The following is a 264,393-nucleotide window of genomic DNA, read 5'->3' on the forward strand; positions in this document are numbered from 1 at the left end:
TGAAAGCATCCTTATACTTTTGTTTTAATCTGTTACCCCCTTCCCTATCCAATAAAAACCTCACGTGTTATTTCATTTTTATTAAATAATAACTTTTATCTGAGCTAAATGCTGAGAATTCTAACAGTACAGAAAAGGATAAATAAAAAAAAACCCAAGCCACAAGCTAACCGTTGAACCTTCCCATGTGTAGTGTGTGTTTCCTTCTAACCTGGTGGGTAGTCACTCTACATTAGTCCTTTCCTTTTCTTTGACAAAAATTTTGCTGATCAGTCCGTTGGAGTGGAGCTGTAGCTCCTTTTTTGAAAGCACTCAGAGAAATTGGTTCCAAGTGTTTCTTGGATTTTATATACCCAAGAGAACATTGTCCACTCTTCAGTATCTTCTTTTGTTGAATGGCAGACTTTCCAAAGTGTACAACATCAAGCCTAGCTATCCAGATATTTTAATGAGATTGGAAATTAAGGAGAAAGAAAAAAGGTTTTCATTCTTCATGGCATTTATCCCCATTTGACATAGTATAGGTTTTATTTCTTTACCCCGTTTACCGACTCTCTCACCTCATAGGAATGTCAGGTCTCCGAGGGCAGACCTGTGTTCCCACTGCTAGAGCAGTTCTTGATAAATTGTAAGCACTCCAGTATTTGTGGAATGAATGAGGTGACAGAAGTCAGATGTGATTTTTTTTAACTAGAATTCATACTTTGAATTATGTAATATGGCAGTTCTTAGTTGAATGGTTTATAGCTCAGCACTTTAAATATTAGATCTCTTTATTGCTTGCCTCATCAGAAAAGGGGAGGCTCAACTAAGAAATTAGGAGACCAGTATCTGTTCTTTCTCCTTGAACTTTGAGATCTTTGCCCAGAAGTTATCAGGTTCCTGGATTTGTTAGAGAACCTACAAAATTAACAATCAAGTTGGAGCTTTAGCCTGTTGATGTTTAATATTTTCCTCAGAGAAAGTCAAAAGGCACAGTTTACTTGATGTATTTGACCAGAAAAATAACCAAAGAGTACTTATTTCATAGCTTGCAGGGGTGGTGGGGTTAAGAACCCTGCAGTCTGTTTGACTTTAGCACCCTGGTTTTCGATCTCCTAATAGCATCCCCAGTTGTGCATGAGGGACAAGCCTTTAATTGCATTCAGGTAGGGCACCGTAAGTAACACCTTTGAGAGACAGAGCATAGTGACCATGTTTGTACTTCCAAATACAAGATTAATTTTGCTGAAGAGTGTGTGTGGGATTGTTGTGGGTAAAAAAAGCCAGAAGAGTTTGAAGGGCTATCCCTTTGTTAAGATTAATAGTCGACATTCCCTGATTGCTTTCTCTTCACATAAAATTCTTTTAAGTTTTACAAAATTCGCTTCACTTACTTAGTGATAGCAGTGAGGGTGAAGGTGATGAATGCAAACACAAACTAGTTACGTAAAAATGGTAAGACTGGAAATGAAAAGCAAGGTGCTTTGCTTTTATTGTCTATGTAATAAACTGCTAGAATTTGACCAGTGCCCATCCTCCCCTTCCTTAATTATAGAACATCTATGTCCAGCTGCATACCACACTTCCCAGCCTCCCTTTCAGCTAGATAATGGTCATATGACTAAGGACAGGAGCAGAAACGTGCCATTTGGTCTAATGCTCTGAAGAGGAATGTTTTCCTTGCCCCTTCCCAAAGGCTAGAATGCAAATATGGCGGCAGGAACTAGAGTAGCCACTTTAAAATGGACGTGGAAGCCCAGGAATGAGGATGACAAGCTGTGCTGCTCTGGGAAGGTTATGTGAAGAAGAAACTCAGAAGCAGGGAGTATTCTTTGTTATGACAGTTCAGACTCATTCACTTACTCTCACCAGATCTTCCCTGAGTGCTTATCGCAGGTCGAGCTTTATGCTAGACAGCGCAGTAGGGCTAAAGCAGGGGTGTCAGCTGTCCTTGTGGAAGGCAAAGCTGTAACAGTTGAGTGTTTTTGACCCCTGTCTAGTTAGGGTTATCCGATCAGTTTGGAAGGTGGAGAAGCAGCAGAAATGGAGAATGAAGGAGACTTGAAGAAATAGACTCTGCTCCTATTTTCTTGAAAAAAAATTTTTTTTTTTCTGGTATGGAGCAGTATCCAGGTAGTTTGCTCATTCATTCACCTAATATTAGATGTCAGGCATAGGGTAAACTGAATAAAACAAAAGTTCTTTCCTTCAAGGATCTTCATTCTGGTTGATGGAGGCACAAAACAAGAACAATAAAATATATAGGGTAGTGGGAAGTTTTAAGGAGAAAATGTAGGAAAGGGAGTTTTAAAACATCGAGGGTTGGAGGCGGGGCGGGGAAGATAGTTGAAGTTTTAGATCAAGGATCCAGGGAAGGTTGCATTGAGAAGGAAATCTTTGATCCAAGTTCAGGAAGAGGTGAGGAAGTCAATGGGTGAAGCAGTGATTTAACTGATTCTTAGTCAAGACAATCCAGAAAGCATGAATGATGTTACAAAGATCTCTGCTTCCCTGCAGGAAAAAGGTGATTCAAGCAGAAATAGCTAAGTGTACAAACTTAAATTGCATGTTCTTTAGTCTCTGCAGGAGACGCGATAATAACTGAGGTGTTACATAGATGGAGACAGGAAATGTCACCTGCTAACAACTTTGTGGATTACCACCTCCAGGAAAGTGGCCACTTGAAGGGCCAATCAATAAGGAGAGTTCAACTCAGTGTTTTATCTGATACTAGTTTAGTTTAAGGTGGAAAATCAAAGACAAAGCGTTCAGATGAAGAACCCGCAGGCAATTCACCTTAAACCTCTAACTCTCTCTTTCCACTATATTTCATTCATCCAAGACTCAATGTCTCTTTTGTGTTTAACACTTAGCTAGGCATCGGGAAAGCAGCAGTGACCAGGGCAAATGTTGTCCCTGACCTCCTACGACTTACATGGTAGTAGGGAGAGGGGCATTAGGCTCCGAATTGCACAGTTCTTTAATAGCTATGATAAGGGAGCTGATGGGGGGCTATGAACGAAGAGAACCGGTCTCTGAGGACTCAGCCAAGTCCTTTTGAGGAGGAGATCTGTCAGTTATACCTAAAGGATGAGAAGGCACTAGCAAGACGAGGGACGGGAGACAAGTAGCTCAGGCAGGAGACCTTAGGGCTTGAAAGGCCCCTGTGACTAGAGCCTGGAGTACAAAGGAGTGTGAGGAGACGAGGCTGGAGCGGTTGGTGGGGCCACATGGTGCTAGGTCTTGAAGGCCAAGGTTAGGGCTTTGTTTTAGATCCTGAGGGCAAGGAGAAGCCGTTGGAGTATAAGCTGGAGTTGGAGGCAGGTACTGGGCTCAGATGTTGCTTTGGAGAGAGGCAAACGTGAATGTTGGGCTTTGAATTCAGGTGGCCGTGGTGGAGATGGAGAGGAGTAGATGGAGTGGATCGGTATCTGGAAGGTGATGGATTACATGGGGGAGGACGAAGGGTTGGGGGTAAAGGGCGACCACCGCGCCTTTCACTTTGGGCCGCCAGATGCTGGTGCAATTTACTGAGCTGGAGGAGACTGGAGGAAGATGTGCTGTTTATCGAAAGCTGATGATCCTCAGACAGAGTCTGAGGTTCCCCAGGAGCTGTCCAAACGGAGCTACGGAGCGGGCCCAGGGATAAGGTCTGGAGCGAGTCATTTGAAACGCCCCTGAAACCATGAGAGTGGATGAGCTAGTTCAGCGAGAATGTGCAGGGAGACGGAAGACCCAGGACAGCTGCCCTCCGACTCTGGGCAGGCTTCGGGACTGCAGGTCCTTGAGGGAGAGCAGTTAGGTTAGTGCTGCTGCAGACGCCTCTGGCACGGTCGTCCTGGTTAACAGCAAGGAGAGCTCACATCCAGAGCACTTCCTCTGTGGCACACAGGAGCCAAACATCACCTGCAGTGCCTCAGGCCATGTTGGAAACCCTGGAGCCAGGTGCTCTCCATTTTACAGGTGAGCAAAGTGAGGCTCCCAGAAATCCAGGAACACAATCAAGGCGTAGCGTGGGTGGCCCAGGTCAGGTTACCACCTAGTGGCAGGACTCAAGCTCTTGGTCCCTACACTCTGCTGCTTCTCCCTGGTTCCTGGCACCTGCAGCCACCTTCCCTAATTTCCACCCTACCGCCCCCTAAGTCCCCATCAGGGAGGTGTGCTCGGCCCTCTTGCTGCTCCCAGTGGCTGGTTATGGCAGAGCAGCCCCATCACCTATGTCATGGGTCCTGTTCTTAGTTTTAGCATGCCCTGGCCAGCTCCAGAGGCGGTTACAAGGTTTCGTGGGATTGTTGGAGGAGCAAAGGGCAGAAGGATGTGTGTGTATGGACCTACCTCCCTTACATCCATCTACATGTCCAATTGCCGCATTGTAGTCCACGCACCCTGCCCATCAGTAGAGGATAGACACGAACTCAGCCACATTCCTGCTTTCCAGGGAAGAATCTGGGGCTAGGTCCAATATGAGAAAGGCCCGTTACTGCTCAACTAGTCCAACACTAGCCTAGAAAAGGGAATGAAAGTATTCAGGGTCACAATGCTGGCAAAGCAGAGCCCCAGTCTAGTTCTTCTCATGGAACCTGCCTGGTTCCTAGATTCCATCTCTGCATAGGCCCTATTACCTAAGAGTTTATTTCAAAAGGATCTGTGTATTTGAAGGGGCCAAGCCATTGGCTTAGGTGGGTGACACGGCTGCAAGCCTGCAGACACAGAGAGACGCACTCCAGGCTGTCTCCATCTTAGCACTGTTCAGTTTCCACCTCTCGGTTTCCACTTCTTGAGGCCTTGGGCCAGTATTGTATCAGGGGATCCTAAGAGCCTCCTGGATCGCCCTGGCTCTAGCTGATTCTGGCCCAAGAACTGCAGGTGACCTCTAAGCCAGTCATATTTCCCCCTGCAGGGACCAGCCTTTGCACTGGTTTGTGGTCACAATAGACCATGATTCCTAGTGACAGCACATCCTGTTTGGGGGTCAGCTTCACCTTTCCGCACTGGTGCCTCCAGCCTAAGGCTCAGAGTAAGCGCTAACACACTGGGGCTAGCCAGCCAGCATGTTACATCTGTTACCACGTTTCAAACCTGTAGAGCTGGGCGACAGAATACCCATTTCACAGATGAGGAAGCAGCCTGAAATAGATTAAATAATGTGCCTAGAGTCGCACTGCCAGTGAGCAGTGGTGCTGGGATTTAAAACAGTCAGACTCCAGAGCTTGTGCTCTATTTCGCATACCGCCTTTAGATCTACCCACTGGGAGATGTGCACAAGGAGTACCCTGTCTCTTTATAGTCTCCTACTCCTCACAGCCCCCAGATCAAGGCCAAAAAGGGGTCCCCCTTATCAGCAGTGTGCTAATTCATTACACCGGCCAGGGGGCCTCATATCTCCTTATATTTGTTTCATTTAATCTTCTCTGCAACCAAGGGTCATGCACATTAGCGGGGTTACCATTACTATAAGCCAGAGAGGTTTGGCTATGGTTCCAAAGACCCGACTAAAATGTTCTGTGAGGTCTTCATAGAATTAGCACCGTTAGCACAGAATGAAGACCACTGGTGTTTTCTAAGACCTGGCTAATCCAGCCCAACGTGAGACCTTGTCTCCTGCTCATCTGTCCTGCTTCCTGGGATGGGAGCCAGGAGGCTATTTATCTTGGGCACTCCCTGGCTGAGGTGAAACAGCGGTGGGGAGCCCTGGGTGAAGATTCCATCCAGCCCTAGCAAATCTCGCCCCCCCTGCCCCCTCCTCCACCTGAGCTTGGGTCCTTAGGCATCCCTTACAAAAGATTTGCAGAATTGTGTGTCTGTCTGCATTTTGCCTGATGCAACATCCTAGCATTCTTCAGATTCTCAAAAGCTGAGTGACCCCACAGACGGTTTGGTACTACTGAATTAAATAATCTACCACATCTTTTTTTAGTCACACATTCTCTAAGCTCTAGTGCCCCACTGAGCCAGGTAACTCCTGAAACTATTTTAAACCCCCACAAAGTAGACTCCCTAGAATTAGGTTAACTTTGAAAATGGTCAAGGTTATCACAAATCTTTGTTTATTCCCTCTCAGTTTCTCTATAATCATCCCCTCATAGCTGGCTTTACTCATGCACTGCTTTCTCCCCGGTGCTCTCCAGAGCTGGCTTCTGCCTACTTTGGGAAGAAGTGCTGAGCCGCTGGTCCCATCGCTGGACCTTCAGGTCCTTCCATCACCAGATGGTTCTGGTCTGGAACTGGCTCTTGGGAGGGTTCAGGCCCAGGTGGAAGAAGTGCCTCGAGGAAGGTCTCTATGGAGCCTTCACGGGGAATTTTTTTAGCAGATGAGGCAGCAGTTCCTCTTTGAGACGGGCCCTGAAAACACCTCCCAGAACAAGGAACTGACAGAGGCTGGGGAAAAGCTGGAGAGGAGGAAGTATCATTAAGACTGACCTGGGTCAAGAGCTCAAGTGTCGCTCGCCCGGCCCTAATCCCCCTTTCCAAAGTGGCGCAACCAAAGAGCAGAGCGTTCTCAGCACTGGGTCTAATTCGGTGAGGTTTTATTGTAGAGTGAGGGACGCGGATCCCCGACCACGGCGTGCTGCCGGTGCGACCCTGGGCCTCTCCCCCCGTGCCCGCAGAGAAAACTGAGCCCTTGGACCCAGGCGGGACCTACTGAAACTCGGCATCCCCTCGCTTCCCCCGGGGGACGCAGCCCCCAAAGGCATCATTTCCAAGTCCGGCTGAGTTCACGCTCGGATTCTAGGGGGGGGGGCCTCGGTGCCAAAGCGAGGAAGCGGCGGTAGCAGCTGCGGGAAGACAGCCAGGGGGCCAGGGAGTCCGGACAGGCAGCTCCGTGCTAGTTGCGCGCCCGCCCAGCCGTGCCTGCTGCCCCTTCCTTGTGCAAAGCAAGGGAGTCGGCGGGCGGCGGGGAAGGCTCCTGCGTCCGGGCTGGCTCGCCGTCGCTCAGGAAGACTCCCCGGCCAGACCCGCTGTCCGGGGGGCAGAGAGACTCCGCCAGGGGATCGGAACCGTGGTAGCGCGCGCAGCTAGGATCGCGCGCGACCCCGCGCAGCCTGCGAACGCCGGCGACTCCCTTTCCGCCCCGGAGGCCGCTCGAGGTCGTAAAGGGCCTTTGGGTCAGCGCGCGGCGTTCCCAGGGGCGACCCCGGCGCCGGGCTCCTGCGGCCCGGCTGCTCCCGGCGGCCGGCGGTGAGACGGGGACACTGCGTCTGCCGGCCCCGACTCACCCCGCCGCTACACCGGCCGCGACTTCCAGGGCGCGCGGGCGTCGCGCAGCGAGCGGTCGTGGGGCAGCGCGGCGAAGGCCGAGTGGCGCAGCTGGCAGCCGATGAAGAGGACGACGAGCGCCACGGACAGCAGCAGCAGGAAGAAGAGCAGCAGGTAGGTGGGCAGGTCGGGCTTTGTGGCCGCGCCGTCCCGCATGCCGCGCGCCGTGGCCAGCTCCAGCGGCAAAGCGCCCTCTGCCTTCACCGTGGCCGCCAGGGCCAGCGCGCCGCCTCCAGCCGCCTCGGGGCCGGCCGTGGCGTTGAACACGTCTCCGTACATGGCCCGCCGACCCCGGCCGGACCGCCTCACGCGCTGTCGGGCCGCCCTGCGCCGCCCGGCGCCTCCATGGCGCGCCCCTCCCGCCCTGCCGCGCGCACCTCACCGGGGGCCGGTGCCTTCGGGTCAGCCCGGGCCGCGCCGCTCCCTCGCCTCCGCGCTCAGCTGCCGTCCCCGCGGGGCGCCGGGCCCCGGGGCTCGGAGCTGGACGGCCGCGCGCGCTTGACCCTCAGGCTTTCCCTGGGTCCTGCCGTCGCCCCCCGATCACCCGGCTCGCGGGTTTGGGGCCGCGCTCTGGGCTCCAGCCCCCAGCTCCGGGCAGCTCCGGGCTCGGGGCTCCCCTCGGCTTCAGCGGCGGCGAGAGGTGCCCGGCGAGCGCGGCCGCAGTTCGGTGCCTGCTCAGCGCCGGGCCGCCAGGTGCACCGAGGGCGGGTGGCGGGGAGTCCTCCGGCGCCGCCGCGGCCGCTGCGTCTCAGCGCAGGCAGTCCTGCAGCCGACAGTCCCTGTTCAGACGCCTGGTGTGCGGCGAGCCTGTCCCCACTCGCTTTGGCTGCTGCGCTCCTGTCTTGAGACGAGAGACTGCGCTCCGAGGCGGCTCCGAGCGCGCTCAGGTCCCCGGCGGGGGGGGGGGTGGGGGGGGGGGGGGCGGGACTGACAGCGGCTGCCCCCCCGGGGAGCGGCTGCCAACCAATGGGGCGACGGAGGACACGCGGCGACTGCCCTGGCCTGGCCTCACATCACTTAAGGCCAGAGGGACACCGAGAGAGAGGGAGGGAGGAAAAACAGGGTCACAGAAAGACTGACGGACAAAGAAATGGTTACAGACCTATGATCAGAGACACAGGCAAAACAGAGACAGTAGTGGACAGCAGACCGACTCCGAGGCAAGGCTCAGCTGGACGTGGACACCTGCTTCCATTCCCCTCCTTGATATTCCCCCTCCGGTGGAGCCGGGTTGGCCCGTTGCCCCACTGGCTGCTGGGTAGCGCAGGCAGGGCACACTGCCTCTGGGGTGGGGGTGGGGGGCAACGGGGGGGGGGCAGTGGCAGAGGCGCTCCCCGACGAGCCCAGGCCCTTCTCTAGCTGTGCCCTGAGGGTGCGTGTCCTTCCCACACTGTGAGCTCACTTGCTCAGCTCTGGGTGGGGGCAGGAGGGGCGTGTGAGGGTGGTGATGGCCCACCTGACCTCACCGTGCCTGGCAAAGGCTGGGTGGCCAGAACAGAGGTGAGCCGTCAGTGGGACTGAGGGTTTCTCCTGGTCCAAATTCCTCCGTTCGTTTGAGAAACTGTCTAAGCCCCCCAGACTAGACTAGGTACTGCTGCCTGGGATGCCAGAGCCCCTGCACCTCTCCGGGAGCACTGTCCTCCCAAGGCCGTCACTGTCTGACCTGGCCAGAGCTGGGGGGCAGCGGCTGAGAGGCCCAGGGCAGGAAACTATGGAGCCCCCCGCAGCCTTCCATGTCCTACATGTGCGTAGTCAGCGCTGAGCGTGCCTCCTTCTGCTTGGCACCCTAGATACCTCACCCCTCACTGTAGTCTCCATTCTGTTGCCCGTTCACTTGTCTGAGATCCCTACAGGGGCAGCCACGTTCAGAGCTGTGTCTCTCAGCCCGTCCTGGGGTGCAGCGCATGGAGAGAGTTTGGTGAGCCCTGGCTGAATGAGCAGGAGGAGAGCCAAGTTAGTTCTTCCCCCTTGCCCTCACCACACCTGGCCACAAGCCTAACGTGAACAACCGAGGTAGGCAGGCCAATCTTGGCCAAAGCTCATTCCCACAAATCCGTCTCAGCCCAGGAGAAACACCTCTGCAACCTCTTTGTCTAACATTGAAGTTGGGGTCCAAGGCCTGACTCTCCAGAATGTTCGCCTGCTTGCCGAGTGAGGCCTCCTGTTCCGCAGGCTCTTGGCGGTGCTTTCCTCTTGGAAAGGATGGGCTGAGGGGCCTCCCTGGTGCGGACAGCAGGACCTGGCAGGATGCAGCACGGCCTCATCTACCCACCTTGGTTTTGGGGAGCCACTGAGGTGCTTCTAGGGCATAGGACGCTGAGCCCTGAGGCCTGGCTGATGGTTCGGCCAGCCCCTCATTTTCCAAGGGGGGGAAGCTGGCTCTGAGAGGAGCAAGGCTTACCTGTATTAGCACAAGACAGCCACCACACAGAGTGATGCGGTAGCCATGGGAGGGGGCCGCTCGAATGCGGGGAGGTAGTCTCGTTCTCTGAAGGCCTGACCTATTTTGGATGGCATTCTTTTCAGCCAGCAGGATCCCGGGGGACATTATGTGAAATCAGAGCAGGCTTCCTCTTGGACACCTGGAGCCTGGGGGAGGCTCAGCATGCGGACTGGATGGAAGAGATTTTGTCCAGATGAAGCCACTGCTGTCGTGGTTCCCTGGGTCTGGGTGAGCCTTGAATGGTAGGGCTTGAGTAGCTGGGTTTGGGATTTTGCCTGGGGTTTCCTCTTTGCTCTGTCTGGGGAGTAACACAGCCCTACTCTCTCTACTTCATCTCTGCCTGACCCATGAGATCAGGTAAGAATACTAGGTGACGGCAGGAAGCAGGCGCAGCTCAGCTGGGAGGTCCTCAGTGGAGTCTGGGGCGGGCTCCAGCCCTTTGGGCTATAAAATGAGGGATTATGGTAAGTGATTTCTGGTCATGCTCTGGAAACATGCTGTAAGCATCCAGGAAGTGGGCACGGAGCCGGGGAGTCTGCAGAGGTTTGGGTAGGGATGCAGGGTCCCTGCAGTGCCATTGCTCATGAACGGGGGCGGGGAAATCCCTAAACCTGGGGTCCCTGGCACTCCTGTTCCTTCCCTGCAGCTCCCGCTCCCACAGCATCAAATTGCGTTTGGCAGAAGTGACCCATGCAAGGGCTTATAGCCTGTGAGTGGCGGAGCTGAGGCTGGAACCTAGGCAGCCAAGGATCCAGAGGCCATGCCCTTCAACACGACCATGACCGCCTCCAAGGGCAGAGCAGTGCGGGTGGCTGCCACTCACGGACCTCTTCCCACAGGCCAAGCTCCAGCTTGGGCCTCAGCATGGTCTTTCTTCTCGCAGGGACCTGGGAGATAGGCACTGCTGTGTCCTCTCTTTCCCCAAGGAGGAAGCTGCAGCCTCTCGGAGTGGTGTCACTTGCCAAGGCCCACACAGCTGGGTCAGGATGCAAGGGAGCCAAGATTCTGCAGCGTGTACTTGTCCGGCTCCGTCTCCAGCAGCTGCTTCTCATGAGCAACTCACCAAAGAGCATGTGGTCCAACTGCTTGGTGTTTTGGTCAAGTTGGAGAGGGATCTTGCCCTTTTTTGGGGGTCTTTTGGTCTCGAAGCAGGGAGGGCACTGTTTGTTTTCCAAAAGATGTTCAGAGCCCTAGGAGGGCAGTCACGTTCCCCGAACGTGCCCGGGCAGGAAAGTAAACAAGGCCAGTGCTGAGTGAATGCAGAGATGAAGTTTACACAGCTTGTTACACAAGCCAGAGCGACCTTCCATTAAGGGAGCTTTGTGTACTCGTACATTTAAGTCTTGGAAAAGATTATAAAGGGGCTCTGAGTTGGCTTTGACAGGCAGGGGTCACAGGGCAGGACCCCAGAGCACCCTCTTCCCCATTACGTGGTTGCTGAGCAGCGATGCGTGCTCCCTCCCTGCTGGCCTGTCTGTGGAGGGACACGCAGGCCAGGCAAGGGTGCCTCTCCTGCCACGCGGGCCATTTGGCAGCTGCTTAATGGAAACTGGGGAGCCTAGGAGCATTAGAGCCCCAGGATCACATAAATTGTGCTGCGCGGCCTGTGGAGCTGGGTGAAGCTATTTCTGTTTCTCCTGCAAGCAAGGGGAATTATTGTTAAACGGCTCCGTGTCACCAAGAGGCTGGGGTGCAGGTCAAGGGTGAAATGTTGCGGTCAGGGGTTCGCTACCGCTGGAGTGGTTTTCTGTGTGCGTCGTGCACTGTGATTGCTGGGGCGGACTTCTCTGTGAGTGTGGATGCTGCCCTTGCTTGCAGACCTCTTCATTTTAACCAGGGCCCCCACCAGTGGTTTAGTGGGTTTTTGTGTTTTTTTGTTTTTGTTTTTGTTTTTGTTTTTTACGGATGGCTTCAGCAACCACAGTGGCTGGTGACTTAAGGTTGCATTTTAGAATAAGCATTTTAAGAACCAAATAGCAAGTAGGCTAAGCCCAGCTCTGAAATGCAGTGTTTGTTCCCAAGGAGGAAACAGGCAGTAGTGGGCTTGGGGAATGATCAGGCTGGACCTTGTGAGGGACCGGTCTGTGGCGCGGGATACCTGGGTAAAGGATGGGGTGTGAGCGTGAGGCCAGCTGCAAGGGGGGTGCTCACGGACACCCTTCTCCCAGAAAGGGTGTGTCCACCGCAGTCCTCTGATGCCATGGGCTGCAGCTTCTCTTGCTGGATCAGAGGGTGGGATGGAGAGAGTCAGTGACAAGATTTATGGGGCTGGCTGGGGCTGGGTCTGGAGACAGGTATAAGTAAACTTGGTCTACAGGTGGTGGGTGGCTCTGACTCTGGTGATGTGATGACCCTGGGGGTACCAGTTTTTGGACAGAGTCTCACTGCGTAGTGCCTTGATATCCTTCTCTTTGGTTCTAACAACATGTGACCTCAAATGCCTCTCTGAGTCCCTTTAGCTGTGTGGCCTCTAGCTAAGCAGGCCACAGAGACACAAAGCCTCCAAAGCTGCTGAGACCAATGGTGACCAGTTGCTGCCCCCTGAGCTGGATCACTGAGACTTTTCTGGAAAGGACAACCAGTGTGGCTGGTGTGGAGTCATGAATGGGGTCGCTGCATGCTAAGGAGCAGGCCACCCTTCTGGCCAAGAATGGGAGGTAGGCCAAAGCTGGGATAGAGCCAGCATGTACCAAAAGGGGCAGCCAGAGCTTGGAACAGGGCTGGTGTTTGCAATCAGTAGCCAGGCTCAGGGGCCCCTGGGACTCTGGCTGGGTCCTCTGGTCCTGCCCTTGTATTTCCAGGTGAGGGGGTGCCCGGCTCGTGAGGTTACACTTGGGGAGAGATTGGGCACCAGAAATAGAGACAGGCAGCAAGGTGAGGCAGAAGGTCTGTTCAGCCAATTAGGAGGCCCCCGCAACCTGTCCCATCTGCGGCATTAAGGGAGAACTACTTCATGGAAAGATCTCGAACTTGGTGGTGACACCAGGGCACAAGAACTCATTCAGGAAGAGGTGGTTCTTTTCTAGGATTGTTTTTCCTAAGATTGAGTGTGCATCCATCAGGTGAGATGCAGTAGTATTTTAGGTAGCCCATTGGTAAAGCATTAAACATCACTGAATCACACTATGCAAGAGTTATTGGCTTCTAGTCTCCCTTTAATTATTCTGCTTATGGCAAGAAGAAAAATCCATTTGGGCCCTGTGTCAGTTTGGGTCCAGCAAGAAGCAGGAGCCAGAGATTTACTGGCAGAAATGCCTGTGGTGGATCAAAGGTGCAGAAGGCAAGGTAGGCAGGAGGGCTTTCTGATCGCAGTGCAGCCTGGGGCTCGTGAGAACAGAGGGGAAGGAAGGGCTTGGCAGGGAGAGCCTCTGACTTAAACTGTCTCGGCCAGGCCAGGGGTCGCCTATCAGGCAGGATGTGTGCAGCTGTGGGTAGGTTGGGCTCTGTGGGTGGCCAAGAGTAGAGTCCCTTTTCCCCTTCCCCAGGCTGGGCTGGTGGCCTTTTGCAGAGGGTTATGGAGGCTGGGAGGCAGGGGCAGATGCCAGGGGTTGAAGTCCCAGCAAGACTCACCTCTCCTCAGAAGCCCTCTCTGCTAGCCCCGGCCCAGGCTAACCCTTCCTCCTTCCTGGGTGGGTGTGACCCAGGCGGTCTCCAGCTGTTGACAGTTGGCTTAGATGGCAGGCCTCACATTCAGAGTCTTCCAGGGCTGATAGTCATGCCCTTGGGTTTTGGTCCACGAGTCTGGGCCAAGGTCAGAGCCCAGGATCTCCCCCACCCTCCCCCCATGGCCAGGGCCTTGTGTCTGTGGCCTGCACTGTAAGGTCCGTGAGGACCCCGGGCTGTGTGTCGTGGCTGGGTCTTCTCTCTCTCTCTCTCTCTCTCTCTCTCCCTCTCCTCACCGTTGGCATTTCCATCTGGACTGTTCCTGCCCCGGGGGACAGAGCCCCACTGCCAGACTGTGACGTTACAGCAGCCTCATGCCCTCCCTCGTCCCTCTGCAGTCCGTCCTCAGGGGCAGAGCAAGGTTTCGTGCGGCCCTTGTGCATCTGAGGGGCCCTCTTGGAGAATAACACCACAAAATTCGGTTTTCAAGTGAGTATTTATCTAGAAAGAGAAACAGAATCTAAATAAATTACAGATTGTAAAAAGCTGACAAAGATCCAAAACGTGGGAGAACAGTCCAGACTTCCTCAGTTCCCTTCTGTAGCCACGTTGGCTGCTACCAGGTGTTTAGGAACACTTCAGCAGGGCGTCCCCCACCCCTGACCCTGCACCAGGGAGCCCAGAGAGCGGGTGGTGGGCATGTTCTTGGGAATGACCAGGGGGTAGCGGGGCGGGGGGAAGTTGTAGGGGAAGACAGTAGTCTCACCTGATAAAATGCCTTACCTTTGCAAATATACAGAAACGCCGGACCAGGTGAACATGAGCTGGGGCCCACAAGCTCAGGCTTTGTTGACCTCATGGTAAACCCACCTCCATCCTTCCCGGCTATGCTCCCCTGCCAGCACGAGCCCAGATCACCTTCAGGTCACTGCCTGAGTCAGCAATTTACAGTGCCTCCCACCGACCTTTTTAAAGAGCAACCCTTTTCCTCTTATTTTTTATACTGGTTATAATAATAGTATTTGGTCCTTATCTGGAAAATATAGACAAGGGTAAAGAAGGAAATAAAAGTCATCCTGGAGGTGAGCAGGAGCAATTTAGAATTCTACTCTTCTCCCCTCCCCTGCTAGAAATTTGACATGACACCGATGGCAGAAAGGTTGGAACGTGCCACATCAGCACTTGGGCTCGCATTATGTTCCTCCCTTCAGTCTGGTGGGTTGTTCTAGAACATTCCTGTTTGTCAGCCTCCAGTATTGTTTCTACCCAGAGTCCTTTAGAGCTCAGATGAAGGCCTGGCCAGTAGATGTAGCGCCTTTGAGGCCTTGGTAAGTGAGACGCTGGCTCCACAATGTTTGAGGCCGTGGGAAGGGGTGTTTCCATGCTTGCTGACCGAGATCGGTGAGGTCGAGCATTCCCCAAGAACAGACAAACTGAGGGGGACTGGTTCTGCTTCCAGCGGTGTCAGGGCTGCCTGATGTCTGGGGTAGGGGAAATAGGAGAGGCAGAGGGCCTGCCCCAGAGGGAGGACTGGGAAAGGCCATTGGGCTCAACCTTCTGAGGGTTCAGGTATGGCTGGACCTCTACCTGGGAGGTACAGGGAATGGCCCAGGTGGCCTGCAGCCCGACCCATGGGGGGATTGGGGAAGCTCTGTGGCGGGGGACCTACCAGCAGGAAGGGGTGTCACCAGCTCCTGTCATCACTACATCCTTCTCTTAGCTGCCTCTAGAGTGAGCACTCTGAGTAGGCTTTGGGGAGCTGGGCCAGGTCGGGGAGCTGCAGCAGGCACAGGCTTGAGCTCTGCCTCCGGTCCTGCCGCTGAGCTGAGTCCTGGGTGGACAGTTAGAAGCCTGACTCCCATCTTAGGGGATTAGTCCTGACCCTGCAAGGACAGGTACCCCTTCCCTATTCACCTCCCTCCCCAAAGACCAGGCCAAGCCGGCAAACCCCGTCCTCTAGAGAAGGCTCTTGTTGGGGTCCCTGACAACTGGTCTGCGCCCCCAGCAGTAGGTCTGGGCCGTCCGCAGACCCTGTCTTCATGGGCACAAATCCTCAAGTCACTTTTTTTTTTTTTTTAAAGATTTTATTTATTTATTCATGAGAGACAGAGACAGAGAGAGAGAGGCAGAGGGAGAAGCAGGCTCCCAAGGAGCAGGAAGCCCGATGCGGGACTCGATCCCAGGACCCTGAGATCATGACCTGAGCCGAAGGCAGACGCTTAACCATCTGAGCCACCCAGGCGCCCACTCAAGTCACTTTTTTAAGTTAATGGGAAGGTGGGATAAGGAGAGACAGCCTCCGACAACATTCCATTTTCATGCCCTTCCCCCCACCTATACTTAAAATATAGGGAAGGGTTTCCATCCTTGACTAGAAAGAGGGAAAAAAATCCAAATTTACAAAATTTGGGATCATATTCCTTCAGGGTTTGAAATTACGTCTTCTTTTTTTCCCAAGGTTTGTTTGTTTTAAACAACTTGGTTTCTTTCCTATAAAAGTATTAGGGGTCCTGATCATTTTAATTTTGGGTAAGCTCCTTCCTCTAGCGGGTCACCCCTGCTCCCAACCTGCCCCTTGGCCAGTGTCTGGGGAACGGCTCTCTCTTCTGTCCTGGTCGTCACTGCACTTCTGCCCCTGGGGGTGCCGTCTGCCCCCACAGGGGAGCAGCTGGGTCCTGACCGATCCAGAGGCCCCCCGGGCAGAAGGGACCACGGATGTGGGGGAGGAGCAGGAAAGGCCTCCCAACCAAAGAAGCAGCAACTGGTTATGAAAAAAATCTGAGAAAATATCCTTTTTGTTCTGTCAGTTCCTGACAGGGACGGAAGGACAGATATGCCCACGGCCTGATTCATGAGGAAATGTGATTATTTAAAAAAAGTTTTAAGTGAGAGAACTGAAGCTGTCCTTTAAGTGGCATTTTAAAACCTAAATTGGAAACTGCATTAGCATTGCCATTTTGTGCTGAGGCCACAGAAATCCGACCTGTTCTTCTACTGCCCTGGGTTTTCAGGTCCGAATTTTGGGGGTCTCCATCCTGGAAGGTGTCCTGCAGGGAGGCACATGTGGACCCCGCAGCCTGTGTCTGCTGGGGAAGGGGCTGCTCCCATCCTCCCCCCATCCCAGAGGAGGCTGCCCATGGGCTCGCTCTGCTGGCTAAGAGAAGTGGGCTGAATGACTCGAATCGTTTGGTCCTTCTTTATGAAAGCCTTTAAGATGCCACTCCCCCAGAAATGGTGTTATGCGGATTTTCTCAGCATCTCAACTGGAACCAAATAGGGGAAAAAAGGAGATGCTTGGGGGTGTCAGGGGCATTCTGAGATAGGACCATCCACCATCCAGCCCAGCTGGGCCCTGAATTCGCCCATCTAGGCAAGAAAGGCAATGGCTTACACCCCACCCCAACCCTGCCCCAAGGGGAGCTGAGCGCTGTGGGGCAGGGTGCTCCAGGGACTGGGTCTCAGTTTCTCCTCATGGTATCTCTTCTCCCCCACCCCCTGCAGGCCCACCTCGGGGAGCTTTTTAAATTTAGGTTCTGGCCCCAAACCCAAAGATTCAAATCAGCCTCGGAGCCGGGAGCGTGCGTGTGGGTGTGCACGTGCGTGGGTGTGTGTGATCTCAGGCATCTCCCGGCACCCATGGTGCTCCCTTGCAGACGGAACACAGCCCCACAGTAACTGCCTCGGGGAAGGGACAACAGGGCAGGACTCATTCACACAAGTCGGATGACTGGCTTTTGAGTTTCAAAAGTCTGGGTGTAAGGTTCGGAACAAGGCATCCTGAGTAAGGGCAGGGCTGTGCCTGGCACATACAGCACCTTTGGGGGCATCAGCCAGAGGTGCCTTTCTCCTCGGTGGGGCAGGTGTTAGCCTGTGGTATCCTCACCACTCAGCAGGGCACTTCTGTACAGTGCGTACTCACCCTTATATGGTAGCTCTGTGTAAGGGCAAATTTTCCCATCCCTGACATCCCAGGAGACCTTCCTGCTCTCAGGGCAGGGTGACGTGGGAAGTTGCTTGGGACACAAGGAGACATCTCTGCCATGAGAGGGATGGCAGAAACATGGATAGCTCTGGGGATCAGGGGGTAGGAGATAATCAAAACCTATCTTGGGTAGAGCCCCAGGGAGGCAGAAGTCTTCGGAGGATGGGGGGCTCCCCCAGCTGCACTGGGTGTGAGAAGGTAGAGTGATTCCTGCAAGCCCACCCATGCAAGTGCCAAGGGCCACAGCTACCTTCCTCCAGCTCCAAAGTGGTTTGGAGACAGAAGAGCTTCTGAGCCTATGCTCCAAGAAGGGCATGCAAGTGGAGTGGAGGGGTCTGAGGATGTCTTTTGGATGGGAATTAGGATCCAGGTAACAGTGGCCTCCAGGACTGACCTTTAGGACGCAGATAGGACAGCAGGTGCTTGGTGGACACCAGCGCAGAGAGAGCTGTGGCTGGGGAGACCACCCACCCACTGGAAGCCCGCAGAATTTAGCACCGTGCCCGGAGAGTGGGCGTGGGCCTTCTCGGAGCTGAGATTTCTACCACCTCAGGGGAATAGTAGGGGCACTCCTCACGGAGATCAGCTAATGGAAAAATAATGTGATAGTCCTTGAGTTACTTGAGCTTGTGGATTAACACTGATATAAATATGCAAAGAAAACCACAAATACCCCCAGTAATGATCTCTGTGCAGTGGGGATTAAAGACAATTTTCGTTTGTTTCTGAGTGCTGAGGTTTTTGAAAATTTCTCCAGTGACTACAGTTTACTTTTGTAATGAGAATAATAATTTTTTAAAAAAAAGTGTATAAAATGAAACAGCAAAAGTAATTTGCTTTTTTATTTCTCTGCCCTTTCGGGGCTCCCCTCTCTGGGCTCCTTACCCGGCACACTTCCCTCAGCGCTTTGGGAGCCCCCCTTCTCCCCGGCCCTGCAGGCTGAGGCTGGAGGTGGGGCTGGGCCCTGGAGAGAGGAAGGGAGTGGGCCCAGCCGGGAGTCTTGGAGCCAAAAGCTCTGATTCACAATGGCACTGACAATGATATCACCAGGGCCACTTTTCCATCCTCTCTGTACCCACTGGAGGGGACAGCCAGGGTGGGAGAGACACTTGCCATTTTTGGCTTCAGGGAGAATGTCTCTCCTCCTCCACAGACGGGAGGGGTCCTGGCTGGGCTCTGGTGAGCCAGAGAGTGAGTAGGCTGGGCCTTTCCACTGTCCAAGCTCCCAAAATAGCATCCTTTCTGGGAATCTGCTTCTCTGGCCCCTCTGAGCCCTTGATCAGAGGCTCCGTCTGAATCATGAGAAGGACAGGGTCCACCCTTGGGGTCTGTTAAGGCCATCTGGAAAGAAAGGGAAAAGATGGCAGACCCGCGGGGCCCCTTTCAGGAGTCCCCACCTGGGAAGGCCAGGATGAAAACAGCAGAGACGGGAGGGGGCCTTGGGGAGCTGAGTGGGAACCACGCTGATTATTAAGGAGCAGCTTACTAGCTCCAATTATGAGCGCACTTAAACAGCACACTTCCTCCTGATCCAGATCCCAAGTGGCTGTGATTCCATCACAAAGAGAAGGAAAGGGTGACAGAAATGAGATGGGTCTCAAATAGGAGGGCCCCAGTTGTGATGACACGAGGAGAGGACACCCCCATGCCCACCTCATGCCCACTCGCTCAGCCTGCTGGGAGCTTTTCTTGGGCATCTCTGTCTCCATGGGCAGAACCTGCCCACATGGGGGATAAGCCCCCCCCCCCCCCCCAGGAAGTCTAATGCCAGGGTGCGCAGGAAGCGTACTGTCCCACTCCGGCAGGCTGTCTGCCTGAGAGCTCTGCTCTCTGACTTCCGGTGAGTCCTGAGACCCCAGGACAGAGTGGGAGGGGACCCTGCCCATGCCCCAGCACACGAATGACATCGCCTCACCTCCAGGAAACAGGAGACAAGATCCTAGAGAACGTTAGGAACCCAAACCCTTGTTCGTGTTTCCTGTCCCTTTACTGTGAGTTTTCGCTTCACAGTGATGGAGTTTAATAATGGATATGCGGCATAGGGTTGAGTGGGATTGAATCATTCCCCCGGACCTTTTCTTCCCTTGGTGCCTCCAGTGCTTTAATCCTCCATCTTTCCTGCATGCCCAGATCTTAGAGAGCCTTCCCAAACTGGAACAGTCCCACCTTCTTGGTGAAGACCAGAGAGTTCGCTCGAGCACTGGATCATGGGGCCCCAGTCCCATTTCCGCTCTTATCAGTTAAGTAACCTGATAACCATGCCACCTAGCAAAGGGACCTCTGGGGCAAGAGTGCTCCAATATGGTTGACCACTGGAGTCAGCTGGGAGCTACTTAAATACAGATTCCTAGGCCCCACTCCCGGTCTGTAGATCTGCATTATTACTGAGCATCCCAGGGCAGGAGGACCACTGTCCTCCCCAGGCAGGAGGTGCTAGGACCACAGTGAGAAATACTCTGCAAGGAGCACGCTTCCTCCTGCAGGCCGCCTCCCACGAGAGTGCTCCCACACGCGGTGTCCAGCCTGAGGGCAGTCTTCCCAGACAGCTGTGTTCACAGGCACCCACCCTGCCCTCGGGCCAGTTCACAGGACTCAGGGGCCCAGGGGTTGAAGTTCTAGTTCACGGGGGTTCTACTCAATGCCACCCCCCCGCAGCTGTGCCACTTAAATTCTTTATTTGCAAAAGCGGTAACGAATCCTGCTCTGCCCCCGCTTCGCTGGGTTGTTGTTTTAATTAAAAGAGGTCAGGGACCCGAAAGCGCTCTACCTATAAGGTTGGAGACCTAAGGGCATGTTCTCATTGTCCGCGGGGCAGTGATTCACTGACTGCTTTGTGACATCACCCCCTTGTTGTCCACCACTCTTATTAAAATCTCACCGATCCACTTAACTGTTGCCGGGCTCGCCTCCTTTCTCCCCAGTGAGCCTGCAACCTGCCCAGCGCCCCAGAGTCCATGGCACCCTTTCAGTGGCCATGTACCAGCTGAGGGGATGGCTGCACCCACTGGCAGCATCCTTCCGCCAAGAGGCCAGAGCTGTTTTGGGGGTTTCTTTTTTTTTTAAAGATTTTATTTATTTATTTGAGAGAGAGAGAGAGGGAGGGAGGGAGGGAGAGAGAGCACAAGCAGGGGGGAGAGGCAGAAGGAGAGAGAGAAGCAGACTCCCCACTTGAGCAGGGAGCCCGATGCGGGGCTCGATCCCAGGACCCTGAGATCATACCCTGAGCCGAAGGCAGACGCTTACCCGACTGAGCCACCCAGGCGCCCCTGTTTTGGGGTTTTCTGTTGGTGCACAGAGACAGGGTTTCTTTCTGGGTGAAGCCAAGCTGGCCTAGGTCCCTGGGAACCCTGCCTGTGGCTTGATTAACACTAGTGAAATCATACTGCTAAGGTGTGTTAATTGGGGCACTTGGTGTTAAGTCACCCTCTTGGGGTGAATGGATGAGAGTCCGCTCCTGAGGCTGGGCTGCGCGTGGTGTGCAACGTTCCTGGACCACCCGTCAGTCCCTCTGTTAACCTACAGCTTGGGTCGTGTGTCGCCTCCAAACATTCCGTCCCACGATTCCGTGGTTGACAGGGTTCCGCTGGGCCACTCTTCACTGAGTGTCTCCCGTGGCTGCGCTCAGCTGGGAGCTTGGCGAGGCTACAATGGTCTAGAGGGTCTTGTGTTCCAAGGCTCCTCCCCACATGGCCTCAAACATTCAGGAGTCCAGCTTCTTCGGGACACAGCCTCGGCTTCCTAGAGGACAAGCCCCAGGGGGCACGTGCCTATCAAGCCTCTGCTGGTGCCAGGCTTGCTAATGTCCCCTTGGCTCACGCTGGTCACCTGACCAAGCCAGCGTGGACGCGGCCCGGGAGTAAGCAAGGGCTGGAGAACCAGGAGGCATGTTTCGTGGGGGCCACTGGTGTGTTAATTCACGGAAGCCTCTTTTTCCTTTCTTTCTTAGGAGGTCACCCAAACACTTCATAGAACAGGGCAGTGGCCATGCCCGGCCTTGGTGCCCCCTTGCTCTCTGTGCGCTGCGGGCCCTGCCAGGTCCCAGGCTGGGAGGCCTGTGGTGTGACTCGGGGAACTTACCCAGACCCCCGCTTCTCTGCTCCATGCCGATGGAGCTTTCTGCCCCATGCCGATGGAGCTTTCTGCCCCTGCGTCCTGGAGGATGCTCCGAGGCTTGGCAGGTAAGCAGGTTCTCTATTCTTCTTTTCTCTGCAGCCGTGTGGATTTCTGGCCTCTTCTTTCTGGCCTCCAGAGAGACCCGGGGAGTCCCTGTACATGGCACCGCCGGGGTCGCCCTCCTCATCTGCTTGGATTGCCTCCAGGTCTCTGCGGCCAGGTGGACCCGTGTGGCAGCGTGTGTGGTTCTGCCTCCTCTTGCCTCTTGCGGGAGGGCTGGGGGCTTGGGCCTGGGTGCCATTCTCACCTTTAGGTCCCTCTCCTTCTCTCTGCCCATGTGGTAGGCACCAGGGGTGACCGGCAGAGCCCTTGGGTTTGGCACCTCTTGGGTCTTTTCACCGTTCCGCAGGCCCCTGCCCCGTGATGCGGTGGGTGACGCACGCCTGGGCTGTGTGTGGAGGGACAGTCCCCATGGTTTCCGCCCACACACCTGTGCGCTTGCCTTAGACCGTCAGCTCCGTCTTCCTGAAGAGGTCCCTTGTGTGTCACCTCAGGCTGAATCTTTCAGGTCCTGTGTCTGTGGGGGGGAGGACAGAGCAGGAGGTCTTTAAGAATCGGGAACGTGGTATTTGTCCCCTGCGGGAGAAGAACTGAAAATCTGTCTACAGTGACTAGAATACTGATCTCTACTGTCCTGTCTCTGCAGCCTCAGTAGGATGGAAATCAGTCACCCTGAGCTGGTGCTCGGGGACATAGAGGTTGAGGAGTCCCAGGACTCAGCAAGCACGGCTGTGTATCTTTGGAGGGGAAATGTCATGAGAAGCAGCCCGGCTCCAGCCCCCGTGGCCTTTGCTGAAGCGCAGAATACACATGCTGTTCACACTGTTGGTGACAGACAGTGATGATGCTTTGAGCGTCTTTATGTAGAGATGTGCCTAAAAAACAGCTCGGCTCTCAGAAATGTTCACCTTCAGCAGGGCTCAACAGACTGTGGTGGCTTCTAATTTCGTTCTGCCCATTGGGAAAACACCAGAGGCTCTGTTTTGCTGGGTTGTCTCTCCTGTGATTGATTGGAACTGAGCATAAAACCCCGGGCGCTCTGTTCTGTTCTGTCACTGAAATGATCCGAAGAGTTACTTCCTCTCTCTTTCTCTCTCTCTGAGACTGCCCCAGCTCAGGTCTGCTCCCCCTGGCCCCACCAGCCTGAAAACCCTCTGAGTCAGTGGTACAGATGCTGGGATTCATGCGACTCTCTATGTCTGTGCTCCTGGAAGGCAGAAGAAGCCCCTCACGTCCAATATTGAGTTGTATTTATGCAACTGGAAGTCTTCTTCACTGCCTGTCACAAAATAAGGCTCTTTATTTTCTATTTGTAGCAGGAGCCTCATCTGCAGAAATTGGTCATCCTCAATGTGTCTCCTGGTTATTTCTAGGGTCTCTGAGTAGTGACTCCCACCCCCAACAAGAATGATATGTCTAGTTATCAGCTGGCTGCCTTGTCCCACCTCTCTGACTCCCCACTACTTGCTGCCGGCACAGCTGTTGACAGGGGCCTCGCTGGGGCCACTGACCATCCCACAGGTGCCCAGGGTGCCAGTTCCGGATCCTTCAGAGCTGGAGCCTGGGCAAAGCAGGGAGCACCCTATTGTCCCCATCCTGAGGAACTCGTGTCATCTGGGCCCCTGGTAGCCCTCCTGTCCAGAGTCTTGTAGATTTGCTCTTGATCAGCTTCACCAGCTCGAGGCCATCACCTATTGTCAGAACCTCATTGAGTCTCAAGAAAAACAGAACCCTCAGTTTTTGGCCCTGCTCCTCTAACTACGGAAACAGCAAACCGCCCCAGGAGCAAGTGTGGGGCAAAGAAGTCCTGGTGTCATTTCTGTGTCCGTCAGGACTCCGGCAATGTAAAGGACGTCTAGAAACCCAGGGCAGACTAGCTTCATCGACAGCAGGGTTTATTTGCCTGCGAAGCTGAGAAGGTTTCTGGAACAGGTCCCCACTGTAAGGAACAGCTGTAGGAAGAAGGGCACAGGGGTGAGACTGTGCACTGCTCTCTCCTCTTCCCTTCCTCCACCTCTCCTCACTTCTTCTGCCTCTCTCCTCTCCCTTCCCTCCTACCTTGGCTTCTCCCCTCTCCTTTCTTCCTCACCTCTGTCTGGCTTCCTTCCCGGACAGTCCCTGTCTATGAGGCAAGGAGGGGTCTCTTGGTGTCTCAGATTCATATTCTCCTGTTCAGCGACCCCAGTAGGAAAAAGGACTTCTCTTTCCCAGTGTCCATAGGCATATACATTCAAAGTGGGAATGCGATTGTCCTGCTTGGGGCCGTGTTGGTTTCTGGGGTGCTGGGTACTCTGGCTGGTTAAGTTGGGGTCAGGGGCCAGCCTGTGCCTGGGAGATGGTGGTGGGATGTGTTTCCAGCCATGGGATGGCTCAAGACCTGTACAAAGCCTGTGTGTCCCGTGGCCTCCCCGTCTCCCTCCCCTTTGCTCCTGCCTCCCCTCTGCTTTATCTGTGCGGATGCACAGCTGGGGTTGGGTTGGACACGGCCAAGTTGGAAATGTCTACTCTGTGAGGGTCTGTATCTGCACTCAGATGCCCGAGAGTGTCGTGATAAACTTTTATTTGGCTATAAGTTTCCTTTTTCTGCCTTCTACTTCCAAGTACGCTGCTGGGGCAGGTGGGCCATTGGCCTGGGTGTGTGTGGGGTCAGCACCACAGGACCCATGGGCCTCTCTGGTCAGTCGGCACAGCTGACCCTGCGTCCCCGTCCAGACACAGCAGGCTCTGTTGGATCCAGTTATTTCTGACTCACTCCGAGGACGTGGAATCCATACTTTCTTTTTTCTTTTATCTTTGCTTGCTGAAATTTTATCAACTCGTTGTGGTAGAATCCATACTTTTTAACTGTATCCTCATGAGAGTGCACTTGGCCCTTGCCTGGGCTGGGAGAGCCCTTCCTTCTTCCTCCTCCTGCCTCCCTGGGTGTGGATGGGGTCCCACTGGGTTGGGTGAGGATGTGGCCTTCCAGTTGTGGTCCCCATGTCTCTGAGCATGGATTGCTTTTCCTTCACAGGCAGGGCCCGGCTGCCTTGACCTTCGTTTCTCAGGACCCGGCCTCGTTTCCTGTCCTGCCCCCGTCGCAGGGAAGCATTTCCGGGTAGGGGAGAACCCTGTGCTCCTCAAACACCATTTCTTTCCAACTCTGTGGTTCTTCCTCCATGCTTTCCTTTTCTTAAAGACTCAGGGCTCAGGAGACCCCAGCTCCGGACACTTTAATTCTTTTCCTGTGTCTGCGTCCTTCCTTCCCTGAAGCAAAGGGAGAAATCCCCAGCGAAGAGTGGGTAGGGCTCCTTCAGGAAGAGCCGGCTCAGGTGGCCTCCACTCCCGAGGGCTGGGATGAGGCTGGGTCAGCCTGGGCCCTTGCCTTGTCTGCAGGTCAGGGGCAGCAGGGGTTTTGCTGCCTGAGCTGACGTACATTCCCTGTGTCTCTCCTGGAGGCCCTTCCCTCCAGCATACTCACTCTCCAAGGGATGAGGCGAAGACATGGGATAAACATAGAATGGGGGCGTTGCCTCCCTGCCTCAGATGATCCAACTCCTAATTCCTGTCAGCCTCTGGGAGCCTCAGACTCACACTTTACATAAGCCTTAATGAACCCTTTGAAGAGTGACGGCCCCGACGCCGCTTATTTTTAACCAGACTCCGGGTGCTCTGAGCAGGGCAAGGTGTCTCGGCCTCCTGGGGGCAAGCAGACCCGAAGACGCCTCCCACAGCCTGCCCCTCTTGCAGGAGCTTCCGCACAGGGGCCCTCGCATGAGGGAATGTCCCTGAGCCCAGGGTTTGGGGTGTGTTGGTTGGCCCCTGTTTTGTCTTCTGGCGTCTGTGGGAGCAGGGGAGATACTCTGCGACTGCCGGGCACAGGAGCCCGGCCGTGCTTTCTCAAGTGTGTGAGCGCACGTCCTTTAGGAATAGCTCTGGGGCCTAATTGGGGGTTTTTGCCCAGGAAGTGTCACTAGGATTTGTCAAGTCCTCTTAGGAGCCATTAGGAGGTGACAAGTCGCTGGAGAACTGGCTGCTTAACCGCTGGCCCCCCTGAGCCGGGGCCCGGGCCACCATGGGGACAGAAGGTGCTGGAGCGGGGGCTCCTTCCATGCCGTGGCCGGGAGGGAAACGTGTGTTTCCTGCAAATTCACCAGATTTTCAGAGCCCAGGGGTGCCATCTGAAGGAATTCTAGAAAACTGTGGCCCCAGCCATGGTTCACTCAGTGGCTATTCTCTGGCCCGGTGCCAGGGCACAGTGGCCATAAAACAGACCCAGACCCCCTCGTGGAGCTTCCTGCCCGCAAGCAGTGAAGACAGATGTTACAAGCACACGGGAACGTTACAGACCTACAGACGGACAGCTGTGCGGCCTGCTCTAAGGGAACGGATAGGGTGCTTGGGAAAGCATAGAAGCCCGTGGGTCTGGGGGCTTTTCAGGAGGGCCGGGGCTCTTTCTCCTCCCCCTTTGTCTGTGAGCCCCTCTCAGGCTTCACTCTTCACTCTCCTGCTTTGTCTTCTCCCACCCGGTTAATTCAACAGGAGCCAAGGAGAAGGGGTGAGGGAGGGAGGCTGTCAGTGCCTGGAAAATCACTAAGCTCTTGCCTCAGCTCCAGCTGATAACTCTGCCAGCCCTCAGTTCCAAGGCCTCTGCAACGGCTTTCCACGAAAGAGGGGTCCCTTTCTGCCTTACTTCTCTCTGGCAGCCATGAGTCCATTCCTGGACTGCCTTTACCTCCCAGACACGGCATCCAAAACCTAATGGATGGTGCCAGGTTTCCTTTTCAGTTTTTAATTACTCAGTGGGACTTGTTTTCCTTTATCTCTATAGAGGGAAAATTTGAGGCTTAGGTTTGAAAAGAAAAGGGCACCCCAGGATTTGAAAATGGGGTTGCCACCTGCCTCTGGCTGAAGGCAGATAGGGAAATTGAATAATGCATCTTCCAAGTGTTTATTAGCATTCTGATGAAGATAAGTGAGGGATCCAAAAGGAAATCTTCCAGAAGTGCTGGTAATTTGTCCCCTGGATAAATCAGTTGCTTTTCCTACAAAGCACATCAGCTTTCTTATTCAGAGTCCAGGCTTAAAAAGGAGCCCCCCTGGATGCTGATGTGTGTCATCCTCAGCACTTGGCAAGGGATTTGGTAAATATCTGCGGAATGAATTCTGTCATCATCTGCAGGCTTCAGGGGTCCATGGGTGAGTATTTGGGATAAGCCAGAACAACATACCATCACAAAGACAAGCACACGATCTGATGGACACTTGAGGATTTGCAGGTGTTTTGAAATTCATCTACGACCCCTCACAAGGACCCCAGGTGAAAAACCCCCAGACTGTGAGCATACGGTATGCCCCAAGCACCCATCGGGCACCTCTGTTTCCCTCTTGTTGGAGCTCTGGACGGTGGTGCCAGGACAGCCCAGGTGCAAAGCCCCATTTCTTGGCTGCCAGGGACTCAACAAATATGGGCTACCCCCCACAAAATTGGGAAGATTTGGCAAAGCTGGGCCTGTATTCTTTATGGCAACAGTTGGCTGGGCTGTGTCTGTGGGCCACTTTGGTAGGGCTCAGCTGCTCTGTGTGTCATGGCTCTCCCCCCTTCCTCCATGCCAGTACCAACTTCACGATTTATTACCCCATCTCATCTGCTCTTTTCTTAGAGCAGTGTTAAGTGAAAAATGTTTGATCTCTGAAGATGCAGTGTGCCTCGTGAAACACAAGCCCCCTCATACACATACATGTACAAGACATACACACACACATGCACACACACATTTTGCCCTCCCAGTGTGTCTGCAGGGCATCTGAATTTGTGACCCTGAGCCTCTTTCTCTTCCCAGGGTTGCCTTGAGGATTCAGTGGACGGATCCGGGCAGAGATTTCAGCACCGTACCTCGCACCCAGCAAGTGCTCGCTCAGTATGTCTGGCTAGTGTTACTAGTAAGTGTCCCCTTGGGGCCCCGGGGCCTCTCCCTGAATCCAATGGCATCCTCTCCAACCTGCTCTGAATAGGTGTTGTTTGGGACTGGGGCTCCCTCTGGTGGCCATTCTCCCCACTCACACGCAGGTTGCTCCTTGAGAAAGATGTGTGTGGGGGGAGGGGTTCACGGGCACCCCTTCCCCTCCCACACAGGGAGAGCGGGCGAGAGGTGGGTGGGAAGAGATGTTTTGCTTCCCTCACCTTTTTCTGGACCTCCTTCCTGACCTTGGTGAGGTTGGGCTCCATAGGTCTGGAAGGTAGGGGTCCTGGCTACACGATCGCGGCTGGGGTTGGGGGGGGTGGGTGGGTGGCGTGGTTGGTACCTCCCCCCGCTCACACCTGCCCCAATCTCCTTCCAGAGAAGTGCCGGGCCCCTGGGCTTCTGAGGCCACCTCCAGACAGGCCACAGGACAGCAGGAGGGCAGCACATTGACGGAGGCTCCCCAGGCTATTATGAGGTAATTTTATTTCTTCCCATTTTAGGTAAAAATAGTAAATACAAGATAATCATAATAAAGGTAAAAATACATCATTTGGATTTTGTTGTTGTTCTCTAAACAGTGCTACCTACAGTACAATTTTTGATTTAGCATTTTTAATTTTTTTTTTATAAACAAATAGAACTATTTTGCTATTAGGCTATCTGTGTTCTCATCTGGCACTTAAGAATAGATCACAGGTCACCTCCCGGTTCTGTTTGGATATGGGTGGGTGGTGGGGAGGGAGTGAGGAGGGGTGCATGGGATGAGGTGGTTTGTCTTCCTGGGACACAGACAGAGATGGATGCGGTCCGTGTGCAGTGGGAGGGCACGTGTGTGCATCCAAGAAGGCCTCTTCCTCACGTGTGTCCCTGTGACTGGACCAAAGGTCTCACACGTGTCAGAGGGGCATCTCCTCCCCTCCTCCTGTGCTGGCCTTTCTTACCCAACAGCCTAGATTCACAACAGTTCTGGGTCAAGGCAGGCCACGACGGTGCACGCACGTCTGCTCAGGATGGAGCCAGTGGGTCCCCTTAGTGTCCTAGAGGAGTGGGCCCAGGACCCTTCCCTGCCAGGCCTGGTGGCTAGGAAATCCATCCTGGCCTGGGAATGCTGGTAGAAGTCACAGATGCCGAGGGGGGCTGCTAAATGTCTTTGCCCTTGTTTACCCTCAGGTGGTCTTTGTTTAAGTTCTTTCCAAATTTCTCGCTGAGCTGTTGGATCAGGTCTGCCAGCTCCCCGGTAGCTTGAGATTTCTCTTCCAGAAGCTCATAGCGCAGGCTGGAGATATCTTGCTTGATTTCCTTCAGTTCACCTGCAAGGACAGATGAGCTTTTGGTGAGCGTGAGCTGGCAGAAGGGGCTCATTCCACATATGTTTGGGGCGCGCATCTTTCCAGCACAGCGTCAGGGTGCTGGGCCGGCCCACGAAGGGTAGAGGTGAGGGCACACGAGTGGTGTTTTGACCTAAGTCCCACCCAGCTCCTGCCACTGAACAACACATCTGTCCATTTAAAACCCTCCTCTTCCCCTTCCTGGTCAAGCTCTTTGTGAAGGGTTTCAGATGGAAGGGGGAGTCAGGAGCAGGGCTGTGCCTTCCCAGCGCCTGTTTCAGACCATGTTAGAATATTGGCCTCGGAGCCATTAAAGGCAGATTTCAAGACTCCGAGCAACACCGTCATTACCTGGAACAATCATTCTCATGATGCTCCCTGTTGTGTTCTGTGGTTGTCATCTGCAGAGGAGAAGCTCCCAAGCGGGAAGGGACGGGCTCCGCACCATGCACGCGGTAGCCTGGCAGGAGCAGGGTCTGCCCCGACCACGCACACCGTGTTCTGTTGCCGAAGCTGCCGCCTCCTTCCATAGCAAGGGGCCACTGGGGGGCGCGGGGGGCGGGGGGGGCGGGACTTGCCCTGGCTTCCACAGTGAACCACGTCGGTCGAAATCCACCTGGGCCTGGGCTGGGCAAATCTTTTAATGAACTACAAAGAGGACTCAAAAACATTCTTTTCTGATATTATAGATATTGGACTTGCCTCAAATGGGAGTCCGGTGCCCGGGAGCACGTTATTCCTCTTTTCTCCATATGTGTTGGGGACAGAAAATACAGAGATCTTAAAGGTAGAGGTTGGCCAATTTTGACAAACGCATACATTCCCTGTTTCCTTTTCATGGGGTGCTTTCCTGAGCCCCAGTTGCATGGTATAATTCTAGTGGCATGAAACCTGGCAACCCCGCCGTCGGTAATCAGTTATGTTCCTGTCGATCGCAAGGACGCACTGCTCGGGGTGGCTGGCAGGCCACCTGGTGGTGCGTCCCAGACCCAGCCTCAGGGGTGTCTGAACAGCTGCTGCTCAGCCCCTGGGCAGCGTCAGCCCAGGAGTGAGTCTGGCCACTGGGGATCTTCAGGCTGCCTGCTGGAGGCTCCAGAAGGAAACAGAGGGTCACTAAGGGACGGGGCTCTTCCAGTAGGCCCGTGGCCCGAGCGAGGGGGACACTGAGTGCCTTCATTCATAGAGGAGGCTGTTTCGAGGTAGCAAATATTTGTCCTGTGTGTCTCATGAAGATTAATGACCTGGTGTAAGGTAATTTGCTTTTCACTTAAGAGTAACTGCTTATGGACTGGAAAATCACCCAAGCAGTGAAAATCATGTAGCCTGCAAACTTCAGTGTGCATCAGAATGACCTGGGGCTTTTACCAAAATGCACAGCCCGCCAGGCCACCCCGCAGATGCCGATTCCTTAGGCCTGGGTGCGGTCCGGGATGGGCGTTTTTAACACGTAATTCTGAGCTGGGGGAATACTCCGAGAAACACTGTGGGCTGTCAGGTTCTCAGGGCCTGGAAGTGAGACAGGGTGGTGGCAGGATCTGAAAGAGGTGTCCCGTCTGCTTACGGCTCTCTGTATGTGCACCCTTGGGATGAGGAATTCCAGGCTGTCCTGCACCCATGGGACGTGATGGGGAATCAAGGCAACCATCGCTGCACTAGGCAGGATTATTACCAGCCCCTGCCCCCAAAGAGATGACCAGGTCCTAATCCCTGGTGTCCCATCTGAGTATGGTCACTTTACATGGCAATAGGGAACGAGGGTCACAAATGGAATTAAGGTTGCTCATCAGCCAGCTTTGAATAGGGAGATGATTTTGGGTTATCCAGTCTAATCGTGAGTCTTTACAAGCAGAAGAGGAAGGCATGAGGGGGTCAGAGAGACATGAGGACAGAACAGGAAGGAATGTGGCCGCTGGAGGAAGGCTCGGGGCTGGGGGCCTGGTTCTGGGATGAGGCAGCTGTAGGCAGCCGGAGGGGGGTGGTGGTGGTAGCCCCAGCCTACAGCCAGCGAGGGGACAGAGGCCATCACCCCACAGCCACATGGCACCTCTTTCTGCCCACACCTGAGCCAGCAAGGAAAACGAGCGCCCCCGGGGCCTCCAGACAGGAACGCAGTCCTGTCCACATCACCTCGATTTTAGCTGGGTGAGACCTTGCCCTACTGCCGACCTGCAGGAAAAGAACCCATCACTTACCTTCGTTGACTTCGTCACTTTCTCTATCCACCTGGGCCTTCAGGACGTATCTTTTTATGAGCCGCTTCATGATTTTCTGAAATGGGAGCACAAGGAAGGGGTCAGACAAGCCTGGCCAAGGACAGAAGCAGCCCGCATGGTATATGTATGCCCCCTTCTCCCCCACAGAGAGCCCAGTCAGCGGCTGGGAGAGCCCCCATGCTCGGTGCCTCTCTTCTCAGGGTGCCTCGCCTGTTGGGGGAACGTGGGCCTGTGTCTGTTTAACCTCTTGCCTAGGATGACCCTGCCCCGGGGACGTGAAAGCAGGACACTCAAGGGTGGGAGGCCAAGCCAGGGAGAGTGACAGAGCATCACTTAGTGCTACTGGGAGGTCCTATGCCCGACTCTACCCTGACCTTCTTTGTGACCTTAGCCAGTCATGTCCTCTCCTCGGGGCTTAGCACCACGTCAGGACCAGGCTGGACAAGTCCACTGTACCTTGGAAAATTCCTGCCAGGGGTGGAAACAGATAGAGCCGGGCCTCGGGAGGTTTTGCCAGCACCCCACTCCCCTGAGAGCCCGCATGCCTGACGCCGGCCTGTGGGTTGTGCTGGAGGGGAAGGGGTTGGCCTGTAGCTTCCGTGTATTACGCAGATATGGGTTCTTTAAGCAAATGAGGAGGTAGGAGTAAACACTTCAGAGACACCAAGAATAGAGCCAAGTGTGAGAAAGACGGCAGGAGGTGAACTTTGGGTTTTGCCAGCTGGTCGTTGGTGGATTCCTGGGCAGTCACAGGATTTAGCAATACTCGGATAGCTGAGACTTCTGAATCTTGCAAGGGCTGAGCAACTGGCAGAGAGGGAGGGATTCCCTGCTCCTTGCTCATCCCTTCCTGTCACCTGCTCACAGCCGGGGACTCAGGGGACCGAGGCAGCATTTTCTAGACGGGAGGGACCTGAATTCTGTCCCTGGCCGTGCCGTGTGTGGTCAGGCAGGTTACTGAGTTCTCTTCAACTATGTGGGCTCAGGAAAAGCTTTTTGTAAGCCAAGGGGAGTGGATGGCTGGATTTAGCACATTCTTGTCATCAGCTGCAGGTTCTCTCAGTGCCTTTGATGGCGAAGACCTCAGCCTGGTGTCTCCAGGCTGTGTGACTCCAGGACTCTAATGGAACCTGGCAAAGGCTGTCTGGGGTGAGCCCTGCGTCACCTCTAGGCCACTGCTGCCCCCCTCAGCCCTCGGGCTGCTGGTCTCCTCGGCTCTGTGCTTTGAGTTGTGATCTTATTTCGGCCGAACCATGAGTGAGCAAGTTGTCTTCGTGCTGCCCTCTGTCAGAGAGGCCTGGGTCTTGCCATGTTAGTGGCTAAACTGACTGCTAGATTTCTTCTTGACATTCTCCCTAGTCCCTAAGGCAGGTTACCCAAGTTGTATGGATAGATGCCTTTCACGGGACTCAGTAATGCTCTTTTCACTTTGAACTGCAAAACCCACACAAAACCAACGTTGTTCCGAGCCAGTTCTCAGGGAAAAAAGCACAAAACCCCAAAACCCAGACACCCAGGTATGTGAAATTCTTCCTGAATATAGAATTCAGAAGTATTCTGCAAATTTTCAGGCTGAAGCCAGTCAAGGGGATCTAGTTAAAGCTTGCTGCCGTTTTAAGGAAAACCTCAAGAATTAAGGGTTCCTTAGTTTCTGGATTCATCAGTTGAAGAGCCTTTATATGTGTGGGGTAAAAGTATAAGCGCGAGGTGGAAAGTGGAGAGTTCAATTTTCCGCGATGGTGCTGAGTCGAGACCTTCTACAGGTGTGGCAGTGATCACGGTCTCTCCCTTTGTTGGTAGTGCAACACAATTCAACCCGTTATTTTAAAAGATTCCCCTGTGCCCCCCTCGCAGAGGGGATGCGTGCATTTATCAGATCAAAACCAACCCGGAAAAAAAATATATAAAAAGAAAAAAAAAAGATTCCCCTGTGTGTTTATTATTAATACACAGTGTCCCCCCAAACTCCATTTGTTTTGAATAGGTGAGACCCCACTCACAAGCCCCCTTCAGTGTGGATGGGCCTCTGCGAGGAGGGGAGAAAGGGTGAAAAAGAAACAAAGAAACACACATATTGAGTATTTCCAGCAGACCAGGAGTCCCTTTAGCCTCCTTGACAGAAGAACCTCACTGAATCCTCCCAGAAACCTGGTGAGCTTGGGAAAGTTGTCTCCATTCATAGATGAGGACACCAACGCTCATAGAGCGAGGTGACTTCAAGGTCACACAGCCTGGAAGTGGCAGATCTGAGATGTAATCAAAACGGAAACCAAAGCTGGGGCTTCTTCCAACCTTCAGGAAAAGGTTATGTGCAAGATGCTTTACGGGATGAGATGCAGGAAACCGCAGCTACCTACTTGTCCTTTAAAAAGGTTTTCTAGGGCGCCTGGGTGGCTCAGTTGGTTGGGCGACTGCCTTCGGCTCAGGTCATGATCCTGGAGTCCCGGGATCGAGTCCCGCATCGGGCTCTCTGCTCGACAGGGAGTCTGCTTCTCCCTCTGACCCTCCCCCCTCTCATGCTCTCTCTCTCTCATTCTCTCTCTCAAATAAATGAATAAAATCTTAAAAAAAAATAAATAAAAAGGTTTTCTCTGCAGGAGGAAGCCTCAGTTAGATTTCGGAGGATGGATGGCTTTGTTCAGTTGTTACCCCTTGGGATATTTCAGTAAAAAAAAAAAAAACTGTTACCCTTGGGGAAGAGGGTCACCGGCATGTCATCTTCATGAGCGCTCATGGACCCTTCTCGAGGGCTGGCATGCCTCATCTGAGCTAAGGCTTGCACATCTGTGGCTCCCAGGGGAGAGAAACAAACGTCTGAAATTAAGCCCCTCATCATGTGTCAGGATTACTGAGGCTTAATATGGAAGCAGAATCTCATGAGCACTGCAGACAAGCAGGGACCCTTTACTCTTCCTCCCACCGCCACTTCACTCCCAGGAGTGACAGATGCCTTAAAGGAGAGCAGTGTGACCGCCTAGCATCTGCTTAGAGACTTTGTGTCCCGATGGGCGCTGGGTTCCCCCTGTAGTGCATACGTGTTAGACAACCTGGGGTATGTCAGGGAAGATGCCAGTCTTGTCCCCAGAAATGTGGAAGTGGTTAGAACTACCCAAAGTTCTCTTTCACACAGATGCTAGAGGGGATATCTGTTTTCAGAAAAGATGGACACCAAAAGTCTCCCCTCCTTCACTGTGTTTGGGGTAAAAGAATGGTCCTTTGTGATGGGTTTGAGATGTCTCCTTGCTATCTTTCATAGAGTTCTTTCACTTCAAGAAGCTAATAAACTGTCCCCAAGTGAATGTGTCCCCATTGGTGTTGATTCCTCCGACCTTGTCCTCCTGCCCTTAGCAGGTGCTGGAGATGAGTGTAGCTGGTGACATAACTCAGGCCAAAGAACTAACACTGGAAGGGAATGAGGATGAGAGGCACAAGGGATCTGAATGGTCATGACACTGAGATCCAGGGAAGGAGCCTCACAATTCTCCCCGCTCACATTCCCAGGGCTGCTGCTGGTGCTGGGAGGACATAGAAAGACTTTCTATGGAAGAGAGGCATCTCTCTGTGCAGCCAGAGTAGCTCAAGATGTAAACAAAGAGGACACAGATGGGACGCTGAAGATGGTCAACAAAGAATCTAGAGGGAAACAGTGTTGCCACCCAGGAAAACAGAAATCGAGGGACACTTGGAAGAAAGGGGACAGAATGGATCCCAGACATGCCATTTGTTAAACTAGGGTTTATCAGACACCAGAAATAGAAGGAATCAGCATTGGCGAGTTGTCTATTCTGTTTGCTTTGGTCTCTACAGAAAAGGCCACCTAGAGCATGAAAAGGAGGACTCCCCACTGGGTTTGGGGAAAGGATTGCACCACAAACACTGGGGCTCATGTGAAGAACCGACCATGCCTGGACTCTGTGGTGCATTTGGGATGCGGCTGGTTTGCTTTGCTAGAGAAGGAAATGCAGCTCTCAGAGTGGGAGTAGATGAGTCTGCACGCGCCCCAGCAGATAGGCACCCTGGATTTTGGAAGAGGTCACAGAGTGGTTCTGACGGGAGGCGTACTCTGACCCCCTCACCAGTATCTTGGTTTTGTTTCATTGTTTGGTTTCATATGAGCCCAGATTGGAAAAACAAAATAAAACAAAAAAACAACATTACAAAAGTAAAGGACCGGTTTTGTGAAAAATAGCCTTCAGACCCCTGGAAGCCTAAGTTAAAGCAAAGCACAGAGAGCCTCTGGTCTGAGGGAATGGCCTTCCCTTACACCAGAGAACCCTCAGAAGTCGAAGGATTGACAAGCTTCAAATAAACATCTCAAGCACTAAGTCTGATCTACTGAAGAGACACAGAGGCAACGAGCTTAAAAACTCCATGAACGACGGGGCTTTTGTCTTACTGGGAATGCTACAGAATTTCTCAGAGCCCTGACAGTGTGAGGGCCTGTGGTTCTGCCACATGTCCTCGGGGAGGTGACGGCTCTGGGTGCAGCCAGGAGCCTAAGAAAGAGGAAGTGTGCCAGGCTCCTTCTGATTTCTGCACATTTGGAAGGTGCTTTGGGAAGAAAGTAGTGCAACTTGGAAGGCCACCAGTGGGCCCAAGAAAACAGAAGAGGATTTGCCAGACCCTTGCCCCAGTCCTTCATTCCAGAAGCTCCTCCTATACCTTGCCCCCTCCCCTCATGCTCCACAGGCTCAGACAGTTCTCAGGCAGGCAGGACAGGTTCTCAGCAAGGCTTGGGTGCCTAGGAAGTGTGATGTAGTAAAAGAGGGGTACCCTTGTGAGTCAGATAGATAGTTCAACCAGCTGTGGGCCTTCACCCCTGAGCCTCAGTTTTCTCTTCTGTTTAATGGGGTTAAAGCTACTGCCTCTCTCACTGGCCTTGGGTGAGATTACATCTGGGCTAGTGTCTAGCCTGCACCCCACTGTCCTTCCTGCCGTCTATTGCTTTACTGCTGTCTGAGCAGGTGATGGCTCAGGAAGGTGCGCAGACTTCACCTTGCAGGGCTAAGCACAGGGCACATGGGCAAATGCAAAGGGCTCTCCAGTTCTTTGCTCCCTCTCAACCCTTTCCCTCTGATGCTTACTGGCCCCGGGGTTTCCTTTCTTCTTTTCTGTGACAACTGTTTGAATAAATATTTGGAGGCTTTTCTTGGTGGATTCACAAAATACAGGGTGAGCAGGCTGCCCAAGGTCATTAGCAGCCTGAAGCCCAGTACCACCCAATCTCTGTCATCACAGCAGGAAGCTTTTGGGGATGTTGATGGCCACAGGGACTCAGCCAGTGATGAGGGAAGACAGAAACAGAATCACCTCCAGGCTGCTTTTGAAAACAGTCTTGCCCCTAAAGGATTCATTCTGGGTAGAGGACATTCACTACATCATCAGTCTTCCTTTATCTCGGCAGCTGATTCTTCTCGAAACCCATCAGAGATTTGACCCTAACCCCTGAGGGCTTTCTATCTCTTTTGTGACACAGATAATCTATATTTTTCTCTGACAAGCTGAGAAATAAAAATCCTTCCACTGACCGAAGGATTTGTGCTGTAACATAACTCAAAGCAGATCAAACTGGTCGGGCCCAGTTCTGCACACAATTAAATACAAGATTTGCCCGTTTCCAGTTTTTAGCCTGTGTCGTCTCATCAAACTCTAAGTGCTTTGAGGGATGAAATGTTTCTTAATTGCGCACTTAAATCCTCCTACCTGCATAGCTGGCTTCTGAAATATGGGTGGAGATACAGTTAGAGACCTGCGTCTGGGAGATGCTAAGTCTCATTGCTCCCTCTGGGATGGTGGCACCAGGGGCACCGTACCTCCACCCCCCGCATGCTCAGGGTGGCTTCAGGTTTACCTCTGATAAGAACTGATCAGCATAGGGGCGCCTGGGTGGCTCAGTCGTTAAGGGTCTGCCTTCGGCTCAGGTCACGATCCCAGGGTCCTGGGATCCAGCCCCGCATCGGGCTCCCTGCTCTTCGGGAAGCCTGCTTCTCCCTCTCCTCTCTGCTCGTGCTCTCACTCACTATCTGTCTGTCTCTCAAATAAATAAAATCTTTAAAAAAAAAAAAGAACTGATCAGCATGGATAGAACTGCTGATCATTGAGAAGGGGAAGGCAGGAAATGAATGGCCTGTGCTTTTATAATCAATAACCCATAGTTGCCATTTGTCACTGGCTCATGGGCTGATTCAGATAGATACAGAGCAGGAGCATTAATTTCCAAAAGCAGCACCAAGGGCTGTAAGCATAAAAAGTCTTCTAAGGTTTATGTACAAGAACAGACTTTGGCAAGCTGGCGGTCTTAGGTCAGGTGCTCCGCGGGGACACCCATGTCCACCGAGTCGTGCTGGGTACCCTGTCCCTGCAGAGAAGCATCGTGTCTCATTGCCTGTGTGTCCAGAATGTATACTGAATCTGGCTGCTTTTCTCCATCCCCCTACTCACACCCCAGTCCAAATCTCACTCCCTTGCACCTGGATGACTGTCCCGTGCCCGCTGAGCTCCAGCTGCTTTGGACCTGCCCAGGTTCTCCCCTCTGGCTTTTGTGGATGCCTTTCCCAAGCCTGGGAGGCCCCACAGGGCTGCCTCCTTCTTTGAGGTCTTAACTAACTGTCCTGTCCTTAAAGATGCCTCCCCTGATAACCACACCTAAGCAGGGGCTCTCTCTTACTCCCCATTTTTGCACCCTGTTGTTTTCTTCTTTCTCCTTTTATCAATTTGAGGTTATGTACTTACTTGTGTGTTACTTGTACTTTGTCTCTGTCCCTCACTGGCCTGGAGGTACCCCTATGACAGGGACCCGTCTCCATCCCCAGTGAGTAGTGCAGTGCCTGCTACATCGTCACTCAGTGCGTATTTGTTGGATGAAGGAAGAAATGAAGCTGGGTGCTGGGGGGCTGACGCAGCCCTGTTACTAAATCCATGTCTGGGTAGTGTCCACTTCTGCCCATACCTGGGAAAGGTGTGGTTACCTGGTATCGGGTGGGCTTGCTGAAACTGTTATTTGCTGTCAGGTTTTCAGAATTCCTCATGCCAGCCTGGTAGCGAGTCTTCTGGGGGGGAAACAAAACCATAATAAATACTACACACACACACACATTCATATAACATATGACAGCCATCTATGAACAGCACCCATATATGGGACTGTCCCTAAAAAGAGGACCCTCATGAAGCTGATATATACCCACTGCTGCTAGCCTTCTTAGAACACTGTTCTTGGGATCTTAGTTCTGTAGGATGACTACAGGTTATAGAATATAGTTTGGTCAACTTTGGGAAGCACTGAGTTAAAGTTAGTAGGGGGTGTCTTTCTTCCAGGACTCCTGAGAGATTTTCATATGCTACTAAACCTTGAGAATCTTCAGGAGGAGGAGGTAATGGGCAGGGAAACTTTCTTCCCGGAGATCATTCTCCAGAAAGCTTCTGGGAAGAACCATTCCTCTTTGGGGGCCACTAAGCGGTTGCCTCGGTGGGGGCATGGCTCAGCCCACAGCCTGCAGGCCACCTCTGCAAGGAACTGTGGGGAGAAGGGCACTTACCACAGGCAGCCTCTGCTGGGGCTGCAGCTTTGCCGATGTGCCCGCAGATTCTGAAAAGCGGGGGCCCCCTCACTGACTTCCCTCGTATCAGCGGCACCGTCTGAATCGAGCACGCCCGGTCCCCCTCCCCCTCCCCATCCCTCGCCTTCTCTTGCCGCATAAACCCCATGCCACCTACCCTGAATTTGGAATTCAGCATGCCCATTTCAAGGTCATTTTCACAGCTTTTGGCCTTGGATTTGCAGAGTTTTATGAGGCACATCTTGATTCTCATTATGAGATAATAAAATGACTTAGGACTTGGCACTAGATTGAAAGGAGCAGGAAGAGTTCTTCCTTCATCAAAGTAAGACAGCCAGAGCTTGGCTCGGGCAAATTTCCACTCCACATCTGCATCCTCCTGTGGGGCAAGGGAAACAGCGCACCATCAAAGGCCACAATTGAACAGCGCGGGATGCAGGCTACATCTTCTGACGGCAGACTTCTAAACAGGACTGACTGAGGGTCTCTGGATGTTCTCCCTCTTTACGAAGGCCCAGCATGGGGAGTTCGCTTGTGCTAAAACCGCATGAAATTAGTCATCCCTAAGATCTCTACCTAACTCCTCAGGATTCGTTGTTGAAAACCTCAGCCTGTTCCTCCTCCCTGACTCCCCGCTGGGTATTTTCACAAACATTTCTCCACTTGCCACAAACCAGAGAACTTTTCTCACTGCCACTTAATCCTGTCAGCCCCCGAGGGCTCTGGGGATTCACAAACCACCACGGCATCGGGGTATTCACGTTCCAGAGCATTGCTGCCCAGTAGAAATATCACGTGAGCCACAAACGTGAACCACAGAAGTAAATTTAAATTTCCTAGTAGCCACAGGATAAAAAGGAAAATGGAACAGGCTCATTTTTCTTTTCTTTTCAAATTTTTATTTAAATTCTAGTTAGCTAACATATAGGGTAAAATTGGTTTCAGGTCTAGAATGTAGTGATTCATCAAAGATTACATTATTTTAAAGTGTTGTTTATTTATTTATTTTAAGTAATGTCTCCACCCAACGTGAGGCTCAAACTCACAACCCTGAGATCAAGAGTCTCTCACCCTCCTGACTGAGCCAGCCAGGTGCCCCACAGAACAGGTGAAATTAATCCCAGTGATATCTTTTATTTAATCCAGGAGATCCAAAATGTTATCATTTCAGCGTGTCATTATAAAAATTCTTTTTTTTTTAAAGATTTTATTTATTTATTTGACAGAGAAAGACACAGCGAGAGAGGGAACACAAGCAGGGGGAGTGGGAGAGGGAGAAGCAGACTCCCTGCCGAGCAGGCAGCCCAATGCGGGACTCGATCCCGGGACTCCAGGATCATGACCTGAGCCGAAGGCAGTTGCTTAACCAACTGAGCCACCCAGGTGCCCCTATAAAAATTCTTAATGAGATAAGTCACGTTTTTTTTTCCTATTGAGTCTTTGAAATCGGTGTGTATTTTTTATACTTACAGCACATTTCGATTTGGACCCGTCACATTTCACGTACTTAACAGATGCATGTGGTGAGCAGCTCCCAGATTGTATTGTATCACTGCGTATTTCTAATTAGAAAGCATATTTCTGATGGGTCAGAGTGCTGCCACAGAGGATGTAAAGAGATTGTGCACGTGTCGTTTAAGAGAAACAGACCTGACTGTAGTTAGCATGAGCTAGTCCAGCCATGCTCTCTTCCCTCGTAGTGGTGCTAGATTTAAACCCCACATCTCTTACGTCTGCGTGGTGTCAGTGCCAGGCTGCTGAGTAGGCCCCCTAACAGGTAGCAGGTGTGTTTGTTTGTTTTTTTTTAATTGGCAGGCTCTTTAGGCTTCTGTCCTAGTGGGGCGGTTTGGGAGCAGCGAAGAGGCATGGGATTTGGAGTCAGACAGACCTGGGCTCGCAACCCCTTCCTAGCTGCATGACTTCAGCAAGGGCTTGGGGCCTGCCAATCGGGACATGGAGAAGATGCTGCCTCCTTCATGTAGCCCTGAGATTGGCACTGAGGTATGTGCTCCATCAGGGGGTGGGTTCCAGTCCTCACAGACACTAGCTACATTTCCAGGGGCCGAGTTGAGGCTGCTGGGAGGTACTGTGTGATACAAGGCTATTCCCCGCAGGCTTGGCCGTTTTGTTTGCTTTTGCTGAGGAGCACCTGGCCTGGTCTATGGGATATCGTATTGGAGTCATTTAGCCTGGAAGCTTTGTGAGGGCAGGACTTGCACCCATCCTCTGCTGCTCAACAGGGACGTGTGACAGGGACACTGTGACCTGAGAGGAAGGGTGGTGTAGTCGTGACAGCATGGGCTCTGGAGCCTGCCTCGGTTCCTGTCCTGCCTCTCTTCCTCCCTAGCCGTGTAGCCATGGCAGGTGGCTTAGCTGCTCTGGGCCTCAGTTTCTTCATCTGTAAAATGGCGACAAGAAGGCCTACCTCATAGGTCATATTATGAGAATGAAATGAGTTCATTTAATGTCAGACATTAGTAGGCCCTCAGTAAGTATTATTTTCATCTCCATAACTTAACACAGTGCCTAGAGTTCAACCTGTAGTCATTCAGCAAACATGTATCGAGTACCTACTATGTGGCTGGCCTGGGCTAGGTAGGCACTGGGGTTGACCGTCCGTGCCCTTGTGGAGCACACAGTCTGGCCCATGACATGAATATGGTGAACTGCTCATCACCCAGGCTTTCACCTGGAGTTGTGCTAAGGGCTACAGGCCCCCTGGGTGTAGAGCTCCTGACCTGGCCTGCGGGGCTGAGGAGGCTGCCTGATGGTTGGTGTGGGAGCTAAGCTCCACAGGGTAACTAGTTCTCTACCAGGTCAAGTGTGGGTGGGGTGAGAGTGGAGAGGAGTGGGAGTTAATGAGTAGAGGAGGCAGTGAGAAGTATAAACAGCTTTTCTGAGAAAGTTGGCAGGAAAGAGCAGGAAAGAAAGAGTTGGAAAGTGGGATCGAGGGAGGATTTTTTTAGTTACTTTTTTTTTTTTTTAAAGACCCAGAGTCTCATTTATATGCTGACAGGAAGGGTGAAGATAGGGGTGGAGCAGGGATGACGTGCGGTGGCAGCTCCTGAGGAGGCGAGAGGGCAGGGAGCCAGGGCACATGGGCAGAGCATCTCAGATGGAGAAGCTCCCCCCACCCCCGCCCCCACAGGAGGGCAGGCGGGGGCGTGGCAGGTGTAGAGGCAGGCGGGTCCGTGGATTTGGAGGGTAGGTGCTCAAGATCTGTTGGCTGAATAAACAAGTGTTCTCGTGGAAGATTTCACAGATGTGTACTTCATTGAAGTTCAACGTGACCGGGGGTACCAGGCACTGTCTAGCGGCCTCGTTCGGCTTCTAAGGGCCCTTGCTCATGCATCACTGGGGAGGTGGGAGGGGACACGTGCTCTCCCCTGAGGAGAAGCTCAGAGCCCTGAGGGGAGGTGTGGGCTGCAGTGGGCTCTCTCCACCTCGGGCACAATGCTGTGCTGGGGTAACTCAACATCACAGGCTCACGTGACGTCCTGGCTATGCCCAGTCCTGCCCCAAACTATTGGGCATCTCTCCACACTAATCCCATGGTTTCCGTGCCACATTCATTTGGACCAAAGCATGAAGCGCTTGCTAGGATGGGGCCCAGCACCCTCGGTGAGTGGTACAGAGACATGCTTGTTATCCAGGCACCATCTGGTTTCTCTTACATTTGGGGAAACTGAGGCCCAGAAGGGCAGGGAGGGCTGGTTAGCAAAAGCTCATCCACATAACTGAGCAAATATGTACACCATTAAAACATATGCTCATCCATGGACAGAGTGCTGCATTTTCCTGTGGGGGCAGGCGGAGAGCGGGGGCAGGCTAAGGTGCATGCTGGCTCACCCCTACTTCTTTCCCTGGTGCAGTCTACCCTCTTGCAGGCCAAGAATACCGCAGTATTTCACCCCTCCTGCCTTGGCATATGTTGTTCCTACTGTTTCGAATACTCTATTTTGGGGAAGGTGTGTGTTATACCAAATGTGTCCCCTAAAATTCATAAGTTGAAGCCCTAACCCCCAGTGCCTTAGAATGTGACTGTATTTGGAAATAGGGCCTTCAAAGAGGTAAGTACAGTTAAATGACGTTGCCAGGGTGGGCCCTGAGCTGACATCAAGGGTGAACTCATACAGAGCAGAAGAGACGCCAGGGACCGGCTTGCAGGGAGCAAAGGTTGTGCAAGGACACCACGAGAAGGCAGTGGTCCGCCAGCCGAGGAGAGATGCGTCAGGAGAAGCGAGCTCTGCCAGCACCCTGATCTGGGACGTCCAGCCTCCAGAACTGTGGGGAAATCCTTTCTGTGTTTCGGCCACCCAGTCGTGGTGTTTTGTTACCACAGCGCAGCAACTAATACCTGGAGGTCTTTAATTTCTTCCCCGTGAGAAATTACGAGTGCTCGTTTCTTATAAAAGATCCGAGTACAAAGGTGTGACAGTCCCCTTCCAAGGCTCTCTCCTTTGACTCCCTTCCCCAGAGGATGCCCCGGGTCAACCAGTCAATGGTCAACGGTGCGGTACCTTTTCTCTACCCTTCTCTGCTTTTTCTTTCTGTATATGCACATTCGTGTTGTTATGTAAAGATTTTCCTATCTGTGTTTTTCCACAACTTGCATTTTTTTCCCACTTAACGGTATCATAGAAATTTTGCGATATCAGCACAAGCATTTTTCTGTTTGTGTATGCAGTGTTCTAAAGTCTCCGTCAGAGTTTACTGAAACCCTCTGATGTTGATGGGCTATTTGCATGTTTTTTCTTTAGTGAACACCTATGTAAAATCATACTTCTGCCTGGGTCTATTCCTAGAATTGCGATTATTGAGTCAATTCAAAATACGTTAGTGCATTTTATTAATCCTTGACTTATTTATTTTACCTTGTAATAAGTAAAACAATAATAAGATTTATAAAGCATGAGAAGGCATAAAGAGAAAGGCATTCTGCCCCCACGCCCCCCACTGCCTCTCCACAAGTAGCCCTGCTGTGTGTTCCTTGTGGACCCTTTCAGAGATTTCTTCCTTTTCAAAGGCTTATCCAATTCAAAGTGAGTGTGTATGCCCTTTTCTTCCTTTGTTACACAAGGGAGAGCACACTATAAACACCGTTCTTCAACTCGATTTTCTTCACTTAGCACTATAACTTGCAGGTCTGTCACCCAGGGTATGGAGAACGTCTTTGTTCTCCCTTCTAAAGTCGAGCAATATTCTGCTGTTCAGATGCATCATAGTCTCTTTAACTAAATGCATCATAATCTATTTCACTAGATTCCTATCAATGCTCATTTAGTTTGTTCTTAATTTCTTGCTCTTCCAAGCAAGGCTGCGATCAATAGCTTATGGCTTGTGCTTTTCAGATTTTGATAAAACTGCCTCCTGGGACATTCTCTGGACTCCCTCAGCTATTTGGCAAAATTGTATTACTCTTCGAATGGCCTTCAGGCCTCACCTCTAGAAGCTTCTCTGCTTTGTACCTGGTAGGACTTCTCTGGGTGTGCGGGGCTCAGGGCAGTGGAGTGAGTTCATTGATGTATCTGTTTTACTCAAGGAACTGAGTGCTTACAGGGCAGGGACTGTCTCAGCCACCTCTGTGTCACCAGTGCCAGGCATGGGGATTACATACAGTAGGTATTTAATAACATGTGAGAAGCAAAGGGAATGTTGGCTGAAAGATGCAGTCATTCTGATTGGCCATGGGCCACCTGCATGCTGTCTCGAGGGGACACGTGAAAGAGGAAAGATTCACCATCCTGATTCTCTTGGCCCTGGTTGGGCCGCTTTGCATGTGGTGCCCACTCTGCCATGTGTCCGGTTGGCCGAAATGGCTCCTGGGGGCAGTGTGGTAAGCATGCTGGTTGTTTGCTGTTCTGACTTCACTTTTTTTTTTTTTGAAAGAGAGAGAGAGGAGGGGCAGAGGGAGAGGGAGAGAGAGAATCCCAAGCAGGCTCCATGCCCAGTGCAGAGCCCGACGAAGGGCTCCATCTCACCACCCTGAGATCATGACCTGAGCTAAGAGTCAGATGCTTAACCCACTGAGCCACCCAGGCACCCCCTGCTTCACAGGTAATAACACGTGAGCTGCTAATGTCATTACCCTCATTGCTTCGAGCAGCCATGTAAATTAAACCAAGGGAGAGAGAACAATTTCAATTAACTGGTCTTACCTCAATTTCCTGATAGGAGTTGTTGATCATGGCTATCAGCATATTGAGAAGCACTACCACCATGGTGACGTTATAAACGCCGTAGAGTACGTAGCCGATGTTCTCGATGAACTTGTGATCGTATTTCAGCACCACCGAGATCACTTCAGACAAGCCAAAGATGGACCAAAATAAGGTTTTAAAACTTTCTTCAACCCTATAAGGAAAGACAGTTCCTTCAGGCAGTTTGCTTCTGCTGACACTTTTCACATGAAAGTTCCCATTACCCAGACTTTGGTGGTGACGTGGGGCTGGGCTGGCGGCAATGCCTGTCTTCTGAAATAATGGCATGTTCCGATTTCTAAGAAGACTTCCAAAAATTATCCTCTTTCTTTTCCCTTCGGTCCATTTATCGGGACTCCTGGATGTGGTATCGCTTTTATCTTATAATTTATTAAACATTTAAAATTAAACAACAGGACAAATGTTTGTTCTTGTACATTATCAACCACACTCTTCCTAAAATAGTCTCTTGAGGGTCTCAGACCATCCTGCCCCACGTGCAGGGTTGGGGGAGGAGAGAATGGTGTCCACGGATGGAGACAGCCTCACTGGTCACGGGGCAGCTCCTTAAGCCTCATGACCATCTGTTGGGCTCACTTATTACCTCCATTTACAGATGGAGACATGGACACTCAGAGCTTTATCCTTTTTAGCGGCATCTGGCTGGAAAGTGGGGTGCAAACCCAGGCATGTCTGAGGTCTCCCAAAGCATGTACTTCTAACTACAATGCTTCCCCACCTCCTGGGTCTCGATAGTGAGGCCAGTCACACATCTCATGTCCTCTCAACTAGAGTTGAATTATGAGAAGTGTGAGTTTGGTGTGTCCATATTGTTCACATTCAGCAGGCAGCTGTCCACACCTCGCCCTGCAGTTTCCTAAAGGTAGATACTGTGCTGCTTGGAGGGCATTGTGGGGAAAACCTGGCTTTTAGGACACTGCTTTTTTGACTCTTTAGAGACTGTGAAGTTACCAGGATACCCTAGCTTTAACATGAAGATCCAAGCATGTTTCACCATCTGTACTTTGTGGGTAGGACCCCGCGTCAGGTTTACAGCAGAGAATCCAGTCAGAAAGCTGGGTTTTGGTTGGGTGGTTTAGAACACCCCTGTGCATCCGATGATATCTGAATAGTTATATGCAGTGCTTTTGGTATGCATCCAGATTTGGGGTACATTATGAGAAAACACTTTCTTTTTTCTCTTTAACATTTCAGATTTTCAGCACTCACCCACAAGTGGCCAGGATTAGCTAGATCTCAAAAAAATACCAGCGTTTCTTAAGGATTGGTATTTATTTGACATGATGTACAAAAATACTAGTACTTGTCACTTTGGCTAAAAAATCCAACTCTGACTTGCATGGATTTTCGACTCTCCTGTGTGTGAGTGTGTGTGGGTGTATGTGTATGTGTGTGTCTGGCCAGCAGTTTGACTCATTCCCTATGCATCCCAGAGTCTGAAAACTGAAAATTGAAGTGGGTTTTTGTTGTCATTATTTGTTTCCAGTTTCTCTGAAAACTGTGAGTTTGGAATATTTAATTCATTTTAGTTTTAATAAGAAGGAATTTATTTGGGGGTTTGAAAGTAACGACTGGGTACCCAGCATTAGTTTAGAGCCCCAGGTCCTGAGGCTATTCTGAGAAAGAGGGGGACACACTGCTTTCTTGAGTGGGATCCCTTTTGTGTGAAAAAGATGCCATTCAATCAGTGGCCATGATTCTCTGCAGGTATTGCCTTCCATTAAGAAGTAATCTTTTGGTTATCACCCTAGTGGAAGGGAACAGTGGCAGAGAGACTCCAGAACCACTGCATGAGGCCCCAATCCCAAACTAGAAGGAGACAGCAGGATGTGATCTGACAGTTGTTCCTAGCTGGGTCAGCGGAAGACCGGAGGACACATGATCCGAGCAAGGGACTGGGCAGGCAGGCACTGGTCCCGGATGATGCACTTACCATGAACACCCTACAAAATGGATAATATATGCAACTGAGCGATGCCTTACAGAAATTCATCTTCCCTTGCTTCCCTTAGAAAACCCCACAAAACTTTGGCTGACACAAATGAAGCAAGCAATTAGAGAACATTCAGAGAAAATCTCCTGAATTTTGATTAGGGAAAATGGCCTACATTCAGAGTGTATTTTTTTTTTCTCATTTGCTTCTTGCTCTGAATTTTGCCACTAAGCTCTGACTTATCCTTGGTGCCTTCACTTCGGCATTCTGTATAATAGAATAATCTAAAGGAGGCAGAGCTAACCCACTAAGCAGTGTGTGTTGTAGTAAAAGAATATTTACAGGGGCGCCTGGGTGGCTCAGTCATAAAGCGTCTGCCTTTGGCTCAGGTCATGATCCCAGGGTCCTGGGATCGAGCCCCGCACCGGGCTCCCTGCTCTGCGGGAAGCCTGCTTCTCCCTCTCCCACTCCCCCTGCTTGTGTTTCCTCTCTTGCTGTCTCTCTCTCTTTCACATAAATAAATAAAATCTTAAAAAAAAGTATTTACAGATCCCTAAATTCATGGCTTAGCTCCTCCTCCATCAGATCCCCTCCCCCTCAGCCCCTCGTGGAATGCTGATCCTTTAGGTTTGTTATCTGGCTTCTAGACTATCTTTACACCTGTTTCATTTCTATTCTATAGATCAAGGATTAGCCTCTGGACCCAAATTTGGCTCTGACCTATAGGAGTATCTAATTACCAAGAGGCCCAGACTCACTTGGATTTCCAGAGTGAAAGTGACCCCCTCCAGGGCAGTAACACATGAACCTGACTGGGCAGGAAGGGGTCTTAGTCAAAGTATGCATTTTAAATAATCTTTTGTAAGCTCTTTCTGGACTATCTACAGCCCTGTGTCCTCTTATTATGGGGCAAAATGGGTTGTCGCAGCAAAGACCAACTTTAAAGTAAAGCCGGGTCCATCGGCTTAAATAATCCACAATGGCTAGATCCACCATTGGTTGGGTCTTTCATTTATATTTACCCCTCTTGACACGATCTGGACTAACCGAATAGACTAATTTTGTTGTCATTGTTTCTCAGAAGGGACCTCATGGGCTGAGTTATGTACAGTTAGCTGGGCTAAATGGTAGGCAGTATCATATTTTATCCATAGCTCCACCTATATAACTCAATTCTGAGTGGAATTGAAGAGTTCAGTGTTTAAAAATGACACAATAAAAAGTTAGAATAAAATATTGCTATTTATATAATATTGGGCTGGGAGAGGTTTCAGAAGCTAGAAAGGGAAAGATGGAGGGATTTGAGCACATAAAACTTTACTCGTATACAACAAAGACATAATAACTAACAATGTAAGGCAAGAGATTAAGAAAAGAATTTGTATCTGCAGTACACATGACAAACACTGAGTGTCTTTCTTATATAAAGAGATCTTAGAAATCAATATGAAAGATGACAGACATCCTAGCAGGAAGAAAAAGCGGGGAAAGAAAGTTCTATGAAAACTTGATGCTTTTTATGGTGACTAGGGCTCCATAATTAACTTGAAGTGCCATGCTATGGCATCTTCTGGTTTAATATGTGGCAGGAAATAAAGGAAACTTGTCCTCACTGCCCTGAGTGGGAAAAGGCTGTGTTACTTTGACCTTCGAAACCTACCATATTCTTAGAGAGAAGACTGGCCTTGGAAAGGAGCCAAATGGTACATTACTGAAGCCGAGAGCTTGGGCACTGGAGCAGGCCTCAATGTTTTGTGAGGTCACGATGCTCCCTGAATCATGTATTAATCATCACCCACGCTTTTCAGGAGCTATGGGACCCGGGGCATGGGACAGAAGGCCAGTCACTGTGGAGGTTGGGGGCTGTCTTTCAGGAAGAAAGTATCTTGGAACTGGCTTAGCTGATAATCACCATGAAGCCACTTGTCTCACCAAAAGCCTCTACTGTCAACCAGTTGGTCTCAAGGCTAAATGTGAGGTTCTTTACTCAAAGGGATAGTGGTCACAGGCTCTGCATCCTCCTCCTAACCACTCTGGCTACCTACAGACTTAGTCCCCGGTTCCTTCAACTGTGTCCATCGTGAGAAGCTTCACAGACATAGCTGGAGGAGTGAGAAGAACAAAGGTGCATGCCTTGGTTCAAATCCCAGCTCCACCACGTACTGGCTATTTACATCTGGGCACGTTACCAAACCTCTTTGAGTCTCCGTTCACTCACCTATGAGAGGGGATAGAGGTGCCTCACTAGGGACATTGCTGTCAAGATTAAATGAGCAACCTAGGTACAGGATATAACGCAAACCCTATAAATGGTAGCTAGTATTTTCATTCATTTATTTGCCTAATATCCACTGAACTCTATGTGCCAAGCAGTGTACCAGGTGCCCATTCGCTGGTGCCCAGACCTTGCTTCTGCCCTTGTGGAGGTCCCAGGCTAAAGCAAACCCCGCAGGGCGACAGGACGCTACAAGGCTGGAGTAGGCAAGTGTGCTCTGCCGGCCTGGCCTCACCCAGGATCACACACAGCCCCATCGGCCCCTCCGGGGCCGCCACTCGGGGCTGAATGGAGCTAATCATTCATAGGCTGCTGCCCTCTCCAACAAGCCTATCTTCCTTCCTACCTGCAAAGATCATCACAAACCCTTGATTTCATGCAAATCCTCTTTCTGACTTCTCCAGCCTGGGCTGTCTCGTGACTTTTGACTCTTGGCCTGTCGTGGAAGGGACTGGAAAGTTGAGTCCATAGGCCACCCTAGCCAAAGCGGTGCTCCTAGTGAAGGAATGGAGGGAGAGCTCCTGTGAGTGAGGCTGAAGAGGGCGGTGATTCATGCTGCTCCCACTGTGCGGGTGTGTGTGTGGGGGGAAGGTTGGGATTGACTTGTCAGGCAGAAGGCAGGGGCCTCGTAATCAGCTCTCTCCCAGGCCTGTCTCGCCTGGATAATGGGGCTTTAATAACACGTTGCCTCAAGGGGCGGTTGTGTATGGGTCTCAGGGAACAAACTGATCAACACGGCGAGGGTTTGGGGGCAATTGTTCGGAAAATTGCTACTGCTTTCAGAATGCCATGATGCCCTTCCCCTGGTGTGGGAATTCTGCCTCCCCACTTCCCCCCAAAACAGTTCGGTTCAGTTACCTACCCCAGGCTGCACACAGCAGGCTAAAATTAAACGGGAGGCTAGCTCCCCGCAAGGCTGTTTCTCGGGTTCGGGAGACAAAAGCTGGTGCTGTGCTAGAGGCCTCTTGAGGTAGATGCAATGCCTACCTGCCGTCCGGGCTGGGATGATGGAAGACGGTGCATGGGATGTACAGAGACCCCCGCCAGAGCCCTGGGGTTCTCTAACGCCTGGACCCGCAGACCCAGAGCAGCTGGGCCAGGCTCGAAGGTCAGCGCAGAGAGGCAAGTGCCTAAGGAAGTCTGAGCCTGAGCCCTCGTGCTCCGCCAGCTTGTGTCCCCTGAGTGACCTCTTGGCTTATCCCCGGTCCTAAATGAGGAGTTGGATTCAGAGTGTCCAGAAGGAGAGGAGGCTCGCCCCAGAATCAGTGTCAAGGAACGAGGGTGCACAAAGCCTCTGCAGCCCAGATTTATTCCTACAGGGACGCCTGGGAGCCTGCTTGCTCCTCGAGGGCAGAGCTGTGTTTTCTTCACCCTTGAAACTCCAGACCCTGGTACGCAGCGTGGCATTGCTGAAAGCGCTCAGTGAACTCTGTCTGATGAGTTGGTGAGGCCCTCAGAGCACAGTTTCTCAGTCAGGCAAACCTGGCTTTGCGTGTGGGCTTCTGGCCACACCCCAGCCTCTCCGGGCCTCTGTTTTTCTAGCTGTAAAATGGGAAAACTGCAATCTCTCCTTCACAGGGTTGTTCTGAGGATTCAAGGAGTTAACTGAATGCTTGGGAAGTGTGTAAAATACTGCTTGGCACGTAACAAATATGTGATCAATGTTAGTGGTGTTAGTTTTTTCTTTCTTAACTCCAGAAGGCTCCAGCGTCAGGCTGAAAGTGTCTCCTGGCCTACAATCAGCTCTAAGTACAACCCTTTGAAAAGAGCAATCAGATCCTGCCCCCTCCTCTTGAGCGGCTTTCCCAGGGTTGACAATCTTTTCTGTCCCCTGGGAGGCCTCAAGGCCCCTTCTGGTCGGACTCCCGATCCCCCACCCCCACCCCATTCACGGATCCCCGCTGGCTCCCTGGCTGCCATGATCTCTGCTGTTCCCTCAGCCTGGAAGGCCCTTCCCCCTTGTCTCCACCTGGCCTCCCCTCCCCCTCCTCCTCACTCACTGGCTGTAAACTCGATTGTCACCAGCTCAGATAGGGGAGGCTGCCCTAGTTACTCTTCCGCTCAGCATTTTTCTTTCTTTCCTAGCCCTCAGCACTTAATCCTAAATGATCTTCTTTGTCTCTTTGTTTAATTCTTTAAACTGTCTTTTTGTGTGTGTGTGTGTCCCTCTTTCCCTGTTCATGGAGGAGTGTGACCTCCACAAGGGCAGGGCCTGCTGACGCGAGCACTGCTCTGTCATTGGTAACAGACAGTGCCTGGCTCATAGTAGGGACTCAGTCAACATTTTTGGTCAATGAAGGATTGAATGCTGGGAAACTGAGGCATGAGGTGACTTGGTCTTGGCCGGCTGGCTTCAGACCTGCCCAAGAACTATACTTCTGATAGCATCTCTAGAGCTAACCCTGGACAACCCGGTCTCCTGTCACTCTGTCACTTTGAGGAAGGAGAGTTTGACCCCATTTCTAGAATCGAATGTTAGTGATAAAAAGGGAGGGCTTTCTCCCCGTTGAGGTGGAGATGATTAGTCTGAGAACAAGATGGAGGACGTGGGGCAGGGTCTGAAAATGTGCTGGGAAGACATCATCGAAGAGAGCACATTTTCTGTGTACCATCAAGCCTTTCCCTCATGCATTTGTGGGCTCTCAGCCTGTTTCAGAAGCTTAAAGGTACCAGGCTTTTAAAATTTCATGTCATGAATAAACATGAGGCGAGGGCATAAATAAATATTATATGATAGTAGAATGCCTGCTATAACAGGCGTAATCATTCTTCTGAACTAGTCCAGGAAAAGATCTATATTTTTATCACTTCCTGGAGAATTATGCAAAGATGAGAACTTATAATAGACTCAAACTCCTTTTTTGACCCATAATGGTCTTTTCCAGATGCCTGGCCTCTCTCAGCCTGAGCTGGACCCCGTCAGTGACCACGGCTGCCTGGTCTGCCACGTCTGAGGACCTTCTTACTACTGTCTCCACGTGACAGTAGCCGTAATAAGCTCCCTCATTCCCCCAAATCCTTATACCCAGCTTGCATTTAAAAGATGAAAGGTGAGATTATAACTTTCAAAATACGGTAAAATATGACATAACACTTCTGTATCAGAGATGCCCAGATTTCAGCATTGACCCGGAATCCCGGGAGAATCTGTCCCTTCTGAAGCCCAGTAGGCCGGTTCCATTCCCGGTTCCCACCAAAAGACACATTTAGCATGCTCTGCCCAAAGAACATGGTAGTCAGCCGCAGTCCTGTGACGCCACACTGTGACGTTTCCTTGGTTCCTCTTACCTAGCCCTTGGTTATAGTGAGTTTTACTCAGGCAGGCAATAGGATCCAGCCTCTGCTGCCCTAGCAGGACCTCCTCTGCAGCCAGATCCTTCTTGGTGGTATGGCCCCTGGCTCTCTGGAGGCCCCTCTGGCTCGTCATTCCCTTAGAGATATCTTGGGGCTTATCTGGCTCATCTCTCTCACTCTTTTCTCTTCCGTGGGCCATGGAAATTTCAGAATCTTTTGTTTGCAAAGCATAATGTGGCATTTTTAGCTGAAGAGCCTATGTTGTTCCTTTAGCAAGTGTCGGCTTGGCCCCTGGTGCTGAGCATGGGGCCTTCCTTCTCAAGCCCTCCAGGTCCTCCATCCCTTAGGACAAGGACTTCACCCAAGACACTGAGTGTGCACCTGGATCTGCGTGTTTGCCTTTAGCTCTGCTGCGTATGGGTCCTGCAGAAGGTTAAAGCCCCCATTTCTCTCCTGAATCACCAGGGACCTTGGCTTTCTTCCCATAATATGCTCCTCCAGACTGTCTCCCCCAGATCCTTCTAGGGCCTTCCCAATGTCAAAACCCTGAAAACATCCTCCTTCCCTCTCAACCCCCACATTCAGTCAGACACCACGTCTCCACTCCAGACTCCCCAGCGTCCCTTCTCCAGCCCACTGCCACTCCTCAGGGTCCTGTCCTTTCTCACGTGGCTCCCTCTCCCAGCCACCCAACAGACCGTGTTCAGCTCTCTTGGAAGCTGCCTGTCTCTCAAGTTACCTTCTTTCAGAGCATCTCAATTTATAAACATGCCTTCGTTCCTATGATTTTTTTGATTAGCGTCTGTCTTCCCAACCAGTCGGCAAGTTCCGTGAGGGGAGGAGCTGTGAGGAGCTGTTTTTACTCATGATGAAACCCCCCACCCCTTCCAGTCCATCCTTCACACAGTTGCCCCAGCATACTCTCCAAAGGCAGATCTTCTTTCTTTTAAAAAGGTCTTAGCAGAGACTCTAACACCTGGATTGTCTTATGTAATCTTCCCTCGTTTCCCCAAAATCTTCCTTACTGGCAGTTCTTCAAAAATCCTCTGCCCCTTCATACCTTGCACAGGCTAGAATACCCTCCTAGTCATTCTCCAAGACCCTCCCTAGCCACCTCCTCCATGAAGCCTTCCCTGACTCTGCCAGGCAGAGTTCAGTGCTTCTTCCTCACTGTGATGCCCAAGTACCCTTTGATGATGATCATGTGGTGTAACAACTGATGCTACTTTTTTCTGAATCCCCCACTTGTCTATGAATTCCACAGGGAGAGGAGGATTGTCTTACTCATCTCTGTGACCCCAGGGCAAACACAGAACTCGGCTTGGCGTAGCTCCTCCATAATGGTTGTCAAACAAATGAGTGTACTTTGGAATAGAAGCCTACTTTACCCAGGGGGCAAACACAGTCTGCGTATTTAGAGATGAGGTACGTAGAGCCGTCAGGTTCTCAATGATAACCACATCTGAATTCAGTATGCTCTTCTTTAGAATTTGGTGTCACAGGAAAGTGACCCAATTTTTCAAGAGACCCCCCTCCACTTTAGAGCAGAGGCTCCACTGTGGGAGTGGGGATCCCACTCTTGGGAATTGCAGGTCAAAAGGTGGAGGATAGGAGTCGTGCAGATCTGGGTTCAAATCCCCTCCTTGGCTCTGGGATTTGGGCCAGTCTAGTGTCTCTCTGAGCCTTAGTTTTCTGGTGGTAGGTGTCTGTCATTCCACGGTTTGGAGGATTCCGTGAGAGGGCAGATCATGTGTTTGTTCAACAAGTTGTTCAACAACAGGGTGATGCAGCATTGCTGGGCGGGGTGGACCATGTGTGGGCAGGGCCTGCAGGAGCTTCTCCCCCAGCCCCAGCGGCCGCACCCCCCCAATTCACGGGAAGGAGGGGCTGGCTTTTCAGTGGCCCTGTGATGCTGGGTGAGCTGAATCAGCGCCTCCTGCCCCTGGTGGCCTTATGAGTCTCTCCCTTTATAGAATGTGCAAATTTTCCATAACTGTCAAGGAAAACGGAAGCTTCTAATTTTGCTTAGCACTGCTGAAGCTACTTCCATTAAAATGATTCCTGGGGAGACAGAATAACCTTAGGAGAGGTATTATTTTTGATTAGAAAAGTCTCAACCCAGCTGTGCTATGAAGCTGACTCCACAACGGCTTGGCCGAAAAGATTAGCTGGCTCATTTTTTTGGGAGGCAGGCCCCATATTTAATGTCCAGTCAGAATGAAGTAGGGGAGGCCAAGTTCACCCAAAGGGGAGACCAGGAGCCCATTGTGAGTCATGAGTGGTGTCAGAGAGCCCTTACTTCCTGGCTCTGGGTCACCCCCTTGCCCCCAGACCCTCCTGTTCTTCTCTGTGGACCTGCCCTGCCATGGTCACAATCAGAGTATAGGGAAGGCTACCGCTCTTGTGTGCATTCTTGCCTAGCTGTATTTCATTCATGAGCCAAGGATTTTTTGTCTCTCTCTCTCTTTTTTTTTTTTTTTTAAAGTAGCCTCCATGCCCAGCATGGAGCCCATCAGGGGGCCTGAATTCACAACCCTGAAATCAAGACTTGAGCTGAGATCAAGAGTCAGATGCCCAGCCGACTATGCCAGCCAGGCTCCCCGTCTCTCTTTTTCTAACACTATAACTAGAGGGCTGGGACCCCACAGTTTTCCTAGAGTTTGTAGGCTAAAAATCTCAAAACAACCCCCTCAAAAGGCAAATCCTCTCTGTCGACGGACTTCCATGATAAAATCAAAATACGTTCCTAATAAGAACAAAATTCCTAACAAAATCAAAAACTTTTCTTAAAGACTTTCTTCAAGAAAGAGCTGTCTCTGGTGGCTTGCTCAGCTTTCTCTCTACTTCCTGACCCCTGTCGTGGGATACTTTGATTTTGTACTCTGAGAGCATAAAACTTGTCTGAGTGCCGTCTCTCCCTCCCCTTTGGACATTCGCAGTTTCTCATAGAAGCGACTTGGAGATAATGAGCTGCCGGCAGGTGCACAATCTGTCATGTCCAGACAGGCCCAGCTCACCAGCCAATGACCCAGGCACTCATGTCCCTGCACCCCTTCAGCTAGGCCCCGACACAGCAGCAGCTGAGAAAAACAACCCAGATCTTTGAGCACACCCTTGGTTCTGACGGAGGCTGACAAGTTGGGAACTGTTCACAGACTCTGTCGGAGCTCACTCCTTGCTTGATCTGGCTACCTGTTCCGACTTGAACCTACAGAAACAAATCCCACCTGCAGAGCCGGAGAGTCTACCCAAAAGACACTCCCTTAGGTTAACAAGCCCTTTGTTTTTGAAATGCGCATAGTTGAGAGTGGCCTCTTTCTCTCCCTGGAAGCATGAGGTTGGATAGCATCAGCATATGTCTCCCTGTAGCCCCCTAGGACCAACTTCACAGAGCCCCCCAGTGACTTGTTAATGCAGACTTCCCAGCCCCACCCTTATTATTGCAATGAGACTCTCTAGGGGGTGAGGCCTGGGAAGTCCCCAGTTTAGCCAATTCCCCAGATGAGTCTGGTGCCGTTTGAGAACCACCAATCTCAGGTAAGACTGTTCATCCTGTGTGTTTATTTATATCCGGGCAGAGTTAGTTCAATCTGTCTATTTTCTTCTAACCCTCTCACTGAGGTCTGCTGGGTGGAGGGATTGGGAATTTGGGGTGGGGAGGGAAGAATTGGAACCTGTAGGGCGTTAGAAGAGGGCTGGGCTTAGGGCTAAGGGTCTGCAGTTGGTAGAGAGACTTCCTCTTTCCTTTGGTCCCAGAATGTCCCCACCTCTCTCATTTGGGACAGGGCTGTAACTTGGTGGGATTCAGGTGGGACTGGCTTTTGCAATCTGAACGGGGACTGCACTCCTAGGGTGAGCAGGGCTCTTATGGGGCAGCAGTCTCTTAGTTCCTAACAGCTGACTCTCAAAGGGGCCTCCTGAACAGTCTTTAGGAACCGCAGCTGTCCTTGAACATGGCAGGTGTGGGGTTGGGGGAAGGATACCTGACCTGCAGTATGCTCCAGCCCAGATTTCTCTTCTGGAGGATTGAGTCTTCTGACTCTGTAGAAACAGATAGGGGACCCATCTTACCCTCCAAGCTCAAAATTCCACAGGAGAGACGCCCCCCACCCCTGTGGGAGGGCCAGAGGGAAGATCCCGAGCTAGGCAGGGCAGCCTGAGGATGGGCTGCTCTGAAGCAAACATTCACCTTAGGGGGGTCATTCGACTTTATCACCAGCCTAGCTGGCACGCAGAATAGTTCTGAGTCCCCTAAAGCACACATCTCATTTATCCTAACATGGCTTTTTGCTCATCAAAGGTCTCTTAGGGGGACATGCTCCGGGGAGCAGTCAGAAGGTAAAAGATGACATTTACAAAAATCCATTCTTTCCTCTGCACTTCACTGCTCTATTGACTGTTTCCCTGTCCAGTCACACTGCCTTGCCACTGCACGTCCCATTTTAGGCACTGCTAAGGCCCTAAATATCCCATTCTTTCTCTACTGTGCTTCCTGCCGCCGCCACACTTTTTCTTCCCTTCCCCATCCTGGGGGGCCTGGTCCTCTTTGGTTGGGTCCCTCCTGTCTAAGAGGTGTCCATGTGGTTCCCAGGACTTGGGACAAACCAACTGTATTGCTCCTCTTCCGCTTTCATCTTTTCCCATGGCTTTTCCTGATCCCAAAGATTCCCTCTATAGATGAGCGGCATCCAGCTGAGAATTGTGGCCGGGCCAGCCCTGCCCTTGAGTCATGATCTTTTTCATTTTCTCCTGTGTCCTGGCACTGACCTTCTGAGTAGCTATGTGCCAGTAGGGCAGGCTCCCCGTGAGGAGCAGGAAGAGGGATTGCACAGAACACCCAGCCCAGGAGAAATGGAACCCAAGTTCACGTAGTCAGATTCTCAGTCCAACGTTTACCCTACCGCCTTGAGCCTGTTCCTTCTATCATTCACGTTCGTGAAGAGTTTAATGAGCCCTACTGTGTGCGCAAGGCATTGTGCTAGACTAGAAACACAGAAGGGACATCGAGGCCTTGGTTTGTTGACTGACAGCCTGACTGTCCTTCAGTCACAATGCCTCCCATGCTGAGTGGCTACGTCTAGCAGATCTAGAGCAAATTTGCTTTTGGGCAATTCAAACTTATCTCATTCCCCCCCCACAGCTAATCACTGAGTATGGGAGCCATATAAAGTAGTCCGGCTCAATCAATGATGTATTTGGCCTGATCTGGACCGCAGTTTGTTAGCGAAGCCACTGCTCAGAAAGGGTCCCGTAGAACCAGATCAGTACCCGGGTTTCTGTGCTTGCAGCTTCTCCTCCCTCCCCTGTCCTTAGTCACCATTTCCATGGTCATCACTGCCATTCACAGAAGCTTCACTGCATGCCACACATGGTATTTAATACTGCGTCTTACGGAGTCCTTACAACAATCCTGTTAGGTTGGCCATCTTAGTATTCTTACTTCAGAGCTGCAGGGGACATTGAGGCCCAGGGGATTTATGCACTTGCCCAAGGCCACACAGCCAGGGAGAGGAGAGCTCAGACTCACACCTAGTGTGTCTGGGCCGTGGGCTGCTGTGGGCTGAGGGCACAGCCAGACACTTCTCAGGTGCATCTCTCTGCTCTGGGCCAGGCACCTGCTCTGTGTAAACACACACTACTTCTCTGTCCCACAGAGTAACAGCTTCTGTGGTTCGGCAGCACCAGGGTCCCATGCTTCTAGGTGGTTCCCATGGGTGGGGCAGCGTAGTCCATGATTCTGAGCTGAGGGGGACAACGCTCAGTGCACTGGGTCTGGGTTCTCAGAGTTAAGCCTCTTCTCCTGATGGGCGATTTCTCAGAAGAAGGAGAAAGTGAGGCTGTGCTGTGAGCTGGGAATTGCTCAGGAAACCTGTGTGTCTGGGCTCAGTCATTTTCACCCACTGGGAAACAAATCTCAGGCCCCTCAGGTTTCCTGGGGCCCCATGTCAGCAATGCTAGCCCTGCAGGTCCCCCCTGTCATGCTTGTGCCTGGAGGCATGACTGTCCTTCCCTCAAGATTCTGGGCGGGAGCCTGAAGAAGGCAGGGAGGAGTTCTGAGCCTGGGTGGGCCGGGGGAAAGACCTAGACTGGAAAGACTTCAGTGCCGCAGGCCCTTTACGTAACCCCCTCATTTATTCCTAAGGTTATTTATGAACAAGGCAGAGAGTCATTTCCATTTTATAGATGAGGACAGAGAGGCACGGATAAATCAAGTGACTTGGCTTAAGGTCATCAGCCAGTAAACGCCTGTGTCCGGATGGAAACTCAGGTCTGCCTGACTCTTCTCCTAGACCACTGCTCAGTGCTACTGACGGCCCTCCAGGACACTGTCTGGCATCCCCCACGGCGGGGGGAGCCCTAAGTCTGCGTGGACACAGGCTCGGGAGCTCCCAAACCACCTCCACGCGGGAGGCTCTGGCACCCGTCTTGCTCTGCATGTGGCAGCTACTTCTGGACCCTGATGTTAGTTGGCCCAACGGTGGCTTTCTTCAGGCTGGCGCACGTGCCTCTTTCCGCCCTGCCTGCGCCTTCCCCACTGCTGCTGAGGCACGTGACACTGCTGGACTTGCTCAGTGTCCACGCCCCGGAGCTGGCTGGCCCAGCCAGGCGTACAGAGCTGCTGACCTGTGCGCACCCGCACACCTACCCCCTCATGCTATGTGGCCCTGGCTTCCCCACGGCTGTCCTGGAAGGGTAGGGGAGTTCATGTCCTCTGGAGTGAATCTGATTAATGGAAGACAGCAGATGGGAAGGCTCTGCCTGATAAATTGTCTATTCCTCATTCTGATGGGCTATTCGGAGATGCGATGTTTCCGTATAATCTCCCCAGAGAGTGTGTCATGACCGAGTTGTACGTTCTGATAGATGGTGGCCAGGTCAGCATCCTGTATCTGCTCTCCCTCATCCCCCGCCTCACTTTTCTTTTTCCTTCAGTCTTATTGCATTTGGGTTGCAACTGCCTTTCTCCAGTAAAGTGTTGGCATACAACATTTGCCCCGGGCTCTGTTTTCTAGGTAGCACAGGTGAACACGATGATAATAGTAATAATAATTCCTTTCACGTATTGAGAGTATACTGTTTGGCCGCCGTATCATCTCCCTGAATCTTCATACTATCCCTATTAAGCAGGTATTATTTTTATCCTCATCTTAAAGATAAGGAAACGGAAGCTCAGAGAAGTTAAGGAACATGCTCATGGCTGCACAGCATGTAAGTAGCAAAAACGAAGATTTAATATAGCTTAAAAAATGGATTCTTTCAACTCCAGAACCTGACCTCTAAGCCACCCTTAAAGAAAGTTGCCTGTAACTTGTAGAAATACCAAGGAAACATGAGTCTCTGCAAGGAGCTGCCTGCGAGAGACTCCTAAGGATTCCCGGGGAGCCCACAGAGACCCTCCGAAGAGAGCCCTGGTGTACTCACGTTGTAAACGCTGGGTTGTACTTTGCACCTCGGTAGTAGGAGTAGAGATTGAACATCCCGATCATGAAGGCCACAAATACCATGATGAAAATGACCATGAACTTGAAGATATCTTTCACGGTTCTCCCCAGTGAGATCTGCAGGGGCCCAAAACTCTCGTTGGCTGGCAGGATGTACGCGATTCGAGAGAAGCTCAGCACGACAGCGATCGCATACAGCCCTTCTGATATGATCTGAGGGTCTGAAGGCCACCACTTGTCCCTGGCTGAAAGAAAACAATCTGGGTTACTCATCGCGGGGGGGACAGGATCTGCTGTGCTGACTTTTCTCTGGCGGAGAAACCAGTTAGGCATCTTTCGAGGTGGCTGACCTCATCATTGCCATTCCTGCCCTTGTCTTGAAGTTGATCCCAATACACTGAAGGTGTCACCCTCCCTCTGGGAATGTGCTGGTCCATCTGCTGGGAACACCCTGCCCTCACTTCAAGGCCGCTTCATTCATACTCATCCTTTAAGACTCTGGTCAGGTGTCAGCTCTCTCAGGAAGCCTCTGTGACTCCCACAACCTGGGACAGGCTCCCCATTCCTCTCTTTGCTCCTGCAGTATCCTGTGCACCCTCTGTCATGGACCTTTCCATGCTGCTCACTCTTCTGTCCTCCTTGCCCGTGTTTGAGCTCCACCAGCCGAGGACGTCCCATCCACTGGGGAAGCAGCATGGGGAGGTAGTGGCGAGGAGCATGGGCTTGGAGTCAGATAGACCCAAGGTTGACAGTGTGGCTGTATGAATGCCAGCAAGTCAATTAACCTTTTGGAACTGGATTTTCTCCATTTGTAAATTGGGGATAATAACATCAACCTCACAGAGCTGTCATGAGGATGAAATGCAACCCTATATATGTAAAGTGCTTAGCATAGGGTCTCACACACAGCAGGTGTTGCTAAATGTTTGTTAAATGACTGACTGAAATACCACAAGTTTGGACTGGCCACAAATCAGAACACACGAGCCCACACAAGGGCCAGGAATCTGGATCTTGCCTGAGAAAATGCTCTTGGGTTTTGTTTCTCAGGCTGTGTATGTCTGGAAGAGTTGTTCTGGGTTTCAGTGAAGGTCTCCAATATGGCGACCAGTCATCCAGGTTTGCCATGACAGCCCTGTTCCAGGTGGCAAGAGTCCTGGGACCGATCCTGGGCTGTGGAGTTTCTGCTTGTGGCCTCTTGTGTGGGTCTGAGCTGTCCAGAGTGTATTCCTACAGCAGAACAAAGCTGTGAAGTGTTCCTATGGCACAAGGAGTGGCATCCATCACTAATAAGGCTCCCTGCTATGTGTCAGGACACACAGTGGTTCTCTGGTGAGGGCAGCATCTTCACCCTCGGGAACTGTATGTGGGTGCCTGCAGTTATCACAACACTGGGGCAGGAATATTACTGAGGTGCTAATACCCTGCAATGCTCTAGACAGACCTGTACCATGAAAATTGCTCTGCTGAAAAAGCCAAGGGTCTCCCTGTTGAGAAATGCTAAGTGCAACTTAAACTGAGAAACACTGAGAAACTGAAATTAGCTCTTACATGTACATTAGCTGTAATTTTAGTGACAGCCCTGTAGAGTAGATATTATTATTGCCATTTGCAAGATTGGATTAGGAGTATGGGGTCCTTGTCATAACCAGGTAAATGCAGATAGCAAGGAGATTACATAGCAATTCTTGGCAACTCCAAGGGAAATGAAGGAGGAATTTTATCCTTTATTTTCAAGGCTAGACTGTGTTAAACAATTATAATAATAAAGGGCAGCAAGAAACCTTTAGTAAGGGAAACCAGGCCTCTATTTGCTACGAATTTCACGTAGTGTATTCTAAATTACATTTGGAAATACAATAAAATTATAGACTCTATGTTCTCATCAAGGTCATAACTCAGAAGTCCAGGAAAGACAAGTAAGGAGAACAAATTATGTTTTTCTAATATACCTGTCACCCTCCAAGGATAAATAACACATTTGGGTAACATGAAATAAGACTTGGCTTCTACAAAGAGACACCAAAAAGGAATTTCTTTTTCTCCCCCGTCCTATAATTTACATATTAAACCTCAGCTGTAATAATAAAAGCCACTTCTATTATCTAGTAAGATAGATTTAGCTGTCCTCAGACCCCGGTGACTAGGTCAGGACTTCTAGTAAAAAGTGTTCTACTTGGACTGGCTGGTAAGAGTTACAATGGGTGTAAAAGCAAAGAGCAGTGTGATGATTCAGACAAAGGGATTTTCTTCTTTTTGGAGCTCTTTCCATGAGAAAAATTGCCCTATCACAACCTGGAAAACTGGAATCTGCCTCTTTGGAGCTGTAGAGGTTGGAAGGCACCACTGCCTTGCTGGCCACCAGGGGGCTCTCTCGCTCCACAACTGGAGCACAAGGGCCCACTATGAGCCAAAAGATTTCCAAGGGCACACAGGGTGAATCTCAAAGCAAGGGCAACAATGTGCAGTACTTTGCAGTTGGGTGAGACCTTAACACAATCCTTAATAGGAACAGAAGTCACAAGTGGACAATACTGCAGCCTGAATCAGGGCATTAAGAAAATTATCCAATTTAGTATCAAGATTCTCTCATTTTTCATTGATGAACCCTGAATGGCCCAGAGGGGAAAATATACAAGCCCATTTGGCCTTTAACAAATCTGAATTTGCTAAACCAATCAACAAAGAGTGAATGGTTTGTAATACGAGAAGACTCCCCGTTTCTCAGGAGGTGTGTCCTTACCACATTTACATGTGTGGCATAATCTGTGCAACATGATCTATATAGAATATGGGTAGCAACTACTGTGGTAAATGGCCGGCCCTTGGCAGCTCACTGCTTTACCTGACCACGAACATTTTTGCGGACACAGGAACCATGTGACTTCTTCTAACAGGGACTTTTGACCCTCAAACCCTTCAGATGTAGCAACGGCCATTAATGAATGCCAAGTGTCCAGCTAATTTACTGGGAACAATAAAAGAGATCTGTTTCTTCTCTCCACTCCTCTTTCTCTTTTAGAACAGAAAGTACCGTGTTAGAGCAGGAAAATGAACCAATAGGCAGTATTGATAATAACTGTTACCATTTAGTGAACATTTAATATTTTCAGAGCACGGTGCAAAATTCTTCATATGCACTATTTAATCTGTAAAACAAACTTTTTGACTTGGGTATTATCCTGGTTTTACTTATGAGAAAATAAAGGCTCAGAAACGTTAAGTAAACAAAAGTCTCAGAGTAAGCTATAGAAGTAGGGTTTGAATCCACGTGTAACTCCAAAGGCTGGCGACATAAGTACTTTGCCATTCTGCATGGTTTTCAATTCATGTTGGGCCAGGATCCCTTGCTATCCAAGGCATTCCTGTATTTCTGAGAACATTGTGAGTCCTGCCATGGAAACCCATTTCATCATCTGTAAAATAGGGACAGAAAAGACCTTTTGCAAGGATTGGAGTTTATGGTATAATACGTCTATACAGTTCCTGGCACCTAGTAAATCCTCAATAAATGGATGCTACAACTCTTACTCTTCCTAAATTTTCGATCTACTACCTCACACTGTATGGCCTTGTCGTTTGAAAGAATTAAGGCAACTCCAAAAAACTACTTTGGCCACGAGAAAGGAACTTTTGAATTGGGAATCAAGGGCCTATCTTTGCACGAAACACAGGGATCCAATATAGAAGGACATTTCTTCCATCTCTACATTTCCCCTTAGTGCTCCTGGATCCATACCAGAAATGAGATCTTTGGGGGTGCCTGGGTGGCTCAGGGCATTATCCCAGGGTCCTAGGATCGAGTCCCACATTGGGCTCCTTGTTCAGCAGGGAGCCTGCTTCTCCCTCTGCCTGCCGCTCGCCCTGCTTGTGTGCTCTCTCTCTCTCTCTCACAAATAAATAAATAAAATCTTTAAAAAAAAGAGATCTTTGTTTCAAAAAAGAGAAAAAAAAGAAACTCCCAGAAACGTTCCAGATCCTTTCCAAAACAAATCTATCCTTCTTAACACATAAAGAAATAGTCACTAATTCCACGTTCTAAGAAGCTCGCTGTGCTGCACGAAGTAGGACTGTTTGGGAGGGGGATCGGCACGTGGCGGGCGCTAAGAGCCCGTGGCCACGTCCCGGGAGCGTGGGGCGGGACGCGGCGGAGCACCGCCCTCCGGCTCACCGTAGGTGAAGTACGCCACTTCCGGCGGAAGTGAGACGTTGCGCAGCGTGTCGTCCCGCACGTGTTGGTCCACGTACAGCTGGGCCTCGCTGGCCTTCAGGAAGGCCATGAACCTGGCGGTGAAGGAGGCCACGAAGATGGACAGCATCCCGAAATCCAGCAGGTTCCACAGGTGCAGCACGTACTCCCGCGGCCCCTCCTCCCAGATTTCCTTGCATTCGGACCAAATCATTCCTGAGGGAGAGTGAGAAGGTCAGGCTCCTTTTCCAGTCTCCTTGGCATTTGTCGCTTAACCAACCGAGCCACCCAGGTGCCTCCCTTGGCATTTGTGACCACAGCGGGGCACGGAGAGAACCAGGGGACGAATGTAAGTGTGAGCTTTTAGGAGCTGAGAATGTTCATAGCCAGCAGCAAACGGAAACCTGGCTTCAAAGGAAAGGAAACAGGAAATTCTCAGACCGCGTGAAGACGTGTCGCCTGCCCCTCTGCTTACAGATAAACCATCTCAGAAGTGAGGAGACGGTTCTCATCCTCTTACAGATTCTTGGAGGTAATGTAGGGGAAATAGAGCGTCCACCATTTGTGCATTTTAAGAACTGAGAGGTCTTAAGGAATCGTCCAGTTCTAAGTGAAATGTAAGGAAACTGAGGTCCGAAAATGGGAAGGGGCTTTTTGAAGGTCCCATATGTGACCTAGAACCCCGTTCTCCTAACTTCCACATTCGAACACGTTCTGTATTTTGGTGATCGTTTCAGTGAACATTAGGTTTGGGTCGTTAGTTTTTTTTAACTTGCTGGATTTTAAAAACATACGTCTTAATTGTTACATATTAAATAACGTAGAGGTATGTAAACAACATGTTGCTAGTTCCGCTACCTCGTCTCTAAGCCAGCCCTGCGAGGTGACCTAGAGTAACAGTTTGGTGTGTATCCCTCTCTACCTGTGCTGCCAGTATGGTGGCCACTAATCACATGTGGATATTGAGCACTTGCAATGTGGCTGTTTGAGGGAGAGATTATGTATAAGTGTAATATACCATACCAGGTATCAAAGACTTCGTAAAAAGTAAAATATCTAAATTTTTTTATATCAATCACACATTGAAGTGACAATATTTTAGATAAATTGGGTTAAATATTAATTTTACTATTTTTATTATGAGTCTACTAGAAAGTTTAAAATTAAGTATGTGGCTTACGTATGACTTGCACTATATTTCTATTAAATACTGCTATTCTCTGTCTTCATCTTAATTGATTGTTTTTTTTTAATTTTTTTTTTTTAAGATTTTATTTATTTGAGAGCGAGAGAATGAGAGACAGAGAGCATGAGAGGGAGGAGGGTCAGAGGGAGAAGCAGACTCCCCGCCGAGCAGGGAGCCTGATGTGGGACTCGATCCCGGGACTCCAGGATCGTGACCTGAGCCGAAGGCAGTCGCTTAACCGACTGAGCCACCCAGGCGCCCCCTTAATTGATTGTTAAAAACGAAATGATTTAGATTATCAAAACTTAATGATTCAATAACATTTTGAGCACTTCCCATGTGCCAGGCACTGTTTTGTGTATGTATATATTAACTCAGTTAAATCTTTGCAACAATACCATGAAGTACATCCTGTTATCTCAGTTTTATAGCTAATGTTTCATTAGGTACAGAGAGTTGTTCTGTGCCCAGCTAGGAAGCAGGAGATCTGGAATTTGAATCTAGGAGGTCTGCCCCAGTCGTCTGTGCTCTTGACCACTATGTTATTCTGCCTCTTCAGGAGATAAAATTGGATTCAAAACTAGTAATGTGTAGAAAAGATTCTTGAATATTTTGTAAATGACATTAGGGAGTCTCTGTAGCTACTCAAACCTGGGAGAGAGTTGATGCAGAACCAGCCCATGCTATGCACTACACTTAGCCTGCATACTTAGGAAGTAATGTAGTAAGAGAATGGCTAAGTGGTCACTCCCAAAAGGTTAACACTGCCTGCCTCTTTTGGCACTTGCCTGGCTTCTATGCATCAGACATGAGGGCTTGCCTTCCCATAGCCTCTTCCCTCTCTCACTGGCCCTCCTCATCCTCCTTTGTTGCTTCTCATCCTCCAACCCCCCCATCCCTTAAAGGCTGTTGCTTTCCAAGGTTTTGGCCATTCTCGTTTTTCCCTCTGTCCTTGAGTAAGGATGTCCACCCTTGCAGCTTTGTCCTTCATTTCCTTGCAGATGTCCCACAAGTAAATAATTTCCAATTTTTCTTAGGGGCTTGAAAGCTGTATTTCCACTATACAGAGAGACTGCTCTAAGTGGATGTCCTGCCAGTGCCAGAAATACTCCATATCCTAAGTTGGCCTCCCCATCCCTCCCTACCTCAGTCCCACCATTGCCCACTACCCCCTCTCTTGCAGTCCTGACTCCTCAGGCTGTCCCCATGGATCACGGCAGTTCTGCAGATCCTCCTCTGGTGGACTCCCAGATCCATCCTGCTCTCTCACTTTTCACTTCTTTCTCCTTACCTCCTCAAGTACAGGTTGGATCATGGTCACTTACTCCGGCAGTATACTCCTCAACCCTAAGATAAAGTCCAGACTGCAGAGCTGGGCTGTCAGAGCTTCCTGTGATCTCTGTCTGTGTCCATACGCCCTGGATTTCAGCAAAGGAGGTCTCCCCAGCAGTCCCCCAACAGTTCCAACCCCAGCCAATTGCTGGTGTTCCTTTTTCTGTCTCCTCCAGACCTCAAGCCCAAGCATACTGGCAGATGACCACATTATAATACAGTGGCCTTTGAGGACTTAGCTGCCTACGAAGCCTGGAGTCAAGGATGATACTAGGAGCTGACAAACAGTCATGGGCACAGAAGCATGGCTATCTTGGTCACAGGGCAAGCATGGCTGACTTGGTCATCTGGCCACACTAGATCATCTCTCCTCTGCCCAGGGACAGTTTTAATCAGAGTTTTCCCTTTTCTGGTGAAAGTGGTCCATTATATAGGAGGAATTGAAACTAAATGTTTCTCTAAGGAGAATAGTAATTTGAGAGCATCTGCTTAGAGGAATTGTGGCTTTGTTTGATGAAATAGATTCTAAGATCAGCCTGTCTGTATCACATCAGAGTCTGCACAATAGGAAATACCCCAAAACATTGCAGGTTTGTTTACAAGACACCCCCACTTCCCACCTTGCCTTTTTTTTTTTTTTTCTTCGCAAACCACCCTTCTCAAGCTTACCCTTTCAAAATTTGTATGGTAATTCAGCAAAGTAATAATTTTCTTAACACTGAGATTACTTTCAATTGGGCCAGTTTGAATAGATATTTTAGAAATGTTTTTAGAAAAACCATTACAGGCTGGAAGAAGTAATGTTTATTGCTCTTGGCTACCCTCAAATTAAAATTCCTGATGTCTTCGTGGAAGTGCTTTTAGCTGGGCACTAGGACAGTTGCAGGCTATGACTTAGGGCTGTCACTGGCCTTAATTCAGGAAGCCCTGGGTTCAGGTTCTAGCTTTGGCCACCTACTGGGTATGTGACCTTAGAAAAGTCTCTTGGTATTCTTGGAATTTAGGGGTAATTTCAAGCACCAAAAGTTCTATGAATCTGAAATGCAAATTGCTTATAGAAAACTGACTTTTTGGACCAATATAAGTAGCTTCTCATTGGGTATTGCAAATCATTTCCTCCATAGTCAAATGCCCTTGTCAGTTTTACTAGATTTAAATATTAACTCACTCAGGCTAATTTAAATTATTCTAAGGCCATGAGTAAAAGCATGGGCCCAAGGGTTTGAGCAGCAGGAATGCTTAATGAAAAAAGAAACATGTGAAATTAAGTACTTCAGTGAGTGAAATTAGGCCCCTTACTTCCAAGGGGCTGAGGGTAGGTCAGCATTTTCTATCCAAAGCTGAGTGTGACAGTCTCTTGCCTCCAGCTTGTCAATCAGAGGAGTGTTTAGAGCCCAGGGGCTCAGGAGTAAGGATGCTGGGCACTGGAACCTCCTTCAGGCAAAATCCCCTTCACTCAGGGAAGCCCCGGAGCCCGGAGAACAAGGTCACTGATAATTAATGAGGGTGGCTGACAGTGGAACAGGCTGGGAAGCCTTGGGGGAAAGGAGTAGCTTCATTTGGGCAGGTTCTGAATAACGGCCTGCAGGCTGCTGAGATGGAGCTTGTCAGTTCAAAAGGGGGTTCACTCCCATCCCTGCTTCAGATGCTATTTTGAAGGGATCCCCCGTCAGAATCCTGTGAGACTTTAAATATGCACATTCCTTAAGTGGTCCTGACCCCAGGGCATCCTCTACTCTGTCCCAGGGTCCTCAGCAAAGCAGACTTCGGAGACCACCTCCTGGGAGGCCTGTTGGTCCTTTCAGGTCAGCTTCTCATTTTTGGGCGGATGTTCTGTGAATTCACAGGAGGGAGAATATGCCCTCAAGCTCTGACATCCAAATACTATCTCAGTGGGAGGTCCTTTGCAACAAATCTGGGCCTCATACATATTTGGGATTCAGTTGATGATATTAATAGATTTAAAAATTTCTCAACAAAGCTCTTCCTCTTTCTCTTCTCTCATTTTAGTAGTTAGTAAGTGCTGTGCACCTGCTAGGTGCCAGGCCTTGTGCTCAGCACTTGAGCAACAGTAAACCTTCCTAATAGCATGATAGCTGGTTAAACTGTAATTATCTCCACCTTACAGGTGAAAAAACTTATGTATGAAGATGGCAAGTACGTTGTCCAAAGGCACACAGGCACTGCAGGACCTTGCTCTCCACTGGGCTGTCACCTACCATGCCCTCTACTAGGCACAAGCTTACTCTTACTGGTTGGGAACTCATCCACCCACTTAATAGACATTGTTGAGTGCTGACTCAGTGCCAGCCACCATTCTAGGGACACCACAACCAAGATGAAAGCCCTTCCCTAGCAAGCTCAGCCTAGCACTGGAGACAAATGTATCACAAGCAATGATGAATGCTCCAGGGTGACAGATGCTGTAATGAAAATGCCCAGGGATTGTTTGTGGAGACACAGGGATAAGAGCAGACAGTGTTATAATCATGAGACCCAGCAGAGTTCCCAGAACAACTTGTATTTGTTCGCTGATGGAGTGAATTCAAGGAGGAGGTGACACTTGGTGTGAGGAACCAGGAGTTAGGTCAAGGAGTAGGGGCTGGCATAGAGTTCCAGATAGTGGCCATGGGAGTGTGGGAGGACAGGCTCTTCCAGGGGACTTGAAGAGGCTGACGATTGGTAGCAGGGAAGGTTAGTGAAGGCCCAAGTAGACCATCAATAGGCTTCCTTCAGGCCATGAGGGGGAGACAGGGCTTCACCCTGAGCAGCTAGATAATCCTGAAAGGTGATAAGCAGAGCAGATACCTGGTCTCACTTGATGGGAGAAACTTTGGAAAGATGACTGGAGTGGTCTGCTTGGAAATTGATCTGAATAAATGAAGAAGCCATCAAAAGAATGAATTAGGTGAGGAACCCAGCCCATAGGATTTTATAAGTTCATTCTTGGCCAAACTTCGCTGTGTGATCCTGGAGCTAAGACTTAGCACTGCCCTTGGAGAGTTTATAACTCTGGTGGGTGGGGTGAGGGAGAGCTTGATCCTAACATTTTACACACGTGAAAAGTGAAATTCAGACAGGCAGGGCCACCAAGGAGAAAGGGACACAGGACTGGGTTTTCTGACACCCAGTCCCAAGCTCTTTTCTGCAGCCCTTTAAGTGTATTTTCCTACTATGCTGGGCATTTACAACTCCACTCCACTTGCAATGCTGGGACGTCTGTTTTAAGAAAACACTGCCAGGGTCTAAGAGTGGTGCAGAACACATCTTCGGACATGAGTCTTTTCCTAGATGGAGAAATGGCATGCATTGTGGAGAGACTTCTGCCCTCCAAGCCTGATGGCTTTCTGGGAACTGCTCATGTTGTTCCACAGTCCTCTGATGAGTGTCTCTGGGGCCACAATGTCCCACTGAAAAGCCTTATTATAAGCTCTTACAACTACCCCAGGGTTGCTGTTGATACAGGCAAGAAAGAGGTTCCTGTGGTATGAACTGATCCTGGAGGTTCTCCAGGCTGCAAGGAGTGATGGTCCCTGGTTCACAGAGTCCTCCCGAAAGCAGCTCATTTGACTGCACTACAGAACACACATGTCTACTAGCAAATTTATCCCTCCTTCCTGTCATACTCTTCTCTTGCTTTCCTTAATACTGTGTCCTGGCTTTTCTTCTATCTCTGGGTATGTCTTCTTAGTCTCCTTGTGCCTCTCTGCTCCCATGCCTTAAATCTCTTGGATTGACAATCTAGGATTTCCCCCCCCGAATCCCATTGGTAATCAACTAAAGCATCTGGAGTGAAGGAAGAATATATTTCTAATTGGTTTTGACCTTTCCACAGAACTGTACAGCAGAATAAGAACAAACCTACATGCCTAGTAGGAGGAGAGGCTTGGGGAAGTAAGTTAGAATATTGTCACCCGATGTGGGCATTGAAAGTGGTCATTGGGAAAACCACATGGCCAGGTGAAGAGAGGGCTAACAAAAGATGAAAAGAGTCAACTACAGATTTATGTGATTACAGAAATGTTAATATTAATAGAGACAGGAGGAAACAAAGGAAAGCATGTAGTTTGGTCAGAGACGTTAACTGTTAGGAAGAAAAGGAGCATGGGGAATAGGACAGTCAGGGTGGAGGAACTTGCGGCTTTACAGAGGTTGGTTTATAAAGGCCTCACTTTGAAGGGGATTTTTGAGCAGAGCCCTGAGGAGGTGAGGGAGTGAGCCATGCGTTATCTTTGGGAAGAGCTCTCAGGCAGAGGGGACAGCCCCAGCAAAGGTTCTGAGGTAGAAACTGTGTGCAGCAAGGAAGCCAGTGGGGCTGAAACAGAGCGAGTGAAGTGGGAAGTGGTGGGAGATGAAAGCACAGAGATGGGGTGGAGAGATGGAGAGGTGGAGGGCATTGTAGGCCATTATAATGGCATTGGTGTCACTCTGAGGGAGATGGGATGCCACTGAAGAATTTTGAGGCAAAGAGGGACAAAACCTGATTGAATTTTAAATGGATTACTCTAGCTTCTGGGCTGAGAATGTACTGAGGCCTGGGGGTAGGAAGGACAGAAGCAGGCCACCTGGAGAAGGCTGTTCACCTCTTTGTGGCCGCCGTCTTCATCCATGAAAGGAGAAGGTTGGACTTGCTAGGGTCCTAAGGTTCTTTTTAGCCCTCAGGCAGCTTCTGGTAGAGAGGGAGTAATAGTGTTCTTACAATCAGTGTGTCCACAGTCCTGCTTTTATGAATATGATCCGTTATGGGAGAAAAGACGGTGCTGCTCTGTATCTAGCTGATCACGGGCTGCCTGGCAGTGTAGAATTTGGAGATTCTGCCGGGAGGGGCCTCATGCCACCTGAAGCCTCTCCATGTCTGAGCAGAGGGTAGATCAGACTGTAGCCTTCAGGGCGTGCTAGGAGTGCACACGGTGTTCAAGAGCTTTCTCTCAAAGATTAGTGCTAACTTGTAGTAAGTAAGGAGCTCCAGAATGTATTTAGGGATAAGATAATGTTAGTCAGGGGCGCCTGGGTGGCTCAGTCGTTTGGCGTCTGCCTTTGGCTCCGGTCATGGTCCCAGGGTCCTGGGGTGGAGCCCCGCATGGGGCTCCCTGCTCTGCGGGAAGCCTGCTTCTCCCTCCCCCACTCCCCCTGCTTGTGTTCCCTCTCTCGCTGTGTCTCTATCTGCCAAAAAAATAAAATCTTTTAGAAAATAAAATTAAATTAAATTAAAAAAAAGATATTGTTAGTCATATTTTATAGCGGCTTCCCCAGTATCTGGCACAGTGCCTGATATTTAGTATAATGCCTAATAACTAGAAAATATTTATTGAGAGAAGAATTGAGAAAGTAGAAGAAATATCCGAAAACTTCCACATTGCCCCCGCCACTGTTATCTAGCGAGCCTCCTGCTCTGTGGCCTCACCTTCAGCTTCCCTCCTGGTACAGTAGGAGTCCACAGTCCTGTTAAGGCCGGGTCCTCCACTTGCTTCCTGGATCCCATCCCCTCTGGCTACTTAGGGACTTAGCTTCCAGATTCAATGGTGAGGTCTCAGGCCTCATGTTACCTGATCTGCCGGCATTCGATGTAAGTCATCACTCCCTGCTTCTTGACCTAGTTACTTTGGTTGGCTTTAACACCACTCTCTTGGCTCTCCTCTTAGTAATCTTTGCTGGAGACTTCTCATCTTTCTGTCCTTAAGTATCCTCGTGCCCGAGGGCTTGGTCCTCAGTTTGTCTGACCACATTTGCAGTCGGGGTGATTGCACACTTAATTTACTTTAAGTACACTGACATGCTCATATTTATGTCTTTAGCCCCAGCCTCTCCTTATGTGCTTATGGACTTCAGCTATGTATATCCAAGTGCTCCTTGACATTTCCACTTGGATAGGTATCAAACCGAACTCTTGATTTCCTTCTCTCCTTCCTCTCCAAACACTCTTCCCCTGGTCTTTCCTGTTGCAGTGAATGACTCTCTAATACACCATTACTTGAGCTAAAACACATGGAATTTTCCTTGACAGCTCTCTTTCTCTCACACCCCACAAAAAGTCCAATAGTAAATATTATTGATTTTACAGAATGTAAGTCACCATCTGCCTCCTCCCAAAACAAACCATTTCCTGTCTGCATTACTGTAGTGGCCTCCTGACTGTTCTCCTTGCTTCTGTTCTTGTTCCAGAATTCTCTGTCCTGTACATAGCAGCCAGCAAATCATTTAAAACTTCAGTTTTAATGATGTCACTTCTGTGCTCAGAACTTTCCAGTGGTTTCTTGTCACAGTCAGAATAAAATCAGAAGTGTGTACCATGGCCTGCAAGGCCTTGCATTATTCAACTCTGCCTGTCCCTCTGAGTTCATCTCTGTTCTCTCCTCCTCATTCACTACACTTTGGCCACACCAGTTTCCTGAATCCAAGCCTTTAACACATACTGATCCTTCTGTCTGGAATGCTTTTCACCCAGATGTCTACAAAGCTTACATCCTCTCTTCCTTCAGGTCTCTGTTCAAATTTCACTTTGTCAGAGTAGGGAGATGGGAGTGCATGTTCCTATTGCTCAACTCCTCTGAGAAGGTAAACTTTGACCAGAGACCTGAAGGAAGAGAGAAAGCAAGCTACAACTGGTCTCCTCAATCAGAGAAATTTGAGTACTGACCAGAAATTTGAAGGTATGAAAAAATTAATAATTTTTTTTTATGTTTGTGGTTCTGTTTTAGAAAAGGAGGTCTGGCTTCAATTACCAGCCATGATGGATAATAAACCGAAAAAGAGAACAAGAAAAAAAGAAACCATCCTCAGACATTGAAAACAGATATTCCTTCAGGAAAGGGAAACCAGCACAGTAAGCCACTTGAACACTGTGTCTTCCTTTATGGAGGCACATTCCAGTCTGCAATGTATGGAGAAGAATTCCAGAAGCCTGAAAGGCAGCCCCACACAGTTGAAGAGACGGACACTAGAGTTCAGGAAGGCAGAGGTGATTAGATGTTGTGTGGCAGAGTTCCAGAGAGAAGGGTACTATGCAAACCAAAAAAAAAACAAAACCACAAATGCAGTCCAGGAAATTACATAGGTGTCCTTTTGAACATTTCCCAAACACTGTTATAAATGCCCAGAGTAAAACTCCACAAAGAGCAGCCAAAGCACTGCAACTGAATAGCTTCCAGAGCTCACGCACAGTGGAGAGAGATGTTTGAGCTCACACCATCCAGAGTTGAAGTTCTTTGTTGATTATCCAGGCATTTAGTAGAGACTGCTGATGTGTATCTCTGTAGTACAAGGATAAACAATCCTTATGGTTAAATTTCTCCAGATTCACTCTAAGAAAGCTTGAAAAGCCCTGAACTCATCTGCAGGTAATTTAACAGCTTGTCAGAATAAAGCCAAATACTCTTTCAAGGAAGACAACAAAATCTGGGTGCTCAACAACATAACCTATATAGTGCCCATCGTTCAGTCAGAAATCACTAACACACCAAGATGCAGGAAAATGTGATCCATGTCAGGAGAAAGATTACGTAGTAGAAGGTAACCCAGAAATGACAGAGATGATGGAATTCAGAGTTAAGGATTTTATAACAGTTACTATAAGAATGCACAGTATGTTCAAGGATTTAAGGGAAAATGCAAGCATCATGAAGAAGGAAGTGAAAGATAAGAAGAGAGCCAAATGGAATTTCAAGCATTGGAAAATACAATATCTGAAAGGAAAAATTTGCTGGTTGGGGATTAAAATCGCAGACAATGCAGAAAAAATTATCTGTGAACTTGAAACACAGAGGGGAAAAAAGATGGAAAAAAAGAAAAATAACTTAATTTTTAGTGATACACATAAAAATGTTTATGGATGAAATATGATATCTGAGATTTGCTTCAGAATAGTGTCAGGGGAAGGGAACTAGGGAAGGTAAAGATGAAACAAAGATTAGTCATGACTTGCTAATTGTTGAACATGAGAGATTGGTCCATGGGGTTTATTATACTCTTGTCTTGATTTTTGAATATTCTTGAAATTATTCATAATAGGGGCGCCTGGGTGGCTCAGTTGGTTAAGCGACTGCCTTCGGCTCAGGTCATGATCCTGGAGTCCCGGGATCGAGTCTCGCATCGGGCTCCCTGCTCGGCGGGGAGTCTGCTTCTCCCTCTGACCCTCCTCCCTCTCATGCTCTCTGTATCTCATTCTCTCTGTCTCAAATAAATAAATAAAATCTTTAAAAAAAATTATTCATAATAAAAAGTTTGGAAAAGTTAGCTAATAAGAAAAAGTTAGAATCTTTCTTCCACCTGAAATATAACAGGAAATAGGTCAATGAGAAATAAGCCCTCCCCTCCCCCGTACTTTTCATGTAATGGTCTTAAAAACTCAGCTCTGCTTTGATGGGCAGGACCTGGGACCAGGCTATGGAAGTTGGGTCCCCTGTAGCTGGAGAGAAATGCCTCCTCCTGGGACAGTGCTCTGCCATCCAGGAAGAGAAATATGGATCAGGAGGAAGTCCTGCTTTAGTAGGAGCCATGAACACAGGGTAGCTCTACCACTTAAGGGCAGGCATGGTTGCACTCACCACAGTCTTCTCCCTGGGGGCCAGGTGGGGGAATGAGGTGGGTGAGTGATTGGGGCCATAAATACTCTTACGTTTTTATCCATAAACCCAACATGTGAGTTATGTCTTTTTGTTTTTTTTAAATCTGTGTCTTAGTCAATTTGGGCTACTCTAACAAAATACCACAGGCTGAGTGGCTTGTAAACAAGAGAAATTTATTTCTCAACAGTTCTGGAGGTTGGAAGTCTGAAATCAGGATGCCAGCATATTTGGGTTCTGGTGAGAGCCCTCTCTGGGTTACAGACTGCTTGTTGTACCCTCACATGGCAGGGAGAGAGTGAGAGAGCTCCCTGAGACTCTTATATAAGGGCACGAATCCCATTCACGAGCATTCTGTCCTCATGATCTAATCCTTTCTCAGAGACCCCATCTCCTAACACCGTCACATCAGGGTTAGCGTTTTCCCATATGGATTTGGGGCCATACAAACATTCTGTCCAGTGCAGTGTTAAAGTGTTTAGTTTATCCATGGGGGTTGGGGAGATGCACTAGGGAGGATTGGGGTAGACCCTGAACTTGGAAAGTTAGGCCACAGAACTCACTCTGCCACAGGCTTTAATGTCTCTTTACAACTTTAGTGCCAGTGACCCCACTAAGTGAGCCTCTGGTCAGAGACTGGCTGGTTGATGAAAAGCCTGTGGGAAGCGTGGTGTGTTCTCCTGCTTCTTTCCTTTGGAACAAACCATTCTTCTCATCCCTCTCTTCCTATTTAGAGACCTAGTTCAGAGACCATAGCCCCCCTTGTTCTCAGCGTGGGCATCTAGGATGTTCTCGCGTGGTTCAACCGCTGTGGCTCTCTTAGGCTCTCTCATTTAACTGCAGCAGGCCATGCGTTGGCTGTTCTCAAGTACTTGTTCTTTTGTGATTTTGTGGATTGATGGCACAGATACTTCAACCCTGTGTACATTTTGACTCAATGTTTGTTCACATGAACATAGTGAAAATTATACCATTACTGAATTTTTGTGAAGAAAGCAAAATCTGGGGTGCATAGCATTAGGGCAGTTTAGTTAATGGAGTACATGTTGATACTCCAGAGCTAAATTTTTCAGTTCTCTTTTCAGTTTTGTTTTGTTCAAAACATTCTCATCAAATTCATATCTTTTTGATGTAAATATTATAATCTATTGAGCAGGTTTTAGCTTTGTGCAATGTCACCGATGATAACTTACAGTTTTTCATTTTTTCCCACCAAGCCTCATTTCTTTTCCTACCAAATAGTTTGCAGTTTGTAGTATTAGAAAAACCTATATCCCGTTTTGCCTGTACAGTTTTAGCTTTTACCATTTTAGTTTATTTTGTTTGTTCCTCTTAATAATAGTTCTTATGAAGTGGGTAAAAGAGAGATGGTCTTTCTTAGCTAGTCAGGGGGGAAATTGGGAAAATTTCCTTGGCACTTCTAGTGGCAGACCTTGGCAGTACAAAGCATCACCACAAAGAGGAATGTCACAGCTTCATGATGTTCATTAACGCAAATAATGAGAAAGTGTAACTCCCCTAATTTTTAGATTTTATCATCTAAATTCTACTATACGTTAGTATTCAGTGATAAAAAATACCATTTAAGCTATGCAATTTTATACTTTTTTCTAAAAGCAGACCTTGATTTCCTAAGGCTTCTGGTAGACTATAGTTAAATGATCAAAATACGTTTTCCCATGCAAGCCTACTTTACAAGCATTTTCAATACATGTGTAATGAAGAGCATGCAGCAAATTTCCTCCAAACATCTCCTTCCAAAATTGGGATTCCTATTAAAGGCCTGTGCATCGGACACACCAGCATATATAGAAGTTGATTCTGGCTTCTTTGTTGGTCATCTGCTCACCATTTTGACTGCCAGAGTGCACTCAAGAGGAAAGGAAGAGGTTCAGAAGTCAGAGTTTAATAATGTCCTATTATTAGTAGGGAGGAGAGAATAAAGGACAGAGCGACTGCTTACCTAAGACCCACTTCATGATGAGCATTTCTGTCCAGGAGAATTGTGTGGTTTTCACTCTGAAGATCTGTTTCGGGTAGTCTGTGAAGGTTTCGTTGGGCAGGTTTTTAACGCCTTCAAAGCGGTCTGATGCATTCACAACTAACAATCCCAAAAAGATTGTAAAAGAAACTGCATGGGCTACAAATTTCATGAAGGGGCTCCTCAGGGTTCTTCCTAGCTGGAAACAAAATATGTACAAGACATGTTAAACTGGCATCTGTAGGCGGGTGTAGGTCTCTCTTTAAAATGCTTTTGCCAAAGTTTAACTAGAGAATCCTCCATCATGGACAGAAGCTGCTAACTGAACCCAGACAACCTTTTCTCTAGCACTCCCTCATGAGTTACTGCTTAGCCAAATGTATTTCCTATTGAATTCAGTTTTTTCCTATTTAGGAGATTTAATGGGAGTGGTTTAAACAGGAGTAGAACACAGTGACGTATCATCATGCTATAATCTGCACGGCTTCTCCCAACCACATAAATATGGGTCTTATGCCATTCACATCTGGAAAAAAAAATAATTTATCTCAGTAGAGTTCAGAATTTAAAGAAACACATGTTGGATATGCTCTGTTGCTCTTTGGTCCATTTTCCTGAGTTTTGGTTTTTTATGATTTGTTTTCACTATTTCTTATATGTGGGTAAATTTACTTAACACTCTACACTTCCCACTGCTTTAGCCATATTACAAGAAATTTTGACAGGTAGGGTGTTCACTGATACTCAGTTATCAATATTTTGTAACTTCTCTTTGGATTTCATTTTTAAATCACAGGTTAATTTCCGGACGTAGAGGACTTTTTCCTTGTACTTTAAAAAAATTCTCTTTTTATTGCTGCATGTGTGTAGATCATAGCCTCTTTGATACTACTCTAAAACTTCCTGAGGTTTCCCTTGTGACTCTAGCGCATAATTGAATTGTGTGGTTGTTCCATGTGAGCTTGAAATGATCCAGAAGATGCCCCGTTAGGGAGCAAGTATTGGCCACATCTTCTCTGGCCCTGGTGTGCCATCCAGGGGCTACTTTGGTCTTTGAGGACCAAACTGTGGGCCACCCGGTGAGTCTGCTGACCCCTGTTAATGAACTCTTGTGGGTCCCTACTAGATCACTGCTATCACTTGCACCTAAGTACCAAATGTTCACATTTTGCCTCATTCAGGAGTCCTAGAGTGAAATGTCACCTGGGACATAGAGTATTGGTTCAGTAGACGATCAGTTACAGGGGTCTTTGCAGGTAAAATTTCCCTAATTATGACTATGTTCAATGTAACATTTATAAGTCAGAAGGCTTGATAATGTTCTTTTAATATGCTTTAGCATGGTAATCATCCACTTTAATTGTTCTGATTATTAGTGTAACATGATTTATTATGATTTTTTAAAAAGATTTTATTTATTTTTTTGACAGATAGAGAGAGACAGTGAGAGAGGGAACACAAGCAGGGGGAGTGGGAGAGGGAGAAGCAGGCTTCCCGCCGAGCAGGGAGCCCAATGCGGGGCTCGATCCCAGGACCCTGGGATCATGACCTGAGCCGAAGGCAGACGCCTAACGACTGAGCCACCCAGGCCCCTGATTTATTATGATTCTAATGCCATAGAACCTATCAATTGAAATAAAAAAAAATGATACAGTAATTTTTTAAAAAAAAACAGCATCTCAGGTCTAGACATTGGGAATCCCTACTATGCTGGAAAAAAACTTATTTCCATTCATTTGCATTGTCAGATGTCATATGGCACTAGATCTAGTACCTGAAAACCATGGAGCTTACAGACATTTTATAAATGGCCCTCCTTTGTAATGTTTAACTTCATTATTTACAAAATTGGACTGCAGATTAGTTTTGGCCATGGGTAGATACATTAAATTCAGAATGCACAGGTTAAATGTAAGGACAAATGAAACATCTCACATAAATTCAGTAAGAAAACTGAATTCAACCATGTCTCATTTTGATTTATATATCAAATAGCTAGTTTGAATTTTTCAGCATTTTAGTTGACTCTGTTCAGATCTTGAAGTCCCATTTCCCAGCCAGAATCCTGGTGTACCCGGGAGACATCCTTAAATAGTCCCAGCTTCCTTTCTCGTCACCGTGTCCTAGTTGGGGCAGTGGTGAGAGGCGAGGGAAGATGGAACCTGACCGTAGGGTGGGGAATGGGGAAAGCTGAGCAGAAGGAAAGGGATGCCAGATCTTGTGTGTCCCAGCAGGGTTCCAGAAGTGTCAGAAAAAGCTGGGGACCATGGAGATAGACCCAAATCTTAAGGGATTGATGGCCAGGTTTCCCATCCTTTATCAGTGGGCTCTACACAGTATCTTCCAGTGACGACCTGGATGAAGATATGGGACACTGCTCCTTCTTCTCACCCATGGGAGGCACCTGAGGTAGGAAGCTGCATGTAGCTGAACCTGAGCTGGCCTTGGGATTCCCCAGAAGACGTGGTTTGAGGCATTTAATGTTCCGTTTGTTACCTCCTTCAGGTTGTTATTGGCTGGCAGAAGAGGAGTCTGTAAAAATTACTGTATCTAGAGCAAACATAAGACAAAACCCTCATAAGGCCCTGTGGTCCCATGGAAGGTGACCCTGGGTTCAGTTCTCACTTGATCTGGCCCATAGGGAGGAAAGCGAGGTTAAGTATTAGTGTGCCTTTCCTCTTTTTCTTCTGGGCTTGAAGACTTTTTTTTAATTGGTCAAACTTTGATAAAGGTCAGTTGAGATCAAATCATTTCAATAGCTTTCTTTTTTTTTTCTTCCTTTTTTTGGTGACATTTCCCTTTGGCTCACAAAAATAAGTTTTGAAACAAATTACACCTGGGGAAAACTTCCTCCTTTTACAAGGCCACCAGGTGAACTAAGGAGAAAAGTCAGCCAATATATGCCAACAGCTCTTAGCTGGGGAATCATTAAAGCTGGGTCAAGGAACTGCGTTCGGTGTAAAAAAAAGACAGTAGAGCTTTGGGAGATGTAGACCTTGGCCTGCTCGGCTCTTTGCTCACCAGTGCGAAACTGGTGAGTCTGAATAATGGGCTAAAGCACTTGTGTCATTACTTGGACCTTGTGAGCAGAGAATTGATACCAGTTGTATATCAATGTCTGGCTTACCCCAAACCCCCTGGGTACTATGCTTCATCTCTGGGAAATATATGAGTATGAGAGCAACTGAGTAGTGCCTTTGAATTAGCTGCAAATAAATGACATTCATGAGCAATCAGAGGTGGTCTCTTACTGGTTAGCACACCTCTGTGTTCCGTGCTGCTCGGCTCTTAGCCCTGACCACCAGTGGAAGCGTCTAAATGGGGACCTGGTGGCCACATGCTTGTGAGGTAGGTCGTATCTGCAGGAGAGCCACAGAGAGTGTTTCCACCATCTCTCTGCAGTCTTCTATCACCAGATGCCACCCTCGCTCGCCACCAGGTGCCAGTGGCCTCAAGGAAGACCTCAGTGTAGATGTTGGAAAGCTGAGTGGAGACCAAGTTTGGATCAAGTGCTCCAAAAAGAAACAGGAACATCCTCAAGGCCAGAGTGGTCTCAAATGTTAGAGATCCTGGTTAAATTAGGGGCGGGTTTCTCCATATGCTCCCTGTAAAATTCTTATTCACAATGTCTAACGCAGGGCTCAGGAATCTTCCTCTTTTTGGGTGGGGCAGGAAGATGTTCACTGGGTATCTCTAATCCGGGTGTTCTCACATTGCCATGCGAATCCACCCTTTGTCCTGTGGACTGAAAAGGTGCTGAGTGATAGTAGATTCTCGAAGGTAGGGTTTCTCGGGAAAGAAGAGGAAAGAATATAGTTTGTCAATCGTGGTTTCGACTCCTCCCTTCTAGAAAAGTCCTGCCACCTCTAACTTTCTGAACCAAGTCCATTGCAAAGTGAAGTAGTCAGCAGTTAAGATGTTTACATTCAGCATTGAAGGTTGTAATGCTGCTGATGTATTAGAAAGGGTAGAGGGGCAAATGTGTGTGTGTGTGTGCGTGCACACACGCACGCGCGTGCGCACACACGCAGTGTTTAAGGTCAGGTCTCCTGAGCGAGAGATCTTAGGTGTAAATCACACCTCCATAGTTTGTGGCATTTACATAATCCCTTTGTGTCTTAGTTTCTCCATCTGTAAAATGGGGATAAAATACAACTTGTCATGTAGGGTTGATAGAAGAAATGAATAATAGGCACAAAACAGAGCAGCTCCTGGCACACAGGAAGCACTTACTCTGTGGCACCAGAGAGCCTCAGGCAATTCTCCTAAGGGGAAACTTAAAAGAAACCCAACTGGCTCTTTTAAAGCTTATAGGCAAGGCTTCAGAAAGTGGGAGCTACACAGAGTCCTGATGTCATGCATGAGCCCTTTGGGTACTGTCTATGTGCAACATGATCCTGGGCACTGGAGGGGATAGAATAAATAAGCTGTCAGGGTTGGTCCTTTCTTTCAAAGTTGCTGATTTTCTAGTGGAGAGAGAACAGAGAACCTGTGCTAGGAAATTGATAGAGAGTTGGGGAGAGAATGTTGCAGGGCTCAGACTGGGCTCAGTATGGAAGTGATCAGCCTTCTGGTCCTCTTAACTCCTGTCCCAGCAGGGGACAGGTGATGGACTCTCCTTTTGGATTTGAGGGCAGATGCTTTTGTAACATAAGAGCAAAATAGGCTCTATTTCCTGGCACGAATTTCCCCTCCATGACAATGCTTCCAAAATTACAGCATGATTTTCTTTAATCTAGTGCTCTCTGGTAGAGGCAGATGAGGGAGACACAGAAGGCTTTGGAGGCATTGTCCTCTCCTGGTTGGCTCTGGGCCTCATGGTGTGAGGACCTTTGTTTCATACCAGTTCAACTTTGACAAGGCAGAGCAGGGATCTTCCAAAGCTGCAGAGTTCCTCCACCTCCTCACTTGGTGTTTTGTTTGGCACGGGGCTAGGGGTTTGGGGCATGGTAGCTATCACTTTGGCATTCTTCATTTAGAGTTATGTGGCAGTATATGGACCGAGGGCTTGTCCCCTGTAAAGATACCAGGTAGGAGACTGAAGTTGTTTACAGCTCTCCCTTCCTGAGTCCTGGGACTGAGTTATAAGCATAATTGAACCATCAAGGATAACAGGCATGGAGGAAATCAGTCACCTCTCACATGTTTACAATTAGAACTTGTGTTGTTCCTCAACACTTTCCCCATGCTGACTTCCTCCTTGATCCACCCACTGTAGAGACCCTGTTTGAGCCCTTATGGATGACTGTTAACTCTTTCAGCTCTCAGATTTTAATAGGCAAACAACCTAAATTATGAATCAGAATGGAATAACAAAGGATGCAAAATAGGCCATTGAGCCATAAAGGGCCTTTGACATCAGAGCCCTCCTTGAGAGGATGAAGAGCTCTGTGGGCAAAGATCTGTCTGAGAGCAGCCATGAGGTGAGAACTCACTGGCCTCCCAGTGGGCTGCTTGACCTCAGCCATGCTGGTGATTAAGATGAGAGATGATAGAAAAATATCACTGTTCTCTTTATTGACCTTGAGAGGCCTGTCCCAAGATCCAGACCTGCCGTTATTATCTTATGTACACACTATGACTTGGTTACCCTCTTCAGACACTATATTAGTAAGCTGAACTTCTGTTGACATCCTTGACCTTATACTCTCCTTATTTAGCTGTCTTTCTTAGGGACCCTCAGAAATTTAAATAAAAGTAGAATTGACAGCCATGGGGATTCAATGGGAAATAAATGAGATCATTTTGGCAGGCCAATCAAGTAATTTTGGTATCCCTAGTGGTCTCTAAATTAGGACAGCAACTATTCAATAAATGGACCATTAAGTTGGAAATAGAAACTTCAGCATTTGTTAGACATTGATGGACATTAGCTGGTTGATGAGGTTTAGCTGGTTATGAATACATTTAGAAAAGAATATCAAGTTCTAAATTCTTTGAGGCAGGTGTCATAATGTGGTTAGAATATGAAGTTGCTGGGATGACACTGGCTTTTTCATAGATTTATTAGGTATAAAGTGATCCCTTGGGAGGAGGGATGCAGCACATTAACAGATTTCGCCACTGTGCCACTTTCCTTGGGAGGACCTTGTATTCTGGGCCTCAGGAGCCTTTGGCGAGGGCTGGTTTCTTCACATGGAAGATGTGACCCTCTATAATCCCCAGTAATACAATATCTTTGCCAAACTTGAATAGATTTCTTTTGTAGTGGTGAAAGGAAAGAAACTAAAAATATCTTGACTGTTTTAGCTGTCCTTTGGCTGCTTCAGAGCAACTTTGACAACGAAAGTTTCCCTCCTTAATGAGGGAATCTTTCCTCAGAATGAGCAGTATGCCACCAAGAATGATCTCATGCCACAAAGACTTGTCATTCCAGTGTGGACACACCCTCCAATGTATTGAACTCAGACTTGCAGCCCAGAAAGTGCCCAGAAGGCACAAGTGGCTTAATGGCCAGCTCATATTTATCTGTAGTGCTCTTTTTTTAGTGTTACTGGAAGCTCCATGAGCACCAAATGTCAATCAGACATGTATCTGAACAGAAGAGAGGAAGTCTCAGCCATTGGGCTAAATTTTCCTGCAATCATTTCTTCCGGAATGTTCTAGAAGACTACTATTGGTGTGACCCCTATGTTTCATGGTGGCATCAGTCTCTTGGACTTACTGGACCCCAAGAAAGTCCAGAACTCCCTCCCCTTCCCATGCGTACTTTTTTTTGGCGGGGGGACATCACATCTGCATGATATTGGCCAAGATGGTTCTTCTTAGACCTACTGAAAATCTAAAAAATTTAGTCAACAACTGGAATATCATTTCTTCCTGAGTATTTCCCCAGGCGACCAGATAGGCAGAGGCAAACCAATTTGCTGGTATTGGCTAGTCCCCATTTTCTGGTAACTGTTGCATTTGGTTTTAAAAGCAAAATTGAGGCTTGTCAGTGTTTTCTCTACCAAGGGGCTATTATTTTAATGACTGACTGTCCTGAAAGTAGTTTGGGGCTCCCAGAGTATGGAGGTGAGCATCCCTGTGCATTGAGGCTTTGAATGAAGGCAAGGCTCTAACCTGCAGGACAGACTAGATACTTCCAGTGTGAAAATCTGTGCCTAGAACCAGTGACCTACTCTAACCCAGCTTTAAATCTGGTTTTGTTTTACTCACTGCACTTTTATCAGCTCATAATGAAAGGCAGAAAAAAATGCCTTCATTTATATGTGTATCATTTGGGGAATTCTGATTTAGAAATCCATGGCATGGTAGATTGTCAAAGAAACAAAACCCTCAGTAGATGTAAGGTTGAACACCACAAATACTCAGTTTGAGGACTTTTTACTACCATTTTACAGAAGAAGGAGTCTGAATCTGTCCTAACCTGTGTCTATGGCATGCGTCTTACTCAAAGGCAGTGAGTTCATTGCCTCTGGTTAGGTGGCCTCATCAGCAGCCCTCAAGTCTTGGGCCCATCATCCTGGCATGAGGTCCCTCTTACTGGAGTTGACAAGAGGTTCCATTTTTTGTTAACCACATTAGCTGATCAGATTCCCTGTGGAATCATTTCTCCATGATTTGGTCCTGTAGTTGCTAACTCTTGCCTGAAGCTGGAGTGAGTGCCGAGGGTTTCTGTGGCTGGATCAGATGGCTGGGCTGTAGGGATGATGGACGGGAGGTGGGAAAGTTCCATTCCCTCCATTAGCAGCCGGCACCCGACACTCCCCTTCCCTGTGAGCAAAGAACCCAGCTCTGCACCTTTCCAGCTCTCCTTCTCTTTCCTTTGTCTTTTCCTTCTTGTGACCCAGTTAGCCACCCGTGTGGCCCAGAGCCTAATCAGGGAAGCCAGGGAAACTGGGACAATGTGGAGATGCGGCTGCAGAGCCCAACATGAGCTGCACTTGACTCTCAGCCTATTCGTCATTTCTCTTTTCTGAACCTACTTCATAAAGTATATGCGTCATAATGTAATTGAGGGGGTGAAATGAGATCTTCCATGAAAAGAGCTTAGCCAAAAGAAAACACTCAGTAAATGTTGCTTATTCCTGTGACCATTATTATAATGATTACTGTGAGTGTAGAGGATGTGTCTAGGACATGGCGTAATTAGAGGAGCAAAAGTGCCTGTCTTCCCTCTCTCTTCCATTATTGATCAGATTATGCCTCATGTATTTTAAATGTCCCAGATTATCACTCCTCCCTGTTTTAGAAAAATGTTGGAAAACAAGCAGGTCTGTGTGGTTTTCTACTTTTGCTAAGTATCTCAAAGCTCTTTTCTCTGAACACGGGAAACGCTCAGCTGTCGCTTCGAGCCAGTGGCCTCCAGGTCATGCTAAGGAGAGAGAAGAGATCACTGCAGACGACATGCACCTTAAGCAGTCTGTACCTTGCTGCACGGAGCAATCCAATAGGCTATGGCGAGAAAAGGGAGGCCTAGGGAGACTCCAAAGACAGCCAGGAATTTCACAGCGATAGACTGTTGACGTAAGCCTGAGAGATTTTCATACCACATGGTAAGCAATTGCTGCTGACAGTTAGGATGAGCAACGAACTGTAAAAACAAAACAAAAACAAAAACAAAACGCAAACAGGAAAATGGCATCGGTAGCACTTGAACAGTTTACGACCTACGAGTGGCTAGGGGCTGAGGTGTTTCACCTGGGGCGTGGCTGGGGCGTTAGGGGAGAGCTGCGGGCAGGTCCCTGCGGGGCCCTTCTGGCCTGAGGATGCTGGGTGTCATGGCGCTGAGGTCAGAGGCCTCACAGGACCGGCCGCATCAGGGCTTGGCACTTAGCTTAGGCAGAGTTCACTTGTGAGGCAGCCTGAGTCATGAATGGAGCATGAATGGGATTTTGGAGTCCCAGTGGTCTGAAATTTGCTCCTCTGTTTTCTAGCCAGGTGACGTTGGGCCGCTTACCCAACTACTGTGAGCTTCAGTATCCCGTTTGCAGAACAGCCTGTTATTGTCTTGTAGGATTAAATGAGTTTGTAGAAGTGTTCCCGTCTCTTTTCCTGTACTGGCTAAGGAAAGTGCTTGCAGTGTTTCTGGAGGAGACATTAAAACTGAGTGTTTCCCCACTGGGCTGTAGCAGCGTTGGCTTGGATGCATAGAACCTCTCATGGCCTACCAGAGTACTGACCCGTGGTGTCCCTCACACAGCAGCTTCTCACTGCTACCTCCCTCTCTTCAAACCGCCCCGTCCTAATGCCCGGGTTACAGGACAGACTTCTTGTGGCTGTTTGGTATTGTGTGACCTCATCCCTTCTGGATATCGCTTATTGGAGTAGGCGTGGAACCCTGACTTCAACTGGCCTATCATTTTCTCTCACCTGGGCCTTTGAGACTGACTAAGAGAGGCAGTTTCTTTATTTACAAGTTAACAAGTGATCTTGGGAGAGGTGGGCAACCATGTTCCTCTGTATGGACTAAGTGGCAAAATGAGCCAGTTAAAAAGAAGAATGAAAATGTGCAGAAAGAGGCTCAGATAGTGTGTGCCCTCTCTTGGGCCTGGCTCCACTCTGCCCATGTGGTACATGAGACATGCTTTTATTCATATAGGGAGTCTTCCTCGTTCTCCTCCATCCAGCAAGTTGGCTTGAGCTGCTGCAGCCAAACAGCCTTTTCCTGCAAATATTTGGTGCCATTTGGCCATTTGTTTAGTTGATTTTGAGTGGAAATGGATAATAGGCAATATTTAAGTAAGATTTATGGGAATGAAGTTGACATGTAAGAAAATTTTACTCATTAGCTTATGTTCCCCTGTGACAGGAGGAAGCTTTTCAGTGCTTTTGGTAGCCCTATTCTTAGCCCTACTCAGGAGAGCCTTGCATCCATGGACTGGAGCAGACACACTGGGCATTCTTCAAAGGGTCTGACTTTTCATCTGATGACTCTAGAGCATAATACACCAGTTTTCATCCCATTTGCCTCATTGGTATTAAGGGGACATGTGCAATGATTATGAGGAAATGTAAAAACATTTCCTTTTCATTATAAGAATAATGTAAATACAACAGTTTTAAAACATTCTCAGTGCAAATGGCAGCATGTTCTTGTTTCCAGTTTCTGGGAACTCAAGGCAGCAGCCAGGCAATGTGTGAAGACACTATCAAAGGTTTATGTGGCCATGCGGCAGCCCCCGATAATACTATTCCTCAAACATTAGTGAGAATGAAGCTTTTTTGGTAGCGTTATTGGACCCACAGCAACCATTGTGGTCTTGCCCTCTAAGGACAAGAGCAGTGGATTCTCCTCAATGTAGGGTAGGATTCCTCACACCAGCAGGTGATAGGCTTTTCTTTCTTTTTCTTTTTTTTTTTTTTAAAGATTTTATTTATTTATTTGAGAGAGAGAGAGAACAAGAGACAGAGAGCATGAGAGGGAGGAGGGTCAGAGGGAGAAGCAGACTCCCTGCCGAGCAGGGAGCCCGATGCGGGACTCGATCCCGGGACTCCAGGATCATGACCTGAGCCGAAGGCAGTCGCTTAACCAACTGAGCCACCCAGGCGCCCCGGTGATAGGCTTTTCTCTGCCCTTTCTGGTTCACAGCAAAGTGGAGCAAGCAACAGAAACTCATATGAGTGTTTTAGTAATGGTCAGCTTTCTGGGAGCTGAGGTCCCTCAGAGGGATGGTGGGTGGACATGGGGGGCAGTCAGTTTTGTTTTTCAACAGCAAGCCTTCTCTGGGTGCTGAAATGGATCTGCCCTGGGGAAATTCACAGTCTGATTAGAAGCTGAGATGTCTGCTCATGAAAGAGCAGGCCACTTGGCTCAGCCCCTGGCTCCCTGCAAATGTAGCTGCTCTGGAAGGACTCCAGGGCTGGTCCCCTCCATTTGTCTCTCTGTACCGGGGGAGAGAGTCCATCCAGGCTTTTACTACCGCCTTCTACAGATAAGTTAGCACAACAGATGGAGCAGCAGAGCTGGAGGGGAAGAAATGCTGAGACAGAACACAATGGGGACTGTTCCACTCTCCCTTGCCTGCCTCAGAGGAAGAGAGTGGTCACAACTAAAACAAGGGGGCTCTCTTGAGACTGTCTTCTTCTGATTAGACATGTGCTAATTTTTATAGCTGCATTTCTTCCCCCATAATAAAGCAATCTAGCTCCAAACATATTAATTTGCAGACAGAGTTTATAGTATATTGCTCCCAGAAAGCTGACAGCAAGTAATAGCTAAAGCCCAGATTATTTATCTTTCTATGGGCACTTTTCTGAACTTGGGGTAGGCCTTTGAAATTCAGTGTGTAGCAAAGGAATTTTCCCACTGTGCTTTTGAAACACAGAGAGACATCATCTGTGATCCCAGGAAGATGAGAATAACATGAACATGCCATCAGGACACAACAGTCTAAACAAAAGGACACTCAGCTAGGGAACAAAGGAAGAATTCCTGCAGGGTGAGGTGGGGGTGAGGTGTGGGCAGGGGAAGGATTTTCAGAAGTAGGGTCAGAAAGGAATGGATGGAAGAAAAACCCACAGCTAGAATAGAATGGGAACACAGGAAATCAGTGTTGTCTTGGGTTTGCTTTCTTTGGCATCTAGCTCACAAAAGGATGGATGACACCGAGGGCTTTGCCCAGGCCATTCTCGCCCCAAACCATTGTGGACTGAGTGTGGTACACTTTTTATGGAAGTCCTTCACAGGAAGAACTGGTGAGAACACCCCAGTTTTCCCAGCAGTGTGATTCTCACTCTTCATAGCAGGGAGTTCCTGATGACTTGGAGCTGAGAATCTGTTACCGGGGGCTTACGTGGAGCTGAGCAGCCTCTTCAGAAAAAATCAATCCAGCCACGTCCATGTTTGGACACGTGCAGAGAAAATCAATCCAGCCACCCAGTGGACTGTACAGAGAACTGGGGCAGGAAGGGGGAAGCTGAAGGAAGTAAAGTTGCAGAGATAAGCAGGAGCTCTGAGCCAGGGTCCCTACGATGGACTGATGGATTAGGAGATTGGCTGGAAAACAGGACCTGAGAGTCCTGAGGGGCCAGGAATCATACTGCCGGTTTTTGAGTCCATCTCACGCCAGTTATCCTAGTGGCTCGTTTGACCAACGTTCATGGTTAACATAACAAGTTACACCTAAAGCTACTTTTCTGTTACTATCTCGCCTAAGCGTCTTGTTCCTCCTAGCCCCTGGTGACATAGTGAGAATACAGTGGTGGTGTATGGAACTCTTGGGCATATTAGCTCAGTCTTGGCTGTTACTCTGCTTTTATTTGATCTGTGGGCTGCTCTTTTTCTTTTATAGCCCAAAGGAGAACCATCCCCTTCACTGTTTCCCTGCTTTATATTCATTCACAAGGAAATATCTGATGTGATAAGAATACATAATTGTTGAGAGATACAAACATTCCTTAACTATTTTTAGGGCTGTCTCACGGCATGCTTGCGCCCTTGGGCCAGATGCTCCCATCGGAACAGAGTCGAAGACTTTCCTCAGGCCGGATGGGTAAGGGCATGGACTGGTGCGTGGCTTCCTGGGTTCTGGTCATGGCCCTGTCACTTGCTGGCCATATGCTCTCAAGTCATTGACTCTCTCCATGCTTAGCTTCCCTCTTCTAGAAATGAAGCTAATCATGAGGATTAAGTAAGTTAGTATTTGTAAAGTGCTTAGAATAGTACCTGGCAAATAGTAAGCACTGTATTAGTATGCAATAAATAAAAGTAAGCCCATGACTCTGCTTTTCTTGCCCATTTTCTCTGTCCCTCTTCCTCTTTTTCTCTCTTCCTCCCTCCTACTCTGCAACTCTCCCTCACCCTCCTGTTTTTATTCTTGTCTCTACCTGCGTGAGCAGACGGATTCTTGAAGTGTTGGTGTCTCTGGAAATGACGTGGGTGAGGCCACTCCCTCTCTACCCAGTCCCTCCTGCCCCATCCTCCACTGAAAGTGCAGCTTGGTTTATCCATGCAGTTGGTTCAAAATGGGCTGGTCTCTGCTGGGTAGGCGGGGTCACTATCCAGTGTATTCTGCACCCTGATGCCCGTCTACGGGTTATGAGCACTCCAACCGTGAGGAGCAGTGCGGGCCCTTGAACCTGTGGAAAGCCCTTCTCCTCCCTCCTCAGAGCCCCTCCCCTCCACCGCCTTAAAAGCTTTTCAGTCTTGCATTTTGCACTTTTCGCAGGGAGGAAAAGAGGACTACGTTTGAGCTCAGGGGCTTTGAGACTCTGATTTCCATATCCTTTAAGTACAGGTTTTTCCCTCAGACACTAAGTCTCATTTACAGAATGATGAGATGTGGGAAAGCGTGATTTGATAAGCTGAAGAATAACTTAGCTGGAACAAAATTTATAAAATCCAATGCCTATAGATAAAATGACTTTCTTTTATACAGATAAACCATCAAAGGGCCCAGTGATGGCTGATGTGACTGTGGTCAAGATTTTCCACTTAGCTCAACACCAGCATTTGCTTATAGAAACCTGTTTTCTCTGGAAACTGTCTACATAGGCAAAGGGAGACAGACACTGTCTCAAGCTACAGTCACCAAAGGGCTTTTCTTAGTGTAGACCATCCATCGGAATTAGAATAATTTCGTGATGCCATTTCCTATTTGGAGCATCTCGTGGGATTGGGTTCAGTGCTGCTGATGTTTTTCCTTCCCGTTCTGTCTTGGGAAAGCTCTCAAGTCTGGGAAGTTGGGGAGGGAAGAAGAGAAATGGAAGTGTCAGTCATTGACTAGTTTAGTTTGTTGGTGGGTCATTTGTTTGTTCATTCATTCACTTTGCAGACTTGTCCTCAGTGCTCCCTCTCAGCGGGCACTGTGGCCAGCACTAGAAGTACAGAGAGAGCTTGCAGTCCTGGTCCACCTGCAGCTCGCAGCCCTGTGACTCTGGAAGTGGACTGGGGCCTTGGAGTAACACACCCTGCCAGTTCTGGAGTAGGCCGTCCCTCATGGGTGAGTGGATAACACTGAACGATCATCCCACCAGTGGGTACACTTGGTGGGCTCTCTAACCGTGAGACATAATACTGAGAGCCCCACAGCCTTGGCACAGCTAGTTGCTGTGTTTCCATGGATGACCTTCAGGTTGCTCCTCTCTGTGCCAGCAGTTAGCGGAGCGGTTGCACTCACAGGCTCTGAGGCTGGCCCATGCAGGTTCAAATTCCAGATCTTGCCATTTCCTAGCTGTGTGACCCTGGGCCAGCCACTTCACAGCTCCTAGTTTCGTGATGCAGGAGAGATGGATTAAGTGTTGGGTGCTCCGAACATGGCCTGGTGCTTAATATTAAAGGTATCATTGCTGGTGCTGTTCTTATTTCAACTTCTGTTCCTCCCCGGGGATGTCTGAATAGTTCTCTTGGCTCTTCTTCTTGAGTTTATGCCATGAGCAGAGGATTGAGTAGCCATCGTGTTTTTCGAGTTAAAAATTCCTGAAGAATTTAGTATGCTCGATTACAATAAATAAAGCAGAAATTGCCATTGTTTTATTAAGTTTTAAATGAGTGAAGCATTCTGGTATGGAACCAACATTGTCACCATGCTCATTGAACCTATTTATTTAGCCATGCTGCTCCCAAGTGGCCACCACAAGAGGATAATCCATGATCGTTCTGGGTGGATGGTGATGGGAGTGAGAAAAGAACGGTATGGGGCTTGGAACTCTGGATGGGGAATCCAAAAAATTATGCCTCTTTCAAGGAGCCTCTCAGCATGGGCACTAGACAAAGTAAAAAAATTTGAAGTCACAGCTTGAGTGTTTCTGGTATTAATCGTTGAGGACCTACTACATGAAGCAATTTTAGTTATGTTAGCTATTATCTTTGTAATAATTTCTCCAAAAAATGGATGTTTATACATCCTTGTATACAAATGAAGATGTGCTTTCCTCTTACAGATGAGGGAGCTGACGCTGAGTCACCTCAAGTTGCCCACAATCCCACAGCTAGAAAGTGGTTCCAACTTGGGTCTTTCTGACTCCAAAGCCTGAGGTCTTTGTATTCCACTAAGCTCCCTCTGGAATGCTCTGGATCTGGTTAGCTTGGACTTTAGTCCTTCCTGGTCTTAGTTCTCTGTCATAAATAGAATAATAAAAGCTGACATTTATTGAGCACTCATATGGATCGGGCCTTGTGCTGAGCACATTATGAACATTTTCTCATTTAATCCTTTTAACACAATAAGGTGAGAAGTGTTCTGCTCATTATAAAGCTGATGGTACTATCACTGTTCATGTCTGACTCGAGTCAACATTCTTAACCACTTCCTTATCTTGCCTCTCCTGGGGGAAGTTTCCTGCATCTCTTCTGGGTCAGGTCACTGTCTCATTCTGTCTGCCAAGCAGGAGGGCATCTCTGTGAGCCTCCAGATTGCAGATATGCCCCAGAGATGTGCATATGGCTTTCCAGCCAGAGTTCTGGGTGTCTCCTTTCACTCTGGCAGTGGGCTGTGTCCTCTGGGGTGGGGGGCAGTTGATATCTGACTGCCTTCTTCAGAGCACTGGATGTTCTGTGCTAGTCCCCCGTTCACTCCATTTGCACTGTTTGGGATGGATGGAGCCATGGAGGCATAGATGGAGGGGATTTTAATTGGGGAGAAAGGAAGCAAGTGAAAGGAAATGAAAGGAAGAAAAGGGAAGCAGAGAAGAGGAGAGCAAAGGAAGGGAGAGTCAGGGTTAGAGTTTCAAGCCTGACATCCAGTTGCTGTTCCAGCTTGACTCCGACTATTTTCCCTCCCATCCCTAGGCTCTGGCCTGACTTTGGCAGCCCTCTTCTCAGAGCCTGCCCCAAGCTTGACCCTCGCTGAGCCTTTGTTCAAGGTGTCTCTGCTCCCCAGCATGCTTTCCCTCTCGTCGCCACGGTCCAGGTTTTGTTCGGCTCACTCTCTCTTTCCTGAAGTCTCACCCTGCCCGCTCAGGTGAGAATCTCTCTTTCTCTCCTCTCCTCCAATTCTTAGTCTCTCCCATTTATCATAGTTGTATGCCTGGATGATCCTCTAACAGAGAGAAAACTCCTGGATGGCTCCGATGGACCTTTAGTGTGGTGCTCAGTGGATGGGTACTCAGGCAGTGCTGTTTGCATGAGTAAATGGCATAGCTAGAAGTTGTGTTCAGACTGCAAATCTGGAACCATCTACAGCACCAGAGTGGCCTTCCTTACTCATCGTCCCTGTAGTTTGTTAGATTCCCAGCACTTCTGGCTATGTCACCACATCTGGGAAGAGGCACATGGCTACAAAGGCTGAAAGTTGGCTTGTTCTCCAAGGAGGCGGAATGAACAGATAAATGACTGAATTCATGTCTTGACCAAATTGGTGTTCACTGTGCAAGTGCCAGGAGACAGGAAAACAATGACAACAACAACTTGCTTTATTACCAAAGGCAGTCGAGATAGGAGTTTAAAGATCTTATCAGGAAAAAATTCATACCATCATCTGGAGGCGGTGGGGCTACCCAGGAAATGAGCCAACGAGGGAGACAGGTATGGGAGCTCAGGTCGAGAGGATTTTTGCTTCTTTGTTTCATATGCATTGTCTCAGCACTCTACCTCCCTGTCCTCACCTTTTTTGCAGTACCACCTACAAAATTCTCCTTTTTCTGACTACTCGAGTGTCTTTCAGACTTCCCCCTCATTTCTGGGAGAATCTAATTAGATGTCTGTACAGATGTCTCTCACTCCATTCTGGCCCCACTACCTCCTCTTCCACTTGTGGGCCCACGAGCTTAACCAGCCCTGGCATGCTTCTTAGTTATTCCTACAGCTGGGTATCCCGCCAGGCAGCTAGCTCCATCCTGAGCCATCCTGCAAGTCTGCTGTGTGGCGAGGCGAGAGGAGATGGCTACTTCTGAAGGCTCTTCCCTCCTGGGAAGATTTGTTAGTATGTATTCAGTTGAGTAGCTTGCTCCACTGTTCTCTGTTCCTGTTGTCTAGGGACAGCAGGACCCAAAAAACTCTCTCCCACCTCAAAATAAGCAGTCTTACAATTTTATAGACCAAGTGGAATGACACAAATGGTGAGTTACCCTGAGCCCTCGGAGCACCGTACCTGTGACTTAGCAGCTTGTCTCTTACCAGAGACAGAATGGTTTTCTCATGGAGACTGTGGTTCATGAACAGCATGTGCTTTAGTCTCTGGGGAGCAGAGACCTAAACAAATGGTGCTAGACCTCTCCCAGAGCTGTGGATGAGCCTTTTCCTGAGTGCAGGTGCAATGGCCAAGGGCCTTGGCCACCCTCCTGGAGGCGAATGCTAAGTGCATGATTTGCTAGTGCTCACCAGGGATCCTCCCACAGCACTGAGCCCACAGGGTGCTGACGAGGTCACTGGGTTTCCAATCTGACTTCATTCTCCTGGCCAGAGTCCCACTGTGGGCTCCGGATGACTGCCTCTGCATACCTGAGCGGGGACTCTGGCCTCCCCACTTAGGGTTATGCCCCAGCCTGAAACCATAGGAGAAATGGAAGCAGTGTCTAGCAGACCTTCTTGGGTTATCTTCTTGGGCTTTCCTCTCCAGCCGAGCTGCTCCACATACTGTTCCCAAACATGGCCTGTATAGCCTACCTGCCTGTGTTCATCCCGCTCCTCTGTGATTCACTTCCTAACCAGACTTTGAGACCCAGCTTTCCACTTTCAAGTCCTACCAAGTCCCTCAGCCCCCTGAGATGTCTTGGACTCCTCTGCGTCTTGTTCTGTGGCCTACTCACTTGGCAGTCATGGCTGAAGGGTCAAGGTGTGAAGAGCTGTACTGTTGTGTTTACATCTTATCTCTTCTGCTGTTTTTAAGCTCTTTGAAGGAAGCAACTGTCTTTGGATCCCCAAGGGTGTGCAGCCTTATGTTTTACACATAATAGGTGCTCATAATAGCAACATCTGTTGAGTGATAAATTGCATGCTCTTCTGGAGCGTGTAAGATTGGCTCTATGATTTTCTCTGTGACTCATCATTTCAGAATAATTTCTAAATATAACAAATTCTGTATTACTCAGGGTCTGATGAACATTTAACTGTCTTCACATCTTTACTAGAAGGCAAACAGGGAGAGGTGATACCAACTAAACCAGGCTTTTGTTTTCTTATGCAGGAGAGGATTAAAACATGAGACTAAAGTAGGGTTTGAAGATTATCTTTTGGATCGGATGAGGATTGTTTAATTTCTATATATATATATATTTTTTTAAGATTTTATTTATTTATCAGAGAGAGAGAGACAGAGGCAGGCAGAGGGAGAAGCAGGCTTCCTGCCGAGCAGGGAGCCCGATGTGGGACTCAATCCCAGGACCCTGGGATCATGACCTGAGCCGAAGGCAGACGCTTAACTGACTGAGCCACTCAGGCGTCCCGAGGATTGTTTAGTTTCTATGTATGCCATTACCACTTACCATCAACTAAGAAATATTAACAAAATAATAATTATTATTTTAATAAAGAATAGTCGATGTTTATTGAGCATCTCATCTATTCCGTGTCAGGCTTTGTTCTTAGCAGTCACCATATTATTTAATCCTCATGTTGCTTCCTTGAGATGGCTACTGTTATATTCTTATTTTATTTTATTTTATTTTATTTTATTTTATTTTATTTTATTTATTTTTTAAAGATTTTATTTATTTGACAGAGAGAGACACAGCGAGAGAGGGAACACAAGCAGGGGGAGTGGGAGAGGGAGAAGCAGGCTTCCCGCGGAGCAGGGAGCATGATGTGGGGCTCGATCCCAGGACCCTGGGATCACGACCTGAGCCGAAGGCAGCCGCTTAACGACTGAGCCACCCAGGCGCCCCTATTCTTATTTTAAATATGGAAGTATGAGACACAGAAATTAAGTCACTTGGCTATAACCACGAAGGTGATTGTGACATGGCCTGGACTTGAAGCCAGGCCAGTGTGACTCGAAAGACAGTGTTTTGAACTGTTTTCCTGCATTTCCACAAGGTAGATTTTCGATGAGGCAGATGTGCCAAAGCACAAGGGACCACGGTGATTTCTCCAAGCCCACAGAGGCCAGGGGACCTCATGATTTAAGATGCTGTTAGAACCCGTCTCTCCCTGTGCTTGTGTCAGTGGGCCAGCCAAGTCCCAGTAGAGATAAAAGTCAAGAATACACAAGGGGAAGGGCTCGAAGCCAGTTTCCTCGACAACTCTTTCTACCTGGAAGGAGTGAATCATCCCACTGCAGATAAAATCCTGGGTGCTCTGTCCTGCATACACACAGGGGTAGCAGCAACTGATTCAGCAGCGGCTCCCTGCCTGGTCACCACTTTGCTGGGAGCTAGGTTAATGTGGAGGCCACCTGAGTCCAGATTTACAGCCTTGGAAAGTACAGACTCCAGTCATAAAACCGCTTTGTTGAGGACCTAATTAGTATCTTGGGTCTCTTGCCAAGTCCCACCTGACACTGACATCTTACTAGAAGCGCTATGGTTTCAGATAATTTTCTGAGCCTGAGTTCTGACTGAATAATGTTCCCAAGTTGAATCCATAACTCTGCAGACCTTTGTTGATGACTTTGCTGTCCCTTGGGTGCAGAGATTCATGGGGTCATGGAGCATGCACAGGTTTTGGGTCAGCCCACCTGATGCCAGTCTTGGCTCTATCACTGACTGGTGAGGGACAGAGTGGCTTACCTTCTCAGGTCTCAGTTTTTCTATCTATAAAATGACCATAATCATGCCTAACTCAAAAGAGTTTTCAAGGTTCAGAAAATGCAGTTCAATTTTTGGTTTATAGTTCAATTTTTAAGTGCCAAAATTACAGTTTTTTTATTGGTATAATATTTCTATAATAAGAGTCAGAAATATAAATCATTTCTATGTTAAGCCCTGTCCAAAGAATTATATCAAGCATTAATTTTTTTTAATCAAAGTTATGCTCACTCACAGAATATTCATTTATAGTTTTCATGGTAACAGGGAGAAATTTGATTCAAGTTTTTCTTGCAAGAATGATTCTTACTTTAGTTCAAAGACTTTATCAACAAGGAGAACATATATTTAAAGGTACGGATATTGATGTAGGAAATTGCATCTATATTTAATTAAATAAAGGAAGACAAAGACTGGACATACTTTCTTGAAATAGAAAACACAGCTTTTAACCAAAACAAATATTCTAGTCCTAGGTTGATGGAGCCTAGTGGTAGGTGGTAAATTGGGGTGGTCACACATTTTTCAAAAAGCTTCTATCAAATTATCTACTAAAATATTAGGTCAGTTACAGATGAATGAATCAGAGGGAGCTATTTGGAGTTGGCTTACGACTTGGTGATACCAAATTTTTCAAGTTTGTGTTGCAGAGAAGTGTGCATGCATATAACTCAGCAAGGATGTATTTGATATGCTTTCCTTTTTAAAATCACACTTTACATTTTACCTTTATGTAATGATTATTATTTTTTTTTTTGAGAGAGAGAACACATGCTTGCATGAGAGTTGGGGGGAGATGCAGAGGGAGAGCATCTTAAGCAGGCTCAATGCCCAGTGTGGAGCCCAATGTGGGGCTCAATCTCACGACCCTGAGATCATGACCTGAGCTGAACTCAAGTTGGATGCTTAACTGACTGAGCCACCCAGGCGCCCCACTTAATGTAATTATTTTTAAATCACACTTTAAAGTTGATTTCATCTTTTATGAATTTATATTATAATGCTTATGTATGTGTAATGTATATTTTGACCATGTTTTATTTTTACTTGGTGGTTTTATTCATATACATTTTACATTTAAAACATACTCAGGATTTAGTTTCTTTTAAATTAAAACTTTTTAAAATGTAAACTTCTGAATTTTCAACACTTGCAAAATGTGACTAATACCAGTATCTTGATATGAGACATGAATGTTGAAATAATAGCAGGTAAGTGACCCAAATGTTACAGGCCTTGTCAGCTGACGAATACAGCCCAGCCCCATGGGTAGACATGCATTCATCCATCTGCCCATCAGACAGATAGTAAATGCTGAATGCTACTGCTGCCAAGCATGTAAGGCCTGGAGAATACAGCAGGATGCAAGGTGGTCAAGGCCTTCGCCTTTGGGAAGCTTGTGAATTCCCAAATCCTGATGTTTCAGAGCTGGATGGCAAGAATTTTCTTATGATGGCCTCCTCCTATGTATTTCTTCTTGGTTCAAATACTAAATGTTTTCTGAAATGTCCCCAGGTGGCTGATCCAACACACAGGAACAGCTAATGTTGCATCTCTGTGATCCTACTCTTGCTGTCCCTCTCTCAGCTCCCCCTTCTGCTGTCTGCTTGCATTGAAGGCTCCTGGGCCACTCCATGTGTCTGTGGAATGTGTCTAGCCCTCTGCTCTCTACTCTGCTCTTAGGGGCTTTCTCCTGCAGTTCTGTTGCTGGCCTCATGGGCTCCCATGTGGTAGTGGGTGCTGAATTCTTCAGGACCTTGAATACGTCTTTGGTGTGTGGGCCATCCATTTTCTCAACACATATGGCCACTTGCTCACCATCATGGCTATCTCCACATCTCCATCTGCCTACCCCAGAAATGCCTGTTTCTTCTCATGCCCATCTTTTCTGGAGGGCACTCCCCTGATAGAGTCGCTGGAATGGATACCCAGGGTGAACTAATGCCTTCTATTGTTCCAGAGTTTCTCCTTCTCCATGTTCAGGCCTGTGTAATTCTGTTGTGATGACCCCAAGTGGAGGATTACTTGTCTTACTCATTTTACCTCCATTTGACTATATGAGTTAGCCTCCCAAAAGCTAGGTGGACAGAGGTGTGAGATCCTGAGCCAGTACTCTTAGTTGCCTACTTACAGCTAGCTCATCTTGGCTTGTGGGGAGGTCAGGGAGGATCTGAGGACTGCCTCATACTGAACTAAGAACTCCTGCTCACCCCTTTTTTCAGGTTTTGACCAGATTGTCCTCACTTTTGGGAGTTTATCTCTCTGTCTTTCCATAACATTAACCTTATTTCCTGCTCTTCTTCTTCCCAGCACCAACCTGACCAACAAAGTTAAATCTAGTGTAGACAGTGCTCAAGTTCCTTCTCATGTACTTCTGGGCCCTGTGCGAGCAGTAGGGGGTATCTATGATGAACACCCCTTCCCCAATAACTACCATAATTCTCTAGAATTATGAGCACACAGACAACTTTGAAGGGGGTGTTTCCTAATTCTTGATGTCACGCTTCCCATTTCTGTCATCTGATACCTTAAGGGACATTGTTACTTGATAGAGAGCCTGGCATATACCTTAGCCAGCTACTTAGTACGGGCTGCTTTCTTTTTCTCTTAGTTGTATCAGTGCTTGCTCTGTTACCCATGCTTCCAGCCTGGACATCCTCAGTGGCTCCTTTCACTTCTCTGGGAAATGTGGAGATTTATCATGGCCTAAACACTGGGAAACATGCAATGTTTATTTCTAGCAAAGGCACGTTCTGGTCATGCAGGTGACTGCTGGATGTCATTCTTACATGTCAAATGACGGGCATGAATATTCAGCAACCAATGCAAAGGTCCTCTTGACACTTCTGTTTAGTATTTGAAGAGGCAGTAGTCCGCCTTGTCATTCAGGGGTCAAGCCCGAAGACATTATATATATAGATATATATATATAAAAGTTCTTGATGGGTTGAGTTAATTTTGGTCTTACTTTGAGTGCTGGTTTTTAATCAGCCCATGGCAGTAACACTTTTTTCCTTCTCTCAAAATGTTCATATTCTTCAGAAGTAGAAACTGAGTCTTATAAGTGATTGTGATATGTTTAAGGTCACATATGTGTATGCATAAGTTTATATCTATCTGTCCATCCATCCGTCCATCCATCCAGAAAATACCTACTGAGCCAGATACCAGGAACACAAAGGTTAAAAATAACGTTCTGGCTTTCATGGCCCTCAAAGTCTAGTCAGGGAGACAGGTCAGCAGGAAAATTCATTGTAGCTCAGTCAGTGCCATAGTGGGGGTTAGATCAGGATGCCATGAAAGACCAGAGAAGAAGCATCCATCCCAAGAGGGGACGTGGAGTCTTCCTAGAGGAGGAGGGTTTCTTGAGCTGAACTATGTAGTCTATTAGCAGACATCAAGAGAGTCAGGAAGGGCATGCTGAGGAGAAGGAGCTGTAAAGGTTTTGGAGCTCCAAAGTCAGATGGATCCTGTTTTAAATCTTGACTCTGCCTCTCAGCCAGATCTATTTCATTGGAAAGTGGGGATGACAATATTGAAGGTGCCCTGACTGAGTGCGTTGAAGACACTTGGTATGGTGAAGGGCACAGATTAAGCATTTAATAGATTGTTGTTGTTATTATTAGTGATGCTTCAGAGCCTGGTGTGTCAGGAAAAATGCAGGTAGCTCAGGGCAGGATGTCCTTTGGGGAGCAATGGGAGATGGGAGCCACTCAGGCGTCTAGCATCACCCTAAGATGAAGACTAAGCATGCCTCAGAGAAACAGGGTGCCTTAGGAGCTGGGAGAAGTTGTAACAGTCTTTCTTTTATTTTTAGATATATGGGCCAGATGCCCATGATGTAGATTGTATGTGCATGCACTTGTCTCTGCTTCTCCCCATGCTGCATTCCAACTTACTAAGAGCAGAACAACATCATCTAAATTATAGCATCAGACAGTCTCAAAAGGCTCCAGAGGCACCTGATTCATGGAACCTGCCCAGTAGACAATGATAATTTATTGCAATATCCAGGATTCTGTTTGTAGCTTCTTTAAATGTTAATGATCAATAATGTAATTATGATGGGGAAAGTTTCTGGGCCAGTTGTGAGTTTAATTTAATTTATAGAGCCATCTGGAATCCTTTTTATACTTTTTCCGGACCAAATTTGGATAGCTTCTAGTTGCTATAATGTCAAACATATAGCAGAGACACTACCCCAAGGTCTGAGAATCCAGAAGGGAAACGTGGTGACCTGAGGATGAGTCAGAGGGCACAAGGATGATGGTGGATTCTGTAATCTCCCCTCTCCTCAACTCCCCAAGAACAGAGAAGGGGCCAGTGAGGATGGGTTTCTGCTAAGAAATGAGCCTCCTTCATCTGGACAAGAGGCCAGACCAATGACTACCCACTATGGGTAGAGAAAAAGGACATTTCTTCCCATATCTATCAGATTTTTGATAATCTGGTTCTTGAGTACTTCATATCCTGACCTTCTCCTTTTTTCTCAGTGTGATGAAGCTCCACTAGCCTCCTCATTCTTCCTGAAACATACTAAGGCCTCATGTGACCATCCTGACCAAAACAGAAGTCTTCCCTCTGCCTACCAAACAATCCCTTGCTCTCTCTCATCCTGCTTTATTTAGCTTTATATCACTTAGCAGCCACCAGAATTTATATTATACATTTATTATTTGTCGCTGCCCTAGAATTTCAGCTCCATAAGGGTAAATAATTTTTTTATTGCATTGTATCCATAGTACTCAGAACAGTGTGCAGTACATAGTAGGCTCTCAATAAATACTTGTTGAGTGAGTGAATGAATGAATCTTCCAGCTCATCTCCTTAACTCTACCATGTATCCCCACAAATAGGAATGCTAACTCTCTTTTTTCAACCTGGGGTATATGGCATTTCTAAAGATGGTGACAGTAAGGGGCGCCTGGGTGGCTCAGTCGTTGAGCATCTGCCTTCGGCTCAGGTCGTGATCCCGGGGTCCTGGGATCGAGCCCCGCGTCAGGCTCCCTGCTCGGCGGGAAGCCTGCTTCTCCCTCTCCCACTCCCCCTGCTTGTATTCTCTCTCTCGCTGTGTCTCTCTCTGTCAAATAAATAAATAAAATCTTAAAAAAAAAAAGATGGTGACAGTAATATCTCACATCTCACATACTCTGCAGTGTGACCGAGGTGGGGTCTCTTTCTACTGCCACTGAGGTTGGGCTAGTTCTCAGTGATCTATTTGGATCAATAGAATGTGGCAGAAGTAGAGCCACAGAACTTTCCAAGACTGGACTTTGGAGATCTTCAGCATCTCCCCTCACTCCTTTAAAGGCAACTGCGTTGTAAGAGACCACCTCCCTAGGATCCCTGTGCTGTTAGGGAGTCCAACATAGCCATGTGAGGTAGGGGAGGATGGGGAAAGAGAGAGAAAGAGAAAGAGAAGGAGAAGTAGGGAGAGACAGAGAGACAGAGACAGAGAGGCAGAGAGAGACCGACCGACCAAGACTATAAAAGGGCATTCATGTGCCAGACATTTAAGTGAAGCCTTCTGGAATCTTCCATTCCAGCATAACCACCAATTGAATATAGCTGAGCAAATGACTCCAGCTGATGCACTGTGGCCATAAGGACTTCTCCCTTGAGCCATGCCAGATTTCCTGACCCACAGAATTATAACCAGATAAAATGATTTGGTTTTTTTGGGCCACTAAGTTCTGTGCACCAGAAGATAAATTGAACACCTATATTCACTTTCAGTCCCCAGCACTCTGTCTTGCCTCCTTTTCCATAGGGCAATTGGGCAAGAGCTCCCTCCATTGCTTTCATCTCTTCTCTGCTGGGATGCTCATCCTCTCTTCTTCTCCTTCCCAGAGGAAGAAGTGTCCCTCCTAATCACAACTGGCTCTCACCTGTGTTCTTGACTTACCCTGTAGCCGTTCGTCTATCTGAAATCTGGCCCCTGAACTCTGCTGCAATTGCTCTCTCAAAATCATGTTAATTTCCTTTGCTCATCAGACCCAGGAGTCCGTTCTGTGTCTTCCTTCCCTCTGACAGCTCTGTAGCCCAGATGCCACCTCCTGCCCACTGAGCTTTAGATGTCCCTGCCTTGATCCCCTCTGCATCGCTGCATGTCTGAATAACCTGCCTGGAAGATGAGCCCATCATGTTTTCTCAGGTGGAGTGTCATCCCGGGAGAATGAGTGGTGTTTTGCCTTCTACCTTCTGAGGAGGAGGCCAGGAGGGTTCTGTGAGAGCAGTAGTCCTGGCTCAGGAGGAAGTGCACAGTTTCTTGGGGTTTTAGCAATGATTCCAAAGGCCACATGGTGGCCTTTTTGGGGGATCAAGGCCCAGTGAAGGAGAGGGGCTGGAGGAGGGTACGTGGTATTGGAGAGATGCTTCCTGAGACTAGAAGAAGGAAGTGGTCTCTATGAGTTTTCTGTGGGGTGTAGACATCAGATTGCATTTGAACTCTGCCCCAGAGGTAGAAAGACCCCCAGGTAGGGGTCATTCCAGAGTACTAGGGAAATTGACCCAATGCCAAGGGGCTACTTTGTGGAAGAAGAGGACCCCAGCAGTAGTCTGGTCCACAGATCCTGCTTCATTGGAAGCTCCTTGAGGGAAGGGATTCTTGTCTGTTTTGTTTTATTGTATTCCCAACACCTATTATACTATTTGGGACAGAAAAAGTGCTTAAACAAAACCAAAGCAGTATGGTTCAAAGCCAAACTGTTGAATGAATTAGGTGGAGGAGATACAGCTTGGGCAGATGGTGATCAGTGCATGCTAGGGACAGCAGGTATCCCCAAGGAGAAGTGGACAGGCCAAGAGCTCTCCTTTGGGTACACAGGTGAGTTTTCAGGACTATGGTGTGACAGAGGAGGATGCCCCAGAGTGACTGAGATAGGATTTCCTGGCAACCTGGGTAGGAGATACTGAGCCAGATTTCACATGGCTTAGAAAAGTAATGTTAGGAGCCAACACTTACTGAACTTTTAAGATGCACCGCGACATTCTAAGTTTAGAATTTAATTCTCAAAATAATCCTATGACATAGACACAGCTATGTCTTTTCTTAAACAGATGAGGCACAGAGGGGCTAAGTAACTTTTCTAAGGTCACACAACCAAGATATGAACCACCTGGATACTCTCACCCCATATACAAGATTTCTTACCCCAAGAGTCATGAAGCAAATTCATACTGGTTATACCTGTTTCTCCACTAATTACATGTTCAGTATTTTATATATATTTTAATTTTAATAGTATAATGACATTTCTTATAGAACAGATGGTTAAGGTTAGAAATAGAGAATTATTTTTCTAATAATAGAGTATAATACCTTGGAGTGGGCTATGCTTTTCTTGCCACCCAGATAATATGTAGCCAGTCTCCTAACTACTACCTGCTACGGGTCAGAATAATTCCTGAAAGGTAACGTTTGTAATGGGCTAATAGCCCACATTTATCCAGTACTTACTATGTTCCAGGACTTCATAAGGCAAGTATTATTGCGCCCACTTTAGAGATGAAGGGAAAGAAAGGTTAAGTGATTTGCCTAAAGTGACTCCAGGGTGTCTCACTCCAGAGCTCATGATTGTAACCACTACTCCACACAGAAAAGATTCAGCATGATCCACGTCATGTTGAAAGATCTGGTTTTCAGAAGAAACATGCATTCTCTGATTTTCTGGGACGGAGTCATTTATTTCAGGAAGAAGGCTTTAACAACCATGTTATATGGGTGTGCATATATGTGCAATGTTTATAAATATACTAACCAATTATAATTATAATAGAACATATATATATATGTGTCCCCCACCCTCATAGTATACTGTTTTCTCAGGGTAGTGGTCTATTATCAGCAAAGGATCTGTAACTGGTGCTAATAGATTAGGTTGCTGGAACTTTGTCTTTATAAATCCTCCCTAATTACCTTAATATCAATAAATTTCAACCTGATGGTTACTGAAAGCAGCTTCCAAATTAACGAACATTTTAACATCTCCTTTTTGCTCATTGAATGAAGGTCTTTATTAGAAGATCAAGTACTGTTTTGCATCCACTGAAAATAATCTGGGGAAACTAGATAAGAAGGGGTTGTTGAGGATCTGGTGAGAAGTTATGTATCTCTGAGGATCTTGGCTGCGTTAGTTTCTATAGCCAGACTCCTTCTCCACCTTCTGGCACTGCTCTGCCTTCATGCACAGGGCTTGTGGATTGAGCAGGAACACTCAGCTCTGTGGGTTCACTTGCCCCCTCCACCTCTTCCCTTTGGGAATTCTTCTGGCAACCTGCTAGGCAGGGGAATCTGGTCTTAACCCCCCTGGTCCCAGCACAGAGTGGTAGCTAAGAACAGAGGCTTTGAGACCAGGGATATAAGTTGGAGTTCGTCTTGTACTTCTTACCAGTTGCATAACTGATGGAGAGTTGCTCCCTCTCTCTGGGCCTCGGTTCCTTCATCAGTAATATGGGGACAGATGGCTGAGGCTACGAGGTGTGGCACGCACATGAAGAGTGGGGACAGGGCTGGCACTCTGAGAGAGAACTGCTCTCTGTGTGTTCTTTCTGAGCATCTCTCTTGAGTCCTGATTCTTTCTCTCCATGTCCTCTGCCCAGTCCTTCCCCCTTCTATGTGGGCCCAGGGCTCTACACTGCCCCATCCTGCCACAAAGTCCCCCAGGTTCCGAAATGGCCTCTTGTACCCTCTGTCCCCTAAATGAAGTCTCTGTTAGGGCAATTTAGGGATCCCAGTAATACAGTTTGTCCTGTGGTTGGTAGGCCAGACTCCCACAGAATCTTCTAGGTTGAATTTGTACTCTGGACTGCAAAGTCATATTTTCTACATGCAAAACAACCAGTTCTGCAGATTTCTACCTACTTTTCATGAACACAGCTACCACCTTACTTTAGGCTCTCATCACCTCCCACTGGACTCCTTCAGTAGCATCTTAGCTAGTTCCCATTCTCACATACAATATGAAACCCTGCTACTAGAAGCAAGCCTACCTGCAGTCTTGACATAGCACTGACTTGGCCCCAAATATGTAAAAAGTTCTGTATTGCACAAGAGCCATTCAAATCAACATGGATAAGGTCAGGCTCCAATATGCACATGCTGAAGGATATTGCTGGTGGTGTATAGTGAGTGGCCGTGGGTGGGGGGATTTCACATAGAAAATGCTCATCTGCCTAATGACCAGAGGAATGCATTTTAAAATATGCATAAGACAATATTTTACATCTACTAAATCAGAGGAAAAAATCCTAATAATATCTGATGCTTGCAGAGTACTGATAAACCAGTTCAGTTGTATAAAACTGTTGATACTAAAAAAATAGTGTAGCCCTTTGGAAAAATAATTTTGCAGTGTGTTTCATAAATATTTGTCCTTTGATCCAGAAGCTTCACTCTCAGAAACTCAATTTTAGGAAATAACAAAAAGAAGGACAGAAAGTGATATGTATGGAGATAATAGTAAAATATCAATCTATGAGAAAAGCGAATGTTCATCAGTAGACAATATATAAACAGTGATACAGGAGTCTTATCCTGGCATAAAAATAATAATTATAGACAAAAATGGAAAAATGTTTATCTTCTAATGCTAGGTGAATCGCATCACAGAATTATTTATCACGTAGCTGTAAGTATATAAATACATGTCTCCGTATGGGAAATAATTGGAGGAGTGTAAACAAATGGAAACAATCGACATATGGACATATGATTGTAGATTATTCTTTTCCTTTAAAAAAATTTTCCATTTGGGGGCGCCTGGGTGGCTCAGATGGTTAAGCGTCTGCCTTTGGCTTAGGTCATGATCCCGGGGTCCTGGGATCCAGCTCCGCATTGGGCTCCCTGCTCTGCGGGAAGCCTGCTTCTCCCTCCTCCACTCCCCCTGCTTGTGTTCCCTCTCTTGCTGTGTCTCTCTCTGTCATATAAAAAAAAAAAAAAAAAAGAAAAAAGAAAGAAAAAAAAATTTTTCCATTTGGGCACCTGGGTGGCTCAGTTGGTTAAGCGACTGCCTTCAGCTCAGGTCATGATCCTGGAGTCCCGGAATCGAGTCCCACGTCGGGCTCCCTGCTCAGCAGGGAGTCTGCCTCTCTCTCTGACCCTCCCCCTTCTCAAGCTCTCTATCTCATTCTCTCTCTCAAATAAATAAATAAAAAATCTTTAAAAAAATTTTTTTTTTCCATTTGTTATGCTGTTTGTATAATAAGTAAATAAGATTATAGAGGCAAACTGTAAAGACAACATCATGGATTTCATTTCCATTATGGAATGAAGGCCGTACATTTCAGCACATCTCCACAACCCAGCAGATCTGACCCCACATCCCCAGCAGGTCACATTTCCTATGACCCCAGGCTCCTGGTCCCCAGTCCCCACCCCCATTTTGTCCCTTCCTCCCCCGCCTCCTCTCTTCCCAGATGCCCTCACCCTGACCATCTGCATGTTCTCCAAACATTATCATACCTTGTGCTTTCCCCCCATTTCCTTGTCTGGAACATCTTCATTCCCCTTTTCTTTTGAGCTCTGACCCATCTTTTACAGTCTGACTCAGAAGCTACCTCCTCTTCTTCCTTAAAAGCTTCCCACATCATTTTTGCCTGAGCTAAATCTTTCCTCTCTTTGTTGGTTAGAAGTCTGGGTTCAGGTCTCTGTAGCCCTTTAGGATGTAAGCTCCTGATGGCAGGGATTGGGTCTTACTTTCTAATGTGCACAAATTTAGCTGATAATAGGTGTCACATGATTATCTCCTCCTCTCTTCAATTTGTAAATCTGCCTGTTCAGAAAGAACTAATACCTATTAGAAGGGGAGCAAGCAAACAGTCAAATGATGATACATCAGATGGGGTTTTTTTTTTTTTTTAATACTAAGTGCAAAAATTGATAATTTCTTCAGGATTCAGTTTTGGAGACCAAAATGTTACTAACTTTGTTAATCAAACAGTGGTATTTTATATTTAAGTGATCTGTCTTTCTTTTCTTTTCTTTTTTTTATTAAAATAAGGCTTTCAGTAATGATCTGAGTTTCTCCACAGACTCAGTGCTAATAGTTATAAGAGTTTAAGAATGAGACAAATAATAACTGATATCCAGGAACACATTATGGGCTACTTTTCTCTTTATATCATTTTGATCCCCAAGAGAACCCTTAGTTTTTAGGAATGCATCTCATCTACAACATGAGATTTTATTGTATTTCAGAAAAATAAAAGCTGGAAAAAAACTCAGGCATGTTGTATTCATTTATTCAGTCACTTTATCAGTAAAAAATTTTGAGAATCTGTTGTTTGGTTAGGTCTGCTGTAGGCTAGGGATATAGTGGTGAGCTGCTTCCAGAGAGTCCAGTGTGTTGGGGGAACTAGACAGTAAACAAATAAACAGATATTAACTATAAAAGAGAGTACGAGGATGAACAGTAGCCAGTGAGGGAGGGAGCAACATGGTGACCACATTCAGATAGGATGATCAGAAGGGTCTCTCTGAGAAAGAGATAATTGTTATAATTATATCTGAGTTTTGAACAATGAGGAAGATATAACCAGCAGAGATTTTAGGGAAAGGGATCAATAAATTCTCTGGGTTGGGCACTAATGTGGAGTGTTGAAGGAACAGAGAACCAGGCAGTGTAGTTGGAGATCAGTGAGCAGGAGTGAATTTGGTGCAAGATGCATTTGGAGAGGAAGGCCAGACCATGCAGCACCCTTGTAGGCCATGGTTAGTAGTTTGGGTTTTAAGTACTTTAAAGGCAAGAAGATGTTGGTGGTGGTCTGCCTAGATCCTTTTACCAGTTAGGCAATTCACATCCTCATCTTCTGCGGGTGTTGGTTGCTGAGGGCTCACTGATACATCCTTTTCCAGAAATTTGCCTCTACCAATGGGAGCTGCTTTGCCCAGAAATGCCTGGGAGATTATGCCACCCCCTTGGGGGCAGCCTGCAAGTAATGACTGACTGAGACAGATGCCCCTTGCTTCAGTATGGGGCATGCATGTAGTGCTACTCATACTCCACAGCCCCCCCACGAGATCAAGCTGAAGTTAGGCTTCACTGAAACCACTTCTTAGCGCCTTCTCCAGCTTCTGCCCCTCATGGCAGGATTTTCCTGAGATCACTCACTTGCACAAGGACCCTCATCTCAGGCTCTGCTTCTTGCAGTGCTAATTATTAGACTGTGAGTTCCCTGAGGGCAGGGACTGCACCTGTCTTGTTCACTTTTAGATGGAAGATGTGAGTGGGGCATAACACAATCTGATTACTTTAAAAAATTCTGTAACTTTAAATTGTGTGTGTGTGTGTGTATGTCTTTTAGGTACAACATGACTGTGGCTTGGATTATTTAAGTGAAAGGATCTCTATTTGGCAAAGATTTTCATCCACAATACAAAAATCTCCTTCCATCAAGGAGTTTGCAAGTGACCTTAGGCAGATGAATGTTAATAAAAGAATAATGCATTATGGTACATAATGGGAGGAATATATAAAAGATCAAATGCTTATTAAGACTCCGAATCCATATATGAGCATTTAGTACAGAAATAATGAGAGTTAGTCTTTAGCTTAATCACTGGAGTTAGTCACAGGTCCTTAGGGGGACTATAATTCCTAAGATCTGTTTGACTCTGGGATAAAAGTGACAATTTGAAAATGGCTCTTCCTGTTCTTTCCACTTTGGGTTTATCTAATTTGCATCCATTTCTTGGAGGCATTGGGGATTTATGTTTCTCTCTTGAATGCTCCTCAAATTCCTCTCTTCTTGTTAACATCCAAATCAGAATGTAATAATAATGACTCTGACTATTTTAACAAATGCAGCACATGATGAATATCAGGATAGTTAGAAAAGCTAAGGCCAGGTAGCCCAGGAAACATGATAACTGGGAAGAAGAAAAATGCTTTAAAGGATTATCCTTTCATGCAAATATTTATATAGTGAAAGAGCTGAACAAAAGGCAGCAAAATAACCAAAAGGCAGTAGTTTTCTGTTGTGATAGCCATGCTTTGAGGATCTGAAATCTCTTTTGCAAAAGCATAGTGGTATCTGCTCTTCAGAGGAAGTTGTGTCAGATGATTCACAGCAGGCCTGAGGAAGGGCAGAGAGGAGACTTCAGGTGCTCTGCTTTTCCCTCTTAAAACTGAGCCAGTAAGGATGTGGGGGCAGGCCAGCAACCCAAGCTACTGAGTGGAGGGAGCAATCCTGAGATCACTGTGGAACCGTCAGTGATCTGAGCTCCCCTTTGGAGGACAAAGGCCCCATGGTCTCTCCCCATCAGGGGCATCCTGGCAGTCACCCATCTCTCTGCTCCATCCCTAAGACTTCCAGGCCAGAACCAGTGTTAGGGTTTCTTTAGATAGTAAGAGTTCTCTTGCAGAGTTCCAACCCCAGAGGGACACAGGTCATCAATAGAAAAAACGGGGGTGGTGGCCTCATACTTCGAGGCCAGCGTGAAACATCATCTGAATTCTATTATGAGGACTTTTAATCACAAGGGGAATTACATTGGTTGGAAAAGGATTAAAGCCTATGACTTTGCACTTTACATCCATCTTTTCATTTACTCAGCAGGGAGTAATACTCTGTGTGTATACATAATGTGGAGCGTGAGTATTGTTTTCTGTCTTCAGAGACCAACATGGTTGAGGAGGGGTCCCACCTTCCAGGAGCTCAGTTTTTTTGAAAGCTAGAATCATGAAAGCCTTTAAAAAACACATTTCCTGGGCTCCCACCCAGAAGAATTGGATTAGAAACTCTGTGGGCTCTCAGATGATTTCACTGTGCAGCTAAGTTTGAGAATTTAGTTCTAGAGGGATACAGTGAGTTTGAGTTTGATCTAACCTTGGATTTGGTCTACAGAGATGTAATACGTCCTTGGAGAACTATAATCCCTGCCTCCCAAGATTTATAGTTAAGGGGTTATGGCCTACATTCTGAAAACTATTCCAGATGATTTTGTCCCCACTCTTCCCCCAGAGGCATTAGAGACTATCTGGAGACATTTTTGGTTGATAAGGCATGGGAGGAGAGTGCTACTGGCATCTAGTGGGTAGAGGCCAGGGATGTGCTAACTATCCTATAAGGCACAGCATGGTGCCCCTAGCAAAAAATTGACTGAAAATGTCAATAGTACTGAGGGTGAGAAATCCTGGTTTAGTCTTTTTGTTTTTAATTTAAATTCAAGGTAGTTAACATATAGTGTAGGATTGGGTTCAGGAATAGAATTTAACGATTCGTCACTTACATATAATCCCCAGTGCTCATCCCAACAAGTGCCCTCCTTAATGCCCATCACCCATTTAGCCTATCCCCCCCCCCACCTCCCCTACAGCAAGCTCAGTTTGTTCGCTATATTTAAGAGTCTCTAATAGTTTGCCTCCCTCTCTGTTTTTATCTTATTTTATTTTTCCTTCCCTTCCCCTATATTCACCTGTTTTGTTTCTTAAATTCCACATGAGTGAAATCATGTATTTGTCTTTCTCTGACTGACTTATTTTGCTTAGCATAATACCCTCTAGTTCCATCCACGTCATTGCAAATAGCAAGATTTCATTCTTTTTGATCACTGTGTAATATTCCATTGTATATATATACTACATCTTCTTTATCCATTCATTAGTTGATAGACATTTGGGCTCTTTCCATAATTTGGCTATTGTTGATAATGCTGCTATGAACATTGGGGTGCATGTTGCCCCTTCAAATCAGCATTTTTGTATCTTTTGGATAAATACCTAGTAATGCAATTGCTGGGTCGTAGGGTAGTTCTATTTTTAACTTTTTGAGGAGCCTCCATGCTGTTTTCCAGAGTAGCTGCAGCAGCTTGCATTCCCACCAACAGAGGAAAAGGGTTCCCTTTCTCCACATCCTCATCAACCTCTGTTGTTTCCTGAGTTGTTAATTTTAGCCATTCTGACCAGTGTGAGGGGGTATCATTGTGGTTTTGATTTGTATTTCCCTGATACTGAGTGATGTTGAGCATCTTTTCATGTGTCTGTTGGCCATTTGGATGTCTTCTTTGGAAAAGTGTCTATTCATGTCTTCTGCCCATTTCTTAACTGGATTATTTGGTTTTTGGGTGTTGAGTTTGATAAGTTCTTTATAGATTTTGGATACTAACCCTTTATCAGATATGTCACTTGCACATACCTTTTCCCATTCTGTTGGTTGTCTTTTAGTTTTGTTGAGTATTTCCCTTGCTGTGCAGAAGCTTCTTATCTTGACGAAGTCCCAGTGGTTCATTTTTGCTTTTGTTTCTTCTCTTGCCTCCGGAGGTATGTCTAGTAAGACATTGCTGCGTCTGAGGTCAAAGAGGTTGCTGCCTGTGTTCTCCTCCAGGATTTTGATGGCTTCCTGTCTCACATTTAGGTCTTTCATCCATTTTGAATTTATTTTTTTGTGTGGTGAAAGAAAATGGTCCCGTTTCATTCTTGCATGTCACTGTCCAGTTTTTCCAATACCATTGGTTGAAGAACCTGTCTTTTTTCTTTTTTTTTGTTTTATTTATTTATTCATGAGAGTCAGAGAGAGAGATAGAGAGAGGCAGCAGCAGAGGGAGAAGCAGGCTCCCCGCCTAGTAGGGAGCCCGATGCAGGACTCGATCCCAGGACCCTGGGATCGTGACCTGAGCCGAAGGCAGACGCTTAACCATCTGAGCCACCCAGGCTGCGTCCCGAACCTGTCTTTTTTCTATTGAATATTCTTTCCTGCTGTGTTGAGATTAGTTGACCATACAGTTGTGGGTCCATTTCTGGGTTCTCTGTTCTGTTCCATTGATCTGTGTGTCTGTTTGTGTGCCATTATCATACTGTCTTGATGATTACAGCTTTGTAATACAGCTTGAAGTCCAGAATTGTGATTCTTCCTGCTCTGCTTTTCCTTTTCAACATTATTTTGGCTATCCAGATTTTTTCTGGTTCCATACAAATTTTAGAATTTTTTGTTCTGGTTCTGTGAAAAATGCTGGTGTTATTTTTATTGGGATTGCATTAGATGTGTAAAGTGCTTTAGGTAGTATAGATATTTTAACAATCTTCATTCTCCCAATTCATGAGCATGGACTGTTTTTCCATTTCTTTGTGTCTTCTTCAGTTTCTTTCATAAGTGTTCTATGGTGTACAGTGTAGTGTTCTTCAGTGTACAGATCTTTTACCTCTGGTTAGGTTTATTCCTAGGTATCTTAGGGTTTTTGGTGCAGTTGTAAATGCGATTGATTCTTTGATTTGTCTTTCTTCTGCTTCATTATTGGTGTATATAGAAATGCAACAGATTTCTGTACATTGATTTTATATTGTGTGACTTTGCTGAATTCATGTATCAGATCTAGCAATTTTGGTGGAGTCATGGAGTCTTTCTGGTTTTCTACATAGAGTATCATGTTGCCTACAAAGAGTGAAAGTTTGACTTCTTCCTTGCCTTTTTGGATGCCTTTTATTTCTTTTTGTTGTCTGATTGCTAGGCTAGGACTTCCAGTACTATGTTGAACAACAGTGGTGAGAGTGGACATCCCTGTCATGCTCCTGACCTTACGGGAAAGGCTCTCAGTTTTTCCCCATTGAGAATATTAGCTGTAGGTCCTTCATTTATGGCCTTTATGATCTTGAGGTATGTTCCTTCTATCCCTACTTTCTTGAGGATTTTTATCAACAAAGGATGCTGTATTTTGTCAGATGCTTTTCTGCATCTATTGAGAGTTTCTTATGGTTCTTATCCTTTCTTTTACTAATGTGGTGTGTCATGTTGATTGATTTGCAGATCTTGAACCACCCTGGCAGCCCAGGAATAAATTCCACTTGATAGTGGTGAATAATCCTTTTAATGTACTGTTGGATTCCATTAGCTAGTATCTTGTTGAGGATTTTTGCATCCATGTTCATCAGGGATATTGGTCTGTAATTCTCCATTTTAGTGGAGTCTTTGGTTTTGGAATCAAGGTAATGCTGGCCTCATAGAATGAGTTTGGAAGTTTTCTTCCATTTTTATTTTTTGAAAGAGCTTCAGAAGAATAGGTATTAATTCTTCTTTAAATGTTTGGTAGAATTCTGCTGGGAAGCCGTGTGGCCCTGGGAGACTTTTTTTTTTTTTAATTTTATTTATTCATTTGAGACACAGAGATACAGACAGAAAGAGAGAGCACGAGCAGGGGGAGAGGCAGACAAAGAGGGAGAAGCAGGCTCCCCGCTGAGCCAGGAGCCCGATGTGGGGCTTGATCCCAGGACCCTGAGATCATGACCTGAGCTGAAGGCAGACGCTTAACCATCTGAGCCACCCAGGTGCCCTTCTGGGAGACTTTTGATTACTGATTCAGTTTCTTTGCTGTTTGTAGGTCTGTTCAAATTTTATATTTCTTCCTGTTTCAGTTTCCAATTTATATGTTTCTAGGAATTTATCCATTTCTTCCAGATTGCCCAATTTATTGGCATATAATTGCTCATAATATTCTCTTATAATTGTATTTCTGTGGTATTGATGATCTCTCCTCTTTCATTTGTGATTTTACTTGGCTCATTTCTCTTTTTGATAAGTCTGGCTAGGGGTTTATCAATTTTGTTACTTCTTTCAAAGAACCAGCTCCAAGTTTTGTTGATCTGTGCTATAGTTTTTTTTTATTTCTGTGTCATTTTTTCTGCTCTGATCTTAATTATTTCCCTTCTTCTGTTGGTTTTAGGCGTTATTTGCTGTTCTTTTACCAACTCCTTCAGATGTAAGGTTAGGTTGTGTATTTAAGACTTTTCTTGCTTCTTGAGGGAGACTTGTATTGCTCTATACTTCCCTCTTATGACTATCTTTCCTGCATCCCAAAGGTTTTGGACTGGACTGTTGTGTTTTCATTCTCATTTGCTTCCATGTATTTTTTTATTTCTTCTTTAGTTTCCTGGTTAACCCATTCATTCTTTAGTAGGATGTTCTGTAACCTCCATGTATTTGTGGTTTTTCCAGATTTTTTCTTGTGGTTGACTTCAAGTTTCATAGAGTGGTGGTCTGAAAATATGCATGGTTATGATCTCAGTCTTTTTGTATTGGTTGAGACCTGATTTTTGACCCAGTATGTGATCTGTTTTGGAGGATGTTCCATGTGCACTCAAAAAGAATGTGTATTTTGCTGCTTTAGGATGAAATGCTCTGAATATATCTGTTAAGTCCATCTGATCCAGTGTGTCATTCAAAGCCATTGTTTCCTTGTTGGTCTTCTGGTTAGATGATCTGTCCATTGCTATGATTGGGGTGTTAAATCTCCTACTATTATTGTATTATTATCAATGAGTTTCTTTAAGTTTGTTATTAATTGATTTATATATTTGGTCGCTCCCATATTGGGGGCATAAACACTTATAATTGTTAGATCTTCTTGTTGGATAGAGCCCCCCCTTCATTATGATATAGTGCCCTTATTCATCTCTTATTAGTCTTTGGTTTAAAATCTAGTTTGTTTGATATAAGTATGGCTACTCCAACTTTCTTTTGAGGTCCATTAGCATGATAGATAGTTCTCCACCCCTTCACTTTCAATCTGGAGGTGTCTTTGGCTCTAAAATGAGTCTCTTGTAAGCAGAATATCGATGGGTCTTGGTTTTTTATCCATTCTGATACCCTGATTTGATTGGAGCATTAAGTCCATTTATATTCAGAGTAATTAGTGATAGCTATGAATTTAGTGCCATTGTATTACCTGTAAAGTTACTGTTCTTTTTTTTTTTTAAAGATTGTATTTATTTGACAGAGAGAGACACAGCGAGAGAGGGAACACAAGCAGGGGGAGTGGGAGAGGGAGAAGCAGGCTTCCTGTGGAGCAGGGAGCCCAATGTGGGGCTCAGTTCCAGGACCCTGGGATCATGACCTGAGCCGAAGGCAGATGCTTAATGACTGAGCCACCCAGGCGCCCCAAGTTACTGTTCTTATAGATTGTCTCTATTGCTTTCTAGTCTTTGTTGCAAAATCTTTCCTGCTTAAAGGGTCCCCTTTAGTATTTCTTGCAGAGCTGGTTTAGTGTTCATGTATTCCTTTAGTTTTTGCTTGTCTTGGAAGCTCTTTATCTCTCCTTCTATTTTGAATGACAGCCTTGCTGGATAAAGTATTCTTGGCTGCATATTTTTTTTTGCATTTAGCATGTTAAATAAATCATGCCACTCTTCTGGCCTGCCATGTTTCTGTGGAAAGGTCTGCTGCTAACTGATGTGTCTACCCTTGTAGGTTAAGGACCTTTTATCCCTAGCTGCTTTCAGAACTCTCTTTATCTTTTTATTTTGCAAGTTTCATTGTGATATGTCTTGTTGTTTACCTGTTTTTGTTGAATTTGAAGGGAGTTCTCTATGCCTTTTGGACTTGAATACCCGTTTCCTTCCCCAGATTAGGGGAGTTCTCAGTGATAATTTGTTCAAGTAAACCTTCTGCCCCTTTTCCCCCTGCTCGTGTTCTTCTGGGACTCCTATGATGTGGATATTATTGTGCTTTGTAGAGTCACTGAGTTCCCTAAGTCTTTATTTGTGATCTACCTTTCCCTCTTCTTTTTCAGCTTCATTATTTTCCATAATTTTGCCTTCTATATCACTTGTTGTATCCTCTGCTTCTTCCATCCTCATTGTGATTACATCCAGTTGGTTTTGCATCTCAGTTACAGCATTTTTTATTTTGGCCTAGTTTTTAGGTCTTTATCTTTGCAGCCAGGGTTTCCCTGGTGTCTTATATGCTCATTTCAAGCCCAGTTAGTATTCTTAGACTGTTTTTCTAAATTCTTATTCAGATATATTGCTTATATCTGTTTTGAGCAAATCCCTGGCTGTGATCTCTTCTTGACATTTCTTTTGGGGAGAAATCCTCCTTCTTTTCATCATGTCTAGTTTCTGTCTTTTGTATATTAAGAAAGCTTGTTCTGTTTCCTGGTCCTGAGATTAATACTATATTAAGAAGGGGTCCTACACTGACCAGCGCCTGGTGCTTCAGGAAGTGTTTGTTGTGTATTCAGTGTGTACTCTGCTGTTGTGTTTTGGTTGCTCTTTCCCACAGGTCAGTCCTCTGCAGAGTTCCTCCTTGCTTGCAGTGGGGAGTGTTTGGACCTTAAACTAGATATGCTTTGACATGTTTGTTAAGATAAACCTGATAAAAAAAATTTAAAGAAGAGCCCTGATCCAAGAAAACAAAAAAGGAAAGGGAATAAAAAAGTAAGTAAACAAAAACTATAAGCCTGATTCTAAAGAATAAGAAAGAAGGAAAAAAAAAAAAAAAAAGAAAAAGAAGCCTGATCCAAAAAAAACAGGAAAAGGAAACAAGCAAACCAACCAACCAAAAACAAGAAAGTCTAAGCCTGATACCAAAGAAAAGAAAAAAAAAAAAAAAAAAAGAAAAAGAAAAAAAAGCAAGCCTGGTCCTATCCCATGAGAACTGAAGCTGACTCTTGAGAGCACTCTTTGATCAACAGACCTGGTACATGTGGGGGTTCCTGTGTTGGTCTTCTGGGGAAGAGGCCTGCTGGGCTGGCTCACAGTCAGACCTGCCCTTGTAAAGATGCTCCTGCCAGTCAGGGGGTGGGGTTTGGTTTAAATGATCTCAGCCTCTCCTGGAAGTTCTGTGTTTCTCTCTGAAGTCCGACTGTGCTGGTGGCTGGGGGTGGAAGATGGCATCACCCCACCCTCTTGTCCCCAGGTAGGGGAACTCATGGCCACTGCTGTTCAGGAGGCCCTCATAGAAGAAGTGTCCTCTCCTGTGTCCCAGGCTTTCATCAGATCCTTGCCTTCAACCTGTCCGTGCCTGGCCGTCGGCATGCCTGGCGCCACAGTTCTCCTATGTTTGTCTCTGGCTAGTGGCTGGGATTCAAAACTCCAAATCTTAAAGGGCCTGGCAAGATGCAGACCCCTCCCCTCCCCTTGAGAAGAGCCTGGCAGTGCTGTGCCAGACACCGTTCTGTCCCAAGGAAGCAGTCACACGACGTAGGGCCCAGGCATGGTGACTGGAGTCTGTTGTGACACGCAGTGAAAAGCTGCGGCCAGGTTATCTGCCCTCTGAGTGCCTCTCTGGCCCTTGCTGCTGAATGGCTGCTGGATGGCTCCTGGCAGGCCTTCGGTGCTTGGAGAGGTAAAATACCCTCTTACAAATGTACTTCAGGAAGGGAAACGATCTCTCCCAGTGCGACCCAGGGGATCCCCACACCACAGCGCCTTGTGTGAACCCTATGCGCTGCTCTCTCTCGCACTCTCTCCAACTCTCACTGACCTCACTTCGCAAAAAGGGTTCCCTCCCCTTTGTGGGTCTGTGGCTTTTCTCTCTCCCAGTTCATGGCCCCGAACCTCACATCTACCATGTTCTCTCCCTCCAATTGTATAGATTGTTTTCTTAATCCTCAGATAATTTCCTAGTTGTTCAAAATGATTTGATGTTATCTAGCTGTGTTTGAGGGACAAGGCAAGCTCAGGGTCCCCCTACTACTCTGCCATCTTAATTCCTCCCTCAGTCCTGGTTTAGTTTTAAGGATAGTTCTACTTGTAAGGCCAACATGGCAAACAGCTTCCATTAGCTAACATTTATTATGCACTTGCCATGTTCTAGCTGCATTATGTGTGTTAAGAAACCCTGATTATTTTTTATTAGGTATTATTTGTGCTCATTATAGAGATAAGGAAACTGAGGCCCAGGGTTGAGATAATTTGTCTGAAGTCACATATCTAGTAGGGGAAGGATTTAGGACTTGAACATGCACAGTCAGGCTTCTAGACACAACATTGTACTGCTGCCCAACAGGTTCTGTTTTTCCTCTGAGAGTTTTTCCAGGCAGAAAAGGGGTACGTGTGTACTTGGATTAGTCCTTCTTAAGATTTGCTGCTTGAGAAAAACAAAACGTCCTTTTCCTATGCAAAAGATAGCCCCTCTGGGCTGAGAGATTCATGGACATTGATAATTTTTGTGCCATGTGGTCAGGCTAGGGCTATGGAAATGCTGAGAGGAATCCCCAAAGAAGATGCTGATTGATGCTTTCGACACCAGTGGATTCCAACAGTGTTTGGCAGCTGCTGGGCATCCTGCGGCATAGTTTGGGGTAGTGCCTGACCAGCCAGACTGTGTTTTTGACAACTCCAATCTTCTTAACTCTGAGCATCTGGTAAAACGATGCCTCAGCAGGAAAACACAGTGGGAGAATGTCTGCTTAGAGCATGTGAGTGTCTGAATGGACTCTCAGACGTCCTCTAGAAAGCCCTGGTGTCCCCAGGTCCCCTTTGCTCACTGTCCCTGTGCTCTATGCAGACAGAAGAAATGAGACAGAACCCCAGCAGAGGTCATCTTCCCTCTCTCTAGTGTCCCTCCCCATGGTCACTGCATTTGGGTGAGGGGTTTCAGCCAGCTGTGCATTTATTGCTGGGCCTCATTGTGTCTTTTAACACAAATTTCATCCAGCAGGCTCTTGAGCATTAGGGTCCACCTTATCTGGGAGGCTGCTGCAGGCCAGCAGGCTAAGCAACTTAATGCAAGCCACAAACTTAGTAAATGGAGAATCTGAGCAGGCAGGCACTCAACTGTAACACTGTATTTCTACCCAACACATTCTGTTTTCTTCTGGGAGTTTTTCCAGGTAGAAAAATGGGTCCATTTACAGCATGGCTGTAAAATGTGCACAAGGTGGAGATTTTTGGAAGAAAAAAGCAAAGGGACTTCTGCTGTGGTTAGAGGTCCTGGCCCAGCTTTACACAGAGTGGTGATGTGTGGAATCGCCCCCTCCCAGCACACCCCATCCTCCTTGGCATTATTCTCTGAGAGGAACCTGTGTACATTTTATGTACTTTTGGGCCCCAAGTCTATGAAAAGATGTTGAAATGAAGCTGACAGCATGGAATTGAGGTTCATGGAGGACATTGATTATGTGTGTTATCATTTTTATGTTTTTGATCTTGGTAGAGATTTTCTATTTTTATTGAGAACACTGGCTATTGGCAAAGAATTTACCACCTTCCCTCTTGGCTGGGCTATTGGCTCTACTGCTCAGCTCTCTCTTCCATCTCCCATGGAATTTTTCCTCATTTTTTTTTTCACTTTTTTTCAGGCTGCTTTCTATCTCAGAGGGTGATTCTACTTCCTATTTATAGAGAAATTGAGGCTATTAATATGACTTCCTTCAACTTTTATCCTTTTGGTAGTTATTAGTGCTATTTGCCAAATAGCTTCATTTTTTCTCTCCTTTCAACATATGGCAGCGTTACACTTCCTGGCTTCTCTCATGGTGTTGTGGGTGATGTGACTAATTGTTGACAGTGAGTTGTAAGTGGGAAGAATGTGTGTCACTTCTAGGTGGAAGCATTTCCTTGCTCGTGTGGGACTCTCCATCACTGGAGTTCCCTTTGACAGGGTGGGACCATTGGAGAGGGTAGCTGTCCTATCAGCCTGGATTCCTGAGTGAGTTCTCTTCCAAGATGGAAATAGGATGAGCAATAAATAAGCCTTCTTTCATTAAAAGCCACTATAACTTTGGCTTTGCTTGTCAACAGAGCTTAACGACGCCCGTCTTTATTAATATCATGTCCCTTTTGCCCAACAACTATGCTGCATCCATACCCACCCTGTTTGCCTTCTAGCTTTTCTCAGAGGAAAAGCTGTCTCTGCATCTTTCCTCATCTTTACAACTACTTCTCATTAAAGTTCTCTAGTGGCTTCCTCTTATTCTTGAAAAAAGAATGAGAACAAAATTCTTTAGCATGGTCAATGAGCCTTTCTGCATGGTCTGGTCCCTGCCTGCTTCTTTACACTCATCCCATGCCCCACTCTTCCCTATGCCTTCCAACTCAGCCACATTCACCTTCTTTCAGTTTCTCTTATATGCTATGTTTTCTCTTACCACAGGGCCTTTGAATATGCTTTGAACATGTTCTCTCCTTTAGAAATGTCCTCCCCACATCTGGTTAACTTTTTATTCTTTAGCTCTCAGAGCAAGTGTGACTTCCTCAGAGAAGCCTTCATTGACCTCCCTGATTAGGTGACAGCTAATTTTAAAAGTTATAATATCATGGTCTTCTCTTTTATAATATTCCAAATCCAACATCACAATTTATTGGTGTGATGTGTTGATTAGCATCTGTCTTTCCCATGATGGCTGACATCATGTCCTTTTCATTCAGCACCACATCCCCGTTCATTAGCACAGTATGCTTTGTAGGCCCTCACTGAAAGCTTGTTGAAGGCATGAGTGAGGATATGCAGCCATACTGTCCAGTGTGGTACCCACTGCCCACAATCAGCTTTGATATTTGAGCTAATTCATTTAGAAAATACTAAGAATTCAGTTCCATAATTACCTTAGCCACATTTCCAGTGCTGGCTAGCCATGCATAAGAAGCTAGCACCTACCATGTTAGACAGCAGAAAATAGAACATTTGCATCATCACAGAAAATTCCCTGGGATAGTGCTGCCAGGACAAAGTCCAAGTGGCTGTGTAATGAAACACCCTCAAGGATTTGGTTCTGAGAAGCTTTCCAGTGTGCTCCTTTCCCACAGTGATATGGCCACAGGGAAACACTTGCCCCCCTCTAAACATAGCCCCATCCATGCCACTCTTCCTCAGGTATCTGTGACTTCTCAGCTTTCACCTCCCTCTGCCTAAATTGTCCTCCCTTGCTTCTCAGCTAAATTGACATCCTGTCCAGCACCTCTCATCCTTTTAGCCCTGTCTCAAGCATTTCTGCTTCTGGGAAACTTTTCCTGGGGTCCCGACTGAGCTGGTCACTGCTTCCTCTGGCCTTCACGCTGCCACTTCCTGTTTCTGTTTGTCCTGCTCAGACAAGATTGTAACAGTGGTTCACACTTCTCTCTCCTTTGCCTGATGAACACCTCAAGGGTGAGGCCTAGGTCTTGATCTTCTAAGTCTCCCCCGTGCTCAGCATAGAGTTGGTGGTGTAGTGGACACAGTGAATGTTTGTTCAATGATGCCTAAGTAAGTGAATGAAAATTATAGGGGATATTATTTCCTTAGTACAATGGTGTGGAGAAAAATGGCACTGTCTTAGTAGGGTTACTGAGGGCCCTCCTTTCATTCCTTCTCCCTCCCTTTGTCCTCTCCCAGGGCTTTATTTCATGTGAGACTAGCTTTCTGAGCCAGGAATCACCTAGGAGCTTGGTGGAGTCAGGAATGGGCACTGTTTCAGAGTCTGGAAGGCTCAGCAAAGTGGAGCTGCTCCTGTAGGAGAGTGGGGAGTCTCATCAGTTGGGAGGAAAGATGGCCAGTGCCATGCTTAGGTTCTACAAACCAAGCTGCAGGACAGGACACTAGAGAGCGGGGTCCACCTGCAAGTCTGAAAGTGACTGTTGTGAACTCTACTTTGCTCAGCTAGCAAAGTGCAGAGGCTGCTGCTGCTACGGTCATAGCATCCCTGTCCCCACCTTACCTACCACCTGATGGCTCCTTGAGGGAGGACTGTCATACCCATCTTGGGATGCCCAGCAGGCTGATCAATGTCTATAGAGCTCACAGGCAGTGGCTGAAACAACTTGTCAGACTGAACTACCCCCTTACTGGTGATAATTGCCTGATAATAGACATGCTTTCTGCAGTGGGACTAATGTAATTTTGGACAAAATATTCATGTGTTCTCCTTTTTTTTTTTTAAATAATAGATCTTTGCTTAGTTATGTCCAAAGGAGCCTCCACCTCCTCTCTAGGTAGAATTAAGGCTTCTGTTGTGCAAAATAGCACCTTCTGGGTCCCTTTGTCCCATTCTCCTGTGGCATTTGAGCTTGAATGACACGTCTACAAAGTTCTTTCAGTGACTAGGAGATTTATATGACCCCCATATAGACACACCTGGAGTTAGGAAGAAGCAAGGAATGATGTAGGGGAAAGAAAGGAAAAGAACATCCCTGTGAGCCTAGAGATGAAGAAGCAATCAAGAGGAGAGAGAGGGAGGGATGAAAGTAAAGGGTTCAGATGTGCGTCTTCAGTTAGTCAAGTTGAAGAGAGCGCCAAGGATTGAGTCTGGATCTCTTTGACCAGCCACTCAGCAATGACCACATGCTAGACACTGGGCTCCCTTTACGGGTGCAGCCTGGGTCCAGCTGAGCCCAAATGGATCTTGAGACTGATTTCGACTCCCTGTTGGTGGAGCTGGAAGTCCCTTAAGCATTTATTTAGAGCTGATATGCAGAGGGAGTAGAGTGCCTTTAAGAAAGATATTAGGCATGGTTCCACGGGGCCAGACATAGAAATGGAGAAGACAGCAAGATGTCTGCTAGTCACATTGGCCCTGAAGGAGAAGACCAAGGCCTATATATGGCGGGCTGCAGGCCAAAGCTGGAGGGATTGGTTTCTTTATCCATGAGGCCCAAGTAGAGTTGCTTCTGAGATTACGTGTGACTCAGCATGGGGAGAGAAGTCCCCTTACTTCTTCATAAGGCAGCCTTGGCTTCCAAAGGGACCGGAACCTGTTAGGGCTGGGATGGACTGAGATGGGTGCCAGAAGTGTGTTTAGTAACATGAACACGGGCTCTAAGCCAGCACAGTGTGTGTAGTGTACTGCTTCGTCTATACCCACAGGCTGATGGGCCCGATGCTGTGTGAGGCACACTTTTCCCATTCGATTCTTACCATAATCCTATGAAGTGGGTATTATTATCCAAACTTTATAGATGAGACAAGTGAGTTGTACAGAGGCTAAGTGACTTGCTCAAGTGACTCCATTAAGTGGTTAGACCAGGATTAACCTCAGAGGGCACCTTCTGAGCCACTTTTCCAACACTTTCTTCTAAACACAACGATTAACATCGCAGATGACACATCTGCCTGGGTTTTGGGGGAGGCTGAGCTACTCTCTTAAAACAGAAGTCATGGAGAACAACCATATCCTCACAAGGCCTTTTGTCTTTTCTGGAAGGATTTTAGACGATAATGACAATGTCCTTACCAAGGGGAAGTTTCTAGCATTTTCTAGGGAGAAGACAAAGGACAAGCTAGGGAATATCTCTGGAAATAGAAAGACCCCCCACCCCCCAGTTACAAGGAAGGGGGACATCACTGAATCACAGCAATGATGCTTCCCTATGGAACTCCAGAGAACTTTACAGTTTGCAGAGCATTTCCTCTCATATGAATTCATTTGAAGGTTCACAGAAAATGGAAGCAGAAGCTTATATGCTCATTTTGCAGATGGGGATGAGACTCAGAGCTTCAAAGACTTGCCCAAGACCACATGGGTAGTAAGTGAAAGAATCATGCTAAAGATCTGGTTTCCTGACACCTACTTCATGATTCTTTTCTTTTTACCAGGTGGTCCCTTGTGCAATAGTGGGATAATTGTCTTGAGCTAATGGAGGCTGACATTATGACTGAGCCAGCCAGACGACCAGACATTAGTGTGGTGCCTGAAGAGAGGCAGACATTCAGGTGAAGGACCTGATCCAGGGCTCATTACCAGCAAGGGTGGCACCCACTTCATTTACATCTGTGTGTTTCATGGCTCATATAGGCTGATTCTACATTAGAGTTACCCAAAGACTTTTACATGGAAAACGAGTTTCATCAATCTTCTGTGAGAAAGAGTTCTGTGGTCAAATAATACATATTGTACCCTTTTTCTTTTAATTGGAGGAGCAATGCATGTTAAAGCTCTGTAATGTCTTTAAGCAAAGAAATCTGTTTGACTCTACTTAATTCAAGATCTCCAAATTTATTTGAACAAAACACCATTTTTTAAGGTCTTACTTAGTAGCGGCCCATGAAACTGCCAAGAACAACTAATTTGCTTTAATTACTGAATTAATGGTTTGATTTGATATCATGTGGGCAGAGACCTAGGAATTTTTTATGGTTCTATATTCCAGCCTTAAAGCTATTGTATATATCAGGTGTAAAGGCAATGTATTTATAAATAGGCTTTGATGCTAGTCATTTCATAACTCAATGACCCAGGGTTAGATTGTGCCCCTGGAAGCGTGCTAAAGTTCGTAAATTAAAAATGAAATCTCATTATAATATTAATACATCTTTTCTTATTAATACATCTTTTTAATATTAGGTGTTTTCACTATAATTCATGATAGAATAAATGTCAAGGAAAACTCTGTGTCTGTCTGCTGTTACATAATGATAAACATGGTCTGAGAGAATTTACCCATTGGAGGTCTTTAAAATGAGCAAGGCTGACTTTTTATGCAGGTTGTTTATCATCTTCCCACCTATGGATTGCTGCAGACACTTGACATTCATGAGGGATATTTCCTGAGACCTTTATGACTCTCCTAATTGGCAAATATCACTAAATAATTTCCCTCATAAAACCTTTTTATTGTGTCCCGAACTGTCATGTTCATGGAGTACTCTACTTTCTCTTCTCATTCATCACTGGGGCTGTTTTGTACTTAGTGGTTGACAACAAGAGGGAACACGTAGCTATGAGGTGGTGGCCAGACTTCTGGACTAGCTGACTGATCTACCCTCACTGACAGTGTTGCTAAGAGGTTTGGATTTGTTTCAGAAAAATGGTGAATGCTTGCATTTTATGGGCCATTAGAATTGCTCATGAATAGCTGAAACTGCAAATATAAATTTGCTGATGCCAAGCATCTCCTGTTCTTTGGGTTTTCAAAGACATCTTCACCTCCACGCTGTGCTCCTTCCCTGTGCTGGGAGGCAGGAGGGTACTCCGGCTTTGGGAAGGAAGGAAATACTTGTGGTTCTGGAAACTTAAGCTCATCTTTACCACTGCTAAACAGTCTCCATAGCAGGGTTTGTGTGAACTCCAAGGCCATGGGTATCTCAGCAGCTTCTGGGTTAGAATGCTGTGCTTTGATGAAAAGCCTCATTGAGCTCTTGGGGTTGCTGAAAAAATGAGAGTTTTCCTGAGCCAAGAAAATAGGGTTGTACTTGAAGCTATAGCCTGCTCCCTCTCTTTTCATAGCCCTATGCTTTTGAATGGTAATCAAAGGCCCCATTTCCTATGATTTGTCCACTTTGCCTTTGGGACCCAGAGTCTTCAGATAAAGCTATTTTTCTTAGATTTTTTTATTATTATTAAAAGTAAGAGGGCAGGAAGATTTTTTCAAACTTGGAAGCTCTCACTAGATGAATTCTACAAATATATGTGGTTTGTTGAAGGATGGTTCCCTCCACGCAAATTGAGAAAAGTACGAGGAGAAGTGTCCAGAGGTCAGTTTGGGGGCATTGAAAATACCCCCAGTATTGACCCTGTGAAATAGCTGGAAAAAAATAAAAAGCTTTAAAGGCTGATCACCCATTTTGCTTATGTGCAAAGCACAGTGATATTGAAACACATGGATCTTTGGAGCTCTGCTGTTTTCATCAGGATGGATGACATCATCTAATATAAGAGCAGATTCTAAAGAATCCAGAATACATCCAAAGTGGAGACATAATTGACTTTTGCTGCTTAGGACTTCAATCTGACTAGCCACTGTGGGCCTGAGGGCTACTGGGTGCCAGTGGCCATTAAAGACACCTTGAGGTTGAGTGAGGAGGTGGGACGAGCTTACTCCTGTGACAAGTCTCCTTGAGCTTCCTACTAAGTACTTGCATAAGACTTTAGAGTGAAATTCCTCTAAGGCTCCCAGACCCATGGATCCCACAAAGCCTCCAAACTAAAACATTTTCTACACAACAAGTCCCCAGGCACACAGAACTCAATCAGTGTTATTGACAGACCGGAGTGATGTGTTTCTCGTGAAAACTGGGGAATTGGCCTCCTCGCTGGGATGTCAGGTCACGTTGTCCCTGCCAGTTGTTTGGAGGCTGAAAATCTCCTCTTTTGTTTTCCAGGCTGAAAGCCTGTTCCTGGAATTATAGTCATGCTACCTTTCTCTTGGTGGGCTGGGGAGTGAAGGGAGGGGTTCGCTGAGGAGCTCTGAGCAGTCCTGCAAGGCTGGCCATTCTTTGTCTAGAGAGTAGTTGGGTGATTGGTGTTTTCATGGTCACCTTGTGGGAACGTAAAATATGCATGAGCCCAAAGCGAGGCCAGCCACCCTGCAAGGCAAGAAGGCCTGGAGAGGTGGGGAAGCTTACCTTCTTGACTTCATATTTAATGGCGAGTTTGATCCGGCTCAGACTTGGACGGTGGTGGTCGGACCAGACTTGGAAGTTCACATCACCATTTAAAATCGCTTCCACCTCTTCCGTGTCTCGGCATAGGTCCAGCACGCCCACCACAAAATCCTTGCATTGCATAGATAACTTCCTGTAATCGTTCTAACAGAATAAAGAGAAATCAGGGGTATGTCACAGGAGGCCCACAGATCGGCTTGCCCAGCACAGCAGCGTGGATCAGTAACTGTCCACCAAGTGTGTGCTTACGGAGAACATTGGAACCAGGGCTGCACTGTGTCCAGAAGGCACAGCAGCCTAGAGGGCCTCTTCTAGGGATTGGTCATGGTGGGCTCCGCGGGCGCCACCTGCATCTGAGTCACCGTGGGTGCATGCTAGAGCTGCAGATTCCCAGGGCCTCTCACAGACTGACTGAGTCAGAATTCCTGTGGAGGATGCCCAGGCTTTGTCCTTTCACCTTGTTCTCTAAGTGATTCTGATGGCTGCTACACCCATCCTGGCTCTTTCAAAGCAGCAGTTCTTTGTGCCCAGTTCTGAGAGAGGGGGTGATAAAGAAATGAACTTGGAGACTGGAAATAACCCTTCACTCATTTACCACCCATATAGAGTGGTAACTGTTCTATACAGGAAGTTTACTGGAAAGATATGGCTGATAGGCTAAAACTGGAAAAAAAAAATGTACACAGGTGTACTTTCTTTTTAGGTGCTGGAAAATCTGCTTGTAAATGATAAATTTAAAAATCAAATGTAATTTAAATCTAACAGGATCCTTTCTCACCACACATCCTTTTGTATGGCAAATTTTGGCTCCTTAAATTACTTGCCTGTTGAATAAACATTTTTAGACCTTGACCTTTGTTTTGTTTTGTTTTGTTTTTTAATGAGTTGCCTCTGGAGTCCTCTGTTCTCTTCCCTAGGCATACCTTTCAGAATTATCTTTGAGAGGCTGCAATTCCTTTCTGAGTGACATGCCAGCTTCCCTCTCCCCCAAGCAGATTGCTTCAGTTCCAGACAATGATCCAACATGTTGGACAAAAAAATGTTTCGGGTCACCCTCATACCACTACTCCCCCAAAATATTTTCCTCTAGAGGTTTCTTTGTTAGTTTCTTAGTTGAAACAAGTCTATTCAGAAAGGACACCGAGAGCCAAATGTCACTTGTAATGTTAATGTCAACAGCCTTCAGACTGGTAGATAGTGGTTGGTAAATAGGAATGCAGGTTTGCTTTTCCAGAATTTGGATTCCTGAGTAAATAGGTGGGAGCCTGGCAAACTGTAGAAGCTTGGCCATTTTTCCGAATTAGTGATTCTTGTCTCCTTCCAGCACTACTGCGTCAGGATGTCACTGTGTATTAGAGAAAGAGGATGGTAAGTGTTTGTTTGCTAGGAAGAGGACCAAGAAAATGTTTTCTGACAGGAGTGGCCACCCTTCATTTTTATATATAATTTAAGGAGAGGAAGGGAAATTCTGGGTAAGAAGATGACTGTTCAGCTCAGGCAGACTGTCATGGAGAAAAATTCAGTGAAGATGCTTGGAGTCTTCTAGGTTTTGACACAGAACTGGGTGGTGAGATGAAGAGCTGTATTCTATGCTCCTCCATCCTTAACACCCCTCCCTCCCAACTTCCCTCCCTCTATTCCTTCTCTCCCTCCTTGTTGAGGGCCTACAATATACTAGGCAATGAAAAATTGGCAATGAAAAGGGTAAATGTGGTCTCTGAGTAGTGTGGGGGTAGAGGCTAGGGATCCACTGTCTGGATTGCATAACAGTAATGCTAGGTAAAACTTGCTCACGGCATATTCCAGATAGGATATTCTGAGAGCCCTGATGAACCAGGGGTGAGAAACTCAAGGGACTGGGCTCAGCAAAAGGGACCTGTTCAACTCTGGCAGTCCTGCTGCTGCAACCCAGGGGTCCTAAGCCTCTGGCCCCCACTCCGTCACCTTTCTTGTCTCTGTCTCGAGAAGAAGGAGTCTGTGAATATTGTTGCCTATTCTTGGTAAGACAGACACTTCCCTGCTAGTTAGACATGACCTCATCCCTTGGTAGAAACTCCTGCCTAGAGCTGAGTGCATGGATAGATGCAGAAAAGAAGTGGAAAGGGCCTGACCCAGTCCATGGCCCAAGCTCCCCATGCTAGGAACATCAGATTGTACTGCCCTAGAGCATCTGCACGTTTCTGGGCTCAGCACAGTTCAGCACACAAGATACCATCCTGAGATTTTAGCTTCCCTGGGCTCTTTCAGCTAGCTTGGCCATAAAAAGGGGGGCCCACCAGACAGAGCAGCCAAAGCATGTAGTTTGCTTTTGCCTTCTGCGTTAGACAGAGTCTGGGAGGCAACAAACCTGGTGTATGCAGATAGCTGGAAGAGTCAGAGAGAACCTGGGCCTGCCGGGAAGACAAAGATGACATGGATAAGGACAGCTGCAGGTGGTGGGGTTGGCCATGGCCAGGCCCAGGCTTACCAGAGAGGACCACAGGTGAATGTCTCTAGGGAATTAGGATGATTGTGATTTATTGGGTCAACCCTGAGCTTGGTAAGCCTTCTGGGTCATACTCTCCCAACTTTAGTTGGAGGTAGATGAGACACACACCCAGGCGTTCACAAGTACCCTTTTAAAAATAATTTAATTTTCTGCAAGTTAAAGTCTGGCAGTCCCAATGGGTGACAGATGTTCTGCCTGCAACATCTCACTTAATCCTTATAAAAATCTCATGATGGAAGGACTGTCAGCATTTCCCACTTAAAAATGAGGAAACTGAGACCCAGAGAGAGAAGCAAACAGGCTGAATCCACTTTTCCTTCTATTTGTAACTTACTCATGTCTGGATCACTCTTAACTTCCCTGAAGATTTCAGCCCCTGTCTCACTGCCACTCTCCCAACATTGCTGTTGTTATTCGTGGTGGTTTCAATATCCAGGAACATGACCCTCCCATTACTCTGCCCTCTCATTTCCTTGACAGTGTCTTTCCTAGTGACCTTCTCCTCAACTCTTAACTCAGCCACTCTTACTTATTCGTCATAACCACAGCTCCTTCATGACCCCACCTTCAACTCTCCCCACTCTGACCACCGCCTTTCATATGTTGAGCTCACTCCCTCTGGGACCCCAATCCCAGCAATCCTTTGATTCTACCAGAGCTACAAGGCTTTGATTATACCTCCCTTTTACTGGTTTTCATTCCCTTTAGGGGCCTCTCTCCCTCTTTGCAGTGCTTATCCTTCATGGCAATTGCTAAAATCATTCCTATACATATCATCAACTCTCTTGTCCTCCTCTTATTTCATCCTTCTTGCTGGACAAAAGCCTGACCTTAGTTGAGTCTAACTCTCCACTGCCCTGTTCCTGCCTCTGCATAGTAAATGTGGCTGCACAACACACAACCGCTCTGATCAGGCATGCTATCAACTACCTCCAACCTCGGGTACCCTCCCTCTCTCCTAACAAGTATTGCAAACCTTCTCCTCTCTTCGGTCTTCTGACACCTCCCCTTCCTCCTAACTCTCAAAGGACGACCTTGTCTCCCATTTTGCTTGGAAAATAGGAGTCATCAGAAGAGAAGCACCACATGCTGACATGCTCACATATTCTACCTTCATGCATCTGCATTCATGGACTACTCCCTCTTTTTGCTGTGGATGAAGTGTTCTTGCTCCCATCTAAGGCCGTCTCCTCCATTTTGGTGCTGGATATCAGCCCCTGATGCCTACTCAAGCACAGGGCTCCTGGAACCTTCCCTTCTTTCTCCTTCATTGTCAATTTATCCTTTTCCCTATTGGCTCAGTATAAAACATGCTGCTATTCTCTCATCTTAAAAAAGAATTTCTCTTGACCCCACTTTCCTCTCCAATTACAACTACAATTTTCTGTTCCATTTTATAGCAAAGCTCCTCAGTTGAGTTGTCTACACTCATTGTTTCCACTTACCCTCCCGGCATTCTTTCCTATTCCATTCAATAAGACTTTCACACCCACATCCACTTTCTCCACTGAGATTGTTCTTATCAAGGTCACAAGTGACTTTTATGTTCCCAAATCCAGTGGTTGGTTCTCAATCCTCATACTACATGACCTATCAAGAGCTATGACATAGATGATTACTTCCTCCTCTCTGGTACACATTTTTCACTTGGCTTCCAGCCTAATATGCTCTTTTGTGTGTTTTTCTTCCTGAATGACTACTTTTTATATTCTTTCTGGATTTATTCTCTTCTCCTTGATATCTTAATTTTGGAATGCCCCAAAGATGTGCCCGGTCCTTTGAATTCTCCTTTTATCTACTTACACTCATTGCCTTAGTGATCTTATATAAGAGCATTAGATACCATCCATATGCTGATGACTCCAGAAGTTACATTTAGCACATCCTTCTCCTCAACTTGACTCATATATCCACTTGCCAAGTTGATATTTCTACTTGGATGCTAAATTGTCACTTCACACTTAACAGGACTAACTCTGGATCTAGCCTTCTCCACCTTATTTAGTTTCCCCCACCCTTTCACTTGCTTAGGACAAAAAAAAAAAAATCTGTCCTAATTTGCTATAGTGTATTCTCCATATATCAGTTGGAGAGATACTTAGAAAAAGTAGTCAGATCATGGCACTCCCCTGTTCAAACCCGCCAACAGTGTCCCATCCACTCAAAGTAAAAGTGGAGTCGTTATGTCATCCTATAAGGACATGCATTTCTAGCCCCTCCATTCTCCTCCTGATTTTATTTCCTATGGTTCTCTCCTTCCCTCAGTCTACTCCAGCCACTCTCACTTCCTTGCTATTCTCCCAGTACATTCAGCATGGACAAGACCTTTGTACTGGCTATTTTCTTTGCTCGGAATGCTCTTTCTCCAGGATCTCAATGACTAACTTCCACAACTCATTCAAGTCTTTGCTCACATGTCACTTTCTCAGAAGCCTTCCTTGACTGTCTTTTTAAAAAATTGTAATCCTTCTCCATTTGCCATCACCCTATTGTACTTCTTTTTCCTTCATAGTACTATGACCATATGACATCACATACTATATATTTTACCTATTTGTTGTCCCTGTCCTCTCTTGGGTAAGCTTCTCGAGGGTAGGAAACATTGCTGTTTTATTCACAAATAGAGTCTAGAACATGTTTTGAAACGTGATAGACGCTCCATGAATGTTGAGTCAATCAGAGCAGTTTACTTGTCTAAGATAACATAGCTACTAAGTGGTTGAGCCAAGATTCAAAAGAGATAGATCTGACCCCAGTGCTGTGGTCTTTCCTCTCACTGTGTTGCCACTTTGAGCAGGATATTCCCTTCTTAGCACACTGTGGAAACCAGAGGCTTAATTGGGGCTGACTCTCAACTAACTTGGGGAAATAAAGGGTGGGCTGATATACGGAAGTTTGAACACTTAACAGATTCTCTAGGATAGTAAGTTGAGTATACAGGTTTTCAAGTCAGGAGGATCTACAGGGTATTAGTGAAATACATCAGCCAAAGTGAAATAAGTCAGACAAAGACAAGTGAAATAAGTCAGACAAAGACAAATCCCATATGATTTCACTCATATGTGGAATTTAAGAAACAGATGAACCTAGGGGAAGGGAAGGAAAAATAGAACAAGATAAAAACAGAGAGGGAGGCAAACAGTAAGAAACTCTTTTAACTCTAGGAAACAAACTGACGGTTGCTGGAGAGCAGGGAAGGATGGGATAACTGGGTGATGGGCATGAAAGAGGGCACTTGATGTAATGAGCACTGGTGTTGTATGCAACTGATGAATCACTAAATTCTACCTTTGAAACTAATAATACACTATTGGTTAACTAAATTGAGTTTAAATAAAAATTGAAAAGAAAAATAAAACCAGGAGGACCTGGAGTTTGAACTTCTATTTTATTACTTTTAGTTATGGGAAATGGAACAAACTATTCACCTCTTCTGCATCTCAGTTTTTAATCTGTAATAATATACACATCATATAACCATTGGGAGAATCAATACCAAAACAATGTAAAATGCTTAGGGTAGTTAACAATAAATAACACCAATAACAAAATAAGTCAACACCTAAATAAATAAAAATTTATACTAAAGCCTACAAATGGCAATTTAAATCTTTTTATAGTTGACATGAAATGTTACATTAGCTTCAAGTGTACAACATAGTGATTCAACTATGGTTAGGCAATTTTTATTATTGTTACCACTTTATTTTGACCATCGATTTCAAATCTTGACCTTTTGCTCTTTGTGGTTTTTAATTATTGGAGTGAGAGCAAGACTGGCTCATGGGAAAGAAAACATAAAATATGGGAGAAGCCCTTGATTTCTTCTCTCTCTCTCCTTCCAGATCTGATTCATATATCAAAAATATACTCTGAATCTGAATTCACTTTTCTTTAGCTCTGGTGATCACACCAATGCTGTCCTGGTTAGCACCTCCAGGCATACACAGGTTACCATTGTTGAACTTGATTAAGTCTGTAATCTTACCAGTCCCCAAATCAATCTGAATGAATTTGTTCTGCTTGATGAGATCAGCGTTGTGGATAGTGTCAGCATCAGGCATCACTAGATAGTAGATTTCTTGTGTGCCCGCATAGATCTTTCTCATTTTGCACAACTTGCATTTGGTCTCTTCAGGAGTAATCTCATGAACAGTAATACGATTCTTGGTGTCATCGTGAGATGGAGGTTGTCTCCAGTCTTGTCAGTGCTGATGACTTCCATTAAACCAACAATGTGGTTTAAATCAATGTGGACCTTGCCATCCATCTCAGTGAACTGCTATATGCAACTCTTCTCTACTTTCTATTAGGGCATACTCAAGTCTGTCCTTAAAGAAAGTGACAAGGGGGAGCCATTCTTGGCCTGTGGGCACTGATGAATGGACAGAGAGTAAGCATCCCAGTCCATTTGTCCAGATTCAACTCTTTGAAGCTGCATTGTGTTACAATGGCTCTTTGGGACCATGAGCTGTGGCTGTGCTGGGCAGGAACCAAGAGGCCCTAGAGTTTTGAGTTTTCCAGAATGTCATATTAAGGGAATCATATATTATGTAACCTTTTGAGACTGGCTTCTTTTACTCAGTATGATTCCTTTGAGATTCATCCATGTTGCATTATCAGTAATTCATTTCTTTTTATTCCACATTCACTGCCTATACATGTCAGTTTGTTTATACATTCACTCAGGGAAGGACATGTGGGTGCTCCTAGTTTTTGGCAGTTATGAATAATGCTTCTATAAACATTCCTGTACAATTCTTGTGTGAAGATAAACTTTCAGTTCTTTAAGGTAAATAGGAGTGGGATTGTTGGCTATATGGTAAGTGGTAACTCGGATAAGTTACTCAGTTTTTGGAATGGATACTATTTTACATTACCACCAATGAATTATGAGAGTTCCAGCTCATCCATATTCTTACCAGAGCTTGGTATGGTCAGTTTATTTTCTGTGTAGTGGTATCTCATTTAATTTGCATCCCCTAATGGCTAATATGTTGAGCATCTTTTTATGTGCTTTTTTGCCATCATTGTATCTTTTTGGTGAAGTGTCTGTTCAAATCTTTTCCATTTTTTAAATTGAGTTTATTTTCTTATTATTGAGTTTTGAGAATTCTTATATATATTCTGGATACAATTCTTTTATAAGAGGGTTTGTGAATATTTTCTCAGAGTCTGTGACTTATAGTTTCATTCTTTTACTGTCATCTTTCAAAAAACAAATTTTAAATTTATCATTTTTTCTTTTTTTCTAAAGATTTTATTCATTTATTTGACAGAGAGAGACACAGCGAGAGAGCGAACACAAGCAGGGGGAGTGGGAGAGGGAGAAGCAGGCTTCCCGCTGAGCAGGGAGCCCAATGTGGAGCTCAATCCCAGGACTCTGGGACCATGACCTGAGCCGAAGGCAGACGCTTAACAACTGAGCCACCCAGGCGCCCCTCATTTTTTTTCTTTTATGATTATGCTTCTGGTGTTAGAGCTAAGGAATCTTTTTTTTTTTTTAATTTTATTTATTTATTTGAGAGAGAGAGGAGACAGAGAGCACAAGTTGGGGAGAGGGGCAGAGGGAGAAGGAGAAGCAGACTCCCCGCTGAGCAGGGAGCCTGATGCAGGGCTTGAACCCAGGATCCTGGGATCATGACCTGAGCTGAGGGCAGACACTTAAGTGGCTGAGCCACCCAGGTGCCCCAACTAAGCAATGTTTTCTTAGACACAGTGTGTTCTCCTCTGTCTTGCTCTAGAAGCTTTATAGTTTAGGTTTTATATTCAGATCTATGAACCGTTTTGTGTTAACTTTTACATAAGGTGTAAGGTTTAGGTCAAGATTTCTTTTACTGCACATAGGTATTCAGCCTTTCCAGCTTCATCTGTTCAAATATTCTTTCTCCATTGAGTTGCTTTTGCATGGCTGTCAAAACTCATTGATCATATTTGTGTGGGTTTATTTCTGTGCTCTCTATTCTCTTTCCTTGACTTTGTATCTATTATTTCACTAGTATTTAGTGTTTGTATTTTTTGGCTTTATATTGTCTGAAAATGAGGTATGTTGAGTCCTTCAGGTTCATCATTCTATTTCAAATTGTTTTAGCTTTTTCTCCTTCCTTTCCTTTTCATATACATGTTTGAATAAGCTTGTTCATATCTACCAGAAGTTCTGCTGGGAGTTTTACTTGAATTGTGTTAAGTCTATAGATCAGTTTGGGGAAAACTGACATCTTAACTATATTGAGTCTTTGAACCGTGAACATGTTCTGTTTCTCCATTATTTAGGTCTTCCTTCACTTCTTTCCTTAGTGCTTTATAGCTTTTGACGTATAGATTCTACATTTGTTTTATAAGAATTTTATCTAAGTATTTTTTTTAGCTATTGGAAATATTTTTTTAAATGTTTAGTTTCTAATTGTTCATTACTGTGTATAGAGATATGATTGATTTTTCTGTGTTGACATTATATCCTGTGCCCTGGCTAAACGTATTTATTGGTGCTTTGTAGATTCTCTGATTTTCTACATAGACAAGCATGTTGTCTGTAAATATGGATTGTTTACTCTTGAATGAACACTTAGTTTAGATCCATTTATTAATATGACTAGTAAAATAGTCAATTACATGCTTTTACATTGGTTTAAAGATTTATAAAGTATTTTAGAACAAAATGTTGACAACAAAGTTTTGCTGGATTTCAACCCCAGATTACTGGCTCAGAGGTTTGTTTTTTTTTTTTAAAGATTTTATTTATTTATTAGAGAGAGAGAGAATGAGAGAGAGCACATGAGAGGGGGGAGAGTCAGAGGGAGAAGCAGACTCCCCACCGAGCAGGGAGCCTGATGTGGGACTCAATCCCGGGACTCCAGGATCATGACCTGAGCCGAAGGCAGTCGCTTAACCAACTGTGGCTCAGAGGTTTTTACTTGGTTAATGTATTGAATAGTTTTTACAGTATTCATCCATCATTTATTTCTTGCACTCTCCTCAATGCGGATATTAATAGAGATTCTTTGATTTTCAACTGGGTCAGAATTTCTTCCCTTTCTTTGGGTCCATAATTTTCACAAACACTCTTATTATTGAGATAAATCTCAGTCTCTAACACATAATACACAGAATACAAACCCAAACCATCTAACATGGTATGTTCATACCTTGAATTTTTAGTGCTGAAGCTATTGTTTTGGCAATACCATAATTTCTACTGCAAAACAACACAGATGACTACTTTGCTTGACCTTGGTTAAAAATCCAAACTCTTAAAACTTTTTCAAAGCTACTGACAAACTTAAATGAGAAGAGAGAGAAGCTTATTACCCTGATCGGTCAAAAGTTAAATGAATTTCTCAGACTGATGTTGTGGAGACGCCCACACAGTACAGGATAATTAACACTCATTCCTCAATGGAGACCTTAGAGATTAGATGAAAAAGGGTGTGGGCCTCAAATCTAGTCCCCCTTCTCCTCCCCTCAGGGATGCAGTTATTGGGCAGGAATGTTCATTGAAAGCTCCAACTGAAATACAATTGGAGATAAATCACCGTTCGTGTGCATGCTGGGAGATTTTCTGCCTTTGATATTTAGGCAGAGTTTGTTTAAGAAATGATTTTAATAGCAGTTTATAATAAAAGTGTTCTAAACATTTTAGTATTTCATTAGTATTTATTATTTCATTAAGTGGTAACACCCTATAAAACTGGTGGTAATATTATTCCCAAATAAGAGGGGGACTGAAAATTGACCATTGGATTTAACAACTTGGAGGTCACTGGCCACCTTGATGGGAGCAAATTTGGGGGAGTAGAGTAGTATTTCACTAAATGCTAGTGAAATAATAGATACAAAGTCAAGGAAAGAGAATAGAGAGCACAGAAATAAACCCACACAAATATGATCAATGAGTTTTGACAGCCATGCAAAAGCAACTCAATGGAGAAAGAATATTTCAACAGATGAAGCTGGAAAGGGTGAATACCTGTGCGCAGTAAAAGAAATCTTGACCTTTAATCCTCCTGGTGAGGATTAAAGAGTGTGAAGAGAGAGAACTTGGGCCAATAGTATAGACAGCTCTTTTGAGGAGTTTTATTGCAAGGGAGGGCAGAGAAATGGCAAAGTAGCTGATGTGAGAAGTAGGGTCAAGAGAAGCTTTCTTTTTGCCCCCTCTTGTTTCCCTCCCTCCCCTCCTCCCTCTCTCCCTTCCTTCTCCTGATGGGACAAACCATAATATTTTGTATATTATTGGGAATTTTTCAGTAGATAATTATTATTATCATTGTATTTGATATCAGTAGATCATTGTATTAATCCTCTAATTCAATAGCACATATGATAGAAGATGAGATATTCAGATATAAATGAAGAAATAGGTTTAGATAGACTCACATATGGTTTATCTATGGTAGGAGGGAAGGTCAAATGTGTGGATAAGCATGCTAGCAGGTAGACATATTGGTGGTGAGAATCTGTAGACATTTTCTTTCTGTTGTTTCACTTTTTTTTCCCCAGTGAAATAGGAAGGAAAAATTATTAGCAGAGAATAAGAATGGCAGGGGGAAGGCAATGGAAGTTTGAGGAGAGGAGGTCTGAAATAGGTTTTAGGAAAATTTCAGAGTGAATGGATTCAGGAGATAGGATATAATTGCTGGAGGACAATGAGAGTCCATTTGAGGTTCATGGTCAGAAATTCAAAATGAGGCCAGCTAATGTGGTTGATTTTTTCTAACCACATTCACCTCCCTGGGTGCCTGTGTGGAGTAGGTAGAGAATTAGATTTTACGAGGATTGTCTTTTTGCCAAGGAAAACAGTAGATCAGGAGAGGGGCACAGGAATGGAGGCATGTGTGTGAGAGTGATTATAATGACAGCCCATGGAAGTGAGACTGGTATGAAAAGAGACAGGGCTTTCAGGGGAGAAGGAAAGTGGAGAGGTTAGGAAAACAAGATGCAACTACATGTCGTGTACAAGAGACCTGCTTGAAAGGTGAAGTTGCCAGTGTCTTATAAGACTAACTGTAATCTTCCCGTACAATCTTAATGTTCAGTTTTCTCATCCATCAGCTGGGTGGGGGCGAGGATGTGCAGGAGGGAGTGCTAGGGGCAGGAGGTGGCTTTGAAGTCCTGCTCGGTGAAAAGGTACTGAGTGTGACCTGTGTGCCCGGCACCATGCCAAGTGACTGAGCTTGCCTCACTGAATCCTCAGCGTGTTGTAATGCTTCCTTATGTTACCGCCATCCCAGGTCACTCCTCAGAACCTGTACTGGATTCCCTGCAAGGCTCCTTCTATCCCTTACTCTGTCCTCAGACCCCACAGAACTTGCATCTCCAGATAGCCCCCATTTCACCCTCTGGCAGTAATAGCTCCTCCAGAGCAAACCCCCCAGGTCACTGCTCACCCCCCCACAAGAGACGCATCACCATCTCACTCTTAGAAAAGACAGGCTCCCTAAGGACACACTTCCTTGGCATTTACCCAAGGGAGTTGAAAACTATGTCCACACAAAAAGCTGTACATGGATGTTTATAGAGGTTTTATTCATAATTGCCAAAATGTAGAAGTAGCCATGCTGCCCTTCAGTGGATGAATGGATAAATAAACAGTGATACATCCAAACAATGGAATATTATTGAATACTTAAAAGAAATGAGCTATCAAGCCATGAAAAGACATAGAGGAAACTTGATTGCATGTTGCTAAGTGAAAAAAAGCCAATCTGAAAAAGGTACACTCTGTATGAGTCCAACTAGATGACATCCTGGAAACCATAACTATGGAGACAGTAAAAAGATCAGTGGTTGTCAGGGATTGGGGGTGGGATGGTGGAGAGGGATGAATAGGTATAGCACAGAGGACTTTTAGGGCAGTGAAGCCACTTTACTCTGTATGATACTGTAATGGTAGATACATGTCATTATACATTGGCCCAAACTCTTAGGACATACAACAACAAGAGTGACCCCTAATATAAGATACAGACTTTGGGTGATAATAATGTGTCAGTGTAGGTTCATCATTTGTAACCAATGTCCCAGTGGGCGATGTTGGTAATGGGGGATGCTATGCATGTGGGAGGGGGCGATATATGGTAACTCTCTATACTGTCTGCTCAATATTGCTGGGAACCTAAAACTGCTATTAAAATAAAGTTATATAAAAAAAAAGAAGACGGATAGCTTACTGAGTTGGAGGCCATGGGGGAGGCAAAAGATCAACAGAGTTGGGATGTGAGAGGCAGATGGAGGAGTTTGAGTGAGTAATCAGTGTGAGTATGATGCTGAGACTAAGGAGAATTTGCATTTGTTGGTCATGACAGGTATAGGCTCAGGTGGGCTCATGGTGACTACCGTAAGACGGCTGGAGGAGATGAGCTCATGAAACTGAGCTAGGCTATGAAAAGGATCATCTGTGTATATAGTAAAGTGCCAGGAATTGAAGCCCAGGGACTAAAAACATGGAGAAATGACAGAGCGATCCACTGTTGCCGGCAGCAATGATGAGGGATAATGGGTGATCTAATCTGATGAAGTATGATTCAAGGGTGAATGTTCGTAAGGAGGAGAGATGGAGGAAGGTCTGGAAGTGGTAAGGATCAGCAAGAGAGATATGCCCACCCTCCTTTTCCAGGCCCAGGGGTATGCAACCTGTGGGAGCAAAAGCTTGCAAGGACTGCAGGGAAGTGTGTCCTTAGGGAGCCTGTCTTTTATTTTTTTTTTTAAGATTTTATTTATTTGACAGAGAGAGAGACAGCGAGAGAGGGAACACAAGCAGCGGGAGTGGGAGAGGGAGAAGCAGGCTTCCTGCCGAGCAGGGAGCCTGATGCGGGGCTCGATCCCAGGACCCTGGGACCATGACCTGAGCCGAAGGCAGATGCTTAACGACTGAGCCACCCAGGGAGCCTGTCTTTTTTAAGAGTGAGATGGTGATGCGTCTCTTGTGGGGGGGTGGGCAGTGACCTGGGGGGTTTGCTCTGGAAGAGCTATTACTGCCAGAGGGTGAAGTGGGGGCTATCTGGAGATGAAAGTTCTGTGGGGTCTGAGGACAGAGTAGGGGATAGAAGGAGCCTTGCAGGGAATCCAGTACAGGTTCTGAGGAGTGACCTGGGATGGCGGTAACATAAGGAAGCATTACAACACGCTGAGGATTCAGTGAGGCAAGCTCAGTCACTTGGCATGGTGCCGGGCACACAGGTCACACTCAGTACCTTTTCACCGAGCAGGACTTCAAAGCCACCTCCTGCCCCTAGCACTCCCTCCTGCACATCCTCGCCCCCACCCAGCTGATGGATGAGAAAACTGAACATTAAGATTGAACACACATGGCTGAATCCTTATTAATTGTAGCTGGAATCACTGAAATAATTAATGGATGTGAAATGCGGGTAAGAACCTGAGCCTGGTGCTCATTATTCCAGATGAAAATTGAAAAGCTTCAATCCATGTTTTAGCTTTCATGCGTACACTTAATTGGTTCATTAACCTTCACCATATCAATAAGCCCATGCTCCAAAGGATCATAAAAGACCAATATTCTTCAGCATTTAATCTCCATTTAGGAATGCAGATTCAAGGAAGGTAGTTGAAGTTTTCGCACATGAGTCAGATAGCCAGCATTTCTTGCCTTGACTGTCCCAGGAGCATTTAGACAACCCTACATCCTCAAATCCAAGGTTGTACCCTGAGGGTGGGGCGGGGTGGGGCTGGCTCCCTGCTCCAGTGACCTGCTCAAAGGCCCTACTCTCTCACTCCGCCACTGGTCACCCACTGCCTCCTTGAATGTTTTATTTGCCTTTGCAGGAGGCCTTCCTTTATCTATCCCAGACTTAATCCCTGCGTTTCCCAGTGGGGTCTCATGTGCTAAGTGTTTCAGGCTGTGCGAAAGATGGTTTGTACGTGAGCCATTGGTGATCTCAGAGTTTTTCAGCACAGGCCTGACCAGTCTTTGCATGGGAAGATTGCCTGTGTGGTTAGTGCTTGTGCTCTGGAGAATCAGAGCGTCTGGGTTCCGATCCCACCTCTGCTGGATACTGGCTGCATGATTTTGAGTGTATTCTCAATCTGTCTGTGTGCTGTAGTTTATTTGGTATAATGGAGATGATAATGCTCTTTACTTTTTGCTGCAAGGTGTAAGTTAAATAAGGTAATTTATAAAAGTTGCTTAACACAATGTGTGACAAGTATTAGTCAGTATTATGATACCCGTGCCTTGTAGGTTAGCAGCGAGCGTGGAAAATTTGTCTCCTTTGGGGTATTGATCTTCAAGTGCCTTTTCTAATAAAGCTGACACACCCCTCATTGGATTCAATCCCCCAGCTTCACCCTGTGTCAGCGTTCAGGTGGAACGCACAGGCAGTGCCTGGATGCTTGGAGCAAAGGGTTGGAGCAGAGTCCTTGATAATTCACAGTGGGTGGCGAGCCTGAATCCTCAGGTGACTGCACTGCCTTTCTGAGTCAGGCATTGTTGACAGGACCTCTGTTGGTACTTTGGTTTCCAACCCGATTTTTGGTTTACTTAACTGGCAGATTCTGACATTGTAAGGGGCTCCCTAACCCATCACCATGACATTGTGAAGTCCCAGAAGTCATGGATAGCTCTGCTTGTTGATTTTGTAACAAATCCCCTCTGATGGATTTAGAGGCTTGCTTAAGAAGAGTAGTGGCTGACGAGTAATTCAAGTATTTTATTTACTATTTCAGCAAGTATTTTTGAGTACCCACTGTGTGCCAGGTACTGCGGATACAGATCTAAATGAAACACAGCCCTTGCCCTTGAGAAATGACACGTAAGCAGGTATGGACCACAAGGTGACCCAAGTGCCTTGCTGCAGATAAGGAGGCCTTCGAAGAAGAGGCAGAGTATAAACTGAGACCCGAGGCTGAGTAAAGCTAGGAATGGCAAGGCAGGTCAGGGAGGAGAGGTAACAGGGAATGGACACTCCAGGAAGAGCGACTGGCAAGTGCAGAGGCCTGGAGGGGAGAGAATATTCGCTGATGTGTGGACTGTGATGGGGATTAGCTACTTTAACCATCACATGGCCGTGTGCATAGGTTATGCACCTTATCCACTGTTTTCTATAACTTCACGTAATTAAATAAACATGAACATGCTTAGGTATCAAAAGAGGAATTCTTGTACACTCTGTGCACATCCTTATTATACAGATTAAAGATGCTACTTGGTTCTCTCTTGGGGAACTCCCAGAAGAGCCTTTTCTCTGCTTTCTGCTTTTTATACTGGAACCACAGGGAACTGAGACTGGAAGGCAGGTCTCCCTATGTGAACCTTGTTCCATCCTCACACCTCACAGCCACCTGGCCTCCTCCCTCCTCACATCCTCTCTCTCCCTCTCTCCCTGTCCCTGTCCCTCTCTCTTTCTTTCCCTCCCTCCCTCTTTACTTCCCCACCCCTCCCCCGCACACACCCATCACTCCATCAACCGTTCAGTCAGTGCTTCATGGTAGGGTGGTTGCTCTAAGCTATGAATCAGGACAGTAGTCAGGATGTGTGAGTTGAAAGAGGAAGAGGGACCCTGGGGGTTCATTTACAGAGAAGCAGCCCCACCTTTTCCCCTGCCTTCCTGCTCTGCCCACATCGGGTTGGCCGAAGCATGATTGGTTGGTCTTTGTATGCAGTAGAATGGGAGACAATATAAAAACATATGACAGTTACAGTTATTACTATTAGTTAGCATTTACTGAATACTTACTATGTACCAGGCCTCAGGCCGAATGCTTTACGTATTTAGCTCATTGAATTCTCACCACAAACCTAAGACATAGATACTGTCATCAGTCTTCTTTGATAGACATGGGGACTGAGGCCCAGAGACTTCACTGGCACCTGGGATTTGGACCTGGATGTGGCTGACTCCAGATTCCATAATGCTCATCCTGGGAAGGACTCAATCTGATAAAAACACTAACTTTCTTGGCACGTGCTCTAAAACCCTGAGCACCACCCCGAAGGGGTGGGTTCAAGGTCCTTCCTGGTGAAGAGAAAGAGAGAGATGAGGGCCTGCTGGGTAAGAACCAGAGGTGCTGAAACTGAGTAAGGCATTATCCCATACATGCACATCCGGAGAAGGTCAGGGAGCTGAGTTTGGCCTGCAGTCTAAGTTATCAGAAGATGTGTTGGCAATCAGGAAGTCAGGGTGGAAGTCCTCACTAATTCCTATTGCTCCCAAGGCCCTCAGCCTCTCATCAGAGTGCTCATCTAGCTACACCCCCCCCCCCCGATCTTTCTGGTGTTAGGACTCTCAGCAGGATATCATCCACCCCCGTTCTGTAACGTGTCCCCTTGCCCCATCCAGGATCGCTGTTGACATGGAGAGTTCTGGGAATGAGTGGGAAGCCGAGGGTTTGCAGAGTCTCCCCCCCTGCAGTGACTGGGGGACCTTGTTGTTCATTCCTCAGATAGGTGGAGAAATAGCACAACAGGATGAGGCGGCATTGCTTGTGCTAGGTTAATTCCAAAGTGGGCAGCACGGTGACTGTGGCTCATGGAGGCAAGCGTATTTTTAGGGTCTGTTTGGAGTCTTGTTGGAGCCAAAGCATACAGTATAGCTGTGGAGTGATGCTGAATTAACAACTCCCTGTTCCTGGATCCTTGCAAAGCTTTCATCCACAAGCACACCTGAGTCACTATGGTCTGCGGATTGGCTCATGGGAGAACTCCCATAGTCATTCATATCTTCATTTACTCCACAAAAATGAATAGAGATCTCCTACATGCTGACCACTGTGCTAGGGCCCTGGAGATGCACGGAAGAGTGAGGCAGGCGTGGTTGCTGCCTTCATGGACCTGACAGACCAGAGGAAAAGGGAGATAGTGAAGGTCCTGCAGTGAAGTGTGATGAGGAGCTCACCTTTATGTGCAAACTAGACCTGAGTTTCTGTACATCTGATCTCACAGTAATTCCTGGGAAAATATTTCATTACAAATAAACCCAGCTAGTAAGCAGTAGAAACAGTATGAGTCTGTTAGCTTGTAAGCTTGAGGGCTTTCCAGTGATTGATTCTCACAAAGATGTTCCACCAGTTCAACATGTGCTTACTGAGCCTTCTCTGTTCTAGACGTTGGGCCCAGCATTGGAGATGCAAGAAGGAACAAAATGCAGTGGCTGCCTACCCATGGTAGAGACAACACATAACCCAGTTGTTTCAGTATGAGGCTGCAGTGCTAGTCATTCACTCCACAACTACTCATTGAATACCCACTCTGTGACACGCACGGGTCTAGATCATTGAGATACAGCTATAAGCAAAGCAGAGGCCCTGGCCTTGAGGAGGTTATGTTTTACTGGGGGGCATTGGGGCTGTAGATTGCTATTTTATACAGATGGTGTGAAGGTTTATGCAAAATCGCCTCCTCTGGGAATCCTGGGGAGGTGATTTTGGATAGACAGTTGAAGTTGGTAAAGGAGGGAGTTATGTAGATATACAAGGAAAATGTTCTGGACAGGGGGTCATCAGTGCAAAGATGGAGGAGAGTGCAAAGGCAGAAGAGGGGGGCATTTGGTGTTTTTGAGGCATAGCCAGTTGAGGCCAGTTCCTGGGGGAAAGTGGGTGAGCAGGACAACAGGAAGGGATGAGGCCAGAGGAACAGCAGGGAACACTGGTCAGGACTGTGCTTTTTACCCTGGTGAGGTGGGGAGTCATTGGAGGGTTTCAAGAAGCAGTTTCCATGATCTGATGGAAGCTTGAAGAGCATCACTTTGGCTGTTGGGATGGGATACATTTTAAGGGGCAAGAGCAGAAGCGTGAAGACCCATTAAGAGGCTGTTGCAGTTACTGCCCAGGGGAGAGATGAAGGTGGCCTGGCTCAGAAAGGTATATGGTCAAGGAGGTGAGAAGTGTAGATGGAATTCTGGGTATCTTTGAAAGAGAGAGCCAAGAGGATTTACTGAGGAGTTGCATATGAAGAAAGAAAAACCAACCAACCAACCAGAGGAGAGAGAAGGGTGACTGAGGTGTTTGGGCTGAGCAACTAGAAAAATAGTCACCATCTTTGAGCTGAGCACTGTGTTAGATAAGCTCATTGTTCAGCAGCTATTTCCCCCTCTATCCCCACCTCCCTGAGACCAGTATACTTCCTACCGCATGGATGTCCGCTTGGTCACGGGACTTGCTTTAGCCCAGGACCTGACAGTGTGTGACATCCAAACCTAGGTTTTAAGAGGCATCACATATTTTCTCTTGGCCCCGTGGGAAGTGTAACTTCCACCAAGAGAAGAAGGTACCACTCCCTATCTACCCTGGGCCGCAGAATGAGACCTGTAGAACAGCCTCCTCCCTTTACCCTCAGACTTGTGTGCACGTGACAGTCAACATGGACATGGAGACCACTGAGGTTTGGGTGGTTTGTTACACAACCATCTTGTGGCAGTGACGGACTGACAGAGGGACAGATGCAGGCTCACTGCTTTGGGACATCAGTGTCAGAGACTGCTGTTAGCTCTGTCTGGGTATTCAGGGAAGTTGCCCTGGAGGAAGGCAGTCATAGCTGAATCTTTTTTTTTTTAATTATTATTATTTTATTTAAATTCAATTAGACTTTATATAGTACATCATTCGTTTCAGATGTAGAGTTCAATAATTCATCATTGCATATAATACCCAATGCTCATCACATCATGTGCCCTTCTTAATGCCCATCACCCAGTTACCCCATCCCCCACCCACTCCCCCTCCAGCAACACTCAGTTTATTTCTTATAGTTAAGGGTCTCTCATGGTTTTTCTCCTGCCTTGATGACTTCCATTCAGTGTTCCCTCCCTTCCATTATGATCCTCTGCGCTGTTTCTTATATTCCACATAGGAGTGAAACCATATGATAATTGTCTTTCTCTGATTGACTTATTTCACTGAATCTTGAAGGATAAATCAGAGTTACTCAGTTCAACAGGTGGGGAAAGAGCATTCCTTGTTGGGAAATAAACAAAAGCAAGGAGAAACAAAACCCTGCTATACACACATAAGGGGAGCTATTCAAGTAGAGGTAGAGGGTGGCAGAAGACATGAATCTGGAGAAGGAACAGGAGCTGGGGCATGGCAGGTTTTGTATTCCCTGATAAGGAGCTTGGACTTTCTCCCATGGGCAGTGGGCAGCCGTGGACACTTTTTAAAGTGGGAGAATGGCATGGTTTGGTTTGCACCTTGGTGGGATCCTTCTGGCCCTGTGTGAAGGACAGCCTCAGTGTTGGGGAGTATTATGGCCTGGAGGTAGGATCATGGTTGGAGCTGGTCAAGTGCAGGTGTAAGGATGCAGGGATGAAATGGATTGGGGAAACATTTCAGTTTTAATACCAATGGGATTTAAGGGACAGAGAGAAAATGAGTCTATGTGGCATGTTTGGGACATCAAACACTGGAAGGAACTTCTCTAAATACTTAGTGGGATTATGAATGATTTTTTCCTTTTTATGCACAAATCCATTGTCTACGTTAATTGTGTATTACCAATATAATCAGAAAAAAATGTTGAGGGCGCCTGGGTGGTTCCAGTCATGATCTCAGTGTCATGAGTTCGAGCCCCACGTTGGGCTCTGTGCTCAGCGTGGAGTTTGCTTGGGATTCTCTCTCTCCCTCTGTTCCTCCCCCAGCACGCGAGTGCCCCCTCTCTCTCAAATAAACAAACAAACATAAATAAAATCCTTAGGGGAAAAAAAAAGAAAAAAAGTTTGAATGCGTTATGGTGTTTAAACAAGTCCCTAAACCTCAGTGTTGAAAAGGGGTCTGGGGTATCCAGGCTTGGTTCTAATCTTGGCTAGGGTTGCAAGCTTCTGTACTTGATAGCTCATGGCTTTGTTTCTTTGTTTAATATCAAATTAGAAGAAGATCCAAAAAGTTCAGAGCAAACATGACCTATGTATCTTATTTGTACTAACTGTATATTGTGGAAACATTTCAGAGAAACACGAATTTCGAATTGGCATCACCAGATAACATAGCCTTCCAGAGGATTATATCATAACTCACCTGATTATGGATTCAGAATAGTAAATGTTCATGAGGCTCGTTTTGAAGAGTAATTATAGCACAGTGTATGTATAGAAGTAATTTTTAAAAATTTGCTTGTGATTGCTGAAAATGCTATTAATTAAGAGGGGCTAATAACTAGATGGTGAAGTAGCAATTAAAAAAACTGCAGAGCCCTGTTAATTATAAAACAAAAACTAAAAACCAAGTCAGGCAAATTAGTACTTATGACTTCTTCGTGTGGAGGCTCATACTTCATTCTTTTCACTTTGGTGCCTCTGTCCCTTGTGTTCCCACGCCTGGGCCGTGCTGCTCTTTGCTTCCCCTGAGGTTCCCTATCCCCCTCTCAGGATTGGCTCTCAGGTACCTCCAGGGTGGTTTTCCTGATATTCCCAGGGAGCTCCACTGTCTCACGCCTGGGACCCCACTACATTTTCTTCTTGGGGCCCAACAGCCCTGAGCAAGTGCTCTCTGTAGTTTTGACAGTTTCATCCTTAACACATCAACTTCGGTCATTTGTATATTCCAGCTCAGGGCATGCCGCATGACAGGAATTAATAAATGCTGTATAAAATGACTTAATACATATAAAATTTTATTTATAGGAACTTGAGGAGCAAGAAAGGGCTAGTGTGTGGCTACCAGGGAATTGACCTAGGAGCAGCAATGGGTGGGGGGGGGACTCTTGGCTCTTGAGATGGTCTTAGAGCCAAAGCTGACTATTATGGGCTCATTATCTTGTGCACAGACATCTGTGGTGACTTTCTAAAAGTCCCAGAAGACATGGGAAAAAGATGAGTAAGTGATTGCATTTAAATAAGTTCAAATCTAATCAGGAAAATCAGATTCCAGTTTTTTGCTTGAAACTGATTTATCCAGTGAATGACTGAATAACACTCAGAAGTAGGACCTATATCTATTTTGCAAATATGAAAAAAGAAGACCAAGGCTTTGATGTTATTCCATTTATCTCCACAGATGTTGCTGTCACCTCTGATGATTCCCAGGACCTCTAACCCCAACCTATATTCGAAGGAGCTGATTTACATATTCAGCTGCCAGGTGTCATCTACTCTGGTAAGTTTCGCAGACACTTCAAACTCTGCATGCCCCAAACTGGACATATGGGTCTTCCATGTAACAAGCAAAACTGATCTTCTGCTTTCTGTTTCAGGAAGTAGAATCCCCATCCACTCAGCTTCCTGAGCTAGAAACCCTGGGTTCATCTTTGTCTTTGACAATCAGTTACCAAGATCTATGGATTATGATCCAAAGTATCTCTGTATCTGCCTCCCATATTCATAGCCCCATATCCATTGTCATGATCTTCATTCAAGTCCTTGTAATTTAGTGTCTGGACTTCTGAACTAGCTTCCTGATTGGTTTGTTTACTGGTAGTTCTTTCTGCCAGAATGCCAGCCCATCATCCCCTTGGCTAAAATGCTATAAGATAAAATCCCAGCATTTTTATTATCATACTTCAACACCCTTCACTAACATACCCATTCTATAAGCCCACTCTCCTCTAGCTACACCTGTCCACCAAGTAGACACTAGGCCTTCCATGCCTCTGCACACGCTCATTCCTCTGCCTTTATGCTTTTCTTTCTCATCTCCATTTGCCAAACTTCTCATCCTCCAAGAACCACTTCAAAATACCATCTCTTCTGGGAAGCCTTGTCTCACATTACCAGGCCATTCGTTGCACTCTCTGTGTGTGTTCGCACAACATTCTGCTCCTATTCTACCACACTGTGATTATCCCTTAACTACTCCAGTCTGTCCTTTTGCATTGAGAACAGAGTCTGGGTCTTATCCACACCTGTAGTCCTAGAACCTAGTATAGTGCCTGGCACACAGAAGGAAGACAGCCCTTTGTTGATAAATCACTTAACCACTCTCATTTGTTTACTCATCTGTAAAATGGGAATAACAATCTCTTGTTAAATCTCAACTTAGATGCTCTGTAGAAAAATACAAATTCGAAGGGATACATGCACCCTGATGTTTATAGCAGTGTTATCAACAATAGTGGAGAGAGCCCAAATGTCTATCAACTTTGAATGGATAAAGAAGATGTGGTATATATGGATACATATATTCCACATAGTAATATTCTATCATATATATATGTGTATATATACACAAACACACACACACATATGCCACATCTTGGAATATATATATTGGAATATACTGGATGGATATATAAAATATATAATGGAATATTACCCAGCCATCAAAAAGAATGAAATTGTGCCATTTGCAAGATATGGATGGAGCTAGAGTATAGTATATTATGCTAAGCGAAATAAGTTAGAGAAAGACAAATACCATATGATTTCACTCATATGTGGAATTTAAGAATGAAAACAGATGAACATATGGGAAGGGGGAAAAGAAAAAAAGGAGAGAGGGAAACAAACCATAAGAGACTCTTAGTGATAGAGAACAAACTGAGGGTTGCTGGAGGGAGGTGGGTGGGGGATGGGCTAGATGGGTGGTGGGCATTAAGGAGGGCACTTGTGATGAGCATTGGGTGTTGTATGTAAGTGCTGAATGACTGAATTCTACTCCAGAAACCAATATTGTACTCTACATTCACTAACTGAAATTTAAATAAAATAAAGAAAATGCTCTGTAGAAAGGAGAAGCAGAAAGGGCTTCATTAAGGGGTTATAAGCACCTGGCTTTGTAATTGAGGAAGATGAGTAGCAGAGCAGTGCAGTTCCTCAGCCTGAGTCATTCAGCAGTTCCTGTTAGAGCCCTGGGTCTCTTCACTCAATGCCTTGCCTTTCTACCTTTCTGGTCTGTACCTGTCAAGGCCCCCAACCTAGCATTGCCCTTAAGATCTTCTTTTATGACGTCATATCACCTGTTGACAGATGCCATGCCCTGGGGAGAATGTGACCACAAGTCTCCCAGGTGATTTGGTTCCCTTGAGTAATATCCGAAAACCTGACTGTTCTGAGAACACACCTCAAGTATTTGTTTTAGGTGAAGAAAAGCCCTAAGTCTATGTTTAAAGTCTGGTTTCTGAATTTGTAATCTTAGAGGAATTATCACTTAGGGAAATAAACTCTTGCTCCTGATTTTGTCAGCCAGATTAAAACGTTTTTCCTTTTCCTGCACATTTCCTAGAGCTCATCTCCATGTTTATGTTAAAATATCCATTTTAAGTATATAAAACATCAAGTTTCTGATATTTTGGGTGAATTCTCTGGAGTATGAACTTCTAGCAAAATTAATAATCACCAGAGAAGAGAAATTGTTATCAGATAGATTCTTGGGCCACTGTTTTCAAAGACTGTGGAGGAGAAGCTGGAGAGAGCTATTAACTCAACAGGCAAAGCCCCGGTCTTCCTCATGCAAAAGGCCAACAGCTTCATGCTGCCGTTCCCAAGAATGCAAACATGAGCTCTGAACCCCGGCTTTCAAGCGATTGTATTATTAGTAAATGTGGAATGTGTTGTATTTCCAGGATGTGTGTGTGTGTGTGTGTGAGAGAGAGAGAGAGAGAGAGAGAAAGAGAGAGAAGAGCGAGAAGCAATGTTTAGCATTTCACTGTGGCCCTTCTTAATTTTCAAAGTGTTGACCCATCAGTAATTAACAAGCCTGCTCTGAAGCCCAAAAAACCAGGCCATTGTTATTAACTTCACACTGTAGGTATGAGGGATAAAGTGATCATAATAATATGTAAGGTAATTTTGCTGCCAAGCATTTGGGGAGCTTTGCTGCTTGAGAATTGATAGTATTGAGAACATTTTAGCCTCAGTCATTCTTACAGCCCTATAATTTTAGGACTAGGTGTACAACTTGAGCTTTCTTAGTTTTCCTGAGTCTGATGCCATCGTGCTCCCCCTGTGACCAGAGCCTGTCAGCCCCCCAACTCCTCCAGATGTCTTGGGGGCAGCAAAGGAGTACAGGTGCTAGAATACCACTTGGTCTGTTTGGTAGTTGATGGAAAAGTGCATTTCCTCCATGTGCTCAGGTAGCACACGTTTTGAAGGGAAGCCTGTGCTAGGATTTCAAAGAGTATTTATTGCAGAGTTTCCGAACCCTACACTGTGTTTGAGTACATAACACTTACGGTCGCTACTAACCACATAGGTTATAAATGGGAAAGAAGGAGAGACACTTAATTTATCAGTGCCAGATGAGGTTTCTGAATGATAGAGATTCTTTTTTTTTTCCACTTTGCAATCAAATGCAGTTCTCTCTTCTTGATTGGTATTACATGGAACTTTGCCTTGGATCCAGGAGCTGCAGTGGCATTTGCCAGCTTCTTATAATTCACGGGCTTGAAGGGCAGTAGAATATACCACCTCCATTGTGCAGCTTTGGCAAAAAGATTATTTTGAGCTGAAGACAATTAAGAAGAAGCAGATACAAGAAAACCCTCTGCGTTCCCTCTATTTGACCAGAAGCGGGACCTACATTTATAAAGGGTTTCCCCTCTCTTCTCTGTACCAAGAAAGGCAGAAGTTCATCCCAGGAGTCAGCTCTAGACCCTCATCAGCCCAGAGACAGCCCCAGAAGAATCTACTAACACAGCTTGCTGAAACTAGCCCTCCTCTGCCATTCGTGCCCCTTTCTATTTACCTTCCCTGCATTTAATGCCCCTAGAAGCTCAAAGTCCTTTTCCTTTGCTTTGTTACTTCTCTCTCTCTTTTTTTAAGATTTTATTTATTAATTTGAGACACAGAGATACAGAGAGAGAGAGAGCACAAGCAGGGGGAGAGGCAGAAGGAGAGGGAGAAGCAGGCTCCCCGCTGAGCCGGGAGCCCGATATGGGGCTTGATCCCAGGACGCTGGGATCCTGACCTGAGCCAAAGGCAGACGCTTAACTATCTGAGCCACCCAGGTGCCTGTTACTTCTCTAAAAGTGTCTTCTTTTGTTAAGATCCTGTCTAAGCCCAGCTCCTACCGATCCCTTTGAACGACTCCTCTCTGACTTCTCTCATCTGTTTGTGGGATGCACATGTTAGTACAACTTGTATTTGTTCTTCTCTTGTCAATCTGACTTTTGTCAGTGTCATTTACAGGGCTCCAGCTGTGCAACCTCAGAGGGTAGAGGCTGCTTAACGGAGAAATAAAAGAACCATGACTTTTACCATTATACAGACTAAAAACCAACACTAAAATAATCCAAATGCTGGGGGGGGGGGGGGGGGGACCTTTTTTAAAAAAAAAAAAAAAAATTAATGTGGGTTTTTTGTGTTTTTATTTATTTATTTATTTATTTATTTAATTTTTTTTATTATGTTAGTCACCATACAGTACATCATTAGTTTTTGATGTAGTGTTCCATGATTCATTGTTTGCGTATAACACCCAGTGCTCGATGCAGTACGTGCCCTCCTTAATACCCATCACCGGGCTAACCCATCCCCCCACCCCCCTCCCCTCTAGAACCCTCAGTTTGTTTCTTGGAGTCCATAGTCTCTCATGGTGGCTGTTTCTTTTTAAAACTTATGGCTTAAGTATGTCTATCTGGGGTTTGATAAGCAAATGCATAGTCATGTGCACTGGCTACCACTTTCCTTCTGCTTAATTACATGAAGTTCCCTTAGTTGATCCCAGCCAGGGGTCTTGGACTATGCAAATGGAATCCAATCTTGGTGACTGACTGGAAGGAGCAGAGGGATGTTGCTGTCAAGAAGGTGAGAGAATTTCTTCCTTATGCGAAAAGCAATTCCAGATGGATGAAAGAGTTAAATACCCAAAAGTGAAATTGTAGCAACCCTAGGAAAAAACACAGATGCATTTTTCTAATAATCTGGGTAGGGAGACCTTTCTCAGACTGACAGGAGACTGAGAAAGCCCCAACCGAAAGACTGACAAATAAGAGCATGTAAACTTTGAACAACATCGCTCTTCAGAAAAACATACCCTCAGAGATACAAAAAGACAACAAGCTGAAAAATAGTTGCAACACACAACCTAGAGAAAAGAACTGATTTCTTCTTCATAAAAATAATTTTTACAAACTAAAAATCAAATGAGGAATGAACCAAGAGAAAACAGAAAAAGACAGGAAAAAACAATTCATGGAAAAGAAACACTAGTGAACAATAAACAAAATTTGTCTATTGTTTAATTTTACTCAAAAAACTCGAAGTCAAGGAGTACTGAGTGACCATTTCTCACCTGTAAATCCCACAATGAAGAAGTGTGATAACCCTCACTGGGGGCCAGGGAATGTGGGGAAGACATTCTCATAGGCCGTTGGTGACATTTATAATTTTGGACTGTCCTCTGGGAGGACCATTGTCCATCTGTAGCACAATTTTAAATGTCTGTGTGTTCTGGGACCCAACAATTCCACTTTAAGGAGTGCAAGGCTGTTCAGTGCAGCGGTCATTAAAATAAAAGCTGTAAGTAAGCTAGAGGTCCATCCATAAGGGAATGGTACATGAATTACAGTATATCTGTTCTGTGGAGCACTTCTCTAGCTCTTGGGGAGAAAGGGGTGGACTTGGAGATGCTGATATGGAGAGACTGCTCTGCAGATTTTATTATTAAGTGAAAAAAGCAAGCTGGGAACTGGGAGTATGTCTTAGTACACTTAAGGCAAAAAGCGAATGAATACATATATATTTGCATATACATATCAACGTATGCCTATGTATGAACAAAAGATTTATGCCCAGATATAAAAGAAATTTTTAATAAGTCTGAGTCTGGGAATCGAGACTGGGGCAAGGGAGAGAGTTAAGGAAGGGGAGACTTACTTCTCATTGTATACTGTTGGGTGCTATCTGAAAGTTTTTTAAAGATTTATTTATTTATTTTAGAGAACAAGAGAGAGCGCGAGCTGGGGAGGGGCAGAGGGAGGGGGAGAAAATCCCAAACAGACTCCCCACTGAGCAGGGAACCTGACATGGTGCTCGATCCCAGGACCCCAGGATCGTGACCCAAGCCGAAACCAAGAGTTGAACACTCAACAGGGCGCCCCTGAATTATTTTTTACATCATACATTCCTTTGATAAAAATTTGAGAATAAAATGGGTGATTTCTCTTTTTGTCCCTTGTTCCTGTGTGCCACTCACTGTAAAGGGAACCTCAAGGAGAAACCAACTCTTGACTGTTCCAGGCCGAGCTGCTACATCTGACAAGGAACTTTCCTTTTCTTTCTTCTTCTTCTTCTTTTTTTTTTTTTTGGTTTCAGATTTTTACTTAAACTCTAGATATTTAACATATAGTGTAGTATTGGTTTCAGAAGTAGAATTCAGTGATTCATCACTTACATAGAACCCCAGTGTTCATCATAGCACGTGCCCTCAACCAGTTTGGGACACAGCAGCAAGGCAGGACGGTGCTATCATGGTTTGGTTCTGATCCTCATTGTAGCTTAATCCAGTGGAAATAGATTAAGCCTATCTGGGGCATTTGGAAAACAAAGCTGTGATCTTTGTCCTCTTATCATTGATTTTTAATTTTAGCTCCTTCTTGTTCATTGTTAGGAAATGACAGAAACCAGCCTTCACCTTTCTGGCCTGATAGCCCTGCAGGCCATCCACTCACAGTCTTGAGGCTCCCACCAACCAAGCTCCACCACTTAGTCTTTTAACCCTAATGTGCAACTTCCAAGGGCCTCCTGAGTGTCTTTTTCATATCCCTTCAACAAAAATGGTGAAAGCTCCACTGGCAGCTGGCCGTGAAGCTGCCTGGGTCCCCACTGCCTGGTCCACCTACTGGCTGGGCTGGGCTGGTCTGGTTGGTGGATGGATGTGAGCTCACAAACCTCCTCACCCAGCCAGTCCTACAAGGCCATCTGCAGAATATCAAGGGTTTCAGTGATTTGTCTTCTGATTCTGCTCAGGGCTGCCAACTGGTGGGTATTGATAAGAAGCAGCCTCTCAAAAAATAAGGATCTCTCCTTCTCCCTTGTAAATGGATGGTCACCTGTCCCTGGGAGGAGTGGGTTCTGTTTTGGAGAGAGTGACTGAAGGTGACACTGTGGAAACCAAGTCGGGGTGCATATTACCAAGTAGCCAGTGAAGGATAACAGAATATGCCACCCCAAAAAATGACGGTAGGAGTTTAGAGCATGGCAACCCAAAATATGCCCTTTTGGTATATTGCTTATTTTGAGCTTTAGGCACTTGAAAAACAGCAAATGAAGGGAGAGGGTTTCTCTGTCTGCCCCTTCTATGCCTGAAAATAGATTCTCCAAAAGGAATGTGATTGCCATAAATGCCCTCCATGGGAGCCTCATCCACCCAGAAAGATAGACTCATCACAGGAGAGGCCCCCACATCCAGACAAACTCTGTCACAAACTATCATACTTCCCATCTCTTCTTCTAAGGACCCATTCATCTTTCCTAAAAAATCATTTACTCTCCTCTGAGAGGTGTACTTCCTCCTACCCTTTCCCTACCAGGATGGTATTTAATTCTGAATTCTAAGCTACCTCTGAGAGTTACTCATTTTCCCCTGGGTGTCTCCCTTGTACACATGAGATATACATGCTGCTAAACTTTTGTTTTCCCCTTGTTAATCTGTCTTTTATTACGAAGTTCTCAGCTATGAAGTCAGAAGGGTGGAGGGAAAATGATTTTTCCTCCCCTACAAAGGCCTATCTGTCTCCTTGGCCAGGGCTGGATATCCTTCATCACGTGGCCCTTCCGCAGTCCCTGGGGCCCACCCTCTCACCTTATACTGGGCCACAGGAGTTGTTCCATGGTGGGGACGCAGTGAATTGTTAGAGATTGAGTTTTATTGATCAGAATGTCATGAATATTATTTTAAGTGAAAAAAATCTGAACAAACAGCAGCTGAACTTCTTCTTTTAAAACTTTTTAGCAGCGTGTTCCCAAAATATAGCTGCCATAAATCCTGTGACCCTTGGGCATGAGGGGAGGGTAGCAGCTAGAAAGGAGACTCTCTGCTTGCACCCAGTTGAGAACAAACAACACAAACTCTCATACTTTCCATTTTTTCCCTGAAAGCTCATGTGTTTCCTAAAAGTCCTCTTTTTCCTTAGAAACCCTTTTCTCCCCTCCTTCGCCTTACTAAATTGGTATATAAATTCCTGTCTTAACTATTCAGGGAGCCACTTCTTTTCTGCACTTCTACATGCATATGAATAAACTATATCTTTTCTCCTATTAATCTGTCTTTTGTTAGTTAATTCACAGGCCCTGACCTGTACAACCTAACACAGTAGAGGAAAAGTTTTATTCCCAACACAGGACACTAAAAATTTCCAGGAAATGTTATTTATAAAGTGTTGACATTACATGGGGGCAATGCCAAAGTTACAATATTCAGTAAGAAAACCAGGATTCCAAATTGTTTATACAGTCTTGTCACCATTGCACAAAACAAATCTATGCAGAGAAAAACATCAGTGGCTCTCATATCAGGTAATGGGTCATAAAACAAAGTCTTAGGAATGAAATTGTGGAGGAATGGGTAGAAGAACGGGCAGAGAGGACACTGGAGTGGGACAGAAGGTCCAGAAGCGGAAACATGTGTATTTGGGAATTGGTATGTGATCGGGGTGGCATCACAGATCACTGGGCAAAAGTCCGATTCCTGAACAGATGATGGGAAACTAGCTCACCGTGTGGAGAAAGGCAAAAATGTGATGCAAACTCACCCTACACACAAAAACAAACTCCAGTTGGACTCAAGACCTAAATGTGAATGGTGGACGCATGAAAGTAATAGAAGAAAAAAGAGATGCAATGTAGGAGAATGTCCTTGTGACCTTGGTGGGGAAGGGTTTTTTAATAAGACTAAATACACAAATCATTTCAAAAATAAGTGTTTCTCTTCAAAACAGGGTGTCATAGACAAATGTAACAGATGAGTGATAGCCTGGGAGAAAATGTTTGCAATGTCTGAAATAGACAAGGGCCTAATATTTAGAATAGATGAGGAACTCCTGAAAGAAAATTTAAAAATACTCCGAACAGAAATCCTGTTAAAAAATGGGTGAAGGAATGACAGGAAGAGGCAGTTCACAGAAGGGAGAGACCCACATGGCTACACAATATAGGAAAAAAAAGACTCAGCCTCCTTAGCAGGTAGAGAGATGCAAATTAAAATAACTATATTTTTCATACCAGCAAACATGAGAAGGCAGGATAATACCTAGAAGTATTGGCAAAGCACAGCCCCCAGGGGCAGGCCTTCTGGGGGGCAGGCAGCCAGGCCGAGTGAAATTAATCGTGGGTGTTCCTTCCTGGGCTTGTAATATGAGCGCTTAAACAGGACTGCAGGCGGGTACAGGGATGTGTTTTGCAGCATCATTGGTGGCGACAAGTTAGAGCAATGTAGGTGCCCATCACTCTGGGAATGAGAAAGTGAAAGGCTGCAGATGGACAGAACGCAGTACTGGGCAGCAGACAGAAGCAATGAAGGAGGCTCACATAGAGTGACATGGAGAGACCATAAAAGAACATGGTGTCGAGTGAAAGAGTACGAAAGGTCATAATTTTGTACCACAATCGCTTTTATGTAACTTACAAACACTCAGTAGTATATTTTTCCATTGGAATCTAAGCTCGAAGAGGACAGAGATTATAGGGTTTTGATGGTCTCTAAATGTTCCCAACCTTTAGAACTTTGCACATGATAGGTGCAAAAGAAATAGTTCTTGAATGAATACCACATATGGTCATAATTAACATAAATATATGAAATACATTATATATGAATACATTAAATACACTGAAGTGGGGGCTTTCTTGGGGGTGGGGGAGCACGGGAATGAGGATAAAGTATGATGGGAAATGAAAATATGATGATAACGTCTCACCATCTGAGTCATAGTTTTATTCAAATTTTTTGTACCTGGCTATAGGGGAGCATTAGGAGAAAACATACCAAAATATGAATTATTCTTAGATGGTGGGAATTAAGGCTGACATTTTGGTTCCTGCTACTTTTCTATATTTTCTAAAAATTCTATAATCAGTGTGTTTTATTTTCATTATTCCCAAACCCAACCCTTGAAAATGTCTTTGAGAGGGGCAGTGCCCCAATACCGAGTTTCCCCCATTGCTTCTGTCAGCAACCTCCCACTTCCCCCAAACACCACGCATACACACACTTACAGAACTGCAATATCGCTGGCTCAGCTTGTGCCTTGGTCAATAGGGAGCATCAGTAATCTCTCCCTTTTCTTCCAGACTGACCTCCTAGTTTTAGGGCTGTGTTTGGCTTCCCAGAATAGCTGACCTCTGGCCTTCTCTCCTGCCCTGCTCTGAGGGTTTGTTTGGATTCCTGGTCTCAGTCTTTCCCAGTTCATCTCAGCTTGGTGCTCTACCTCACTGTATTGGGTTGAACGGTGTCTCCCCAAATTAACATCGTCCCTGGAACCGGGCCTTGTTTGGAAAGAGGGTGTTGCAAGTATAAGTAGTTAAGATGAAGTCCTATTGGAGTAGAGTGGGCCCTTAATCTAAAATGACTGATCCTCAGAAGAATGTCCTCCAAAGAATAGGATAAGAGGCAGAAACACACAGATGATCACTATTTGACAACAGAGGCAGAGATACAAGTGATGTGTCTACAAGCCAAGGGTCTCCAGGGAAACTAGAAAGAGGAAAGGAAGGATCTTACCCTAGAGCCTTCTGAGAAAGCAGAGCCCTGCTAACATCTTGATTTGGGACTTCTGGCCTCCAGCACTGTGAGAGCATACGTTCTGTGTGTTAAGTCATCACGTTTGTGATACTTCATTACAGGAGTGCCAAGGCTAATCTATCCCGCTATACTCAACCAGGGCTTCACCAGGAGGATTTTCAGTGCCCAGAAAAGCCTCGCCTGTCCCCAGTCTCCTCCTGCTCTGGTATTCTCAACACCAAAACCTCGGAGGAAGAGGTCGACTTCATACCTTTATTGATGCTAAAATGAGCTCCAGTTGAAAAAAAAAAAAAAAGATGAGATAGGATTTAGTCATTTTCCTCTAATAAAATGTTTGTTTACTTGGTCACTGCGGCCAGCAGAGAAAGATACCCTCAGAATCTGGAAGATGCACTGGAAAAGATTAAAATCCAGTGGGATTCTTTCTATTCTGGGGATATCACTGCTGAACCCACTTTGCAGTACGTCTGAGCGAGCAATGAACAGTTTGGCCAGGGCCACACCCTTCTCTACTTGCCGGGACCAGGGTTCATCACTGGAATCCTCACTACTCTCCCGCCCCTCTGCTATTCCACAGGGCTTCCTCAGCGGAGGAGAGAAGGAGCTGGCTCTTTTCTGCCTCCTCCTCTGTGTCTCTCCGCTGCTGGAGCTCCACCGGGCAGCACTGAGAGGCCCCAGAGACCGAAGAAGCAGGGTCCCCACAGCTCCCAGACAAGCAAGCTGTCCTGGAAATAGCCGGGAGCTGGGCCCCTTTTTTGACCGTGCGACCGCTCCAGCTGTGCTGAGCCACCTGCAGGTAGAGCTCTGCTGGTTCTTCTGCACTGGGGTGCCGCTCACCTCTCTCCTGGGAGGACCCCTCTTCCTATAGCCGCTGTCCAACTCCTTCACGTCTTGTCCCCTCCAGTCCACTTTCTCCCGCCGGTGCAGTGGATATTTCCAGACTGCACACGGGAGTCACTCACTCATCTACTGAGACCTTCTGAGGGCTCTTCATTTACTCGGAAATGAAGTCCAGCTTTTTCTGTGGGAAGGCCCTGGCCGAGGTGGCATGCTTCGGTGCCCTTATCCCCTGCACCCCTGCCTGCCACTCCCTGTGCTGTGGCGCTCCTCACAGTTCTTTACACGCGCCTCTTTCCCCTGTCTGCGCTGAATATTTCATGTGCACTTTTTATGCCTAGCACCATCCTTCCCATTCCCTGCTGGCTCCTTATCTCTCCCGTACCCTCAGGTTTCATTTGAACATTGTCTCCTTGGAGAAATCTTTTTTGTTTTTTAAGATTTTATTTACTTATTTGAGAGACACGCGAGTGTGCGTGTGCAGGGGGAGGAGGAGGGAGGGGGAGAGGGAGAAGCAGGCTCCCCACCGAGCAGGGAGCCAGACTCAGGGCTCCATCCCAGGACCCTGAGATCATGACCTGAGCCGAAGGCGGTCACTTAACCGGCTGAGCCACCCAGGTGCCCTTCCTTAGAGAAATCTTTAAAACACATAGAACACACAAACACACGCACATACACGTAGGGTCAGCTGTCCCACTAAGTCAACTTTTTAAAACCACTATTTTACTGCTTAGCACTCAGCATGGTTTGTAAAACCCCATTTATTTGCATGATTGTTTGAATAATTCCTGTCCCCTCTCCTGGACAATCAGGTCCTCAGGGCGGGAACCTTGTTTAATCTTGTTCATCATTTCATCCCAGCACCAGCCTAGAGCCCTGCTCATACTAGAGGCTTAATGAGTGTTTGTTGCAAGGATGCCAGATTTTCAGATAGCTCTGTAAGTAGGGTCCACCCAGTTGTGATATTCTCTGGGTCTCCAGACCATACTCCCATCCTGTCCCCCTGACACATATTTTCCACATTTAATCTGTGAGTTTGCTGCTAGTAAAGTACATACCTGCATGTTGATGGGGTGTGCAGTGTCCTTGATTAATGATACCCTATGATGATTAATTTATATAGCATTGTAACTTTTTTTTCAGAGAAAAGTCCTTCATTTCCATCATTTCCATTTGAGGTAATTTGTGCTGCTACTCATTGACTGATATTCTCTAGAACTATCTCCAATGTCTCCATATCTCTGATACTTCACACTGATAGTTGCACTTGTAGAGGAAATGATTTCTCCCCCGTTTTTTTGTGCGTAGTGATGAATCTTTTCCATGGAGATATTTTTCAAAAAATAGTCTCTGTATTTGTCAGGAGCTCTGCCTGCCCAGTTCCTTCCTCCTCTGCTCCTCTGTCTTTCCTGCCCGCACCATTTCTTTTCACAGCAGTGTTTTAGCAACACTCCAGACTTAAGCATTCTCAGTGGTCTGCGCCTTTCCAACTGGAACTATTCCCTTGGCCTTTTTTTTTAACCATGGAGCTCGCATGTACAGCCTATAGTTTTTCTAATTCTAGAAAGATCTTCAAGGGGTGGGGACAGGGGGTAGGGAAGCCTAGCAGAAATCAGGAAGACTGAGTAGAGGAGGTGCTGAAACTTAAGTTGTGTTCATTGGAGGGAACATTGTGGTGTTGAAAATCTAGCAGGCTCATTCCCACATGAGCTCTCTGGGGGAGAATTATGTACTTATTCTGGGTCAAGTTCTCTGTCAAGAGTTTCATATTCTTCATCTAATCAGGGTGCTGGTGAGGATTAGATTAGATGAGGAATATAAAATTAGATGAGGAATATAATCCTCACCAGCTCCCTGTGAGGACATTGTCATTAATTCACTCACTGACTCATTTATTTCTTTACTGAGCTAATATTCACTGTGTACCTAATATGTGCCAGGACTTTCTGGAGGTTCATTGGGATGAGGCATCTGAACAAGTAGATGAATTTTGTTTTCATTATAGAGATTAGGGTAAGAGCCAGTGTTTGGGTAGGGATAACAGGCATTCCATTGTGGACATGTTACAATTCTAACACCCCAGTTTTCCAAATAAGAAAACTAATTTCCAGTAGATGCTCAAGATTGCACGGTTGCCAGGAGATGGGACTGGAAGCCACGTCAGTCTGCAGAGCCAAGCTCTTGGCTCTCCATTCTACAGCCTTGAGGAAATGCAGCACGGCTGCGCTGGGCACTCACTGGAGCCTGTCTCCTGCCCTTGTCCTCGTCTAGCAAATGGCCTCCTTTATCCCACCTGAATTCCTGTCACCCAATGTACACTGTCTTTCTGTATTTTAGAGGCTCATATTCTTGGCATAAACCCTAGAAGAAGACAATCACATAACTTTAGGCATCAGTTGTGACCCAATGAAAATTGTCATTAAAGGGTATGTTAATTAGCTCATTTCCTATATTGACTCATTAGTGAATGCCCTCGTGAAATGCCCTCTGGATGCTTAGGTAGGAAAATAGAAAAAGATGGAGCTAGCATGGGCAGAGGTAATGTCTATCCCTTCTCCTGAGGTAGGCCAGTCCCTGGATCTTGCTCTCAGACATGGAAGCCAGTGATTCTGGCCTCAGTGTGGACCTGTTGACTGGTATATATGCTCTCACTGCACCATACCTGCCCATGCTCAGGTTGGGGGCATCCCACGGTAGCTCATCCCCTGACATCTGATCCTTCTCTGCTTATGTTCTGTCTCATCAGATGCTCAAGCAGAGGGCTTGGGGCACACAGTCAGATCCCTGAAGGTATACTGGGGATTGATAGATAAGTGAGTGCTTTGAGGAGTTTTCTGCCAGGTTCTCTTAAGGAAAAAAACAAAACCAAAACAAAACAAAAAACCCCCCGACAACTTGCTTTTAAGACCTGCAGACTTCGCAGCTTAAAAAATATTTTCCCGATGGTAAAAGAAACAATTTTCAAGTCATTTCTTGCATGTTAAGTAGGCATTTGTTTATACTACCAGCCAGGCTTTCAAACTTCAAGGAAATGTATTTTCCCCGGGTGTTGGTCTATAAAATTTGAAAATCCTAAAAATATTCAAAGCATGAGAAACAGGTGCAAAACACAGATTCTACTGGATGCTGGGAGCAACACGCTTATTCAACCTTCCAATACTGCCTCAGGCCCAGGGTGGGCCTTTACTCAAGCTTTTTGGCTCCCTAGCTCCCTGGCTCCATATGGCCTGAGTTCCTATGTGCTTTGAGCTCTCCCTACCACAATACAAAGACACTCCTTCTTCTCCCCTCCTCTTTCCTCTTGCATTTTGATAAGTTTGCAAGCAGATTACAAACTGCCATCTCAACATCTTTACCTTCCACAATGGGATCTCAGTAGAGATCATAGCAGGTGGCAAATTGGTCTGATTTATCACTATTTGCATTTTTAATCTGTGGTATTTTAGGCCCAGAGAGGTTTTTCTTTTTTTTTTTTTTATGGGTCTTAAAATGGCAACACAAACATTGATACATAATTCATTATCTCTTTTTTCATAATACCTGTGAATACAGTGAAGTCATCAACACTTTAAGCAAGATGAAGCTACAGCTTTAGCTTTCTTGCCCCCTACTCTTCTCTCTGGTTTATTAGAATCAATTGCACAATCAGCAGCCTCCATGCTGATATTGTGTCAACACGAAAAGTCTTCTTAGTTGTAGATTTGTTGTTATTTGTTATTATTCCGATGACCAAGTGTTCAGTAACTAAGGTAAAGTGTTTCTTGGGCTTCCATAACTCCTTGACTTGGGAACAGGGGGTACTTTTAAATTTAAGCAAAAGGTGAGAGAGCAAGAGGGATACCTCCAGTCCCTGCTCTGTTTTCTCTTTCCTTCCAAATCCCTAAATCTCACTCCACGATTTTCCGATTTTCTGTTGTCCTTTCCTTCTCCACCTCTTCCTGCTCCCACTCGGTATTGCTGCTAGCGTAACTCTGAGTTAGAAGAAAGATTAACGCCTGTAATCCTTTTGGAACAACAGCTCTGTAGATAAGCAACACACATAGACAGGATGCCCTAGAGTTTGGCAAGATACCAGCAAAATAAGGGGATCCTCAGCAGTTTTATCAGAAGGCTGATCAGTGGAGAAAACCAGACTAATTCAAGAGAAATGTAAAGACCTTATTGTGTTCCTGGTGGCAGAGACTGTAACTCAACCTTAATTTTTCTATATACAGAGAGAGCCTCCATCAGGATGAAACACCTCTGAATAGCCCACCCCATGCTGATACTCCCTTTCTCTGCCTCTGTCTCCTCCTCTATAGATAAGCCAGTTAACCAAAATGTCACTTGCGGGTGGTGCCCTCCAGGAGTTTAGTGGCCACTGGCGCCATACAATGCAGCATATGATTGGTCTTCTGTTATTTAATGTGTGTTCTTTTGATCCCCGTAACCGCCTCGTAACCTTCTATAGAGCTTTCCCATCTCACTGTGTCTATCAAATAGCTCTATTAGATTCTTACGTGTAGGAAGAGTTTAAATCATAGATAAACATAATCACTTGCTTCCTCAGTTGGAAGGATTATGCTTTCAGGATTTCCTTCATTCCCTTCATCAAGAACTTATGGAATGCTTACTAGATTACTGAGCACCAGTCAAGGCATTAAGAAGGTCTCACTGGCCACACTGAGTTTTCCTATCTTTTTAGACCCCCAAAATGAGAGAGGCATAAGAAAAATCCTTGAAGAGATGCACAATTTCCAAACCAAAAATACTGGCTTGCTAGCAGGCATCTGACTTTAGCCATAATTTACTGGAGACCTGGACATTGGCTGTACATCTTGTTAATGACTAGACTCTATTCTGGTGATAAATTACAGTGACTCAAAAACAGTAGACTAGACCACTGAATCTAGGTTTCCCTGCATGAGCTTTTCTAGTCGGGAGCAGCCGTTCCCAGAGCGAGTGTCTTAGAGGATCTGGAGGATGACATATGACACCTCCAGTCAGGACTGGATACCTTTTTTATACAGCTGATGTCACTGGGTCATCCACATACACGTGGCTACAGTCAGCCGTGCCTAGTCCCTTTAAAGCAGGACAGACTTAAAGAGTGCATTTTAGAACACACACTTGCTCTTTATTCTTTTCTTACAAATTGACTTGTCTTTGGCTAAGCTGATCTCTTCTCTGAGAAGATTTATAATATCAGGAATGCACATACAAGGATAGTTGAATAAGTAATAAAGTTCTAAAGGAACGCTTGTGTTAATTTATAATGTGCCACTTGTCGACAATGTGAAAGACGTTATTTCAAACAAAGGTAACTAGCGGGATGTTAATAGCCAGCAAATGTATTTATGTTAGCTCTTATTTTGAGTAAGGCATTGCAATTGTAGAACACATTTGTCATCATGTTAGTAGTGCTCTTAATTGTTTCTAATTTTCATAATTTACTTTTTAAATCAAAATATCATGCTTTCCACAAACTTCCAGTTTTAGATATTATACATACTAAAATATGCCAGACTTGTGATTTTAGTAAAGGAAACAAGTGGCTCAGATGTAATTCCAAATGTTAGTCTAGCATTGTTTTATTTATTGTGCAATTAACCAGAAAACTGAATCCAATTTTTTTTTCTGGAATTTCTCCCCCCTGCCCCCCCTCCCCGCCCCCGCCTTGGGCCAGAAATATCTAAATTAATTGGATTAGCCATTTATTTACATGGCCTGTGAAGATTCAGTCTGAGGCTGAGGGAAGAAGCACAGCTCCACCCACCTTCCTTGGGACTTCATTGACCTTCTTGCTGGTTGATGGAGTTTCTTGTACAGAAACAAGGAAAGAACAGGCAATAGCTACATTCCTTGGGACCTCTTTGGGTAATCCCCTTATCTATACCCATCAATTTTTTTTTAGATGAGGCTATGAACAATGCAGGATTAAGGAAGTTTTTCCACTTCAGTAGATGCGTCCAAGATGGGGGAACAGATGGCTTAAAATTAGTTATTTATAAGATTCTTCATCTATTCACAGTCTGCAGTGCCCCACAGCTTTTTGTGAGCCTGGCTCTTCAGTCTGTGGCTGTGGGTGATACATTCCTTTAGAGAGGCTTCCATGGTCTCATGCATGCACACCTAAATTGTCTCCCCTTTGGTCCCAGTGCCTCACACTCCAAATCCTCTAATTCAGCTAACCTACCAGTGAAGTAAATTTCTACGACTCTAGCTTTCATCATTTTAGCCCCCTAATCACAAATTTCAGTGGAGCATCCAAAGTGTTCAGCCTGACACACAGAACCCTCTGACATCTGACCCCAAACCATCTCTGCAGCATTCTTCCTGTGTGCCCCTAAAGGAAATCTTTGTTCTAGGCCCATGCAGCTTCTTGGCAGTCCCCTGCCTGCTCTGGGCCATTCTGGACTTCACTTTCACTTGCCTCCTCCAAATGCCCACCTCTCTCTTCCCACTGATCCAGTTCCTCCTGCTCAGCAAGGCCCAGCCCCATTCTGTTTCCTTCTTTGAGTTCTGAACACCATGGTCCATGGGGCCTCCTTTGGCTGAATTGGTACCCATCTTTGGCCACCTAATTGTGTCCCATACAGGGGCAGCTCTTGCAGGGACATCTTGTTTGGACAATGAACTTTTCTCCTGCAGTTAACATCCTTTCCCAGCTCCATTGTTGGCCTTGCATGTGACACCTTTTTAAATGCTCCAAAGCATCACAGGCTCTGACTGAATAGTAAGTTAGAAATGCTGAGCCTGTTGTAGTTTCTACTCTTCCAGGTGTACCTTCCGCAGTGGGGTATTCAATACCTTCATCATTCAGATAAAGACTAATGAACCTTGAGAAGCCCAGTGCATGAACAGTTTTCCCAGAATAGCTAAGAGCTGGCTCTGGGCTCTGAGTGCCTAGATTAGAACAGTGGTTTCGCTACTTACTAGCTACATGATATCTCTTTACCTCTGTGCCCTCATCAAAAATGAGGATAATAATGGTACCCATATTAATGGTTGTTTTTAGACACCTCCCTCAAAGAGAAGTGTCCGTTGACCGTAAAAGCACAGGATCACTCCACTATTGACTAGTGGACTTTGGAGATGGGTCTCCGTTTCCCGGGCTAGTGTGGTCATTTAGGTATTCTCAGGGGGCTGGATTACAGGATTTTGCACTGGGCCCATCTACTGAGGTAAGAAGCCCAACTACACAGAGACAGTTTTATTTTCATTTCCACATACCTTTCCCTCAGCCCCTCGACAGAACAATAGTAATAGCTTGCTAAACTGAGAAAGACTGCAGGCAAGACTTTCTAGCATTGGATAGGAGACTGAACCTAGGATCCACACAGTCCAGGATGGGATCAAGAGCTGGACAAGACAAATCAAAGCCATTCAGGTGAGACAATCAAGAAGTGCCAGACCTGGTCTAGGAAACCTCCACAGGTGTCCTAGACACTCCTGAGCTCCCTGGGGCAGAGCAATATCATCCTGCCTGTGTGCTGCTTGTCTTTTGCTATGTAGACTTGTGCTTAAGTCACCTCTTGTTCACATTTAGGTGGTTTCAGATATTTCATCTCATGGGCTGCTTTTCCTTGAGGCCTACATCTGGCAAGGTTGAGGACATCCCCTTCTTCCCCGTGGGCCAGAGAGACCCCAAGGCCCTCACCCGGGGTTAGACCGGAAGACAACCCATTTGACTAGTGGACACACCTGGAAGAGCCCTCTGGGCAATCTGTCTGCAGAGTGGTGAGTGGGAGAGTTACCTTGAATTCAGTCTCAATGTTGGCTAGTCTGGCCAATTCGTTGCTTAGCTCCAGCGCGGTGAGGACAGGGTCTTCACTGGACAGAGACAGGTAGGCAGCGCTTGCCAGTCCCTTGTAGGCATTCATGCGGGAGCGCGAGTGGCTGAACGAGTCCTTCCGCTGCTTCTCGGTGCACTCGTTGCACTTGCAGAAGTAGTCGTGCGGCCGCTCGATGCGGGCGCCCTTGAGCAGGAGGATGTGCACGATCTCGTACTCCTGGCAGTGCGCCGCCAGGATGATGGGCGTGACGTCGTGGGAGAAGCGCGTGCCGTCCTCGTCGTAGGCATAGAAGTCATCGTCGCGCAGCTCCTGCTCCAGCGGGCTGAGGGTCAGGCGCTGGCCCTGGGCGAAGGCCGGGTGGTTGAGGATGGCCTCCACGATGCGCACGTAGCCCTTGCTGATGGCCAGCAGCAGCGCATCCCCCACCCGCGCCAGGTTGTCCTTCTTGAGCAGCAGCTCCGTGACCTCCAGGTGCTCGTTGCCCACGGCCAGCTGCAGCGCGTTTTGCCCCATGTAGTCCACGCAGTTGAAGTTGAGGGTCTTGGACTCCTCCAGCATTTTCCTGACCACGGGGATGTTGCCATACTCGGCCGAGTCCAGGAAGCGCTCCTCCTCGGGTGTCAGGCTGGTGCCCTTCTCGTTGAACATGTAGGCAGGACCCCGGATGGCCTGGCGGCGGCCCTTTTCCCGCAGTGTCGTGTGCCGGCGCTGCATGTTTCTGAAGGTGCTGCTCCCCAACCTGTCGGGGTACAAGGCAGAGATGCTTGGTTACTCTCCCAGGGGCCTGCAAGGTCCGCAGGGGCAGAGCAAACCCAAATTGTCGAGATGAAAAAGAATCTCACGATTGGGATCTTATGAGAAATTATGAAATCTTATTAGAAATCATTCTCCTGTCACTGAGATGAAGATGGGTTGGCTAACCTGAACTATTCCTATTCATATAAAGGAATGTGGATTCGGTTATCCAGCATCTGTACACCTTGGGTGGAGGAATGGTGGCAGACTGAAATGTGGGTTCAGGGGGAGCATAATGGGAGATAGAGAGGGTGTGGGCTAGGAATGTGGTCGAAACAGGACAAGGACTGTGAATTTTCTTTCCATTTGTGCAAAGTTCAGCACATCACTTAACTTCCCTGGGCTTTGATACCTTGCTTCTCTGTGAATTTACCTGTACAACGTGGATAATTTTTTGTGTGGGGATAGGGTCCATCAGGGGAATAAGTAGGTGACCTGTATTAGAAAACTGTGTTGGTGGGCACCTGGGTGGCTCAGTTGGTTAAGCGACTGCCTTCGGCTCAGGGCATGATCCTGGAGTCCCTGGATCGAGTCCCGCATCGGGCTCCCTGCTCGGCAGGGAGTCTGCTTCGTCCTCTGACCCTATCCCCTCTCATGTGTTCTCTCTCTCTCAAATAAATAAATAAATAAATAATCTTTAAGAAAACTGTGTTGGTTTTATTCTGTACCCTCCTGCCTGTTGGCATGCCCAGTTCCCCCAGGGCTCTGCTGTAGACCTGGCCACCTCGGATACTTCTGCCTTTGCTTTGGGTGCATTGCCCCCTTGAACTCCCTCACTGTGATAACCCTCCTGCCACACGCAGGCATAGCCACACGCCTCTACTTCCATATTTGGTGCTGTCCAGGTGGCTATCCTATATGGGGACTATGCTTGCCACATTGCCACTTACTAATGGCCACTGAAGCGCCTCCCCTGAGGAAATTCAGCCCTAGCTTCCTCAGATCAAACCTGGATTTTTGTATAGATGGAAGAACAGGTCAGTTTAGATGCTGGGTTTATTTTTCACTTGCTCTTTGCTGTTGTGGCAGAGTGTAGAGGTTAATACTAATACTACTGGTAATAATGGTTAAACATTTATTAAGCACCTATTCTCTGCACTATACTAAGAAGTTAATAATTTCACATATATTACTTGTGCAATTATGGCATTGATCCTATTACAGGTGATACTGTCCTTATTCCAGGGTATGATGCTGACACAAGTAGGACTGAGAGACAGGCTTTGAAGTCAGAGGGCTTAGAGTAGGAGTCCAGCCTCCCACCTTTGAACAACTTGGTAACTTTGGGCAAGTGACCTAGTCTTTAGTTTGCCAGGGTTTTAAAAAGGTCAGACTAGAGAAAAATAAAAGGTATTGTGTCATTTGAGCCTGAGTCAGACACCCCATCCTCAGCTAGCAGTGAGACTTTGAATGGATCCCTGGCACAGGATGCTTTCACTATAATATAGAGTCTGGACCACATGATCCCTAATTGTCTACAAACTTGAATAGCTGATTCTCCAACTGGCACTACCCATACTTTCTATTCTTGTTTTTTCTAGTCTACCCCTACTCACATTATTCAGATAATATTAGAACGGCATACATTTCAGTAAGACAGTATGTATTCTAAAGTGTAAGTACTTGGGGATTTATTTTGAACTATTTTCTGTGTTTCCAATAGTCTTTTTGTTATTGTTCATGTCTCCATACATTAAGAATACTCATTATTTTACTTAAGCCATTTATTAAAAAAAAAAAAGTAATCCTAGAAGAAGACCTTTAAACTAAATCTAGTGTTTTGAGATTTAAAAAAGTGGCAATCTTGTGATTTTTAAAATTTTGGGCTCCATTTGGTTTTCTGCTTGTTCTACTTTTTGACCTGCTCAAACCCTTTTACTGTTAGCTCCTTTAGGGTGTCCTATCTGGCATAAGGCACAAGACTTGGAGGTCAGAGCTTATGCTCTAATCTTGCCTAGGGCTGAGTCACACACTTTTTGGGGGAAGCTGCAAACTATTCAGTGGAGTAGCTTCTTCATCTGCAAAAAATTAAAAGGAATAATTATGGGTAACTCCATCAAAAAGTAACCATGGGTGATAAATCGTAATAGAGAGCTCTGCGTTCCTTTAGGAAGAGATCTGAACTGCCATCCACTTTTCCTAAAGTGCATTTGGATAAAAGATTTCTGGGGAAAAGGTTCTCAGTATTCACGCTCACGAGCTTCTCTGAGCCCATTTCTCTCAACAAACCCATCATTCCAGGGAGAGAGGCTGCTTGTTGATGCCAAAGCAGACTGTAGATTGGGAGTCCTCTAGAGACCTCTGCAGGAGACAGGGACTTACAAATAGGGTGCAGGCATTTATTATTACAGGTTTTTCGGAGGGAAGGAAGAGACTGAGTTGAAAGCTAAGCAGTCACCTCATTTGTATCCCCAAAGAGCCTTGTTTCAGAGGATGTTATGAAGTCAGTTTTAAGGTCTGTCATCTGGGTACACACACACAAGTGGGAATTGAGCCCATAGAAGAGTAATAGTCTTTCTGATGGAATGTGTGTCCTGTGATGAGGCTTATACTGCTCTCAGGAGCACGTCTCTGGATTTAGCCATTACAACTCAACTTGAGAAAAGGTAGTTTCCACTCAGGAGCATCTGAGTGGTGTGTCAGAGATGAGATCGCAGCTGTCCTAGAAGGAGCAAGGGCTTCAGCTTGATTCCATGTCACTTTTCCATTAGAGGTCTGCTCAAGAGGGAGAATAGGTCAGACTCCAAGGTCAAGGGTATACAACTAATACACGCAACAAGCCATGGAGAGATTAATTCAAAGGAAATATAATAACTACTGAACCAAGTCAGAGCAGAGAAACATTTCACAAGGAACACGTAAGTACCCAATCTAAATTCACAGTCCGTATGAATATCATAGACACTGCAGCTTAAAAACTTAAGGGATGTTAAAACATTTCTTGATAATTTCCCTCAATCAGACAAACAATGAACAAACATAAAAACAAGGTGTTAGCATTCTTATTTTTTAAGTGAAGCAGAAAGACTAAACCTTAGGGCAAATAATTTCTGCATAAGAGTAGAGTGTCATATAAATCTTGATGTTTCTATAATAATTATGTTTTATCAAGGAAAAAATAGATGTGTGTGCCTAGTATTTGTCAGAATGTCAAATGTTCTCCCCATTTGACATGCATTTTTCTGAATGACCTTGAAAGCAGACACTCAGATGTAGTAAGAAATAAACAAGCCTCTCTTTCCCAGCGTTTAAAATCTCAGCTTTGAGATACATTCAGATGCTTACAGAATTGTCAGTTCTGCTATTTTCCTAGGAGAATTTGGCCTTGATGAAACCTTATGGGCCCTCAAGTCATGTATGCATACAAGGATATACTGGGGCATCCTACGAAGTGAGGCTGCTTCCAATGTAAAGGGTTTCACAGCAGACCCTGGAGCCACATGAATTCGTTCAGATATTGGTGGGGGCCTTTTTACCTCACTGGGGGCTTCTTATTAGCTCTGACTCCCCCTCTTATCCTGATATCTCTCTAATCATGCTTTTTAAACATTTATTTTTTCCACTTTGTTAAGGTATGATTGACAAAATTCTGAAATATTTAAAGTATACGTTGTGGTGATTTGATGTAAGTATGCATCGTGGAAAGAATCCCACCATCTAGTTAATTAACACATTCATCACCTCACATGTATATATTTGGTGAGAACATTAAGTTCTCTCTTAGAAAATTTTGTTTATGTAATACAGTGTTGTCAACCATTATAGTCTCTGTGTTGTACACTAGATCTTCATCTTATAGCTGAAAATTTGTACTCTTTTACCAACCTTTCCCTGTTTGCCCAATTTTAGCATTTTTATACTTGTGAATATATTTAGCCTTACCAATAATATTGACATTATGGATAGTCAGGCTTTAGCCATACATTTCACATGGGTTGGAAAGAATCCACAAAAGATGATATGTCAAAAAGATAAAGTCATTTGGCTCACAACAGCTGGTGGCCAAAACTCACACTCATGAATCAGCTGTGCTGCTCTGTTCGAGTATGGGGATATTGTCAGTTTCAGGACCAAAAACGAGCAAAATGATTCTCCTTAAAATCCAATTAGCATTTCATTGCCCATACTCTAATATTTTTCTTAAAAATGAACTTTGAATGCAAATGCCTTTTTATTTGCATATATTATTGAGATAATGAGTGATCAAACTCATCAAACATCTCAATTAGGGTACTGTGTTTTTCATCTTTCATAAATGCATACATTGACATTTGATGTCTTTGAGAAGAAGGGTTTCAGTGGAAACAAAACCATATTTGAGAGGAGGACTGATTATTAAAGTCCCTCTTGATCCCTTGGTTGCTATTTTTATCAAACTGCTTTTACAGATGCATCAGCCAGTCTGAAGAAAGCCAGATGTCAGTGATCCATGAAAAGTATGAATTTTGCACCCTAAATCCAGCTGCAAGTAAGCATGACCATTAAGCATTTTGGAGACAGGGATTGTGATTAATTACTGATGAAGAAAAGGACACTTAATGATAATGTCTTTTTGGAGATATTTGTTGTCTTTTTTGTAAAATTGCTCCATGCACCATAGGTCTCTGTGGAAATCACCCAAGCCTGAAACTAATTCATTCTGTAACATTCCACAATTGAACATAGAACCAAACAAAATCCAGGAGTTAGACTAGTTACCCAGGAAAACCCAGCTCTGGTCTGTGCTTTCTCTCCCAAGGGTACATAGTCTGAGTTTTAGTCCAGAGCAACAGTGATGAAATATTCAAGTGATTTAGAATCTTCTCCTAAATCTCAATTCTCTTACCAGAGTAAGGGAATAGTAAAATCCATCCTCCATGCACCTCAACCACAGTGAAGATGCAGTAATGTATATCAAATGTCCTGGGTACTGTGAAGCCTTATGCAAATGTCCATGACAGTAATGATCAAAACTTACATACCAGTACACTTAAGTAAATGACTATAAATTGGCTTACGTTTTACTCTCCACGGATACTGTCAGCTTAGCAGTTTTTCTAAATGACTGTATAATAGTGATAGCCAACATATTACACATTTGCCATGTGCCAGACACTCTGGTAAGTGCTTTATACAAATTATTGTTTTAATTCACACAAATCATATGATAAGCTTAGCTGTTTTCCTCAGTGACTAATCGGAATGATTAACATTTATTACACATTAACCACGTTGCAGGTACTGTGCTGAGTACTTTACATGTATTATCATTTTAAATTCTCATAAAGTACTACATGATACAGATGTTATTGTCATTCCCATTTAACGGATGGTGAAATGAGGCTGAGATAAATTAACCACTTTTATTAAGGCTACATAACTTGTGAGTGGTAGATCCACTATTAGGAGTCTCATCTGTTTGGTTTCAAAGCCAATGCTTTGGGCTGGTATGCTACTGCCATCCCTCTTCCTCCTCCATTTTTTTCTAAATTTCTTTAGACTGTGAATTTTTTCATTAGAGTGCAGGATCCTTGAGGACAGGGGAATTACTTGTTTATATGGCATATGTACCTGGTGCCTCCCTCATTCCCCTGATGCCTGGCATATGGTGCATGGTCAAATAACGTAACCAGTTCTTAAATACTTGAATTTGGGTTGGTCATTAAAGAAGACCAATAAAATAGAGGTGTTAATGTTTACAAATATAGGAGCCATATGATCCTGCAACTATTATTTCCTTTTTGTGCTGACAACTTTTAGAATAAGGTATGAGTTCCAAAGCCAAGTTAGTTTCCAGCTCCACTATAAATAATGGTCCATAATTTGCTAGAGGAGACCATTAATATCAGAAGTTGAGGTGAGATAGTACCTATAAGTTATAGTGCCTAGTAAGTGCTCTAGTAACATTGGATACTACTAACTGTCTTAGTTTAATATGATCATAATTATTATGGATCTATAGCATTCAAGTTCTTACCTAAGTTAGTGGCAATAATTTTTTTAAAAGATTTTTTAAATTTATTTGACAGAGAAAGACACAGCGAGAGAGCGAACACGAGCAGGGGGAGTGGGAGAGGGAGAAGCAGGTTTCCCGCTGAGGAGGGAGCCCGATGCGGGGCTCGATCCCAGGAGCCCGGGATCATGAGCTGAGCCGAAGGCAGATGCTTAACGACTGAGCCACCCAGGTGCCCGTTAGTGGCAATAATTTGCTTGTACAACACATGCATTTTGAATAAAAGGAAAGTATCCACCTAGTTATCCCATAAGTATACATGAGTTCATGTACCTTACCATTTCAGGACCTATGGGAATAGCAAAATATCCTTCTGCTACTCATTATAATACATTATATTGAGATATACTTTCCAGACAATTCTACTGGAGATATGCTTTCCAAACACAATAATGTGTTATATTTTTTCCCATTGCACCTTGGATTGAAAATATTATCTAGATTCCTGAATGCTAATAAATGATTTTATCAACAACTTATTTTCAACAAATAACATCATTTAGAAGTTATTCTCTGTATTTTCAAACTACCTTCTATATTAGCCATACAAATATAACTAATGCATTGTGTGTGCTTCTTTTATTTCTTCTTTCTTTTTAATCCTTATTTGTCTATTTGGAACTGGGGAGTTATGAAACTGGATGTCTGCATCGCACTGTGTATATCTCCAGATAGAGCTGAAATGATAAGTTCTTACAGGTACATATTTTTCCTCCAAAGATTTGTCTTGGTATAAAATAGATATGTGTAACCTTTTAACTGTTACATTAACCTTTGTGACAGGAGAGCCTGAAATTATCATCTACTACTATGAAAATAAGAAAGACCCTTAAATGGTGAAATGACAATACTGAATAAAGTAACATGCTGAATATTTATCCGGGGGCAAATGTTGATTGCCTTTCCTGAGCAAGAAATCCTGGCAGCTCTCATCCAGCATACCACATGTATCTGAAATTAGCCTCAGTGAGGCTCCACATAGTCCTCATTTTTTTTTCTGGGTTAATTACTGCCTGAAGGAGTTAGCTAATCTGTATGCCCCTAAGCTTAGGCGCAAGTATTTTTGGAAATAAATTGTTATGAAATTATAATTGTGACGTAGAACCTTGGTAAGTTGTTAAACAATTAAACCAATGCCATTGTTTAAAAGATCTTAGAGAGTGAGTTTGTATCATATTCATAATGAATATTCTGGATTTAATGTGTATTCATTCATAAATCTGATGCGTGTCCAGTGGTTCAGAAACAGGACCCACCAGCAGGTGGCATTCTGAGGCAAAAATTCACTGAGTGCCTCCGGACAGGTTCAATCATTATTGCCTCGTTCAAATCTACCCTGAATTCATTAAGCCTTTAAATTACAATTAATGGCAATAACATCTTGATTAAGTCTATTCAATCACACTAAAGTGAATTTACAACTTCACATGTAAAGGAGATTCTTTGTTACAGTTTCAAAGCTTGTGTCAAAGCCCTGCCCAGATTACATCTCTTTTATTAAGAGCATATTCGTTATGTTGAAATGGACATCTAAAAGACATATATTCCACAAATAAAAGGAAAGAAAAAATAACAGCCTCTTTCTTCCCACCTGTAGTTCTTTAATGGTTGCTACTTATTAGAAGATAGCCTTCTTCCTCTTCCTATCCCCATATTTATGTTAAGATAAATACAGTCGCAAAAAATATCAAATTAAAAAGCTGTCAATAGTGAAGTAGGAGAACAGACAACACATATACTCTCTTCCAGGAATAAAAGAAAAAACTGCACTCTAGCATAAAAAGACTGGTTTACCAGGATGAGTTGTCTATTTTAAATGGATTTTTAAACTTAGACTTCCAAGAAAAAGTAAAAAAATAAAATAAAATTCCTCTACCAACCCAACAAATAAGAAAGATTTCAGATCCAGATTTACATCTAAAAATCCAAGCAATGCACAGGAGGGAGAGGGCTAATAAATAAAAGTTTAATTCCTTATTTCAGCAAGAAAACAACCTATGTTGGAAAAATCAATATGAAAGAATCATCATAGTTGCTTACATTGAGGGAGAAATAAGCAGGCTGGTCCCTCCTCTCTAGATGACCAGAATCCGGTGTTGAGTCGCGGGGATCTGGCTCCCCATGGGTGGTAGCTGAGGAGATGCCGCTCTCCGTGGTGCTGAAGTATAGAGCTGGTCAAGTGAGCGGAGTTGGGAAAATGTGAAAGCGCGCTTGTCTGTCCTTTGTGCTGCAATGGTAAAAACTCGCCTTCCGAGGCAGACTCGCCTTACCGTTCTTTTCCTAATCTGGGGGAAATTTCCCAGGGAACATGACGGAGAAGGATCTGTGTGAGAGACTGGCATGTGGAGTGCTGATGGGTTGGTGTAGTTCCCACCCCTTCTCCCAGACAGTAGCTTCGAAAGGGAGGTATCACCTCTGCCTTCCTACCATAGATCCTCACTATTTCTACCTGCCGCCTCTCACATCCCAGAACAGTGCATAACACACACACACACACACACACAGAGGCATGCACATACCTCAATTAGGTAAGGCAGCAGGTTCTGGCTCCTGAGGCAGAATATTCATCTGTTTAAATAAATGAAAAATGAGGAATGAATTGATCTCCTACCTGTTGTGTCTGTGGGTGTTTACACAGGGAGGGAGCTGAAAGAAAACTAAAACCAGAAGAACTTGAAGAATGACAGAAGTAGTTTTTTGGTTTTTTTTTTCTTAATAAGCTTTAAGGTCACACCCCACTTTGTCTTCTGTGAGTGATGCATCTCCTAACTTTACTCTTCTGTTTCATGACCTTTTAACATTGTCTAAGATCAGGATGAAGTCAGTGGTATAGAACAAGTCTGATGTTAATAACCAGACTTTAAAAGGATTAGCTTTCATTTGTAACTTTCCATTTTTTTTGGTAAGGAAATTCCTAATGCAGAAATCCATTTCCCCCACAATCCCCACTCTCACCAATTGCCTTGTTAACAAATGGCCCGTGATTCTTACACACTAAAATATTTTGCTGGCCTCATGAGAGAGAAACCTCCTTAATTGAAATAATGCCTGTCTCCAAAAAACCAGGATTACTCCCAGGATCTACCTCTGTCACTGAACAATAAATCAGAATGCTTATTCTTTGAAATAAACTCATGGATTAACAACTCACAGTCTATAAAGACAGTCTCTGTGTGTAAACATAATACTTAGGGTTAAAGAATTGGCTTATAATATAATGTATTTTGCACAATGCCATTCTGCATTTATATGCACATCAGATTGCATTAGTTCATGAATATGCCACTACCATTTTCTCTGGAAGTAACATGGTGTATGGGGGAAGACCCTGGAATTTTGATTCACTTATTAACTGTGTGACTTTAGGCATAATACTGAACCTCATTGAACCTCTGTCTCCTTATATGTAAATGGTGGGTAATATTATGGGGGCCATAATGCCTTTTTCCAAATGCATGGTGATAATTAGTTGAAATAACATGTAAAAAGCACCCAGATGAGTTAGTTAGCATTTAAGAGGTACATAGTAAGTTTGAGTGTTTTCTTCCCCTCTTTACTCAGAGAAGTTAAATTCTCTAGTTACAACTCTCTAAAATGCCTGACAACAAACTAATTTTATTCCTGTAAGCCTCTATACAAGCTTTCCATTGTAAATGATTGTGTTTTATTGGGTAAAATACCTTTTTAAAAAGAAATTGTCTTAAAATTAAGAATTTTTCTTTTAAAAATTTAAATCTTGAAGAACAAGGGAATTTTATTTTTAATTAGAATCAGGAATGAATACATTGAACTCATTTGAATAAAATGTTAATGAATTAAGAGCTATTTAATATCACATTGAAGTGTAGAGCAGAATATGTGAAGACGACAAAAGTGTCTTACACAGCTATGACACTGGAAATAGTCTTTTGATTGGGATTCTCGTCATCATGATTAGTGAAGCAGTATAGAATAAGATATTCTTAATTATAAAATACTTTCTTAAGAATACTGGGTTGTGGCTTTTAGTTGATAATGCTGGAGATGAAGTCTTAGTATATTCTGTTTTTAATAAATAACCAAAAGAATATTTTCATGAAATTCTGACATGAACTATGTTCTTGTTTCCACTCATGATGAGCTCATTAAAAAACAAGTCATATTTTTAAAAGTGTGACAATGACAGTACAACAGTTATATATATGGAGGAAATGAGCTAATTATTTTATAGATATATTAACTGGAGACAGGTCAGAATCAGGCCAGATAGCTCTTCAAAAGTGATAGGTTAAGATGGACATTTGTGAAGGATCCAATCTTCAGTATCCACATTGTTAGAGAGCTTTATCACTTCCAGAGGATCTCCTTTTGAAACAACATTTCATTCAGTGGGTTAGTACTTGTTATCTAAAAAAATGTTACATACACGTCAAAATATTTTCAGTATGTAAAATACAGAAGTAATTAGGTCCTTTCTATCAATGGTGAAAGTTCAGAAGAGTATAGATGCCTAAGGTTCCTGTGTAAGGTCTTGAGCTTTGTTTTCTCCTTGGCTCACAGTAGGGTTCATACCATTCTAGTCAAACTTCTTATATTTAATTTCAAATCTTCCATTCCCCAAGTGTGTCCCTCAGTTTTATCACCTGTAAAATGAAAGTAATAACAGTCTCTCACTTGTAGAGTTATAGTGAGGATAAAATGAGACAACTCACATAAAGTGCTTACAGCAATGCCAGGCACATAGTCAGAGCTCAGTATACATCAGTTTCCATTAGTGCTTAATAGCTTACTCTGTGACTGAACAGTGAACATACTATTGATCTGTAGTTCTCAGACTTTGTGTGCTCTGTTGTCACCTAACCAGCCTGTTGAAAATATAAAAATACAATTTTTCTGGTGCTCCTTCCCTAGAGACTTTGCATTTTTTTCCTCAAGAACTTTTGGTCATTCTGTTGCAGGAAGTTCATAAATCACACTGTGAGGAAACACTGCTCTTGTCTATTGGAAGAGTAATTTGTTTTAGAAACTGTAGCCATTGCTAGGACCTAGTACTCTGTTGAACAATAGTGGCGAGAGTGGGCATCCTTGATGTGTACCTGATCTTAAGGGAAAGGCTCTCAGCTTTTCGCCATTGAAGATGATATTCGCTGTGGGTTTTTCTTAGATGTATTTTATGAACTTGAGGAATGTTTCCTCTATCCCTATACTCTGAAGAGTTTTAATCAGGAAAGGATGTTGTATTTTGTCAAATGCTTTTTCTGCATCAATTGAGAGGACCATATGGTTCTTCTCCCTCTTCTTATTAATGTGTTCTATCACATTAATTGATTTGCGAATGTTGAACCACCCTTGCATCCCCGGGGATAAATCCCACTTGGTCGTGGTGGATGATCCTTTTAATGTATTGTTGGATCCTATTAGCTAGGATTTTGTTGAGGATTTTGGAATCCATATTCATCAGGGATATCAGTCTGAAATTCTCCTTTTTTTAAAAATTTTTATTTATTTATTTATTTTTATTCTTATGTTAATCCCCATACATTACATCATTAGTTTTAGATGAAGTGTTCCATGATTCATTGTTTGTGCATAACACCCAGTGCTCCATGCAGAATGTGCCCTCCTCAATACCCACCACCATTTCTATTTTTTGGAACAGTTTCAGAAGAATAGGTATTAATTCTTCTTGAAATGTTTGGTAGAATTCCCCTGGGAAGCCATCTGGCCCTGGGCTTTTGTTTTTTGGGAGGTTTTTGATGACTGCTTCAATTTCCTTAGTGGTTATAGGTTTGTTCAGGTTTTCTATTTCTTCCTGGTTCAGTTTTGGTAGTTGATACATCTCTAGGAATGCCTCCATTTCTTCCAGGTTATCTAATTTGCTGGCATAGAGTTGCTCATAATATGTTCTTATAATTGTTTGTATTTCTTTGGTGTTGGTTGTGATCTCTCCTCTTTCATTCATGATTTTGTTGATTTGGGTCATTTCTCTTTTCTTTTTGATAAGTCTGGCCAGGGGTTTATCAATCTTGTTAATTCTTTCAAAGAACCAGTTCCTAGTTTCGTTGATCTATTCTACTGTTCTTTTAGTTTCTATTTCATTGATTTCTGCTCTGATCTTTATTATTTCTCTTCTCCTGTGAAATTCTCCTTTTTCATGGGGTCTTTGCCTGGTTTGGGAATTAAGGTAATGCTGGCCTCATAGAATGAGTTTGGAAGTTTTCTTTCTGTTTCTATTTTTTGAAACAGCTTCAGTAGAATAGGTATTATTTCTTCTTTGAATGTTTGGTAGAATTCTCCAGGGAATCCATTAGGCCCTGGACTCTTGTTTTTTGGGAGGTTTTGATCACTGCTTTAATCTTGTTACTGCTTATTGGCCTATTCAGGTTGTCAGTTTCTTCCTGTTTCAGTCTTGGCAGCTTGTAGGTTTCCAGGAAGGCCTCCATTTCATCCAGATTGCTCAGTTTATTGGCATATAGTTGTTGATAATAATTTCTAATAATTGTTTCTATTTCCTTGGTGTTAGTTGTGATCTCTCCCCTTTCATTCATAATTTTATTAATTTGGGTCCTTTCTCTTTTCTTTTGGATAAGTCTGGCCAGTGGTTTATCGATCTTATTAGTTCTTTCAAAGAACCAACTTCTAGTTTCTTTGATCTGATGTACTGTGTTTCTGGTTTCTAATTCATTGATTTCTGCTCTAATTTTAATTATTTCTCTTCTAATGTGTGGCTTAGGCATCGTTTGTTGTTTTTCTCTAGTTCTTTAAGGTGTAGAGTTAGTTGGTGAATTCAGGATTTTTCTATTTTTTTGAGTGAGGCTTGGATGGCTATGTATTTCCTCCTTAGGACTGCCTTTGCAGTATCCCATAGGTTTTGGACCAATGTGTTTTCGTTCTCATTGGTTTCCATGAATTGTTTAAGTTCTTCTTTGATTTCCTGGTTGACCCAAACATTCTTGAGCAGAGTGGTCTTTAGCTTCCAGACAACAAAAAGAAATAAAAGGTATTCAAATTGGCAAAGAAGACGTCAAACTCTCTCTTTTCACAGGCAACATGATGCTTTATGTGGAAAACCCAAAAGACTCCACCCCCAAATTACTAGAACTCATACAGCAATTCATTAATGTGGCAGGATACAAAATCAATGCACAGAAATCAGTTGCTTTCTTATACACTAACAATGCAACTGTAGAAAGAGAAATTAGAGAAACAATTCCATTTACAATAGCACCAAAAACCATAAGATACCTTGGAATAAACCTAACCAAAGAGGTAAAGGATCTATACTCTAGGAACTACAGAACACTCATGAAAGGAATTGAAGAAGACACAAAAAGATGGAAAGATATTCCATGCTCATGGATCAGAAGAATAAACATTGTTAAAATGTCTATGCTACCCAGAACAATCTATACCTTCAATGCCATCCTGATCAAAATTCCAATGACATTTTTCAAAGTGCTGGAACAAACAATCCTAAAATTTGTATGGAATCAGAAAAGACCCCGAATCACCAAGGAAATGTTGAAAAAGAAAAACAAAGCTGGGGGCATCACGTTGCCCAATTTCAAGCTATATTACAAAGCAGTGATCACCAAGACAGCATGGTACTGGCACAAAAACAGACATATAGACAAATGGAACAGAATAGAGAGCCCACATATGGACCCTCAACTCTATGGTCAAGTAATCTTCGACAAAGCAGGAAAAAACATGCAATGGAAAAAAGACAGTCTCTTCAATAAATGATGCTGGGAAAATTGGGCAGCTGTACACAGAAGAATGAAACTCGACCATCTAACACCATACAGAAAGATAAACTCAAAATGGATGAAAGACCTCAATGTGAGACAGGAATCCATCAAAATCCTAGAGGAGAACATAGGCAGTAACCTCTTTGACATCGCCCACAGCAACTTCTTTCAAGATACATCTCCAAAGCTAGTGAAACAAAAGCAAAAATGAACTTTTGGGACTTCATCAAGATAAAAAGCTTCTGCACAGCAAAGGAAACAGTCAACAAAACAAAGAGGCAACCCACAGAATGGGAGAAGATATTTGCAAATGACACTACAGATAAAGGGCTGGTATCCAAGATCTATAAAGAACTTCTCAAACTCAGCACCCAAAAAACAAATCATCAAGTCAAAAAGTGGGCAGAAGAAATGAAAAGACACTTCTCCGAAGAAGACATACAAATGGCTAACAGACAATGTTCATCATCATTAGCCATCAGGGAAATTCAAATCAAAACCACATTGAGATACCACCTTACACCAGTTAGAATGGCAAAAATGGACAGGGAAAGAAAACAAATGTTGGAGAGGTTGTGGAGAAAGGGGAACCCTCTTACACTGTTGGTGGGAATGCAAATTGGTACAGCCACTTTGGAAAACAGTGTGGAGGTGCCTCAAAAAGTTAAAAATAGAGCTACCCTATGACCCAGCAATTGCACTCCTGGGTATTTACCCCAAAGACACAGTTGTAGTGAAAAGAAGGGCCATATGCACCCCAATGTTCATAGCAGCAATGTCCGCAACAGCCGAACTGTGGAAAGAGCTGAGATGCCCTTCAACAGATGAATGGATAAAGAAAATGTGGTCCATATATACAATGGAATATTACTCAGCCATCAGAAAGGATGAATACCCAACTTTTACATCAACATGGATGGGACCGGAGAAGATTATGCTAAGTGAAATAAGTCAAGGAGAGAACATCAATTATCATATGGTTTCACTTATTTGTGGAACATAAGGAATAGCATGGAGGACATTAGGAGAAGGAAGGGAAAAATGAAGGGGGGGAATTGGAGGGAGAGATGAACCATGAGAGACTATGGACTCTGAGAAACAAACAGGGTTTTAGAGGGGAGGGGGGAGGGGGGATTGGTTAGCCTGGTGATGGGTATTAAGGAGGGCACACACTGCATGGAGCACTGGGTGTTATACAAAAACAATGGATCGTGGATCGCCACATCAAAAACTAATGATGTATTGTATGGTGACTAACATAACATAAAAAACTTAAAAAAAAAAAAAGGACAAGAAAAAAAAAAAAGAAACTGTAGCCATGAGTACGAAAGGCTACTTCAAATGACTGAACCCCGTGCTGCTTTGCTTGGTTATTGGACAGACCTGGCTCTTTTTCCTAGATAGAAGCAGCAGTATAGTAATCAGACATCTTCTTAAACTTTTTAAAATTTAAATTCAATTAGCCAACATATAGTACATCTTTAGTTTAAGATGTAGTGATTTAAGAAAGTCATGCCAAAAAAAAAAAAAAGAAAAGAAAAGAAAAGAAAGTGATATAAATCAGTCCCATAGGAAAAAAAATAAATCTGGTTGAAATTGCCAGAAGCCGCTATGTTAAACTCATACTCAAAAAGAATAGGCGATCTATCTCATCTTGGTTGATGGAGGTATCACTGCAAAACTTCTCCAGAGTGAGCACAGATCTGATAAAAAATCTTGTGCTCTAGACTATTCTCAAGTCATGAAAAATTGTGTCTTAATTCATGAACAGGTGAGGAGTGACTAGAAATGGCACTGTGTCTCTAAGTGATAAGAATAATGCTAATTCAATCTTATTCATTTTATGCATTTTATGGAAAATTATTGATCTTCTGTTTTGGGCTATAAACTTGTAGATTTTAGTGGTTGTGCCCTTAAAGGATTTATATCAGCTATAATTGGCCACTAATCTATTAAACTTTTCTTTAAAAAGCAAGCAGAAAGTAATATGAAATAGAGAATTATTTATACAGGTGATCCCCTTTCAGGGAAGGACTTGCACAGAGGTGACAGACAGCTGACAGACCCCAGATTTCATATCCTTCAGGGTCTGCCTCAGCTCCAGAGAGCCATCTTACCTGACATCACACCATTTCTTGGGCAGCCTTTATCTGGTGACTGAGCAAGGTTGGAACAAATAAGCCATTTTAGGGACACTTTCATAAGGAACACTTACTCCAGAGCTCACTGCCATATTGGCCAAGTTATCAAAGTTTGATTTCTTCCTCTGTCCAATCTTACTTCCTCTCTCTTCCTTTCATAAATGTTGATCCCTAATAAGTATTTTTCACCTCAAACTTTGTCTCAGTTTCTGCTTCCAGGGAATCCAACCTGCATTAATTTGTAGTAGGTGTGGTTTGAGAAAGTAGGTGATAAGATGGGGTTTGAAGCTGGACTACTATCTAGATGGCAGTGCAGATCCCATCATTGGTCATATGTGGAGCACACACAGCTCCTGGAACAAGATGATGGTCAAGTTCCTAAACTTTCACCTGTGTTGAACTGGGAAGTTATACTGGTGGAAGAGAATGCATTAGCAGGTGTGATATATCATGCATTTGAAACTTACAGGAGAAATAATAATGGTAGGCATAGTAGTATTGGATTGCTATTGTTAAATGCCACTGATAACCAAAGAAAGATAATGAGTGGTTGAGGCTGTATAATAGGCAATTAAAATCCAAGTGTAAAAGCCAGCGGACCTCTTGGTTGCATACAGAGAAGCTCTTATAAAGTCTAGGGGGAAGATAGAGAAGGTCAGGGTCTAAGCCTAGGAATTAATATTCAGAGGACTGAATTCAGAGATAACTAAATGCCCAACCAAAGTAAGTTTATCCTGCCAAGTACTTTTGTTGGGAAAATCCAAGATTCTGATGGGATGAGGACATCTACATGGATGTCTCTCAAGATTTTGACTTCCCATATACCTCTGAACCTTTGAACCTGCAGACATGGTCCATTCATCTCTATTAAGAGTTAGTACCTCCCCCCCACCTCCTGTCTCACACTGGAAGGCTTTATATAGACCTCTCACCCATGTAGTATCATGTTTCTGTCCCAGGATCCATATCGCCTTCCCTACTGCCAAAGGTCTATAACTAGATTGTACACAGGCTGTGAACTGACAATAATATCTAGAGACCTGTAATATAGCTGAGGATGTTCTGAGTCTGATAAGGCAGGAAAGGGACAGTGCACCAAAGGAGCTACAAGAACCAGCAGACTTTTGCTGGAAGGAGTCAGGAGAATAAGTGTGGGCCTGGACTCTAAGGATGCTTGATCAAGGAGGCCTGAAATAAAATTTGCATATTGAAGAGTTTATTGACTTGGAAATCCTCTCTTGAATTACTGGATTTAACATTTTGGCAAGGATCCCAGGGAATGGTATGAACTTACTACTAGGATGACCCCTGAAAACATGAAAGAAAACAAGGGCTCACATACACAAAGTTGAATTGACAGAATTTCCATGGCAGAGGATGAAAGGAAGGGAATAAAAAGCTTAGATCTCTGATTGATTTCACAGATCTAAGCTTTTTATTCCCTTCCCTATTAGGAACTTATCAAACTCAATACTCAAAAAACCAAAAAATCCAGTCAAGAAATGGGCAGAAGACATGAACAGACATTTCTCCAAAGAAGACATACACATGGCCAACAGACACATGAAAAAATTCTCAACATCACTTGGCATCAGGGAAATACAATTCAAAACCACAATGAGACACCACCTCACACCTTTCAGAATGGCTAAAATTAACAACTCAGTTAAAGGAGAGATGTTGGCGAGGATGTGGAGAAAGGGGAATCCTCTTCCATTGTTGGTGGGCATGCAAACTGGTGCAGCCCCTCTAGAAAACAGTATGTAGGTTCCTCAAAAAGTTAAAAGTAGAGGTATCCTATGAGCCAGTTATTGCATTGCTAGGTGTTTATCCTAAGGATAAAAACATAGTGCTTCAAAGGGGCACATGCACCCCAATGTTCATAGCAGCAATGTCCATGATAGCTAAAATATGGAAAGAGCCCCTCAACAAATGAATGAATAAAGAAGATGTGAGGTGTGTGTGTGTGTGTGTGTAATGGAATATTATTCAGCCATCAAAAAGAATGAAATTCTGGCATTTGCAATGATGTGGATGCACTAGAAGTTACTATGCTAAGTCAGTCAGAGAAAGACAAATACCATATGATTTCATTCATGTGGAATTTAAGAAACAGATGAACATAGGGGAAGGGAAGGAAATATAAATAATATGAAAACAGAGGGAGGCAAATCATAAGAGACGCTGAACTCTAGGTAACAACCTGAGGGTTGCTGGAGGGGAGATGGGTGGGGGGATGGGGTAACTGGGTGGTGAACATTAAGGAGGGCACTTGAAGTAATGAGCACTGGGTGTTGTAAGCAACTGATGGATCACTGAATTCTACCTCTAAAACTGGTAATACAGTATAAGTTAATTAAATTGAATTTAAATAAAAAATTTAAAAAAGAGCTTGTAGATGTGGGGATGCTGGAATAAATAACTGACTAAGGTACTATTCAGTTTGTGGCCATAGAAAAATCAAGAAAAGATAACTAGTAGGCTGTGGGTATCTTACTTCAATAAAAAGTCATTATCCTAAATGCATATCACTTAGTGAAAGAAGCCTTTCTGAAAAGGCTGCATACTGTGTGATTCTAACTATATGACATTTTTGAAAAGACACAACTATGGAGACAATAAAAGAATCAGTGATTGCCAAGGGTTGGCAGAGAGGGAGAGATGAATAGGCAGAGCACAGAAGCTTTTTTAGGGCAGTGAAACTCTTCTTAATGATATTATAATGGTGGATACATATCATTATACATTTGTCAAAATCTATGCATAGAATGTAAAACACTAACAGTGAACCCTTATATAAGCTGTGGACTTTGAGTGATAATGATGTGTCAGTGTAGGTTCATCCTTTGTGACAAATATACCATTCTGGTGGAGGATGGTGATAGTGGGAAGGCCGCACATATGTGGGGGCAGGGGACATGGGGAACTCTCAGTACTTTCTGCTTGGTTTTGCTGTGAACCTAAAACTGCTTTTAAAAATATAGTCTTCATAAAAAAAAGTCATGCTCCCTTGTCCGGTTTCTGGATCTGATCTAGTTTTCAGTTCTGGAAGCCATTATTGAAGTGGTGGGCAAATTCCTAGGAGAAAGAGTATCTAGGTTCTTTACATGGTAATGGTTCCTCTAGCCCTTCTCCATAGGGTCCTACAGTCGTTTACTTAAATAACTTTTCATTAGGGAAAAGGGAATGCCCAGGCATTTTGAGATCTGTTGGACGCAGGGTCTGAGTTGACATTAATATCCAGGGACTCAACGCTTCATCATGGTCCCCTTGTTAGAGTTGTGGCATAGAATGACTAGGTAATAAATGGAGTGCTGGCCAACATTGAGCTTGCAGGAGGTCTGCTGGGTCCATGAACCCACCTGATGGCTATTTCCCTGGTCCCAGGATATTAAGTGACTTTGGCATACTTGGCAATTGGTGCAGCCTCCACATTGGGTCTTAGTCATGTGGGGTAAAAACTATCACAGCAAGGTAAACAAAGTGGAAAGTTTTTGAAATTACCCCCACATGGCCTACACAGCCAAGATAGTAAAGTAACAAACAGTATGACATCCTGGAGAAGGAAAATAGTGAAGATTAACGGTACCTTTTAGGATACAGAGGTTATAGTCTCAAGGTATCTATTTAATTGTCAGTCTATGCTTGCAGAAGCCAATGTCCCCAGGGTGATGTGTAGACTATTGCCAAGTTGAAGCTAATAGTAGCCCCAGTCACAGGCACTGTACTAGATGTAGTATCTTTTTGGAGTAGATTAATAGGCCTCAAGTATGTTGTAATTATTTTGGAAAATATGTTATTTTCTATCCCAAAGCATAAATGAGGATCAGACATTCACATGGAATAGACAGTTTTGCTTGAGGAGGACTTACATTAACTGTCTTACTCATTGTCATAATATAGAAAAAAGAGATCTGAAGTGCCTGAGCATACTGTAGAACATCATATTAATTTATTAAGTTCATGATGATGATATTAGGTTGATTGGACCTGATGAGCAAGAGGTGGCGGAGGTCCTGGTAAGAGACATATACTCCAGAAGATACGAGATGAAACCTGTGAAGATTTATGCTTTTTTTACAGCTATAAAATTTTTTAGGCATCCAGGAATGAGGAACATTCTTCTCCATCACCTCCAAAGTAAAAGACCAGTCATTGTGTGTTGCAGTCTCCTACCCCAAGAGATGTGTGTATTTTTTTTCTAAAACTAAATAGCATGTATTGTGTCTTTTGCATGGTCATCTGGATTTAATCTGAGATCATAGCCTAATTTTTATGCATAAGCCAGTTTTTCTGCACTGAGCAGGGTACTGCTACCTCAGTCATTATTTTTCGGTTTGCCATTCCCCTCACCCCCTTGGCCCCTGTTCACCCCCACCTCCACCACCAGTGCCAGCCTGGCTGCTTCTCCTGTAGGGTTCCTACGGTTCTGTTTGCATCAGTCTTTTTTTTTTTTTTTTAATTTTTTTATTGTGTTATGTTAGTCACCATACAGTACATCATTAGTTTTTGATGTAGTGTTCCATGATTCATTGTGTATAACACCCAGTGCTCCATGTAATACGTGCCCTCTTTAATACCCATCACCAGGCTAACCCATCCCTCCCCTCCCCTCCCCTCCCCTCTGGAACCCTCAGGTTGTTTCTAGTAGTCCATAGTCTCTGATGGTTCGTGTATCCCTCTGATCCCCCCCTTCATTTTTCCCTTCCTTCTCTTATGTCCTCCATACTATTCCTTATGTTCCACAAATAAGTGAAAACATATGATAATCATCTTTCTCTGCTTGACTTATTACACTTAGCGTAATCTCCTCCAGTTCCATCCATGTGGATGCAAAAGTTGGATATTCATCCTTTTTGATGGCCGAGTAATATTCCATTGTGTATATGGACCACATTTTCTTTATCCATTCATCTGTTGAAGGGCATCTTGGCTCCTTCCACAGTTTGGCTATTGTGGACATTGCTGCTATGAACATTGGGGTGCATATGGCCCTTCTTTTCACTACATCTGTATCTTTGGGGTAAGTACCCAGTAGTGCAATTGCTGGGTCATAGGGTAGCTCTATTTTTAACTTTTTGAGGAACTTCCACACTGTTTTCCAAAGTGGCTGTACCAACTTGCATTCCCACCAACAGTGTAAGAGGGTTCCCCTTTCTCCACAACCTCTCCAACATTTGTTGTTTCTTGCCTTGTCAGTTTTTGCCATTCTAACTGGTATAAGGTTTGTTTGATTTGTAGTTTTGATTTGAATTTCCCTGATGGCTAATGAATGATGTTGAATATTTTTTCATGTGCCTTTTAGCCATTTGTATGTCTTCTTTGGAGAAGCGTCTGTTCATGTATTCTGCCCACTTTTTGACTTGATTATTTGTTTTTTGGGTGTTGAGTTTGAGAAGTTCTTTATAGATAGATCTTGGATACCAGCCCTTTATCTGTAGTGTCATTTGCAAATATCTCCTCCCATTCCGTGGGTTGCCTCTTTGTTTTGTTGACTGTTTCCTTTGCTGTGCAAAAGCTTTTTTTTTTTTAATTTATTTTATTTTATTTTATTATGTTATGTTAATCACCATACATTACATCATTAGTTTTTGATGTACTGTTCTATGATTCATTGTTTGTGTATAACACCCAGTGCTCCATTCAATATGTGCCCTCTTTAATACCCATCACCAGGCTAACCCATCCTCCCACCCCCCCCTCCCCTCTAGAACCCTCAGTTTGTTTCTCAGAGTCCATAGTCTCTCATGGTTCATCTCCCCCTGTGCAGAAGCTTTTTATCTTGATGAAGTCCCAAAAGTTCATTTTTGCTTTTGTTTCCCTTGCCTTTGGAGATGTGTCTTGAAAGGAGTTGCTGTGGCCGATGTTGAAGAGGTTACTGTCTATGTTCTCTTCTAAGATTTTGATGGATTCCTGTCTCACATTGAGATCTTTCATCCATTTAGAGTTTATCTTTGTGTATGTTGTTAGAGAATGGTCGAGTTTCATTCTTCTGTATATAGCTGCCCAATTTTCCCAGCATCATTTATTGAAGAGATTGTCTTTTTTTCATTGGATATTTTTTACTGCTTTGTTGAAGATTAGTTGACCATAGAGTTGAAGATCCATATCTGGGCTCTCTATTCTGTTCCATTGCTGTGTGTCTGTTTTTGTGCCAGTAGCATGCTGTCTTGGTGATCACTGCTTTGTAATTTACAATAGCACCATAAACCATAAGATACCTTGGAATAAACCAGACCAAAGAGCTAAAGGATCTATACTTTAGAAACTACAGAACACTCATGAAAGAAATTGAAGAAGACACAGAAAGATGGAAAAACATTCCATGCTCATGGATCAGAAGAATAAACATTGTTAAAATGTCTCTGCAGCCCAGAGCAATCTATACTTTCATAGCCATCCCGATCAAAATACCAATGGCATTTTTTCAAAGTGCTGGAACAAACAATCGTAAAATTTGTATGGAACCAGAAAAGACCCCAAATTGCCAAGGAAATGTTGAAAAAGAACAAAGCTGGGGACATCACATTGCCTGATTTCAAGCTATGTTTACATCAGTTTTAACAAGAGGTATGCCTGTTCTTACTTGTGCAGAAAATATTGTTCCAGATTCAGTCAACTGGGTTCATGTTCCCCCACATAGTTTTTAATGTTATTTATTTAAATATCTGATGTATTTTATTGTAACAGACATTGTTTTGCCAACATTGCCTGTTTCAGTGGCACTTCACAATCTAGTTTAAAAAGGAAATTGGACATTTTAAATGGAAAAGAAAACAAATAAAAAAAAACAGAAAACAAACCTATTATGGTTCTGGAATCAGCAAATTCTACAGCTAAGGGTTCTGCTCCAACCTGTATTGCAGGAAACATGGAAGTTTGCCAGCTTTGAGTGGAGCCCAAGCAGGAAAAGGATCTATACTAGGATCAAGTTGTAGTGCAAGCGGCACTGCTCTTGGGCCACACAATCTGGCAAACCAAAGAGTATTAAAGGTTATCATTGGTGGGAAAAGATGTCATGTATAGTTTGTGTTAAGCCTCAGTGAAAGCATCATAATGTGGGCCTTTGGCATTCTGGAGTATGATCTTAACCATTTGCAGTGGAGAATTGTATACCTTTTGAAAACAGCTTCTGGTACCAGTTGAGACCTGATTTGTGACCCAGTATGTGATCTATTCTGGAGAATGTTCCGTGTGCACTTGAGAAGAATGTGTATTCTATTACTTTAGAATGGAATACTTTGAATGTATCTGTGAAGTCCATCTGGTCTAGTGTGTCATTCATAGTCCTTGTTTCCTTGTTGATTTGCTTAGATCTGTCCATTGCTGTGAGTGCGGTGTTACAGTCCCCTACTATTATTGTTTTATTATCAATGTATTTCTTTAATTTTGTTATTAATTGGTTTATATAACTGGCTGCTCCCAAGTTAGGGGCATAAATATTTACAATTGTTAGATCTTCTTGTTGGATAGACCCTTTAAGTAGGATATAGTGTCCTTCCTCATCTCTTATTATAGTCTTTGGTTTAAAATCTAATTTGTCTGATATAAGGATTGCTACTCCAGCTTTCTTTTGATGTCCATTAGCTTGATAAATGGTTCTCCACCCCCTCACTTTCAATCTGGAGGTGTCTTTGGGTATGGTCACCTAATCTTTGACAAAGCAGGGAAGAATATCCAATGGAAAAATGACAGTCTCTTCAACAAATGGTGTTGAGAAAATTGGACAGCCACGTGTAGAAGAATGAAACTGAACCATTTTCTTACACCATACATAGAGATAAACTCAAAATGGATGAAAGGCCTAAATGTGAGACAGGAATCCATCAAAATCCTAGAGGAGAATTCAGGTAGCAACCTCTTTGACCTTAGCCATAGCAGCTTCTTGCTAGACATGCCTCCAAAGGCAAGGGAAGTAAGGGCAAAAATGAACTATTGGGACTTCATCAAGATAAAAAGCTTTTGCACAGCAAAGGAAACAGTTGACAAAACCAAAAGACAACTTACAGAATGGGAGAAGATATTCAAATATCTTATCAGATAAAGGGCTAGTTTCCAAGATCTATAAAGAACTTGCCAAACTCAACACCCCCAAAAAACAAAGAATCCAGTCAAGAAATGGGCAGAAGACATGAACAGACATTTCTCCAAAGAAGACATACAAATGGCCAACAGACATATGAAAAAATGCTCAACATCGCTTGGCATCAGGGAAATACAAATGAAAACCACAATGAGATACCACCTCACACCAGTCAGAATGGCTAAAATTAACAAGTCAGGAAACAACACATGTTGGCAAGGATGCAGAGAAAGGGGAACCCTCCTACAGTGTTGGTGGGAATACAAGCTGGTACAGCCACTCTGGAAAACAGTATGGAGGTTCCTCAAGAGGTTAGAAATACCCTACAAACCAACAATTGCACTTCTAGGTATTTACCCCAAGGATGTAAACATTGTGATCCAAATGGGCACCTGCACTCCAATGTTTATATAGCAGTGTCCACAATAGCTGAACTATGGAAAGAGCCCAGATGTCCATCAACAGATGAATGGATAAAGAAGATGTGTGTGTGTGTGTACAAAATTTTCCATTATATGTAATGGAATATTTCTCAGCCATTAAAAAGATGAAATCTTACCATTTAAATCAACATTAAGAGTCTGCCTTCGGCTTAGATCATGATCTTGGGGTCCTGGGATTGAGCCCCACTTTGGGCTCCCTGCTCACTGAGGAGTCTGCTTCTCCCTCTTCTCCTTTCCCTGACTTCTGCATGCATTTGTCTTTCTCTCTCAATTAAATAAGTAAAATCTTTTTTTAAAAAAGATGGCCTTGAAGGATAAGGTAAATCCTCTCAGTGCTCAGAGGATTGGTGGGCCTTTTTATTATCCCTTTTGCATGGAAAGAGAACTAACCTGAGGTTAAATATATATAAACTCATGGACAGTGATGAATGGTTTGGCCAGCTGATCAGGAACCTGGAAGAAGAAAGAATGGAAGATTATTGACAAGAAAGTCTGGGTTAGAGACATGTGGATGGACATATGAGAGTGATGTGAATGGTTAAGATCATTGTACCGCGTGTTTATGTCCACAAGATAGCATCCACCATAAAACTGACACTTAATAAAGAACTAAACAAAATTACCTATCCAGCTGATAGCAGCCTATCTCTGTTATCATCCACCATAGTGGTGGCACAGTGGGCACATGAATGGTGTTGGCAAAGATTAAAGATATACAAGACCCCAAGAGCCTGGACTCCCATTTACCAAGACTTATTTATCTATGGTCACCGCTGAATATCCAATATGCCAGCAACAGAGAACAATGTTAATATGACACCATTACTCAAGAAGACCAAGTAGCCTATAGGTGGCAGGTTGATTACATTGGGCTCATTTCATCCCAGAAGGGTTCATTGTTTATTTTCTTATGTCTTACAGGAATGGACATGTATTCTGGGTGAGTTTGCCTTTCTTGTCCATATGGTCTCTGCCAGCAGGACTATCTGAGAGCTTATAGAACATTGATTCATTGGCATGGAAACCTATGTAATGTTGCATCAGACTGGGGAACCCACTTTATAGCAAAAGAGGCTCATGAGTGAATCTATGACTATGAGATTCACTGACCATATCACATTTTCCTCCAGCCAAAAACTGCTAGCTTGATAGATCATTGGAAGCTCAGAAGCAATGGTCTACACAGATGGGATGCCATCTTCTGGAATACTCTATATGCATTGAATCAATGACCTTTATCTGATGTGTCCTCAGTAAGAAGAATACATGGACACAGGGATCAAGGGGTGGAAATAGTAATGACTCTACTTACCATCACTCTCAGTGACTCACTGAGAGTCATGTGTTTCCTTTCCCCATAGTTAAGGGTTCTGGTGGGTTATAGGTCCTGCTCCCCATTGGGGATACATTGTCTCAATGGGACACAGAAAAGTCCCATTGAATTATAAGCTTTAGTTGTCACTTTTCACTTCAGTTGTCGACCTCTTTATGTTTGGGGATCAAAAATAAGATGAGTCACTATCTCAGTGAGGTAATTGATCATTTGGAGGACATAGGGCTGCTATTACACAATGGAGGCAGGAAGGAATGTAGTAGAACTCCGTTCACTTGGGCCTATCTTAATATTCCCTTGACCAATTGTGACTGTAAATGGGCCGGTATAGTGATCCCAGCCAAAGGGCATGGCGACCCCAGGCTCAGATCCTTTGGGCTAAAGGTCTGGGTAACACTAACAAGTAAGTAGCCAGGCCAGCAGTAGTGGTAGCTAATGGTTAATGAAATCTAAAAAGGATAGTGGAAGAAGAAAATAATGATTATTAGTTGGGATTCTGAGACCCACTTCTGTTTTAGGCACTGTGGTTATCTTACTAACATCTCTCTTCCAAGCTTGTTTCATCAAGAGAGTTACACCAGACACCTGGAGGAGCTTCTCTGCATCCTTTATGGAGAAAGAGACTGAAGTAGAAAAAAAGGTGGATGGGCCACTCAGCTTCCCGTCAAGGAAGGACTTGCTGCCCAGCTGAGGGTATTCCCATCAGCAGACATATTTCAACTTCTTCAGAGGCTACATCAGTTCTAGAGACCCACCTTGCCTGAGCTCACATCCTTGTTGGGGAAGCCTTTGTCTGGTGACTAATTGAGGAGGGGAATATACCAGCCAGTATGGCTTGCCACAGGACCACACTCATTTCAGAGCCCCCTGCCAGGTTGGCAGAGATTTGATCAGGCCTGCATTTTCCCTCTGTCCAGTCCTACTTCCTTCCTTTCAAAAGTGTTGATTACATGTAAATGTGTTACACCACCCAAACTCTATCTCTGATCTGTTTCTGGAGAAGTTAGCCTGCAGCAGATAACTTAAAGGGATATATAAAATACAAAACAAATTTAGAGATAGGCAAAAAATAATAGGACAATAATAAGGGTAGGGACATAAACTGCTTGATTTAAGCTATTATGCAGATATTTCTTTTGAGTTCTATCTGCAGGATCTAGAGAGGCTCCAGATTTTCTAGAAGCCAGACTGAAATAAAAACAAGCCAAGTAACTAGCAGAAACCATGTGTTCAGGGGGAGGACAAAACATCCTCATCCTAAGAGCAGAGAAATTCTTTTTCTGAGAAAGGACACTGTGTAATGAAATGAACAACCTTAACAATTACAATTGTGCTGCTTGGTTAACTGGTTGACACATTGCCATTTGTTACATTTATTTCAAATGGAATTACAACCAATCACATTATCCTAAGCAGGTTTATTGTTTGTCATCCACAGTCCACTGGCTCTGGATCAGTGGGCATGTATTAGTCATTGGAACCAATTATCCAAGGGTGTTTGGTTAAGATGGTTTAATTGGAGATGGAGTATGCAGAACCACAATGACTAATGGTGCCCCCCACACTATTATTGTTTGTTTCATCCTCCTGTGCACCAGGATGTTTGCTTGAGCTGATTTATTTCTCCTTTTGATTCTTCCCCCAAATGGTGATGTTACCCAGTGCAGAAGAGTACACTGGCAAGTAGGCGAAGGGAAGAAAGAAGTAGGACAGGAAGGGCCCAGAGAATCTTCAATCTGAAGAATTCTTTTTTGAGTACCTGAGTCACGAGTCAGTAAGGTGTCTGATTTTTGAACCCTTGATTTTCTAGGAAATTGAAGAGAGATACATTGTTCATTTCCCTATGGGAAAATGATCTTGTTTCATTGGACTAATTCTGAAAATAAATCATTCCTTCAAAAAAATCAAAATATTGGTTTTATGGGAACTATCAAACCTTCAAAACTGGGGTTATATTTGGATTTGCTAGACTAGGATGTATAAATAATAATTGTAATGGATTTCTTAAGGTATAAAATGGAATGTTATATTTATTAAAGTTAATATTTCTAAAAACATTACATTAAAATGTAGCACCGTGAGATGAAAGGATTATTGAATATAAACTTTATGCCTTGGATCCAAGTGTTTGAATTTCAAAGCATTATTTGTCCTTTGAGTATGTCGTACAGTCTAGATTTTATGCTATGATTGGTGGGTACACGTTTATCTCACCTTCTAAGACATATAAAAGGTGTTTTAAAATCAATATTTAATAAAGCTTAATAACTCTTAAAAGTAAAGCAGATCACTTTCTTAAAAATGCAGCATCTAGAGGAATTATAAAGGATAAAAAAGAAATTTCTGCTTCCCCTGAATATCTATAAACTCCTGCATTTATTGTATATGGCTTATAATTTTCTTTTTTTTTAATTTGGTTTTAATGTTTTAAAATAAAATTTAAATCTCTTTTGTTCAATTGTTTCCAGTTATGTTTGATCTCAATTTCAGTCTCTTGGAGGCTTCTAATTTCTGCAGGGCTAATTCTATTTTTATAATCTTTCTAGTTCCATCCCTGTATTCTTAATTTCCTCAGTTCTGCTTCATGCCAAACACATACATAATAAATTGCTCACTGATCCAGATTATTTTCAGGAGAGATGATTGAACTATAAGAATTGTATTACAGTCTATCTTTAGATCCATATATACCTTTTAAAATTTACTTAGAGGAATTTGGCTTCTAGAGTGTTAATAAGTTACATGGTATCTTTTGGGAATTCATTGTAATGAAAAGATAAAGAATTTTTCTTAATTTTTTTTTAGAGTACTGTGTTGCCCCTTTGTCCTCAGAGCAACTTTTTTTTTTTTTTTAAGATTTTTACTTATTTATATATTTGAGAGAGAGAGAGAGAGCACACAGGGTGGAACAGAGGGAGAGGGAGAAGCAGACTGCACTGAGCATGGAGTCATACACAGGGCTCATTCTTACAACCCTGAGATCATGACCTGAGCTGAAATCAAGAGTTGGATGCTCAACCGACTGAGCCACCCAGGTGTGCCTATTTTCAGAGCAACTCTACCGCTCTTCCATCTCTGATCTATTTTGCAAGAGAGTTACACTTTGTGGGGTGCATGGCCCAAGCTCCCCAGTAACTGAATTTCATCTGGATTTGGCCAATAGGAACCATTGGTGGGAGACTGGAGAGCATGAAGAAAGGAAGCATTTCTCTACCTCTTTCTATACTTAGGCAGGAAGTGCAGTTCCTAGAGGGCTTCAGATCTCATTCGACAGACAGCCATGATTGCTGCATTTGCTTGGTGGCCCTAAACCCCGGCTTCAGGAACATTTCCTTCTCTCTTTGATACTTCAACTCAGGGCTGGTGGTGGTTTCCTGTGGTTGTCAGTCTCTGAGCTTGTTTGGCTTCTCAGTTATCCATCACTCACAAAACGAATTCTGTGCCTCACATTCCGTCTGTTTTGGAGAATAAGGAGTTTTAAAATAAATGATTTGGGGACAACTGGATAGTCATTTGAGAAAAAAATTAGTTTCATATCTCATAACAATTGCCAGATCAAATTCCAAGTGGATCAGAGATCTAAATGTAAAAAATGAACATGGCTGATTTATCTCTTGACCCGAGCATGAAGAAACTTAGAAACTATAATCCAAAATCCAGAAACAACAAAAGATTGATAATATCAATTGTATAAAAATAAAGAAAATACTTTTTATATGGCAGAACAACATATGCAGTCAAAAGACCAGTAAAAAATCAGGAGACTTACATGATGGTCAAAAGGCTAATTTCTATAATAAATGAAGAGTTCTTAAAAATAAAGAAAAAAATCATAAAATATGATATATGGTAAACAAAACCTTCAAACAGTTCACTAAAAAATATAAAAATGGCCTTCAAGTACAAGAAAAGATATTCAACTTTACTCATACTAAAATGTCAATGAGAACTTTATTGAGAGACCATTTCTCATCTATCAGATTGGTAGAAAGTCCAAAATCTAAATAACACTTTCGTCAAGGCTGTGAAAATTCAGATATTTTTATACGTTTCTGCTGGAAATGTAAAATGATAACAATCCCTCTAGAGGGGATGTGATGATATTTAACAAAATTATATATGCATTTACCTTTTGAACTGGAAACTCCACTTCTAGAAATTTGCCCCAAGACACACCTCCACAAATATGAAAGAGCATAGATGCAAGGTTTTCATTCAGGAATAAGTTATAATAAAAAAAATATTGCAGTCATTCTAAATGATGGCTCAAAGAAGAGTGATTGACTTAAATATAGTGCTCCATACAATGATGTACAACGTAGCCGAAGAGGAAGAATAAAGAAGCTCTCCATGAGTCCAGGATATAATGATGTACATATCTACCTATCATGTAGGAAAGAAGGGGAAATTGCTTATTTTTGCAAAATGAAACAGGATATATCAATCAGAAATTAATGAAAATGTTTACTACAAGGTATGCAGGGGTAGTGTGGAGGATATAGGGAGGAATATGAGATTTCTTTTAGTGGACCATTTTTATGTGCTCCATGTAATTATCTTAAATGTTAAAAAATATAACAAAAACACAAAAAAGACAGACATTAAATTTAAATACAAACAGAACAGATAACCCAGCTGCATGTCAAATTGATGATAATCACACAGAGAAAAAAAAATTCAAGTAACTTTTGAGTATAGGGCTTTGACTATACATCCTAAATAGAATATATTATAAAGTCAAAAAAAGATGCAAAGAACTATTAACATTTGCTTAGCAGCTTTGTTCTTGGTGGTGGTATGGGTGATATAATTATGCAACTGTTTTGTGTATATAATAGGATATAACAAATGAGGGGCACCTGGGTGGCTCAGATGGTTGGGTGTCTGCCTTAGGCTCAGGTCGTTATCTCCAGGTCCTGGGATTGAGCCCCGCATCAGGCTCCCTGCTTGGCGGGGAGTCTGCTTCTCCCTCTTCCTCTGCCTCTCCCCACTGCTCCTACTCTCTCTCTCTCTCTCTGTATCTCTGTCTCAAATGAATAAATAAAAAATTCTTTAAAAAAAAAAGATACAACAAATGAGTAAATATGTTGATGTTTTTGGGAAGTAGGGTTTTTATATTCCTAGGTGAGGACAAAGAATATTACGGTTGGATTTCAATGAGAGGCATCAATATGAGCTCATTATATATGTATATAGGTTGATAGATACCATGAACACACATACACACTTCCTAGCTCTGTTCCCTGAAAGAGCTTTAAGCAAATCCACTTTAGTAGCATTGAGTACACTTGGTGCCTAGATCTGGATTTATAAACACTGATCACCACTAAAGTGCTTCTTAGAAAAATGGTTATTTCTGGGCCCAGAGCAGGGAATTTACAAGGTAAGCCTGAAAAATCTAAGTCAAAAAGCAAGTAAGTGCACAAAGACTAATGGGTTCATTAAAAAGAAAAGTACAAAAGCTGGCTTGGTACAAGTGACACATTAAAAGGAATGATGATAATTGATTATAACATGTTGAATAAAAACTGAATTCATGAGTTCATAGTGATGAGATTGGGTGGGGGAAGACATCAAGAGAGAGAAGAAAAGCTCTTTTTATAAAAGAATGGTAGCCAAAAAATGTAAAATTAGAAAATCTGCATTTTACCTCATGTAATCAGTTAAGTATCAATTATTTTTTTAGAGATTTATTCATGAGAGAGAGAGAGAAAGTGCTTGCAAGTGGGAGGAGGGGCAGAGAGAGGATCCTCAAGCAGACTCCTTGCTGAGCATGGAGCCTGACGTGGGGCTTGATCCCAGGACCCTGAGATCATGACCTGAGCTGAAATGCAGAGTTGGCTGCTTAACCGACTGAGCCACCCAGGTGCCCTAAGTATCAATTATTAATCACCAATTTTTCCAGCTAGGATGATCAGTGACTGCTGAAACCATTGGGTGAAACATTGTTGGGAACAGGATATTTACATGGTCTCAAAGTATCACCCCAGAGATTAGTTGAGGTAAAAGGAAAATGTGTTTTTATAATGGACATGTCCGATGTTCTACACCTTAACCAAGTAATCAAACCTGGCATATCTTAGAATGGAGTAATCTAATATTATGTGCCTCCTGAAAGAATGTGGTAGGAAGTACAAAACATCATCTAGGTAGTATATTTGCTAAAGATATTCAATGTAAATCTTAGGGCAGTTTTGGTAAGTTTTGTTTTTTGAGGCATTTGTCCATTTCATCTAAGTGGTCAAATTTGTTGGTGTAAACTCTTTAATAATGTTCCCTCATTATCCGTCTAAGATCAGTAGCTTTTTTTAGTGATGTCATCTCTTTTATTCATAATATTGGTAATTTGTGTTCTCACTTCTTTTTTCTTGATCATTCTTGGCATTTATCAGTTTAATTATTTTTTAGGGAAATTTTCTCTCTTGCTTGTCTGGTTACAGTTTTATTAATTTCTGTCTACGTTTATTATTTCCTCCTTTCTGTTTACTCTGGGTTTGACTTGTACCTTAAGTCACTTATTTTCTAATATAAGTATTCAGAGTTATAAAGTTGTCTAGATTAAAAAAAAAATAAAGAGGCAAAAACAGTACAGAGAAGTTTGTGAGCCTTGAATGGATCTTGAATCAGGAAGTAAAAAACAAAAACAATAAAGGGCATTTTGGGAACATTTGAAGAAATGTAAATATGAACTGAATAACCTCATTTTATTGAATTTTGGGGGGTGTGGTTAATGCATTTCAGTTATGTAAGAGAATGTCTTTATTTTCTGGAAATGGATGCTGAAGTATTTTTAGGGATGAAGTATTTAGGCATGATGTCTGCAACTTATTTTCAAGTGGCAGAGAGATGGACAGAGAGACAGAGAGGGAGAGGTGCAAAGTGTGAACTATTGGTGAGTTCAGGTAAAGGGAATGGGGTTTTTGTACTATTCTTTAACATTTCTTTGGGTTTAGAATATCTCAAAATAACAAATTGGGAGAAAAAAAAATGCTCCCTCTGGATAGATAATTAGGATAATTTTCTTGATTCCTAGTTAGACCCTAGGAATCATAGAAGCGTCAGGCACATTGATGTAATTCTTAGTACAGCCAGCACTATTATTACCATCACTGTTTTGCTGGGCCAGGGAAAAAAAGGTTAAATCATGTTGCTGCCGTTGCAAGAGTAGTAAGAGCAGTAAGAGGTGGATGGAGGGCTCAGACTTTAGTGATCAACTCTACAGCCTATATTCTAAACCTCTATTCTGTCTTTCTTACAGTTTGGCTCCCCAGGTGCTTGAATTCCTCTTTTTTTTTTTTTTTTTGGTTGGTGCTTTTATCTTCCTTTGCATAATAAATGTTTTCTCCATAGGTAGACCAGAGTTAAATTCTGCCCATTCCATATTGGGCTTCTGACAGTCAAAGCAAAAATTGCACTGGATGAAGTTCTGAAGTTCAACAGGTAACAAAGACTCTATTCAAGGCTACTACAGTAAGAGGAGAGACTGGGACCTGATCTGAGTTCTACCGTAGTGACACATGGGGCTGGAACGTTTTTAGCAGCTGGGGTGGTGGGTGGGGAGGATCATAGGCCATGTGTATTTGCTAATTGGTCTTCCTCAAAGGAAAAGTGAACTTTCTGTATCCTTGTGATAGGAGATAGTTTTACAACTTGGAGTCGGGTGTCCATGGGATGTTAGTCTCCTGTCCTCCCACAGAAACTAGGAGATAGGGGTGCTATCTACCTTGATAATTACATTTCAAAGGGATGTCTTTCTCCTTGAGAAAAACATTACAGGATTATAAAACTGGTAAGAAGCTTTTTAACAGATTTACTCTCACAGAAGCAGAGAGAAAGGATTTACAATGACAAGTTTTCTAAAATAAATGCTCTCAGAAAAGGGAAGCCTGTCTAACATTTAGTCAAGCTAGGGGAATGATAGCGCCATTTTGGTCATGACATTGTAGGTTTACTGAGGTCTTACTGAGAGATGTGCAACTTAGGTGTCCCACCACAGCCCTCACTCCTGACTTGATCTTAAACTGCTCATGAGTGTAGAAAAATCCTTCTTTTCCTTTTGAAAATAGGAGTACTTTCACTCCTCTGCTCATATACTTTTCTTCTTCTCACCTAAGTTCTGCTGAGTAGTCCCTTTAGAGACCCATGATTCCCCTCTCTCACTTTCTTCCTGCACTTTTAGTCCTCCTTTCTCCCTTCTCCTTCTTTGTTTCTAGGGATAGGCCATCTATTCGATCCCTTCCAGTTCTAATTCTCTGCGGGTCTCTCTCACTGTGCACCCAGGAAGAAGTAAGTAGGGCTATACCACTGCACTAAAGAGTCTGGCTCTTCTCAGATTTTCATAAAAGGCGAGGACTGGAAAGATATTTCCCTAGTGCCACAAGAGTAGCAGAGTGAATTGGTGATGGGCAGGAATTTTGGAATCCGAGAGATGTGGGTCCCAGATTTGCAGTTTGCTGGGTAGCTGTGAGAAAACCTGTTAACTTCTCTAAGCTTCAGTGCATTTGTTTGCCAAATAGGAGTAATAAATAGGGTATTAACCCTAAGAGTTAACTAAGGTGATGGCTGTAAATCCACAGTGTCAAGTATTTAGTAACTAATCACTGTTTCTTTGGCGGGGAAAAACGAACACAAAGTTTTGCCCTACTTAACATCAAGAGCTGCTTTGAGAAGATCTAAGGCAACATTTTCTCAGGTAGAGCATCTGAGTACTTCCTTTTTCTGTTAGATCTACCCTCAAAAATGGGTGTGGTAAATTTCTGTTTTGTCAACTTAGCTAAACCTACATTTCCCAGAATTCCTTTCCCTGAATACTTCCAGGTCAGTTGGACCATAAGAGGCATTTTGCAGGGCTTATGGCAGGTGGAATTGAAGGAGCAGCCATATTCTTTATGCCCAGGAGGTCAGCACAGGGCACGAGGTGTTGCTGCAGCCTCCTACACATTGTCACATGTGTTGGATGATCTGCTGGCTCCCTTCCAGCTCCTGCTGCATTTCTGCCTTCAGGCTTCTCTGATTCTTGGGTCAGACCTGCGCTTCGCTCTGTGATGAAGGGTGCCAGCTCCCCTGCAGGATACCACCATCATCACAGGAAGAGCTTGGAGGCAGCGAGAGCCTGCAGTGGGCACTAGTTCTTTCTATGCATTCTGATAGTTTCCAATTTCTCCTTGCTTCCCCCAGAGCCCATCTGTCTGCTCTTCCTGATGCCCTTGTCTGCACATTCAGGCTCTCCCAGAAGCAGGTGGAATAGTTTCACATAGACTCCTTAACCTGCCCCATCAGTTGTATAAAGTCAAATGCATATGATTCATCTTCTACTATATCTGATTTGTCGTAGTGATTTTGCTTCTATGATTGAACCTTGTCAGATACAATACATAATGAGTTTCAGCAGACAGCTGCATAGATCAAGCTTGATATCTCTTAGTTACTAGGATAATTTCAGTAAAAAAATAACCATTTCCTGGGGAATGAGAAAGGAGGCTCTGTGCCTGGGCCTTCAAGTTTTCTTCCCCTGTGGAGTGTGTGTGTGTGTGTGTGCGTGTGTGTATTTCCCATTTCTACTTCCTTTGAATCAGACTAATTCTAGGGTGGTGTTTTCATTCCATTGGTGATTGCAAGTCATAATGACAGCCTTTCCTAATGTGGTGACAAAATATCACATAACTTTGCTGATGTTACTTTGGTAATTTCTAATCCAGGCATTGAATGATTTATATAGTCAATATGTGCCAAACTGCCAATTTTCATGTTTTGAAGATAACAGGCAACAGTAGTACCTTTTACAAGATAAGATGTGCAGTATAAAATATAATTTAAAAAAATCTGAGTAAAAATGTAAGCTCAGAGAGGCAGCAGATTGTAGTAGTTCAAAATGTAGAATCACCAGACAGCCTGGAGTTTTGATTGTTAGCTCTGAGCTTATTAATCATGTGATTGATGCTGGGTGATTACTTGGCCTCTCTGTGCTTTGAGCACCTCCTCTGCTGTCCCAGGTCAGAGTAGGTGCTTGGGGTAATACAGTAATAAAAGTCCAGGGCTTGGAGCCCTGCGTGGCACAATGCAGGCAGAAGCTTTGGTTTCACTCAACTGGATTCTTTCATATAGAGTAGAAACCATTGATTTCCTCACTCCAGGAGGGCGGGGACAAGGCTGTCTACCCTTGTATCCCTTACCTGCCCCATTGAAGGTGTATGTTGTGGTGCCCCACACAGATCCCCCTCCAGGATGTGGGTTCCTGATTGCTGCCACTGCTGGGAATGGTGCCCGCTAAGCTGGCAGCTGAGTCCTTCCCCAGGAGTTGCCTTGAGCCAAAGGGAGCTGCCAAGGTTAGGCTTCCCCCCACGGGGAAGTCCGTATCTAGTGACTGGTGGAAGTGGGGTACACAGGACGGGCTCCCTTGTCTCAATGTGGGGCGACTTGTCTCCACATGGGCTTGGCCAGGCTGGGCCTCTGTCCTCTCTTCATCACAGTTCAACCCCAGTCCTTCCTGCCTCCAGTCCTGCTGCCCTGACTCCCACACTGGTGTTGTTCCTGACAGCAGTCCGGCCAGACCTGTGCACAGACCTCCCTTTCAGAGCCTGTTAAAGAGGCACAAGGTGGAAACTTTTGGGAGTGTTGGAGATGTTCATGATGTTGGTTTTGCAGATGGCTAAAAGGGGGATGTATATATGTCAAAATTGTCACATAGTTCAATTTAAATATTTGGCTAATGATATGTCAATTATACTCCAATAAGGAAAAAAATTAGAGGGGCAGTGGGAGAAAAAAGTAAAGTGCATTTTGGTCACATTCCATTGTTCATGCTAGTCTCATGCACTGTTAGCACTCTTCTCATTAAACTTTTTCTTTTGAACCTTATTGCACATCAATTCCTCTTGACTCTATTTGCATAGTCATTCTTTCTTTCTCTTGGACAGATGTTCTCTGAGTACCCTGCAAGCCCAGATTCTAAGTATTTGGGCCAAAATGACAAATTGGGCACAGTCTTTCTCCGCTGTGAGTCCATGACCTTATGGGGAGACTGAACTACAGGCAACTCCAATGGTTAACCTTGGCATTCATGACCTCCCATAGGTTGGTTTCAGCCTCTGATGGTAGAAATAGCACAGTTTATTGTTCAAAGTGAGACAGGTGCAGAACGAAATGAAGAAGAAACTAATGGTCACATTCCAGTATAGTTACTTATTTATCATTTTATCACAGGTTTTCTCCCATATCACCGAATCTCCTCAGAAAGGGATTCTCCTTGTTAGACTTCTTTAGGATCACGTAGGGACTAACTGAGATGTAGCAGGATTTCTTTTTCCCCCCCTATTTTTTAAATTTAAATTGCTCATCACATCACGTGCCCTCCTTAATGCCCATCACCCAGTTACCCCATCTCCCTCTCCCCTCCAGCAACTCTCAGTTTGTTTCCTAGAGCTAAGAGTCTGGCATGGCAGGATTTCTAATCCAAGTCACTTCATTGCTAGTTCGTCAGCCTTTCGGGTATATATAGCTCCACACTCGTCCAGAGTTCAAAGGATTTCAAAGAGGAAAGGAGAAGGGCGTTAGTCCACATGTTTGGTAAAAGATAATCAAACTGAAATGACCCCTTTGGTTGTTTTAACCAGGGACTTGGAAAAGGAGCTTCCTTGGGAGAAGTGAACACCCGGAGAAACCAAGCGTGAGAAACTAGAAGCTAGTTGCTTTGCTTGGCCTCCTCCTGCTGTGATGCTGTGTTTGAACCTGAAATCCATGGTGCAGATTTGGAAAAGGGTGCCTTGTGACTGGGTGGAAAATCTAAGAGGAATTCACTCTGTTATGTTTAAGGGCAAATGTTAGGAAAATAATAATACCAACAATGAAACAAATGTAAATAAAACCTAAAAAGACAAATATTAGCTATTTCTGTGTGATCTTGCTTTATTTATGCCAAGTGCTGTGTATAATCTCCTTTAATTCTCACACAGCCTTAGGAGAAAGACACTTTCCATTCCAACTTCGAGGAAACTGTGACACACAAAGGTTGTGTCACTTCCTAAAGTCACAAGGCTGTTAAATAACGAATTAGAATCCCCACTGGAGTCTGCTTGACTCCATAGGCTATGTTGTTAAGTCTTTTTTCTTTACTCCTATGGATGAGGCCCTTCACTGCGTCCCTTTCCAAGAGGTTGGCAGTATATGAAAAACCCTGTGAAATGTTTGTCAAATTGCCAAAACTCCCTCGTCTCACCGTGCCCCATCTCTGTTTTTTTTTTCCTCCAACCTGTCTTTTTTTTGTGTGGAACAAAAGAATCTGCCTGAAGTATCTCCCATTTTTAGAAATACTTATGGTACTTGAATGATCCCCAGAAAAGGCTTGAGACACTTTCTCCATGAGGCCTGGTACCATCCTTGATTCTAGCCTTTGATCCAGGAGGACTAAAAAGGAAAAATTTTCAGATTGGCTGTTGGTAAAATACAAGTACCTCTGGATTATGCAAACTATGTTATTTGAAACTCCAGATTAGATATTCCTCATCTGATAATCATAAATCTAAGAAGCTAAATGAATAGCAGGCATGAGAAATAGACATAAAATTATTGCAAGTTACATAATCACATTTCCCAAGATTACTAATAAAAAGAAAAACCTAGAAGCTGAGGAAAATGAAACATTGTGTATAGAGAAAGATGCCAGAGAATTTCTCATCAGAAGCAAAGCAAGTGAGAAGAGAATGGAACAGTATCTTTAAAGGACTGAAAGAAAAATATTGTCAGCATAGAATGCTATAATCAGTAAAAATATCTTTCAAAAAGGAAGACAAAATAAAGACATTTTCAGGCGTGTAGAAGCTGAAAGAATTGGGGCGCCTGGGTGGCTCAGATGGTTAAGCATCTGCCTTCGGCTCAGGTCATGATCCCAGGGTTCTGGGATCGAGCCCCGCATCAGGTTCCCTGCTCGGCGGGAAGCCTGCTTCTCCCTCTCCCTCTCCCACTCTCCCTGCTTGTGTTCCCTCTCTTGCTGTGTCTCTCTCTGTCAAATAAGTAAAATCTTTAAAAAAAAAAAAAAAGCTGAAAGAATTTATCACCAGCTTACCTACTTTACAAGAAATATTGAAGGAAGTCCTTCAGACAGAAGGACAATGATACTAGATGGAAATAAAAATCTATACCCAGGAATAAGAAATGGTAATTACATAGGTAAATATATAAGATTTTTTTTATTATTTAAATCTCTTTAAAAGATAATTGACTATTTAAAGAAAAATAACAATAATGTGTTTGAAGTTTATAATATATACATACATATACAAATTTACAACAATAATAGTATAAAAACCTAGAGGTGATAGATGGAAGAATGCTGTTGTTAGGTTCTTATACTTTGTATGAAGTGATATAATATCACTTGAAGAAAAACTGTGATAAATTGAAGGTGTATACTATAAACCATAAAGAAGCCACTAAACAACAAAGCAAGCTAATAAATCGACAAAGGAAATCATAAAAAAATACCCAATGCAAATAAATGCAGAAAGAAAAGAAAAAGGCAAAAAGAAAAAAAAAAAAGAAAAATAGAAAACAAATAGCAAGATGAAAGACTTAAGCCTAATATATTAATTATCACATTAAATATAACTTCTCTAATTAAAAAGTAGAGATTGTAGAGTGCCTAAGTGGCTCAGTCAGTTAAGTGTCTGCCTTTGGCTCACATCATGATCCTAGGGTCCTGGGATGGAGCCCTGTGTCAGGCTCTGCCCTTAAGCAGAATAGATTCTGCCTCCCGCCCTCCCTCTGCTCCTTCCCCCTGCTCCTGCTCTCGCTCTCTCTCAAATAAATAAAATCTTTAAAAAAAAAGTAGAGATTGTGAGATTGGATAAAAAAGTAAGACCCAGTAATATGCTGCTTACAAGAAATACGAAAACACATATAGGTCAAAAGTAAAAGAAGGGGAAAAATATGTATCTTGGTAACAGTAGTCAAAAGGAACCTGGAGTGGTAAAATTAATACCACACAAAACACATTTTATTTTATTTTATTATTATTTTTTTTATTTTTTTATTTTTTGCAAAGATTTTATTTATTTATTCATGAGAGACAGAGAGAGAGAGAGAGAGAGGCAGAGGGAGAAGCAGGCTCCCAAGGAGCAGGGAGCCCGATGTGGGACTCGATCCCAGGACTCTGGGATCATGACCTGAGCTGAAGGCAGACGCTTAACCATCTGAGCCACCCAGGCGCCCCTATTTTATTTTTTTAAAAAAATTTTTATTAACATATAATGTATTATTTGTTTCAGGGGTAGAGGTCTGTGATTCATCAGTCTTACACAATACACAGTGCTCACCATTGCACATACCCTCCCCAATGTCCATCACTCAGCCACCCCATCCTTCCCACCCCCTCCACTCCAGCAACCTTCAGTTTGTTTCTTGAGATTAAGAGTCAAGTCTCTTATGGTTTGTATCCCTCTCTGGTTTTGTCTTGTTTCATTTTTCCCTCCCTTTCCCTATGATCCTCTGTCTTGTTTCTCAAATTCCACATATCAGTGAGATCATATGATAATTGTCTTTCTCTGATAGACTTATTTTGCTTAGCATAATACCCTCTAGTTCCATCCACGTCGTTGCAAAAAGATTTCTTTTTTTTTTGGTGGCTGCATAATATTCCATTGTATATTTATACCACATCTTCTTTATCCATTCATCTGTGGATGGACATCTAGGCTCTTTCCGCAGTTTGGCTATTGTGGACATTGCTGCTATAAACATTGGGGTGCATGTGCCCCTTCGGATCACTACATTTGTATCTTTGGGGTAAATACCCAGTAGTGCAATTGCTGGGTCGTAGGGTCCAGCTTGGTGGGCGGCAGGGCAGCAGGGCAGCAGGGGCCGCTGTGAGGAGCTCTGCGCGCGCACCACCACCCACCACCACCCTCTGCTCCCACGCACCGGCTGTTTCAGCTCCGCTCCCCGCGGGATGGGAGGAGCAAGATGGCGGAGGAGTAGGCGACCTGGATTTCGTCTGGTCCCAGGGATTCAGCTAGATAGTTATCAAACCATTCTGAACACCTACGAACTCAACAGGAGATCGAAGAAAAGAAGAGCAGCAACTTTATGAACAGAAAAGCGACCACTTTCTGGAAGGTAGGACGTGCGGAGAAGTGAATCCGCGGCGATATTCGGGAGGATAGACGGTGGGGGAGGGGCCTCCGTCGGCCGCTTCTGGCAGGTGATAGAGCCGCGGAGCACAAAATCGGAACTTTTAGAAGTCGGCTCCGCTGAGGGACGTCGCTCCGGTGGCTAAGCGGGGGGTGGAACCCTCCGGGACAGTGTGGTCTCGGGACCCTCGGGGTCACAGAAAGACCGGGGGTGCCTGAGTGTGGCAGAGCTCCCAGGTATCGGAGCAGGGAAGCCGGCTGCAGAGGCGGAGCCCAGGCGCGGGCTCTCAGCTCGGGGTGGCCCTAAACCGTGATCCGCGGCACAGTCGGGCCCCTGCTCCTCCAGCAGGGACCCAACAAGCGGCCGATCCGGGGAGACTCCCCATCCTCCCCCGGGAGGAGCCGCGCGGGAGCGCACCGCAGGGATCTGCTGGGTTTGGAGACTCCACCCGGGGTCGGGTGCCAGAGATAGAAACGCGCGGTCACAGGCCGGGTGAGCACGGAGTGCGGCCGGAGACCGGGGAGACGGGAGTGACCGACGGCTTCTCTCTGGGGCGAACTGAGGAGCGGGGTCCCGAGTTCTCGGCTCCTCCGGGGCGGAGATTGGGAGGCCGCCATCTTCACTCTCCGCCTCCAAAGCTGGACGGAAAGCTCGCAGGGAACAAAAGCCCCGGAGAGCAAACCCGAGCAGATTACTTAGCCCCAACTGGGCAAGGGCGGGGCAGTTCCGCCTCCGGCAGAGACATTTGGAAACCACGGCAACAGGCCCCTCCCCAGAAGATCAGCTAAAACAGCCAGTCACACAAAATACATTTTAAAACAAAGAAATTATCAAGGATAAAGAAGGTAATTTCATAATGATAAATAGGTCGATACATCAAGAGGACGTAGCAGTCCTAAACGTTTATAGAGCTTCAAAATACATGAAGCAAAAACTGACAGAACTGCAAGAATAAACAAAAGCATAATTATAGTCAGATTTTAATACCCCCAACTCAAACATGCAGGCAAAAAGTCATCAAAGACATAGTGGTCTTGAGCAATAGTATCAACCAACCTAACTTGATTGGCATTTATAGAGCTTTGTCAACATTGATAGAACACATTATTTACACTTACTAATACTTACTTACTAATATGTGGGGCACCTGGGTAGCTCAGTCAGTTGGGTGTCTGACTCTTGGCTTCTGCTTAGGTCATGGTCTTGGGGTTGTGGGATCGAGCCCTGCGTCAGGCTTCATGCTGAGGTGGAGTCCGCTTAGGACTCTTTCTCTCCCTCTCCCTTTGCCCGTCCCCCATGAGCTCGGGCTCTCTCTCTCTCTCTTTCTCTCAAAAAAAAAAAAAAAAAAAATTACCTACATAGACTACTGGGCCATAAAAGACGTCTTGATAAATTAGGAGGATAACAATATGGTGTCTGACCATAATAGAGTTAAATTAAAAATCAATAACAGAATGATCTCTGGAAAATCCACAAATGTTTGAAAGCTAAATAACATACTTTGAAATAATATGTGGATCAAGGAATAAATCAAAAGAGAAATTAGAAAGTATTTTAAAATTAGTTAAAATAAAAGAATAATGTGAGAATTTGTGGGATGCTGCTAAATAGTATTGTAGTTGGTGCTATTTATAGCACTAAACACCTATATTAGAAAAAAGAAAACTCACAAATCAATGTCCGCTATCGCCTTAAAAAACAGAAAATAAGAGCATACTAAATCAAAGTAAGGAGAAGAAAGGAAATAAGATGTTGAAAGCAGAAATCACTGAAAGACAAAACAAAAAAATAGAGAAAAATAAAAATGAAATAAAAAGCATGGATTTTAGAAGATCAGTAAAATTAAACCTGTAGCCAGACTAATCAGGGGCGAAGAAGAGAATACACATATCAGGAATGAGAGGAATGACATTGCTGCAGGTTCTGCAGGAATCAGGTGAAAAGGATGCTATAGGAATATTATTAAGCACTTTATGCCTATAAATCTGATGACTTAGGTGAAATGGACATTTCTGCAAAAGACTCAAATTTACCAACATTCATTCAGTAAGAAACAGATAAACTTCAATAATACTACCCAAGATACTGAATCTTAAGAAAACTTCCCATAAAGAAAAGTCAGTGCTCAGATGGCTTTCTGGTGAAATCTGCCAAACATTCAAGGAAGAAAGTTTTACTAATCTCAAATAAATTCTTTCAGAAACTGAAAAGAAAGGAACACTTCCCATCTAGTTCTATGAGGCGGCATTCACCTGTTAGCAAAACCAGAGAAAGTCATTACAAGAAAAGAAAACGACAGATGAGTATCCCTTGTGAATATACATATAAACATTTTAAACAAAAGTTTAGCAAGTTGTATTCAACTTGAAAAAGAGACCAAGTTTTATCCTAGGAATTCAAAGTTGGTTTAATGCTAAAAAAATCAATCAATGTAATTCATCATATTAACAATTAAAACCAAAAAGCCATATGATCAACTCAATATATGAGCAAAAGCATCTGACACAATTCAAAGTCCGATCCTGATAAGAACTTTCATCAAAGCAGCAACAGAATACAACCTCCTCGACTGAACAGATATGTACAAAACCCTATGGAAGACAAATACTTAACAGTGGCAGACTGAAAGCCTTCCCTTTGATAATAGGAACAAGACAAGAATGTCTGCTGTTACCAAGTCTTTTCAACTTGGATGTTCTAGCCAGTGCAAAGAGGCAAGGAAAAGAAATAAAAGGCATCCATATTGGAAACAAAGACAAAGCTGTTTTTATTCACATTCTTTGTAGAACATGCATTGGAATATATGAAAAAGTTAGTAGAACTAACAAGTGAGCTTAACAAGATTGCAAATACAAGGTCAGTATAAAAAGCAATTATATTTCTGTACTAGCAGAAAACAGTTGGAAATTGAAATAAAAAATACAACTTGCAATGGTACCAAAAATGTAAAATACTTAGGGAGAAGTCTGACAAAAGAAGTAGAAGGTCTGTACTCCAAGAGAAATTAAAGAAGACTTAAGAAGTGGAGAGAGAAACTGTATTTATGGGTTAGACAACTCAACACTGTTAAGATAGTATTACTGGTCATCAGATATTGTTGATGAATGACAAATCTCCCAAATTATTTCATAGTTTCAATCCCAATAAAAATCCTAGGAGGCTTTCTTTTTTTCTTAAAGATATTGACAAACTGAATCTAAAATCCTAATGGAAATTCAAAGGACATAAAATAACCAAAACAACTTTGAAAAAGAACAAAATTGGTGAACTAACATTACTAATTTTAAGACTTCTTACAAAACTGCTATAATTAATACCATTTGGAATCACGGCAAAGATGGACAAATAGAAAAATGGAATGTAATAGAGAATCCAAAAGTAGACCCAGAGGTATATGGAGAACTGATCTTTGACAAAAACACAAAGACAATCAAGTGGAGAAATAGTACTCTTTTTTTAAAAAAATCGTGCTGGAACAATTGGACATTCAAATGCAAAACAAAACATACCAATCAAGCAAACAAAAGGGCTTTGATCCTACCTCACAGATACTCAAAAATTAATTCAAAATGGACCATAATCTTAAATGTAAAACCTAAACCTGTAAAGTTTCAAGGAGAATATAGAAGGACACATTTGTAGATTTGGATTAAGCCAGCATGTCTCATAAATGACACCAAAAGCGTGATCCATAAAAGACAAAAAATTGGTAAGTTGGACTTCATCAAAGTAAAAACTTCTCTTTGAAAAGCACTGTAGGATAATGAAAGGACAACGCAGAATCTGAAAATATTTATTTGGAAAACCTGTATCTAATGAGGGCTTGTATCCAGAATATAAAGATAACTCTGAGGGGGCGCCTGGGTGGCTCAGTTGGTTAAGCGACTGCCTTCAGCTCAGGTCATGATCCTGGAGTCCCGGGATCGAGTCCCACATCGGGCTCCCTGCTCGGCGGGGGGTCTGCTTCTCCCTCTGATCCTCTTCCCTCTCATGCTCTCTGTCTCTCATTCTCTCTCTCTCAAATAAATAATAAAAAAAAAATAAATAAAGATAACTCTGAAACCTCAAAAATAAGAAAACAGCCCAATAAAAACATGGGCAAAAGATTTAATTATGGACTCCAATGAAGAATACAGCAAATAGGCACTTGAAAAACTGATCAACGTAATTAATCATTAGAGAAATGCAAGTGAAGATCACAATGAGATAATACTACACACTGATTATAATAGCTAATGTTAAATGGATTGAGCGTATCAGATGTTGGTGAGGATGTGGAGAAACTGGAACTTTCATACACTGCTAGTAGACATGGGAAATGGCATGAGCACTCTGGAAAACAGTTTTTTAGTTTCTTCAAAAGTCAAACATTATCTATACCCTATGACCCAGCCATTCTTCTCTTAGGAGTGGAATTTACCTGCAAAGTATCAGAGACTTATTTATAGATGTTCAACCCAGCTTTATTTGGAATAGTCTCAAGCCAGAAACAACCCAAATGTCTATCAGTAGCAAAAGGATAAACCTGTGTTATATCCAGCCAATGGAATGTCACTTACAGTAAAAATAATGAGCTATGGATACACACTATTATGACTCTCAAAATAATTATACTGAGTGAAAAATGTTACACAAAAATAGAGCACATACTGTACAACTGTTGGTTGCCTGAATTCACAGGTTGGGATGTAATGGGAAGGGCCAGGAGAGAAGAATTGCAAAGACATAGGAGGCAGCATTTTGCAGCTGATGGATATATATTCATTATCTTGATTGTGGTAGTGGTTTTGTGGGTGTACACATATGTCAAAATTTATGAGATTGTGCACTTGAAATAGAGTTTATCATGTCAGTTATGAGGTAATAATAGTATAAAACAAACAACCCTGAGAGATTATTTTCATCCTCGTATCTGTGAGGAGATTGATGTTCAGCGGTTATCTTGCTTAATGTCACACAGGAAAAAAAAATCCAGCTTAGGCGCTTTATGTATTTTGACTTAATCTTTATAACAATTCACAAAGATATGTTTTACCTGTTCCATTTTACAGAAAAGAAAAATGAGACTGATAGAATTTAAGTAGCTTGTCCATGGTCAACGCAATTTGTGGTTAAGCTAGGCTCAGAACCCGTATCTCTGTCCCTCTAAAGCTATGTCTTCTTACTGCTGAGCATCTGGATGTCTTTGGGTTTTAGACGTGATCTCTGAGTTCTTACACTTTAAAAAGAAAGAAAAATCACTACTGAGCCTTGAGAATTCCACTTCCAAAAAAATGCTTCTGGCTGTACCCCAAGGATCATGTCTCAGCCTCCCCCACCCCAACACATGATGAGTGATGTTTTTATGTGTACAAGGAGCTGTTTGGTATTCCTGAGATGATGAGCAGTTTCCCACAGCCTGACTACACTTCCAGCCTTTCCCTGTCATTCGAGAAAGCATTTCAGAATGTGAGTCAATGAAAGAGATGCCTTGTGAATTTAACTTTAGAAAAGCAAATAATTTATAAACTTCACTCATTAAAAATAATAGCTAACAGTTGTTGAGTGCCAGATGCTCTCTGAACATTTTACGTGTATTGTTCTATTTAATCCTCAAAATGTGTGAGAGGCAGGTATTTTTTTCTTTAAAAAATGAGGGAACTGAAGCTCAGAAAGGTTAGAGCCATTCCCAAGGTCACGCAGCCAATCAGTGTAGAAACCAGAAGTAAAAATCAAATTCTAGGATGTGCTTATTGTCCATGCTAAATTGCCTTCTAGTATTTTAACTTATTTAAAGTATTTCTGGTGTTAAGTGATTTGAAACATACTTGGTTATACATCATGGCAACCTGTGGTGCTTGATCTCTGCCATGGAAAGAACTCTGGATGGCCCACAACCCCTAACAGTCTTCAAATGGGACTCTGCAAACCCAGCAACAGACTGCAGGCTCCTTAGGAGAAGGAGGTCTGGAACACCAGTTTGATTAAGAAGAATTAGTTCAGCCAGGGGAGGTGAAACATCAGTGACCCCTTTCGGATTACTGATTTTTATCACTGTTAGGATGGATTAGGGGAGCACAGCAGATGGCATTATCTCTGTAAAAGCTTAGAAAATAATGTCAGCATCTTTCCCATCTTCTGTGCATGCTCTGAAGTGAACAGGTCCAGTTCCTCAAATTGGAGAGAGGCAAGATGAGCCGGAACTTCTCTGTCAGAATGACACCACCCCCAGCTTCAGCTCCCTGCTGCTCATGGAACAACCCAGTTTACAGAACATTTAAAAAAGTTCACTACAATTAATAATTAATACATGGTCTTTAAATACTGAAAATGCAAGATAACAATGCCAAAGATTCTTTAGGACATTAAGGATTAATTACCAGATGCATGATGGGAAGCAGTCTTTTTCAAGCTTTTGTTTTGTTTTGTTGTCAGCAGTGGGACCCATTTCCAAACAAGATTTCACACATTTTAAAACAGATTAAGCTTTTTATTAATACAGATTGATTTTGTGTTTTACCATTCATTTATACATTTCTATAGTCAGTCAATGTAGCTGCTCTGATGAACAGAAATATTTGAAATTGGGCATTATGGTGGTACACCGGGGCTCATGTGCACGTCAGCTTATGAAACTGGAAGCAAACCTTGGTGGGATTTTGACAGCACAAGGTGGAATGTTTGGTGAAAGGGTTTGGAAGCTGCACCTAATAGGAGAGTGATTCCTGTGGCTGCAGAATACAGGAAAAGCTCCAGAAGGAGTTGGGACTGGAATGAGTCTTGGAGGGAAGGAATTGTTGGTGAAAGGGATAAGGATGGGGTGGGGGTCCACATCAATTATCTTGGTCCAGTGTCCATTTCTGTACTTTGCTCAATGCTCAGGACCTGTTTATTCACTGAATAGGGTCCCAGGTGAGGGACAGGGGAACAGTGTATGAAGCAAGACTTTATCTCTTCCCACTTTCAAAAGAATCATTAAGTCATGCCCAAGGCTGCCATGTTCCTTGGCTAATAAACTGTTTGTCAAACCTCACTGTGAATTCACAGGAGTTCATTGGGACTCTGGGTTTCGTTTGGGAGCAGCCTGGAAAATGGGCAGCACATGGGCATGAACCACCTACAAAGACTCTGTCCATGCAGGCACCCCAAAGTGGTTATTTTGATCAATTGATGTGCTGATTTCTTTTTTGTGGGCTTCTTTATAATCATCCCAGAACCTTCAAAAAGCACTTTGCTCTTAACTCTTCAAGTCACTACCCTATCTCATGAGATTCTGCAAATGAATTCCCCTAGCTCCTCCTAGGTGCAGATACTGGGCTAGGTGCTTTAAGGACATTCAGGAGTTGGGAGGATGGGATGAAGACACAGGCATCGAGGAAGGTACAAAGACAGTTCAGCATAATTGGTTTAACTACAATAGGGAGCTGTGACAAGGCACAGAATGATTAATTGCCAAGTGAATTATGCCAACAGTCGATGCTCTAGGGGTTCAAAAGAGGAAGGCAAGAATTGTCAGGGAATGATTTACAGAGGATGCGGGGACTTGGAGCATGGAGAGGCTTTAACCATCGGAGGGTGCACTGAACAGGCTGATGAGAGACTTGGAGGGCAATGCACACTCCCTATTCAGCAGGCAATGGGCAAACTGATTGGACAGAGAAGGAAAAAAAAATTATTTTGATTGGAGATCAAACATCAACAACAATAGAACAATGACAATGAACATTTATTGAACATGTAATTCTTGTCATACATAGAGCTAAACACATAATAATCATAATCTAAGTTAATTCTCACAGAATCTTATGAAGCAATCAGGATTCTGCTAGCCTGTGCAGGAATTTGGGCAGTGAGAAGATAGTTCCCCTCAGACAGACATACCTCATGTGAACAGGTCTTGGAGTGACTGAACAACTTTGTGCAGTGAACAACTGCTGAACTGTACCTGGTGGGAGAAATAATCATCGCGTTTGCCCCATGTATTTTAACTTGTGAGTCACATGTATATTAACTTTCTTACTCCTCCTAACTGCTCCATGAAGAATGTGCTCTTCATTTACCCACTTCATGCAATTCTGCTTTGGGAGATGGTGCTGGTAAAGTAAGTTGAAACCAAATTTGTGCAATGTCTTGACTATATGCTTGGGAAATAGGATCTTACTCTGTGGGCTTAGGAGACTTTTACCACAGTCACTTGGTGAATCTTTGACAAAGCTGTCCCATTTGCCAAGGCCTTCGAGTCTCAGCCAGGGTAGGTTCTCTCACACATTTACCATGTTCTTGCTGAGAGCATGTTCGTGTCTTCCATCCTGTCACTTCTTTCTGGAGTCCACCCTCCACCTCCTGCTTCTCATCAGTGTAGTCACTGGCCTGGCTGGACACCCCCACTAAAGGCCTGAGCAACGAACTCTCTGGTCACTGTACACATGAGCCCCTCCAAGGCAAGGGCATTCTCACTGGACCCTCACAGCAAAACCCACAGACCTTTGGACTTAGCAGCAGTTGTGTGGACACTTCCCAAGGAACAACCCTTTTCCTTCCATTTACTCAGTTTAAAGAGCTCAACCTTGGGTGCCTAGGTGGCTCAGTCAGTTAAGTGTCTGCCTTTAGCTCAGGTCATGATCCTGGAGTCCTGGGATCGAGCCCCACATCAGGCTCCCTGCTCAGCGGGGAGTTTGCTTCTCCCTCTGCCTGTCCCCTTCTACTGGTGCTCTGTATCTCACTTTCTCTCTCTCAAATAAATAAATTAAATCTTTTAAAAAATACCATTTGGTACCCAACATCTCCCCAAAGTGAACAGCTAAGCCAGAATAAAGGATGTACTTGACAAAAATCAGCAAATGATTTTATTTGGACTTTTCCTTGAAAATTCCCTGATTTGTTACTTTTAATGCAGTAGCAGGACAAAAGCATAAATATTAGAACCCACAGAGGGAGGTGGATATACCTCTTAGTTGCCTTCTTTGCAACAGGCATTTGGACATTTATAGATCATCATATGTATGCACGTCATACAGATATGCACTTGTAATTAAATTCAGCAAGCACTTATTGAACACCTACTATAAGTAAAGGTAGAACCATACCTGGATAAGCAGAGAGTGTCTGAAAAAGTCAGATCAATGAAAATTCCCAAAAGACTTCAAAAAATATATTCAATCTCCAGCCTCTTCAGAACAGTTCTAATGTTTTCTGATGCCAGGTTTTGGAGTACCAGTTATTTAGTGTAGTCTTCATACATATTTGTTGAACGAATTAATTAATAAATGATTAGAGAAGCTGAAAAAGAGGGACCTGAAGGAAGGAGAATGAGAAGAAGAATCCAGGAGGTTGTGGGAGGTGGGGGGGGGGGGCAAGATAATCTAAACACATCATTGTTTTGGGTCTCTGGGTGACCGGTTTGGCTGAGCCTTCCTCAGTCAGGAAGCTTGTTCTCTATTGGAAAGAGCTTTCATACCTTAGGGCCTTCAGACACCAGGATGGAGGGAAACTGAACTCAGATGGATATGGCAGTGTGGGACAATTGAGCATGATTTTTAGCTGTGTTTAGTGTGTGGTTGTGTAGTCCTGGCCTGTGTCCTAGACAGACCACCCTTGTGGTTACATGTCCAATCATAGACAGCCGATTTTTAGGGGACAAAACCAGAGGAACCCAGAAGTGGGTAGTGAGCATTTGGAAACATCCTAGGAATGTCCGATGGGATAAAGAGTTGAAGAGGCTGAGATGTTTAGTTTTTTAAAAGTGGCTCACTGCTCTGTTTGACCTCAAAGGCCAGAGGGTAGACCAGCAAGCAGAAGTTATATCTCTACATGATACATAAATAATTGTACTAAGGGGGGTGGGAAGGAACACCAGATCCCAAGGCAGACTCTGTTCTAGAGAGATGTATTTAGATTCTTTTAGCTATTTTATGGTCCAAAGAAGTAGGGCTTTACAGTAGGATCAAAGATAATGATGCCTGAGAGGAGGCTGGGAGAGAGGAAGACATTCTTACCCAGGGTGTGAAGAGCAGGGATTCCGGAGCCACATGGCAAGTGACTTGCCTGTACTTGACTCCATTTCCTTTTGTATAAATGGGAATAATGATAGAACCTACCATATTGGGTTGTTTGATGATTAAATGAGTTAATATTTGTAATCACTTAGAACAGTGCTTGTATGAAGTGAGCACTTTGGGAGTGTGGGCTGTTATTGTTGAGTTCCTACAAGAGGGACAGGAAGCATCAGCCTGTTAGCCAGGTTGCCTTCTCTGCTTTCATGGGGCATGATGTTTTACAGTGTGCAAAGCTCTTTCACATGAAGCAACCGATTTACTCCTCATAGCAACCATGTGCTATCGATAGGGTCCATATTATTACCCCAGGAGAAAGCTGAGAAAACAGGGTCAGGGTCATTGGTCACTGAGCAAGTGAGGAAGGCTTGAGTTTAAGTCTTTTGTCTAAGTCTAGTGATCATTCCCTTGCACTAAATTGCCTCCTTCCTAGTTTCCAATTTGGTAATAGAGCTGGACAGCAGTGACTTTAGGATGAACCTGATTCAGTGACTCCATCTGATTTTAAAGAGCATAGTCATCTCCATACTCCAGCCAGAATCTGAGGAACAATGAACCTGTGATTTACATTACAATATTTTCCCTTTAACAGTGAATAATTAACTCAGAAAGGAGGTTACCTTCTGGCACACACAGTATCCTTTTGCGATAAAATTTTTATGCCACATATTTCAGCTGTGTTGATTGAAAGTCAAATTATGAGCCTCAGGGCAAATGCAATATGAGGTTTCCAAGAGCCTTCCTGAGCTTATTACCAGTTTCCCCATATTAACTTCCATGGATTTATCTCCGTGCAAGAGCTGATAATACAAAACATGACATGAAATGATAAATATGTTCCCTGGGTTTTCGCTTGCAGATCTAATGAGGTCAGAGCCACAAGTGCCAAGAAAGATGCTCGCTTTCTGTAACTTCCCATGTTCCCCATCTCACTCTGCCTGGGCTTGGTGGCTCTTCTGTGGGGAAAGAGAGCCTTCCCATTTTCTGTGAAAAAACTGGGCCCCAAGCACTCGGAGTCTCATTCCCTAAAAGATGGCACATTCTCACTTCTAAAATGAAATTAAGGGAGATCGTGTATGTAACAAGTGTCTGATTCATAGTAACAACTTAGTAAATGCTGAGTGGAAGAATCAAGATTAGCCATTCTGTTGGCTTTATTGTTCTAATACAGGGAACTTTCCTTTCTTTGTAGTGCTTATCTATACCCTGTTTAATAGTCCAGTATATAGTTTATTGCTTGAAATCTCAAATACTGTGAACAGAAGTCAATGTTTTATTTATTTATGGAACTAAAATTTATTGAGCACATGGTATTAGTCAAAGAAATGAAATAATTGCTTTTAGAGAGCTCCGTCTGTTGGAGAATCAGACAAGTTAAGAGGCAGTGAGGTACTATTTTGATGTATTTACTATTGTATTTGGTTATTAGCATTTTGGGGAAGAGTCTTGTGGTACATTCCCTATTCAACCTACACTTTAAAGCATTCTTTGCCTTGAGAAGGATTTTTACAGCAGAACACAGAAAAGTATGAGTCTCAAGGAGTCAGATCTTGGGGTGGAGTTTCAAGATATATTTGAGAGGGGGGCCTGGGTGCCTCAGTCGTTAAGCATCTGCCTTCGGCTCAGGTCATGATCGCAGGGTCCTGGGATCGAGCCCCGCATCGGGCTCCCTGCCCCGCGGGAAGCCTGCTTCTCCCTCTCCCACTCCCCCTGCTTGTGTTCCCTCTCTCACTGTGTCTCTCTGTGTCAAATAAATAAATCTTAAAATAAAATAAAATAAAATAAAATAAAATAAAATAAAATAAAATAGGGCGCCTGGGTGGCTCAGTTGGTTAAGCGACTGCCTTCGGCTCAGGTCATGATCCCGGGTCCTGGGATCAAGTCCCGCATCGGGCTCCCTGCTCTGCGGGAAGCCTGCTTCTCCCTCTCCCCCACTTGTGTTCCCTCTCTCACTGTGTCTCTCTCTGTCAAATTAAAAAAAAAAAAGATATGTTTGAAAACTCAAGACACAGATTACAGTTTGAAAGGAAAGACTTGGGACTTCTAAAAGCTTAGGGATTTGAGTCTCCAAAAATCTTTGCCTTGAAGAGACTCAGGGTCTACAGAATATACGAGTAATCAGAGTTTGAGTTTTTTTTCCTGCTCCATAAAAGATAAAGCTTATCTAGGCTAAAGGAGGAGAATTGGAGGGAATGCAACAGAAATGTACATTGAGGAAAGAAGAAATGTACATTGGTGCTGTTCCCTTAAAAGGGTCCCATGACTCTCAGGTGTATGAGTTCTGGGAGGCTGGGTGAGGCAATTGACAGTATATCCAGGTAGTTTTGGGGCAACCTGGAGGGAGGATGTCTACACTTAACACTCTTGGGGGAGCCTGGAAGGGTGGCAAGAAATCCTGAGTTGTTCTTCATTTATCCTGACACCTAGGGGCAGTAGAGAGGAGCATGTGGAGTGTGTAGGGCCAGTGGCCTCAAGAGGACTTCTTAGAGCTTAGCATTGCATGGAGAACAGGAACATGATTTGCATGTGCCCAGAGAGATGCAGAGGTAAGCACATAGTGCTGGACTTGGAGAGGCAGATAATGGAGTAGAGCTAAGTCCTCTGTAGATTGATAACAGAGGATGCGAGGGGGATGGGCTGCATCTCAGCAGATTCCAGCATGAGTTAATGACAACAGCTGAGGAGCATTGCCCCATCCATCCCTCTCCCCCACCCTACCCATGGCTCAATACTGTATGAGGCCCTGAGAGCCCAGAGTCACACTGGGGAAGATGTGGGTGTTGAGGGTGCGGCCAAATTGGCTAGGAATATCTTAAGGTAATTAATATTATCGGAAGTGACTGAGATTATGATTTGGAAGCTCGAATAGAAATTAAGTTCAGTTTTTGAGCAACAAAGGAAAGGTATTCTTTGTGCACAATTTATAGGCTGAGACACTTAACTGCTACAGTGGCCATTCTGATTCAGTGTGATATTGGCATTGATGGGAGAAGGACAAGGACCTATGAAAACTCCTAAGAGGTCACCTGACCCAGCTTGGGTGGGAAGGCTTTCAGAGAAGGTGATGTTTGGATGGAAAGAAACAGGAGCAGGCTAGCCCAAGAAAGTAGGCAAGGGTATACCAGACTAAGGGAAAAGCCGTGCAAAAATAGAGTCATGAAATACACCATTTTCTTTTTGGAAATGTGTAGCTAGTTCTGTGGAGTGAGAGTTAAATGCTGTGTATGTTAGGGAAGGGAGTGGACTAGGTTGTGAAGTTCTTATGCATTAAGGCTAATTTGAGAAGAAGAGGAGGTTTCTCTTGTCGATGTATTGAGACAGAAGTATCTGTATATCCGACTCGTAGAGGCCCAGGAGGCAGTGAATACTGGAAATACAGACTCCCAGGTCCCCTGCCTGCATGAGGAGGTTGGTACCTTGAGCAGTTACCAGCCAACATGGAGTGGGCAGTTACCAGTTTTTGAATGCTAATTCTGTTCTGCCTTGTGCTAATTTTTTTGTGCATTAAGTCGCTTAACCATTATAGCAACTCTGTGAGGTAGGTGTTACCATCATTTTGTTTTACAGGTGAAGAAATCAAGGTTCAGAGAGGCTAAGCAACTTATTTGAGGTCACATAACCAGCATGTAGCCTCACTGGACTCAGAACTTGCTCTTAACCATAAACCCCACCCAACCTGGAGGGTTGGGCAAGGAGTTGAGGTGTCAGCTCCAGGGGAGAGGAGGAGAATAAGTCTCAGCCCAGCCAGTCATGGTTCCATCAGCTGAGAAGCTATTTGTGAAGGCTTGTTCCCATGCCCAAGTGTACTCCTCCTTATGTTGGAGGGATGATCTGGCCTATCATAGGCAGCTGTTCATGGCCATCACCAAGGGGATGGACTGTGGCACTGAACTGGACTGTCCAGTTCTGAACATATCAGGCAGGGGGGGGCAGTTGTCACGAATGCTCATGCTGCCCCCGGCCTCAGTACCTTCAGGAAAGCCCTGGGCAAAAACCTCTCAGTGGAGAGCAGCTTGAAGAGCAGGGGAGTCTACAGCACAGGCTGAGGCTCTGTGTGAGAAAGCGGAGGCCGCATGCTCTCTCACCCTAGGTCCATAGAAGGGTACAGATGCCCTGATGAGGCCCATTTGGGTGATAGCCAAAATCACTTGGCAAGAGAGGCAGCCATTGTACAGAGCAGCAGGGTCCTGCCTGATTGCTGAGCTTGCAAAGCCAGCCTGATGTTCCCCAGGGAAAGCGCTGATACAGTCTCTCACCTTGGAGCAGACTCATTTATATAAATTTTCTCTGAAACATTATTTGGTTTGGTCAAATGTGCTCTGGAGAATTCTTGGGCAGTGGCCGCTTAGCCAGTAAGGCATGAGACCGGTGCATGGGTGGGGCAGAGAAACAAAACCTGTTGCTTGGAAGATGGATCATCAGAGCCATGAGGGAAATGGCCTCGTGGGGACCTCAGCCCATGTCTCCTTGAGCAGGGAAAAGAGACTTTTGGTCTCTGAAATCAGGTGACCTGTGCCCTCTTCCCTGCTCTGCCGCTCATTAGCTGTGGTTTCTGGGTCTCATCTTACATTTGCAGATAGGGTCATTAATACCGCCTTAGGTTGTTGTGAGGAAAAAAAAAGAGAGGATATGTGTAAGTTGCTCAGAATAACTCCTTGTGCACAGCAACTCCTTCAGCTCATGTTAGCTCCTATTTCCATAATCGTCATTGTCATTACTGTTCTTACTGCTGATCCGCAAACACGGCTGTGGCATTAGGTTGGGGGAAATCACCTGGCCTTTGTTCTGCCTGAGCTTCTCCTCCAAGTTGCCTCCAGAGTCAAAAGTGGCACTCCTCCCCTAGGGAAGGAGGACTGGTGGAAGGGCAACAGGCTCTGGGGACCTCAGATTTCCTTTGGGTCCCTTGGCAATGAAAATGGGAGTACATTCCCAAGGAGGCACTCTCCTGAGCGTAACTAGAAGAAAGGCTGGAAAGGAGCCGGTTGTTTGGGTAGAAATGATGGTGCTGGCTCCCACATGGGCACTGGGGCATATGCTGATGCTCACACAGTGGAGTCCGGCCTGAGACTCCACCTGCCAGGGACGGGCCAGGTAGAGGCTGGCTGGCCCCATGGCTATGTCTCTTCTTGGAAAAATTGCAGCTCCCAGAGGTTCTTCCAAGACTAGCCCTGAATTTCTGAGGGAATTGGGTGGGGAAGGAAGTTTTCAACAAACTTTTGGAGGGAAAGTTCTCCAAAACTTGGTTTGGGGAGTCAGGATGACAAAAGAGCCCAGAGCATGGGTTTTGGTGCCAGACAGATCTGTATTTAACTTCTGACTTTGCCATTTATTAATCATGTGATTTGGGTTAGTTACTTCTTTTTTAAAAAATTTTTATTTAAATTCAATTTAATTAACATATACTGTATTATTAGTTTCAGAGGTAGAATTCAGTGATTCATCAGTTGCATACAACACCTAGTGCTCATTATTTCACAAGTGCCCTCCTTAATACCCATCACCCAGTCACCCCCCCATCCACCTCCCCTCCAGCAACCCTCGGTTTGTTCCCTGTAGTTAAGAGGCTTTTATGGCTTGCCTCCCTCTATGTTTTCCTCTTATTTTTCCTTCCCTTCCCTTGTATTCATCTGTTTTGTTTCTTAAATTCCACATATGAATGAAATCCTTTATTTACTCTCTCTGACTTATTTTGCTTAACATAATACCCTCTAGTTCCATCCATGTTGCAAATGGCAAGATTTCATTCTTTTTGATGGTTGAGTAATATTCTATTGTGTACACACACATGCACACACACACACCACATCTTCTTTATCCATTCATCTGTTGATGGACATCTGGACTCTTTCGATATTTTGGCAATTGTGGACATTGCTGCTATAAACATTTGAAATGCTGCATATGCCCCTTTGAATCAGCATTTTTGTATCCTTTGGATAAATACCTAGTAGTGCAATTGCTGGGTCATAGGGTAGCTCTATTTTTAACTTTTTGAGGAACCTCCATACTATTTTCTAGAGTGGCTGCTCCAGCTTGCATTCCCCCCATCAGTGTAAGAGGGTTCCCTTTTCTCCGCATCCTCACCAACATCTATTGTTTCCTCAGTTGTTAATTTTAGCCATTCTGACTGGTGTGAGGTGGTATCTCATTGTGGTATTGATTTGTATTTCTCTGATGCCAAGTGGGTGAGTTACTTCTTGAGCCTCAGTTTCCCTGGCTATATACCAGAAGTAATTTAAAATGCCTGCCTTTCAGAATTGTTGTGAGAATAGTGCTTGGCACAATATAAATACAAATTAAATGGAGGTAAAAATGATAAAGTCATTTAACATATAATTATGTGATGCTTTTTATCTACCAGGCACTATTCTAAATACTTCGGGGATATTATCTTGTTTAATATTCTTAGCAACTTTATGTGGTAGGTAATGTGATTGTCTTTGTTTTCCAGAGGTGTAGACTGAGGCACAGAGAGGTGAAATAACTTGTTTAAGATTGTGCAACTAGTCATTGGATTCTGAACAAGGCAGTCTGGCTCTGTATCAGTCTGTACAGCCTCACGATTATAATGATGATCCACAGAGGGCAAAGGCAGAGGGCCATGAAGGTGTAAATATGAACTAGAATGCAGAAGATTCCTCCACCCCAATCAATATGTTGCTAGCACTTAGGGTAGTGAGGTTCTGTTTTCTTTAGTGACAAAATTAATCCACATTTCTAGTGATCAAATAGATGATTCCCTGAAGACCTGGCTATCTCTATCTCTGTGTCCCCTTTAATAAAGAATCTATTTTTCTTGGGTGCCTGGGTGGCTCAGTCTGTTGAGCATCTAACTCATGACTTCAGCTCAGGTCATGATCTCAGGGTTGTAAGACTGAACCCCGCATCAGACTCTACTCTGAGTGGAAGTGTGCTTTAAGTTCTCTCTCTCTGTCTCCCTCCCTCCACTAAAAAATAAAAATTAAAAAAATAAGCTATTTTTCTTAAGTGGTTCAGTAAATACAACACCATGGGCTTGGTTTATATGTTTCACTTTGTATTCAAGCTCATTTGCTTGTGGGTTGGATAAATACAGCCTTAAAGGGCTCCCGTTCCTCCATAATTAGAGTTCCTCTGGGTCTGGAATAGTGGGAAACCCCAAATCTGTGGAACAAAGTCCACTTTGGTTCCAGTAACCAACTGTCTGCTTTGTTTTTGAGCTAAGCGCCCACCTCTCTGGCTACACAGCTCCCTATACAGACATTATCCTCATCATAGCCCTTACCAGAGAAGTTTGAAGTGATGCACTTATGTGAGTGAAATGAGGTGGAGAATTTCTTGCAAGAAAAGCAATCACATGAGAAAACAACTGCTCTGCTCTTTTCTGGGTAGAGAAGAAAACTGGGGCTATGGAGTCACTGGGTCCCCAGCCTTCCTGGGACGGCCTGGAGGAGGCTTTGTCATAGCAGCCACTTCCAGTAGGGAAGTAATGTTGCATGTTGAGGGAAGGGAGAAGGAAGAAGGTTCCTTTGTAAGTAGGTGCCAGGGAAGCCTTGGGAGGGAGCCAAGTGCAAGGATGGCCCCAGAGGCTCAGGCACATTGAGCTTCAGAGAGACTGGGAGATGAGATGGGAGAAGGGGGGATTAAAAAGAAGAATGTGGGTGATGAACTGGATCTCCTTTGATATTCTTTGAGAGGTAGAACATAGAAGTGCATTTTAATTACTTTTAGTTGTACTTATTTCTTTGAATTCACCACTTAATCAAGACTGAGGTATGTGGGGGTCCCAGGACTTATTTTGGTTACATGTTTGTCTTTTCCTCTAATTGTGTTGTAAAGTTCTTGAGAGACTATGTCTTATCCATCTCCATATCCTCAGCATCTAGCCTGGGCCCAGCACAGAGTCGTATACTTGTAGTGGGCTAAACTAGGGTGACCAGTTTGTCTTGGTTCATCTGGCACTTTCCTGGATTTAGCATGGAAAGCCCGATGTTCCTAGAAGACCCAGGTCCCGGGCAAACTGACACCCTAGGCTGAATCAACAAAAATTGAACCCTAATAGTGACTTACTGTCTTGCCTTTGGCTGTCAGGAGCTTGAGAGACTAAGTGAATGCCCAGTGGAAATTCAGTTGCACCTCTACTCAGACCATCCAGTATGGAGTCTCTTGGTGGCTCTATCAGTGGGAGTGCTGTCTTTTTCCTGCATGAGTCATTCTCATTGGGTGGTAAATGTACAGTGACACTAGTCCAGCTGCCAGGCCCAGTGCAATGGGTCTCTGTTTCCCACAAACCCCAGCAGCTGTTGGGTGCTCATCACTGCTGTCCCAGCTTTGAGCTAAGGGTTTACTAGCATGATCCTTCCATTCTGAAAAAAACTGACTCCATCTCATTGTAGCATAAACAACTTTTGTGTATCAGGCTATTGGGGGAAAATAAATGTTCTTAATCCAAGATGCAAGATTTTATTGAATGCCCACCAATCCCAGAATCTCACAGATTATATATTTTTTAGTTCCCCAAACCCAGTCTGCTTCTTTCCCCCTGTGCCTTGGAATATGCCATTTTATTTGCCTGGCATTTCTTTATCTTTTCCTTCACCTGCCAAACTGCTCCTCAGCTTAAGTGACTTCCTCCAGGCAGCTCTCCCTAACTACCTCTTCCATGAAGATAAGACCTCCTGACATGTGTTCCCCCAGAATCCTGGATTTATGGGGTCATGGCCTGTTTGCATGTGTTCTCGCCTGTACTGTGAGTCTGCGAGGACTGGGCTGTGTTGGAGTGCTCTCCTTTGAGTCTATTCAGCCAAGTGGGCAGTAAAGGGAGAGTACTCTGTGTGTGACAGGACAACTTTGGAACATATCATCTCTCAGAAATCTGTTGAATCACCTGGAAATAAGTTTGCCAAAGATGATTATGACTTGAACAGAAACCTTGGCTGAGCATGTGCTACAAACGGATCGCAGAGATGTGAAAAGAGAACAGACAATTTGTCATAGGGAGCTTAGAGTCCAGAAATCTGATTACTAGCAGGTACAAGAGAAAAAGCTCCTTGGCAGCTCTTTGGCTATTCTTTCATTTTATGATGATAGAAGAAACAAGTTTTGTTTATGGAGTCTCTGTTTTACAAACATGTTGTTTTTACACCTTTCCTTCTAGGCACAAGGTAGAAAGGGGCCAGGCAGTTCACCTTCTGCCTAGCCAAGTCTTAGAGGCAAGAAAAACCATCACATAGAAGGTCTTCATGCAGAAAAGAACACTGCAGAAAGAGCCAGAAGCCTGCATCTCAGACTTGGCTCTGTCCCATCCCATCTTGATCTTGAGTAGTCTTGTCTCTCTTTGTGTGAATAATGTTCATTGTGTGTGCTAGTCATCTCACATTTTTTATCTCACTTATTTCTAAAAAAGAAAATATCTTGAGAAGTGAATTTACTCCACTTCACAGATGATGAACCTGTGATTAAGTGACCTTCTAAGTAGGGTTTGTAGCCACTGTCACACAAGTACTCTGAGAAGTTGGGGTTCAAACCCAAGTCCATTTGACTCTACAGCTGAGCCCTTAACCATAACAGCGTATTTTTCTTGGTCTCTTTATCTGTTAAATGAGGTCTCTTCTAATTCTGTCATTCTCAGATGCATGAGGACAAACAGGTCATCCATATTTTTAGCCATACTCAGAGATGGAAGCCCTGTCAGAAAAGAAAATACCACACACATGCATTTTGAGTTGAATGGTTCATGGGAAAAGTCTTAGGGTAACAGCTTCATTTCTTCCTCTGAGCACCCCAACGTTTAGTCTTTGCACATGTCATTACTCTGCCTGATGAAAACAGGAGTCAACAATGCAGTTCTGGGATGGCTCAGTGAAGTCACTGGAGAGGTACCTTGCAAATGTGAAAGGCAGTGAGTGTGTGGTGAAATAGAGTGAAATTCTTCATAGATGATAAAAGATGACACCCCCCCCCCATCAGAAAAGGACTGATATTTTGGATGAAAAAAAGAAAAACCCTCCCTCCAGTGTTCATTGGGGGGTTCCCAAAGCTGCATCAATGTTAAGCAAGCTGGGATCACTCAGGTTTTTGATGGTATTCAAAAAAGCTAAAAGGATTGCTCTCACTCTCAAAGCCCAGTAGAGTGTGCTGATTAAGGCAAAGATAATGGGGTCTGATAGAAAGGAGTTCAGATTTCAGCTTCTGTGTGTGGATTCTAGGAATCTGCCCTTTCCTTCTAGGCTAAGGGAAATTCATGTTTCTGGGCCCCAGACCTTTCAGTATCTGGTGACGTTCATGGACCCCTTTTCAAATAATGGTTTTAAATGACTAAAATAAAAAACATAGGACTTTATAGAAAATCAATTATATTGGCTGTGAAAACACATAAAATAATAAATTTGTGATCTAGTAATATATATGCTTCTTTATTAATGCTGTAAATAATGGGATCTGGTGATGGACCTAATAGCTACTAATTTTGAGGTAGGGATAGATTCTTGACATATATCAACTATAATGTGATATGAAGATATCTGTGCCTTCTCTTGGTAAAAATGTCACAATAGTATTCTTCTGTAGACAGTTACACCTGTATTCGATCCCTCTTTACTTGAAATATCTAGAGTGGCTTCTGCTTTTGAGTTATGACTCAAAAAAAAAAAAAAATCCCAACTCTATCTGTTACCAGTTCTGGTCCTTTGGTAAGTTAATGACCTATCTGTGCTTCATCAGCATGATGCCAACCTCAAAGGTTTGTTGTGAAAACCTAATGGTGCAGAAATAGAAAGCATCTCTTGTACACAGAAAGCTCTCTTTCAGTATTAGCCAGGAAACTTTGACCTAACCAATCATGTTTATGTTAAAATAACATTTCAGAGAAAGTGGATTCATTGCCTATAATTGATATGGAAATCTTATCTGGTTTGAAGTATCCCTTTGATATAATTAAGAAGGATCATCTATTTGTTTATAAGGACAGTTTAAAAAATTAATTAAAAATATCTATAGAAAAATTAATGAAAACTATTATTACTGATGTTATTCATTTGCTTTTGCTAGTCTTAAATGTGGCCCCTTGGACAATTATGCTGTAATGCCCCATGATCAGCCTAGGTAAACCCAAACTCTAGCAGGATTATGTATAATAATGACTGTAATTTCAAGTCATCTTATCCTTGTGGCTGATCCTTTGCATTTTAAATAGAAATAAACAACAATATTAAACATCAGGTCAGATTGCCTCCATAAACTCAGAAAAGAGAATATTTTATCAGACTATTAGGAACTAATGGAGTATTCCAAACTGAATTCTTAGGATAATTCTACAGATTTCCAAAAAACAATTTTTGTGGACAAAAGATTTGTCAGAAAAGAAGATACTAAATTCTTGGGGTCAGTAGCGCTCACCACAAAGTGGCAAGAGAGAGAAAGGAAGTAAGAGAACCCTTTGAGAGGTAAATGTTACAATTAATGCATACTGGTCAGAATGGAGATAGATTAAGAGACCTAAAGGAGAAACAGTGGTCCTCCATTCAGAAAGACCGTCTAGAATATTTGACTTATCAGATAGGAAAGAGAAAGGCAGAGAAGAGCTATAAAATGGTGCATAAGCAGTGTTCATTTGACCAAAATAGAGGAAGCTTTAAGCAACGGACTTAGAAAATTCTAACTCCACTGATAAAACCTTCCATATGTAATAGAGATGGGAGAGCCATGCATCTTGGATGATGCCAGTAGATATTGGATTCATCCTAATGTGCGGACCCCTTGCTTACCAAGCAACACTGTGCTTATGATGTGGCTTTGCCATGTGGATCTGCTTACAAAGACAGAATGGGATGGTAATAAAATACCAACAATAATAGCTAATATTTATGGAGTGATTCCTATGTGCCAGGAATTGTTCTAGTATGTGATTTAATTTAATCCTCGCCAGTAATCCTCTGAGGAAGATTCTATTAATATCTCCATTTTATAGGCAATGAGACTTAATGAGACTGAGGCACAGAAAGGTTATGCAACAAAACTGAAGTCCCACAGCTAGATCTTTGGGTTTGTTGACAGTTGGAACAATAAAAGGTATCCCTGTTACAGGCCCAGTTGCTTTTTTTTTTTTTTTTAATTTTTAAAATTTTATTATGTTAGTCACCATACAATACATCATTAGTTTTTGATGTGGTGCTTTTCTTTTCATCTACATTTGTGTTTTCATGTTTTGATCTCTAATTATTTTACTCTTTTTCATGCTTTAGCATGTATGAAAATAATAAATCACCAAATATGAGTGAATAAAGCTGATTTTGCTTTCTTGAAATACAGATTTCCTTTCTAGTTGGCTGCTTCAGAAATCTGTTCTGTTAGTGGAATTGGTGAGGGGAGAAAGCCCTTCCATACAGGCTGTATTTTGTAATTCCCATATCTATAATTTCAAAAGCAAATCCAACAGACTTATTTTTGTCTTTATTAAGGTTTGCTTTTATCCACTTGACATGACCTTCTCTAAGCCATGTCTTACCTTAGATGATGTCACCTCTTTTAAAGGACAACTTTCTACCTTGATAGCCAAGGACCTGGTTTCTGTCAAACGAGAGGCTTAACTTGGGAGCTGGGCAGTGTTCTCAGTGCACCCCTATTACAAGAGGGTTAGGCCTGGGGATTCTGAGGATGAGCAGATCTTTAATGTCAGCTCCTGCCTGGTGTCTTGGATTCCTGAAGATGTACACTGGGGCAGGCAGAGCTGGGGAATGAAATGGAGCAAGAATGAGGAATGATGGTGCCCACAACCAAAGCTATTTGCTATGGCCTAAATAGCTAGAAAGTTCAGGTTGGTTTTCTTGTCTGTTACCCAAAGGTTAGAAATGATGACTGTTCCAAATCAATTGAAAGACCCGATAAGCATGCCACAAAGAAGGAGGGCATAAGGCCATGGTTCCATGTACTAGACCTTCCACAAGTAATGAAACCTGCCCTAACTCTTCTGAAAAGACTAGAATGGCTTAACACCCAGATGAGGGAGTGTGATATAGGGTGAGACAAGTGGAATAAAGGGAATGAGAGAGAATATTGTGTACATCTGCAAATGCAGTCTAAAGAAGGCACACGCTGTCTTATCACAGTAGCACTCCTGTGGTGAAAACCTGAGTTGCCACGAGGGTTTCTAAGTTCACGTACATTAAATCAGATTTTATTCAGTAGAATCCCATGACCATCGAATAGTCCAGAGGGACCTTTTGTGTTCATAGTTATAGGATTTTATCTCTATGTAAATGTTCCAAATGGTATGCCCACACAGGGCAAGGTACCCGCTCCTGAGAATTGGACTCAATTTTCAGATATTCACATCTTTTATCTCTGTCACCACTCTGACATGTTTTAATGTCAGCATGCGTTTCAGTGGACTGGAAAATTGTCATCTTGCAGCTCAAAGTCAGGGACCAGGAACAAAGCAGTGAGAGGTTTTGAGCGCTGCTCTAGCTATGGAAGTTGTTTTGTAGCAGCATATACTCATGTCAGACAAGTACATCACATCTTTGGTGATTTAGTTGTTGTTCTACTCTTCATTACTTTGCTTTTTAGCTAAGTAGAACTAAAAACAAGGGTTAGTCTGAAAATACCCATTTGCTTAAGTCTTGGAAGCAAAGGGTGCCAGGCAAGGAAGGTTACTGGGAAGGGAGCAAGGCTAGTCCACTTGTCAGTTGAGGAAGCAATGTGGGGAAATGAATAAAGAAGCCCATTTGTGACGTGATTGTTGATATGGTGGGTGGCCTCTTTCAAGGCCAAAGGTGCCTGTATTAGTTATTCAGTTATCCCCAACTTAGCAGCTTAAAGCAACAAACATTGATTATCTCACAGCTTTTGTGGATCAGGAACGCAGAGCAACTTAGCTGGGCAATTCTGGCTTGGGATCTTTCAGGTCAAGCTTTTGGCCAGGGCTGCAGTCTCTGAGACTTGTTTGGGAACTGGAGGTTCCTCTTCCAAACTCATTCATGTGGCTGTTGGCAAGGACCTGCCATTTGGACCTGTCCATAGGGCTATGCATGACATGGTTTCCTCTAACACAGTGATGAGGCAGGGGGTGGGGGTGGGGGAACCTAATTGGGAGCTGCAGTCTTCTTATAACCTTATCTGTGAAGTGGCAAATGATCACTTCTGTGGTATTCTCTTTTGGAAGCCAGTCACTAAGTCCAGCCTGCACTCAGGAGGAGGGGAGGTAAGCTTCACCTCTTGAAAGTAGGAACAGCAAAACTTTTGTGGACATATTTTAAAGGCCAAGGCAGTGGCCATGCTTAACCTGCAAAAATGTTAGGAGTAAATGCTTAGGAGGCTCCAGATGAGGAAGAGGACAGACGGGAGAGGTGAGAAGCTGTCCTGACCACTTTTATGTTCTGGAGATGGCTTCTTTCCTTAAACCTCATGAAGCAACCTTTGCCAGCTTCAGACTTGTCTTCTGCAGCTCCCTCACATACCTCAGCCTCCACAGGATTGAAGAGAGTGAGGCCCTAGCTCTGGGTTAGGTTTTGGCTTAAGGGAATGTTGTGGCTGACAGTGTGGACAGGAGAGGCACGAGAGTCCTGACAGATAAAAGAAGAGTCAAAGGGATGGTCAGAGAGATCTGATGAGATGAAAAGTTCCAAAGCAAGAAGTGCTGAGATCAGAAAAGACAGGGGTCAGCTGTGATGGAGATTGACTGCGGAGAGTGGAGGGCAGCAGCTCTGAGGTTAGTAGTCTAAGCATAAAAGGAAGCAAGCAGAATCAGCCAGGGTGAGGTGATAGAGGGAGCAAGCCCACCCCCAGGCCAGTGTGAGGGCCAGCTGAGCTTGGGCCTGGGCCAAATATACAGGGGGGCTGCAATGCTTGGGAAAGGGCCCTGGAGGCACAACTTGGCCTGGCCCCTCACCCGTTCTGAGGCCTGGGGAAAATTATTAATTCACCATTTTTATTAGACATTGTGGTTCAAATGAGTCTTTTGCTTCTCTGAACTTTGATTTCTCCAGCTCTAAGATGCAGATGATAATATGTAACCCTGAAGAACTGATACTGAGATTAGAAGTAATGTGTGTCAAAGGCCTGGTCCATGCCTGGCAAGTGGGGGCCACTCAAGAAAGAACTGGCAGCCCCATTCATTATCAGGTTAACCCCGGTGGGGGCAGGGGCTGAAAACCATCACCAGAAGGAACTAAGGACAATTTAGTTTGGAAACAAAGGGCCAGATTCGTTCCTGACCATCACTGATTGACTTAAAGCAATTCCCTTCCCCATCTGGGCCTTAGTTTTCCCACCTTGAAAATGAGGAGATTGGCCTAGAAAAACTCATGACTCTTCCAGTGTAACTGAGAAGTAAATAAAATAAGACAGGCCCCCATTGGTATAAATTGCTCTATTTTCAACGGCAAAGTGGAGTGTCAAACTGATGACACAAATAATGGTAATTCCAGCCCTAAACCTTGTTACGAAGTTACAGATGTTTATGTGTGTGTGTGCACGCGCATGTACATGCCTCCCATCTAATTGTGTGTGTGTGTGTGTGTATGTGTGCTGTACAGTATCTGTATTTTCCTGCCTGTGTCTGTGGGTGTAGGAGGGAGAGAAGTGAAGACAACAGTCAGAGGGGAGGGACCAGGAATTTTTAGTGGTCTTGCTCAGGGCCAGGGACAGAGCAGTGGGCTAGGGATTGAGCAGTGGCAGATGGGGTCTCTAACTTTCGGAACTGTTGGTTTAGTGATCCTGGCCACTGCTTCATTCTGCACTCAGTGTCTCGGTTTTGGACATGGAGTTTCTGGAGCTTTGGAACTACCTTTGGGACCATATTGTAAATATTAATTATACCGTCAAGAGCTGTAGGCACTAGGGAAGGTCAGCATTTATTATTCGTCTCTGGGAGTCTGCTAGAGAAGCTTCATCCCTTGGTTGGACTGGAGGCTGCGATGACTGATGTGACATAGGAGCATGGGGCAGCTGGCCCTGAGCAGTTAACATTTTATGGCTCCTCCACCCCCTGCCTCTCATTCAGAAGGCAACACTTGGCTCAAAGCCCAACTTTCCAATTATGCCAACAATAAATTTAGTGACATTGGCAAGAGAGGCAAAGGAAGAAAGTGTTTGCTTTGCCTCAGAATCTCATTTCCACCCTCACCCTCTGTCACCTCTGTTAGTAACTTCCTCATGGCCTCTTTGAGGAAAAAAAAGGAAATAATCATTTCATGGTCACGCTGGAGATTGTTGATTTATAGAGCCAACGTATGTTCCCCTGTGTACTTTTTATTGGAATATGACACCCCATCGAGTAATTTCCTTGTCAATCCAGACAGGAGCTGATGGCACCTCGATCCATAAATGAAGGGGTCGAAGTTAAATTCACCAGAGAGTTGGAGGAAGGTGGGCCAGGAACCACATGCCCAGGACAGTGGCTGGTCCTAATGCCACCAGAAGAAGAACATTTTGGCTGCACTGGATGTTGCTTGTCTTGGATTCTTCCTGATGTTTATATATGTTTATGAAGTTTTATCTGTGGTGGTTCTTATATTCTCATTTCCCTGAGGCTGGGACTGCATATGATGTAGTACCAGTGGGGCTTAAGAAATGCAAGAGATCTCTGAATAAATGGACATGTTGGAACGTGGACAGGTTAGGGTTTGGGCTTGCTATGAACTCGTTGTGCTGAGTTCTGTGTAGGGTCCCACTCATCTCTTCCTGGAACAGCCAGCCACCAGTGTAAGTGGTGGCCCGTAGAGATTCAGGAGAAAAGAGGAAGAGTGAGCAGTTCCCCTCACCCTCACCTCCACCTCTGGAGGATGCTGAGGAAAGCCATCTCAACTGCTGGCAGAAGGGACATCTCAGAAGCCAGCCGTCCCTCTTCTGGCTGTTCTGGGTATTTAGCTCTGAACTTCTTCCTTAAAGAATAACCCATTCAGCCAGCATATGTCATGTTCTGAGTCCTCTCTAACTGTAAAAGTCCTAGATGGCATCTTTTTCCAACAGAAGACTATTTTTTCACCTTTGAAAACCCATTGTTTGGTGTACCATCTTCGTTAATTATCTTAGCTGGATCTTCTAGATAACTTGCTGCAGCTTCTCCATCAGCATTTGCCACTTCACGTTGCACTTTTATGTTCTGGAGATGGCTTCTTTCCTTAAACCTCATGAAGCAACCTTTGCCAGCTTCAGACTTGTCTTCTGCAGCTCCCTCACATACCTCAGCCTCCACAGGATTGAAGAGAGTGAGGCCCTTGCTCTGGGTTAGGTTTTGGCTTAAGGGAATGTTGTGGCTGGTTTGGTCTTCTGTCCAGACCACTAAAGCTTTCTTCACATCAGCAATAAGACTGTTTTATCTTCTTATCATTTGTGTGTTCACCAGAGTAGCACTTTTAATTTCCTTCAGGAACTTTTCTTCTGTATCAACAGCTTGCTAACTGTTTGGTGCAAGAGTCCTAGCTTTCAGCCTCTCTTTTGACTTTTGACACCTCTTCCTCACTAAGCTTAATCATTTTTAGCTTCTGATTTAAAGGGAGATGTGTGACTTTTCCTTTCACTTGAACACTTCAAGGCCACTGTAGGGTTATTCACTGGCCTAATTTCGGTATTGTTGTATGTCAGGGAATAGGAAGGCTCGAGGAGAGAGACGGGGGAAGGACCAGTGGCTGAAGCAGTCAGAACACATACATTGATCAATGAAGGTCAGCATCTTATTTGGGCATGGTTCTTCGTGCCCCCAAACAATTATAATAATAACATCAAAAATCACTGATCACAGATCATCCTAACAAATATAATAATAATAAAAAAGTTTGAAGTATTGCAAGAATTACCAAAAGGTAACATGGAGATAAGAAGTGAGCAGATGCTGTTGGAAAAGGGGCACCGGCAGACTTGCTTGACGTAGGGTTGCCACAAACCTTCAATTTGTAAAAAACACTGTCTGCGAAGTGCAAGAAAATAAAGTGCAGTAAAACAAGGCATGCCTGTACAGCAAAAGGTTTTCTCCCTTGTTTCTTGGCTTGGGCCTCGGTGTGCTGTATGACTAAGTCCTATAGTGAGCGGGGAGCTGGAGATGGGTCTAAAAGGAGGTGACTAAAGAGCATTATTTCTGGACCCCTCTGAGAGCAACCAAAGCCCTGCTGACTTCATAACCCCTGTGCAATTTTGAGTACCCCAGGGACCACATCGAAGGCAGCATCCACTTAGAAATGCCAGCATGGTTTGGGTGAGGAAGTGATGGAGCCCACCCACAGTGTCTTCCTAACATTTGTAACATCGTTGAATCCTGATCTCTCTCCTTTCTGGCTGTCCACATAAACGTACAATACTTGGTCCTTACTGCCCACTCACTTAGCTTTGGAAATCTACTTTTTTATTTGGAAAAAAAATTGAAGCATTTTCAAGGAACTTATTTGATAAATTGGGCCATCAAGTTTATTATACTGTCGTTTCTTAAAGGCTCCAATTTACCAAAACTGCACTCTCAGTCCTGCTGTGTTTCTGCCATCTTGTGACCTCATTTTTAAGTGTTGGGTTTTTTAAAAGTTTTTTTTTTTTTTTTTTTAAACACATAGCTGTATTTCCAGCAACGTCTTGTGGATTAAAGAGCCTAGAAACCATCCATGTTGGTATCTCTGTGTGATAGCACTGAGAGTGTTGTCTGAATGCAGCAGGAAATCTGACGGACACGAAACTTTTTTTTAGAAGCCAGAAATTCTACCATTTGTGGAGTTGAAGACAGTTTCAGCATTTCTGGATGGACACTACCATTTGTCTTGGGAATAGAACCTCCTAAGGTTCTTGGAGGACCATCTCTCTGGAGGGGGCCCTTTCAGTCATGCAGATGTAGACCAATTAATAACCCCCTCATTTTTCTTGGGGAAGCCCCACATGTGCCAAAGAACAAAACGGAAATGCTGCAGACTGAGATTTTAAGTGTTTTGTTATAAAAAGGCAGCTGGCAGTGCTGACAGAGTATCTTGTCCCTGTATAGGTAGAGACCTGTTTTCTCTCATTTTTGTTTTGCTCCAACCTCTGGATTTTGTCTGCCCACGCCTGTTCTCAGAGGACCCATGGGTGTTCTCACTCCAGCATCTGCTCCCAGCGCAAGGGCAGCAGGAAGTAGACAAGGAGGATGGGGGCACAGGCCTCAACTCGTCTCCTTCCGGTGAGGTGAGATGTTGAAGGGGACTGGGACCAGGCTTGGACGGTGCAGGCGGGACCACTGGTACATCTCATGCTGTTTTACTTCACCTAGTATAAGGCCAGATGTTGCTGACTTCCCTGTTGACCATTACGGCTGTCTTTTCCAGGGTATGGTTGTGGGTTTCCATTGTCAACCAGAGAAGTTAAATCCGAGAGCAGGCAGGGCACTAGTGTTGGATGGGAGTGTGGAAGGACTTCTTCCTTAATTTGGAGCCAAGAGTGAAGAGTGTGTGGGGGGAGGTCACGGGCCTGAAGATGCCGGCAGCATCCTGCTGAAGGCAGTGAGTTGGGCGCCCCCAATCTGGGACGGGCTGAGAGACAGGCAAGGGCCAGCTGCCATAGGCATGCTGAGTGAGGCTGAGCCCGAGGGTGTTTAGAACAGTTCCAGGTTTGTGTTGTTACCTTTTGGGAGTAAGTTAGGCTTCTCTGAACCTGTTCTATCTTGTTAACATCACAGTGTGCTATGGGGAGCGAGAAAGCCCCATGTTCTCTCCCGGAAGTTGAGAAGCTGTGTTGATCACCAGCAGGGACCGAGAGGAGGAGGCAGCTGTGTCTGGTCGGAACAGCAGGTTCCAGAGGAAGTGCTTGAGAAGTTGCTGGGGATCGGAAAGAGGGATTTCTATGAGCGGGGCTTATGCTGTAAGAATTTGAGTGTAAAAAAATGGTAACTTTGTTTTGTAGTCACAGACCGGTGAGAATGTGGACTTGGTCCTTTCTGTGGGGCTCCCCACAGATACCAACAATACATTGTTTCTCCGCATAAACTCAAAACTAAGATTACATTGGTGTGTGGGATTCATGCCAAGGCTCAGGAGTGGAGAACACAGGGAGTACACAGGACCACAAAGACGGAGGCTGAATGGTTAGGACAAATGGGTGCATGGTCACACCTTATGCAAGTGTAGAGGAGGGGAAACAAATTTGTTCTGTAAACTTACTCATTCTGGGGGCTGTAGGGCTGGCTCTCTGCTTCTCTGCTTTATTGCAAACCCCAATTCATGGAGTGGGATAGTTACAGTTCTGACCACTGGGTTTTTATTTATTTTATTTTATTATTATTTTTTCTTTTTTAAAAATTTAAATTCAATTAGCCAATATATAGTACATCATTAGTTTTTGGTGTAGAGTTCAATGATTCTTTAGTTACGTATAACAGCCAGTGCTCATCACATCACATGCCCCGCTGAATGCCCATCACCCAGTTACCCCATCCCCCCGCCCTCCTCCTATCCGCAACCCTCAGTTTGTTTCCCGGAGTCCAGAGTCTCTCATGGTTTGTCTCCCTCTCTGATTTCTTCCCATTCAGTTTTTCCTCCCTTCCCCCATGGTCCTCCACGCTATTCCTTATATTCCACATATGAGTGAAACTATATGATAATTGTCTTTCTCTGCTTGACTTATTTCACTTGGCATAATCCCCTGCAGTTCCATCCGTGTTGATGCAAATGATGGGTATTCATCATTTCTGATGGCTGAGTAATATTCCATTGTATATATGGACCACATCTTCTTTATCCATTCGTCTGTTGAAGGACATCTGAGCTCCTTCCACAGTTTGGCTATTGTGACCACTGGGTTTTTAAAAGAGAAAAGAGAATGCAACATTTAAGAGCTAGAAGGAAGAAACAAGTTCATAACCTTTGGCCTTTTCAGAAACTCTGATGTGAGAAGCTAGTAAGAAAATAGAAATAGTGGGTTTCTAAACTTACCACTGAACTTAGAGCATTGATGTCTGATTCTAGTTAGAGGGGAAACTCCAATTCTTCAAACTTAGAGGAGGGCCCTGCCTCACTCTGGACCTCAGTTTACTTGTGGTGGAATGAGAGGTCAGTCTTAGCTAGAGCCCATTCCTTTCCACCTGTGATGTTCTAGGCCTCTGCAATGGGCCTACCACTTGCTGGACTCCTGGTCTTTCTCAAACTGAGAGGCTTGGAGCGCTGCCCTTGGCTACACACACCTGATGGCTTAAGTAGAGGAAGGCTGGCTTTCAGGTGCCCGAGTGTGACCAACTGAAAAGGCCTGTGACTTGGGCAGCCTGGATGCCCAATGGTTCCTTGTCTCCCTGCAGCGCCCCCTTGTGTTTCTGGGCATCATACTTAGGCATCCAGGTCACTTGCAGGAAGCCAGGAACCTATTACAAAAACCGGGAATTCATCTTGAGGATGTAAGGATTGCTGGGTTATTTCCCTCAGGCCAACTATGCATACAAAGTAGCGATATTCAAATGATGGTTATTCACAATAAAAAAGCAGAAAGGAGTATAAAGCAGCAGTGCTGTCATTTCTGCATGATTCCAAATCTCGAGCAGGGACAGGACCAACAGTAAAGTTCCCCAAACATGGGAGGACCAGAACCTCTTTCTCTTGAAACAGAGTAATTTTTATCATGAGCTTTAAATTAAAAGTGTGTCCTGGGCAGCTCTTGGCTTTTGGCAGCCAGGGTTCATATCACGTTCCAGTTTATAAGCAGCTGATAAGTGATTCTGGGTATAATAGTTATCTGTAATTGAAATCATCATAAAACAAATCCCCCCTGCACTGACTGAGGCAGTAATCAACATCAGGAATACTGTGTGTATAGCATTCAGGACCCATAAAATATGCAAGATTAATTTGCTGAACTTCATTCAGGCTTCCAGCAGCGCTGTCACCTGGGACCAGAGGAGCAGCAAATTAATTCTGAGCCTCCCCTAGTTTCAAAACATCAAGAGCAACCTCCTTCGTGTGGCTGTATTTTGCACTGCTCCTCTGCCTGTGCAGATGCTTTCTGGAAAAATCAAACAGCTAGAATGCAAAATTCTGTTTGGCCATAGAAGGTACCCCTGGACCCCCCACCTTGGTTCCCAAACTCTCCTACCTTCTTGTCTCAGTGACCCTCGTTTCCTCCTTCAGGTCCCTAAAGCCATGCACTCAGAAACATAAAAAAATCTCGTCTTTGGTGAACACACTGGGAACTGCCGCTTAGATATCAAGTCAAGGAAGGAGACATGCCAGATGGCAAAGCCCTAGGATTCAAGTCAGGAAGTGGGTCTAGTCCCAGCTCTGAAACTTACTGCTGTGTCTCTTTGGACAAGTTGTTGTCCTTCCTTAGGTTTTAGTAACACATTTTATTTATTTATTTATTTATTTAAATTTTATTTTACTATGTTATGTTAGTCACCATACAAAACATCATTAGTTTTTGATGTGGTGATCCACGATTCATTGTTTTCATATAACACCCAGTGCTTCATGCAATACGTGCCCTCTTTAATACCCATCACTGGGCTAACCCATCCCCCCCAACCCCCTCCCCTCTAAAACCCTCAGTTTGTTTCTCAGAGTCCATTGTCTCTCAGTGTTCGTCTCTCCCTCCGATTTCCCCCCCTTCATTTTTCCCTTCCTTCTCCTAATGTCCTCCATGCTATTCCTTATGTTCCACAAATAAGTGAAACCATATGATAATTGACGTTCTCTACTTAACTTATTTCACTTAGCATAATCCCCTCCAGTCCCATCCATGTTGATGTAAAAGTTGGGTATTCATCCTTTCTGATGGCTGAGTAATATATCATTGTATATATGGACCACATTTTCTTTATCCATTCATCTGTTGAAGGGCATCTCGGCTCCTTCCACAGGTTGGCTATTGTGGACATTGCTGCTATGAATGTTGGGGTGCATATGGCCCTTCTTTTCACTACATCTGTGTCTTTGGGGTAAATACCCAGGAGTGCAATTGCTGGATCATAGGGTAGCTCTATTTTTAATTTTTTGAGGAACTTCCACACTGTTTTCCAAAGTGGCTATACCAACTTGCATTCCCACCAAGAGTGTAAGAGGGTTCCCCTTTTCCACAACCTCTCCCATATTTGTTGTTTCTTGCCTTGTCAATTTTTGCCATTCTAACTAGTGTAAGGTGGTATCTCAATGTGGCTTGATTTGGATATCCCTGATGGCTAATGATGATGAACATTTTTTCATGTGTCTTAGCCATTGTATGTCTTCTTCGGAGAGGTGTCTGTTCATGTCTTCTGCCCATTTTTTGACTTGATTATTTGTTTTTTGGGTGTTGAGTTTGGGAAGTTCTTTATAGACCTTGGATACCAGCCCTTTATCTGTAGTGTCATTTGCAAATATCTTTTCCCATTCTGTGGGTTGCCTCTGTTTTGTTGACTGTTTCCTTTGCTGTGCAGAAGCTTTTTATCTTGATGAAGTCCCAAAAGTTCATTTTTGCTTTTGTTTCACTAGCCTTTGGAGATGTATCTTGAAAGAAGTTGCTCTGGCCGATGTCAAAGAGGTTACTGCCTATGTTCTCCTGTAGGACTTTGATGGATTCCTGTCTCACACTGAGGTCTTTCATCCATTTTGAGTTTATCTTTGTGTATGGTATTAAATAGTCGGGTTTCATTCTTCTGTGTATAGCTGCCCAATTTTCCCAGCACCATTTATTGAAAAGACTGTCTTTTCTCCATTGCATATTTTTTCCTGCTTTGTTGAAGATTATTTAACCATAGAGATGAGGGTCCATATGTGGGCTCTCTATTCTGTTCCATTGGTCTGTATGTCTGTTTTTGTGCCAGTACCATGCTGTCTTGGTGATCACAGCTTTGTAATATAGCTTGAAATTGGGCAACGTGATGCCCCCAGCTTTGTTTTCCTTTTTCAACATTTCCTTGGTGATTCAGGGTCTTTTCTGATTCCATACAAATGTTAGGATTGTTTGTTCCAGCACTTTGAAAAATGTCATTGGAATTTTGTTCGGGATGGCATTGAAGGTATAGATTGCTCTGGGTAGCATAGACATTTTAACAATGTTTATTCTTCCGATCCATGACAATGGGATGTTTTTCCATCGTTTTGTGTCTTCAATTTCTTTCATGAGTGTTCTGTAGTTCCTAGAGTATAGATCCTTTACCTCTTTGGTTAGGTTTATTCCGAGGTATCTTATGGTTTTTGGTGTTATTGTAAATGGAATTGTTTCTCTAATTTCTCTTTTTACAGTAGCATTGTTAGTGTATAAGAAAGCAACTGATTTCTGTGCATTGATTTTGTATCCTGCCACATTACTGAATTGCTGTATGAGTTCTAGTAATTCAGAGGGGGGAGTCTTTTGGATTTTCCACATAAAGTATCATGTCATCTGCAAAGAGAGGGAGTTTGACTTCTTTGCCAATATGAATACCTTTTATTTCTTTTTGAGGTCTGATTGCTGTTTCTAGGACTTCTAGTACTATGTTGAACAATAGTGGAGAGAATGGGCATCCTTGTCGTGTTCCTGATCTTAAGGGAAAGGCTCTCAGCTTTTCGCCATTGAAGGTGATATTTGCTGTGGGTTTTTCTTAGATGTATTTCATGAACTTGAGGAATGTTCCCTCTATCCCTGTACTCTGAAGAGTTTTAATCAGGAAAGGATGCTGTATTTTGTCAAATGCTTTTTCTGCATCAATTGAGAGGACCATATGGTTCTTCTCCCTCTTCTTATTAATGTGTTCTATCACACTGATTGATTTGCGAATGTTGAACCACCCTTGCATCCTGGGGATAAATCCCACTTGGTCGTGGTGGATGATCCTTTTAATGTATTGTTGGATCCTGTTAGCTAGGATTTTGTTGAGGGTTTTGGAATCCATATTCATCAGGGATATCAGTCTGAAATTCTCCTTTTTGATGGGTTCTTTGCCTGGTTTGGGGATTAAGGTAATGCTGGCCTCATAGAATGAGTCTGGAAGCTTTTCTTCTGATTCTATTTTTTGAAACAGCTTCAGGAGAATAGGTATTATTTCTTCTTTGAATGTTTGGTAGAATTCCCCAGGGAATCCATCAGGCCCTGGACTCTTGTTTTTTGGGAGGGTTTTAATCACTGTTTCAATCTTGTTACTGGTTGTTGGCCTATTCAGGTTGTCAGTTTTTTCCTGTTTCAGTCTTGGGAGCTTATAGGTTTCCAAGAAGGATCTGTTTCATCCAGGCTGCTCAATTTATTGGCATATAGTTGTTGATAATAATTTCTAATAATTGTTTCTATTTCCTTGATGTTAGTCATGATCTCTCCCCTTTCATTCATAATTTTATTAATTTGGGTCCTTTCTCTTTTTTATTGGCTATGTCTGGCCAGTGGTTTATTGAACTTACTAATTCTTTCAAAGAACCAGCTTCTAGTTTTGTTGATCTGATCTACTGTGTTTCTGGTTTCTAATTCATTGATCTCTGCTCTAATCTTTTTTTTTTTGCGAGAGAGAGAATGAGAGACAGAGAGCACGAGAGGGAGGAGGGTCAGAGGGAGAAGCAGATTCCCGCTGAGCAGGGAGCCCGATGCGGGACTTGATCCCGGGACCCCAGGATCATGACCTGAGCTGAAGGCAGTCGCTCAACCGACTGAGCCACCCAGGTGCCCAATCTCTGCTCTAATCTTAATTATTTATCTTCTAATGCATGGCTTAGGCATCGTTTGTTGCTTTTTCTCTAGTTCTTAAGGTGTAGAGTTAGTTGGTGAATTTGGGATTTTTCTGATTTTTTGAGTGAGGCTTGGATGGCTATGTATTTTCCCCTTAGGACAGACTTTGCAGTGTCCTATAGGTTTTGGACCAATGTGTTTTTGTTCTCATTGGTTTCCATGAGTTGTTTATGTTCTTCTTTGATTTCCTGGTTGACCCAAACATTCTTGAGCAGAGTGGTCTTTAGCTTCCAAGTGTTTGAATTTCTTCCAAATTTTTTTCTTGTGATTGAGTTCTAGTTTTAAAGCATTATGGTCTGAGAATATGCAGGGAATAATCTCAGTCTTTTGGTATCGGTTGAGACCTGATTTGTGACCCAGTATGTGGTCTATTCTGGAGAAAGTTCCATGTGCGCTCGAGAAGAATGAGTATTCTGTTGTTTTAGGGTGGAATATTCTGTATATATCTATGAGGTCCATCTGGTCCAGTGTGTCATTCAAAGCTCTTGTTTCTTTGTTGATTTTCTGCATTGATGATCTGTCCAATGCTGAGAGTGGAGTATTGAGGTCTCCTACAATTAACATATAATTATCAATATGACTCTTTATTTTGTTTAATGGTTGGCTTATGTAGATGGCTGCTCCCTCGTTGGGGGCATAGATATTTACAATTGTTAGATCTTCCTGTTGGATAGACCCTTTAAGAATGATATAGTCTCCTTCTGTGTCTCTACAGTCTTTAGCTTAAAATCTAATTTGTCTGATATAAGAATTGCAATCCCAGCTTTCTTTTGAGGTCGGCTGGCAAGGAAGATGGATCTCCATCCCTTCACTTTCAGGCTGGATGTATCTTTAGGTTCCAAATGAATCTCTTGTAGATAGCATATGGATGCGTCCTGTCTTTTTATCCAGTCTGCAACCCTGTGCCATTTTATGGGAGTATTTAGGCTGTTCGTTCACGTTGAGAGTGATTATTGAAAGATATGAATTTATTGTCATCATGTTGCCTGTGAAGACCTTGTTTTTATAGATTGTCCCTGTAAATTTCTGTCCTATATCACTCTTGGGGTCTTTCTCCTTTTATAGAACCCCCCTTAATATTTCTTGCAGGGCCGGCTTAGTGGTGAGATATTCTTTCAGTTTCTGCCGGTCTTGGAAGCTCTGCATCTCTCCATCCATTCTAAATGACAGCCTTGCTGGATAAAGTATTCTTGGTTGCATGTTCTTCTCATTTAGTACCCTGAATATGTCTTGCCAGGCCTTTCTGGCTTGCCAGGTCTCTGTGGATAGGTCTGACATTATTCTGATGTTCCTCCCTCTGTACATAAGGAATTTCTTCCCCCTAACTGCCCTTAAGATGGTTTCCTTGGTGCTAAGATTTGTGAGTTTTACTATTACATGCTGGGTTGTTGGCCTGTTTTCCTTGATCTTGGGAGGGGTCCTCTCTGCCTCTAGGATGCGAATGTTTGTTTCATTCCCCAGATTAGGGACATTTTCAGCTACAGTTTGCTCAAATATATCTTCTAGTCCTCTCTCTCTCTCCACCCCCTCAAGGATCCCAATAATTCTGACATTGGAATGTTCCATGGTGTCACTTACTTCTCTGATTCTATTTTCATGGATTTTGAGTTGTTTTTCCCTGGCCTCCTCTTTTCCTTTCTTGTCTATGAATTGGTCTTCTAGATCACTAATTCATTCTTCTGCCTAGTTTACCCTAGCTGTTAGATTATCTAGATTAGATTGGATCTCATTGATAGCATTTTTAAGTTCTGCCAATTCAGCTTTCATTTTTGCCCTTAGAGACTCTATGTTGCCATTAATCAATTTCTCCATTCTAGCTGTTGTCTTCACAAATGCTAGCCCGAATTCCGTCTCCGACATTTTGGATATATCTGAATCCATTTTTAAATCTGTGGCATAAGTCAGTCTCTGAGTCTTTCCTATTTTGGGGGTTCCTCCTAGTCATTCTATTGAGGGGTGGTTGAGGGAATGTATAGAGTCCAAATTATTGACCACAACCCAAGGAAAATGCACCTGTTTTATAGGGACCTTAGGGCTGCTGTCCTCTTGTTTTCCCAGCCTGTCTTCTGGGGGAGGGGCTTGCCGCACTGTTACTGAGGCAACCCTGTTTGGGCAGAGTTGCCCTGCCCCCTGTGGCAGAGGATGGGCTCAGTAGAAACCAATTTTTGGGGGCTTTTGTTCTCTGTCGGCTTTCCCTGGTGGCTTTCCACGTCTCTTCCAAGAGTCAGAGTAGAAGAAATCGTTTCCAACCCTATGCCTCAGAGCAGAGAGATCACAGTCTGTTTTTCAGTGAGCTCTCCAGGCCACACTATCTCCGTTTCTGTCTGTGCTGTTATAAACTGCAGTGTCCTGGGTTGTGCGCCACTCAGCGGTGCTCCCAGTCCTTGCCTCCAGGTCAGGGCATGTCTCTGCCCTTTGTGCTTCTAAAACCGCCAGCTGCCCCCAGTTCGCACGTGCAGCCCCGCCACTCTGGGTTTCCATCCGGGGGGCTTCCCTAAAGTCCTTTCCCTGCCTCTACCAGTCTGTGAGTCTGTGCCCAGTCCCCAGCATGGGAGGCTATCACTCACTGGCGGTGCAGGATCCCCATGGCTCCCTCCCCCTTCTGTTTATCCTCCGATATCTGCCCGCAGAATTACGGCTCCCCGCTTCATACCTCGGAACCAACTGCCTGTGATATTCTGTTTGTAGAGATCCAGATCTATCTTCTTACATCTCAGGCTGATTTTGTGGGTGTTCAGAGTGGTCTGGTAGATATGCAGCTCAATTCTGGGGACCGGTTGGAATAGGGTCCCCTACTCTTCCGCCATCTTTTCCAGGTCTCTTTAGTTACACATTTTAAAAGAGAACTTTGAATTCCTTAAATTCCTTCTTGTTCTTTTATTCTTTGATTTTGCAAGGAAGGCTAGTTAGATGCTTTTAGGCTTCCACTTCTGTTTGATCTGATTTGTTACTTCCCTTCTACAATGTTCTATATATTAAAAATATTGTTCGTGTCTCTCTTCCCTTTTGTCTGCTCTCTATTCTCTTTGGCCTTGCCTATCCTATTTCTTTGATTCCTTAAATATTATTATAGTAAAGTTTAGTAATGTTTCACACATCGATGTACTTCAATCCTTTATGCTTATCTTGAAGTCATCTTCCAAATGACATTTCATCTTCCAAATATGGTGGTCCTGTTATAATCTCATTATTTTATATGAGCAAACAGAGGCCAGAGAGGTTAAGAAAATTGCCCAAAGCTGCACGGTTAGTAAGTGATAGCAGAGAGATTTGAGCCCAAGTTTGCTTTTTAACAAAATCCATGTTCTGGGCCACCTGGTGGTCCTGGCATTGTGGGCTGTTTGGCAAATGTTGTGAATTTGGCTCCTATGTGTTTGCCTCTGACCTCTGGGCTAGTTCTTGGCACACCAACAACACCAGGATTCTGAGCTGCAAAAATGAAGAAAGCCCACAGACCATGGCAAAGAGACCACAGCAAAGGAAGGCTATTCTGACTGGCCCTTGAGGGACAGCCCGCTAGCCTTCTCCGCTGTGTGTCGTCACACGTATGGAGAGAAATGTGCCTTCTGTTGTGATTGTAATGTCTCCCTATAAAATATATGGTCATCTGCCCTTCTCTGCAGTGGTGGCTAGAAGCAGAGTGAGGAAGACAATGTTGGGTTTTCTTTCATGCACACTCTTCTTTGTTACTGTTTTTTTTATTATTATTATGTTATGTTAATCACCATACATTACATCATTAGTTTTTGATGTAGTGTTCCATGATTCATTGTTTGCTTATAACACCCAGTGCTCCATGCAGAACGTGCCCTCTTTAATATCCATCACCAGGCTAACCCATCCCGCCCTCCCCCCCAACCCAGAACCCTCAGTCTATTTTTCAGAGTCCATAGTCTCTCATGGTTCACCTTGTTACTGTTTTTTTAGTTGAAATATCTGTTGAGGTATTTGTAGATTCACATGCAATTTTAAGAAATGATACCGGGATATCCCACATACCCTTTAATCATTTTCCCCTGAGGACAACATCTTGCACTTTATTATTTTTTTAAGAAACTAAATATTATATTGATCCACTTTCATTGTCAAAGGTTCAGATAATATGGAAGTATACAGCACAAAGCATGAAGGTCCACTTTGAACCCTGTTCTCCCGGACTCTCCTCAGCTGGGCTCTACTGTAGTTTGCTGGGCCTCCTTCCTCTGTTACACTTCTTCCTTTCTTTTTTGTTACAGTGGCCAGGGTCATTCTGGGGCAAAATGGAACTTTGGGATTTCTGGCTGATCCGACATCCTCAGCTTTCTGTGGAACCCCCTCTTTGATGGTGAGTGCAGCTCTTGTTCTTTGCTTCTCCTCTGACTGACAGCCTCTCTGTTCCTTGATTCCATGCTTCTGTGTACCTGTTGAGGGAAAAAAACACTATCTAGTGTGTAATATAATATACATACATAATATCTGTTCTCTACATAGTAGGATCAAGTATTATATTTGGTAGTACTCAGCGGTCTGTACTCAGTTGAAGACACATTGCCTTTGTCTTAATTAACACACTGCCAGGAACTATTCTAAGCATTTTAGAAATATTAATTAATTCATTTAATCCTTATAGCAACTCTGAGGAGGGCATCGCTAATATTTTCATTATATGGGCGAGGATATAAGCTACAGAAATGTTAGGCAAGTTGCTCAAGGTAACACAGCTAGTAAATGATGGAGACAGGATCCAAACCCATCAGTCTGGCTCCAGCGTCTGAGCTCTTAACCACTTATACAACCATCTATCAGCTATGCATTGATAGACAGTTCACCTCTTTTCCTTTCCTAATACTTACATGCATATACCCTCTACAGTGGCTCCTTTCTTGTAGGCTACAAATGTGTTCTAATATTTGCCATCTTAAAAGAAATACCCGTGTGCATGGGCACAGGTACACACACACACACACACACACACACTATCCTTTGTCCCAGTGCCCATATCTCAAGTTACCCCTCCATCCCTCTTTTCCCTGTGCTCATTTATGCAGAGCCTGGAAAGACTCTCCTGCAGCTGCTGTCTCCCCTTCTTCCGCTGACTCCCTCTTGGAGTCACTCCACTGTGGGAGACTGCCCGCATTACCAGAGCCGCCACTTCCCCTTACCTCTCCATATATCGGTGCCATTAATTATATTACTACATTTCCTAATATGGAACCATTCTGGCACTGACATCCATTTTCATTCTTTAAACTTAATGCTGGATTCAATTTGCTAATATTTTATTTATGTCTTTGGTTAGTATCAGATGGACAGACTACTTCCTTAAAACTCAGAGGAACATAGGAAGTTCTTTCTAGTTCATTTAATTTCCTTGGTAATTCTTAGGGGTTGATTTCCTTGTATAAATAGTTTTACTCTCTGTGTTGTTCATGTCTCTCCCCATGGGATGTCTTTAGTCTACCAATTAAAAGGGAAATAAATGTGTTTTCTAATTATCCCTGAATAGACCCATAAGGTAATACCTTCACATTGAAGCATGAATTAGGAAAGCTAGAAAAATTGAGTCCCCAGAAAATGCAGATTGGTAGAAAGAACATTCTCTCTTGAGAAAAGCCAAGAGGGTAATAATAGTGATGGTGACGAAAAGTTCTTTTTAAAAAGGAGGGAGAGCAGTTACAGCATTTTAAGGACTGTGGCTGTGCTGGTCATCGGGCCAGGCCTGCTGAATGTGTTATTTACCCAGATGTAAAGTCCACCAGGGCAGGACTATGAGTACTGCGTCTGTTACTCCCACATTCGCAGCTCGGTGAAACAGGTGCTGCTGCTGTCCCCGCTTCACAGAGGAGGGAACCGAGGCTCAGCGAGGTGAGGTGACTTGCCAGGCTCACTGAGAAGGACTTTAGAGTGGACTGTTGGTTTTTCCTGGTAAGGATTAAACAGTGTTGAGCGGGCATTGTCAGGCCTCCTCCCCACCTACACTCCTCAAGGCCCCAGTACTCCAGGCAAGCAGAATGGCTGCAGTTTGCACTCTGGACCCTTCCCATCCCCTGGTTTTGCATGTGCTGCCTCCTCTCCCCCTCATGTGTCTGGAACCCTGCTCCCCTGGCTCACTTCCACTTGCCCTTTGAGATTTGTTCAAGTTTCATCTTTTCCTGGCCTCATTCACTGCACCTCACCCGTCCCCCTGGAGCTCATTTCCCTCATGGCCCTGGTGCAGGACAGATCCTTCAGGTTCTTGTCTGTCGGCTGCATGAGGCAGGGTGTTTGGTTGTTCTCCAGGGGGGCCAGTGACCTCCAGGACCACTTGTAATGTATTGTTGGATGAGTAAAGGATGAGAGTCTCCTGGTGGTTCCGTCTCCAACCTGAGCCCGGCCTGGTGAGTTCTCACCCTCCCTCCCACGAGACTCCTACCTCCCACAGTGTTGGTAAGGCCGCCTTCTGGGTTCACAGACCCACAGCCTCGAACCCTCTCACCATCCCTGTCTCTCCAGGGAACCCCCGTTATTAAAAAAAAACAGTATACCTTCTTCCCAAAGAAAACTACATTTAGTTCACTTACTGAAGATTAATTAATAAGCTGTATAAGTCATTGAGCAGGAGGCTGAAAAGAGCTTTAACAAAATCACACTGAGGTCAGACCCATGGAGATTGGGAGACCACAGCCCTAGGAAATGACATGAATATCTGAAAATCTCTTCTCTGAGTTTTCTAACTAGTTCTTGAAGAAAAACCACATGCAAACAATCTTTACTCTGTGACGAATACTGTAGCGTTTGACTCGATCAGAGTATTTCAGCTCATCAGTATTTCTAGGGGATGCATAACTTATCAGGAGATGCTCTTTCCTTTTAGAAACAAACATTTCTTTCTGTGGAGAAGTAAATGGAAAGGAATTCAGAAAAATACATCATGCTGTTCACTCCAGAGACAGAAAATTTCTAAGGAGATTCTTATCTAAACTAGAGTGAGAACAGAAAAGAAAAAGCCATATTTGTATTTCCAAATAGAGATTGTGGGGAATAAAAGAAAAGAGACCGTGGCTCTCTCTGCTGTACGCATATCCCTGTAGGGGTTTTCTGTTCATCTGCTCTCAAATCTCAACTCTTTTCCTGACACCGAAGCTGCCCGTCAAGATGACACAGGTGCTGCAGTTGCCGACTCAGCTGATAATTGTTTTCTGAAAGCAGGTGTGCTCATGGGAGAGTGACCAGTACTTGTTCCCTAGCCTGCTTGTCTGTGTAGGTCAGGGCCACATCTCTCAGGACCCCGACTGAATTCTCAGCACTGAACACTGAGCCTGGCACCTAGTCCAAGTTCACTAATTGATGCTCAGTGGATGGATGAGTGAGTGACTGAGTGACTGCATTCCTTTCTCCCACACTTCATGCTGTGACTGGCCCCTATGTATATTTTGTAGACATAATTTTCCTAGAATCCTACCCATTCTTAAAGCCCAACTATGGTGCCCTCCTCCCCATGACATACAGAAATTGCATGAATACAGAGGACAAATCGTCTAACTTTGCCTTAGATCATCAGAAAGGCTTCATGGAGGTGCCATATGAGTTGAGTGCGTGACTTAAGAAGAAGACAAGAGAGAGAAGGCTCTCTAGGAGGAAGGAGGGAGTACGCCTGAATGAGAAGAGACTTAGTTGAGGGAAAAGGCATGCTTCCTCCCACAGTCCAGGATATCAGAGCCTCGGGGTCCAATGATTTCTGTCTCCCACAGGTCCCCAAGAGCAGTAGGGTTTCCACTCCTGTATGTCAGCATACTAGGATATCAGAGTGCCTGAGCTGAGAATCTCAGCACCCTGAGTGCTAGGAACATCAATCACATCTCTGCCTCGTGGGTTCCAGCCAAACCCACATTCTAGGGGAGCTAGGGAAGCACTCCTTGCCTTCACAGAAATGTGAGGGGAACGTGTGAACTGCCTTCTACTGACCATCCCCTTCTGGTGGCCCCCTAGTACACAGTACAGGGCCCAGCACATTGCAGGGCTTCATAATTATTTCTCGGATGGATAAATACTGGAATTTTGGAAGTGGAGTCATTATCACACTCAGGACACTAAGTGGAAGAGTGATTTGGAACATTTCCATCCCCACTGAATATTCAGAAGTGAGTTGTTCCTGTTTTCCTCTGGTAGTTAAACATGCTGTGACATGAAGGGATAGCCTCTTGTCCAAGCCACCAGACACTAAATAGAGTGACTCGTTTTGCAGTCAGATCTCATTAGCATTGAGAGGGCTGGTCTGGTCCCAGGGCTGTGGGAGATGGATAAATGGCAAGATTAGGTGCACAGGAATTGCAATCAACCAAGACCAAACAGCATGGTGAAAAACAAGTTTCCCATCCAGTATGTTATAGAAAGGCAATCACTCCCCCAAAACATGGGAATGATCACTTTGAAACCCCTGCTGGGTGTATTGGTGGTAAAAGGGAATTTGAATGAGCTAATGCTTAGAGCTATAGCCCTTCCTTTCCAGCCCCAGTGAGGCTCTGGCTCTACTTACGAGTCTATAACTTGGTACACTGAATTAGTTTCCATAGCTGAAAGATCTCATCATAGTTGAGATGTTACGATGGATTTCATTCTGGGAGGAATAATGGACTTGAATTTGTGACCCGCTTTGGGCATTTTAGCAGGTGATGAACTCTTCCCCTCCTTCGTGCACCTCCACCTTGCCAACCCACGTTTCAGGTTCTTATCCCTTGTCTCATTTACTGTTCCAATCTCCTCTGGCTCCTGGTTCCTCTCCCTGTTCCTTCCCTAATCCATGCTAGAGTGCATGAAACCTGACCACATTCTTCCCTGGTGAATGCCTCCCAGTCATCTGCAGAGTAAAATTGGAATCCCTTGTGTGGGACCTGGCCCCAGCTAGTCCTTGTCTACTTTCTTCTTCTGTTTCTCCCTCTTCCTTCATCTCTCTTGATCTCTCTTCTGTCCCCCAAGCAAGCTATGTTTTCCATTCCTTTTCCTCTGCTTGTAATTTTCTTTCTCAGCACCACTGTACCCTTCCTTCCTCGAACATATCTGATTGTTTTCCGTTAAAATTCTGTCACCTGTGAAGCCCTCCTACTGACAGTCACTTGTCCCCTCCAGTGTTCCCAGAACACCTCAACAAGTCCCATCAGAGTGTTTTTCTCGTGATATTTAATTATTTGCTTGCTTTAGTACCCAGTGGTGTCAGTGAGAGTTGCAACTGTGTTTGATTCCCTGTCACAGGATTCTCAGACATCAGCAGGATACATGGGGCATAGTAAGACAAAGTTCTGCTGTGTCTGCACATTTCCCACTGTCTGCTGGTCTATCATTGCAATCCCTGCCCTCACACCACATACATTGTTAGACACTTAGTTGTCAACATTTTAGGTTGATTACATACAATCAAGTGTATATATTTTTAGTATGTGTGTTTTAATAATTATATGCAATAATGTAACCACCACCCCAGTTAAGATATAGAACATTTTAATCATTCTGAAAGTTTCCTAAGGTCCCTTTGCAGCCAACTTGTTACTCCTCTTATGGGTCTAACACTGATCTGTTACATATGTAGAACTCTTACCAGCGCTAAAACTTCATGTAAATGAAATCATGCAGAATATATCCTCTTGTGTCTGTCTTTTTATATTCAGCATGTTTGTGTGATTCATCTGTGGTATGTGAGTCAGTACTTTGTTCCTTTTTGTTGCTGAGTAGTATTCCGTTGTGTAAACATACTGTAGCTTGTTAATCGTTCATCCGTTGGTAGACATTTGCGTTGTTTCCAGTTTGGAGGTGTTATGAATAAAACTGCTACCAATATTGTTGTACAAGTTTTTTGTGGATATAAATTTTCATATTTCTTAGGTAAAATATCTAGGAGTAAATTTGTTGGGTCTTAGGGTAAGTATATGTTTAACTTTCTAAGAAGTGGCCAAATGATTCCCTGAAGTGATTATTTCATTTTACATTTCCACTAGCAACATGCGTTGAAGCCGCTCCCCACTTTGCCAATACTGCAACTGTCAGTCTTCTTAATTGCAGTCATGTCAGTGGGTTTGCGGCTGTAGATCGTTGTGATTGTAGTTTGCTTGTTTCCATGTTTAATATCATTTCATGTGCTTTTTGTCGATTTGTATGTTCTCTTTCTTGATGTATCTTCTTCAAATATCCATATGTTGTTGGATTGTTTGTCCTTTTATTAATGTTGTGTGTCCCATATAAAGTATTTGGAATGCCTTAGGGTTGTGGATATTTTTTCCTTGTTTTCTTCTGGAAGTTTTGTGGTTTTAGCTACTAAGGTTAAGTGAATGATTAATTTTGACTTAGTTTTTATGAATGGTAGAAGGTGGGGAGTGAAATTCATTTTTTATCTGAATACTTAATTGCTCCCTATCATTTTACAATAAGACTACCCTTTATTGAATTGCCTTGGCCCTTGTGTCAAAAAAAAAAAAAAAAAAAAAGCAGTGTATTGTATATGTATGTGTAGGTCTTTTTCTGGATTACCTACTTGGTTTCACTGATCTACAGTCAAGCTACACCAATATCATGTTCTCTTGATTATTGTGGGTTTATAATTTATCTTTAAATGTGATAATAAAAGTCTTCTAATTTTGTTCTGCATTTTCAAAATTGTTTTGGACTCCTAGGTTCTTTAAACTTTACATTCAGCTTGATAATTTCATTTGTTGAAAAGGGTTCTAAAATTTTTATTGGTATATATTGATTCTCTGGGTCAGTTTCTGTGAGAAATGAGTTTCAGTTTTTCGAGTAGAAGTCTTAACACCTCTTTTGTTGAACTTATTCCAAAGAATTTTATGGTTTTGATGCTATTGTAAATTTTGTTATATTGTGAAAAATGTTTCCTATTTTATTTTATTTTTTTATTTAAATTCAATTAACATATAGTATATCATTAGTTTCAGATGTAGTGTTCAATAATTCATCAGTTATGCTATTTTAAAACATTTTTAAGATTTATAGAAATATAGCAGAGATAGTACAAAAAGTTCCCTTTTTTGCACATCCGGTTTCCTCTATTATTAACATCTTACATTAGTCATAATTAACAAAACCTGACTGTGTTATTTTTTTTAAAGATTTTATTTATTTATTTGACAGAGAGAGAGATCACAAGTAGTCAGACAGGCAGACAGAGGGAGAGGGAGAAGTAGGCTCCCTGCTGAGCACAGAGCCCAATGCGGAACTCGATGCCAGGACCCCGGGATCATGACCCGAGCTAAAGGCAGCCGCTTAATGACTGAGCCACCCAGGTGCCCCCTGACTGTGTTATTTTTAATTGAAGTCCATACTTCTTTCAGATTTCCTTAGTTTTACCTAATATCCTCTTTCAGCTGCAGGATCCAATTAGGGATATCACGGTACATTTAGAAGTCATGTCTCCTTAACTACTCTTGCCTGTGACCGTTTCTCACACTTTGTTTTTAATGACTTTGATAATTTTGATGCTTTGTGGAATGTCCCTCAGTTGGAATTTTTCTGATGTTTTTCACATGGTTAGTTTGGAGTTATATATTCTTGAAAGGAAGACAACAGAGATAAATTGACATGTTCGTTACATTTTATCAAGTATAGTTACAGTCAATATGCTTAACACAATTGATGTTGACTTTGACCACCTGGCCAAGGTAGTGTGTGTCCTGTGTGCCAAGTTTCTCTACTGTAAAGTTACTCTCTTTTTCCTCTTCCACACTGCACTCTTTGGAATGAAATTGCCACCCGTAGCACTTACTTAAGGAATGGGCATCTATGTTTCCTCTTTCTTGAGGGTGAGGTATCCACATGTATTATTTGGAATTATACTGCACAGGAGATTTGTCTCATCACATTTATTTATTGATTTAATCATTCATTTCAGTATGGACTTAAAGATATTTATTTTAAATTTTGGTTTATAATCTAATACTGCTAATTTTTTTTACTCAGATTTTTTCAGCCTTGGACACTGGGAGCTCTTTGATTTGCTCCTCTGTCCCTTTGGTATACCTATATCATTGTGTGCCTTTTTTATTATTAGTTTCAGGGGTAGAATTCAGTGTTTCATCAGTTGCATACAGCACCCAGTGCTCATTACATCAAATGCCCTCCTTAATGCCCTTCACCCACTTACCTGATCCCCCCACCCAGCTCCCCTCTAGCAACCCTCAGTTTATTTCTTATAGTTAAGAGTCTCCTATGGTGTGCCTCCCTGTTTTCATCTTGTTTTATTTTTCCTCCCGTTCCCCTGTCTGTTTTGTTTCTTAAGTTCCACCTGTAAGTGAAGTCATATGGTCTTTGTCTTTCCCTGACTGACTTATCTCACTTAGCATAATACCCTCTAGTTCCACCTTTTTTTTTTTTTTTTTAAAGTTCTTCCTTACTTTCTGGTACTACAGGATGATCAAGGCTCATTTTGTAGATTTTCTGCCTCCGACCTAGAATCAGATATTTTTCCAAAGAATACTGGTTTCTTTCAATGGAGAATGGTATTAAAAACTAAACTGAGATCTGGTGCTAGGTGTGGTCGTTGCTGCTAGATGCTTTATCACTAGGTCCTTTCAGCAGACAGACCAGGGAAATAAATGTGTGTATTCTAACATGTATATGTACACATATCTATATGTATTTCTCTATGTAGCCATCTGTGTTTATATTTAGGTAACCATGAGTTCACAATGATGTCTCCAACTCTGAATTAGTACCACATAGATCATTCTAGCCTCTTGTCCTTGTGTATCTGTAAATTCCCATTCCAACAGTTTACCAACCATTTTTTAAATTGTTCACTTCTGGTATACGTGTGTAGCAGTTTCAGAATTGTCAACCTGTACTCACATGGGTAACTACTCTCAGCTGAAGCCCAGGCTTATTTATAGTTTCTTTTGCCTTTAGTCTTACAGATTTCACTCATTTCAAAGTTACATAGGTCAGCACCTTGTCCCCTGAGCCCCTCCTGTGAGGTTGTTCTATACATTTGTAATACAGTTAATTATTTTATCATTTCTGTATTTCATTTTGGGACTCTCCCAGTTTCCTAAGGGATTTTTAAAATTTGCATATATACAACAAAAACTTATGATGTACCATATGCTGGCTAACTGAACATAATAAAGAAAATAAAGGTTGGTCTTTGTGTCATATTATTCTGTTTTTTGTTTTTGTTTTAAAGATTTTACTTACTTATTTGAGAGAGAGAGCTGGAGAGTGTTCCAAGGAGCACGGGCAGAGGGGAGGGGCAGAGGGAGAGGCAGAGGGAGACCTGCAGGGCTCAATCCCAGGACCTTGGGATCAGGACCTGAGCCTGAGGCAGATGCTTAACCAACTGAGCCACCCAGGTGCCCCTCTGTGGTTTTTTTTTTTAATTAAAGTTTAGCTGATGTGAAATGTTTTATTAGTTTCAGGTGTACAACAGAATGATTCAACAAGTCTATTGTATTTTACGTCATACTCACCACAAGTGTAGCTACCATCTGTTACTGTAAAAGTATGTTCTGTGGGTTTTACCAAATGTGTAATGTTATGCATTCACTGCATTCATTGTTATATACTCACCAGTATCATACATAATGATCTTACCACCCTCTAAATCCCCTGTGCTTCACCTGTTTAACCCTCTTTCCTCCTCTCAGTCCCCTGAAACCATTGATATGCTTACCATCTCTGCAGTGTTGCTCTATCATGTAATTGGAATACTTTTCAGATTGGCTCCTTTCACTTAGCAATAGCCATTTAAGATTCATCCATGTCTGTTCAAAACTTGATAACTCATTGTTCCCTTCAGTTCTCTTGAGAAATAATTGACATACATCACTGTACAAGTTTAAGGCATGCAGCATGATGGTTTGATTTACATATATTGTGAAATTTTTACTACATAGTTTCAGCTAACATCCATAATCTCATATAGATACAATAAAAAAGAAAAGAATTGTGAGAACTTTTGGAGGTACTCTCTCAACACCTTTCCTATATATCATACAGCCCTTTTAACTATAATCATCATGTTGTGCATTACATCCCTAATAATTGCTTACATTATAACTGGAAGTTTGTACCTTTTTACCTTCCTCTGATTATCTCTCCCTCCTCCCTGTGCCTGGTAACCATAAGTCTGATCTCTTTTTCTATGAGTTTGAGTTTTTGGTATTTTTTTGTTTTGTTTTGTTTTGTTTTAGATTCCAAATGCAAAATCATACAGTATTTGTCTTTCTCTGTCTATGTCACTTAGCATAATGCCTAAGGTCCATCTGTGTTGTTGTGAGTGGTAGGATTTCTTCATTTTTTATGGTTTAACATTCCTCTGTGTGTGTGTGTGTGTGTGTGTGTGTGAGACAAATTCTTTATCCATCCATCCATCCATGGATAGTTAGATTGTTTCCATGTCTTGGTTATTGTATATAATGCTGCCATGAACATGAGGATATGGATATATTTTTGAGTTACTGTTTTTGTTTCCTTTGGATATATTCCTAGAAGTGGAATTGCTGGATCATATGGTGTTCTACTTTCAAGTTTTTGAGGATCCTCCATGCTGTTTTCCACAGTGGCCATACCAACTTACAATCCCATCCAACAGTGCAGTGTTCCTTTTTCTCCACATTCACTCTAGCGTTTGTTAATCTCTGATCTTTTTGACGATGGCCATTCTAATAGTAATGAGGTAATATATCACTGTGGTTTTGATTTGCATTTCCCTAATGATTAGTGATGTTGAGCATCTTTTTTTTTTTTACATTTTTTTATTCTTACGTTAATCCCCATACATTACATCATCAGTTTTAGATGTAGTGTTTCATGATTCATTGTTTGTGCATAACACCCAGTGCTCCATGCAGAACGTGCCCTCCTCAATACCCATCACCAGGCTAACCCATCCTCCCACCCCCCTCCCCTCTAGAACCCTGAGTTTGTTTTTCAGAGTCCATCGTCTCTCATGGTTCGTCTAACCCTCCGATTTCCCCCCCTTCATTCTTCCCCTCCTGCTACCTTCTTCTTCTTCTTTTTTTTTTTCTTAACATATATTGCATTATTTGTTTCAGAGGTACAGATCTGAGATTCAATAGTCTTGTACAATCCACAGTGCTTACCAGAGCACATACCCTCCCCAGTGTCTATCACCCAGTCACCCCATCCCTCCCACACCACCCCCCACTCCAGCAACCCTCAGTTTGTTTCCTGCGATTAAGAATTCCTCATATCAGTGAGGTCATATGATACAAGTCTTTCTCTGTTTGACTTATTTCACTCAACATAATACCCTCCAGTTCCATCCATGTTGTTGCAAATGGCAAGATCTCATTCCTTTTGATGGCTGCATAATATTCCATTGTATATATATACCACATCTTCTTTATCCATTCATCTGTCGATGGACATCTTGGCTCTTTCCACAGTTTGGCCATTGTGGACATTGCTGCTATAAACATAGGGGTGCACGTACCCCTTCGGATCCCTACTTTTGTATCTTTGGGGTAAATACCCAGTAGTGCAATTGCTGGATCATATGGTAGCTCTATTTTCAAGTTTTTGAGGAACCTCCATACTGTTTTCCAGAGTGGCTGCACCAGCTTGCATTCCCACCAACAGTGTAGGAGGGTTCTCCTTTCTCCGCATCCCCGCCAACATCTGTCATTTCCTGACTTGTTAATTTTAGCCATTCTGACTGGTTGTGTGAGGTGGTATCTCATTGAGGTTTTGATTTGGATTTCCCTGATGCCGAGCGATATTGAGCACTTTTTCATGTGTCTGTTGGCCATTTGGAGGTCTTCTTTGGAAAAATGTCTGTTCATGTCTTCTGCCCATTTCTTGATTGGATTCTTTGTTCTTTGGGTGTTGAGTTTGATGAGTTCTTTATAGATTTTGGATACTAGCCCTTTATCTGATATGTCATTTGCAAATATCTTCTCCCATTCTGTCGGTTGTCTTTTGGTTTTATTGACTGTTTGCTTTGCAAAAGCTTTTTATCTTGATGAAGTCCCAATAGTTCATTTTTGCCCTGGCTTCCGTTGCCTTTGGCGATGTTTCTAGGAAGAAGTTGCTTCGGCTGAGGTCAAAGAGGTTGCTGCCTGTGTTCTCCTTTAGGATTTTGATGGACTCCTGTCTCACATTGAGGGCTTTCAACCATTTGGAGTCTATTTTTGTGTGTGGTGTAAGGAAATGGTCCAGTTTCATTCTTCTGCATGCGGCTATCCGATTTTCCCAACACCATTTGTTGAAGACACTGTTTTTTTTCCATTGGACATTCTTTCCTGCTTTGTCAAAGATGAGTTGGCCATAGAGTTGAGGGTCCATTTCTGGGCTCTCTATACTGTTCCATTGATCTATGTGTCTGTTTTTGTGCCAGTACCATACTGTCTTGATGATGACAGCTTTGTAATAGAGCTGGAAGTCCGGAATTGTGATGCCGCCAGCTTTGCTTTTCTTTTTCAACATTCCTCTGGCTATGCGGGGTCTTTTCTAGTTCCATACAAATTTTAGGATTATTTGTTCCATTTCTTTGAAAAAAGTGGATGGTATTTTGATGGGGATTGCATTGAATGTGTAGATTGCTCTAGGTAGCATTGACATCTTCACCATATTTGTTCTTCCAATCCATGAGCCTGGAACGTTTTTCCATTTCTTTGTGTCTTCCTCAATTACTTTCATGAGTATTTTATAGTTTTCTGAGTACAGATCCTTTGTCTCTTTGGTTAGATTTATTCCTAGGTATCTTATGGTGTTGGGTGCGATTGTAAATGGGATCGTCTCCTTAATTTCTCTTTCTTCTGTCTTGTTGTTGGTGTATAGGAATGCCACTGATTTCTGTGCATTGATTTTATATCCTGCCACTTTACTGAATTCCTGTATGAGTTCTAGCAGTTTTGGGGTGGAGTCTTTGGGGTTTTCCACATAAAGTATCATATCATCTGCAAAGAGTGAGAGTTTGACTTCTTCTTTGCTGATTTGGATACCTTTTATTTCTTTTTGTTGTCTGATTGCTGTGGCTAGGACTTCCAATACTATGTTGAATAGCATTGGTGATAGTGGGCATCCCTGCCACGTTCCTGACCTTAGGGGGAAAGCTCTCAGTTTTTCCCCATTGAGAATGATATTCGCTGTAGGTTTTTCATAGATGGCTTTTATGATATTGAGGTATGTACCCTCTATCCCTATACTCTGAAGAGTTTTGATCAAGAAAGGATGCTGTACTTTGTTAAAAGCTTTTTCTGCATCTATTGAGAGGATCATATGATTCTTGTTCTTTCTTTTGTTAATGTATTGTATCACATTGATTGATTTGCGGATGTTGAACCAACCTTGCAGCCCAGGGATAAATCCCACTTGGTCGTGGTGAATAATCCTTTTAATGTACTGTTGGATCCTACTGGCTAGTATTTTGGTGAGAATTTTTGCATCCATGTTCATCAGGGATATTGGTCTGTAATTGTAATTCTCCTTTTTGATGGGGTCTTTGTCTGGTTTGGGGATCAAGGTAATGCTGGCCTCATAAAACGAGTTTGGAAGTTTTCCTTCCATTTCTATTTTTTGGAACAGTTTCAGAAGAATAGGTATTAATTCTTCTTGAAATGTTTGGTAGAATTCCCCTGGGAAGCCATCTGGCCCTGGGCTTTTGTTTTTTGGGAGATTTTTGATGACTGCTTCAATTTCCTTAGTGGTTATAGGTCTGTTCAGGTTTTCTATTTCTTCCTGGTTCAGTTTTGGTAGTTGATACATCTCTAGGAATGCATCCATTTCTTCCAGGTTATCTAATTTGCTGGCATAGAGTTGCTCATAATATGTTCTTATAATTGTTTGTATTTCTTTGGTGTTGGTTGTGATCTCTCCTCTTTCATTCATGATTTTGTTGATTTGGGTCATTTCTCTTTTCTTTTTGATAAGTCTGGCCAGGGGTTTATCAATCTTGTTAATTCTCTCAAAGAACGAGCTCCTAGTTTTGTTGATCTTTTCTACTGTTCTTTTAGTTTCTATTTCATTGATTTCTGCTCTGATCTTTATTATTTCTCTTCTCCTGCTGGGTTTAGGCTTTATTTGCTGTTCTTTCTCCAGCTCCTTTAGGTGTAGGGTTAGGTTGTGTACTTGAGACCTTTCTTGTTTCTTGAGAAAGGCTTGTATTGCTATATACTTTCCTCTTAGGACTGCCTTTGCTACATCCCAAAGATTTTGAATAGTTGTGTTTTCATTTTCATTGGTTTCCATGTATTTTTTTAATTCTTTAATTTCCTGGTTGACCCATTCATTCTTCAGTAGGATGCTCTTTAGCCTCCATGTATTTGAGTTCTTTCTGACTTTCCTCTTGTGATTGAGTTCTAGTTTCAAAGCATTGTGGTCTGAAAATAGGCAGAGAATGATCCCAGTCTTTTGGTTACGGTTGAGACCTGATTTATGACCTAGGATGTGATCTATTCTGGAGAATGTTCCATGGGGACTAGAGAAGAATGTGTATTCCGTTGCTTTGGGATGGAATGTTCTGAATATGTCTGTGAAGTCCCTTTGGTCCAGTGTGTCATTTAAAGTTTTTATTTCCTTGTTGATCTTTTGCTTAGACGATCTGTCCATTTCAGTGAGGGGGGTGTTAAAGTCTCCCACTATTATTGTATTGTTGTCGATGTGTTACTTTGCTTTTGTTATTAATTGCCTTATATAATTGGCTGCTCCCATGTTAGGGGCATAGATATTTACAATTGTTAGATCTTCTTGTTGGATAGACCCTTTAAGTAGGATATAATGTCCTTCCTCATCTCTTATTACAGTCTTTGGCTTAAAATCTAATTTGTCTGATATAAGGATTGCCACCCCAGCTTTCTTTTGGTGTCCATTAGCATGGTAAATGGTTTTCCACCCCCTCACTTTCAATCTGGGGGTGTCTTTGGGTCTAAAATGAGTCTCTTGCAGACAGCATATCGATGGGTCTTGTTTTTTAATCCAGTCTGATAGCCTGTGTCTTTTGATTGGGGCATTTAGCCCATTTACATTCAGGGTAACTATTGAAAGATAGGAATTTAGTTCCATTGTATTGCCTGTAAGGTGACTTTTACCGTATAGTGTCTGTATTCCTTTCTGGTCTATGTTGCTTTTAGGGTCTCTCTTTGCTTAGAGGACCCCTTTCAGGATTTCTTGTAGGGCTGGTTTTGTGTTTGCAAATTCCTTTAGTTTTTGTTTGTCCTGGAAGCTTTTTATCTCTCCTTCTATTTTCAATGATAGCCTAGCTGGATATAGTATTCTTGGCTGCATATTTTTCTCATTTAGTGCTCTGAATATATCCTGCCAGTCCTTTCTGGCCTGCCAGGTCTCTGTGGATAGGTCTGGTGCCAGTCTAATGTTTCTACCGTTGTAGGTTACATATCTCTTCTCCCGAGCTGCTTTCAGGATTTTCTCTTTGTCTATGAGACTCGTAAGTTTTACTATTAGATGTCGGGGTGTTGACCTATTTTTATTGATTTTGAGAGGGGTTCTCTGTGCTTCTTGGATTTTGATGCCTGTTTCCTTCCCCAAATTAGGGAAGTTCTCTGCTATAATTTGCTCCATTATACCTTCTGCCCCTCTCTCTCTTTCTTCTTCCTCTGGGATCCCAATTATTCTAATGTTGTTTCGTCTTATGGTATCGCTTATCTCTCGAATTCTGCCCTCGTGATCCAGTAGTCGTTTATCTCTCTTTTTCTCAGGTTCTTTATTTTCCACCATTTGGTCTTCTATATCACTGATTCTTTCTTCTACCTCATTTATCCTAGCAGTTAGCACCCCCATATTTGATTGCACCTCATTAATAGCCTTTTTGATTTCTACTTGGTTAGATTTTAGTTCTTTTACTTCTCCAGAAAGGGTTTCTCTAATAACTTCCATATTTTTTTCAAGCCCCCCTAGTATCTTTAAAGTGATGATTCTGAACTCTAGATCTGACATCGTACTAATGTCCGTATTGAGTAGGTCCCTGGCAGTCGGTACTACCTCTTGTTCTTTTTGTTGAGGTGATTTTTTCCATCTTGTCATTTTGTGCAGAGGAGAATAGATTAATGAGAGAACAAAATGCTAGCAGAGTAACAAC

The 264,393-nt window shown here is 44.4% G+C and overlaps 2 protein-coding genes across 2 annotated transcripts; both read right to left on the reverse strand.

Moving 5' to 3' along the window:
* Nucleotides 1-6,505: 6,505 nt before the first annotated feature.
* On the reverse strand, nt 6,506-7,772 carry SMIM32 (small integral membrane protein 32). Its single transcript, XM_035015093.1, has one exon. The coding sequence runs from the start codon at nt 7,516-7,518 to the stop codon at nt 7,207-7,209; it is 312 nt and encodes a 103-aa protein (XP_034870984.1). The 5' UTR covers nt 7,519-7,772; the 3' UTR covers nt 6,506-7,206.
* A 20,753-nt stretch (nt 7,773-28,525) lies between these two features.
* On the reverse strand, nt 28,526-168,754 carry TRPC7 (transient receptor potential cation channel subfamily C member 7). Its single transcript, XM_035015043.1, has 12 exons — nt 168,594-168,754; nt 167,092-167,893; nt 126,433-126,615; nt 85,271-85,435; nt 76,882-77,098; nt 63,822-64,055; nt 59,631-59,895; nt 44,644-44,839; nt 38,643-38,864; nt 37,895-37,975; nt 30,906-30,981; nt 28,526-28,695 (listed from the first exon to the last, which is right to left on the reverse strand). Exons 1-12 carry the CDS (start codon nt 168,752-168,754, stop codon nt 28,526-28,528), a joined length of 2,772 nt encoding a protein of 923 aa, XP_034870934.1.
* Nucleotides 168,755-264,393: the final 95,639 nt, after the last annotated feature.

The sequence above is a fragment of the Mirounga leonina genome, unplaced genomic scaffold (genome assembly GCF_011800145.1).
Source record: "Mirounga leonina isolate KUSES-001 unplaced genomic scaffold, KU_Mleo_1.0 Mir_168, whole genome shotgun sequence".
Classification (NCBI taxonomy): Eukaryota; Metazoa; Chordata; class Mammalia; order Carnivora; family Phocidae; genus Mirounga; species Mirounga leonina.

What these genes read in the sequence shown, in the direction of transcription:
- SMIM32 (XM_035015093.1), bottom strand. Translation starts at nt 7,518, where the DNA reads ATGTACGGAGACGTGTTCAACGCCACGGCCGGCCCCGAGGCGGCTGGA.
- TRPC7 (XM_035015043.1), bottom strand. Translation starts at nt 168,754, where the DNA reads ATGGAAGTAGAGGCGTGTGGCTATGCCTGCGTGTGGCAGGAGGGTTAT. An exon ending in TTAAATATGAAGTCAAGAAG is followed by an intron (nt 85,436 to 126,432) that starts GTAAGCTTCCCC and finishes TTGTTTTTACAG; the next exon opens with TTCGTTGCTCATCCTAACTG. An exon ending in GCAAGCCCACCCGATACCAG is followed by an intron (nt 30,982 to 37,894) that starts GTAACCACACCT and finishes CTCCCATTTCAG; the next exon opens with AAAATCATGAAGCGGCTCAT.